The sequence below is a fragment of the Aquarana catesbeiana genome, linkage group LG12, assembly GCF_042186555.1.
Source record: "Aquarana catesbeiana isolate 2022-GZ linkage group LG12, ASM4218655v1, whole genome shotgun sequence".
NCBI lineage: Eukaryota > Metazoa > Chordata > Amphibia > Anura > Ranidae > Aquarana > Aquarana catesbeiana.
The window spans coordinates 48,671,374-48,959,731 of record NC_133335.1 but is presented as its reverse complement, the minus strand read 5'-3'; the positions used below and the strand labels follow the sequence as shown (position 1 = coordinate 48,959,731).

The 288,358-nt window shown below is 43.9% G+C and overlaps 1 protein-coding gene across 1 annotated transcript; it reads left to right on the top strand.

The window, feature by feature from the left end:
- The first annotated feature begins 59,289 nt into the window (after window positions 1–59,289).
- On the top strand, window positions 59,290–206,936 carry C1QL1 (complement C1q like 1). The gene is made up of 2 exons (XM_073607723.1): window positions 59,290–60,582; window positions 201,730–206,936. The coding sequence occupies exons 1-2, from the start codon at window positions 59,974–59,976 to the stop codon at window positions 201,907–201,909; spliced, it is 789 nt and encodes a 262-aa protein (XP_073463824.1). The 5' UTR covers window positions 59,290–59,973; the 3' UTR covers window positions 201,910–206,936.
- The last annotated feature ends 81,422 nt before the right edge of the window (window positions 206,937–288,358 follow it).

Genomic DNA, 288,358 nt, shown 5'->3' with positions numbered 1-288,358 from the left:
GAATAACCCTCCTTTTTTTTTTTTCTTGCTGTCACCAACAAAAAGCCATGGGGCATCCCAACTTTTACAATTGTCACTGGAATAGGAGGTGACGAGTACTCTTCCAATGGGGAAATCTATTCTGCTGACAACTGTCTAAAGCTGGTCATAAACTTGTAGAATTTAATTTGAAAGTTTTACATTTTTTGGAACATTCGTTCAACTTTCTAATCCTTAATAGGGTCAAATTGATCGTCATTTTTGACTGCAGTGATATGAAAATTCAAAGGACCATAATGGAAGTGTTTTCTCAAATTTCTAACAGTGAATGTACACTATATTACCAAAATTGGGACGCCTTTCTTTACACCCACATAAACTTTAATGGCGTCCCAGTCTTAGTCCGTAGGGTTCAATATTGAGTTGGCTCACCCTTTGCAGCTATAACAGCTTCAACTCTTCTGGGAAGACTGTCCACAAGGTTTAGGAGTGTGTCTATGGCAGGGGTCTCAAACTGGCGGCCCCCCATCTGTTGCAAAACTACAAGTCCCATCATGCCTCTGCCTGTGGGAGTCATGCTTGTAACTGTCAGCCTTGCAAGGCCTCATGGGACTTGTAGTTTTAAAACAGCTGGAGGGCCGCCTGTTTGAGACCCCTGGTCTATGGGAATGTTTGACCATTCTCTCAGAAGCACATTTGTGAGGTCAGGCACTGATGTGGATTAGAGTCTCCGCTCTAATTCATCCCAAAGGTGTTCTTTTGGGTTGAGGTCAGGACTCTGTGCAGGCCAGTCAAGATCCTCCACCCTAAACTTGCCCATCGATGTCTTTATGGACCTTGCTTTGCGCACTGGTGCGCAGTCATGTTGGAACAGGAAGGGGCCATCCCCAAACTGTTCCCACAAAGTTAGGAGCATGAAATTGTCCAAAATGTCTTAGTATGCTGACACCTTAAGAGTTCCCTTCTCTGAAACTAAGGGGCCAAGCCCAACCCCTGAAAAACAACCCCACACCATAATCCCCCCTCCACCAAATGATTGGGACCAGTGCACAAAACAAGGGCCTTAAAGACATGGATGAGCGTGTTTGGGGTGGAGGAACTTGACTGGCCTGCACAGAGTCCTGAACTGCTAGAACACTTTTGAGAGGAATTAGAGTGTAGACTGCGAGCCAGGCCTTCTCGTCCCACATCAATGCCTGACCTCACAAATGCGCTTCTGGAAGAATGGTCACACATTCCCATAGACACACTCCTAAACCTTGTGGACAGCCTTCCCAGAAGAGTTGAAGCTGTTATAGCTGCAAAGGGTGGGCCAACTCAATATTGAACCCTACGGACTAAGTCTGGGATGCCATTAAAGTTCATTTGCGTGTAAAGGCAGGTGTCTCAATACTTTTGGTAGTATAGTGTAGTTTTTATTCAGGAAATTCCAGTAATTACAAAATCAAATGCTAAAAACTAATTCAATTTTGAAGTACTTGTAAATGACATTCGTACAGTTTCTGGTGGCATTATGAATGTACTGAGAAGATGTTTGTAAGAAAATCTACCAGTGAACATCCAACTTAAAGTGGTTCTAAAGCCTAAGGGTTCTTTCACTGATCCGCCCCGTGAACACCCGCTTGCTCAGCGGGGATCGCTCCGCCGATCCCCGCTGAGCAGGAAAATGTCAGGAGTGTGCAGCGACGGACCTGTCAGAGCGCCGCTCTCCCCTATGGGGGATCGGGTGATGACGGACCATAGTGTCCGTCGTCACCCGATCTGATCCGAAAATGGATGGAAAAGTAGGGTTTTCCTCCGTTACACTTTTCGGATCGGAGCGGGTCGGATGTCAGCGGACACGTCACCGCTGACATCCGACGCTCCATAGGGATACATGTATGTCCGTTTTTCATCCGAAAATGGAAGGATGAAAAACGGACATACGGATCCCCCGTATGAAAGAGCCCTTAAGGTTTTTCACCTTAATGCATTCTATGCATTAAGGTGAAAAACCTTTTGTGCTGCAGCAGCCCCCCAGACCCCCCCCCCCCCCACTTTTTTTTGCCTAAACCTGATTTGATCCACTGATGTGCATGAGCACCTCTGTCTCTCTCCTCATTGGACAGATTGATAGTAGCGGGGGGCCATTGGCACCTGTTGCTACTGTCAATCAAATCCTCTGACACGGGAGCAGGGGGCAGGGCCGAGTCCCGCTGTCTGTGTGAAAGGACGCAGCAGCAGGGATCGGGAGCGAGCACACATGGGTGCTCCCATGGAAAGCAGCTTTCTGTGGGGGCATCCGATGAAGAGGAGGGGCCTGGAGCACTGTCAGGGACCCCAGAAGAAGAGAATCAGGGCTGCTCTGTGCAAGTTCTATGTTTGTTAACCACTTCAATACAGGGCACTTATACACCTTCCTGCCCAGACTATTTTCAGCTTTCAGCGCTGTCGCAGTTTGAATGACAATTGCGCGGTCATCCAACACTGTACCCAAAATAAATTTTTATCATTTTGTTCCCACAAATAGAGCTTTCTTTTGGTGGTATTTGATCACCTCTGTGGTTTTTATTCTTTGCTAAACAAATAAAAAAAGACGGAAAATTAAATAAATAAAAGTTTTGCTTTTGTTTCTGTTATAAAATTTTGTAAATAAGTACGTTTTCTCTTTCACTGATGGGCACTGATAAGGCGGCAACGATGAGATGGCATCAATGAGCGGGCACTGACGATGGGCACTGATGGGTGGCACTGATATGCAACACTGATGGCCATTGATATACGGCACTGATGGGCACTCATGGGAGGCACTGGTGGGCACTGATGGGCACTGATAGGTGACACTGATGGGCACTGAAAGGCTACAAAGATGGGTTCTTATGGGTGGCACTGATGGGCACTGACAGGCGGCACTGACAGGCACTGATAAGGCAGCACCGATGAGGTGGCACCAATGAGCGGGCACTGATATGTGGCACTGATGGGCACTGGTAGGCGGCACTGATGGGTGGCACTGATATGCAGCACTGATGGACAGTGATAGGCGGCACTGATGGGCACTCATGGGTGGCACTGGTGGGCACTGATGGGCACTGAAAGGCTGCAAAGATGGGTTCTTATGGGTGGCACTGATAGGTGGCACTACTGGGCACTAATGGGCACTGATAGGCGCCACTGCTGGGCACTGATAGGCGGCACTGCTGGGCACTGATACTTGGCACTGATACGTGGCACTAACATGAGGCACTGATAGGCATCCCTGGTGGCACTGGCAGTGGTAGGCATTGTGAGTGGGCACTGATTGGCAGCTGCCTGGGCATTCATTGGCAGCTGCCTGGGCATAGATTAGTAAATCCCCTGCGGGTCTAGGGGGGCATACCTGGTGGTCCAGTGTGGATGGCCATCTTGGTGGTCCTGGGCGGCATGATGGTGGTTCTGGGCGGGATCCGAGGGGGGCTGTGCTGATAAACAATCAGCACAGACCCCCCCCTGTCAGGAGAGCAGCTGATCGGCTCTCCTCTACTCGCCTCTGTCAGATGTAAGTGAGGAAAAGCCGATCACCTGCTCTTCCTATTTACACCATGATCAGCCGTGATTGGACACAGCTGATCACGTGGTAAAGGGTCTCCGTCAAAGACTCTTTACCTAGATCGGTGTTGCGGGGTGTCAGACTGACACCCCGCAACAACGATCGCCACGATGCGTGCCCCCAGGGGTGCGCAGCGGCTTAATATCCTGAGGACGTCATATGACGCCCAGTCAGGATATTGAAACCACTTTGCCGCCGTCATTCTGCTATATGGCGGGTGGCAAGTGGTTAAATTAATGCAAAAAAAAAAAAGCTTTAGAATCACTTTAAGAGCGGACTTATGACAGATTTCCTCTCATTCCTTGTTGTGTCCCTGGGACAGAACATATGCCAGTCACTGCACACCTGCACAACACTTTGCATAACAGAGTCAAGTCAGTGTCGGGACAAGGTCATCTAGAGCCCAGGGTGAACATGCCAAACTGCCCCCCCCCCAAAAGATGTATGAGCATTATGTGTCAAAAACCTCCCCCATAAAAACACTGAGCACTAATCTACAATCTTACCCCCCTAAGCATAAATTTCCACTCCTCACATTACAAACCCAGCCCCTTGCTGAAATCCCCCCTCTCAGCACAAATCTTTGCCCCCCCATCCCCCAAATCCCCCCCCCCAAAAGAAAATCACTCTCCCTCTACTCCTAAAATTTCCCCTCCTAGTACACATCTTCTTCACCAAGTTCAAATCTCCCCTCTCAGCACACAATTCCTCCCAAATCCCACCCCCTAGTATGAATCTTCCACCCACCTCCCAACACAAATCCCCCTAAATCCCCCCCCCCCTAAATTTCCCCAACTAGAACAATACTTTTCCCTGCTGCCCCCAAAATACCCCCTTCGAACACAAATCCCCCCCCAATCTCCTTTTGGCACCCCCCACCTCATGATACCACAGTCCCCAGGGCAGCCACCCCTCCTGCCTGTCCCAGCCATGAGTCAAGTAACAAATTCCTATGCCTAAAGTACAACTGAAGGCAATGGTTTTTTTTAGCTTTGGATAGAGGAAGGATTAGAATGTCTGTCAGGTTTTTTTCCTGAAATCATAGAAATACAGAAAGGAGACCAGATTAGACCAAACTTGGATGAAAGAGTCCAAGATAAATTTAATTGTCAAAAAAAAAGTCATATAAAAAACAGCCAACGCGTTTTAGGGGCAACACCGCTCCCCCTTCATCGGGGCTGAACACAGGATAAAACTTGGATGGACTCAGAGGAAACCATGACTTCACAGATCTATATTAAAACCAGTATTGAACTCCCGCCATGCAGTATTTTACCTTTCCATAAACAATTTTTATTCGCTTACAATGTGCATTGGGACTTCAACTTCTTCAGATAGATTCAGCTCCTCCCTCCTTACAGGTCATATCCCTCTCCTCTTCTGGGAGTGTCCAATTACTCTTTATGCTGGCCCAGCTCCCCCACCTCTTACATTACCTTCCTACATAACTTTTTATGTAGCTGCAAGGGGAGTTGCAAAGGGGAATACTACAGGGTGCGCTTTGAGTGGTAGCTCTTGAGTGTTGTCATGGGCAGTGAGAGTCAGGTGGGGCTGCTAACATCACTTCCAAGATGGCAACATCCAAAATTGATTTTACTTGTTAATGCAGGTGGCTTTTAAAGTAAAATAACATGCATTAACCACTTCAATACTGGGCATTTTCACTCCCTTCCTGCCCAGACCAATTTTCAGCTTTCAGCACTGAATGACAATTGCACGGTCATGCAACACTGTACCCATATGACATTTTCATAATTTTTTCCCCACAAATAGAGCTTTCTTTTGGTGGTATTTAATCACCCCTGCGGTCTTTATTTTTTGCGCTATAAACAAAAAAGAGTGTCAATTTTGAAAAAAAACATAATATTTTTTACTTTTTGCTATAATAAATATCCCAATTTAAAAAAGACAAAAAACACATTTCTTCCTCAGTTTAGGCCGATATGTATTCTTCTACATATTTTTGGTAAAAAAAAATCACAATAAGCGTATATTGATTATACAGTGATCAGTGCTATAAAAAATGCACTGATTACTGTATAAATGTCACTGGCAGGGAAGGGGTTAACACTAGGGGGCGATCAAGGGGTTAAATGTGTTACCTATAGAGAGATTCTAACTGAGGGGGGAGGGGACTGACTGGGGGAGGTGACTGATTTCCCCTTTTAGAAGGGGGGAGGGGCTGGGTGAGGGGCGGCGCTCAGAGCTGGAGAGAGGAAGAGAGAGGGGGAAGTGACATCAATTGTAGAGTGAAGGAGGAAGCGATTCCCACCCACCCGCCCTGAGTTGGTTATAAAAGGGGGTAAAGGACAGGTCAGGTTGACCAGCAGTGTTGGGTCGCTGGAGAAGGAGAAGATAGAGGTTACTTGTATGGAATATGTTGTACCCATCCATGGGATGGGGGTTGTTTTTATGGTACCCATCCATGGGGATGGGGTTGTTTTATGGTACCCATCCATGAAAGGATGGGGGTTGTTTCTGGTACCCATCCATGGGATGGGGGTTGTTTTGGTACCCATCCATGGGATGGGGGTTGTTTTGGTACCCATCCATGAAAGGATGTGAGTTGTTTCTGGTACCCATCCATGAAAGGATGGGGGTTGTTCTGGTACCCATCTATGGGATGGGGGTTGTTTTGGTACCCATCCATGAAAGGATGGGAGTTGTTTCTGGTACCCATCCATGAAAGGATGGGGGGTTGTTTCTGGTACCCATCCATGGGATGGGGGTTGGTTATGGTACTTTCCGGTTACGAGGGGTTAACCGGGAAGGGTTAAAAGGGGTAGGTCACTGCAAAGGTTGAGTACCGTCTCCGAGTCAGGGGTTTCCGACTGGAGGCCTAAAGTTTAAAAGAAGTTGTTCGCAGTGACCAATCTATTTGTTTCCCTTTATGACACTAAAAGTATATATATATTAAAGTTGAATGGTTATTTATGAAGATGTTATTTAATTAATGTTATAATTCATTAATAAAAAGGCAGTCAAGGCCATTTACTCCAATACCTGGTCAAGTCATTTGTGAAGGGTTTGAGGGGGAGAAGTTTGGTGATAAAAGGTGTATCAGGAGACTGGGATTAAGTCCTACATATGTCATGATCAAAATGGGGTTCAGAAGGAAACTGACACATTTCAATTAGTGTGTCGCCCTTTTTGCACGACAGATGCAAAATAATATAATCAGACAGAAAGTAAAAAAAAAAGATACAATAAAATAAAAAGGAAAAACTATAATAAGAAATCTAATGGTACAAGTACTGGTATAGGTTCCTTTTAATGTTTCAAGACATCTGGGTACCAAAATGGTATTTGATTTTGGTGGCATTACTGTGTTTAAACTTGAAGCATGGAAGAACTCAAATAACACCATAGTATTAAGATCGCTTTAGTAAGGCATTTATAACAAGATGCTCATATGAGCCAAATGAAAAATAAAATTAAACAAGTGAAAAATAAAATCAAAATATAACAAAAACAAATACATCTAAGGAAGTATAGATGATCTGTTGAAAGGACAGAAAAATGGCTCATCAATGTCCAACTTCAGACATTTTTTGGGTTTCTGCAAGAAAGGCTCATTCAACATGTTATCTAGTGACCTTCCACGTGGCTTCTGTCTGTGGGGCCGCGGACTCACCAGCACCCCAAGGATGCCGCTGCACCACGATCTCGCCGCCACTGAACCCGCTGACATGACAACAAGGGGCAGCTGTTTTGGGCCACACAATAATTTGACTGGGCTTGAGGCAGCACACTCAGGTCGGCGCACCCCTGAATTTTGCGCCTGGGCCGTAGCCCCGGCTGCCCCCCGCCTACATTACACAACTGTCTAGTGTTAGCACTGTAGTTAGAGGCGGGTTTCGGCAATCTCTGCTCATTTTGTTATAGCCTATTTTCTTTTAGTCCTTTACAATAGGGGACTTAGTGGGGTCACGCACAGCCTTCAGTCCCCACACACTTGAACCCCTTAGCAGATATTGAAACCCATCACTCTGACAACTTTCAGATCTCAGGGATCTTGATTAATATTACATCAGAGTTTACAGCCTTCTCATGTATGTTGTCCATGGCATGTGGGCTGAACTGTGAACACAAGTGCAGAGATCTTGATTGCAGACCATACCAAAGATAAAAGAAGATTATATACAGTGGGGACGGAAAGTATTCAGACCCCCTTAAATTTTTCACTCTGTTATATTGCAGCCATTTGCTAAAATCATGTAAGTTCATTTTTTTCCTCATTAATGTTTCCTCATTAATGTACACACAGCACCCCATATTGACAAAAAAACACAGAATTGTTCAAATTTTTGCAGATTTATTAAAAAAGAAAAACTGAAATATCACATGGTCCTAAGTATTCAGACCCTTTGCTGTGACACTCATATATTTAACTCAGGTGCTGTCCATTTCTTCTGATCATCCTTGAGATGGTTCTACACCTTCATTTGAGTCCAGCTGTGTTTGATTATACTGACTGGACTTGATTAGGAAAGCCACACACCTGTCTATATACTGTAAGACCTTACAGCTCACAGTGCATGTCAGAGCAAATGAGAATCATGAGGTCAAAGGTACTGCCTGAAGAGCTCAGAGACAGAATTGTGGCAAGGCACAGATCTGGCCAAGGTTACAAAAAAAATTCTGCTGCACTTAAGGTTCCTAAGAGCACAGTGGCCTCCATAATCCTTAAATGGAAGACATTTGGGACGAACAGAACCCTTCCTAGAGCTGGCCGTCCGGCCAAACTGAGCTATCGGGGGAGAAGAGCCTCTTGGTGAGAGAGGTAAAGAAGAACCCAAAGATCACTGTGGCTGAGCTCCAGAGATGCAGTCGGGAGATGGGAGAGAGTTGTAGAAAGTCAACCATCACTGCAGCCCTCCACCAGTCGGGGCTTTATGGCAGAGTGGCCCGACGGAAGCCTCTCCTCAGTGCAAGACACATGAAAGCCCGCATGGAGTTTGCTAAAAAAAAACACCTGAAGGACTCCAAGATGGTGAGAAATAAGATTCTCTGGTCTGATGAGACCAAGATAGAACTTTTTGGCCTTAATTCTAAGCGGTATGTGTGGAGAAAACCAGGCACTGCTCATCACCTGTCCAATACAGTCTCAACAGTGAAGCATGGTGGTGGCAGCATCATGCTGTGGGGGTGTTTTTCAGCTGCAGGGACAGGACGACTGGTTGCAATCGAGGGAAAGTTGAATGCGGCCAAGTACAGGGTAATCCTGGACGAAACCCTTCTCAAGAGTGCTCAGGACCTCAGACTGGGCCGAAGGTTTAACTTCCAACAAGACAATGACCCTAAGCACGCAGATAAAATAAGGTATAAGGGGGGAGGTGCTGTGCTAACCAGAAGAAAGCTGTAAATCTCTGTCTGTGGTCAATTATTTTACAGCTTTCTTCTGGTTAGCGCAGCACCTCCCCCCTTATACCTCAGTTTGATTTTGGGCTTATGTCTGACCCTTGCTTCGGTGCATGCAGCTGTCCAGTCGCATACGTGCGTTTTTACTATTTTTCTGAGTTCTTGTTTTCTTTTCTTTTTCCAATTGGGTAGCGCAGGAATATTCTTATTACATTTCACACAGATAAAATAACTAAGGAGTGGCTTCACAACAACTCAGTGACTGTTCTTGAATGGCTCAGCCAGAGCCCTGACTTAAACCCAATTGAGCATCTCTGGAGAGACCTAAAAATGGTTGTCCACCAACGTTTACCATCCAACCTGACAGAACTGGAGAGGATCTGCAAGGAGGAATGGCAGAGGATCCCCAAATCCAGGTGTGAAAAACTTGTTGCATCTTTCCCAAAATGACTCATGGCTGTATTAGATCAAAAGGGGCTTCTACTAAATACTGAGCAAAGGGTCTGAATACTTAGGACCATGTGATATTTCAGTTTTTCTATTTTAATAAATCTGCAAAAATGTCAACAATTCTGTGTTTTTCTGTAAATATGGGGTGTTGTGTGTACATTAATGGGGAAATAAATGAACTTAAATGATTTTAGAAAATGGCTGCAATATAACAAAGAGTGAAAAATTTAAGGGGGTCTGAATACTTTCTGTCCTCACTGTATGGCATGATCTGGCCATATCTGCCCAACACTGACAGATCAACGCTGGCATGATTTAACCTTTAATGTGACAACTTCATAACCTGAAACAATTGTAGCAATTTTCATGCTTAATGAACTCCTACTGTGTTGTCTGTTTCATTGGAGCTGTAGCTTTAATCAACACCTTATTGTATTAATAAAGCAATGCTGTGGCCTTTTCAATGTAAATATCACATGTCTCTGCTGCTATTAAATTAGGAGGGGGTGGGGTAAGGAGATTCATCACCTGGGAGAAGTTTTTTTGTGTGTACCTTCAGAAAGGGCAGGTTGTCCTCCAGGTCCACAGAGGCTCAGGTGAAATTTTATTCTGGTCGTGTCACAGCGTCACTTCAAACAGATGTGCCAGCAGCGCGGACCACGGAATACAAATCTACAGAATCTTCAGGAGTGACTGTGATCAGCAAATTTGGTAGCTGGAGATGTCAGCATCCAACACATAAAGTGTAACTTTAGTTTTGTCAAGAAAATCTTTAAAGTGTATGTCCTACTCTACTAAAATGTATACTCTACTATACTAAAGTTTATGTCCTACTCTACTAAAGTGTACACATTATTACCAAAGGTGTTGGGACTCCTGCCTTTACACGCAATGCACTTTAAGGCTCGATTCACACCTATGCATGTTGCTTTTGAGCGTTTTTGGAGGTTTTTTTTTCATGCTTGCCACGTTTTTGAGCAGCGTTTTTGCCGCGATTTTGCCGCGATTTGCGTTTTGCGTTTTTTTTTTTTACAGTTTTTTTTACAGTCTTAAAAAAAATAAATAATAAAAAAAAAAAACGGCAAAAACGCATCAAAAACGCACCAAAAACGCATCAAAAACGCTGCAAAAACGGTGCACTTGCGTTTTTGATGCTTGTCCATTGAATTCTATTACATGCAAAACGCTGCATTTTGCATGAAAAAAAGTCCCTGACCCTTTCCAAAAATGCAGAGAAACAAAAAGGCATTGATGTGAACATGTTCCATAGGAACCCATGTTAAAAAATTCCCGTGCATTTCTGCAAAATGCAAAATGCATCAAAAAACGCGCTAGTGTGAATGGAGCCTAAAGGCATCCCAGTATTCTAGGGTTCAGTGTTGAGTTGGCCCACCCTTTGCAGCTATAACAGCTTCAACTCTTCTGGGAAGGCTGTCCACAAGGTTTAGGAGTGTGTCTATAGGAATGTTTGACCATTCTTCCAAAAGCTCATTTGTGAGGTCAGGCACGGATGTGGATGAGAAGCCCTGGCTTGCAGTCTCCGCTCTAATTCATCACAAATGGTGTTCTATCAGGTTGAGGGCAGTCAAGTTCCTCCACCCCAAACTCGCTCATCCATGTCTTTATGGACCTTGCTTTGTGCACTGGTGTGCAGTCATGTTGGAACAGGAAGGGGCCGTCCCCAAACTGTTCCCACAAAGTTGGAAGCATGAAATTGTCCAAAATGTCCTGGTATGCTGATGCCTTATGAGTTCCCTTCACTGGAATTAAGGGGCCAAGCCCAAGCCCTGAAAAACAACCCCACACCATAATCCCCCTCCACCAAATGATTTAGACCAGTGCACAAAGCAAGGTCCATACAGACATGGATGAGTGAGTTTGGGGTGGAGGAACTTGACTGGCCAGCACACTGACTTCAACCCAATAGAACACCTTTGGGATGAATTAGAGCAGAGACTACAACCCAAGCCTTAACGTCCACATCAGTGCCTGATCTCACAAATGTGCTTCTGGAAGAATGGTCAAACAATTCAATAGACACACTCCTAAACCTTGTGGACAGCCTACCCAGAAGAGTTGAAGCTGTTATAGCTGCAAAGGGTGGGCCAACTCAATATTGAACCCTACAGACGAAGGCTGGGATGCCAGTTAAGTTCATGTGCGTGTAAAGGTAGGCGTCCCAATACTTTTGGTAATATAGTGTATGTCCTACTTTGGTAACGTGTATGTCCTACACTGCGAAAGTGTATCTCCTGCTCTATTGAAGTGTATGCCCAGCCAAAAGTTATTTTATTAGGTAGAGTATGGGACACCTAGAACTCTTGCCAGATTTGTATTTCTAGACCTGAGATTGAAGCACACCATGAGTTTAAAGTCCAGTTACAAATCTATTCCAAAGTAAAATTAGGATCATATCGAAAAGCCACAGGTAAGTTGTATTGTATCTGTTACACTCCTTACAGGCTCGCCCACAGTTAATGTAGGGTGCTCTAGTGAATTGGTGGAAGGCACCACCATACAATCATAGGAAAAAAGGATCTTCACCTGCACAACTTGGTATAGTGATAACATTTTTCACATAGAGCAGGGGTTCCCATAGTTTATAAACAAATGGCCAGTTCACTATCCTTCAGACCTCGAGGGGACCGATGTAAGTAGACTATGCCTGGCATCAATAAAAGTAAAAAATGCCCCATCATTGGTATAACTGGGAGGAATAGTGCCCCATTATTGGTGTCAGTGGGAGGAATAGTGTCCCATTATTTGTGTCAGTGGGAGGAATAATGTCCCATTATTTGTGTCATTGGGAGGAATAGTGTCCCATTGTTTGTCTCAGTGGGAGGAATAGTGTCCCATTGTTTGTCTCAGTGGGAGGAATAGTGTCCCATTGTTTGTCTCAGTGGGAGGAATAGTGTCCCATTGTTTGTCTCAGTGGGAGGAATAGTGTCCCATTATTTGTGTCAGTGGGAGGAATAGTGTCCCATTGTTTGTCTCAGTGGGAGGAATAGTGTCCCATTGTTCGCGACAGTGGGAGAAATAGTGTCCCATTGTTCATGTCAGTGGGAGGAATAGTGTCCCATTGTTCGTGTCAGTGGGAGGAATAGTGCCTCATCATTTGTGTCAGTGGGAGGAATAGTGCCCCATTGTTGATGTCAGTGGGAAGAACAGTGGCGGTGCATCCTGGCACCGCTCTATGACCATAGATAGATTCATGCATAGCATGAATCTATCTATGGTCGCCGCTAACACCCCCTTTTCAGGAGTCTGGCCCCTTTTCGGGTGCCGGGCACCTGAATTACAGCGGCGGGGGTGTTTTTTGGAAGCACCTGATTAGAGCCATAGGCTCTAATAGGCGCCCAAAAAGGTGAACAGCAGGTGCAATGCTGTGCGTTTGCCGTTCACTCAGCTGTGTGTTAGCAAAGCGAAGGAATTTGCTTTGCTAACACTGAAACGCCTCTCAGCCAAACAGGTGCTCAGGTCTGTCACCTGTCACCTGATTAGCTGAAACGTCAGGCGCTGTGATTGGACGCCTGATAGAGAGGACGGAAGAAGACATTGAGGAGCGTGCAGGACACCGCCGCTGACCCGCTGTGAGAAAGGTAAGTGCCAGGCGATGCACACTGGCAGCATTTGATGGGGCACAGTAGCGGCAATTGATGGGCACACTGGCAGCAATTGATGGGCACACTGGCAGCAATTGATGGGTACAGTAGCTGCGTTTCATGGCACAGTGGCTGTGCTTGATGGGCACAGTGGCAGCATTTGATGGGCACAGTAGCTGCGTTTGATATCACAGTGCTGCATTTGATGGCACAGTGGCAGCATTTGATGGGCACAGTAGCTGCATTTGATGGCACAGTGGCTGCAATTGATGTTTTTTTTTTAGTTTGTTTGCACCCCCCCAAAAATTTTGAGCACCAGCCGCCAATGGGGAAGAATGGTGCCCCATTGTTGGTATCAGGTGCAGGAATTATGCACCACTGTTGGAGGAATAGTGCCCTGTGTCAGTGGGAGAAATAGAACCCCAAGGGCCGGATAAAGGTAAGCAAAGGGCTGTATCTGCCCTCTGGGCCACAGACTGGAGACCACTGACATGGAAGGAAGAGGCACCACAAGCTGACGTTTTGGGTCCTCACAAGAACAATTTTTCAAGGCAAATGGAAAAGGGAAGAACAATAGATTGAAAAAGGGGGGAACCTACAATCACAAGGGTATCTACCAAGTACCCCATGTCACTTACCCACTCACAACAATCAAGTGGGGCTCTATGGTGAGAAAACTGCCAAAAGGACCATACCACTGAGTCACTGAGGTATAGTGACCAATTTAACTGAAAAGAGGAACAGCATACATGAAAGCGGCAGCCGGTCCATAAGGGGCGTAGGGGCGCCGCCCCCCTAATTTCCATACAGGGCACCGGACTCATAGGTTTCTATGAGCTTTTTTTTTTTTTTGGAAGCACATGATTAGAGCCCGAGACTCTAACTGGCTTCAAAAAGGTTGGGCTCGGGGCGAAGTGAACCCACGCACTTCTGACATTAGCGAATCAATATTCGCTTGTGTCTTCCGGCTTCTACTCCCTACCAATCAGCACAGGAGGCAGACCTTAAGACCGGATTAGCCGAGATGAGAAGCCGGGAAAGCCATGACTGTGGATGGGATGAGTGCGGACCTGGTGGGGGGGGGTTTGTTTGCTGCCCCCCCCCCAAAAAAAATTGAGCACCAGCCACCACTGTAGCTGAAGTGCAAATTTATCCATGAGATTGGGCAACTGATTGATTTATTTTGCTCCGATTGATTTGTTTTACTTGAGGAAAAAAGGATAAAACTTTTAATTTAATTTTCCTTAAAAAAAAAAAAAGCTGAAAAGCTGTTATGCCATCTCTGGCCCAGGCACAGTGCCAAGCAGTAAGGAAATAACACGGAGCAGTGAAGTAAGTAGGTTGACGAGAGCACTTGCAAATGTGTCTTCCTGTTCTGTTTTCCGTGGTATGTCTGTTAATTTTTCCATCGTTTTCCCGTATACATCCTATTCAAGCCATTTGCAATGCAGAAAAGAGGAGGTCACGCTGCATATTCTTTGCATATATGGGCCAAGGTATGTACTTACCCAAATAGCTGTGGGTTCTGGAAATCAGGTGACATGTAAGTGGCAGCAGTGTGAGAGTTAGGGCAGGCTTTTACCCACAATACTGTGCCAGGATTTCGATCGGTATGCAGACTGTGATTAGCCATGGAACTTTAAAGGTCACAGGTCATAGCACCAAACAGCAAATTGTTGGAGAAAATCAATCTGGGATCTGAAAGCAGTTTAAAAAAGTAACAAGTTTTATTTTGATTAGCAAACCAAAATGACAAGCATGTGCAACAGAAAGTGTGCGTAACAAAGTGCCTGTCTATCAATGAGGATATGCAAGCTTTATATTCTTCTCACAGGAAAAGAGGAAAAAAGTAACTACTACTAGCATTTAAAGCGGAGTTCCACACAAAAATGGAACTTCCGCTTTTCGGAACCCTCCCCCCCTCCGGTGTCACATTTGGCACCTTTCAGGGGGGAGGGGGGTGCAGATACCTGTCTAAGACAGGTATTTGCACCCACATCCGGCATAGACCCCCATGGGAATCTATGCCTCTTCCCGTCCCGACCGCGCTGTCTGCTGGGAACACACAGCTCCCAGGAGAGAGCGGGGGCCACTAGGGACATGCAGCGCGACTCGCGCATGCGCAGTAGGGAACCGGGAAGTGAAGCCGCAACGCTTCACTTCCTGATTCCCTCACCTAGGATGGCGGCGGCAGCTGCCGAGAACCGAGCGGGTTCTCGGCGTCCCCTGCCGACATCGCTGGACCCTGGGACAGGTGAGTGGGCATGTATTAAAAGTCAGCAGCTGCAGTATTTGTAGCTGCTGGCTTTTAATATTTTTTTTTTTTGGCGGTGTGGGTGAACCCCCGCTTTAACGTGATGCTAAAATATGAAAAACAGCGGTGCCCAAGGGACTTTGAGAGACACATGAGGATAAATTTAAAAAAATCTAATTTTATTCAGAAAACATATCTTAAGTTTAAACAAGTATGAAAGACCTCTATTGTTAGGTACCTGGTAGTGGAGCCTGACTTGTAGGAGAAGACCTCTCATACAACGCTGGTTCAGGAGCCACTGGATTGGGGACAGTGGTCTCGTGAGCACAGTGTGGTAGGAGTGCTTGGTGAGGTAGAAGTATCTGGTGCTGGAGCAGAGTAGAGATCCCTCCAGGGATGGCTGGACTGCAGGTAAGGTGGTCAGCGGAGAGCAGCAGGCTGCAGCATTGGAGATGCAGATGCAGGGATCACTGGAGCTGGAGCTGAAGGTGCAGCAGCACATGAAGTAAACGGCAGGCACAAACAGGGTCAGACAGTCCGGGTCAGCAGGCAAGCAAAGCAGGTGATAACGGCAGGCAAAGGCAGAGTCAGTAGGCAGGCAGAGGTCGGCAATGGTATTGGCAGAGACAACAGCAGGGTCAGGCAAGCCGGGTAGGATTGGAGAGAGCGGGATGGTCAGACAAGCCCGGTCAGTATGGTAGACAGATCAATCAGGTGCAGGGTAACAAGTTCACAGAAGCTGAAGACGAAACAGGAGGACTTTTATGCGTTCATTGGTTCCAAACAACGTTAACGCGCACGCACCCGTCGCGCACCCGCGCATGCCCGAGGGATGCGCTGACGCACAGCAATAGCTGGAGATTGCTGCATCGTCTGAACAGTGGCACGCCGGCGCATGCGTGCATGCAAATGTCCCGGTCTGGTGCTGACAGATCCCTGACATCTATCTAGTTTTTTTTGTTTTCTTTTTAAATCATTTATTTATACAAGTAGAAAAAAATTCCATAAAGACTTCAAAACTCTAACATGTAAATATTAAAACATTGTATATTGAGAGAAAGATAAAGTGATACTTTAATCCAACGCGTTTCAATGGGTAATGGCTATTAAAATCTTCATCAGGGATATTGTATCACTGTTTTTCAATACATAAATGGTCAAATAGCAGATGCATTCCCCATGGTATCAGCAAACAAGATCCAAAAAAACACATATTGTACCCCCTTTTTCTACAGGAAGGCCGGATATACTTAATCCAAAAAACATTTTTTGGCACTTAAAAGCATATAATCCAGGTGTCTGCAAGTGGGGTCAAATTCAGGTTCACTAATACTGAAGGGTCTTAAAAAGGAGCACTCTGGTAATCATTTGGCTCCTTCAGCTATATAGCTGAGGAGAAGAATGGCCTTTTTTTATTGCCTTAAAAATCCCACAGTAGAGGTCTTTCATACTTGTTTAAGTTTAAAAGGGATGATGACAATTACATGCCCAATTACATGAGTCGTTTTGATTTCCCTAACATATCTTAAGTTTTTCTCATATTAAAAATACAAAAGATTTCACCAATAATACACGATTACATTATTTACAGCATGATCAATAGTCCATGGATATGGAATACTTATACATGGTATCTGGATTTTTCGTCGCGTTTCACGAGACAATGCTTGCTTCCTCAGGAAAATTTAGATACTCATATCTGAAAACAGAGACCAGGTCATTGGAAAGGCAACAAAAACAAAAAAGAAAAACCCACCACACCTTATTTCAGGGGAAAATTGCACATCGGCATATTCTTACATATTATATTGGATATTTGGGATTATCCCATACCCCAATGGAGATCTCATCAGACAATTGTGAACGTCACCCCTACACAACAGGGAGGGGGAAACAAAGAGAACCAAAATGCTGATTAGTCACCACCGTCTTGTCTTGTTGTGAGAGGGGGGGGGGAGATTGTTTCATGCTAATTTCTAGACCCCGAGTAGCCCTGGTCCCTAGTGACATCTGGGAACTTCCTGAAATTGCCCGAAACAACTTTTTACCCCCCTTCTCACAACTCCTGGTCAAGGCGGTGGTGACCAATCGGTATTTTGGTTCTCTTTGTTTCCCCCCTCCCTGTTGAGTAGGGGTGACGTTCACAATTGTCTGATGAGATCTCCATTGGGTATGGGATAATCCCAAATATCCAATATAATATGTAAGAATATACCGATGTGCAATTTTCCCCTGAAATAAGGTGTGGTGGGTTTTTCTTTTTTGTTTTTGTTGCCTTTCCAATGACCTGGTCTCTGTTTTCAGATATGAGTATCTAAATTTTCCTGAGGAAGCAAGCATTGTCTCGTGAAACGCGACGAAAAATCCAGATACCATGTGCAATTTTTCCCTGAAATAAGGTGTGGTGGGTGTTTTTTTTTTTTTATTTTCTTCCTTTCTAACAATCTGGTCTCTGTCTTCAGATCAAAGTATCAAAATTTTCCTGAAGAAGCGAGCGTTGTCTTGCAAAACGTGTTGAAAAATCCAGATACCATTTATAAGTATTCCATATCCATGGATGATTGATCATGCTGTATATCATGTAATCGTGTATTATTGGGGAAAGGTTTTGTATTTTTAATATGAAAAAAACTTTTTAAGCTATGTTTTTTGAATAAAATTTGACTTTGTATTTATCCTCATATGTCTCGCAAAGTCCCTTGCATATCGCTGTTTTTTTATATTGTAATATTTGCAGAGGCTGATATACATCATGTCCACATACATTAGCCATTATATGTAAAGTGATGCTAAACCCTTTTTTTTTAAACTTTGGAAAAGGAGGTGCACGCACATTTATTATGTGTAGATCTCTTCTTCTAAAATGTCCCTTTCCTCCTGTCCCCTGGGATCCAAAGGCCTCCCTATTTGCAGGTATCTCCTTAGCTAGCTGTGTGCTTATGCCGCATACACACGACCGGACTTTCCGGCAGAAAAGGTCCAACGGAATCATTCCGTCGTACATTCCGATCGTGTGTGGGCTTCATCTGACTTTTTCTTTCTAAAATTCTGACGGACCTCAGAAATAGAACATGTTTCAAATCTTTCTGACGGTCTCAATTCCTATCGGGAAAACCATTAGTCTGTATGCTAGTCCGACGGACCAAAAACGACGCAAGGGCAGCTATTGGCTACTGGCTATTGAACTTCCTTTTTCAAGTCCCGTCGTACCTCATCGCGTTCTAAACTATCGGACTTTGGTGTGATCATGTGTAGGCAAGTCCGTTTCAGCGGAACTCTGTCGGAAAGACCGCCAGAGTCTACTCTGATGGAAAGTTCGGTCGTGTGTACACGGCATAAGTGTCAGAAACCATGAAATCAGACCGAGACAGAAGTACAGTTAAATCGCACTTGTTTAATAATAATAAAAGTAAATAGAACAAACGTAGTCAAAACATAGCCAGAGTTCAGGTACCAGAACGGATAGTCAGACAAGCCAAACATCAGGGAGCTGGAGATGAGCATAGAAAAACAGCAAGCCAGATCTGGAGCCAGAACTTCTGGCTGACATCCCTTTCTGGCCTAGAAGGGATGTCAGCCAAGCAAGTCTTTTAACAGGCATGCAGGACAGCGTCTCTGTGATGTTGACTAAGGCGAAGGCAGAGATCCTCTGGGCTGGACGGCTTAAGTAGGCAGGACTGACGAGCAGGATATCATCAACAGGTGAGTCACTGTGGAAAGATAGGAGCTGGCAATTAGCCGACAACTGAGCGGCCAGCTCAGAAAAGGAAGGGCTGAGCCCAGCCCTGACACTAAGGACATACAGTACCAGCGCATGCGCGGTACCTTACTCAAGTTTTGCGTTCCTGCAATTTGATGGCAGCAGGAGACTAAGTTCGGGGAGTGTCGTAGAATGATCTTGCACCCTTGGTGGTGACAAGAACATCAGGTGTTTGGGGACATGGGGGTATTAACCGGTTCAATACAGGGCATTTTCACCCCCTTCCTTCCCAGACCAATTTTTAGTTTTCAGCGCTGTCGCACTTTAAACGACAATTGCGCGGTCATGCGACGTTGTATTCAAACAAAATTGACGTCCTTTTTTCCCCACAAATAGAGCTTTCTTTTGGTGGTATTTGATCACCTCTGCGGTTTTTATTTTTTGCGCTATAAACAAAAGAAGAGTGACAATTTTGAAAAAAACACAATATTTTTTACTTTTTGCTATAATAAATATCCCAATTTTTAAAAAAAAAAAAAACTATTTTTTTTCCTCAGTTTTGGCCGATACGTATTCTTCTACATATTTTTGGTAAAAAAAAATCGCAATAAGCGCATATTGATTGGTTTGCGCAAAAGTTATATCGTCTACAAAATACGGGATAGATTTATGGCATTTTTAAAAAAAAATTATTTATTTATTTTTTTACTAGTAATAGCGGCGATCACGATTTTTTTTCGTGACTGCGACATTATGGCGGACACATCGGACACTTTTGACACATTTTTGGGACCATTCACATTTATACAGCGATCAATGCTATAAAATTGCATTGATTACTGTATAAATGTGACAGGCAGGGAAGGGGTTAACCACTAGGGGGAGATGAGGGGTTAAATGTTTCCTAGGGGAGTGATTATAACTGTAGGGGGAGGGGACGTACAAGGGGAGGAGACCGATCAGTGTTCCTCCGTTCTGGGAACACAGATCGGTCTCCTCTCCTCTGATAGGACGTGGATCTGTGTGTTTACAGATCTGCGGTCTGGCCTGGTTTAACGGGCAATCGCGGGTGCCCGGCGGCCATCGTGGCCGCCGGGCACGCGCACCGGGTCCCGAGCAACGCGGCGGGCTCGCGCGCGCGCCCCCTAGACGGCCGGGAAGCCCAGGCCGTCACATGACGTCCACCCAGGATGGGAGATTCCATCTGTGGACGTCATTTGACTATGGCCGGGTAGTGAAGGGGTACTGGGACTTTTTTTACCCTAATGCTGTAACTACATTAAGCTAAAATAAAGTGTAGCCTTTAGTACTCCTTTAAGCTTCAATGACAACATTTTTCCTGATATACATATCCTTTACAAGAACATTATCTACCAGTTTCCTTCCCCACATTTAAAAATATACATCTGCTTTTCAGCAAAATAAGCATTGTCGGCAAAAGCAAAAAAAGGTCACATTTATGATAGAAATAATCAATATTACAATAACTATAAAATAAACATTCGTTTGAGTTTACGGAACAATATAAATGTAGACACATAATCAAAGAGGCCAGAAGGTTTCTAACATATAACTGTGCATGAGTAATAAAATAAACAAAGCCTTAAATTGATAATAAACCCAAAAATGTAATATATTGCAGCTTACCAATCCTAAAATGTGCTGGCTGCATTAGTTTTCTTTATTTAACCGTTTGCCGACTGTATACTGCATATAAAACGGCGGCAAGGCGGCTCTCATGGGCAGGATCACGTACCTGTATGTGATCTTGCACTTCCGCGTCTGGGGCGCGCATGTGCGCCGCCCGCGACCCGCTCCTGCTGTGATTGGATACAGCAGGAACCAGTCAGAGGGTCCAGCGGACACGATGTCCTCCGGGACCCACCGATCGTTCGAGACACAGGCAGAACAGCTGTCTGCCTATGTAAACAAAGCAGATCGCCGTTCTGTAAGAAGGGAAGGTTGTGATCCTGGGTTTCTGCTAAGCAGGAACACGGATCTCTGCCTTCCAGTAGTACAAGCACCCCCACACAGCTAGAGAGCACTTACTAGGCACACATTTAACCCTTTGATCACCCCTGATGTTAACCCCTTCTCTGCCAGTGTCATTAGTACAGTGACAGTGCATATTTTAAGCACTGATCACTGTATTAGTGTCACTGGTCCCCAAAAAGTGTCACTTAGTGTATGATTTGTCCATCACAATGTCGCAGTCCCGCTATAAGTCGCTGATTGCTGTCATTACTAGTTAAAAAAGAAAAGTTCCATGAATCTATCCCATGGTTTTTAGATGCGCAAGCCAATCAATAAAAGCCTATTGGGATCTTTTTTGATGAAATTGATGAAGAAATTAGATTTTTTCCATTATTTTTATTGTTTTATAGCAGAAAGTAAGAAATATTTTTTTTTTCTCAAAATTGTTGCTCTTTTTTTGCTTATAGCGCAAAAAATAAAAACCACAGAGGTGATCAAATGCCACCAAAATAAAGCTTTATTTGTAGGGGAAAAAAAGGACATTTTATTTGAGTACAGTGTCGCACGACCGCACAGTTGTCAGGTAAATTAACGCAGAGCTGTATCGCAAAAAATGGCCTGGTCATGAAGGGGGGTAAATCTTCCGGAGCTGAAGTGGTTTAGGCTTTTCCCCTCTGTTTTCATCTGGTTATCTGCTCAGTAACACTGTATTAGGGTGCCCCCACTCTGGATGAAGGAACACAGGGGGCACCTTTGGACAGCATTGTCAGTCTGGGGGAAGGAGAATGTTAGCACACATTTTTTTTCCTTTTGGGACAAAGGTTCTACATAACTAAATAAATAAATAAAAAGCTAAGCATTGTAAGCACCCCTTTCAGTGGTAAATGATTTGTCTCAGTCCTCTAACTCTAACATTTCCAGGAGAGCATGTTCTTTTGAAAAACAACAGCCCAGATAGCAAGAATAACTTCCTACAAATTGGTGGCAGTGTTGAATTGTAGGTCTGTTAACTTGCTGCACATTTTCACTGGCAAGTTGTACATTTGCACTTGAAGCACAAGTTCTAGTTGACACGTTTCCAATTTTTTGAAAATGTGCGTGGCAAGTCTCTAGCAAGACCAAAGTTGCAGTGGTGAGACTACAGCAAGAGCTCTGCAAGTCTACAGCATGGAAATTCAGCCACAGTGACCCCTGTGGTGGGATGACTATTGCACAACATAAATGAACCAGAACTTGCAGCAGACTTGCAGAACGTTTGGAAAGAATTTTGATCTGGAGTCATGCAATGCAGACTTGCTGCAATTGTGCAACAAACTTGTGAAGCCTGGCAAGTCTAGCAATAGCTTAGCAAGTCATTTTGAATTCAGACAAATCAGTAAGCTGCAATACAATAAATATTTGCTTCTGGGTTTATTACCGCTTTAAAGCGGTAGTAAACCGCAGAAAAATAAAAAGCTTCTCCCTGCAAATGGAAGTCATAATGTGCTAGCATGCGTCGCAAACTGAGAAGACTTACCCGAAAACGAAGCCCTCCAGTGGCACACTGTTACCGCTGACAAGGCTTCCATCTTCACCCAGTCTTCCTACCGGGTTCGCGGCAACCGCCCTTTGATTGGTCTAGCAGCGATGATGTCACACCCGTGCACACGGCTGCAGCAGAGCTCTATGGATGGCACGCCATCCATTGAAAGCGCAGTGTGCAAGGCCGGTGAAATCACCGGTGCTGCTAAAGTAAAAATCTCCTCAACGGTACACATTTAGGAGGTATTTACTGTACCTACAGGTAACCCTGGTGCTGTTGCTTCACCAACCTCTTTTTTCTCCTCCTTTATCATTGCCCTGTCAACTCATCAGTACAGCACTATTGGCACCTGTGTCATGGCTCTTCTCCTAACCTGGCATCATTACATTTTCCTGTCTGACTACAACCCTGGTTTCATCAATTTCCCTCTCCTCTTCTGTAACTGCACCACTGGCCTGTTAAAGTGATTGTAAAGTCTCACTTATTTTTCTATAAAAATAACAAACATGTCATACTTACCTGCTCTGTGTAGTTGCTTTTGCACAGAGCAGCCCAGATCCTCCTCTTCTTGGGCCCCACTTCGGCTCTCCTGGAACCTCCCTCCCGTCGAGTGCCCCCACAGCAGGCAGCTTACTATGGGGGCACCCGAGCCGAGCTGCAGCTCCGTGTGTCCATTTGGGCATAAAGTGGCGGTTTGGCACGCCCCCTCTCTCTCCTGATTGGCTAACTGACTTTGACAGCAGTAGGAGCCAATGGCGCTGCTGCTATGTCTCAGCCAATCAGGATGGAGAATCCTGGACGGCTGACGCACTTGTGGACATTGCTGGATAGAGATAGGGCTCAGGTAAGTATTAGGGGGGTGCTGGGGCGGCTGTTGCACACAGAATATTTTTTATCTTAATGCATAGAATGCATTAAGATAAAAAAACCCCTCTGCCTTTACAACCACTTTAAGTCATCTGTAAACTACTGGGAAAAAGTTGTCATGTGAAAGAAGGAAACACTGACCCTTGGTGACAGGTCTCATTGTCATCAAATGATAGTGCAACCATACTCCTACTACTTGGGGGCTTCAGACTCATTATAAGGTCATTTTTACCTGTGTCCCATTGAGGCCATTTTTTTTTACTTCCTGCCCTGGAGATGCAACAGGTAATCTCTCCAAAGCTAACAAAATTACTAGAGAGTTGTCACAAGCACAGGTGAAGGATTTTTAGCACCCAACTGCCCATATCAGGGGGAAACAGTTAATGCACTATGTGCTCTGTGGGACCCCATTCTGTTACTGGGAGTGTGGTAACAGAGGTACACTGACTAATGGAGTGGGCAGAGGCTAACCCTGTCTCTCCAAATACAACACATACATCAGTATAAGTGTGTAGGACATGGGATGAAGCAGCTTAAATGGGAACTCCGTACTTTGGATACTGCACATATGTTGCTCATCTCTGAGTTGGGAGGCCACCTTAATATTTGACTCTTACATGACCGCGGCTCCCTCCTGGTCCTTGGCATTGGTGAGCATGCCTTTGGGCGAAGTGTTACCCCATGTGCAAGGGATAGTGACCCCATTCAATGCCTGGCATAGCCCAAAGAACCTACCCGGGGGTCATGTGACCCTTGCTTGGCACTGAACAAGGAGGGAAAACATGGAGGATGTGATGACCACCCTGTCACCCACCTACCCACACCCTTGCTCTGGTGACAACTCAAAAAGCAGCGAATCCCTCCAACAGCAACACAGGCAACAATAAAAACAACACTAAGATTTTAACCCTTTCCAACTCTTGCCAAAAGTAAAAAAAAAAATGTTTGCCTTCACGTACACTTTCATTTTATATAGCTCTGGTCTTCTTTCCACATAAGCATTGTATCCTTTTCAGTGCTCAGAGAAGCCGGTTGATTACAGAACTCAGCAAATCACTGGATCAATGGTTCCTTTATCAGAAGGCTGATTCTGAGGTTTCAGTCAGTCAAAGGGAGCTACAAAGCAGGCAGCATCTGCTGTGCTATTTTTTAGATTACCCATATGCATAGCTCCCAACTGTCCCTGCTTTCGAGGAACTATCCCTGATTTGGAAGAAAGTCCCTCTGTCCCTCCTCATTTGTCCCTCATTTTGGTCTGATCTATATAATCGTAAATAAAATACACTATTTCTCTTTCAAAAAGTGTTTCCCAGCGCTAAACCTTTCACCAGTTTCTAAATTGCTGCATTTCTAAATTTCAAAAGCCAATATAAAGGAATAGTAGTGGTAAAAAAAAAAAAAAAAAAACACTTGTGGGTTTACCTAATATTTTCTTTTTGCATAATTCTCCTTTAAGGGGCGTGGCGTGGGGTGTGTCACATGCCTGCATGCTTTTGCTAATAGGTGTCCCTCATTCTCATCTCAAAAAGTTGAGAGGTATGCATATGTAGTGCACCCCACGTAGGAGCCACAGGTGAACTGGGATCCCCCACCCTGCACAGCCAGGCACAATGAATTTTCACAGTCTTCCAGATTAAGAAAATAGTCCAGCACTTTGTTTTGTATTTTATTAAGGGGGTAAAACTTGGATGGGGGTATTATGGGATGCCCACCTGACTTCAAACAACTTCAGGGACAACTTTTCTATATACAGTCTATATACACTCTTTTGCTTACTCCAGCACTAGCTTGCTTGCAGAACATCAGCTAGTGCACTGTTTTGTTGACCTGACAAAGGCACTGGTCAGATTTAAAAGCAATAGCCCTTTGCAGGCAGGAACCTGAGGCCCCCCTTAAGTGTGTAGCAAAACAAATGTCAGTGTCCAGCTTTACATGCCTTTGGTCCGCCTGACTGCAGCAGCCCCTTTCACTGGCCCTCGAGGTTACTACTCCTCAGTCCTCCTAGACTGCTCACTCATCACCCCACCCAGCTGACTCCTCTGAAAAACCCCTGGACAATGCAGACTCACCTATGTTACCCTCTCCTTGCTCCAATAAGGATTCCTCCATGTGTTGTAGAGGGTCCCTGAAGCACCCAAGCCCAAGGCCTGAGGTCACCCCCCCCCAGACTAGGGGGCACTCTCAAGGGCCACTGACAGCCTCCTCAGCGCTCCTTCTCCATCTTCCAACCAACTTCCAAGCAGCTCCACCTAGACGCCACCCTCTACTTCTGGAAGCTTCTCCAAGGTTCCAGAGAGCAGGGGGAGTTACCAGAGGTGCTGCTTGCTGAGTCATCCAGCCTCCCTGAGTCACTCAGCCCTGACCCAGATTTAACCCAGGCCTAGCTCTTAGCCAGGCCAAATTTTCCTATTCTACAACTACTGTATATACACTAGCACACCCAGCTAGGGGTGCTACACGTAATACTCTGGAAATCAGTTATCACGTGTTTTTTTTTTTGCGAAACAAATATGATAAAAAAAGTAAAGTAAAAGAAAATATATAAAACAACAAATATAAAACCTTTAAAAAACAACTATAATTTTATTATATTATATATTAAATTGGGATTTTCTACATTTACCTTTAGTTCTTAATTATAAAGCAGCAATATGTATCACTGGCTATACTTTACAGGCCAGATTTATGACATATAGTTGTTTTTTGGTGAGTTTGTTTTATTTGTGTGTTCAGGCATTTTCTTAGATCTTTTACTTTTGCTTTTATTGTTTGTTTTATTTGATTATGGCCAGTTATAAAATGACTTCTCTGAGACATCTGGTGTACACTCCGGAGCCTGTGCAGCAATTATTACACAGGCCAAGTTTTTATTTTGCCTCTCCTCTACTTGCTGAGGTCAGGCAGGGCGTTGTGCAGTTGATAATAATGCTCAGGAGATCAGCCGTTGGGAGTCGGCGGTTTACTACAGCATTACGGATTTACTTTCATTGTTGTGCTTGTGTGAACCCCCAGACCCTCCCCATCAGACCAGAGGGCAGCAGACATTATTCTTCCCTGTCCATGGAAGATTCCTCTAACTGAGTTGTGTAGACGTATTCTGTTCTCTCATTCACCAGTCAGGTGTAGCTCAGATCTCAAGGGTAGAAGGGCCACTGGACTAACTGTAGTCCAGCTGAAAATCAGGATATTGTTGTGGCAAAATACAAAATTTAGTAATATGAAAAGTTAGTTTGTAGCACCCTTCTAGCGTAGGATGCTAGGTAAATGTAGTTTTTGGTTACTTCTATAATCAAGGGAGGAGTGATTGTTTGTCTTGATCTGGTCAGGGTTTCACAGACTGGGAGTTTGACTGCTTCCTCCTGCCTCTGGAAGAAGCTTCCAGGGCTTAGGGAGAGAGATGCAAGTAGCCGGCCTGAATATTTGTCATGCTTCAGCCAATCCCTGGTGAGGAGTGTCCAGAAGGGAACTGGAAAGTTGATAAATAGTCTGAAGCACTGGAGAGCAGGGTTCCTTCTCCCAGCAGGGTTCCAGAGCGCGAGGGGCTGCTGTCTGGACTGTGCAGCTGTTCTAGAGGCTTCTGTGGTGTTAAAGGCTGAGGGCCTGGATGGATCTGCTTAGAAGCTGATTGCAGGACCTCACTACAAGTAAAGACCCTAAACTGATCTCTGTGACTGTGCAGTGTGTAGGCAGGTGCTGTCTGCTGTCTCCACTGCAGGTTGCACTCAGTCACAGCAACAATGCAGAGGAAAAGGAAGTCATGAGGAACGTGATTCCTCTATGGGTTTCTGAGTCACTGGGACAGTGATCTGATGCTGGACCCCAGGCATAGTTGCCAACATTGTAAAAAAAAAATGTGGGACACTTTTGTGGCTGTAGGCGGAGCTGTCCAATAATTAGGGGGCGGGGCATTCACCAGCAGGCGTGGCCTAGCAAAAACAGACAAGTGCGGCGCGCGAAGCGCGCCGCGGCGAAAAATGGGCGTGGTTTACGTGAAATTGTGGGCGTGGCTTAAATGGGCGTGGCTCTAGAGGGTGTGGTTAGAGTCTGAAATGAATGAGGGATGGAGAGGGGGAGAGAGGGGGAGAGAGGGGGAGAGAGGCGGAGAGAGAGGGAAATGACGGGACAGCAGCCCCAGATCCTACACAATAAAAATGTGTGTATTCTAGAAAGTTTAACAATCAGCAGATAAAGATACTCCAAACACCTGGTGTTAATGCTTCAATCATCCCGGCACCATGGTTGTTATGGTGTCAGGATGATTGAAGCGCATTATTTCTATTATTACATTGTAATATAAAATGAAATCATTCAACTCACCATAATGCAGAATCAGTGGGATCCCTGAGCGTGTCACCAGCCGTCCGTCCTTGCTTCAGATGTCCGAGCAGAGTCCGTCCTTGCATCAGGTGCCCCCAGCAGAGCCCCCCTCACATCAGAAGTCCCCGGCGGAGCCCCCCTCACATCAGGAGTCCCCGGCGGAGTCCCACTCACATCAGGAGTCCCCGGCGGAGCCCCCCTCACACCAGGAGTCCCCGGCGGAGCCCCCCCTCACATCAGGAGTCCCCGGCGGAGCCCCCCCTCACATCAGGAGTCCCCGGCGGAGCCCCCCCTCACACCAGGAGTCCCCGGCGGAGCCCCCCCTCACACCAGGAGTCCCCGGCGGAGCCCCCCCTCACACCAGGAGTCCCCGGCGGAGCCCCCCCTCACATCAGGAGTCCCCGGCGGAGCCCCCCCTCACATCAGGAGTCCCCGGCGGAGCCCCCCCTCACATCAGGAGTCCCCGGCGGAGCCCCCCCTCACATCAGGAGTCCCCGGCGGAGCCCCCCCTCACATCAGGAGTCCCCGGCGGAGCCCCCCCTCACATCAGGAGTCCCCGGCGGAGCCCCCCCTCACATCAGGAGTCCCCGGCGGAGCCCCCCCTCACATCAGGAGTCCCCGGCGGAGCTCCCCCTCACATCAGGTGTCCCCAGTGCCCCCCCCTCACATCAGGTGTCCCCAGTGCCCCTCCCTCACATCAGGTGTCCCCAGTGCCCCCCCCTCACATCAGGTGTCCCCAGTGCCCCCCCTCACATCAGGTGTCCCCAGTGCCCCTCCCTCACATCAGGTGTCCCCAGTGCCCCCCCCCTCACATCAGGTGTCCCCAGTGCCCCCCCCACTCACATCAGGTGTCCCCAGTGCCCCCCCACATCAGGTGTCCCCCCCTCACATCAGGTGTCGCCAGTGCCCCCCCTACTCACATCAGGTGTCCCCAGTGCCCCCCCTCACATCAAGTGTCCCCCCCTCACATCAGGTGTCCCCTGTGCCCCCCCCCCACTCACATCGTGAGCGCGCTCACCCCCCACCTAGAACCCCCGCCCCTTTCCATATCAGACTGGCAGCGGGGCGGGGGGTAGGCGGGGCGAGGCGGAGCGGGGCGGGCCGAGGCGGGGCGGGCCGAGGCGGGGCGGGCCGAGGCGGAGCGGGCCGAGGCGGAGCGGGGCAGGGGGTGGGCGGCGACGCAGAAGCTTCGTCTAGCCCCCCCCCAGTCATCTTCCTGAACTTCAACAAAATGGCGGCCGGCGGAGACAATGTCTCCGCCGGCCGCCGACCTCTAGCGGCGGCGGCGGCGGCGGTTTCAAAAACCGGAACCGAATTTTTCGGGACATTTCCCGGGACGCCACAAATCCGGGAATGAAGTCCAAGTCCCGGGAATGTCCCGGGAAATTCGGGACAGTTGGCAGCTATGCCCCAGGTGACTCTGGCAAGCATCTTAGTTGTGGCAGAGTGTATTTAAGACTCTGGCTGCTGGGATTGGCGCTTATTCTTGCGAGTGAACAAGTTAGGTACATATCCCTCATCTGTCAGGGAAAGTGTCTATTCCTGTTCATGGACCTACCGGCGATCTCACAGGAGGGTGAGCATAAAGACTAGTGCTGGATTTTTTTTTTGCAGAAGAGGGAGTGGGAGTTTTGAGGAATGGGTAAAGTGGTGAAGAGTATTGCTTGCGGAGGGAATTTTGCACTCTTCTTACCCCTACACTGTGACATACTGTCAGGGCTGGGCTCAGCCCTTCCTTCTCAAAGCTGGCCACTCAGCTGTCGGCTAATTGCCAGCTCCTATCTCTCCACAGTGACTCACCTGTTGATGATATCCTGCTCGTCAGTCCTGCCTCCTTAAGCCGTCCAGTCCAGATGGGGAAGGCCCCCTTGGTCACATCTCTAGAGATGCTCTCCTGTGTTCCTGTTAAAGACTTGCTTGGCTGACATTCCTTCTGGCTGCAGATCCTGCTTGCTATTCTACTACGCTCATCTCTGGCTCCCTGGCGTTTTGGCTTGTCTGACTATCCGTTCCGGTTCCTGAACTCTCGCTATGTTTTGACTACATTTACGCTGTTTACCTTTTTTTTATTATTATTAAACAAGTGTGATTTAACTGTAAATCTGTCTCAGTCTGAGTCATGGTTTCTGACAATTACACACCCCTGACTCCAGTACTCTTTTTTTTTGTACTCATGACTCCTAATATGCATTATACACTGCTGTCCCCTGCATTCTGTGCATAAGACTCACAGGCTCCATTCACACCTAGGCATTCCAGATTGCAGGCGGAATCGCCGCAATTCTGCCTATAATTCCTGAATCGCTGCAAACTATTCTGTTTTTCAGTTTATCGGATGAATTGGGGTGCCATTGAAAGTATTGCGAGCGTGTCCCATAATTTGCGGCATACCGGGAATTTTGGGCAGAATCACAGTTATTCCACCCACGATCCAGAACTCCTAGGTGTGGATAGAGCCACAATTTGGCCACACTCATTGTTCACTGTGGAGCATTGAGCTGCATTAACACTCTCCTTGGGGCACCCAAAAGTGTCCCAGGTCGTTTACAATCTTATAGTGTAGTATATGCCCCAAATATCATGGCTTCTAAAAGAAAGATCAACCCAGGAACATCAGCACTTTTTTTAGAGTTCCTAGGCCTTGCAAGAAAAACACTCTGTGTGATATTAAAAAAAAAAAAATAAACCCGCATTTCACACTAGAAGGACTGATATCATACCATATTGGCTACATTAACGGAGATATCTGCTGCCAGCAAGATTTAAGGGAAAAGAACACAGTGATGATAGAGGCTAAGGTGGATAGACAGCATTACCAAAACAATGAAGACATACCAGCATGGCATACAGCTGCTGCTGACTAATCTAGACTTTACAAGGTCATAAAAAGTCAAACCTAACCAAACTACTACACAATAAAAACTTTACAATAACAAAAATGATTATACACTTTCTTATATACATTTATTTCAAAGATATTGATTGAAATATATTTATGGTGTACCATATATATTTGTTTTTATGGTGTTATATGAAAATTATGAAACATATATACATCTTTCTAATTGCAATGTTGAGTTCTAATAGGTTTGCTGAGCTTTTGAGACATACTGTACTGTATGTTTTCTTACAGTTGTATCGCGCTTTACTTGAGGATGTGTTTTTGGTGTTTGATTTTCCAGAAACATCTTCATCTGTACAAACATACCCGTGCATGGGACTCTCTCTCTCCGTGCATCCCTCTTTTCTAAAAATTGTCATAGACACTTCTTCACATGATGTACATATGATCACCTGGCTTTTGGAAGATGATTAATGAAAATTTAGTTGATAATGATTTTTCCTATAAAGTAGACCACAAGATACTGTTTTCACCTTTTTTTTGTGATTTTTTTGTCCCATCTCCTCACCGCTGATCTCCTCCAGGCTCTTTTTCCCATTTGCTGTTCATTTGCACTTATTCCGGCACTGGTTGTACATCATTGATCTGCACTGGCTTCCTAATGGTGACAATCAGCAGCGATCCAAGTGGAAATTTGGCCCCCTCCTCCTTCCCCCACAGCCTTCTGGGACACGTCAAAGGTCCCAGAAAGCTGCAGGACCATTCACAAAGCACAGCATGGCTCAGGCATGAGCAGTGGGAAGCCGGCTGTGAAGGCCCAAGCAGTCACAGAAGGGATGGCAACGAAGGATGACGTCACACCAGTGAGTACACCAATATGGTGTCTATATACAGGAAAACATTAGGGTATGTAATCTAAGTTGACCAAGTAATTAGTGCAATAAATGAATAGGAGTGGTACGGCTCTGGTGCCACAATTATATATGTGTATATATTAACAAAAATATTATATTTTTTATTTTTTATTATTATTTTTATATAGACCCATACATTTGTATTACAAATAATACAAAATATTATTATAAATAATAAGCTAAATATTTCATGGATATAGATGAAAGGTCTATATGTTCAAGCATGATTCCCACGGTCCAATATTGGGCTATATTGGACCACAAAAAATTACCAGACAGTGTTTAGCACACAATGTGCACTAAAATAAAAATAAAAAATAAATAAAAATATATAAAACAACTCTATACTATATATACCTGGAATACTAATACGGGTTAGATATGATTGTACTTAATGTCATTTTTATACAAGTTATGATAATTGTTATACTGTTACAATGTCAACATGCTAACGTAACCATTCTATGTATGCACCAAATATTCAATAAAACCTTGTTTGATTAAAAAAAAAAACAACTCTATACTATGTTGCCACCGATACTTACAATACAGTTCCCGCCACCCCTATGATGCAGTAACCTGAAGTGGAATAAATAAATAAAAAATATGTTTAAAATTATTATTATAGGGCAGATAGGAACAGTTATCAAAAGTAAGTATATATAATATATTATATTAAAAATCTAAAGAATAGTGGCTATTTCAAAACCTTCATTGATACCACTAGGTGAAAGAAGATCAAGATTATATATCCAGAATGTTTCTCTGGCACATAGCTTCTTAAAACGTTCAGCCACCAGGAGGGAGCTGGGTATCTGATCAATGACCCACACTTGTAGGCCATTGGTAGATTTTTGGTGGACCTCAGCAAAATGTCTCGGGACACTATGTGGATCAATCCCTCCATTAACAAGTTTCCTATGCTTGCCAAATTTCTTTCTCAAAGCTCGTAGGGTGCGGCCTACATAAATTAGGCCGCAAGGACAAGTGAGGCCATATATTACGAAATCTGAAGAGCAGTTAAAAAAATCCTTCAACTGGTAGGTTTTACCTTTTGTGCTAGATTTTTTTCCGTGCTGCACAGATGCCAGGGGATGACCAGAATCACTCATTCTAGCACAGGGGTTACCCCTGCCCAAATTTGTGCTCACCAATGCTGGGGACCAGGCGAGGGCCACGGTCATGTAAAAGTCAAACATTAAAGTAGTCCTCCAACTCAGAGATGAGCCATTTGTGTGTAGTGTTGTATGCAGAGTTCTTCCAAAGTTACTGTCTCTTGTCCTACACACAAGTGTATGTGTTGCATTAGGAGGGACATGTAGTGCCTAGGCTCACTCCACCAGTCAGCGTACCTTTGTTACCTCACTCCCAGTAAAAGAATGGGGTCCTGCTGAGCACATGGCATGGGCCTCATACATGTTCCACTTAACTCTTGCCTCTTCGTACCTAGTGATCAGGCCATAGATCTTCATAACGCCAATCCACTCCCAGTGAGCCAACAAATATTGTCTGCTAGGGGGGAACTGTAACCAGGGCTGGTACAAGGGGGAGGGGGAAAGAAGGGATGGATGCCCTGGGTGGAGCAATTTATTGTAGGAAGGGGGGGGCGCAGTGCTGGCAGTGTGCTGCTAAAACTTTTTGGGCATCAAGTGACTGTGACTACCGCCGGCTGCCCCCACAACACTGCAGAGCTGTGCCTGCTTGCAAAGATGTGCCAACCAAGTGCGCTCCTGCACCCAGTACAAGCAAAGGACCCGGTCTTCTCTTCCCTGTCAGGTGGAGCCGCAAAGTAATCTCCACCCAACAGGTGCTTCCGAGTCCAGGCGAGGCGTGATGTCACGGAGAGGCCGGCCGGGAGGCGGGAGGAGAGAGGACCATAGAGAGCTGCCGGGCAGCTCAGTGAGTGCGAGAGGAGGAACCAAACAGGCAGTCAATAAAAAAAGTAAGCAGATGAGCATCTACCAATGAATCGGCTAACTCTGGTGGTGGTGGGGGGGGGAGAGGTGGGATTAATAATTTTCCAATGGTATTTGTAATATGCAGCATGAGAGGGTTCATGTATTGCCACTGGTCACTAATGCATTAGTGACCAGTGTCAGTTAATTAACCCCTTTGTGCTGCATTAGTGGCACCAGTATCAGTGTTTATTAACCCCTTCATGCTGCAGCATAACACTGACACCACTGCCACTATTGCAGCACAAAGGGGGTTAATTAACTGACACTGATCATTAATGCATTAGTGACCAGTGACAATACATGAACCCCCTTGTGCTTCATATTTCAAATACCATTGGTAATTAAACGGTAAGTTCACCTTCACAGAAAGATCTGTAAGGTGAACTTACACCGGACGCCCTCCTCACCCCCCCCCAGTCCCGCTGACCTGGAGCGCAGCGATCACCCTCTATGAGACATCGGGTCGCCGCCTCACAGGTCCGGGGCTTAGAAATCCCTGCAGCTTAACCTCCAAAATGTACCTCGTCAGCAGGTGCGTTTAGGAGCATTCTAATTGGTCGGCGTCACAATGGTGGTGCTGACCAATCAGAACCCGCGTAGCCCGTCCTGTCACTGTGGGTGAAGAGGAGAGAATGCTGTGGGGGATTTCCAAGTGTATGTGTTGCATTAGGAGGGACATGAACAGACCGGTACAGACCGGTAGAGCAGGGACCAGTACAGCAGGGACCGGCCGGGGGGGGATAGGCAGGGGGTCCAGTGTAAGTTCACCTTACAGATTTTCTGTAAAGATGAACTTACACTTTAACCATTTGCCAGCCCATATACTGCAACGGGACTGCAGCTACAGTATTGTATTGCAATGTATTGTTTTAAGTGTTTTCTTGTTTTGAAATGACACTGACTCTTTCTTTATACGGGGGGGGGGGGGCACAGTTTGCAATCTTCTCCCTGGGCACCAGATGACCTCATCCCGGCACTGACTGTAACACCGGACCCCCTCACTAGTGAAGGATCTGTCACCTAAATAGGTGCCATGCCAATGACTGGTTGTAGTTCTTCTTGCTGTTAGTGTTGTAGCTTAAACTTTTATTGTTGTGTAGCGCTGGTAGATTTCTAATTTACTGCTGATAGGTAAATCTAGTGGGTTACTTGTTAGGTGAAGTTAGATTTGCCTCTGTACCAACTTGGCTGAGTTGCGTGTAGTTCCACATTGCGCCGGTGGGTGTCGTTGTCACCATGGGCCAGTGTTGGAAAGGCAATGTGTTGAAGCGTATGAGTGCTCCTCTGTCCCGGAGACAACTCAGTGGAGGTGGTCCTCCGAGTTGCATTCTGGGAGAGGGTATTTATGGGAAAGACGCCATGTTTAGGGGTGCGTTTTCAGCCACCTGCTGGCCCTCCTGGCCGACAGGTATGCGTTAGGAGTACCACCTCATGGTCCTCCGACCTGGAGGCCCACATCGCTGCAGTGTGTGGGTGGGCCCAGAAGGATGTCTGGGGCCTACCACAGCGGCAGAGGAATAGTCCTGGGCTGTCTATCCTGTGTGAAGAAGCTGGACAACTGAGGAGATCCCAGGGGAGGATCCGTTATGGAAGGATCATGCACGGTGCTGGTCTGGAGAGGGGCCTGGTGACTCAGTTGGAGGACGTATCCTGAAGTAATCTTACTGCATAGTACTGCCGGGTTGGCTTAAGGGTTCAAGTGCTGTGTCTGATATTCACCGTAAACCATTACATCCTGTGGCAGAGGATCGTACGGGTTTTGCTCCAAACAAGTCTGTGGCAGAGACTTTTGTTCGTGCTACGTACTGGTTGTTAGGCGAGTGAGAGAAACCTATCCAAGATTGAATCCCACAAGGGGAGTATATTCAGTTACAAGCATTCAATTCCTAATGATGTACCAAAGAATACTAAGAAAAGGTATTTGAGCTTCCCTGCAATTTTCCTTCTACCTCTTTCCTGCTACTTCCTTTATTACCTGTTCATTAAAGCATTGGAAAAGATACTCAAGTGTCTGGTGCCTACATTGTCCGGAGGTAAATTCAACGGGACCCTAGACCCGGTGCCGGTGAAATAGAGGTGGCGAAAGGGAAGGTAACAGCCCGTTTTAAACCAGCAGCTCCACCGTGAGTTATTGCTACAGTTATAAAGTGCAAGACCCCTAGTGTGCTGTTGAAGACTCCACGTGCAGCCCTTAACTTCTTCAGGCCAGGCTTTGTGCGGTTAAACAACTTTTACTGAAAGTTCAGCATTGTCAGGGTTGGCTCAGCCCTTCCTTCTCTGAGCTGGCCGCTCAGCTGTCGGCTAATTGCCAGCTCTCATCTCTCTCCACAGTTAACCAGCTGTTGTGGATCTGCTCGTCCTACTTAAAGATCTCCAGCTCACTTCATTCCTGCCTTCACCCTGGTCACATCACAAGAAACCATCTCCTGCATTCCTATTTAAAGACTGGCTTTGCTGACATCCCTTCTGGCTCCTTATCCTTGCTGTTCCTCTACTTGGATCCCTGACTTGTGGCCTGGCTGATTACCCAATCTGGTTACTGAACTCTGGCTTGGCTGATTACCCGATCTAGTTACTGAACTCTGGCTTGGCTGACTACCTGATCCGGTTACTGGACTTTGGCTATGCTTTGACTACGCTCACTCTATTTACCTTTTTATTTTTATTAATAAACAAGTGTGATTTTACTGTACTTCTGTCTCGGTCTGATTCATGGTTTCTGACAATCATAGCATACTTTACATGGCAAAACATTCTTTTCCTAACTAACTTTCGCATCGGCTGTCCCAGCGTACCTGCATAGGCAAAGTTCTTATGGGTAAAGTCCATGACTGGCTCGACTCAACTGGAGAAGTCCACGGCTTGGGTGTATTCTGAGAGGCCTGTGCTCCATAGATAAACTACAAGTCTCAGCAAGTCCTGCAAGGTTCCTGTTCTTTAGTCTGCTACCCCGCATTTTCTTGGGACCCGAACCTTTGCCTTTTATATGTCACAGGACAGTAGGCCGGACCCCAAAAAAGCCTGCGAACTTGAGCATGGAAGGATGTAAAGCAGTATTAACCCTTTCACCCTAACTCGGGCAGCCACACAAGCCTAACTAAATGAACACATTAGGCAACCTGCCTAAAAATTAACAAAATGGAAAGTAAATGAACAGAAGAGAAAACCAAATCATATCAATAATTGCTGTGACCACCCTTTGTTTTCAAAGCAGCATGAATTCTTCTAGGTACACTTGCACACAGTTTTTGAAAGAGCTCAGCAGGTAGGTTGTTCCAAACATCTTGGAGAACTAACCACAGATCTTCTGTGAAGTAGTCTGCCTCAAATAATTCTGTCTTATTATGTAATCCCAAACAGACTGGATGATGTTGAGATCAGGGTTCTGTGGGGGCCAAACCATCACTTCCAGGACTCCTTGTTCCTCTTTACGCTGATACTTCTTAATGACATTGGCTGTATGTTTGGGGTCATTATTTGGGGCCAATCACATGCCTCCCTGGTGGTAAAGCACAATGGATAAGTATCTGCCTGTAGTTCTCAGTATTGAGGACACCATTGATCCTGACCAAATCTCCAACTCCATTTGTAGAAATGTAGCCCCAAATCTACAAGGAACCTCCACCATGCTTTACTGTTGCCTGCGGACACTCATTATTGAACCGCTCTCCAGCTCTTCGGTGAACAAACTGTCTCCTGCTACAGCCAAATATTTCACGTTTTGACTCATCAGTCCAGAGCACCTACTGCCATTTTTCTGCACCCTATTTCCTATGTTTTTGTGCATAGTTGAGTTGCTTAGCCTTTATTCCACGTCACACGTATGGCTTTTTTTTTTGGCTGCAGTTCTTCCATGAAGACCACTTGTGGCCAGACTTCTCCAGACAGTAGATGGGTGTACCTGCGTCCCACTGGTTTCATTGATAAGGTGAACTTATCCTTTAATGACTGTTTTAACCTACATATGAAATTGATGATCATTAGCACCTGCTTGGTATAATTGGTGAATCATACACCCAACGCTAATCCTACAAAATCCTTGACTTTGTGCAAGTGTACAAAGTGTGCAAATGTAAGAATTGATGCTGGTTTGAAAATAAAGGGTAGTCACCCCAAATATTGATTTTATTTAGATTTTTCTTCTGTTCACTCACTTTGCATTTTGTAAATTGTTAAAAATAAATGATTAAAATATATATATATATTGAAAGTATTCTTACTTTACAGCATTTCTTCACATCTGCCTAAAACTTTTGCACAGTACTGTACATACTTACATTGGTCCAAGCTGTAAAAATGCAATAAATTTAACACCTGGAGTTCAGTTCAGCTTTAATGAAAGCTGCAATCAGAATAAAAAAAGATTGAAAATTACTTTTGAAATTACATTAGAATGTAAAAGATTATGTGAGATTTTAGTGAGTGGGTTTGCATATACTTTACCTTCTTGGCCAGGTGATAGTAGCTCTGTTAGTGCACTTGTAGAATAAAAAAAGTTGGATTTGTTATAAAAGAAACTGGACTGGTTAATCTGTTTTTAAATTACATTTTAAATTGCCATCAGATACTTTAAAGGTAGAGTATGGTGCATTTTCGGTGATTATATATTTTAAGTTATTTTCACAGTGTTTATCTTTAAGCCATTTTGTGGTGTTTATGTTTTTTTTATGCCTGTTCTTCTAATTATTATTATTATGATATAAAATGTCAAGAATTATGAATAAGCCACTAGTGGCCAGGTAGATTAGCCACTACAAGGAGTCTGTCTAACTGCTTAACAGCTGTTGAGGTAAGACATCAACCACATAGGGAGTGCATTGTTTTCGATGAGTCAGCATACTCGTAGACGTGTACTGTGAACTCAAGCAGTATAGCACAGCCTTTGTATAGTAATTGAGCAAAGGTAGCTCATTATAAAAACACAAAATGTATATTTAACGAGCATACGTTACACTTTCTCTTTTATTATAAGACTGTTTTTTGCATTCTGTCTATCCTTTGTGTATATGGGGAAGAGTATGGATTTCTTAAAAAGCTTCTTGTGAAAAGTGACTGCTACAATCTTTTTCAGAGGAAGAAGCACAGCAGAGACTCCTATGGTGTAGTAATTTTGGAAAAAAATCAGAAAGTGATCATAGCAGAAATCTTAGACTCAAATTTGGGGGGGGGGGGGGGCAGCCTACATCTACAACCTAAACCTCGCTTGTGAAGAATTGGTCTGTTTCCATACATTCCTTAGTTCCTGGTTGCACTCCAGGCTGTTGTGGAAGACCCAGGGCTTGGTTATTGCTAATAATCTGGTTCTGGTGTGTGCACTTGCATACCCCCTAACTGTTCGAGGACTTGGACCAAATCCCGGTGTCCTGAAGACCCGCTCCATGTTCCAGGGCCAGGTATGGAATGCTTGTTCCAGCAACTAATTCCTGATGATGACCGGTGCAAGTACAGAGGAAAGTCGTCAAAACCTATCCCTACTTCCTGTTTTTGGCCATGTGATGATAAAGTCTTGGATGGACTTCCCCTACTCTGAAGGGCTGCACCGGCCTGAGGTCTGAAGGGGTTTTAAAGGTTGGAAGGGGCTGATCAGAAGGCTGAAAAGTGTTTGAAACTGAGCTGATCTGGGATCTGAAGAAGGGCTGATTGGAGGTCTGAAAGGAAGATTAAAGGGGCTGATCTGAAGTTTGAATTTTAAGGGGGTCTGATATGAGATCTGAATGGCACATGGTATTTTTTCCTACCAACACCAGGCATTTTCCCCCCACTGATCACCAACAGCAGGGCATTTTTTATCTCTCCCACTGACCATCCAGGCCTGGGCAATTTTATCCTCTAAAGATCAGTAATGTAAGGAGCACTGTTACACAATATTAGCTGCTGCAATCTTTTCTGTGCTGTATGCATAGGCGTGCGCAGCCTATTACATTAGGGTGTGCACCGAAAGCTCAAGCACACATACGTGTGTGTGTGTGTGTGTATATATATATATATATATAGTCAAAAGTATTGGGACGCCTGCCTTTACACACACATGACCTTTAATGACATCCCAGTCTTAGTCCGTAGGGTTCAATACTGAGTTAGCCCACCCTTTGCAGCTATAACAGCTTCAACTCTTCTGGGAAGGCCATCCACAAGGTTTAGGAGTGTGTCTATGGGAATGTTTGACCATTCTTCCAGAAGGGCATTTTTTGAGGTCAGGACTCTGTGCAGGCCAGTCAAGTTCCTCTACCCCAAACTCGCTCATCCATGTCTTTATAGACCTTGCTTTGTGCACTGGTCCAATTCATTTGGTGGAGGGGGATTATGGTATAGGGTTGTTATTCAGGGGTTGGGCTTGCCACCTTAGTGCCAGTAAAGGGAGCTCTTCTGTCGTCAGCATACCAAGACATTTTGGACAATTTCATGCTCCCAACTTTGTGAGAACAGTTTGGGGATCTCCCCTTCCTGTTCCAACATGACTGCACACCAGAGCACAAACAAGGTCCATAAAGACATGCATGGACTTAGCAGGGGTGGTGGGAAATTAACTTCAAGTGCAATCATTCACATTATAACCGTAACTAAAACATATACAATTAAGTGTAACACTCTAAAAAATAAAAATTCCAAAGTCCTATAATGGTGTGAACCTCCCAACTAAAAAGTTGTTGCACTTTAAGGTAATTTGTATTGCAATTATCTGTAGAGGGGTTTCCACCATCCCTGCTAAGGCAGCACTGATGGGCACTGATAGGCAGCACTGATGGGCACTAATAGGCTGCACTGATTGGCAGCATTGATGGGCACTAATTGGTAGCAGCACTGATAGGTGGCACTGATGGGCGGCACTGATGGGCGCATATTGTCAGCACTGATTGGCACTGATGGGCACTGATTGGTAGCACTTGTGGGCACTGATAGGCAGCATTGGTTGGCACTGATAGGGTGCACTGACTGGGACTGGTTGTCACCCATAGGCAGCATTGGTTGGCACTGATTTACAACATTGGTTGGCACTGATAGGGTGCACTGACTGGGACTGGTTGTCACTCATAGGCAGTATTGGTCGGCACTAATAGGCAGCATTGGTTGGCACTGATAAGCAGCATTGGTTGGCACTGGTAGGCAGAATTGGTTGGCACTGATAAGCAGCTCTGGCACGGATAGGCAGCACTGGTTGGCACGGATAGGCAGCATTGGTTGGCACTGATAAGCAGCACTGGCACTGATAGGCAGCATTGGTTGGCACTGGCACTGATAAGCAACACTGGCACTAATAGGCAGCATTGGTCGGCACTAATAATCAGCACTGATTTGCACTGATAGGCAGCACTGGTTTGCACTGGTTGGCACTGAAAGGCAGAATTGGTTGGCACTGATAAGCAGCACTGGCATGGATAGGCAGTACTGGTTGGCACTGATTGGCAGTACTGGTTGGCACTGATTGGCAGCATTGGTTGGCACTGATTGGCAGCATTGGTTGGCACTGATAAGCAGCACTGGCACTGATAGGCAGCACTGGTTGGCACTGATAGGCAGCACTGGCACGGATAGAAAGTACTGGTTGGCACTGATTGGCAGCATTGGTTGGCACTGATAGGGTAGAGGGGGAGTTTCACATTCAGGAGATCATGAGAATTGCCAGAGCTGTTCAGTGTATAAAACTGTCAGATGATGATAATGCATTGAGAGATACCAGCTGTTAAAAGTCAGCGGTGATGCTGGTGGTGGGCGGGACTGAACAGTTACCAAACAGCAACCAATAGGATGGGTCTGGGCGGGCCGCTACATTTCTCTGGCTCCACCCTCTCTCTGAAGCAGCCCAATCATTGGCTGGTGTTGGCGCTTGGTCCCGCCCACCCCCGACATCACGGCTGAGTTGTGATGACTTACAACTGAGCCGCGATGTCGGGGGTGGGCGGAACCAAGTGCTATAAACACCAGCCAATGTTTGAGCTGCTTTAGAGAGGGGGCGGGGCCACATAAATGTAGCGGCCCGCCCAGACCCCATCCCATTGGCTTGTGTTTGATGGCCGTTCAGTCCCGCCCACCCCCGACATCACCCTGACATTAAGACAGCTGGTCTCACTTCCTGCATGCAGTGTCATTATCTGACAGTTTCATACACTGAACAGCTCTGGCAATTCTCACGATCTGCTGCCTGTGAAACTGTTTCACAGGCAGCGCGGGCCACACACTCTCTTGGATGCAGCATTTTGGGGCAAATCTCTGGAGACAGCACGGGGTGATTAGGGTGTGCCCAGGCACACCCGGCACACCCCGTGCGCACGCCTATGGCTGTATGTTATGTAGCATTTACCATAGCTCCCAACTGTCCCTGATTTTGAGGGACTGTCCCTGATTTGAAACAAATGCCCTCTGTCCCTGTTTCCTCCTCATTTATCCCTCATTTTGGTCTGATCTATTGAGCTGTATATAAAATGCACTATTTGTCTTTCAAAAACTTTTTCGCAATGCTAATTTCTAGTCCAGGTTCTGAATTGCTGCATTTATGTATTTCAAAAGCCAGTATAAAGAAAAGGTAGCGGTAGAAAAAGCACTTGTGGGTTTAACTAATATGTTTTCTTTAATCCTCCTTGGGGGGGGGGGGCATTGTAGGGGGTGTGCCCTATGTCTACATACTTTTGCTAATAGGTGTTCCTCTTTTCCATCTTAAAAAGTTGGGAGGTATGCATTTACCCTTAAAAAGTTGCTGGAATTTTGGGTCCTCTTCGGGCACTTTCACACTGAGGCGGTGGGGGCGGTAGCTGTAAAGCGCTGCTAGTGGCTGCAATTGATGATTATTTTTTTAACTTTTTTTGCTCCCCCCCAAAAAAATTTGGAGCACCAGCCGCCACTGGTCATGAGTATTTTGTCTGCTGTTTTCCCTGCTCCATGGTTGACGTAGGTCTCCCCGATCTTCCCCTGGCCAGCACGGGTCAACTCTAATTGATGTCTCAGACGACCCCAGTTCCCTACCCTTGTTCTCTCTCCTTCACTTTATATTTACCTTTCTCCCTTGTCTTGCTTTCTGCTCTCTTTCTTTTGATGGGTTCTTCAGCCCTCTTTAGCTGTCTATTAGTGTCCAGGACTACCTATTAAGGGATTGTTGACATACATGTCCTGGCTACTTTGGCAAATATGTGATTTCCCCCAAAATTCACATGTTTTGTTTAGGTTGGATGTGCCTGTTGGAGATGGAGGCCCTCCCTCCTTTGTCTATGCTGTGTATGTACATTTATGTTCTCTAAGTCGCCAGTCTTAGCCCCTGCATGGGTGGACTAGGTGTGTTTGTTTTACTGCATGCTTTTTTATATACCTGTAATAAAAACGATTGAACAAGAAAATATTAAAAATAGGAGCTCTTTTGGATACTGCTGGGTGACCTCCTTGGGCCCCTCCACACTCTGTTGATTCTGTTTTAATTCCCATTTATGCTGGGTAAATCAAATATATACCTGGGGGAGTGAGTAATGGCCTCAATTTTACCAAATCAACATTTGGGGACTTTTCTTGAATTGCCTGTCTTTAGGATCTTATCTCTAGAGCTTTGCTTTGCTAAAGTGAGACCAGCACAAAGTGGATTCTGCTGTGCCTGCTATGGGTTGATGCACTTAAAGCCCAAATCCAGCCAAATCTTTTCTTTTACAGTTTGTACAGAGGAGGGAATGGCAACTGCACTTCCACTGCATACATGAATAAAGGAAGTCACAGGGAATTAAGATAAGAAGAGTGGGGAGAAGTTAGAACATCAGTCAGGTTTTTTATTTATTTAATTATTATTATTATTGCTTTCTATGGCTTCTTTTACTGTGGCATCTACACCATCTCTTTCCTCATCTTGGTGTCACCAGAATAGGAAGTGAGCGTAAGCCTCCTCAGAGAAAACACAGACATTAATTAATACCATAAGTTGTGACTCCTACCCACTCTTTTGAAAATAGCTTTAGCTGGAATTGGTCTTTAAGAATTAGCACTTAAAGTGTAACTCCACTTTTGTTGAGAAAAAAACACTCCCCTCTGGGTGATCTATGTACATTGCCTATTTTAACAAACTTTTTGTTTTTCTGAAAAAAATCACTGTTTGTTTCTCTTTGCCCATGTGCAGTGAGTGAGTGAGTCTAATGGGAGTGGTTTCATAATTACCATTCAGCTGCTGCACCTGCAGGGCTCTAATGAGGAAAATTGCAGGGTCTGCATCCCTTTACGCTTAATTTCCCTTTGGGAGTATCTCACTAAAAATTGCATTTTTGTTGCAGGGGATGCCAACAATCTGACTTGTATCTTAGTGCAGACTTCTGGGAAAATCAGTGAACCAATCACACAACAGGAAATTATGTTTCGGTTGGGGGTCCTGTATACCATCTGTGTACAGAAAACCTCCAGGTTGCCATATTACATTGCATTTTACAGAAAATTACAGTAAAAAACGTTAGGTGTTATACTGCGCTAGGGAATCCACAAACACAATAGACAAAACATAGAATAGAATATAAAATAAAATATTGTGAATGGGCAAATGAATGCCTTAGGCCCCTTTCACACTGGGGCGGTTTGCAGGCGGTATTGCGCTAAAAATACCGCCTGCAAACCGCCCCTAAACAGCCTCCGCTGTTTGTTCAGTGTGAAAGCCTGAGGGCTTTCACACTGAAGCGGTGCGCTGGCAGGACGGTAAAAAAAGTCCTGCCAACCGCTTCTTTGGAGCGGTGAAGGAGCGGTGTATTCACCGCTCCTAAACCGCTCCTACCCATTGAAATCAATGGGACAGCGCGGCTATACCGCGGCTATAGCCGCGCTGTACAAGCGGATTTAACCCTTTTTCGGCCGCCAGCGGGGGTTAAAACCGCACCGATAGCGGCCGAATACAGCCGCAAAAACGATGGTAAAAGGTCCTTTTTACCGCCGACGCCCCCACCGCCCCAGTGTGAAAGGGGCCTTAGTGTTCCAAAAGAGAAAATTACTGTTTTTTGAGCACAAGTCACTTGAATGGACTGATTGTCATTGAATTAGTGGTTGAAGCATTTTATTATTTGGTTTGGTTTTGCTTTTGGGTTGATACTGGGGTGAAACACGGAGAAGCACATTTAATTATTTATATATATATATATATATATATATATATATATATATATATATATATATATATATATATATATATATATATATTATATATATATATATATATATATATATTTATATATATGTGTATATATGTATATATGTATGTATATATATATATATATATATATATATATATATATATATATATATATATGTGTATATATATATATATATATATATATATATATATATATATATATATATATATATATATATATATTCCATTTTAATTTTATTTTTATCTCTATATTTTCATTTATGCCTTTATATTTTTATTTATTTTTCTGTATTTGCTTTTTTGCTTCTGGTTTTTGATACAGAGGGTCAATCACATTGATCACTTTATACACATAGGGAACAGAGAACCTCTACTCTCTATAATTTTAGTTCACTGTACAGAATAGGTTTGGTTTACACACCCCAGAGGGTGTAACACACTAGATGGTGGTTTTACACCAAGGGTGAGACACGGTGGTCAGCCACACCTATCTGAAGTTCAGCACTTATTATTTCTACATACTCTGCAATTAATAGGCAGAGGGTGTGACATTTTTTATTTTGAGCAGGACAGATTTTGGTCTTCACACCCCAGGGGGTGTAACACAACAGTGGTATATTGCACTAGGGGATGTAGCACAAAAGTGGTGTATTGTACCAGAGGCTGTAATACGGCAGTTCGTCATATTTGTTTAAAGTCTTGCACCTATATAAATAGGCTATTATCATTCAACTCCCACCTTTATTGAGGTATATCACCAGGTCTTAATCCTCAACACTTTCATGTATATTTTATTTTCAGTTAGACCATAGGAGAAATAGCGCCACGCCTACATTTTTTCAACATACAGAAAATTACAGATCTGGAGATTGAAAAGGAAAGGTCATTTTTAATAACATAATAATTAATGACATAAACATTAATAATATAATACTTACAATATGACTTGTATCGCAATTGTATATACTATATTAATATTATTTTTATTTTTTTTATTTGCTGTTTTTTTCCCATGAATGTGAAGATACCCTTTAAAGCTGAACTCCAGGAAGATATATAAGGCACAAATCAGGCAGCCGTGTACTTAATATGTAATTGAATTTTTTCCCACCCAGCCCTGGGATCTTTTTAACAGGGTTTGTATGCACGGGGGAAAGGGGAAAATATCAGCTGATCACATGACCGCTGGTCGGCACAAAGGTCACATGATCAGGAGTTGGTCCAGCTTGCTCTTGACCAATAGTATGGACTTTGACAGCTAAGTCTCTGTGATATGAGCGTGCAATGAGCACACTTCCAGCACAAACAGCTCTGTCATGCATGGATTCATATGTGCGATGTGTGAGCGTTAAAGCCCTCTCTCTTTGCCGCCGCACATGTAAGTTACATGGGCGGCAAGAAGTTAATTACAAACAGTGTAAGAACCTGTATTTGACCTAATATCAGCCTCTTGATGTCACAGCACAGCAGGCCTGAAGTGTGAGAGGAAGAAGCAGCACCAGGAGCCAATCAGTTCATGTGCTGACAAAAGGCATGCTGATGGGAGGAGAAACCAGAGTTATATAGAGATGAGCTCATCACTGTGCTGCTTCTCCTTTCACTATCCAGTCACAAGCTGGGGCTAGTCTAGGGTGACCTAGGCTCAGAATAAGTAGATGGAATGATGCTGGCCAGCAAACTGAAGACATCTAGTGGCAGAAAAAAGTACTGCAGGAACGCTCTGGATTAAGGGTGAATATTGCAGCAAAAGTCGGTTTTGTTATTTTAGCATTTAAAGGGTTTTTATTTTTCTCTTGTTATTTATGACTGAATTTCTGCTTCAAGGATATTGAATTTTTGTTGAAAAGGTCCACCCATGCAAAGGTTTCATACACGCTACTTTTTCCTTAAACATAATAAATCAAATGACAAATAATGAAATCATAGCCTTACCTGGACTCATATGTTTCATAACTACAGACCTGACTGTTGCTGTAGTTTACAGCTGCCATGACCAGACCTCACCCTCGGTAATGTTCTAAGATAAAAGATGCCGGTCTTCATTGTGACAGGCTCAGCCTGATGGGCACCTTTTTAAATAACCTCTTATATAGACAGTAGACTGCAGGCATTGCTACGCCTTTATATGACACTACACAATGGATTTCAGTTTTCTAATGTTTTATAAACTGTGAAATAGAAAAACAGAACAGGGTGTTGCTTTGAAGAAAATCATAGTTTACAAGGTCACATCACAAGCTATTATTGTAACATTTACCTGAAAAGTAATCTTTGTATGTGACTTCAACATTTGTACTTACCTGCTGTTCCAAATTTTGATTATTCATTTTAAAATCAGAAGTTTTGTTCCCCCATCTATTGTTCATTTGCACAGTATATGCGGGTTGAATTGAATTAATTAAAGTGTTTGTTCAAGAATGCCAGAAGTCTGCCAAGCAAAATAGGTGAGTTGGAAGCTCTGGTGCACGAGGAGAACTATGATCTAATTGGTATTGCTGAACCTTGGCTTCATTCTTCTCATGACTGGGCTATTATTATTCCTGGCTATGCTCTCTTTCGGAAAGACAGGGTAAAACGGAGGGGTGGTAGTGTCTGTCTCTATGTGAAAAGTGATTTCAAAGCGAGTGTGAAAGAGGACCTAGTTGATGGACAGTGTGATGAGTCTGAAGCATTATGGGTGGAACTATACATGGCTGTGCATACTTGTCAGAGAACTCACACAGCAAGCACCCACCTCCGTGCAGCAGCTGCCAATCCTCGTTCTGCTAATGCTAATGTGCATGCACGGAACCATAGCCAGAGACAAATGAGATCCAGGGTGGGCATGCACAATGGCACCTCAATGCGAACGCGCACACGCGCTAACGCGCGCCCGCGAGTGCCAAAGCGCTAATGTGCTAACGCGCATGCGTCAATGTGCCAAGGTGCTAATGTGCTAAAGCGCATGTGCCAAAGTGCTAAGGGGCTAATGCGCATGTGCGTACGCACGTACGCTGGCGCGAATCTTGGCACACAGCACCCTATATAAACAGAGAGTCTGCCTAGCATCAGTGCTGGATTGTCTTCAGCTTGTTCCTGTGTTCCTGTCGTGACTCTACCTGAATGACCTAGTTCCTGAAAACCTATCTTCTGACCGTTCTCTTGGATCTCCCCTGCCTGCTGAACCTGCCTCTACCTGCAATACTGACCTTGGCTTGAACTTATGATTACTTACGGCTCTGCCTCCTGATTCAGTACCCTGCTGCCCGTCTGTTGCCAACCCCTGCCTGTTCCTGACTACGGTTTTGTCTTCTGACTTGGTACCCCGCTGCCAGCCTGTTGCCGACTCCTGCCTGTTCCTGATTCTGCAGTTGATCCTGATCTGGCTCCCGCTGAAAAAGTTTGGTGATCAGTTTCCACATCTCCTCAGCAGAGGTTCCTATATCTCCAAGTTCCAGCCTCCTGCCTGCATTCCCCTGCACCCTTTCATTGCCCTCGCACTCCCTGTACCCACCACCAGGGGTGCTTGGACCGGAACCGTGCAAGAGGCCACCCTCATCATTTCGGTCTCCGCTGTAAGGTACGTGACAGTACAATCCAGCCACATGGAGCCCGAAAGGGGGGCCTCACCCATGGAAGCACTGTGCCAACAGATCGCAGCCCTTACCCAGGAAGTCCAGGGCCTACAAGATGGCTATCGTCAACTCGAACAAAGAGTAGAGTCGCTATCTCCAGGCACCTCAGCACATCTGACAACCACGGCACCTCCACCCTCTGCTCCTGCAACATCAGCATCGGTCTCCACAGTAGTGGTGCCACCTCCAGAACCTAGGGTCCCTACTCCTGAGAGATTTCGTGCCTTCAAGAATGCATGCCAGTTATACTTCCTGCTACAACCACGCACCTTCTCTTTGGAAAGCACTAAAGTGGGGTTCATTGTCTCACTACTCCAGGGTGAACCCCAAACATGGGCTCACCGCTTGATGGAACAAGCCAGCCCTCTTTTGAATTCCATGGACTCTTTCCTGGATGAAATGGCTAAGCAGTATGATGACCCCCAGCGAAGCCAGCCTTCACGCCCTCCAGCAGGGGCGCAGGCTGGTAGAGGACTATGTAACTGACTTTAAGCGGTGGAGTTCTGATACACAATGGAATGATGCCGCTCTCCGCTACCAGTTCCGTCTAGGACTCTCTGAAGCACTTAAGGATGAGCTGGCTCGGGTTGGGGTCCCCAGTGCTTTGGAAGATTTGATCCAATTATCCATCCAGATCGATCGTCGCTTAAGGGAACGAAGATCTGAGAGGACCAGCCAATTTCGTCCCACGTGGATGCTGCCCAAAGTACCTAGCAGTCCATCTGTTCCTGCTTTCTCACTACCTACCGCCACTACTGAAGCCCCAGAGCCAATGCAGATAGGCCTGCTTCGCTCACCGCTGTCACCAGAGGAGAAGCAGCGTCGTCGTCAGAATAACCTCTGTCTGTATTGTGGGGGAGCTGGCCACTATGCAAGCAGGTGCCCCAACAAGAACCGTAAGTGTGACTCCCCTCCTTACGATTCTTGTGTATTGACTTTGACCAGATCTGCTCACATTGTTGTTCCTGTCTCACTACAGCTTCCAGAAGGGGCACTCCGGGTCCAGGCTATAATTGACTCAGGCGCCTGCAGCTGCTTCATCGACCATGCCTTCGTCCAGCAGCACAACATTCCTCTGCAACCCAAACAAAAGCGACTCTCCATACAGCTAGCTGATGGGTCAGGCATCAAATCAGGACCTATTACCCATGAAACTCAACCTTTGTCCGCGGACATTTTGCCAGATCACCAAGAACAGTTATGCCTTGATGTCATCTCCTCTCCATTATTCCCGATCATTCTGGGAATGCCCTGGCTGCAAGCCCATAACCCCCAAACAGTGGCGTAGCGTAGGTTGTCAGCACCCGGGGCAAGGCAAGTAATTTGCGCCCCCCCAACCTGCGGACTTTTAGCTATCCCTGAGTCCCTTCAAATACAATAGTACTGACCTACCTGATTCCTATACTGACCACTACACTACATTGTCCACTACACTGACCACTATATTACACTGACCACTATACTGACCACAATACTATACTGACCACTACACTGACCACCATACTACACTACACTACACTGTCCACTATACTACACTACACTTGACCACCATACTACACTGTCCACTATACTGACCACCATACTACACTGACCACTATACTACACTGTCCACTATACTACATTATACTGACCATCATACTACACTGTCCACCATACTACACTGACCACCATACTACATTACACTGTCCACTATACTACACTACACTTGACCACCATACTACACTGTCCACTATACTACACTATACTGACCACCATACTACACTGTCCACTATACTGACCACCATACTACACTGTCCACTATACTGACCACCATACTACACTGTCCACCATACTACACTATACTGACCACTATACTACACTGTCCACCATACTACACTGACCACTACACTACACTGACCACCACACTACACTATACTGTCCACCATACTACACTGTCCACCATACTACACTGTCCACTACACTGACCACTACACTACACTGTCCACTATACTACACTGTCCACCATACTACACTACACTGACCACTATACTACACTGACCACCATACTATACTGTCCACTACACTAACCACTACACTGTCCACTATACTACACTATACTGACCACCATACTACACTGACCACTACACTAACCACTACACTACACTGACCACCATACTACACTGTCCACTACACTGTCCACCATACTACACTGTCCACCATACTACACTACACTACACTGACCACCATACTACACTGTCCACTATACTACACTGACCACTATACTACACTGACCACTATACTACACTGACCACCATACTACACTGACCACCATACTACACTGTCCACTACACTAACCACTACACTGTCCACTATACTACACTATACTGACCACCATACTACACTGACCACTACACTAACCACTACACTACACTGACCACCATACTACACTGTCCACTACACTGTCCACCATACTACACTGTCCACCATACTACACTGTCCACTATACTACACTGACCACTATACTACACTGACCACTATACTACACTGACCACCATACTACACTGTCCACTATACTACACTGTCCACTACACTAACCACTACACTGTCCACTATACTAACCACTATACTACACTGACCACCATACTACACTGTCCACTATACTACACTGACCACCATACTACACTGACCACCATACTACACTGACCACCATACTACACTGACCACCATACTACACTGACCACTACACTACACTATACTGACCACCATACTACACTGTCCACTACACTACACTGTCCACTACACTACACTGACCTCCATACTAAACTACACTATACTGACCACTATGCTAACCACTATACTATACTACACTAACCACTATACTCAGGCCCAGATTAAGAGCATCATGGGCCTGGTGCTAAGGATGTTGGTGGGCCTTTTTATGAAAATAAATAAAATGAAAACGCAAACATTTTTTTGTGAAATTTAAATTAAAGAGAGAGAGGGGGGAGAGAGAGAGAGGGGGGAGAGAGAGAGAGGGGGGAGAGAGAGAGAGAGAGAGAGAGAGAGAGAGAGAGAGAGAGAGAGAGAGAGAGAGAGAGAGAGAGAAAAAGGGGAATAGAGAGAGGGTGAAAGAGAGAGAGGGTGGTAGGGGGTGAAGGGGGTGAGAGAGAGAACAGGGTGAAAGAGAGGGGATGAGAGAGAGAGGGGGGTGGGAGTGAGTGGGTGAGTCTGTGGGGGGCACAGCATAGTACATTACACAGGAGGGGGGGTTATAGCACAGTACATCACATGGTTGGCACAACACATTACATGGTGGATACATGGATACAGCACATTTAATGGCGGGCACAGCACATTACATGGTGGGTACAGCGCATTACATGGTGGGCACTGCATGGCACAGCACATGACGTGGTGGGCACAGCGCATTACATGGTGGGCACTGAATGGCACATAACATTACATGGTGGGCACAACACATTACATGGTGGGCACTGCATGGCATAGCACGTTTCATGGTGGGAAATGCAACTGCACATTACATGTTAGGAACTGCACATGACATGGTGGGCACTGCAAGGCACATCATGACATAGTGGGCACTGCACATCACATGAAGGGCAATGCAATGCACAGCACATGACATTGTTCAGCACAGCGCATTACATGGTGGGCACTGCAACGTACAGCAAATGACATACTGGACACAGCACATTACATGGGGGGCACTGCAAGGCACATGACATGGTGGGCACAGCACATTACATAGTGGGCACAGCACATTACATAGTGGGCACAGCACATTACATAGGGGCACTGCAATGCACATGACAGGACATGGTGGGCACAGCACATTACATGGGGGGCACTGCAAGGCACATGACATGGTGGGCACAGCACATTACATAGTGGGCACAGCACATTACATAGTGGGCACAGCACATTACATAGGGGCACTGCAATGCACATGACAGGACATGGTGGGCACAGCACATTACATGGGGGGCACTGCAATGCACATGACATGGTGGGCACAGCACATTACATAGGGACACTGCAATGCACATGACAGGACATGGTGGGCACAGCACATTACATGGGGGCACTGCAATGCACATGACATGGTGGGCACAGCACATTACATGGGGGGCACTGCAAGGCACATGACATGACATGGTGGGCACAGCACATTACATGGGGGCACTGCAAGGCACATGACATGGTGGGCACAGCACATTACATGGGGGGCACTGCAATGCACATGACAGGACATGGTGGGCACAGAACATTACATGGGGGACACTGCAAGACACATGACATGGTGGGCACTGGGCACAAGAGAGCACATTACATGGGGGAAGCAGCAGTCTGTCCCCTAGCACAATAATTACACAACATCCCCCTAACAAATGTACTGACCTTATCATAACAGCATGGGAGATGTCCTTCCTCCCGGGCTCCTGCTGGATAGGACATCAGCGCCCCTCCCCCGGACACCTCCATACTATACTACACTACATTGTCCTGCCTACAGTCTCTCTCTCTCGCCCCCCTCCCTCCCCCTCCCAGTAACATGACTCTCACACACTTACCTTCTTATCCTGGCTGCATCGATCCGGATAAGGAGGAGAACACAGCGGTGGCTCACTTTCTTCTCTCCCCTGCGCTCTGCTTGCTGCCATGTTCAGTATCCAGCGCCCTGTGATTGGGTGTATGGGGGTCATGTGCGGAGGCGGGGCGCCTCACATGACCCCCATACACCCAATCACAGGGCGCCGGACACTTAACATGGCGGCCGGAGCCCGGGGACACAAAATTAGAAATTAGGAGGAGGCAGCCAGTGACACACACTGGCGCCCCCCTAAATATCGCGCCCGGGGCCACGGCACCCCCTGCACCCCCCACGCTACGCCACTGCCCCCAAATTAATTGGGTTACCGGCCAGGTGATTTTCCAGTCCTCCTACTGCCTCCAGAACTGTCTCAAGTCCTCCCACCATGTAGTTCCAGTCATGCTTGAAATCCGTATCTGAAACCCGGAAACTCGTCCCATCTGTATACCATGACTTCCTGGACGTGTTCGACAAACAGAAGGCAGATACCCTTCCCCCTCACCGGGTTTATGATTGCCCAATTGAACTGTTGCCTGGGGCAGAAATCCCTTTTGGAAGGATCTTCCCTCTTTCAGAGCCTGAGCTCCTGGTCCTTAAAGAATACATCAACGAGAATCTTAGGAAAGGGTTCATCCGACACTCCTCTTCTCCAGCTGGCGCAGGAATATTTTTTGTCGAGAAAAAAGATCATTCCCTTCGCCCATGCGTAGACTACAGGGAATTGAATAGAATAACAGTCAAAAATCGCTATCCTCTTCCTCTGATCCACGGCCCGAGTTCTCCTCCTCCTGCCCGCGGCCCGCCCGAGTGACTGTCTGAGGGACCAGAGTGGACCTCACCACAGCCCAGCCCCAGAGAGGGGAATAAGGTGAGGATTGGATGGAATAGTAGTAAACAGTAATGAAGGAGAAGGTGGTTGACACAAGTGGGGCAGGGGGACAGTAATGAAGGAGAAGGTGAGTGACACAAGTAGGGGACAGTAATGAAGGAGAAGGTGACACAAGTGGGGGACAGTAATGAAGAAGAAGGTGACACAAGTGGGGGACAGTAATGAAGGAGAAGGTGACACAAGTGGGAGACAGTAATGAAGGAGAAGGTGACACAAGTGGGAGACAGTAATGAAGGAGAAAGTGACCCAAGCGGGGGACAGTAATGAAGAAGAAGAAGGTGACACAAGTGGGGGGCAGTAATGAAGGAGAAGGTGACACAAGTGGGAGACAGTAATGAAGGAGAAGGTGACCCAAGCGGGGGACAGTAATGAAGAAGAAGAAGGTGACACAAGTGGGGGGCAGTAATGAAGAAGAAGGTGTCACAAGCGGGGGACAGTAATAAAGAAGAAGGTGACACAAGCTGGGGACAGTAATGAAGAAGAAGAAGGTAACACAAGTGGGGGACAGTAATGAAGAAGAAGGTGACACAAGTGGAGGACAGGATAAAAAGGTCACTGTTTTAAAGAAGGTTAGGACTATATGAGACGTTAAATACAGTTCTGTAAGCAACACCTTATTTTCTGGCAGTGCCCCTCCCGAGACTAGACTCTGCACCCACCCCTGATTCAAAATATACTCTCTCCCTCTTGCTCCCCTGGTCAGTGTGTTATATTTTGTTTTCATTTTCTACATATCATGCTGGGTCCTCTTTGATTTCCTCCTGGAGGAGGACAGTCCTGGTTGCTGCAGACGCCATAATGCAATGACATGAGCACACTAGGAGCTGCTGGTAAATTTGGTACTATTTCCCTCTTTAGAGCACAAAGAATTTTCTTCATCCTTCCACTGTTTCAAAAAAGAGTCTAGTGGGTCTTTTTAGGGTTTTTGTTGAAACATGAACTTGGATAGGGATAGGAAGCATGGGATACCCCAGTGAACTACAACTGAAACAACATGAAGAGTGAAGACTCCTCAACTTTTGGCTGTACTTTACACACAGTCAGCTGCACTTCTGGAGGCAAAGTCAACATCTCAAACTCTTTGCGTTCTTCAAACCATTGCAGTGTGGCAGGGTGCATTGTCCCGCTGAAAGAGACTACTGGAGTCAGGGAATACTATTTCTATGAAGGAGTGTACTTGGTCAGCAACAATGTTTAGGTAGGTGGTACGTGTCAAGTAACATCCACATGAATGGCAGGGCCCAAAGTTTCCTAGCAGAACATTGTCCATGCATCACATTGCCTCTGCTGGCTTGCCTGCTTCCCATACTGCATCCTAGAGTCATCTGGTACCCAGGCAAGTGACACACCTGGCCATCCACATGATGTAAAAGAAGATGTACAGTGGGGACGGAAAGTATTCAGACCCCCTTACATTTTTCACTCTTTATTATAGTGCAGCCATTTGCTAAAATCATTTAAGTTCATTTTTTTCCTCATTAATGTACACACAGCACCCCATATTGACAGAAAAACACAGAATTGTTGAAATTTTTGCAGATTTATTAAAAAAGAAAAACTGAAATATCACATGGTCCTAAGTATTCAGACCCTTTGCTGTGACACTCATATATTTAACTCAGGTGCTGTCCATTTCTTCTGATCATCCTTGAGATGGTTCTACACCTTCATTTGAGTCCAGCTGTGTTTGATTATACTGATTGGACTTGATTAGGAAAGCCACACACCTGTCTATATAAGACCTTACAGCTCACAGTGCATGTCAGAGCAAATGAGAATCATGAGGTCAAAGGAACTGCCTGAAGAGCTCAGAGACAGAATTGTGGCAAGGCACAGATCTGGCCAAGGTTACAAAAAAATTTCTGCTGCACTTAAGGTTCCTAAGAGCACAGTGGCCTCCATAATCCTTTAATGGAAGACGTTTGGGATGACCAGAACCCTTCCTAGAGCTGGCCGTCCGGCCAAACTGAGCTATCAGGGGAGAAGAGCCTTGGTGAGAGAGGTAAAGATGAACCCAAAGATCTCTGTGGCTGAGCTCCAGAGATGCAGTCGGGAGATGGGAGAAAGTTGTAGAAATTCAACCATCACTGCAGCCCTCCACCAGTCGGGGCTTTATGGCAGAGTGGCCCGACGGAAGCCTCTCCTCAGTGCAAGACACATGAAAGCCTGCATGGAGTTTGCTAAAAAACACCCGAAGGACTCCAAGATGGTGAGAAATAAGGTTCTTTGGTCTGATGAGACCAAGATAGAACTTTTTGGCCTTAATTCTAAGCAGTATGTGTGGAGAAAACCAGGCACTGCTCATCACCTGTCCAATACAATCCCAACAGTGAAGCATGGTGGTGGCAGCATCATGCTGTGGGGGTGTTTTTCAGCTGCAGGGACAGGATGACTGGTTGCAATTGAGAGAAAGATGAATGCAGCCAAGTACAGGGATATCCTGGATGAAAACCTTCTCCAGAGTGCTCAGGACTTCAGACTGGGCCAAAGGTTTACCTTCCAAAAAGACAATGACCCTAACCCCACAGCTAAAATAACGAAGGAGTGGCTTCACAACAACTCTGTGACTGTTCTTGAATGGCCCAGCCAGAGCCCTGACTTAAACCCAATTGAGCATCTCTGGAGAGACCTAAAAATGGCCGTCCACCAACGTTTACCATCCAACCTGACAGAACTGGAGATGATCTGCAAGGAGGAATGGCAGAGGATCCCCAAATCCAGGTGTGAAAAACTTGTTGCATCTTTCCCAAAAAGACTCATGGCTGTATTAGATCAAAAGGGGCTTCTACTAAATACTGAGCAAAGGGTCTGAATACTTAGGACCATGTGATATTTCAGTTTTTCTTTTTTAATAAATCTGCAAAAATGTCCACAATTCTGTGATTTCTGTCAATATGGGGTGCTGTGTGTACATTAATGAGGAAAAAAATGAACTTAAATGATTTTAGCAAATGGCTGCAATATAACAAAGAGTGAAAAATTTAAGGGGGTCTGAATACTTTCCGTCCCCAATGTAATTCATCAGACCAGGCTACTTTCTTCCATTGCTCTGTGATCCAGTTCTTATGCTCATGTCCCCTTTGTAGGCTGTGGACATGGGTCAGCATGGGCATCCTGACTGGTCTGCAGCTATGCAGCCCCATACACAACAAATTGTGATGAACATTTTTTCTACTTTCAACACATCAACTTCAGGGAAAACATGTTTACTTGTTGCCTAATATATCCCACTCACTTTCAGATGCCATTGTAAGAAGATAACCAATAGCATTCACTTACCCTGTCAGTGGTCATAAAGTAATAGTAAACCAGTGATTATATATGAATATACAGTATATATAGTGTATATATGTGTTTGTAAATATATACACTCACCGGCCACTTTATTAGGTACACCTTGCTAGTACCAGGTTGGACCCCCTTTTGCCTTCAGAACTGCCTTAATTCTTTGTGGCATAGATTCAACAAGTGTTGGAAACATTCCTCAGAGATTTTGGTCCATGTTGATATGATAGTATCACGCAGTGGTTGCAGATTTGTCGGCTGCACATCTATGATGTGAATCTCCCGTTCAACACATCCCAAAGGTGCTCTATTGGATTGAGATCTGGTGACTGTGGAGGCCATTGGAGTTCAGGGACCTCATTGTCATGTTCAAGAAACCAGTGGTGAGATGATTTGATCTTTGTGACATGGTGCATTATCCTGCTGGAGCCATCAGAAGATGTGTACACTGTAGTCATAAAGGGATGGACATGGTCAGCAACAATACTCAGGTAGACCGTGGTGTTTAAGGCTCGGTTCACATATAAACCGGCCACAGATCACGCAGGAACGCTGTGCGTCCCCGTTCTCTGTTTCAGGGACGAATCGGATTCGGCCCTGAAATGGAGCCAAAGACGCACAGTGTTTCTGTGCAGTGCATTCCACAGCTGCCCCTAGAGATATGTGAACCGGCTTCATAGAGAGCCAGTCACATTCTCCTGATATGCAAATTGGATGTGGAGAATCCCGCATCCAATTCGCATTGGTGTGAACCCAGCCTAAATGATGCTCAACTGGTACCAAGGGGCCCAAAGTGTGCCAAGAAAATATCCCCCAAACCATTACACCACCACCTGCCTGGACTGTTGATACAAGGCAGGATGGATCCAGGCCTTCATGTTGTTTATGCCAAATTCTGACCCTACCATCTGAATGCAGCTGAAATCGAGATTCATCAGACCAGGCAATGTTTTTCCAATCTTCTATTGTCCAATTTTGGTGAGCCTGTGTGAATTGTAGTCTCAGTTTCCTGTTCTTAGCTGACAGGAGTGGCCCCCAGTATGGTCTTCTGCTGCTGTAGCCCATTTGCTTCAAGGTGCGATGTATTGCGTATGCATTCAGAGATGGTATTCTGCATACCTTGGTTGTAACGAGTGCTTATTTGAGTTACTGTTGCCTTTCTATTATCTCAAACCTGTCTGCCCATCCTCCTCTGACCTCTGACCTTGACAAGGCATTTTCTTCCACACAACTGCCGCTCACTGGATATTTTCTCTTTTTCGGACCATTCTCTGTAAACCCGAGAGGTGGTTGTGCATGAAAATCCCAGTAGATCAGCAGTTTTTGAAATACTCAGACCAGCCCGTCTAGCACCAACAACCATGCCACATTCAAAGTCACTTAAATCCCCTTTCTTCCCCATTCTGTTGCTCAGTTTTCCAGCAAGTCGTCTTCACCGTGTCTAGATGCCTAAATGCATTGAGTTGCTGCCATGTGATTGGCTGATTAGAAATTTGCCTTTTTTTTTCACCTGCTAGCCCTGCAATCTTTGGGAAGAAGGAGCAGGTCTAGCATCCTAATGGATTAAAGCAAACACGTATTATATTTCAGCTTACCAATTCTCAGATGTGATGTCTGCATTCTTTTTTAGGCTTTCTTTCTTCTAATTTCATGTGGGGAGACAGCCTGCGCGTCTGTTGTTTCTTCAAAAGCACAAGCTCTCTAGCAGAATGTATCAGTTTACATAGATGAGACAAACCACTTAACACTGGTAGGGGTGAATAAAATGATCAGATTTTATTTTTGTTCATGCAAAACCTTTATCTATCCTGAAAAAAACACAACTGTTTGCTGTAACTGATTACAAAGTGGGTGCTGGATTTGACTTTAAATCTGCAAATACATTTAACTATCCTCCCCCCAGACTGTCAATGCTGTGCCTCCTGTGCTCAGGTGTGTTGATGGTCAGATCACCAGGTGAAAACAGAGGCAAAAAGAGCCAAAGAAAAGAAAACTGATGCAACCACCACATCTAATGATTGGTAAGCTGCACTATAATGATATATTCAATTACTTTTACCAGCTGTATGTAAAATTCATTTTTAATCACCATAACTGAATTTAGTTATGTTATTTATATCTGTCAGGCATGCAGCTTTAACAATTGTCTGTAGACGTCTGGCATATTGTAATTGTACATATATAGAAAAATAACGATATATAAAAAAAATGCATTTGTTTTGTAATTTTTATTCTGTCTGTTCTATAGTCCTTTTTATAAATCTGCTATAAAACTAAGGTTATCTTACTTATACTTATACCCCAAATCCCAATTTGGATTGGATATTTGAAGTGAACAAAAGAGACTTCTTTTGAAAATATGGTCTAAGTATGTACCTGTTAGTAAGTCCACCTGAATTGTTTTTCCAGAAAAAGATGCATACTGTTATTTAACCTGTAGGGGGCGCTGCTCTGTCTCATATATATATATATATATATATATATATATATATATATATATAAAAGACTCCTATTGCACACAGTGTTCTCTCGCAAGTTACATTCCCCGCTGCCTTTTACTGCTTTGCCTCAGCAGCTTTCCCCTGTCTCGTAATCTCCTTCTATCTGGCTTTCTCTTCTGTCCCTCTTCGTCACTGCTGCCTCTTCTCTGTCTATTCTCTCTACTTTAATCCTTTCATTTTTAAGTATTCACATTCACCTGCTCCCCTCCCCTCTTCTCTGCATCCTACCCACCTTCTTATCTCTCTTCTACAATTCCCTTTTTATTCTTAATCTTTGCTTTCTTCACTGTTCTGTAATATATCATCCATTCACTTTTTTTTGGTGTTACAGTTTTCTCCTGTCATTTTCCTTCTCATTTCTTTCTGAAATCTATTTTTACTCTTTTATTTTCCTGAAGTTCTGACAAGTTCTCGCCTTTCTTAATATTCAACCTTTTGTGCTTTATATTTATTTAACCTTCTTCTGTTTTTTTAGTTTTATTACCTGATCCTGTTTTTTTTTTTTTCACTACAACGCTGCATTGTGTGTCTCCTCAAAGACCACATATCCTGTTCTCCGGAGGGGCCACCTGCCTCCCCTCCACAAACTCCGGCACCATAGCTCCCCCCAGCCGTGGGTCCCCCCGTCCCTTGGCCCCATTTGGCCTTGGGAGGAAGACCTTGGTGGCAGTGGCAATTGGAGTAGTAATGGTGCTAATTTTGGTAATCCTCATTCCCGTGTTGGTCAACTCTGTGGGCTCCGATGGCCACTATGAGATGTTGGGCACTTGCCGGATGGTGTGTGACCCCTACCTTAGCAAAGCTGGGACAACAACCACAAGTACCAGTATTCGAGCCGGAACTGGAGCTGAACCTTTAAGCGACAGAGGACAACCAGCCCCATCAACTTTAGTTCAAGGTCCTCAAGGAAAAGCTGGACGTCCGGGAAAGCCAGGACCTCCTGGAGAGCCTGGGCTACCTGGCCCACCAGGTCCTGTAGGTCCACCAGGAGAACGGGGAGAACCAGGCAAACCTGGACCACCAGGACTGCCAGGAGGTGGAGTGACTGGTGCCATCAGTACGGCTACATATACTACAGTTCCACGTGTGGCCTTCTATGCTGGCTTGAAGAACCCCCATGAGGGCTATGAGATCCTCAAATTTGACGATGTGGTCACCAACCTTGGGAACAATTATGATGCTGCAAGTGGACGGTTCAGCTGTACAGTACCAGGCACCTACTTCTTCACCTACCATGTCCTGATGAGAGGTGGAGACGGCACCAGCATGTGGGCAGACCTTTGCAAAAACGGACAGGTGAGCATGCCAGTATTGGCACTTTTCAGTTTTAATGGTGGTAGGTCTGAATTGTATTAAGATTACTTGGGTAGAGCATTAAATACTGAACAACAAAACCATGTTAACAAACTTGCTTGCTAATTTCTTATACCAAGGCTAGCCAACTTTTGACCCTCCAGCTGCTAGGAACTACAATTTCAAGCACACTATTCTGATAATTATGCATTGCATTGGGTTTTTTTATATGCACTGGCATCTATGCACATTGATGGAAGCAAAGCTGCCTTACCTGAGCAGAAAACATAAACATGTAAATAATTCAAAAATTCAAAATGTAAAATTTAGTATGTGTCTTTTGTGCTGGCGCTGTAAGCTCACATAAATGTGAGTAAAAGTGTCACCTTCTTTTTTAATTAACAATGAATTGTATTAATTTATATACATTGATAATGCAAAAACGCAAAATAAGTAGAGATAGATAGATCTAATCTTTAAAAACAATAGCTTGTAACATAACAATTAATCCCCCCCCCTCCCCACCCCCGGGACACGTTGATGCTTAACTATTGTATCTACGTTCATATTACACTAAATTGTCTCATCAGACTACAATGCAATACATAGCCCATAATAATAAAATAAAATAATATATAAAATATTATAAAATATTATAATAGCCAATTAATGAAGCATAAATACGGTAATAAGTTAAATGCTTATTTTAATTGGTGTTATTCAATAAATATTATACCAAAAAGTCAAAAAAGCAATACTAGGCATTAAGCAATGTAAAAAAAAAAAAAAAAAGAAGCATTCATTTGCCGGGGGCAAGTATCAGCATCAAAAATTTCCAGGGACAGTCCTTCAAATCGTAGTCCCTACAAGTCAGAGACAGCTGGCAACTTTACAATTAGAAATTTGGCATTTCTCTTTCACTTGCAATACTGCTAAAAATGATTTAACTGTTGAAACAACATTAGTCTACGTGATTGAAATGTAGCTTAATTAATTGGTGTTTAGAATAAAAAAAGACTGATTGAAAGCTAAAGTGGCAGCAGAACACAAAATAGAGGGGGGGGGGTTGGAGAGGAGGGAAAGTGCTTATATTGTTTTTTTTTTTTTTTTTTTTTCTTTTTCTTTCGGAATTAGCATTGATCCTAGAACTGAACTTGTGTACAATCCCTTCTGGAGCGATGCCCTGATTGGCACTATCAGAATTAATTACCATGAAAGAGCCAGGCAGCCTGGAGGGAGAATGAGTAATGAAGATGAACTAAGGGGGCTTTGAACTTATACAGGGCAGTTGCATTGCAACCGTCACAATGCATTAAAGGGTCTTGTGTCCCAATAGTACATTATGTGCTGTGGTGCCTGTTAGCCTGTTAGTGCCACCTTAGCATTGAATCATGCAGATCTTTGAGGCACGCGAACCGTGGTCACAATGGGTGTCTTATTAAATTAAGCGCCCAAGGGACAGTGGTTTTCTCTACTCCAGCGTTTACGTTTTAAATCACCCAGAGATAAAAGTGAGATAGCTTCAGTGGAGCAGAGAAAATGAGTTTACCCACAGGAAAAGAAAAACTAGCAGCCTGGAGCAAGGTAGACAGTTAGCACATGGTAGGAAAGAGAGTTTGCCTAGAGACAGGGGAAGACGACCTGAGAAAGCAGAAAGAGCCAGCCAAGAATGCGGGAAAACCAGTGTGTATTATATGAAAGATATCAAGGTTTGAATAATGGATATGGGTAAGGCTAAGGTAGGCAAAACAATTAAATTTGAACAGAAAACATTAAAAAAAAAAGGAAACGAAAGAAAGGAAAAACGGATGTACTAAAAGTCAAACCTCAAATTTTAGGTTTTTTTAAACTTTTGAAGTAATCCCCTTCTTTGATCATCCCAAAGTCAAGAAATTGACATATCTTGGTTCGCTTAGTCCAAGAGACAAAATAATTCTATTTGTCTTTCAAGAAATTGGAAGGAAGTAAGACAAGTCAGAGAGACAACTATGCCTAGTAGCCCAGCACTGCTTAGGCAAAGAGCCAGGACTGAAACATAAGACTTACAACAGTAGATGAAGTAGTCTTCTTCGGAGATAAAGTGCCTACCTGGTGAACAAGTATTGGATGAGAAGCAGACCATAAGGGGTGAGGGAGAGACCAAAAAGGCACATGTAGAATGATAGAATAGGCTGGAGGGGGGAGGCAATAAAGTGTCCAAGACAAATGTTGATGGGAGTCCAGAGGCAAAATAAGTAGAAAACATACCTTGTTGGGTGAGAAAATGTGACAGCACAAGTCAGGACTTTCCATTACTGGAAGTTTGGGCTTATTGCTTATTGACTATAATACATTTATACAATTGTTAAAAGAAAGGGAAAGAATTAGAACATCTCTCAAGTTTTAATTGCTGTCTGGGTAGCTTGATTCCCCTATTCTATTTGTCCTGATGACTATAGTCACTGAGACAGAAAGTGATAGGAATTCCAAGTTTTTACCAGAACAGGAAGTGAGAGAGAAGGAGGAGATCTTCTAACGGGGACACTGGTTCTGGAAACGCCCTTCAGTTAGCAGTGATTTCCTCTTGCTTCCGGGTTGCATCTTTGGGATAGGAAGTGAAGGAAGTTACCCCAATGAGGCACACACAGCAAACAATAAACAGAGAGGGTTTATTAAACTCTGCATACTTCAATCAAAGCTAAAAAAAGAAAAAAAATCACAATATCTATTCTTTATTTACCCAAACAGTTTTCTTAGTTTTGGATGGAGTGAAGAAGGATTGGAGCTTCTGTCAAGTCTTGCTGTTGTTGGAGAGATTCCTTCACTTCCTGTCTGGTAAAAAGATTGCCCCAGGACAGAAAAGTGAGGGGAAATCACTAATAACAGCACTCACTTCCTGTCTAGTAAACCCTTGCCCCAGAACAGAAAGTAAGTAAGTCTCATAGAGATTTAAAGAGGAGCTAGGGGCTGCTTTAGAGAAAATTAAAAGTCCACAGCTTCAAATACTGTAGTTGCTGACTATTAATATTTGGACACTTAGCTGTTCAGAAATCCAGCTGTGTCCTCACCCGAGTAGATTTTTCAGTCGGCTATCAGGTGCTGCCACCACCATCTCCACTAAGGGAGACCGGCAGTGTAGCCTTGCGGCTTCACAGCCGGTTCCCAACTGTGAATGCGCAATGCGCGCTGCGGTCTGTGAATGGGCCGGCTGCGGGAGGAGGGGCAAACTTCCGGCTAAGTTTGCCGCGGCAAACTCAGCTGGAAGTGGGAGCGGGTTATTGTCAAAACCAGATACCCCCCCCCCCCAAAAGGTGCCAAATGTGGCAGCAGATTGGGGGAGGAGGCAGACAAGTGGAGCTTTCCCTTTTGGGTGGAGCTACGCTTTAAATAGCAGTAAAACCTGGTTCAGACCACCTTATTCAAAATGTTTTGGGTATGGACACACTTTAAGTTTTATTGGCTGTTGTGGTTTAACATGCAAAATTCATATTCCAAATTTTTTATTAATGAAGGTGAAGACACTGTGATAACACCCAAAATGCGAGTATAATAGAGGCAAATATCCTTGATTAGGACAGTATAATAAAGTCTGCAGTAAAAACCAATAGTATAACCAATAGTGCAATAGTAGTGAACAGGGCAGCACTTGTAGGGCATCCTGAGCAAGATAATGTAACAAAGATAAATGTTCAGAGCACAACATAAAGAAATGGTCCAGAGAAAGATGATCAGATGTGCCTAAAACAAGATTCTGTAATATAGTCCAGAGTAGTTCACAGCAGTGTGGTCAATAGGACATACTGTGGGCCAGTGTAGGTTTTGGAGACAGCACAGATAAACTTTCCAGAGTTAAAAAAAGCAGATATAGCCCAGAGTAGGGCAGTGTAATATAATAAAGAGTGGGGCAGTCCATAATAGGGTGGTCTGAGATTGGCCACAGAAGTATAATATGTGATAGTCCAGCAAGACAGTGGTGGAGAGTCAGTTGTAGATAGATAAGATAAAGTCAAGACTGGGTTGGTGAAATATATCATGGGCTAAGACAGTGTGACATAGTCTAGAAAGGGACAAGAGAAAATCTTATAAAACATTACTGTACTTTGGGACAAGAAATGTCAGTTCTGTGTAGGACAGGGGAAGCTGCAGGTAAGTATGAAGCAATAAGACCTCTGTTTGGTCCTGTGAGACAGGAGTAGTAGGAAGCAAGAAGACCTTTGTGTGGTTGTATGGGACAAGAGTGGTACGAAACAAGGAGACCTCTGTGTGCGACAGCAGTAGTATGATGCAAGGAGACCTCTGTGTAGGACAGGAGTAGTATGAAGCAAGGAGACCTCTGTGTGGGACAGGAGTAGTATGAAGCAAGGAGACCTCTGTGTGGGACAGGAGTAGTATGAAGCAAGGAGACCTCTGTGTGGGACAGGAGTAGTATGCAGCTAGAGACCTATGTGTGGGACAGGAGTAGTATGAAGCAAGGAGACCTCTGTGTTGGACAGGAGTAGTTGGCAGCAAGGAGACCTCTGTGTGGTACAGAAGAAGTATGAAGCAAGGAGACCTCTGTGTAGGACAGGAGGAGTATGAGGCAAGGAGATCTCTGTGTAGGGCATGAGTAGTATGAGGAAAGGAGACCTTTGTGTGGCACAGGAGTAGTATGAAGCAAGGAGACCTCTGTGTGGCACAGGGGTATTATGAAGTAAGGAGACCTCTGTGTGGGACAGGAGTAGTATGAATCAAGGAGACTTCTGTGTGGGACAGGAGTAGTATGAAGCAAGGAGACCTCTGTGTGGGACAGGAGTAGTATGAATGAAGGAGATTTCTGTGTGGGACAGGAGTACTATGAAGCAAGGAGACCTCTGTGTGGGACAGGAGTAGTATGAAGTAAGGAGACATCTGTGTGGGACAAGAGTAGTATGAAGTATGAAGACCTTTATGTGGTCCTGTGTATTACAAGGGTATTATGAAGCAAGAAATTCTCTGTGTGGGATAGGAGTAGATCATTGAAAAAAAAACATTAGAAATAAGATTTCACGCCCAGGTCAAATAGGACAAATAAGTCCAGAAGGCTTTAATTGGCTAGTTTAAATTCAGCCACCCCAGGGGAACTGAAGCTTGGCCAACCCAAAGGTCCGGAGCTTCTGCTGGACCTTCAGCAACATTAGAAACTACTATCCCAGGCAAACAACATCCAGAGGCAGAGAGAACCACAAGGGAAGAGGTCAAATTCAAACAAGAACTAACAAATTACCATGGCTGGTAGTTCTTTTGTAGAGAAAAGTACTTTATGAATGTATAAACCCCCGTGAATGGTATCAATTCCCCGTCCACATCTCTCATCTGTCTGACTGCCAGGCAAATGTATTGCTTTTACACTCACAATACACTGCGGTCTTCTCAGAAATGAAGCAGTAGTGACAAGCACATTGAGTAAAACAGCGCTGATTGTGTAATATGGGAAATCTATAAAAATCATGCAGTTGCAATGCGTAACATAATACAACAATGAAAGAGCAATATAAAATGTAATAGACCATACCTAAAGCTATTTAGCACAAAACATGCTCCGCTTTATAAATTATTTTTTCCCTATCTTTTGGGGCTAAAGCAAAAAAAAAGTGTCTCCTTGTGAAAATTACATTTATAGATACTGAGAATAGATACATAGATAGATAGATAACATAATAAAAATAAAGTTAGACATCTAATTTAAATGTGTAATCTTATAAAGCTCTGTGCATTTTTTTGTTTCAAATAACATTTATTTGCTTAAAAAATTACCAATGTTCAAATTATTGGTCTACAATTACCTTTTGTGGCCAATGTCCTAAAGCTGGGCACACTTTCAATCGCATTGTACAATCTATTAATATAAAATAATCTATATATGTCTAAGTTAAGACACAGATGGACAGAAATGTGCTGGATCACATAATAGCCCAATATTCATTAAAAGTGAACAGGGATATATAAAACAGTGATGTAGTGGATAGACTGAAAACTATTTAAATAGAGCTAAACATGTTGCATAGGCATCTTCACACCATACAATCTCCCCTTTTAGCCAATCATTCTTAAATTTAGATTTTTGTAAAATTCCACCCTACTTTAAATTGTACCATAACATTGTAACATAAGAGGCCATATTAATGCATTTTTTTAAAGAATCAACCTTTTTTTTTAAATAATAGGATTTTAAAAAGATAGGCTATGGTAGCAAATTACATTTTCATCTTTAAAGTGTTGGTTTGCTAAAACGATTGTACATATTTAGCTATATCTAGTGATATGTGATACTATTATTTAGTAGCATACATCAGCCATTCACAACCAGGGTTCTATGGAATCTTAGGGTTCCTCCAGAGGTTGCTTGAGCTTCAGCTGATTGACCTCCTATTTGATGGTGTCTGCTTAGCATGGTTCCAGGATTAGCAGATCCAGCAGTACAATACCATTGATCTTTTAAGTTGTCTGTAGGGGTGGCATCCAATATTACTATAAGTGGGGGCATTTTATCCCCTGACCCCCGATACATTATTAGAAGGGGTTCCCTGAGACGTGAAGATTTTTTCAAGGGTTCCTATGGGGTAAAAAGTAAAAAATAAAATGACTGCAAAATTTAATACAATTTAATACAGCTGTGTCTTTCTTAAAAAGCACTGAATGTGCACTATATTGTCAAAAGTATTGGGACACCTGCCTTTACACGCACATGAACTTTAATAGCATCCCAGTCTTAGTCCGTAGGGTTCAATATTGAGTTGGCAAACCCTGAAGCTATAACAGCTCCAACTCTTCTGGGAAGGCTGTCCACAAGGCTTAGGAGTATGTCTATGGGAATGTTTGACCATTCTTTATTTGTGAGGTCAGGCACTGATGTTGAACGAGAAATCCTGGCTCACAGTCTCCGCTCGAATTCATCCCAAAGGTGTTCTATCGGGTTGAGGTCAGGACTCTGTGCAGGCTATTCAAGTTCCTCTACCCAAACTTGCTCATCCATGTCTTATAGCTGTTATAGCTCAAAGGGTGGGCCAAATCAATATTGAACCCTACGGACTAAGACTGGGATGTCATTAAAGTTCATGTCCTTAAAGCGGAGTTCCACCCAAAAATGGAACTTCCGCTTATCTGGTTCCTCCCCCACCTCCGGTGTCACATTTGGCACCTTTCAGGGTGGAGGGGGGAGCAGATACCTGTCTAATACAGGTATTTTCTCCCACTTCCAGCGAAAGATCACCACAGTATTCACGTCGATCTACGTCATGTCCGGCCCCTCCTCCACCCCCCCCCCCCCCCCGCTGTCTTCTGGGAGACACACAGATTCCAGAAGACAGCAGGGACCAGTCAGAACGCATAGCGCGACTTGCGCATGAGCAGTAGGGAACCAAGCTGTGAAGTCGCAGGGCTTCCCTTCCTTAATCCCTTACTGAAGATGCCGGCGCCTCCACCCGGGAGCCAAGGAATGGGTCGGCTTCGGGTGAGGACATTGCGGGTGACCTGGACAGGTAAGTGTCCTTATTTTAAAAGTCAGCAGCTGCAGTATTTTTTTTTTTTTTTAAGCGGAACTCCGCTTTAATCTGTCTTGACATTGGCCCCTGCCATCTCCTGCACTGTAGCTCTCAGACAGGAAGCATGCTGACAGGAGGAGGGAGAATAGTACTGCTGATCCTTTCTTGTGCAATCAGAAGGCTGAAGATGGGACATGACACTACTTTATTCCTTGACTCTTACAGACATATGTGATTCCTGAAAAGTGGCTGGACAGAATTATAAATCTTTGTGTAAAGAAAATAATATATATAATCAACTTTAGGTTTAGCTGTTTGCCTAGAGTTTTGGTTTTATTAATAGTAGTTAAACAGAAGAGCTATTAGTGTGATTGTGGTCACTAAACAGTGAGTATTAATGAATTCATGTTCAAAAAGTAATATGTCTTGCCCCATATATATATATATACAGTGCTGACAGAGCTAGGAGAATTCTATTGAGTGACAGATGTGCTGTTCAATTGTAAGTGAAATCATTGTAATTGAATAGGACAAGGAATGAATTGCTCGCTCTGTACCCCAGCGCTAACCGACTTCAACCTCCTGCCTAGCATCTAACCGGCGCTGGTGATACCCTCCGTTTTCCAGGCTTCCTGCTAATAACTCTTTAATTTATCCCGCTTGCTCCCTTGAGAAATACTTCCAATCCCATAAATGGTATTGTCAACAATCCAATAAGGAAAGAAAGCAGGCAAGAAGGCCAGGAACTAATGAAAAGCCAGAGAGTCAATGCAATCTCCGCACAGGGTTCATATTCACTCCGCCAAACAGAGGAACACCTAAAAAAAATATTGAGTGTCTCCCTCACTTTAGTCAACCATATCGTTGGCGGCTCAGATGCCGACCATAAGACTCTAGCCTTGTAAGTCATTATAGAAGGATGCAGAATGTAATCCACTGAAAATATCAAAAACCGAAATTTTATCAAATAAAAAAAAAAACATAAAATGTAAATTTATTTATATTTCATACTTTTTTATTATATATATATATATATATACTGTATAAATGTATATATTATTTATATACAGTAATACATCTACATCATTTTTTTTATTTATCCTGATTGGGTGGGTTTTTAAGTTAGTCTCATAGTTGATAAAGGTGTTAGGTGCTGGCTTAGTATATCTGTTGTTCTTCTGTAGCAAAGAATATAAAGTGTTAAGGAAAATACATTCAAGCACTGTATATCTAAAGCCAAAACTGTATTTCTTTAACAACTTCAAAACTGGGCACTTTTACCCCCTTCCTGCCCAGGCTAAGTTTCAGCTTTCAGCGCTGTCGCACCTTCAATGACATTTGCACGTTCATACAACACTGTACCCAAATTACATTTTTATTATTTTTTTTAGACAGATATAGCTTTCTTTTGGTGGTATTTAATCACTGCTTGTTTTTTTTTATTGTTTGCTAAAAAAAAAAAAAAAAAAAAAAAAAAAAAAAAGACCGAAAATTTAGAAAAAAAACTAAATGTTTTTCTTCCTTTGTTAGGAAATTTTGTAAATAAGTAATTTTTCTCCTTCACTGATGTGCGCTGATGAGGCTGCACTGATGGGCACTGATAGGCTGCATTGATGGGCACGGATGAGGAGGCACTAATATGCAGCACTGTTGAGCACTGATAGGTGGCACTGATAGACACTGATGGGTGGCACTGATGGGCGGTACTTATGGGCACTGATGGGTGGCACTGAAAGGCAGCACAGACTGGTATCACTGATGAGCACTGATTGGCATCACTGATGAGGACTGACTGGCATCACTGCTGAGCACTGTTGGGGCTGCACTGATAATCAGGGCACTGACTATCTGTACAGGTCTCCCCTGTGAGAAAATGCCGCTGATCGGCTCTCCTCTCATGCTGTCAATGTGAGGTGACAGAACACATTGACAGCACATTGAAAGTTTTTGATAGGATAAGGAATTGAGATCCCAGTGGTTTCCTTTTCTTTCATTTTTTTTTAGGTTTGTTTGCTTTTTTTTTTTAACCATTCAAGAGATTTCCTATCACTTTTTGTCCTGTAGATGCAACAGGAATGAAGAAGTCTCTCCAAAGTTAACTAAATCCCCCCTTAAGTCCCCCATCAAAACAGTGTGCATGCGTTAAGCTGTGCAGTGATCACAAGATTTCTGCAATGTGCTGTACAATGCTTTGCCAGTGCTTGCTTTTTTCTTTTTAACGTTATTAAATTTGACAGCGAATAGTACTCTATGCATTACAGTGTGTTGTAATGTGCTGCACATACAGTAACACAGTTAGTCGGCACACATGAATTCAGCACATTGATGTGGACTGAAGGTCCTACAGGAGATACGTATGGCAGACTGCCCTGTCTATGTGTTGAGATTGCGTTTGGCAATACGGTGGGCAATGTTTGAACAAGCCCTAATACAGTTGTCACTGGAACCAGCATTATTGTTGGAAGATTTCCAGTCTATTTCTGTTCTGATGACAAACTTTTTTGGTACTCCTTTTCTGTACATTTTGGTACAGTGCTTTGGAAAAGTATTCATACCCCTAGAAATTTTCCACATTTTGTCATGTTACAATCAAAAACGTAAATGTATTTTGTTTGGATTTTATGTGATAGACCAACACAAAGTGGCACATAATTGTAAAGTGGAAATAAAATGGTAAAGGGTTTTCAAATTTTTTTTTACAAATAAATATCTGAAAAGTGTGGCGTGAATTCGTATTGAGCCCCCCTGAGTCCATAGTTTGTAGAACCACCTTTCGCTGCAATTACAGCTGAAATTCTTTTTGGGGATGTCTCTACCAGCTTTGCACATCTAGGGAGTGACATTTTTGCCCATTCTTCTTTGCAAAATAGCTCAAGCTCTTCTAAGATTGCCCTATATATTTGGCTCCATTCATCTTCCCATCAACTCTGACCAGCTTCCCTGTCACTCCTGAAGAAAAACATCCCCACAACATGATGCTGTCACCACCATGTTTCACGATGGGGATGGTGTGTTCAGGGTGATGTGCAGTGTTAGTTTTCTACCACACATAGAGTTTTGCTTTTAGGACAAAAAGTTCAATTTTGGTCTCATCTGACCAGAGCACCTTCTTCCACATGTTTGCTGTGTCCCCCACATGGCTTCTCGCAAACTGCAAACAGGACTTCTTATGGCTTTCTTTCAACAATGGCTTTCTTCTTGCCACTCTTCCATAAAGCCCAGATTTGTGGAGTGCACCACTAATAGATGTCCTGTGGACAGATTCTCCCAACTGAGCTGTGGATCTCTGCTCCTCCAGAGTTGCCATGGGCCTCTTGGCTGCTTCTCTGATTAATGCTCTCCTTGCCCAGCCTGTCAGTTTAGGTGGACGGGCATGTCTTTGTAGGTTTGCAGTTGTGCCATACTCTTTCCATTTTCGGATGATGGATTAAACAGAGCTCCGTAAGATGTTCAAAGCTTGGGATATTTTTTTATAACCTAACCCTTCTTTAAACTTCTCCACAACTTTATCCCTGACCTGTCTGGTGTGTTCCTTGGCCTTCACTATGCTGTTCACTAAGTTCTTTAACAAACCTCTGAAGGCTTCACAGAACAGCTGTATTTATACTGAGATTAAATTACATACATTTGGACTATTTACTAATTAGGTGACTTCTGAAGGCAATTGGTTCCACTAGATTTTAGTTAGGGGTATCAGAATAAAGGGGGTTGAATACAAATGCATGATAAATGATATTTATTTGTAAAGATGTTGAAAACCATTTATCATTTTCCTTCCACTTCATAATTATGTGCCACTTTGTGTTGGTCTATCACATAAAATCCCAACAAAATACATTTACGTTTTTGGTTGTAACATTACAAAATGTGGGAAATTTCAAAGGGTATGAATACTTTTTAAGGGAATGTACATGTATGGTTGGCTCTGTACTAGTGCAAATGCACACCTACACAATCCATTTTAATTAATAATGCGCTTTTGAAAGAATGGTCCAACATTCCCATAGACACACTCATAAACCTTGTGGACAGCCTTCCCAAAAGAGTTGAAGCTGTTATAGCTGCAAAGGGTGGGCCAACTCAACATTGAACCCTACAGACTAATGCCCCGTACACACGGTCGGATTTTCCGATGGAAAATGTGTGATAGGACCTTGTTGTCGGAAATTCTGACCATGTGTAGGCTTCATCACACATTTTCCATCGGATTTTCCGACACACAAAGTTTGAGAGCAGGATATAAAATCCGTTGTCGGAAATTCCGATCGTGTGTACACAAATCCGACGGACAAAGTGCATCGCATGCTGAGAATAAATAAAGAGATGAAAGCTATTGGCCACTGCCCTGTTTATAGTCCCGACGTACGTGTTTTACGTCACTGCGTTTAGAACGATCGGATTTTCAAACAACTTTGTGTGACCGTGTGTATGCAAGACAAGTTTGAGCCCACATCCATCGGAAAAAAGATTTCGTTGTCGGAATGTCCGAACAAAGTCCGACCGTGTGTACGAGGCATTAGACATTAAATTTCATGTGCATGTAAAGGCAGGCGTCCCAATACTTTTGGTAATATACTGTAGCTTGCCTCTGCAATAAAAAGCCTGCGTGTTCGCAATTTTCTTGCTAACCTGAGGCCTCATACACTTGGAGCTTACGTAAAAAAATGCAGGCACATAGGCATTCAGCATTTTTTTTATGCCTGTAAAAGCACCCCTATGTTAGCCTATGTGGCCAGGCATACATTAGCATTTACAGGCATATTGAAAAGGAGCATCTTCAGGCAGTAGAAAAAAAAAAAAACACACCAAAGGATTATTCTGAGAGGAGCTATTGAGCAGAAAAGACACATCTGAATGTGCATAAACGCACACATATGCACATAATTGTGTTCCAATGACCAGAATAAATTAACATTCTAGCCAGTAGAATGCATTTTTGCTCATACGCCATATCTGCATAAACACTCGTAAATGCACGCATAAATGCTCATAAACATGCATACTTATTGTAACATTAAAGACATTTTTTTCTTTCTGTCAGCAAAAATTTTCATAAGCATGTATGCATGAGGCCTTAATTCCATTTTAAGGCGTGCCCATGTTTTCGACTAGGCCATTAAAAAATATTTAAGCAAGCCACACCCACTTCACTAAGCTCCACATAGATTTTTTGGAGGCTTGACATCAGAACTATCCTACTTAGAAGGAGACAATTTATTGGCGCAATGGTCATTTTTTGCTATTTTGGAATCACTTCCAACTTTATGACAAGCGTTAAAAGATTTCCTTTGTAATTATTCAGGATAAAAAAGAAAAATCTTTTTATTCTTTTCATTTTAATTTTCATGGATAAGTTCAGCTAAGACCATGGTGATTAATATGGATAAGCAGATAAGATGAAAGAGAAATGCATTAAATGTACATTCTTTGCTTGGTTCCCAGTAAAAGTCTGTGAACTGCTATTGACGCAAGTGAGGGAGCTATTTTATAGCTGACCCAATGAACGTAGGAAATGGAAATACATCCAGTTCCATGTTGACACAAGTTTGAAAGGCCTGCTTCCAATGAGGTCAGGGCTGGAAACCACATTTCTATTGACCACAGGGCTCTTTTCAGTTTCAAGTGATTGGTGTTCTAAACTTGTGATTCGGAAACACTGTATCTACAGAGACACAATCATTGAAAGGGGAACTCCTTCCCCCAGGACATGGTCGTGTAGGCTTCCATGGTTTATAGGTTGGGTTGGTTCTTCTGGTTTCCCCGAAAGACACAGCGCGAACCGTAGCTCCCTGATTATCCAGGTGGAGCCTGCAGGTTAGTGATCCTTCACCCACTTTTATCTTTTCCTAAGATACAGAGCTGACACCAGACAAACCACCTCTTGCTGCAGAGACAGAGCCAACTTCAACTTTTGTTACTCCTTATCAGTGTTGAGCACCTTTCTCACTTCATTTTCCCAGTCCAAAAGCAAAAGAATGTTCAGTCGGGTTTAGTTAGAAATTAAAACCAGAAGAAGGATAAACTTAAAAGTCTTTCCAGTAATAATCAGAAACCTTTTCCAACACAGTGGTACAACAAGGTCCATCTAATAGGACACATTTTTTTTCTTTTAAGGGTACTTCTAGTGCTCAGTTTCCAAAAGTGTATAAACATGTAGCCTAAACCTGTCCTCCTATAGCAGTTACCCAAATTGTCTCTACTTCTAAGAACATCTATACCAACAGATTAAATCCTAATCGGGTTCCTCACATGACTTTCCTTAGTCCAATTTTCTGCCTATTAACAGGGATCCAACCTCTGCTAGCTACACCATAAACACTCCCCTCTGCTTATTGCCACCTACCCATCTAGTTATATCCTATTATAAGGGACCTAGAATGCCAATCCTGTTAATCTGCAACCAAAAGGGAGAAAACACACCTAAAAGGGCCCTACAATTTCCTATTCTAAGGGGCCTAGAATGCCAAGTCTGTTAATCGGCAAACCAAAAGGAAGAAAATGCACCTAAAAGAGCCCTATAATTTCCTATTTAGTTAATAGGCTGAATGTAAACTAGCAATTATGTGAATGGTTTGCAGGGAGCTAAAAACCTGACTCCACCTGAAAAAAATACTGTGGTTCTACGTAGTTGATGGCAGCTCAAATCACATGCTGGCTTCTTATACCTATTGGGGACTCTAATACAAAATATCATTACCTGAAATTTGCTCTAATTTCCAAGTCTTACTATTACAAATCCAAAATCCTTACTTATGCATTCTCCATCATGTACACTAAAAAATTGATGAGTCCAGGTGCAAGAGGAAGCAAGGGAGAAATATCCTTTTACACAGGGAAAGAGACACAAACGACTAAAGGGAAATTGTGCTCTTATGCCGCGTACACATGACCAGACTTTCCGGCAGAAAAGGTCCGACGGAACAAATCCGTCGGACATTCCGATCGTGTGTGGGCTTCATCGGACCTTTTCTGTCGAAAAATCTGACGGACCTTAGAAATAGAACATGTTTCAAATCTTTCCGACGGACTCGACTCCTATTGAAAAAAACGTTCGACTGTATGCTAGTCCAACGGACCGAAAACGACGCAAGGGCAGCTATTGGCTACTGGCTATTGAACATCCTTTTCTAGTCCGGCCATACGTCATCACGTTCAAAATGATCGGACTTTGGTGGGATCATGTGTAGGCAAGTCCGTTTCCTCTGAACTTTGTTGGAACTCTGTCAAAAAGTCCTTCAGAGTTCAGTCCAACGAGAAATCCACTTGTGTGTACGCGGCATTAGAGATACAAAAACGGAGTGATTAAGCGGACCGGTACCCTCAAAAACTAAGCTGGTAGGATGTGAGGGGAAATCTCCCCAAACCATTATAAAATGTTTTGGCTGGAGTTTGTACTTTGATCTTTGGGATAAGCAAATATTGTCTAACTAAAAGAGTCATAGGTATTTTCAGTTTAATCTTGGTGTGTATTTCCTGCAGATCTGTGCAGTAAACCAGTGTGAAACATTTCCTCTGTGTCGGAGCTTCCTGTAATAAAGACCAGTCACTGTTGCTCTCACTTTTTGTGCAGGGTGACTGGTCTTGTCTCCGCCTTTTCCTGTCATTTTCTACAGGCAACCTGTAGTGGGTGGAGCCTGCTGGGTCCTTCCCACAGCTCTGCTCTCTGCACAGGCTATGTACAGCACAGTGAAGAGGTGCCCACTAATTTTACGTGGTACCTGGCTTTGTAAAGGCATTTGGAGAACACAGAGTGGATTTATATCCCCTTTGGTTATTGAGAATTTTGAATTAAAATGTTTGTGTTGGAGTTCAGCTTTAAAGAGGAGCAGGCATAGGGCAAAGGGATAGTTCTCATAATTGTCTGTGGTCTCCCTGCAGCTGATCTTTCCCCACCCCTGCAGTGGCGTCACTAGGGTTGGTGTCACCTCGGCTCTGAGGACTCTGTGAGGCAGCCAGAGGAAGTACTGCAGTGCATATACAACAGGCACGTGCAGCACCGTGCAACACATACACAAAAAAAATTGTCGGGCAGGTGCTGAATAATCACAATGCAATTCCTATGCGGTCTACAGGCAGCTTACTGTATGCAGATTCTCAGCTCCAGTGAAGGCTCACTTTATGAACTCCAGATGTTGCTCTCCACTCAACCTGCCCTGTCACACTGTTGCTGGGAAAAAGTGAATTAAGAGGGCCCGGGCCTGTTGGAAGCCCCGAGCTGCATCCCATGACACAAAGCATCATGGGTATTGTAGTCCATACCTCGCCACAGCACCCTGTCCTGTTTGCAGGAAAAGGCTACAACTCCCGGTAGGCCCGGGCCCTCTGAGTTTACTTTTCCCCAGTGACACAGTGTGACAAGGAATAATGTTACAGGAGCACCTGAAGCAGGGCAGGGTCGCAGTTGCGACCCCTGTGACTCCTATAGCTACACCAGTGGGTGTCACTCTGGTGCAGTCTGCAATCCCAAAGCGATGCCACTGCACTCCTGACTTACTGTGCATGGCTCTGCGCTGTGTCCCCATATAGGGACGGCCATCTTAATAGAGGCAGGGCTTTGCTACCTCATGTCAGAGCCTCCAGCAAGGAGAACAGTGAGCAGCACAGTGGTGGCATTACCAAATCTCACTCCAAACTCTTGAGACTGGAAGTCAGAGGCAGACCAGCCTTTTTCAACTGGGTGCCTTGAGGCTTCCTCAGGGGTGCCTTGGCAAAATGCCTAAAAATTTATAAAAAATTGTATGCAAACCAGTAGGTGGATCAAGCCTGCCCTTTATTTACACAAAGCCATGGGTTTTTATCATGCACTATTACGACTAGACACTGGCATCCTAACAACCAATGACTTCATCAGCTGATAAGGATGATGTCTGTTGCTTCCACAGCATCCTTGTTCGACCCTCCTCGGCCCCTCTCCCTCAGCACTGGGGTCACATTAGCTGACTGATGGAGAGAAATTGAGGGAGAAGACAAACATTGGAATACTAGTCAGTACCAGTGTTTAAAAGTGTATTTGCTTTGGAAGAATAAATCATCTCTAATGTTGGGTGTCTCACTTGTGGATGTTTCTGCATTATGTAAAATAATTAGAATTGTTTTTTACTGTTTAGAATGGGGTGCCTTGAGACTGTCCATAATTTTAAAGGTTGCGTTGAGATTGTCTATAATTTGAAAGGGTGTCTTGACTGAAAAAAGGTTGTGAAACGCTGCCTGAGATCTCACACTGCATATATACTGTAGACACAGAAGTGCCTAGGCACAATCACATACCAGGAAGTGCACTACTATTTTTCAGGGGTAAATTCAGACAAAAGGATATTTTTCAGGGTACTGCTTAGGCATAATTAGCCTTTCTAGATGTATCCTCCAACATGTCAAATCTTTACTTTTTTGAGTTCAGGTCCATTTTCAATATGTGAAGTGCCAATAGAATGTTATGGCTATGTTAGCCCACATGTGCCTCCTTCAGGTACCTTTGGCCATTTTCAGGAACAACACAGAAGCTCTGAAGACTGGAGTATGGTAGGGCTGAGGGAAAAGGGCACAGTAGGGGCACAATCCTCTCCTGTCTGGTTTTGCCTGGCCTGGCTAACACATTTTATTTTCCTTTGGCATATTTGTTCTTACAATAAGCCATTTTAAAATAAAATGAAGCATGATTAGACCTTAATGGCTACAACCACAGAATAATATAAAATGACACAAACATCCTTTAACCCAGTAACCACAATGTTAACACTTATTATACTTCACGTAGACTGTGATGGAAAAGTATGACCTCTGCTATGGCTGATTACCACATTTACAAATTGCTAATAAATGGCTCCAATTTTGTAACAATGAATGGCGCAATTTCAATCTCTGACAGAACGTACTCTTATCAGATCTCTGGTCTGTGTCCCGCACGGTTCCTCAGACGACTAGGCCTTGTGGCACCGACATTTAATTAATCAACCCGATTTCTGTCAAAAGGCAATGATCCAGTCATTTTATTAAAAAATATTATTATACAGAATGGGATTTGGGCTGGAAATGCCATATTGAATGGGCATTGGGCGTGAATACGAGCAGAGGATCAGCATTATTCAAGAGTCTTCTTGAAGACAAAGCTTCATTTTCCGTTCCATTTCCATTATACAATATTTCATGAAGCATAACCTGGACAAGAAAGCCTATTATTATTGTTATAGGACACTAAGGCTTATTTTGGTCTAATCCATATAACATGTTGATTTTATATATATTTTTGTGTGCTGCACTCAGTACAATCATTATTTAATTCAGTTCATAGACACTTTCTGAAAGGGAATGTTTTGTCTTTACAGCATGAAGATAGGTAGAGATAGGCATTAGATACGAATGGTCATTAATTAGAACTTGTAGACAGTCAAGTGAATTTTTAGGTTTAAATGTAAAATATAATAATAATAATAATAATGTTTGATTAAAATAATCTTAAAACGCCAAGCAGTTTCTTTTAAGGATGTCCCAGGCGTGAAATTAACCACTTTTACCCCCTTCATGACCAGGGCATGTTTTTCTATTCAGCGCTGTGCTACTTTAGTTGACAATTGTGCGGTCATGCACACTATACGCAAATGACAATTATATCATATTTTTGCACATAAATAGAGCTTTCTTTTGGTGGCATTTGATCACCACGGGGTTTTTTTATTTTTCATTAAATACCGTAAACAACAAAAAGCTAGAGAATTTGAAAAAAAAGAGAAAAAAAAATTGAATTTCTTCATAAATTTAGGCTGAAGTATACTCTGCTACATTTCTTTGGTGTAATAAAAAAAACAATCAGTGTACAGTATATTAATTGGTTTGTGTGAAAGTTATTGATGGTATATATACTGGAATTCACGCAGCTATAGATGCTATACTGGTATTGGCATTGATCAGCAACTTATAGTGGAACTGTAATAGTGTGGAGGTCAATCTGGCCCTAACAGACACTAGCTGGGAGGGATACTAACTAACTGGCTAACTAAAACTGATGTCGCTAGTGACACTAATACAGTGATCAGATATAATACTGTACACTGTACTAATGACACTGGCTGGGAAGGAGTTAACATCAAGAGGCAATTAAGGGGTTGACTGTGTGCCTAATAAGCATAAAGCGGAGTTCCACACAAAAGTGGAACCTCAGCTTATCTGCTACCCCCCCCCCCCCAATCCGGTGCCACACAATCCACACTTGTCCACAGCTGTGAACCACTCCACACTCCCTCACAGACAAGTGCTGGCTCCTTCCTGTTCCTGCAGGCAGGCTAACCCTTTTGGGTCACTGTAATCAGGGTTGGAGGCTCTATACCACCCAAAGTCTCTCCGAGCTTCAGTACTGTAAATCAGTCCTCTCCTCTCCAACCATACTTTCCCAGAACCCTTCACTCTGCATGGGTGAGAACCCCTGAGTACTAAAAATGTGTTCACATCTCCCCACTTAAAGGGACCACAACTCAAATAATGGGGAAATATACCTCCCATCCAAGACCCATCCCTGGCGTCCTGTACAATAGACAGATATGTGGCTCTGTCCATTGTCCTGATTCTGGTGCACATACACTATATTATTAAAACTATTGGGATGCGTGACTTTACAGTACACGCACATGGATGAGCGAGTTTGGGGTGGAGGAACTTGACCGGCCTGCACAGAGTCCTGACCTCAACCCTATAGAACACCCTTGGGATAAATTAGAGCCAGGAATGCGAGCCAGGTCTCCTTGTCCAACATCAGTGCCTGACCTCACTAATGCGCTTCTGGAAGAATGGTCAAACATTCCCATAGACACACTCCTAAACCTTGTGGACAGCCTTCCCAGAAGAGTTGAAGCTGTTATTGCTGGAAAGGGTGGGCCAACTCAATATGGAACCCTACGGACTAAGACTGGAATGCCATTAAAATTCATGTGCGTGTAAGAGCAGGTGTCCCAATACTTTTGGTAATATAGTGTATATAAGCACAGTGGAGGATGATTTGGTACATGTTCAGTAAGCCCGCGTTCACAGCCCCTCGGTGCTATTTTTCATCCACTGTACACTGTTAAAAATAGCAAAACAAGAGGAATCCTATCTTTTCTATGGTACTTTATCATATCTATGCAATTTTCCCAAGTGCATTTTTGAAAATGCTGCATGTCCTTTTTTGGTGCAACTTGGTGCAATTTTTTCTCTCATAGACTTTAATGGAGTCGTATCAAAAACGGACACACTTTAGATGCATTTTTGACACTTTTTTTTTGCTATAACAACTGGATTGCTCCCCTAGACAAAGAGGAGGTATTGCTCAACAACTAGATTACTCCCTTAGGCTGCATTCACACCTGAGTGTATAGTCTCTGAGCGTTTTTCTCGTGTTTTTGCGTGTTTTTTTGGTGTGTTTTTATGCGGGATTTGCACATTTTTATACAGGTTTTTTGAGCTTTGATGTTTTTTATTAGCCAATACAGAAAACTATTCTGTTGTTGATAGGTTTTTCAGCTTTGTTAGCTTTTCCATCAGCTTTTATTTTTATTATTTTTTTGTTAGGGTAAGGGGTTAGAGTTAAGGTTAGGTTAGGGTTAGGATTATTGATTTTTTTTTCTTTTTTTTAGGGTTAGGATGTTAATACTACTACTGTGAATAATAATAATAATAATAATAATAATAATAATAATAATAATAATAATAATATTAATAATAGGTGAATAAATAAATGATAAATAAATACAATAAATGAATACTATAAAATTATAAATAAATTGCAGTGCTAAATAACAATATCAAAAGAAAATCAGGACTCATAAAGTGTTATACTTGTGTGTGTCCATGAAGTGAGAATAAAGTGATCTCTCTCCTTCAGTGTGACAAACACCCAGTGCGACTTCCACCAATGCCAATGTCAGGCGCACTGGGTGTTTGTCACACTGAAGGAGAGAGATCACTTGAAATACATCACCTGATATTTCTTCATGAGAGTGTATTTGAACTTTTTCTTCCGTTGATTATTTGAATATATTCACAATTCATGGACACACAAGTTCTGAGTTATTTTGATATTGTTATTTCCTGGTGCCTCCATGGCAGCATACCAGTGGTTGGTTGCTCCGCCCCCGACCAACCCACAGGACCACTTTAACTCTATAAAGAGTTGCTCCCCCCTGCGGGTATTCTTTTCTCTGTCCTCATTCCTGCAGGATCAAGATCAGCCCTACCTCACCACTTTATGGTGTGACCATTGGAGGTTCATGCTCTCCTGCAGTATGGAGTCCCATTGCTTGGGCTGCTAAAGATAAGTATGGGAGCCGGTTTTCTGTGGATCTTTTTTGGGCTGTTTTTAAGGGTTAACAGGAGCCTGTCACACTCCTCTATTTTCCCCTTGTTGGCATATCTCATGTGTATATATATTTAATCATAATGCTGTTTGTCTACCTGTATGTTTAAACAGCTTCCCTCCATGTGTGTTTCTTCTCCTCCTTCTCTAGGAGTGTGTGGCACTTCGCACGCACCGTTCGGCTCTGCTTTACCCAGAGGTGGAGTCACCATGTGACGTCACGGACGGCGCGGCGCATTGGAGAGCTTTTGGTTAATTTGGAGGCTAGCTATCAAGGATAAGACATCTCTCAAGTAGGGATGATCCAAACACCCCCCTGTTCGATTCGCACCAGAACATGCACACAGGAAAGTTTGTTCGAACACGCGAACACCGTTAAAGTCTATGGGACACGAACATGAATAATCAAAAGTGCTAATTTTAAAGGCTTATATGCAAGTTATTGTCATAAAAAGTGTTTGGGGACCTGGGTCCTGCCCCAGGGGACATGGATCAATGCAAAAAAAGTTTTAAAAACGGCCGTTTTTTCAGAAGCAGTGATTTTAATAATGCTTAAAGTCAAACAATAAAAGTGTAATATCCCTTTAAATTTCGTAGCTGGGGGGTGTCTATAGTATGCTTGTAAAGGGGCACATGTTTCCCATGTTTAGAACAGTCTGACAGCAAAAAGACATTTCAAAGGAAAAAAGTCATTTAAAACTACTCGCGGCTATTGCATTGCCGGTCCGACAATACACATAACAGTTCATTGATAAAAACGGCATGGGAATTCCCTACAGGGGAACCCCAAACCAAAATTTAAAAAAAAAATGACGTGGGGGTCCCCCTAAATTCCATACCAGACCCTTCAGGTCTGGTATGGATTTTAAGGGGAACCCCGCGCCAAAATTAAAAAAAAAAAACGGCGTGGGGTCCCCCCAAAAATCCATACCAGACCCTTATCCGAGCACGCAACCTGGCAGGCCACAGGAAAAGAGGGGGGGACGAGAGAGCGCCCCCCCTCCTGAACCGTACCAGGCCACATGCCCTCAACATTGGGAGGGTGCTTTGGGGTAGCCCCCCAAAACACCTTGTCCCCATGTTGATGAGGACAAGGGCCTCATCCCCACAACCCTGGCCGGTGGTTGTGGGGGTCTGGGGGGGGCTTATAGGAATCTGGAAGCCCCCTTTAACAAGGGGACCCCCAGATCCCGGCCCCCCCGTGTGAAATGGTAAGGGGTTACTTGTACCCCTACCATTTCACTAAAAAACTGTCAAAAATGTTAAAAATGACAAGCGACAGTTTTTGACAATCCCTTTATTTAAATGCTTCTTCTTTCTTCTTTCTTCTATCTTCCTTCATCTTCTTCTTCTGGTTCTTCTAGCTCTTCTGGTTCTTCCTCCGGTGTTCTCGTCCAGCATCTCCTCCGCGGGGTCTTCTTTATTCTTCTCCTCGGGCCACTCCACACCCATGGCATCGGGGGAGTTTCCCACTCTTCTCTTCATCTTCTTCATCTTCTTCTCTTCTTCTCTTCTTCATCTTCTTCTCCGGGCTGCTCCGTATCCATGCTGGCATGGGGGGAGGCTTCCGCTGTGTGACGCGTCTCCTCTTCTGACGGTTCTTAAATAACGGGGGGCGGGGCCACCCAGTGACCCCGCCCCCTCTGACGCACGGTGACTTGACGGGACTTCCCTGTGACGTCACGGGGAATGCCACAGGGAAGTCCCGTCATGTCCCGTGCGTCAGAGGGGGCGGGGTCACCGGGTGGCCTCGCCCCCCATTATTTAAGAACCGTCAGAAGAGGAGACGCTTCACACAGCGGGAGCCTCCCTCCATGCCAGCATGGATGCAGAGCGGCCCGGAGAAGAAGATGAAGAAGAGAAGTAGAGAAGAAGAGAAGAAGATGAAGAGAAGAGCGGGAGCCTCCCCCCATGCTATGGGTGCGGAGCGGCCCGAGGAGAAGAAGATAGAAGACGCCGCGGAGGAGATGCTGGATGAGAACACCGGAGGAAGAACCAGAAGAGCCAGAAGAACCAGAAGAAGATGAAGGAAGATAGAAGAGAGAAGAAAGAAGAAGCATTTAAATAAAGGAATTGTCAAAAACTGTCTCTTGTCATTTTTAACATTTTTGACAGTTTTTTAGTGAAATGGTAGGGGTACAAGTACCCCCTTACCATTTCACACGGGGGGGGCGGGATCTGGGGGTCCCCTTGTTAAAGGGGGCTTCCAGATTCCGATAAGCCCCCCGCCCGCAGACCCCCACAACCACCGGCCAGGGTTGTGGGGATGAGGCTCTTGTCCTCATCAACATGGGGACAAGGTGTTTTGTGGGGCTACCCCAAAGCACCCTCCCAATGTTGAGGGCATGTGGCCTGGTACGGTTCAGGAGGGGGGGCGCTCTCTTGTCCCCCCTCTTTTCCTGCGGCCTGCCAGGTTGCGTGCTCGGATAAGGGTCTGGTATGGATTTTTGGGGGGACCCCACGCCGTTTTTTTTTTAAATTTTGGCGCGGGGTTCCCCTTAAAATCCATAGGTCTGGTATGGAATTTAGGGGGACCCCCACGTCATTTTTTTTTTAAATTTTGATTCGGGGTTCCCCTGTGGGGAATTCCCATGCCGTTTTTATCAATGAACTTCTATGTGTATTGTCGGACCGGCAATGCAATAGCCGCGAGTAGTTTTAAATGACTTTTTTCCTTGGAAATGTCATTTTGCTGTCAGACTGTTCTAAACATGGGAAACATGCGCACCTTTACAGGCATACTATAGACACCCCCACAGCTGCGAAATTTAAAGGGTTATTACACTTTTATTGTTTGACTTTAAGCATTATTAAAATCACTGCTCCTGAAAAAACGGCCGTTTTTAAAACTTTTTTTTGCATTGATCCATGTCCCCTGGGGCAGGACCCAGGTCCCCAAACACTTTTTATGACAATAACTTGCATATAAGCCTTTAAAATTAGCACTTTTGTTTTCTCCCATAGACTTTTAAAGGGTGTTCCCGCGGCATCCAAATTTGCCGCGAACACCCCAAATCGTTCGCTGTTCGGCGAACTTGCGAACAGCCGATGTTCGAGTCGAACATGAGTTCGACTCGAACTCGAAGCTCATCCCTACTCTCAAGGTGTCTTCTCTATCTTTCTTCATTATACCCATTATGGAGCCTAGCCAAGGTACTGGGGGGGGGGGGGGGGCTTATTGCATATATATGGATGGTGTGCATTGTATGTATATATGTGTATATATGCATATGTATGTGTATATATATGTACATATATATATATGTATGTTTATATGTGTATTAAAAAAAAAAAGATCCCATTGTTTTCTCTTTTATCAAATTTATAGGTCCTGTTTTTTTCCCCAGCTGCCCCTAGTAGTCTAATGCCACATCAAAAAGATCCTCAACATACCACTAGGTAAGGGCTGCAACAGTCAGGTAAGTTTTTAAGAAAAAAAAAAAAAGCACTCCGGGCAAATTGAAACATCCTTTTTTGTTTCTATTTTTCACTATAGCCCGCATCACGAATCTTCCCACAGGTCATCCCACAGAAATTCTCCAGATAGGAGATCAAGGGGTCATAGAAGCTGGGGTCATTCTCATTCTTCTTCGGCTTATGCTTCCCGCAGTGATCAGAGGTCACCCTGGCATACCTCAAATAAGCATGAATCCCAACACAGACCTGTGTATCCAGGGAAAAAAAGCATGTTGGTTATGTGGGAAACAAGCCCTACCTGAGAAATTAGTATGCACGCAATCCAATGGGAGGAGGATCCAGATCCTCCATCTAAAACAAAGAGATATTTCCCACACTTAAAGAAGAAACTATCAGCCTTCCCCTTGATAGAAGAAATCAAGGAGGTAGTGACAGATGAATGGCAGAAAGTGGACAAAAGACCCATTGCTTATAATCGTTTTCTAAAATTATATCCACTGGCAGAAGCAGATGCACAACTTTTTGATACTGTACCGACTGTAGACACCTCAATTATGAGGTTAGCCAGAAATACGACACTACCATTAGAAGTCTCCTTTAAGGATGTCCTTGACCGAAAGATTGATTCAGATCTAAAAAATCTTGTCAGGCAGCTGGAGGGACATGTAAACCAGCGGTAGCTCTGACCTCGGTCTCGAGGGCTACCAGGGTATGGTCGGACAACATTGAAACAGCCCTCAGACAGGGGGTGGGCTCAGAGGAAATCATTAAGGCGCTGAATGAATTAAAATTGGCCTCAGATTTCATGGCAGAGGCAGTCATTGATGTCTTAAAATGTTCCTCCAGAGCCATGCTGTACTCCATCATGGCCAGAAGAGCGTTATGGCTAAAGCCATGGTCGGCCGATCCAACATCAAAGCAATCCTAGCGTTGTATCCCATATAATGGGAAAGCTCTGTTCGGTGAGAAAATGGATGTGCATTGCATAGTAGCCCATTATGTGTCACTTACCTGACACAGGAGCCTGCAATGTCCCCGATTTCCTCACTGGCAGCGAGTGTCCATTCTTCACCCCCACCACTGCCAGCATCGTTTGGGGAAATAGTAAATATCTCCTAAACCGTGTAGGTTTAGGAGATATTTCAAGCACCTACAGGTAAGCCTTAATCTAGGCTTACCTGTAGGTGAAAGTGGTCTGTAAGGGTTTACTACCACTTTAAGGTCCAGGTCTCAGCCCTTTCAGCTTTAACAGATACACGGTGGGTACTAAATCCTCTTGTAGAACGCTTTTTGAAGGCAGTCCTAAGATTGCGACCTCCCAGGAAAACGTTATACCTCAAATGGGACTTAACTACGGTACTTAATGTCCTATCAAGGCCTCCTTTTGCTCCCACAGAAGAATGCACCTTGGAAGATATTTCCTTGAAGGCAGTCTTCCTGATCGCCATCACTTCGGGTCGCAGAGTGTTGGAGATCCAAGCACTAGGATCACAGGAACCCTACATCACATTTTTCCCAGACAGGGTGGTTTTGCAGCCTATTCATCAATTCATTCCTAAAGTACCTTCAGTTTACCATCTCAACCAGGAGTGGGTTCTTCCAGCATTCGGGGAGGACCCAGCCTCCTCAAGGCTGCACGAGTTGGATATAGCCAGTTCCCTGAGGCACTATTTAAATTTGACACAACAGTCCCGCAAAGTTAAACTTTTTTATCATCCCAAAGGGCACCAAAAAGGGAATGGCAGCATCCAAGACGACCTTGAGGAGTTGGATCATGAGGTTACTCCAAGGAGCATATCGAGCTATTGGTCTTCCAGTTTCAGATGCTGTCAATGCGCACTCAACGCGTGGAATAGCCTCCTCCTGGGCAGCCTTGGAGCGGGTCTCCCCTGAGACAATTTGCCGAGCGGCCAGTTGGTCGTCCTTCAACACTTTCATGTCTCACTATAGTGTAGACCCAGCGATTTTTACTTCCCGAGAGTTTGGGGAAAGGACCTTGCAGTTTTCTGTACTGTAGTTTTCATTAAATTTCTTATTGCAGTACCCTCCCTGTAAGCAAGTTATTTACCATTGGTATGCTGCCATGGAGGCACCAGGAAAACAGAAAATTGAATACTTACCTTTCCGTAATTTTAACTTTCCTGGTGCCTACCCATGGCAGCATACACCCTCCCTTCAATGTTCTGAGGTCTAGTTACAAGAATAACAGCAGGGGGAGCAACTCTTTTTTATAGAGTTAAAGTGGTCCTGTGGGTTGGTCGGGGGCGGAGCAACCAACCATTGGTATGCTGCCATGGGTAGGCACCAGGAAAGGAAAATTACGGAAAGGTAAGTATTCAATTTTCTGTTTTAGAGCTGCAATTATTCTTTCTCACTGTTTACACAAGTGTTTGTATATCTGCACTTATTGCTAGCAGCTATATATGCCATTAAACGCTGGCATTAATTTTTCTATGTTGCAATAATAAATATATACCGTATTTATCGGCGTATAACACGCACCGGCGTATAACACGCACCCCAATTTAGGAGGGAATTTTAAGGAAAAAAAACTTTTAGGAGGGAAGTTGAAGGGAAAAAAACTTACATTTAAATGCCCTTCATTGCAGCCTTGTCAGTGCAGCCTTGTCAGTGCAGCCTTGTCAGTGCAGCCTTCCCCAGTGCAGCCTTGTCAGTGCAGCCTTGTCAGTGCAGCCTTCCCCAGTGCAGCCTTGTCAGTGCAGCCTTGTCAGTGCAGCCTTCCCCAGTGCAGCCATGTCAGTGCAGCCTTGTCAGTGCAGCCTTTCCCAGTGCAGCCTTGTCAGTGCAGCCTTTCCCAGTGCAGCCTTGTCAGTGCAGCCTTGTCAGTGCAGCCTTCCCCAGTGCAGCCTTGTCAGTGCAGCCTTCCCCAGTGCAGCCTTCCCCAGTGCAGCCTTGTCAGTGCAGCCTTCCCCAGTGCAGCCTTGTCAGTGCAACCTTCCCCAGTGCAGCCTTGCCCCAGTGCAGCCTGGGATCCCCTGTCCCTGCTTCCAGGGCTTCAAAATCGCGGTCCGCGATTTGAAAATGGCGCCGCCGGCGCCGAAGTACACAGAGCCGGTCCTCGGCTCTTTCCGGCGGCTCTCGTTCACTTTCGGCTCCACTCGTAGTCCCGAGCGGAGCTATCCGAGTAGGTTCGGATAGCTCCGCTCGGGACTACGAGTGGAGCCGAAAGTAAACGGTCCGCGATTTTGAAAATGTGACAGCTCGGGATCGGCGGGGATCGGCGTATAACACGCACCTGCGACTTTCCCCTGATTTTAAGGGGAAAAAAGTGCGTGTTATACGCCGATAAATACGGTAATTAACCCCTAACCTTAACCCCTAACCCTTAAAAAAAAAATTAATAATAATAACATTAATAATAATAATAATAATAATATTAATAAATAACTAAACACCCTAACCTAACACAAAGTAAACAAATTAATAATAATAATAATAATAATAATAATAATAATATTTACTAAAAATATTTTTTTTGTTCGAGTTTGGGTGTTTATTATTATTATTAATAATAATAATAATAATGATAATTTTACCTTAACCGCGTTTTCCCGTTAAATGCTTTATAAGTTGTCACTTTTTTTAGCTTTAGTCAAACTAATTGTCTTATGCCTTACTGTTTTTACTATTGAAAGTGAATAAAAATTGTCAGTTTTCAAATAATAATAATAATGATAATAATTGATTTTATATATTTTTTTTTAAGGTTAGGGGTTATTTATTATTCATTTATTTATTATTACAGATTATTAATTTATTTATGATGATTTTTAGCTATTTGTGTATTTATTTTACATTATTTAAAATTTATTTACTCATATATTATTACTATTTTTTTAACATTCTTTCATTTGAACAGGAAATTGCAAACGCGCACAAAAACCACGCAAATAGCAAATTAAAACGCACCAAAAACATGCAAATCTGCCCAAATTCAGCTACAATAAAAGCTCCAGAACTTTTTTGAGCTTCAGGCATTTGCCACCAGGTGACTTGGAGTGGAGATGTGAACTATCTCCATAGAGAATAATTGTTTTTTTCTCCTCCAGCGTTTTGGAGCTTTGAGTTTCAAGCTACGAAACGCTGAGGTATAAATGGGGTCTTAGAAAAGCAGGATATTGCTTGTCATTGGCCAAAACAAAAACACCTGAAACATAAAAACACATCAAAAACACATCACAAATGGACAAAAAAGTATAAAAAATTAAGATGGACAAGTGTGAATGTACATTGCCTTGAAAAAGTATTCATACCCCTTCAGACCAACACAAAGTGGCACATAATTGTGAAGTGGAAGGAAAATAATAAATGTTTTTCAATTGTTTTTACAAATAAATGTGTGAAAAGTGTGGCGTGCATTTGTTTTCAGCCCCCCGGAGTCAATACTTTGTAGAACCTCCTTTCGCTGCAATTACAGCTGCAAGTCTTTTGGGGGATGTCTCTACCAGCTTTGCACATCGAGAGAGTGACATTTTTGCCCATTCTTCTTTGCAAAATAGCTCAAGCTCTGTCATATTGGATGGAGAGCGTCTGTGAACAGCAATTTTCAAGTCTTGCCACAGATTCTCAATTGGATTTAGGTCTGGACTTTGACTGGGCCGTTCTAACACATTAAAATGCTTTGATCTAAACCATTCCATTGTAGCTCTGACTGTATGTTTAGGGTTGTCCTGCTGGAAGGTGAACCTCCGCCCCAGCCTCAAGTCTTTTGCAGACTCTAACAGGTTTTCTTCTAAGATTGCCCTGTATTTGGCTCCATCCATCTTCCCATCAACTCTGACCAGCTTCCCTGTCCCTGCTGAAAAAAATCATCCCCACAACATGGTGCTGCCACCGCCATGTTTCACAGTGGGGATGGTGTGTTCAGGGTGATGTGCAGTGTTAGTTTTCTGCTACACATAGCGTTTTGCTTTAAAGCCTAAAAGTTCCATTTTGGTCTCATCTGACCAGAGCACCTTCCTCCACATGTTTGCTGTGTCCCCCACATGGCTTCTCGCAAACTGAAAACGGGACTTCTTATGGCTTTTTTTCAACAAAGGCTTTCTTCTTGCCACTCTTCCATAAAGGCCAGATTTGTGAAGTGCACGACTAATAGTTGTCCTGTGGACAGATTCCTCCACCTGAGCTGTGGATCTCTGCAGCTCCCCCAGAGTTACCCTGGGCCCCATTTTCAGATGATGGATTGAACAGTGCTACGTGAGATGTTCAAAGCTTGGGATATTTTTTTATAAAAAAATAACCTAACCCTGGTTTAAACTTCCTCACAACTTTATCCCTGACCTGTCTGGTGTGTTCCTTGGCCTTCATGATGCTGTTGGTTCATTAAGGTTCTCTAACAAACCTCTGAGGGCTTCACAGAACATCTGTATTTATGTTGAGATTAAATTACATATAGGTGGACTCTATTTACTAATTCGGTGACTTCTGAAGGCTATTAGTTTCACTAGATTTTAGTTAGGGGTATCAGAGTAAAGGGGGCTGAATACAAATACACGTCACAGTTTTCACATATTTATTTGTAAAAAAAAATTGAAAACCATTTATAATTTTCCTTCCACTTCACAATTATGTGCCACTTTGTGTTGGTCTATCATATAAAATCCCAATAAAATACATTTACGATTTTGGTTGTAACATGACAAAATGTGGAAAATTTCAAGGGATATGAATACTTTTTCGAGGCACTGTATTTTTTTTAAGCCTCCAATACAGCCCTGAAGCTGCCAATACACTTCTAGCCCTGGCAGTTTATGGCAGGACATGCTGGCACATGTGGTTCCTGCTCTGCTGTCTAGCTGCAGGCCGCTCCTGCCTGTTGTGAATACCATTAGAATAATGTTTCCCTGTTCCCCAGCTGCAGTTGTTGTCTGTAGTTTTTCTCCCTCATCCTCTTGTCACTTTTCTCCGTGCTGCAAAGCAGAAGCTACCTGCGTAATCACTAATTAGGTGCTAGTGTTGTGTGTAGCTCAGACAGCCTGGGGCAAGGTGCTTTAGTAAATAGAGCAATAGATATTAGCAGGGAAGACCTGAGTCTCTTTATCTCTCAGCAGTGGAATTATAGGTCTATGCCTGAATCGAACACCTGTTATGCAAGCTGAGCAGCCATGTTTAGGCGTAGGACCGGTTCACATCTGTGCAGTGCGTTTTAGGTGTGTTGCGATTTTAGTGAGTTTTACATGCATTTAATGTGCATTACTATTGAACTGTAAAATGCATTTTTTGAAAGCGCATCAAAGATGCAGTAAGCAGGGCTTTTTTTTTTTTCAAAACGCACATAAAACGCTAGGGTCTGAACGGGGCCTAAAAGAGGATTCCTTCACTTCCCTGCCATGGGATGGACAACCACACGTCCACTTTGCATTGGATACCCTGGCCCATGTATAAAGACAGCAAAATAATTGCTACACTATATTGTCAAAAGTATTGGGATGCCTGCCTTTACACGCATATTAAAGAAGTAGTAAACCCTGGTGGGTTTTACTTCCTCTTTATTTCCCTGCAAAGGTAAGGCATAATGGGCTACTATGCATCGCATAGTAGCCCATTATGTGTCACTTACCTGAAACCGAGGCCTGTGATGTCACCGCTGTCCCCACTAGCAGTGAGCGTCCATCTTCTCCCCTCTTCCTTCCGGGGCCGCAAACTCTGGGTCACGTTACATCACTCCCACTCATGCGCATGGGAGCCGCCAGTCACGGCATGACCCCTATTAGAAACGGCACGATCTGCCCTTTCTAAACTGTGCATGTGCTATAGACATCGGCGCACAGCTTTTTTGTAAATATCTCCTAAACCGTGGAGGTTTAGGAGATATTTCCAGCACCTACAGGTAAGCCTTAATATAGGCTTACCTGTAGGTAAAAGTGGTTGTAGAGGGTGTACAACCACTTTAACTTTAATGGCATTCCAGTCTTAGCCAGTAGGGTTCAATATTGAGTTGGCCCACCCTTTGCAGCTATAACAGCTTCAACTCTTCTGGGAAGGCTGTCCACAAGGTTTAGGAGTGTGTCTATGGGAATGTTTGACCATTCTTCCAGAAGAACATTTGTGAGGTCAGGCACTGATGTTGGATGGGAAGGCCTGACTCGCAGTCTCTGCTCTAATTCATCCCAAAGGAAGAATGGGCAAAAATTTCACTCTCTAGATGTGCAAAGCTGGTAGAGACATCCCCAAAAAGACTTGCAGCTGTAAGTGCAGTGAAATGTGGTTCTACAAAGTATTGACTCGGGGGGGGGGGGGGGGGGGGGCGGCATACAAATTTTGAAAACCATTTATCATTTTCCTTCCACTTCACAATTATGTGCCACTTTGTGTTGGTCTATCACATAAAAGTGAAGTGAATCGTGGTGCGGCAGCAATAATTCACACAGGTGCAATGGAAAAGTTTTATTGAAGAAATACAGCAAAAGATCACAACAACATACAATGGAAAAGGTCGACCCCTATATAGCTACAGGGATCAAATAGTGGCTACTTGAAGCAACAATAAGTCAACACCAGGATATGTATATATATAAAAACAATTATATTTATTAATTTAAAACTGCTTCAACATGCATCAAATGCATCCATATGCAGGGCTTGTAGCTCATGCACAAGATGTGCATCACCAGGTGCAGCGATAGAACACTGTCCTGGTGGGCACTGTGGTCAGTGAATAATCATCAAACAAAAGGAAAAACCACATAAACCAGAACACATAACAAGACAACAAACAAGTGACACATATATGACACAACCACAACACAGACAGTCCGGACACCGGCTTGATGCCTTTCACAGTGAGGCTGGATAACAATACTCCGGTGTTACTACCATGAATACCCCAATTGGGTAGAAGACATGGGGATACACACCGTGTGTTGTATCAGACTAGGGTATTTCCAGTGTCACTGTGAAGACTCCCCCAGGAAAACCTAATGGCTATTGATGATACTGGTGAACGGGGGCTAATTGAGCATGTGTTGCTGGGTAAGGGGTACTGACGCCCAAGTGTGACTGGAATCAATGGACTGTACCCTGTCACGGATTCCAGAGGCTCTCCCCAAAGGCCCTCACAAGATATAGCGTGCAACAGCTGATAGCTGTAGTTGCCTCTTAGTTCACCAGCTGATTAATTCAAGCACACAAGGCAGTCCAATCTCCCCGCTGGAACATCAATCAGTCCATTATTTGATCATACAATGATGTAAACATGTGTCACTGGGCATGATGTGCCCTTAGTGCTGGTATGGGCTGATGCTGCACCCGCAGGTACAGTTGGACAAGTGTCTATAAGCAAAAGTAACAAGTGGAGACTGAGGGGGGTTAAATGGAAGCAGGATCTACATTACCACCCAATCGGTCAGCATGCGCGGATCACTTTGTTGATGTCTTGATCCCCTTCACCACACTTTGGAGTTATCCTTGATGCTTGTGTATGGTGGTGCTGTCTTTGCTTATAGCTGTACGTTCGTTGGAGGCGCGGGGTTGGTGGAATTAATCCGCCGTGGCTCCAATATGACAGTGAAGCAAAGGGACCGGTAAGGGTGCTCGTCCACTCTGTTTCCCCGGCGCTCGTCTCCTGCTCCATAACGGTAACCAATGGGGGAGTAGTAGGCGTGTCGTCCGGCCGGCGTCACGTGACCGCTGTGACGTCAATGCGTTTCGCTTGACCAATCAGCGTAGCTTCGTCTGGACTAGGCGTGGTTAGGAGCTGTTATCCTTTTAAAGGTATCCTCATTGTTATAGCTCCGCCCATAGTTGTCATCAACTTTATGAGTCCGGGCAGTGCCTCCGCCTCCTGATTGAGATGATTCACCTGCATATACAGAGCGTACGAATAGGAACCCTTCACCCACCATCTATTCTATTCATGCCTTTTTAAGGGAGTATTGTTCACAGAGTTCAAAGTCCTTCATTTCATTCTTTGACAGAGCCTGTTCATAGTTGGTATAGGCTAATGATGGTTACAATCAACAACTATTACTATTACATTATTCTATTTAGTACCGTTTGTGCTCATTAATTTGCAGATAAGCACATCGGACTATTTCTGGAGGTATTTCAAATTATATCCATTGTTTTGTTTAAAGGGACACTCTCAGAGGACCACAAAGAAGACAGGACTTACATAGAGGATATCGACAGCACCATAACAAAAGACATGTAAAGATGCAAAAATGCAAAGAAGCAAAAATGCAAAAGTGCAACACAGGCATAGACACACAATATTATTCCAGTCTAAACCATATAAATTGAATCATATAGGTCAAACTGCAATCATCAACCTGTAGTCATTATGGATCATATAGTGAGATTGGCAAATTGGTCATTTGGGCCTATCCTACAGGCATAGGCGGCCAGCGTACTGGTTGTGGTATATGCTTATTAAAGAGGAAAAGAGCTTCTGGGCTGTAATGAAAAATATATATAGTATAATTAATGAGTTCCAGATAATAAGATATAAATCAGGAACTATAAATTAACATATATCCGGTAACAGTACATCCCCAGCCCATTTTGTTGGAAGTTATTGCATGCTGAATAAGTCACTCACCACCTTGGGGCCTATGGCTCTAAATTAACTTTTGAAATATGTATATTAGTCCGTAGATGAAGTGTATTGCTCACCCTCTCTCCACCTACCCCACTCACAAAGGGGCTGCCATAACCTCCATGTTACCATGTTGCTAGGGTTCCAGGAAGGCCTGTAAATTTAATTCAGTGTTGAGTCCCCGTGGAGCAAGGGGCCCCAACTGATAAATCCACCTCTTCTCCTTCTGTAGGAGGATACGATTAAAGTCCCCCCTCCTCGGGGACAGTTTGAGTGCATATATACCCTTTACTTTTAGGCCATCTGGCTTGCCTTCATGATATAAAGCAAAGTGTTTTGCAATTGGTTTTTCTCTGGTTTTGGTAGGGTCCCTTTCTTTTTCACCTTTGATCTCTCGTAGATGCTCACCTATCCGAGTCCTAATGGACTAAAGATTGAGTTTAAGATCACAACAAACCCGGTGGGACAGTTACCCGGCCGGGCACACTCACTGTTCCAGTAGCATAAAGAAGTAGGTACCAGCCAAACTGACAACGTCTGTTGTAGGGTTTCCAACTGTCAGTAAATTTAGAAACAGTTTGTAAAATCCATAATATTTGCATGTGTCCGTGAATGTTCGTAATATATGGTTTTTTAAACACTATTCATACATTTGCTGACAGCTGGCAACCCTGGTCTGTTGAGAGGGGACAGAATGTGGCCTGGCTGTCTCTTGCCCAATCAGGAAGGTATCCAGAGAGATGCAACCCTGCGCTTTCACTCCTCGTCAGGAACCTTTCCCTATCTCTAGTTCCTCACAGACGGGATACCTTTCCCTACTGTACCCACTCGCAGGAAGCGCGACAAACCCAGGGGCCAGGGTCTTAAATAGGCTCTGCCACACCTAAGATGTCTGCCAGAGTCACATGGATGGCCAGCATCCAATTGGATCATTGCCCCAGTGACTCAGGAATCCATAGAGGAACCCTGTTCCCCATGACTTCTTCTCCCTCTGCATTGCCGCTGCGGTTGAGCGCCACCTGCAGTGAAGACAGCAAGCCTAATGGGGCGTACACACGGTCGGACTTTTCGTCTACAAAAGTCCGACAGCCTGTCCGACAGACTTCCGGCGGACTTTCGGCGGACTTGCAGCAGACTTTCTAAGGAACGGACTTGCCTACACACGACCACACAAAAGTCCGACTGATTCGTACGTGATGACGTGAAATTGCTCTAAATACACTAAAATAAAAAAAAAATAGCACAACTGCTAGATTACAAAAAAAATATATATTTTAACATATTCTCCTTAAGCAGCTCAATAGGAGAATCTGAGAGTTACCACTTTGGCTAAATTGCACAGATGCCAAAATTCATTTTTCAAGGTAAAGAAAAAAAAAAACAAAGGAAAAAACAATATATTGAACAAAGCTTCCTTTCAAGATTTCTTTCTGGAATACTAATACACTTGGTCTGGGGTTGTGTAGAGGGTGAAACATTTGCCTTTATGAATCACCTTTCTACAGTATGTACAAATTGTATTGGCCTATTTTCATCTTAGCTGGAGTATGGTGAAAATGAGTTGAGAAATTGCTCAGAGATGGTAATAACTGAAACCGCGAAATATTTCTCATGAAACAAAGTGTCTAAACATAAATATACATTTATATATAGGTCCTGTTTTGTTAAAGTAACACTTAATTTGTTTTTAAAAAAAAAATTCTCAGTCCTCCAATTCTCTTCCAAATCCCCAAACTATTTATTTTTTTTTTTGCTGCTGCAACCTGACTTGCTGTTAGAGGGTGGCTACGTTCATTCTCCATGATGACACTGTATGTAGGAACGTAGCCACTCTCTTTTGCTCATGTTGCCATTTAGTAGACGCGTGATGGTGCCATAATGGCACCCCCGTGCAACCCCAAAAGCTGGCATTTTTGCATGCATCAAACCTCATGGTGCCTCAGCAGGTGCATTTTTGTAAAAGAGTCAGGAATAGGGATGAGCTGAACATCCCCCGGTTCGTTTCGCGGAAGAACATGCAAACAGACCAAAAATTAATGCGAGTACGCAAAACCCGTTAAAGCCTATGGGACTCGAATGTGAAAAATCAAAAGTGCCAATTTTAAAGGCTAACATGCAATTTATTATCATAAAAAGTGTTTGGGGACCCGGGTCCTGCCCCAGGGGACATGAATCAATGCAAAGAAAGTTTTAAAAATTGACTTTTTTTGGGAGCAGTGATTTTAATACTGCTTAAAGTGAAACAATAAAAGTGAAATATCCCTTTAAACATCGTGCCTGGCGGGGTGTCTATAGTATGCCTGTAAATTGGCGCATTTTTCCCGTGTTTAGAACAGTCCCTTCACAAAATGACATTTCTAAATGAATAAAAGTCATTTAAAACTGCTTGCAGCTTTAATGTAATGTTGCCCCCTCCCCCAGCCCAACACCAGGCCCTATGGGTCTGGTATGGATATTAAGGTGAACCCCGCACCCAAATTAAAAAAAAAAAGGTGTGGGGCCCCCAGGCTCTATATACTCTGAACAGAAGCAGTATACAGGCAATCCCTGGGTTACAAACAAGATAGGGACTGTAGGTTTGTTCTTAAGTTGAATCTGTTTGTAATTTGGAACAGGTACATTTTGTAAGTGTAGCTCCAGGCAAAAAATCTTTTTTTAAGCTTTTTGGATAACATAGGGAAGGCTTATCATCACCCCTGTAACATTTGTTTTGCTGTCTGTGCTCCTGTTCAGAAGATTTCACCTCACTTTCTGTCCCAATGACAATTGGATTTAGAAAATTTGCGGTTATTAGGCAAACAAGGATTGGTGATAAAGCGTAAGTGGGGAGACACCTTTTTCCCATATTAACTCTTACAGGAGAGAATTTCCCTTCCTAGGGGTAGATTTCCTCTCACTTCCTGTTGTCTCCCTCCGTTTGTAAGTAGGAGTTGTTTGTAAGTCGAATGTTTGAAAATAGGGGACTGCCTGTATATACTATACGGCCTGCCCTATACACTCTGTGGAAAATTAGGCCTTAGGTGTTGGTGGTACCAGAACACTGTGAGCCCTCACAGTTACTCTTGGTGGGCGCTGGAACGGGCCCTGCTGTGAAATATTATATCAAGAATTGTAATTACATGCCCCTGTTAAACAGGGGCAGAAAAATTGGGCCTTAAGCGGTGGTGGTGGTGGCACAACACTATAAAGCCTCACAGATACTTTTGTTGAGCGCAGAAACAGGCCCTGCTGTGAAATATTAGACCAAAAATCGTAATTTTGTGCCCCTGTTAAACAGGGGCAGAAAAATTGGGTCTTAGGTGGTGGTGGCTCAACACTGTAAAGCCTCACGGATACTTTTGTTGAGCGCATGAACAGGCCCCGCTGTGAAATATTAGATCAAAAAGTGTAATTACACGCCCCTATTAAACAGGGGCAGAAAAATTGGGCCTTAGGCAGTGGTGGTGGTGCCACAACACTGTAACCCCTCATAGATACTCTTGTTGAGCGCAGGAACGAGCCCTGCTGTTAAATATTTGATCAAAAACTGTAATTACATGCCCCTGTTAAACAGGGGCAGAAAAATTGGGCCTTAGGCAGTGGTGGTGGTGCCACAACACTGCAACCCCTCACAGATACTCTTGTTGAGCGCAGGAATAAGCCCTACTGTTAAATATTTGATCAAAAATTGTAATTACGTGCCCCTTTTAAACAGGGGCAGAAAAATTGGGCCTTAGGTAGTGGTGGTGGTGCCCTGAACCGAAAATATTCTTAGAAGCTATCATCATGAAAATTGAGGAGGAATAGGATAGTCACTCAGCATAATAGGATAGTCACTCAGCATATGCAGTCTTTAGGGATCCCACATCCATAGAAAATCAATTGGTTACATCAGCATCAGGTGCTTGGTAGCTGGTGATCCAAGACTGATTCATTTTTATGAATGTGAGCCAATCAACAGAGTCTGTGGACAGGCGCACTCTGTGATCAGTTACAAAGCCTCCAACAGCACTGAATGTGCGTTCAGAAAGAACGCTGGATGCAGGACAGGCCAGTGGCTCAATTGCATATTGAGCAAGCTCTGGCCAGTGGTCTATCCTTAAGGCCCAGTAACCCAGTGAATGTTCTGGTGGAAAGGTCTCCAAGTCTCTATCTTGCCCCTAGATATTCCTGCATCATGAAATTTAGACGCTGGCAATGGTTGCTGGAACCAATCAGACCTGGGCGCTGAGGACTGAAGAATTGTCTGAAGGTATCGGTCAGCCGGCCACCTTCTCCACCGCTCTTTCTGTGACTGAACAAAGCCTCAGCAACACGTTGTCCAGCACCAGGAAATTGTAACCTCCTAGGCTCTGGAAACGCATTGCACAAACCTTTCTGCAAGGCCTCCCGAAGATGTTTCATCCTCTGCTCCCTCTGTGAAGGCTGGATAAGTTCTGCAACCTTACCCTTGTAACGTGGATCAAGAAGGGTTGCCAGCCGGTAATGATCCATTTCCTTGATACCACGAATCCTAGGGTCCTTTCGCAGGCTTTGCAGGATCAGGGAGGCCATGCAGCATAGGTTTGCAGAGGCATTCGATCCTGAGTACTCTGGGTCACTAAGGATTACGTGATACTCAACCACCTCCGCCCAGCCACGTACAACTCCATGGGTTTCTGGGGACTGAAAACGATCCTTTGAAGACTGCTGCTGATGCTGAGTGTTATCCTCCACCTCCATGCTGACACAATCCTCCTCCTCCTCTTTTTCTTCCTGTGTGATCGGCGGGCCTGCAGGAATACTAGTATCTGGATAAAGGGGGCCTTGAAAGGTAAGGAAGTCCTCCTCTTCCTCCCGCTGTTCTGCCTCAAGTGCCCTGTCCATTATTCCATGATGCGTGTGCTCCAACAGGAAGACAAGGGGGACAGTATCACTGATGCATGCACTGTCACTGATCACCATGCTCGTGGCCTCCTCAAATGGTGACAGGGCAGTGCATGCATCCTTGATCAGTAGCCACTGGCGTGGCAAAAAAAAGCCAAGCTCCCCTGACCCTGTCCTGGTGCCATACTCACACAGGTACTCACTGCTGGGCCTCTGCTGCATGTGCAGCCACTGCAGCATTGCCAATGTTCCACCTGGTGGGCATGTCACAGATGAGGCGGTTCTTGGGCAGGTTGCATTCTCTTTGAATGTCAGCCAGCCGAGCACTGGTATTATATGACCGACAGAAATGACCACAGACTTTCCTGGCATGCCTCAGGAGATCCTGTAAGCCCGTACCTGCTCAAGAATCGCTGCACTATCAAATTCAGGACGTGAGCCAAACAGGGAACATGGGTCAACTGTCCTTGTCAGAGGACAGAGAGGAGATTGGTGCCATTGCTGCATACAACCATTCCTGGCTGAAGCTGGCGTGGCGTCAACCACCTCTGAGCCTGCCCCTGGAGAGCTGACAGAATCTCTGCCCCAGTGTGGCTCCTGTCCCCTAAGCAGACCAACTCAAGCACCGCATGGCATCTTTTTGCCTGAGTGCTTGCGTAGCCCCTTGAACGCCTACGGAGCACCGCTGGTTCAGAGGAGAAATCTGCAGAGGAAGAGGCCATAGAGGAAGAAGAAGAGGAGGGGGTGGAGGAGAGAACTAAGGCAGAATCACCACTAGCATTTTGGAGGCGTGGTGGCGGAACAAGCTCCAACAATACTGAACCTTGTCCTGCATCCTTCCCAGCTGGCAGCAGAGTTACCCAGTACACCGTGAAAGAAAGGTAACGTCCCTGTCCATGCCTGCTGGACCATGAGTCAGCAGTAATATGTACCTTACTGCTGACCGCCCTGTCCAACGAGGCCAAGACATTGCCTTCCACATGCTGGTAGAGAGCCAGAATGGCCTTCCATGAAAAGAAATGGCATTTGGGAACTACCACTGAGGTACCGCACATTCCAAGCTAGCATTCAAACGCTGAGCTTGTGGATGGCTGGAACGAATTTCTTTCTCACGGTTTAGTAACTGGGGTAGGGAAATTTGCCTGCTAAAATCAGATGGAGGTGTACTGATAGCAGATTGGCTGCAAGTACTTGGGACACCTATTGCTATACCTTCATTCCTCTCAGTGCAGGTTTCTAAGAGGACTGGAGGTATAGTAGGGTTGGAGAACCCAGTTGATGAGGAGCAAGGAGAGGTCTGCCTTGTTCTTTGATGTGGGTCTTTTAAGTGCTGTTGCCAACGGACTGCATGGGAGGTCGTCATATGTCTGGTCAAGCATGTTGTGCCCAAGCGGCTGCTGTTTTGGCCACGCTTGATACGCTTCAGACATATGTTGCAAACAGCACTGTTGCGATCTGCTGCACACGTGTCAAAAAAGGCCCACACCAAAGGACTTTTCAAAATATGTGGGGAGTCAGCAGCGCCCTGCACCTGCTTAGCTCTGCGGTGTGATTCAGTAGGGTGGCTGCCCTTAAGCTGCCCCCTGGAGGGCATCCTACCTCGTTGGAGATGTGCCTAATCCTCCTCTTTTCTATCAGGCACCCAAGTTGAGTCAGTGACCTCATCATCCCCTCCCTCCTCGTCACTGGAGCAAACTTGACAGTATGCTGCAGCTGGGGGAACATGGCTGCCAGTTTCTTGACCATCTTGGGCGCCCCCCCTCTCTCTAGGCTGGCCAAAACAGCAGCCGCTTGGGCACAACATGCTTGACCAGACATACTTAACCTGGGTACCATCATCGGAGCCTTCAAATCGCTGCGCATCCTCCTGCAGCATGTACCCGATACTGTGGTTGAATAGTTCGGGGGACTCCTCCGTGCATGATGGTGGGGCTAGGGAAGCAGTGACTGTTGACATGAAGCCGATGGAATAGGCTGCTTTGGCAGCTGCATTGGCAGGCAAACTACTCTGAGCCTGGGTGACAGAGATTGAGGAGGATGAGGACTGCTTTGTTATCCATTCCACCAGCTCTTTTGCATGTTGTGGCTCAATAACACGACCAGCTGCAGAAAAAAAATGACAATCGTGCCCCACGGCCATGTGCTGAGGATGCACCGTGTCCACGACCAGCACTGTCGGCTGTAGACACAGAGCCTGCTTGCCCTCTTTTAGTGGCCTGTGAGCGTCTGCCTCTCCTTGGTGGCCTTCTGGCCATGCTGGAAATTTTGTTTAGCAAAAAAACACTACACTGTATTGTGTACTGTGTACACCACCAGGAAAGTAGTAGCAACTGCACTAGGGGTGCACGGTACTGTGTACACCAACAGAAGTGTAATAAAAACTATGGGTGCACTGTATGTATTGTGTACTGTGTACACCACCAGAAAAGTACTAGCACTAGCAACTGCACTACGGGTGCACGGTACTGTGTACACCAACAGAAGTGTAATAACAACAATTAGTGCACTGTATGTATTGTGTACACCACCAGGAAAGTAGTAGCAACTGCACTAGGGGTGCACGGTACTGTGTACACCAACAGAAGTTCAATAACAACTATGGGTGCACTGTATGTATTGTGTACACCACCAGGAAAGTAGTAGCAACTGCACTAGGGGTGAACGGTACTGTGTACACCAACAGAAGTATAATAACAACTATGGGTACACTGTATGTATTGTGTACACCTCCAGGAAAGTAGTAGCAACTGCATTAGGGGTGCACGGTACTGTGTACACCAACAGAAGTTTAATAACAACTATGGGTGCACTGTATGTATTGTGTACACCACCAGGAAAGTAGTAGAAACTGCACTAGGGGTGCACGGTACTGTGTACACCAACAGAAGTGTAATAACAACTATGGGTGTACTGTATTGACCACCAGAAAAGTATGAGCAACTGCACTATGGGTGCACAGAAATGTATACTGTGTACACTGCCTGAAGTATATTAGAAACAGTACACCAGGAACGTCCTGCAGTCAGATATAGCTAAACTGGCTGCCAGAAGTATATTAGAAACAGTACACAAGGAAAGGCCTGCAGTGAGATATAGCTAAACTGTGTGCAGTGGTGATATATATATATATATATATATATATATATATATATATATATATATATACAATGGGGACGGAAAGTATTCAGACCCCCTTAAATTTTTCACTCTTTGTTATATTGCAGCCATTTGCTAAAATCATTTAAGTTCATTTTTTTCCTCATTAATGTACACGCAGTACACTATATTGACAGAAAAACACAGAATTGTTGACATTTTTGCAGATTTATTAAAAAAGAAAAACTGAAATATCACATGGTCCTAAGTATTCAGACCCTTTGCTCTGTATTTAGTAGAAGCACCTTTTTGATCTAATACAGCCACGAGTCTTTTTGGGAAAGATGCAACAAGTTTTTCACACCTGGATTTGGGGATCCTCTGCCATTCCTCCTTGCAGATCCTCTCCAGTTCGGTCAGGTTGGATGGTAAACGTTGGTGGACAGCCATTTTTAGGTCTCTCCAGAGATGCTCCATTGGGTTTAAGTCAGGGCTCTGGTTGGGCCATTCAAGAACAGTCATGGAGTTGTTGTGAAGCCTCTCCTTCGTTATTTTGGCTGTTTGCTTAGGGTCATTGTCTTGTTGGAAGGTAAACCTTTGGCCCAGTCTGAGGTCCTGAGCACTTTGGAGAAGGTTTTCGTCCAGGATATCCCTGTACTTGGCCACATTCATCTTTCCCTCGATTGCAACCAATCGTCCTGTCCCTGCAGCTGAAAAACACCCCCACAGCATGATGATTCCACCACCATGCTTCACTGTTGGGACTGTATTGGACAGGTGATGAGCAGTGCCTGGTTTTCTCCACACATACCACTTAGAATTAAGGCCAAAAAGTTCTATCTTGGTCTCATCGGACCAGAGAATCTTATTTCTCACCATCTTGGAGTCCTTCAGGTGTTTTTTTAGCAAACTCCATGCGGGCTTTCATGTGTCTTGCACTGAGGAGAGGCTTCTGTCGGGCCACTCTGCCATAAAGCCCTGACTGGTGGAGGGCTGAAGTGATGGTTGACTTTCTACAGCTTTCTCCCATCTCCCGACTGCATCTCTGGAGCTCAGCCACAGTGATCTTTGGGTTCTTCTTTACCTCTCACCAAGGCTCTTCTCCCCTGATAGCTCAGTTTGGCCGGACGGTCAACTCTAGGAAAGGTTCTGGTCATCCCAAACGTCTTCCATTTAAGGATTATGGAGGTCACTGTGCTCTTAGGAACCTTAAGTGCAGCAGAAATTTTTTTGTAACCTTGGCCAGATCTGTGCCTTGCCACAATTCTGTCTCTGAGCTCTTCAGGCAGTTCCTTTGACCTCATGATTCTCATTTGCTCTGACATGCACTGTGAGCTGTAAGGTCTTATATAGACAGGTGTGTGGCTTTCCTAATCAAGTCCAATCAGTATAATCAAACACAGCTGGACTAAAATGAATGTGTAGAACCATCTCAAGGATGATCAGAAGAAATGGACAGCACCTGAGTTAAATATATGAGTGTCACAGCAAAGGGTCTGAATACTTAGGACCATGTGATATTTCAGTTTTTCTTTTTTAAGAAATCTGCAAAAATGTCAACAATTCAGTGTTTTTCTGTCAATATGGGGTGCTTTGTGTACATTAATGAGGAAAAAAAATGAACTTAAATGGTTTTAGCAAATGGCTGCAATGTGAAAAATGTAAGGGGGTCTGAATACTTTCCGTCCCCACTGTATATATATATATATATATATATATATATATATATATATATATATATATATATATATATATGTAGCACTAACTCAAGGTGGAGCTGCTGGTTTAAGCGGGTCTGTTACCTTCACTTTGCTTCCCTCTGTTTCACCAGCACCGGGTCTAGGGGTTCCGTTGAGCTTGCTGCTGGACGACACACGCACCAACACTGGAGTACATTTTCAATGCTTTATTAAACAGTCAAACTTTAGGAAGTAGCAGGAAAGAGGTGGAAAAGGAAACTTTCAGGAGAAACTCAAATATCTTCTTCTAATATCTTAGCAACAAATGTCCCGGTAGATTTCAGATAGTTGCATGAAATGCGCTCCCCTTGTGGGACACACTCTTTGCTCGTCTGGATAGGCCTCTCTCACCGGTCTAGCAGCCAGTACGCAGCACGAATCTAAAGTCTCTGCCAAAGATGTACTTGGGGGGGTAAATCTGCACGATCCTCTGCCACAGGATGTATCAGATCTTCTGCTGTGAACAGTCAGTCACAGTGCCCGAACCTTTAAGCCGAACCGGCGACACTATGCTGTATAATTACTTCTTGTGGATACGTCCTGCAACCGAGTCACCAGGCCCCTCTATAGACCAGAACGCTGCGTGATCTCTCCAAGACGGGTCCTCCCCTGGGATCTCCTCGGCTGTCCAGCTTCGTCACATAGGACCGACAGGTCAGGACCATTACTCGGCCGCGGTGGTAGGCTCCAGACAAGCCTCTGGACCCACCCCTGCGCCGCAGCATCGTGGGCCTCCCGATCGGAGGACCACGATGTAGCTCCTTAACGCATACCTGTTGGCCAGGAGGGCCAGCAGGTGGCTGTAAAACGACCCTAAAACATGGCGTCTGTCCCATAAATATTCCCTTCCCAGAATGCAACTCAGAGGACCACCGCCACCGAACTTGTCTCCGAGACAGAGAAGCATCTATACACTTCGACACGTTGCCTTTCCAACACTGACTAGTGGTAACAGCGACACCCATCGGTCAGCACGGAAGCACACACAACGTCAGCCAAGCTGGAACAGAGGCGAACTTTTAACCTTCCTAACACCCAATTTACTAAATTTACCTAATCTGCGGTAGATTGTAAATCTACCAGCGCTACATATTAAATACACTGCAGCTAACTGAATCACCTGCCTGCCTGAAGTATATTAGAAACAGTACACCAGGAACGGACTGCAGTCAGATCTAGCTAAACTGGATACAGTGGATATATATATATATATATATATATATATATATATATATATATATATATATATATGTATGTGTGTATATATATATATATATATATATATATATATATATACACGAGACTCTTTGGCCAATTATGGCTCTCATAGCTGAGGGTGCTGTGATTGGCCAAAGCTTGCAGGTCATGGTGCATGCTTTGGCCAATCATCATACAGCAATGCACTGCGCTTCCGCAGTGCATTATGGGCCATTACGCGCCGCTCGAATTTGGTGCGAACGGCCCATAATGTTCGGTTTTCGACGAACGGGCGAACAGCCAATGTTCGAGTCGAACTCATGTTCAACCCGAACAGAAAGCTCATCCCCAGTCAGGAACATCTTTTCCATGTTTCATGCATTTAGGGTAGGGCAGACCATTGAAATGAATAGGCTGCCCTACACACGACACGTGGTAACATGTGAAAAGCATGCAGAAACATGGCCTTCTTGGTCGCACCTGTAGGTGTGAACTAAGCTTTTACCTTTTGTTTGATAAAACACTGGGTATCAAAAACAATTGTTATTTTTTTAATTTTTTTTAAAATATTTATTGGGTTTTGTACATTACAATGGTATAGAACTCATTAGTTCTGATGCATGTATAATCAAATAAACAATTGAAGTTTAATCAGCAGGGAAAGGGGGTCGTGGGGGAGGTATGGGGAAAGGGGAGGATGACAGGGAAATCATATTTACCTGTACAACAATAATACAACAAAGTATTTCAGAACAAAACAACATCTTAAACATTAGTACCTTCAGGGGTGGAAGCAACGTTTGATGTATTTAACTAGTGATCTCAGAGACTGGCCTAGCTACAACAATAATAGTGGATGAGGCTACTTGTTTTGGATAGGAAAGAGTCACGATCGCCAAAGAGCTTCATGAAGTCATGGTTGTTCTAGGGTGGTAGAAAAGCAGAGGGGTCAGACAAGTTGGACAGTTTGACATTTTCTAGGGAATTGGTAAGATCTCGTTTAAGATACCAGTCCGTAAAGCGAAATGGTTGCATAAGTTCCTGTAGGTCCTTTTGGGTGAATGTGATCTCCATGTATTTACACCATCTCGCGAAAAAGCATGAAGTAGAGCGAAAGTTCAGTGTGATGGTGTCCGGCCTCTCCAGGTAGAAGAGCGATAATATAGCTTTTTTCACTGCCGGTAAATTGGGTGGTGTTGATTTAATCCAATGAGACATAATAGTCCTGCGGGCAGCTAGGAGACATATATGAGTTAATTGTGAAATGTTGAGTGGTCCCACTGCTGATGATGTGGATGAGGGTGGTTCATATCCAAACAGGCACAGTAGATGATTTTTTGGTATCCAAGTTTAATTGATTTTAGAGATGAAGGCCAGCACAGAGTCCCAGTAAGTATTGACAGTTGGGCATTCCCAGAAACGGTGAAGCAATGTGGGGTGTGGTAATGAGCACCAGGGGCATTGCGCTTGAGTTGGGTCTGTCTTGTTGATGTGGAATGGGTAGTATGCCCTGTGTATGATCTTAAATTGCGTTTCACGCCGAGTTTCTGAGACAGTCATTTTGTGGACATGTCTGTATCCCTCGACGATTTTTTTCTGATAGTTTGTTGTCATCAAACATGTTAGACCATTTTTGGAATGGCTTGAGGTGATATTTTTCTGATTGGTGCGCAATGAGGTGAGAGTACAGGCTGGAGATGGAGTAGTCATCTCTCTGGAGTACAATGTCAATAAAGGACTTTTGAAGGGGATCAGTCTGAGGTGCACAACAAGACTGTAGATAGTTGGTTAATTGATGGTAGAAGAAGATATGTGATGATGGCAAGGAAAATTCCCTTGATAGGGTTTGGAAGGATTTGAACTCGTTAGGTTTGCCAAGGTACATGGAGGTTATTTTAATAAGGCCCTTAGTACGCCATTGAGCAAAGGCTTTATGTAGAGTGGGCAGGAGAAACATAAAGTTGCCTTGGATTGGCAAATGGCATGAAATACTTGATGGTAGCCCCAGTAGTCTCCGCACCTCTCTCCAGGCAATCATCGTATCTTTGATGAGTACACTTGATTTAAGGTGAAGAGGAAGAGGGTTAAGATTCAAGTGGAGGATGGCAGAAAGGGCGTGCACCTTGTCCTTATCCAGCAGGACCTTTATTGAATTTTAACAAACACCTGGGTGATTCATCTTGTTGTTTTCACATGGACTTACACATATATTCTCTTCACTGTTGCACATGCAGATTGCACTTTTGATGGTTTATTCATTTGTCATTTATAATTTTATATGTACTGGTGATTCATTATAATTCATATGCTTTACACACCTTATTTGATATTCACTTTAAAAGGGGACTGATTGTCACTTGTACGGACACCAGTTTCCTCATTAGCTCAATTCCATTTTTTCTAAGTCGATTTCATTGTGTTTGTGTTACATACAGGAATCCGCAGCTTTTTTAATCCTTTTATTGTTTGCACATTTCACTTATGCGCAGTTATAAATCCCCCTTTTTTCTGACCACTCCAGTCTTATGGCCTATGGCTGGTGAACCATATACAGTACCAAACAACAGTTTGCGAAGACGAGTTAGATCGTCTGCAGACAGATGCATCTCTTGGAGCAATGCCACATCTGTCTGGAGACGCTTCAAATGTGTAAGTATTGACATGCACTTACTTGGAGAACGAAGCCTTTTAATGTTCCATGACACAATCTTGAGGTGATTCCCATTGGTTAAAGAGGTAATGGTAATGGTATTGGGGAGGGATGGTCAGGGGAGTAGGGATAAGGGGGGGACCGGTCAGAGATGGGTGGAGGGATAGGTTCTGGAGAGCAAGTGCTCAGCTCAAGGGTCACCTCAAGGAGGGAGCAAGGGAGTTGGCTAGTAGCAGGAACCTTAAAGGTAACCACAGGTGTGGATAGTAATTTATTCTAGTGGTAAGAGAAACATCTAGCTAACAACCATATATAAGTAGCGCAGTGGGTTAGCCCATAGAATGCAACAAAGAGTTCTAACAAAAACAGAAAAGGGGGGAGAAGAGAAGGGAGTACTACCCATCTCCAATGTAGATTCAATGATAGAGAGTCTCCGAAGTCTTTCAGCGATTTCCGGATCGATCCACCTGGTAAAGAGTAAATTGACTGCATTTGTATGGAGGCTTGGTTGGGCTGCGTTGTTGTTTAGGTGGCGCAGAGGGAGAAGTAGACAATGACATGTCAAATTCGACTTTCTGAGTACTGACCAATGCAATGGACATGTTCAATAGTGCAGGGCATGCGGAACCCCAGTTGTTCGGGGATAAATTTAGTGCAGATATTTGTGAGCTGGGTATTGGAAACAGATTCTGGCAGCCCAATTATGCGTAAATTGTTCCTTCTTGAGCGATTTTCCAAATCGTCAAGCTTGTCCCATATGTCCCTGTTTGCAACAGTAATGAGTACTAGCACAGCAGAGTTGGCAGTGGATTCATCTTCCAGTGATGACTTCCACGTGCGAGAGACTCTGAGCCTGTGCCTGTACTTCTATATGAAGCTGCTCCAGCCCCCTGTGCACTGCAGCATCCACTGTAGCAGTCAGAGTGGGAAACAGCAAGGTAACTACTGCTTGTGCTATGCCTGCAGGAGAGGCGGGATCTGTGGCTGTTGCTCCTGATACTGTGGGAGACTGTAGTGTCTTGAACACGGAGTGGCCGCCATTTTGGCTTCGGCTGCGGCCGTGTCTCCCACGGGGGGGTATCGTGGAGGGCACCGCTCGAGCGTGCGATCGTTCCACAAAGCGATCCAAGTGATCCCACAAGGTAGCGGGGATGAAGGGGGGTCTCCCAGAGGCACTAGCAGATTTGTACAGCAGGTTTTGTGAGGAGTGTGGCGGGAGCTGTGTATATCTACCTCTTCCTCATGTGGCGCCGAAACCGGAAGCACAATTGTTATTTTTAATAAAATTGATTATAACTTAATCCATTGTTACAGCTCAGCATTGCTAATCCCCTCTGCATGCACTCCAGCGTTAACTACATGGCATTTCTCAGAGCAGGACCAGCGTCAGCTTCTCATTTACATTGATACCCAACAAAATACAATGAACTGGCCATATTTCAGTTTAAATTTCAGTTTTAAATTTTTCTTGTTCAATCTTTGTATGTAGCACTAACTCACGGTGGAGCTGCTGGTTTAAGCGGGTCTGTTACCTTCACTCTGCTTCCCTCTGTTTCACCGGCACCGGGTCTAGGGGTTCCGTTGAGTTTACTCCTGGACAACACATGCACCAACACTGGAGTACGTTTTCAATGCTTTATTAAACAAATGACTTAGGAAGTAGCAGGAAAGAGGTAGAAAGGAAACTTGCAGAAGAAACTCAAATATTCTCTGGTAGGGTTCTCTTGATAAAATGTCCTGGTAGAATTCAAATACTATTTGAAATGCGCTCCCCTCATGGGACACACTCCTTGCTCGTCTGGATAGGCCTCTCTCACCGGTCTAGCAGCCAGCACGCAGCACGAATCAAAGTCTCTGCCACAGACTTGTTTGGGAACAAAAATCCGTACGATTCTCTGCCACAGGATGCATAGATTTTTCTATAGTGAAAGTCAGTCACAGTGCTTGAACCTTTAAGCCGAGCCGGCAACACTATGCTGTATAGTTACTTTTGGATACGTCCTCCAACCGAGTCAGCAGGCCCCTCTATAGACCAGCACGCCGCGTGATCTCTCCAAGACGGGTCCTCTCCTGGGATCTCCTCGGCTGTCCAGCTTTGTCACACAGGACCGACAGCTCAGGACCATTCCTCAGCCACGGTGGTAGGCTCCAGACAAGCCTCTGGACCCACCCCTGCGCCGCTGTATCGTGGGCCTTCCGAACGGAGAACCACGAGGTAGCTCCTTAACGCATACCTGTTGGCCAGGAGAGCCAGCAGGTGGCTGTAAAAAGAACCCCAAAATATGACGTCTGTCCCATAAATACCCTCGCCCAGAATGCAACTCGGAGGACTACCTCCACCAAGTGTGCCTCCGGGACAGAGGAGCATCCATTCGCTTCAACACGTTGCCTTTCCAACCCTGACCAGTGGCAACAGTGACACCCACCGGTCAGCACGGAAACACACACAACATCAGCCAAGTTGGAACAGAGGCAAACTCTAACCTTCCTAGCGCACAATTTACTAAGTTTACCTAACATGCGGTAGATTGCAAATCTACCAGCGCTACATGTACATAGCACCATTGCTTTAAGGTTTAAAATAAAGGTGGGACTTGCACCCACTCACGGCACGATAAACACAGCAGTATGTTACTCAATGAACTAGCATACAAACACACAGAATAATAGGTAAAAATTTACGAGATCAAGTAACCGGAGCACTAAGCCCCGTAGAGTGTGATTAACCAATGCACAAAATATGCAAAAAAGCAATATCAACTGGTCAATCTACAGTCGTGGCCAAAAGTTTTGAGAATGACACAAATATTCATTTTCAGAAAGTCTGCTGCTTCAGTGTTTTTAGAACTTTTTGTCATATGTTACTATGATATACTGAAGTATTATTACAAGCATTTAATAAGTGTCAAAGGCTTTTATTGACAATTACATTAAGTTTATGCAAAGAGTAAATATTTGCAGTGTTAACCCTTCTTTTTCAAGACCTCTGCAATTCTCCTTGGCATGCTGTCAATCAACTTCTGGGCCACATCCTGACTTATGGCAGCCCATTCTTGCATAATCAACGCTTGGACTTTGTCAGAATTTGTGGGGGTTTTTTTGTTCACCTGCCTCTTGAGGATTGACCACAAGTTCTCAATGAGATTAAGGTCAGGGGAGTTTCCTGGCCATGGGCCCAAAATTTTGAAGTTTTGTTCCCCGAGCAACTTAGTTATCACTTTTGCCTTATGGCAAGGTGCTCCATGATGCTGGAAAGGGCATTGTCCGTCACCAAGGAACTGTTCTGGGATGGTTGGGAGAAGTTGCTCTTGGAGGATGTTTTTGTACCATTGTTTATTCATGGCTGTGTTTTTAGACAAAATTGTGAGTGAGCCCACTACTGTACCTTGATGAGAAGCAACCCCGCACATGAATGGCCTCAGGATGTTTTACTGTCGGCATGACACAGGAGTGATGGTAGCGCTCACCTTTTCCTCTCCAGACAAGGGTTTTTTTCCGGATTCCTCAAACAATAGAAAAGGGGATTCATCAGAGAAAATGACTTTACCCCAGTCCTCAGTAGTCCAAACCCTGTACCTTTTGCAGAATATCGGTCTGTCCCTGATGTTTTTCCTGGAGAGAAGTGGCTTTTTTGCTGCCCTTCTTGACACCAGGCCATCCTCTGAAAGTCTTCTCCTCACTGTGCGTGCAGATGTATATATGACTACATAAAGCCAGGGTTCATAAAGTTTTAATTGTATATGTAATATATATTTATTTATTTTTACAATATATATATATATATATATATATATATATATATATATATATATATATATATATATATATATAAGTTCAGGTTAATATTCAAATTCTATTTAATGTACAATTGCGCTTGGCAGCATCTGCCGACTGAATTATTCAACCCAAGAAAGTATGAATGTGCAATTAGCAGCCACATTTACCAGAGAATGACTTACTAATCCTCGAGACGGGGTGTCAATATTTATTCCCTGCAGGAGATGTGATGATATTTACACAGGATATGCACCTATACCCTTTAATTAGGCCCTTGTAAGGCTATTACTACAATAGGATGTCATTAAGTTAACACGGCTGTACTATGGGTAGGTTACCCATGACATATCCTGGACTTCAGGTACAGAACATTGCATATTGACTGGGAACCAAAGAGCATGTTGGCTTATATTCATGTGATGTGAACAGTGATACACACTTCTTACTAGCTGTTCAATACAACAAACGAAAGAATTCAGAGGATAGATGAAAAGCACTACACCCCCCTCTCTCCCTGCCTGCTGCAGAGCCGCACACACACACACACACTGCTAAAGTCTGTGCCCCCAACTCCCCCCTTACCAGTGACAGTTCCTAAGTCCCGGCGCATCCTCCTCATCTCTGGTTGTTGCGTTGTCGGCACTGCAGGGCGGAAGCTGGGAGGTGGGGCACTCGGAGGTGGAGCAGGGAGGAAAAAGCTACCTCCTCCTCCTCTGCCTGGGACGGTCCTGGCAAATACTTTTCTCGGACAAAGGGCAGTGGTGGACTGGAAGCCCCGCGGTAGCAGTGGGCAGGTCTTGTTTAAAAACAGTGGAGTTAATCCAGCCCCGATGCTACCTCTATAGTTGTGACTATAGCATCCCTGACAGCAGGCGGCGGAGTGATATGCAGCTGTCAGGGATGCAGTAGCCAGAACTATAGAAGTAGCATCGGAAAATGCGGCCTGCTCACTCCGCGTTCAGTGTCTGCACTCACAGCCAAATAAAAAACAGTCCCAGAATGTGCCAGAATGGAGATCCTGCCATCAAAAAAGCCCTGGGATGTGCTAGGGCATTAGGGTGTGCCCAGGCACACCCGGCAAAACCTGTGCGCATGCCTATGGTCCTGGCACTTGCTGGACCTTCTTGGGCGCCCTGAAGCCTGTGGAAGTGTTTTTTATCGGAATAAGTTCATTTTCATGGCAAAGAGTGATTTTGCAATTAATTACAACTCATCTGATCACTCTTCATAACATCCTGGAGTATATGCAAATTGCCTTCATAAAAACTGAGGCAGCAGACTTGAAAACTTGAATGTGAAAACGAATATTTGTGTCACTCAAAACCTATGGCCATGGCTGTAGGCATATCTATCGTGGTGCAGAGTTTACATTTCAATTGTAGTGCAAAACTTCCTCAAAGCAGGAGGAAAAAAAAAGGGGGGGAAAAAGAACAGATGAGAAAAGAAGGAAAGAGGGGGGCAGGGAAGGAAAAGGGAAGAGAGAAAGAAGTGATAGAGGGAGGTCATCTGGCTCCGAGAGGGCAAAGCTACGATCGCTACATCAAAGATAAGATAAGATTTCAGGGCTCAAGTAGAGATAAGTCAAAGCCAGGTGGTAAAAAATTACCCCCCCAAGGCTGCCAATCCTTAAGGTGTTTGGGAACTGTATCTGTCGGGGTGGCCTCAATCTTACTATAAACTATGGATCATAGCCTGCATAACTCTGTTTTCGGTGGTGTTTGATCATTACTGGGTTTTTTTTCATCGTTTTGCGATAAAAAAGAAAGAAGACTGAAAATTTTTGAAAAAATAAACAAGATTTTTTACTTTTTGCTACAAAACATATCCAATAAAACCCAAAACCTAGGAGCAGGCAGTGACGTACGGGTATTGCCTGTGCGGGCCGCCTGTCCACAATACATTGTGGGCGGCGGTACACAAGTGCTTAATGACATTGTTGCACGTCTTGCCAATTTGCAGTGCATTTTTGTGCAGGTCGGGAAAGTGCGCATTTCTTGTGTACAGCCAACACACACAAGTGTAAATATAGCCTTACAGAGTTAATTACTTGCTGGTCAGTCACAGTAGATTAAATGTGACCGAGCGCCAGCTGCAGGCTCAGCAACGTAAATATGCATGCGTGTGCCCCCTGCTGACCCGTGCTGTGGTTTGGGCACAGTGTGATTTTGCCACAAATACACATGGCTCTGTACACAGAGCAGTGATCTGGTTGTAAAGCAAGGAGAAAAAACAGCTTTAGCTCTTAGTAAAATCAGCACATATTACAGACATTACACATTGTTAGGCACACAGTTAATCCCCTGATTACCCCTAGATATTAACTCCTTTCCAGCCAGTGTCATTAGTACAGTGACAGTGTACAGTATTATCACTGATAGCTGAATAATGTCATCATTGATGTCAGTGTTAGTTTACCTCCCAGCGAGGATCTGTTAGCGCCAGATTGTCAGCCACGTTATCACAGTCCCGCTATAAATCACTGATCATCTCCATTATCAGTATAGCGTCAGGGCTGCGTAAATTTCAGTATATATCCCATAGTTTCACGTTTCACGCAAACCAACTAATATACACTTATTGGGATTGTCACGGAACGTCCCACACTCCGCTTGAGTGCTTCCGTCAGTATACCACTTCCTTGTAGTCTGGATACAGATATCAGATATTCCAACCGCACTCAAGCATAAAACAAGGCGAGACTTGCTTAGATGCTAACATGGACTGTTTTATTTAGAATCAAAATTACAAGACTTTATATGCCGTTGGAACCTCCTCTAACAATACAGCTGTAACCTAATTAACATGAGCTAATTATCTAATCCTTTATACAGCCTATACAGCCTAGGTGACTGAGACATGACCTTTTGCCCAGACTTGTGGTCACCGAGCTTCACACAGTAACAGATTTCATTAACACAAACAACAATGGGTGAAAAGACTCTAATGCCGCGTACACACGGTCGGACTTTTCGTCTACAAAAGTCCGACGGACGCCGACGGACTAAAGCTGGCTGACAATCCGATCGTGTGTGGGCTTCCCCGGACTTTCAGCAGACTTTTCCAGCCGCAAATCTGATGGACTTTAGATTTGAAACATGCTTCAAATCTTTACGTCGTAACTACACCGGACCCAGAAATCCGCTCGTCTGTATGCTAGTCCGACGGACAAAAACCCACTCTAGGGCAGCTATTGGCTATCAACTTCCTTATTTTAGTCCGGTGTACGTCATTACGTACGAATCTGACTTTTGTGTGATCGTCTGACTTTTGTGTGATCATATGTAGGCAAGCCGTTCATTAGAAAGTCTGCCGTAAGTCCGCCAAAAGTCCGTCAAAAGTCTGTCGGACGGGCTGTCGGACTTTTGTAGCCGAAAAGTCCGACCGTGTGTACGTGGCATTAGAGCCACCCTAGACTTATTTACAATAAACACATTATAGCAGACAACAGACAGGTAGCTGGAATTGATGACATTAGCATTTAACAGTAGGAGTCCCAATGGTATGAATCAGTCACCATTCTAATATGGCATATAAAGGGTTCCCAGAGTCTGTGTGTTTTGGGGGGACATAGAGCTGAATCCAAAGTAACACCAACCCCAGGGTCCCCAGGCATACAGCTCACAGAGAGCACCATTCCCCCAAATGCCAGGGCCCATAATCGGTGGGCAAGAGGCTTGCGTTCAGTCCCCTCCAATAGCCTCTGTCCCAGGTGAGTCTGTCACAGGGATTTTTTTAAATCAAAGACATGTAGCAGAATACATTTTGGCCTAAATTTATGAAAAATTCGATTTTTTTTTTATTGGATATGTTTTATAACAGAAAGTAGAAAATATTTTTTTTCCAAAATCTTTGTTTTTTTTCTTTTATACAATAACAAATAAAAAAACCCAGTGGTGATCAAATAACCCAAAAGAAAGCTCTATTTGTGTGAAAAAATTATATAAATTTCATTTGTGTACAGTGTTGCATGACCGCGCAATTCCCAGTTAAAGTAGTGCAATGCTGAATAGCAAAATGCCCTGGTCATGAAGTGGGTAAAACCTTCCGGAGGGCAAGTGGTTAAAGCAGATCTCCTTTTTTAATTAAAAAAAATTATATAAACATACTGTCCCTGCTCTCTGCAATACCCACCTTGTCTCCAGCACTGTCCCCTGAGGAGTTCCTATGACAGCCAGCACCATTCAACTGACACCCTGTGAGCCCAGACTGTCATTGACACACCCCCCGAGGGGTCACCATGTTAGGCTGGACTTACAGTAAAATACTGCAGAGAGTATGTCATCAGCACCAATCTCTACAGTACTGACGATCGCCCCGTGCCATCCCAGTGAAAAAAAGACACAAGGACATCATGTGACCGGCCAGAAGACCCCAGGAAAAAAGGTAATATGAAGGAAATTTTTTCAAAAAGCTGCGTGAGGGTGGTGCAGTAAGGTGAAAAGGACAGGGTGGGGACTTTTTGGAGATCTCCTTTAGGAATACAGTGCCTTGCAAAAGTATTCACCCCCCTTGGCATTTTTCGTGTTTTGTTGCCTCACAACCTGGAATTAACATGGATTGTTTGAGGATTTGCATGATTTAATTTACAGAACATGCCCACAACTTTGAAGATGTTTTTTTTTTTAATTTATAGTGAAGCATACAACAAATAGGACAAAATAACAGAAAAGGTCAATGTGCATAACTATTCACTCCCCTAAAGTCAATACTTTGTAGAGCCACCTTTTGTGGCTATCACAGCTCCAAGTCGCTTTGGATACGTGTCTATGAGCTTACCTCATCTTACCACTGGGATTTTTGCCATTCCTACTTGCAAAATTGCTCCAGCTCCTCCAACAGCAATCTTTAAGTTTGACCACAGATTTTCTATTGGATTGAGGTCTGGGCTTTGACTAGGCCATTCCAACACATTTACATGTTTCCCCTTAAACCACTCAAGTGTTGCTTTAGCGGTGTGTTTGGGGCATTGTCCTGCTGCAAGGTGAACCTCAGTCCTAGCCTTAAATCACACACAGAGTGCAGGTTTTGCTCAAGAATATCCCTGTATTTAGCACCATCCATCTTTCCCTCAACTCTGACCAGTTTCCCAGTCCCAACTGCTGAAAACATCCCCACAGCATGGTGCTGCCACCACCATGTTTCACTGTGGGGATGGTGTTCTTTTGGGTAATGTGATGTGTTGGGTTTGTGCCAGACATAGCGTTTTCTTTGATGGCCAAAAAGTTCAATTTTAGTCACATTAGACCAGAGCACCTTCCTCCATACATTTTAGGAGTCTCCCACATGCCTTTTCGCAAACTCAAAACGTGCCATTTTGTTTTTAGCTGAAAGTAATGGCTTTCTTCTGGCCATTCTGCCTAAAACTCTATGGAGCATACGACTTATTGTTGTCCTATGTACAGATACGCCAGTCTCTGCTGTTGAACTCCTCCTCCAGGGTTTCCTTAGGTCTCTGTGCGGCCTCTCTGAATAATGCCCTCCTTGCCCGGTCCGTGGGTTTTGTGCGGCCGTCTCTTGGCAGGTTTGCTATTTTGCCACGTTCTTTCCATTTGGTTATGATAGATTTAATGGTGCTCCTAGGGATCGTCAAAGATTTGGATATTTTTTATAACCCAACCCTGACTTATACTTCTCAACAACATTGTCCCTTACTTGTTTGGAAAGTTCTTTGGTCTTCATGGCAGTGTTTGGTTAGTGGTGCCTCTTGCTTAGGTGTTGCAGCCTCTGGGGCCTTTCAAAAAGGTGTGTATATGTAATGACAGATCATGTGACACTTAGATTGCACACAGGTGGACATCATTTCACTAATTATGTGACTTCTGAAGGTAATTGATTGCACCAGAGCTTTTTGTGGGCTTCATAACAAAGGGGGTGAATACATGCGCACATAGTTAAAATAGTTTTATGTATATATTTTTCTAATTTTACTTCACCAACTTAGACTATTGTGTTCTGATCCATCACATATAATTCATATTGAAAAAACATTGAACTAAAGGCTGTGATGTAACAAAATAGGTAAAAAACCAAAGGGGTGAACTTTTGCAAGGCACTGTAAGTGCACCAATCAGGCCATAGGGGAATTGGCAAACTAACTGCTACATTGCATCTATGGATAAATGCAGCCAGTGTGCCTATTCTTCCAAGCAAGCAAAAAATGTAACATTACAGAGTAATGTATTAAAGAGCTATTTTATTCCGAAAAAATTGTAAAGCCAAAATTCTGCAATGATCAACAAACTGTTTATGTCAGAATCTGCTAATTCAGCAGTTTGAAGGAAAGCCAACATTTAAACACACAGGCAGAATTTGATGTTCCAAACTTTGACAATGGTCTGAAAATGTAATATTCTACTGATCGGAGATCTTAAAGGGGACCGCAGCACGCTTGGTTGGAACGTCATTAAATCTATTGGGATGGTAATGGTGGAGATTGATCAGAGATACCTGAAGCCTTTTTTTTAAGACTTGGATAGCATAGGGAAGAGTTCAAGTCTTTCTTATATTCATCAGGCCACCTTTTTCCATTGCTCCGTGGTCCAGTTCTGATGCTCGCGTGCCCATTGTAGGCACTTTTAGCATATGCAACCTGACCAGAGCCCCATACACAACAAACGTTAATGCACTGTGTGTTCTGACACCTTTCTATCGGAACCAGTATTAGCTTTTGACTGTAATGTATTGTCGTATCCCGGCAATATAGATGAAAAATCAATGAAAAAAACAGCGTGGGCCCCCCCCAGTCCATACCATGCCCTTCGGGTCTGGTATGGATTGTAAGGGGAACTTCATGCCAAAATGAAAAAAAATTGACATGGGGTCCCCCCCAAAATCCATACCAGACCCTTATCTGAGCATGCAGCCTGGAGGTCAGGCTAGGGGGGGGTACGAGCGAGTGCCCCCCTCTCCTGAACCATACCAGGCCACTTGCCCTCAACATGGCGAGGGGGCTTTTTGGTGCCAAGAGCCTCTTCCCGACAACCCTGTCGGTTGTCGGGAGGTGGTTGTTGGGGTCTGCGAGGGGAGACTTATCGGAATCTGGAAGCCCCCTTTGACAAGGGGGACCCCAGTTTCCACCCCCCCCCCTATGTGAATGCGTATCGGGTACAATGTCAACAAAAAAAGTGTCAAAAAGTAAAAACCACAAGAGACAGTTTTTGACAATTCCTTTATTAAAAGGTCCCGCGATGTACATCCATCAATCATGCCGCCCGACAGACCCAAAGAATAGAAAAACTGAAAAAATCTCCGCCTCCATGGGAGGCATCCCGGCAACTGCTGTCTTTTCGCTTTGACAGCTCTAATATAGACAAGGGCAGGCAGGGCCACCCATTGGCGTAACCGGGGTCACTCGGTTACATCACCGGGTGGCCCCGCCCTTGCCTATATAACAGCTGTCAAAGCCAAGAGACAACAGTTGCCGGGAGGCCTCCCATGGATGCGGAGCTTTTTTATTATTTTCCATTTTTCGGGTCCGCCGGGCGGCGTGATTGAAGATGGATGTACATCGCGGGACACTTTTTTTTTCTTTTTTTTTTTAATAAAGGAATTGTCAAAGACTGTCTTTGACACTTTTTCTGGTTAATGGGTAGGGGTACAATGTACCCAATTCACATGGGGGGGTGGGATCTGGGGGCCCCCTTGTTAAAGTGGGGTTCCAGATTCCAATAAGCCCCCCTGCCTGCAGACCCCGACAACCACTGGCCAGGTGGCACCCCAAAGCACCCTCTTCATGTTGAGGGCAAGCGGCCTGGTATGGTTCAGGAGGGGGGAAGCTGCACGCTTGTCTCCTCCCTTTCCTGGCCTGCCAGGCTTCATGCTCGGATAAGGGTCTGGTATGGATTTTGGGGGGGACCCCATGCTCCTTTTTTTCCTAATTCTGTTATAGGGTTCCCCTTAACCACTTCAATACACTGTATTATATACTCTGCAATGCACTATATACTCTGCACGGTATTATATATACTACACTGACTGCACTATATATTCTCCACTGTATTATATATACTACAATGACTGCACTATATACTGTGCAATGTATTATATACAGTATACTATACTGATGGCACTATATACTCTGCACTGTATTATATACACTACACTGACTGCACTATATACTCTGAACTGTATTATATATACTACACTGACTGCACTATATACTCTGAACTGTATTATATATACTACACGGACTGTACTATATACTCTGCACTGTATTATATATACTACACGGACTGCGCTATATACTCTGAACTGAATTTTATATACTACACTGACTGCACTATATACTCTGAACTGTATTATATATACTACACTTACTGCACTATACACTAACTACCTGCCTAGTCTCTATTCATTCACTATATACGTAGGCAGCAGCCTTATATAGTGTGGGGCGTGGAATTAGCATCCTGCCTTTGGCCAATCATGGCTCTCACAACACATCGCGCAGGTTAGGTGCATGCTTTGGCCAATCAGCAGCCATCAATGCACTGTGATCTTGCAGTGCATTATGGGGTGCTCTGTGGCTGACGAACTTGCCACGAGTGCCCCATATGTTCGTTTGTTCTCTGAACAGCTGATGTTTGAGTCGAACTTAAGTTTGACTCGAACATCGAGCCCATCCCTACTCTGAACCAATCGTCTAGCCTATACAATTTCACCCTTATCAAAGTTATTTAAATCTTTACACTTGTACATTTTTTCTGCTTTTAACACATCAACTTCAGTGACAACATGTTCACTCGCTGCCCAATATATCCCACCCACTTTCAGATGCCATTGTAATGAGATGAGAGTCAATGTTATTCACTTTATCTGTCAGTGGTCAAAATGTTATACCTGATTGGTGTATATTTCAGCTTATGATATTATTGGTTTCCATCTGGTAGTTGCAACACCACCCACTTACTGCTTGCCATCTCCATGGATGTGTGTGATGAGAATAATATACATTACCATTCAAGTGAATGGCATACCTCCCAACTTTTTGAGATGGGAACCAGGGACACCTATTAGTAGGGCTTTTTTTCAGCTGGAACTTGGTGGAACTAATGCCGCGTACACACGGTCGGACTTTTCACCTACAAAAGTCCGACGGACGCCGCCGGACCAAATCCGGCGGACAATCCGACCGTGTGTGGTCTCCATCGGTTTTCCGACGGACCGTTTCGGCCGGAAATCCGACGTACTTTAGATTTGAAACTTGCTTCAAATCTTTACGTCGTAACTCCGCCGGACTCAGTTCCTGACGGAAAGCCCGTTCGTCTGTATGCTGGTCCGATGGACCAGATACGATGGAGGAGCAGGGTACTGCATCTCGCGCTTGCTGCAATAGGAAAAACAAATTTTCCTATTGCAGCGAGCGCGGGGGGCATCCGAAGCCCTTAAGTCTGGTATGGAACTTTAAGGGGAACCCCTACGCCGAAAAACCGGCGTGGGGGTCCCCCAAAATCCATACCAGACCCCGATCCGAGCACGCAGCCCAGCCGGTCAGGAAAGGGGGTGGGGACGAGCGAGCGCCCCCCCCCTCCTGAACCCTACCAGGCCGCATGCCTTCAACATGGGGGGTGCTTTGGGGGAGTGGGCGCCCTGCGGTTATTGACACTTTTTCCCTAGGTGAATGGGTAGGGGTACCATGTACCCCATACTCATTCACATAGGGTGGGGGGCCGGGATCTGGGGGCCCTCTTATTATAGGGGGCTCCCGGATTCCGATAAGCCCCCCGCCCGCAGACCCCGACAACCAACGGCCAGGGTTGTCGGGAAGAGGCCCTTGTCCTCATCAACATGGGGACAAGGTGCTTTGTGGTGGGGGGGCACCGCAGGGCACCCCCTCCCCCAAAGCACCCCCCATGTTGAGGGCATGCGGCCTGGTACGGTTCAGGAGGGGGGGCGCTCGCTCGTCCCTACCCCCTTTCCTGACCGGCTGGGCTGCGTGCTCGGATCGGGGTCTGGTATGGATTTTGGGGGGACCCCCACGCTGGTTTTTCGGCGTAGGGGGTCCCCTTAAAGTTCCATACAAGACCTAAGGGCTTTGGATGCCCCCCGCGCTCGCTGCAATAGGAAAATTTGTTTCTCCTATTGCAGCGAGCGCGAGATGCAGTACCCTGCTCCTCCGTTGTATCTGGTCCATCAGTTTTTCGGCGTAGGGGGTTCCCCTTAAAGTTCCATACCAGACATAAGGACCTGGGATGCCTGCGACGGGGCTCGCAAGGTTTCAATCTCGCCGATAAAAGCGGCGAGATTGACTTCCTTTTCTAGTCCCGTCGTACCCGAGTCACGTTCAAAATGAACGGACTTGTCCGTGTGTGGGAAAGTCCGTTCATTCTGAAAGTCCGGCGGAAGTCCGTCGGGAAGACCAGATTCCAGAAAGTCCGGTCGTGTGTAGGCAAGTCTGGCCGTTCAGAAAGTCCGGCGGTAGTCTGCCGGAAGTCTGGCGGCAAGTACGTCGGACTTAGCTTTCCAGAAAGTCCGACCGTGTGTACGCGGCATAAGTTGCACCACCTTTGGCTCAGGCCCCTTGCTTCCTGCTCACCACTATCACTTGTAAACACCGAGGTCTGGCTTCCTGTGTTTTCCAAGTACAGTATGGGGACAAGGGAGATGCAGGTGCCCGGGGTACAGTGTGGATGCTGACCTGTCAAATCGATCACAAACCTGTCAAATCAATTACAGGCAGGTTTCCCCCCCAGCAAGTTTCCTTAAGTCCAGCTTCCTCCAGTCCCTCAGCCACAACACCTGCTGTGGCCTAGCAGCAGAAACATCTCTGTAAAACATACAGGGGGGAAGCCCAGGGGGGGGAAAGAGTCTGATCAGATCCCAAACATTTATCTTCTCCCCAGCCACACCTTTTGGGTCAGCCTCCTAGGGATTAGCTAGGGTCAGATGTCTATTCATAACCCAGTTACTGATGCCCCTAACATTCTTCCAGCAGCAGACCAGAAGCAAGCAGCCCCCAGAGTTATATACTAAATTTAGCCAGCTTAGGGCAGGGGCCCTACATTTACTATATGACAAGGTACTGGTGCCAGTGCATGATCATTATTGCTCCTGTTAATTCTAAAATATGGCTATGCAAGCCTAAAGTGGCTGTATTGGGCAGCACAGTGGAATATAGGTTATCGCTTTTGCCTTGCAGCACTGGGGTCTACAGTTGAATACCAGTTAGGACACTACCTGCATGAAGTTTTTTACATGTTCTCTCTGTGCTTCTGTGGGTTTCCTCAGGTTTTCTTCAACACTCACTATACATGCTGGTAGGTAAATGGCTCCTTTCTAAATTGGCCCTGGTTTGTGTATGTATGCATATGTTATAAGGACCTTAGATTGTAAATTCTTTGCGGGCAGGGTATACATTGGGCATTGCATTTGGCTACACTTGTCAGTTTTGTCAGATATAGTCTTGCTGAGATACTTTTCACTACTTTCAGTCAAAACAGAAAGTATACATGTACACAACGGGACCACCGCTCCCAGGGTATGATGATTGCAGGGACAAGGAGCCACTCCAGCTTGATGCATCTTAAATTTCATCAATAGAGTTTCCAAGGGCTCATTAAGACGGGTGATCTGGGGCAGATAAACTGCTGCGTTCAGAGGCGGTTAAACGCAGCAGTACTCTGTGCTATGGGTGCATATAAACTGCCTGATTATCTGTGTGTTACTGTGTGCAGTAACACAGTTGATGGACACAAATTGTCTGTATCTAGATCCGGTCAGAAATCCCTAATTGCATATAACTGCTAGGATGTGAGTGGCAGCTGTGCCTGCCATTGATTTGTGCAGGTGGCTGTTCACACGCACACCATGTGCAGAGGGATGTTACCGAATCGGCAAGAGTTAGAGTCTTTGTCGGTGGTCTTCTATGACTGCCCATGTGAATGCAGGCTATGAGATATAAGAAGAGATAGAAAAGTTTGTCAGATAGACACAAAATAAGACCACCACTCCAAGTCCCAAGCATATTCATCTGGTCCCCCTTCACACTGGTTAATTGCTTTATGAGCTTATCCCGCTCAGCACATATAGTAAGAACGAAGGACAAAGCTGTATTTCCATAAAGTCTCACCCCGCTATAAGCCAAGACCACTGACGCATTTCACCTTGACTGATCTTATTGGACTACGAATAAGCCCAATCTGGGACTATATCAGGATCCAACTGCTTTGATTAAACTTCACGGTGAGACTTTATGGAAGTGCAGGTTTGTCCTTCTTAATCTGTCAGGTAGTTTACCTCTCCAGGAAACCACCAATAACCGAATTATCTCCTTTGAGTGGACTAACCCTTTTTAAATGGCAATCTACAGATAACCTATTACAAATATCACTCACTATTTTCGATGTGCAAAGTACTATAGATCCATTATGGCCATCCTTTCCTGCCATACTGTATCAGCATAGGGATAGTGATATACGTGAGGTGTAGTACGACACTTTGTCCATGTCTGCGTGTCACCGTAAGCCTTTGGTACTGAAAGTTCGGGTCATAAGACGTGACACATTCATACACGCAGGCCACTACTTAGGCACAATTATAATAAAGATTGACGTTTTCAATCCCGCAGTCCCTTGAGGGGTGATGTTCCTTTCCATCACACGTACATAAACCTACAAGCCATCAGATGGAAATGTCACGCAGCAGTGATAGGTACAAGGAGAAGGCTCAGATTAAGGTTTGCAGCTGGACTCTCAGTCCCCAAAACTGGCCACAAAAATTACAGTTTTTTTTAGACGACGCGATGGCGGTTTTCGAAATAAGACCAGAATCATGTTTTCACTATCTCCTTTCAGAAGTTTATTTAGTATTTTGTTTACGTATTAGAGCATGTGTGCACACTGACATCTCAACATGACTGCCAAACAGCTAGCATTTTCAGGAGAGGTCAGTAATTTGACTATAATGGATTGTCATTGTGACAGACCCAACCAGTACAGGGGCTTTTGGAGGGGACTGCAGGGTGGCCTCTTGCCTACTGACTATGGGCCCTTGCTTTTAAGGGAGCACTATTCTTTGGGAGGTGTGTATCTGAGGGACCCTTGGAGTGGTCTTGCTTCATATTTGGGTCCATGTCTCCCTGAAACACAGAGATTTGGGTCCTTTGTGCCCAAACCAGCAATGACTGCTTTAGAGTGTGAGACTCAGAGCAGATGTTAATATGATCAACTCAAACCAGCCCGATACTGGGGTCTCTTGCTATAGTCTGTTTATAAGGTGTTATGTGTTAATTCTTAAGTATGTCTCTCCCATCTCGCCTCCTAGGTGTGCATTCCCATTGTTAGTTGAGTCACCTATTATTTCTGTTTGCCTGATCATTTCTTGGAGATGGGATTAATATTGTGACCACTTTACCTTATTATCAAACCATTGTGGAATGTTTATGCTTATGATAATGTGTAATGTGCTTTGTATCCAGGGTTGTGGGCTTGGTGCCGAATGGTCTAATTGGGCACTGAATCAGCTAGGTGGCTGGTTGTTTAACAAGCTTAATGTTTATGTTAATGTTGGCTGTTCCTTAGCTATGGTACTTATATTCCTGTTTACAGTTTGCATTGTCACGCTAATATCCCCAAGACGGGAATATCCTCATGGAGGGTATAAAGTATTTGTCTGAGTTTTAATTAAGTGAGTTCCAGTTTGCATCCAAGCTAGTGTCGTCTAGTCTTGGATGCTCAGCTATAATATTTGGTTCCTGGTTCCAGACTGGAGGAAGCTTGATGGAGGCACCCAAGTTAGGTGCTGGATGGTTCCCTTATAGTCATCAAAGATGAGCAGAGAAATTTCAGCTAAATTGATCTCAACGCAAAACCACCCATTTGGCTGAAGCAGAAGCTCTGAACGTCATTCAATGAGCAGCTTAGGTAACATTTGCTTGAAAAAAAGCTCTACTATTTTCCTCATTTTATTTAGAGCAGGGGTCTGCAAACTGCTGGCTATGGGTCAAATGCAGCCCATTGCAAGATTTTATTCAGCCCTCTAAAGCTAGCCATAGATGGATCGAAATGCTGAACTGGCCGATTTTTGGATCTATGGATCGGTTGGTTGTACTGAAGTCACTCTATCGATTGACTTCAGTACAACAAGCCTGTCGGGTTTTTTGGTATGATCACTGCTACTGTCTATAGCTGCCAGAAGTGATCATTGTATTCTGATGGTGGGGAAACCTCCTGCTGTTAGAATACAATAGAGCAGTGGGAAAATCATGGACTATTCAGATGAGGGAGTCAAGCGATTTTCAAGAAAATTGCATAATGTATGGCCAGCCTAAGAGGGGTCTCTGTTGCGGACCCAGATGTAAGGAGGGACTGTGATGGGGACCCAGATGTAAGAAGGGACTCTGATGGGGACTCTGATGTAAGGGGAAACTGTAATGGAAGGGGACTCTGATGTAAGGGTTCTCTGATCAGGACTGTGGTTTTATGGGCGGATGCTAATGGAGTCCTTTATTTGAAAGTATCCTTGCTTTGTTTGTTGTGAAGTTTTTTGTTGTTGTTCTAATTCATATGCTGATTACAAATTTACCTGATGTATTAACTTAAATTTGATTTGTTCATTTATAAAACTGTTTTTTTTTTTGTTGGCCTGTGAATATTTGTAAAATATACAATATGGCCTTTGAACTGAAAGCTTGGAGACCCTTAATAAGGGAGGGTCTTTTTTTTGTTTTTGAGGGGTGGTGTGTATTTATAATAGTTTTGTTTATTTAATTAAATGTTTAATGTATTTGAATTGTGTATTTCATTATTATTAGTGTACTGTTACTGTAATTTTTAATTCACTTTTTAACTTCACTTTTTTAAATTTATTTATTACAGGAATTTATATAGTGCTGACAATTTATGCAGCATTTTTCAATATTGTACATTTACATTGATCTCTGCCCTGAAGAAGCTTACAATCTAAGGTCCCTATCTCACATGCATATACTGTATATATATCTATATATATATATATATATATATATATATATATATATATATATATATAGCTATATATATCTAGATATAGATATATATAGCTATATATATCTATATAGATCTATATCTATAGATCTATATAGATATATATATCTTATATAGATATATATATATTGTACACGTTCTAGGGCCAACTTAGACAGATTTATAGATATATAGATATATATACTGTACACGTTCTAGGGCCAACTTAGACAGATTTCTGTTTAATTAGTTTAAGTAGGCAACATTTATGGCACAGGTACAGGATACTTGAAGAGGGCTCGTATAAACTTGGAAAACATTTATAACTTTTAAAATCCACTAAAAAACATTTTAAGTGAATTCCAATACATTTTATCAAATTGGAAAAATTTTACCAAAATTTCTCAATTCTCCTTGAAATTTTGGTAAAAGGAAAACTCAAAATTTTTCCCATCCCTAATTGTAATGTTACAGCACATAAAAGACTACATTTGATTGTTTTAATGAAGACATTTTCCAACTCATCCCATTTTTTCCTTGAAACAATCTTATCTGATTACATTGAAGATGTAACAATACATACTATGATTAGCATGAGATATAAAGGGATTGTAATGTACGTGGTCGAGTTGCGTGGGGTGATGTAGCTGTAAGGGAGCGAGTGGTTCTTTGCGTCCGTTGCTTCCTCTCTGCTTCACAGTCGGCTGTCTCCTTCTATAATTCTGCTTATCTCATCTCTTTCCCTCTGTCAGTTGCTATCTTTCCGCGTTTCGCTCTCTCTCCGTTTCTCTTTCTCTATCTGTCCGTTTCCGTCTGCCTGCTCACATCTGTCACTTTCCCCATCTCCCCGCAGCCTCTTCAGTCGCTCCCGCACTCCCACACTCTGCCTTCCCAGCCTTCCTTTCTCTTCAATCTCTCCATCCAATGTGCCGTCTTCATCTTTTCTGCTTCTTTCCTTTGTTTGTCATTTGCTCTCCATATTTAAACCATATTTAATAAGACAGGAATGATGGGTAACCCATAGCAACCCTTTTCCGCCTTTCATCAGTTTACAGCAGTCGGAACAATGAAGACTTTTTGCTGATGGGAACTGATAGGAATTATAATTGGTTTCTGCATTTAGAATATTGGTGTTTATATATGTAATGGTGAAACATTACATTGCCTTTGCCTGTTAGCTGTAAGCAAACAGCTAAATACACAACTGAAATACATATATGTCAATGGAGTTGTAATTCTGCCATACAGCATAGCTAGGTTGGTGGCCTCCACTTGCAGCAGCCCAGCTTGGATAAGAACACACCCCCAGACTACTGATTGGACAGTGAAGGGACAGCAGAATACTAATGGGATAATCTCTCTGCTCACTCTGCTTTACCCTCCTGATTCTCTCCCAGTAGTTTGTCTCCATCTCTCAGACTTAGTTTGCTGTACAAGTGGAACTTTAGCCAGAGAATTAAAGTGGTGTTCCGACCGAAATTATACTTTTTAAATAAAAATACCCCTATAATACACAAGCTTAATGTATTCTAGTAAAGTTAGTCTGTAAACTAAGGTCTGTTTTGTTCGTTTCTAGCAGTAGTTTGTTATTTTATAAACTTACACCAGGCCGTGGCCATCTTAAGTGTGGGCATCTGAAGCCAGACTGTATTTCTTCCTGGATCTCATCCTTGAAGATCTCGCACATGCTCAGTGCAGCACAAGCAGTGTAATAGGTTTCAGGTCAGGTTTCCATAGCAACGGCAGTGTCAGAGGAAGTTGCCGCCCCTTCCCAGAAGGCATTGCAAACAGGAAATGATGCGATGGGCCACGGCCAGGGAGGAGGAAGTGAAAAATGAATACAGCAGATATACAGTAGGTGCTGAGAATTTTTTTTTTTTAAATATCCAATTCGTTTACAGTGCACAGTTAAGTGAGGGATGCTGAAGAGTTGTAAAAGTGGGTGGAACTCCACTTTAAGTCCTGCTAAATCACTGTAGGCTGGCACCTTTTGCACGTATAGCTATATAAAACCTTACAAATAAGTGTTTATACTGTTTAAAAAACATTAATGCAATTGGGGTTATTTACGAAAGGCAAATCCACTTTGCACTACAAGTGCAAACTACAAGTGCAAAGTGCACTTGAAATTGCATTGAAAGTGCAGTCGCTGTAAATCTGCGGGGTAGATCTGAAATGAGGGGAAGCTCTGCTGATTTTATTATCCCATCATGTGCAAGCTAAAATGCTGTTTTTCATTTTCCTTGCATGTCCCCCTCAGATCTACAGCAACTGCACTTCCAAGTGCACTTTCAGTGCAATTTCAAGTGCACTTTGCACTTGTAGTTTGCACTTGTAGTGCAAAGTGGATTTACATTTAGTAAACAACCCCCAATGTCTCACCCTGTTCTGCACATGCTCAGTTGCTCTCCAAATTTGGGATTGTGCTGAAAATCAAAGCCACTGAAGGCCAGTCTGCTGATAGCCTAAATATATAATGTTGCTCAAAGGCTCTTGGGCTTCAGCAAAATGGCAGCCTCCTGCAAGAAATAATGGGAGCAATGGAGGCAATTTACAGCACACACTCATTTTGGTAGCATAATTATTAATGTAGAATACCGTAGCTGCTGAATTCCCAACTCCCGCCCACCATATTCTCAATTGACGGGCGGGCAGCAGCTCTCTTGTTCTGGGACAACATCATATGACGTCATCCCACTCTCGCCGAGCTTGTGTGGCGATCGGTGGTGCGCTCTTTCTCTAGATAAAGAGCCGATGACGAGGCTCTTTACCCATGTGATCAGCTGTGTCCAATCACAGCTGATCACATGTAACCAAGGAAATATGATCAGCGTGTGAGGAGAGGAGAGCCGATCAGCAGCATTTCCTAACAAGGGAGATCTGCACAGATAATCAGGGCAGTGACTCTCAGTGCCCTGATTATCAGTGCAGCCCCAGCAGTGCCCAGCAGGGATGTCAGCAGTGTTAATTTTAGTCTTAGGACAAAAATGGCATTTTAGTTTTAGTCCCATTTTAGTCTTCTGCAATTGTTTTAGTTTTAGTCGTATTTAGTCGAATAAATCTCCAGTACGTTTTAGTCGACTAAAATCTCCAGTACATTTCAGTAATTGCAATTTAGTTGTAGTCATAGTCTTTTGACTAAAATGGCATTTTAGTTTTAGTCTTATTTTAGTCTTTTGACTAAAATGGCTTTTAGTTTTAGTTGTATTTTAGTCATCTCAATTGTTTTAGTTTTAGTTGTATTTTAGTTGACTAAAATAGTATTCATTTAGTAGACTAAAATGTTTAAGTCATTTTTAGTCGACTAAAATGTTTTAGTCGACTAAATTAACACTGGATGCCAGTCAGTGCTGCCTTTCAGTGCCACCCATCAGTGCTGCCCATCAGTGCCTCCTATCTGTGCCCATCAGTGCCGCCTACCAGTGCTGCATATCAGTGCCGCTTATCAGTGCCTTTCAGTGCCGTGTCATCAGTGCCCATCAATGCTGCAATATTAGTGCCTCCTCATCAGTGCCATCTCATCAGTGCCCTTCAGTGCAGCCTCATTAGCGCATATCAGTGAAGGAGAAAAATTCTTTATTTACAAAATGTTATAACAGAAACTAAGGAAAACTTTTTTTTTTTTTAATTTCGGTCTTTTTTAGTTTTTTAGCAAAAAATAAAAAACCCAGTGGTGACTAAATACCACCAAAAGAAAGTTCCATCTGTCTCAAAAAAAATTGTTTGGGTACAGTGTTGCATGAGCGCACAATTGTCATTCAAAGTTGGACAGCGCTGAAAGCTGAAAATTGGCCTGGGCAGGAAGTGGGTGAACACTCCCAGCAGGCAATTGGTTAATATACAAACACTTAGCAGCTCAGGGATCCAGCTGCTGTTAGAAATCAAGGGGCCCCGAACAGCCTACCTGACAGGCCCCCCGTGAAAATATTAAATTATATTTTTTCTACAATTCCACGGCTGTGATGGTATGCTTCGCAGCCATGGCAGGAATTACACCCTCATCAGTCAAGAACCATTTAGGTGAATAGCACTGCTCTGCGAGCGCCCTGCAACCATGTGCAAAGTGGAGTTAAAGCAGGCGGTGAGGAGGCAAGATAACCTCCTCACCGCCTGTCAAATGCACTCTGAAAAGCAATCAAAATGATGACTGATTCAGAGAACAAAACACATTTGAACAAGTCCTTCATTTTCTTCAAATTATTCTTTAGAATTTTACATTTTTTGGTGAAATATCAGGCGTCTAAACATACCCCTGATGTCTCAAATTTGAGATTAAGAATGAGATTGTGGACATTAATTAATCAGTCCCTTTCTTTTCAGCCTCAGCTGCACAGATGAATGAATAGGACGGCTTCCTGTTCATTCACAAACGGAAGCATAGTAAACACAGTTTTGCTTTGTTTCAATGATGAATGAGCACAGGAGCGATCAGTACAGATCACTGTGTTCATTCAGGAAAGGAAGGGGATGTTAAATGACATAATATTTCATTTGGCAATATTGTTTTGAAAATGATTTTATATTCTTTGCAAAAAAAGACATAAACACACTGGAAAATTTATTTTTCTATTTTTTTTCCAGTGTTAGTTTAAAAAAGGCAATTTTATTGTAAGTAATTAAAAAAAAAAACATTTTTTTCCTACAATTTGTCCCTTTTAAAATGACACTAATAAAAGGTTTTGTTTTTTTCATTCTACACACTGAAAAAATTATAAACAAAACAAATCAAAATGAAAAAAATGTAAATGAAAATTGTTGGAATGAAAAAAAAAAAAAGAAAAATATTAGCTAAGGGGAGAAGGGGTGAAAGGAGTTAATTAAGACTAATTAGCGTTAACTAAGGGTTAATTAGGAATACATTTTTTTGAAATTGCATTTATTTTTTAATTCTAAAGTTTCTTTAACTGATGGCATATGCAGATTAAAGGTCACACCTCCGATCTACATATGATTGAAATAGTGTAACAATAATGTGTTATTCAATGACACTTGCTCGCTATCTGCAAATGTCATTTTACACAAAAGTGGCTGCATTTGACAGCTGCTCCTGTTATCTAATAGATAGCAATTCATGACTGTAATTAAAAGTAATAGTGATGGGGGAGAGGTGGCAAGGGGAGAGGAGATGAATTTAGGCGATATGTCCTAAAATAAGCACTTTCATATTTAACTGGTGCTATGTTAATGGGAACACGTAACAAATATAAAGTAGGCGTTATCCCTATTTAGTTACAATAGTGGAAATACACTTTAAGGCTTGGTTCACATCTGTGAGTGTCATTCGCAGAAACAAACTGCTCTTTAGCAGTTTAGCAGTGAGAGTGCCATTATTTCTAAAAAGGGATTAAAATTCTTAATAGCTCCCCCATGCATTGGCAAATGCGTGTGTCTTCGCGTGTGCAAAACGCATAGTGTCGCAAACTATCTGTACGTTCAATAGGCCCAACTCACTAAGGTTACACATAAGGATAAGGATCCATATTTAAAAAAAAAAATGACAGTTACTAATAAACAGATAGCGTAATGAGATTTGAAAATTACTGTCACTTAGGCTGTCACTGGCTGAAAATAAAAATCCCTAAACTTGTGTTGAAGCTTTGTGAGTAAAGCCTAACGTGTCCAGAAGCATTTGTCAAATGATTTTGCTACCACTATGCCACTATGTGGTTGCAATACTCGCTCCCTTTCTGACACTGCCACTCTACTCCATACTTGCAATAATTCATTTTTGCCACAAGATGTCCTCAGTTTTCTTGGTTGAATGACACCCAGTGAGTGTAGGATGTCATCACGTCAGTTCACCTCTTAGCATCTTTGAGGAACTAAGAAGGGGTCAACAACCTTTTTTCCACTTAAGGGCTGGTTTCATTGTATGTGGATGCATGGAGGGCCGCATTCACCTGCTAATAAATTAAGATAATAATCTGGACCCCTTTACATTACACCAGAGCTGGGACAAGGTCATCCAGAACCCAGGGCAAAGATGCAAAACTGCGCCCCCCTTCCCTTAGGGTAAAGGTCAGGGCGCCCCCATCCCTGCAATAAACCATTGCACCCAGGGCAGCACCCCTTCTGCCCACCCCTTGTCCTGGCCCTGCATTACACAGCCCACGCACCTCTGGACCCCTTTACAGTACACAGCCCATGCACCTCTGGACCCCTTTACAGTACACAGCCCCGCACCTCTGGACCTCCTTAACAGTACACAGCCCCGCACCTCTGGACCCCTTTACATTACACAGCCCCCGCACCTCTGGACCCCTTTACATTACACAGCCCCCACACCTCTGAACCCCTTTACAGTACACAGCTCCGCACCTCTAGACCCCTTAACAGTACACAACCCATGAACCTCTGGACCCCTTTACAGTACACAGCCCTGCACCTCTGGACCCCTTTACAGTACACAGCCCCTGCACCTCTGGACCCCTTTACAGTACACAGCCCCACACCTCTGGTCCCCTTTACATTACACAGCCCCCGTACTTCTGGACCCCTTTACAATACACAGCCCCCTCTGTAACATCACACACCCCCCCTGCATGTCACACAGTCCCCTCTGCTTTACTAAAGTCACGAAAATTCTCATATGACAGAATAAAAATTGGGAGTGATGTCATGTGTTGTAATGCATTTGTATTGCATTTTTGAATGGAAGCTATACTGATTAAACGAAAATCATACGATCTGGTATCGTACGAAAAATATTTTCGTGCATGTCCAATCAAATAATATCTGATGAACTGTCCTGATCGGCTCTCGAAAGCTCTGTACTAATGATCCGATTATTGTAGATCGATTAGAAAGCGGTATTTTTTGTACGATTTTCTGATCATGTGTACCGGACTTTAGAGGCGTCGGGTGCGGCCCAGGGGCCATAGGTTACTGACCCCTGAACTAAGAGGAAGGACATTCTGCATGTCACATGAGCAGCCTGTGGACTTTGGAAAAAGGTAAGTATAAAAAAATATATAAAATACTAATGGTGGGGGTCTCTAGGAGGGGAGCCTCTTTAATGGGGCAGAGGGGTCATTGTTGATTCTTGTGGGGGTTTTTTTTATGCTAGATCTGCTTAAAAACTGTATCTCCCTAATGTTCATTATAGAGACTTATTTATTAAAAACAGCTTACAAAAAGAAACACTATACTTTGATATTTAAACGACTTTAATTTGTAAAAAAAATTATTCAAATCACAAATGTTCATTATAGAGATTTATTTTAAAAAATGGCTTACGGCTTACAAAAATAACGATTTCAATACTTTAATTTGAAACATGAAATAAAATACATTCAAATAATAAAATAATAAATAATAAAATGTATAAAAAAATGAATGGAAATAATAAAATTAATAATAATGCAAGTCAATAAGTTTACGTTCCTAAAGTGTCAGTTGCAGAAAGCACATTTTGATTGGTTGTTTTGGGTTATTGCACATCATTGCTCTGGTATTGTGTTACACAATCTACCTAATTATTGTCATCATTCTTCTTTTGAACCTGTGAATGAACAGATGTTGCTATCAGCCAGTACTGTGGTTATTAATAGTCAGGTGCTCAACTATATGTGTGTGTATATATATATATATATATATATATATATATATATATATATATATGGGTGCCGCAGCCAAATCACTGACAAAGCTCTGTGCAATCCTACTGCAGAGATCTGGGTCATTGTAACACACTACGATTCTGTAGAATACTAATTACCTTCACCGCAATTGACGACTGAAGTCTGAAATACACATACATTCAGTTTATGTCATGTGAATTGCCAAGTGGGAGCCCTGACATGCTCACTACCGCTCACTCATTCTAGTACGTTCGGCTCTCTGCAAGTGCAAATCTTAAGCTAAAATCTTCACCTGTACATACTGAGGTTCATCCTCTACACCTGCCACCAGGAATGGAGGTGTGCCCAAAAATGAGAAGGAATGAGGTTACGTGTTTCCTATTTTTGTTGTCTGCTTTATTTGTACGTTTAACACATTTTTTATGCGTTTTAGCATGAGGCATGGGATCAACATGGGGACAATGTGCTTTGCTAGAGGGGTCCCCCCTGGCAAGGAACCCCCCCCCCAACATGTTGAGAGTATGTGGCCTGGTATGGTTCAGGAATATGGGGGGGCGCACGCTAGCCCCCTTTAATTCACAAGCCAGGCTGCATGCTTGGATTAAGCATTTTGTATAGATTTTTAGTGGGGACCCCATGCATTTTATTTATTTTTTTTGTGTGAAGTCCCCCTTAAAATCTGTATCAGACCCCAAGGGTCTGGTATGGATTTCCTGGGACAGCTCATGTTTTTTTTTTTTTTAATGTGTGGGGTACCATCTGTACCAAATTCCAAGGGTTTGGTATGGATTTCACGAGAAACCTCATGTATTTTTTTTATTGTGTGGAATACCATCTTTAAATTCATACCAATGGTATTCGCCATTGGGAAGCTGATCTAGACATCCAGTTTACACCACGACAAGTTGAAAAAAACTCACAAATCTTCCATAGCGAACCAATATCAGGAAGTCGGGTATAAAATTCTATCCTGATGGTACAGAGTACCTTATGTACTCCACAAGATGGATGGTGCTATCCCTGACACGACATGTGTTGGCGGTGCAATGCAGAGGTTGGCACGATATTCCAAATTTTTTGGCTTTGAGACCTTTTTGGGAAGAGGTGATGACCACCATAAAAAAAATGTGACCTTTGTCAATTTGAATGGAAATCTGGCCACATGTCTACTCCACTTGACAGAAAGACCCCTTCGGAAGTATAAAAAAAACTCTTACTATGCAATTACTCAATGCAGCGAGGGTCTGTGTCCCTGCATTGTGGAGACAGCCCTGACCACCAACCAGAGTCCTGTGGTACTCTAAAATCAATGATATCCACCGTATGGAGGAACTGAAAGATACACTCCAGAATGCTGAAGAACAATTCAGAGACAAGTGGAGGCCCTGGAGATACCTCACATGTACAGAAGCGTATTTGCAGGATATTACCTGTTCTGAGTCCTCACTGAGCTAAACCAGGCAGAAGCCCAGATTCTCATGTTGGGTCTTCTGTTTACCTTTTTGGAGAGTGCCCCATTTGCTTTTCTTCCCCCCCTTCTTTCTTTATCACTTGGCTTACTCTTGCTACCTAGCTTTTGTAGCTGTAAATATGAAAATTGGTAGACTTCTCGGAAGTTACGCGTTACATGATAATACCTGGCGATAAATGAATGAGGCATAAGTGTTAGATATGCCAGCATACCTGTTTTCTTATATTTCTGTATGTACTCAGTTTCATCAGCTATAATGTCACTGACTGATTTTTGGTGAGATTACTTTTGGGCCGTAAGGCACCGTGGTTTCACTGATTTAGATCCTGTAGTATATGCTATGCTGTATACAAGTAGTCAGCAAACGTATTCATTGGTCTTGTGTGTTCCTTGTCTTTGGTATATATCGACTATGTGTTGTCTTATTGTATCCTTTATAAGTTTGGTAAATATGTTGAGACGACTTGATGTGTATCTGAGAAGCTTTGCCATAATAAAAGCATTTAAAAAAAAAAGAGTCTGGTTTAAAAAAGGGGGGGAACCACATGCCGTTTTTTTTTTTTTCACTAAATTATCTCCACCCCGTTTTCATGTTTCTGCCTCTTTTCCATAGTTTATAGATTTTGGCCTCAAATAAAAATTTTAATTTCCAGGGAGAGGAAGAGGGCAGTCTACCTTTGAGCAAACTTCACACTTCACACTTTCTAAAAAAAACTATGGTGCGAATGCCTCAGCATTCGCACACACAGAGATTGTAAGTAATCCTGTTATTGCAGGGGTGTCCAAACTTTTTTCAAAGAGGGCCAGATTTGATGAAGTGAATATGCGTGAAGGTCGACCATTTTGCCTGACATTCTTTGAACCATTAATATTAAAAGCAAATTAACTATTTTATGTAAAATTTATTGCAAACGGCATACTTTTCATTTCGACACATAGATGACAAATCTAAACAGGTGTTAAATCATTCTGCCTTTCATATCTGAAGGCCAGATGAAAAAAAAATTCAGGAAGCTGAAATATATGTCAGGGACATTGTAAAGTACATTACATATTATTGGTGATAAAGGTTGTCTGTCAACTTTTAGGTTCACAAAATATGAACAGGAACATAACACCAAGTATTCCTATTGTGCCCAAATATATTTATAACTGATTTAGACCAATTGACATTAACTGAGATTTTACAATGTATTCATTTCAATTGAAAAAAACTTGCCTGCACACTGCTGTTTGTGGTGAAGAGTCTAAAGCCTCATACACACGATCGGATTGTTGGCCAAAAAAAACCTGGACTTTTGTCCGAAGGGCGTTGGCCCAAACTTGTCTTGCATACAAACGGCAAGGAATTTCCGGCCAACAAATACGAACATGGTGACGTACTACGTTGTTTTTCAGCTCTTTAGCGCCACCCTTTGGTCTCCTTCTGCTAATTTAGTGTTAGTAGAAGTTTGGTGAGTGTTGATTCATGCTTTTCATTTCACACTTTTCATTTCGTGCTTTTCAGTTCGTTTCTGAACGGCTGTTCGTCAACCAGCCATGTTGCGGAATCGGAGGAGATAACGCGTTATTTATTATTGGCCTTGGAGTTATGACATTATTTTTTTGGTTGAATAATGATTTGTTTTGGTATATTTTCTATATTTTTGTATGCATAGAATGCACTTTTTGGTTAAGTTCTATTGGCAGATAGCATGTCTAATTTTATTTGTTTTCTTTTTTTAATGCACAATAAAAAAATTGTGTAGAATAATACTTTACAATGTAAAATTGACAAGGGTCACCAACATAGTTGTATCTTTGATCTTAAAAACTACGGGATAATGGTGTTGTGGTAACTTGCCCAAAAAAAAAAAAAAAAAAAAAGCATAATACTATTATTCTTGATATCACTAGAAAACAAAAAGCCTTTGAAAATTTGTTTGCAATAATTCCATCAGCATCACCATCAAAGCAGCTTCATTATTATCCCATTAAAGAAGAAGAGAATTGTGTGCTGCATTTCAAGATTTCATAATTTGCCACGTCATGAATGTTAATCCTCCATTACAAACGCTAGTTTACAAGACCGACCGCTTCTGGCTCATCCTTGCTTCCGAGCATGCGTGTTTGTACTTTGGACTTTTGTCTGACGGACTTGTGTACACACGCTCGGAAAATCCGATAACACACATTTGTCTGCGGAAAATTTTAAAACCTGAGATCCAACATTTGTCCACGGAAAATCCGACAATAGTCCGATGGAGTGTGCAAACGGTGGGATTTTCCGCAAACAGCCTGTCATCACACATTCCCCGTCAGAAAATCTGATCGAGGCTTAAGGATGAGCTTGGGCGTGTTATTTGGATATATATATCTTTTGTGGCCCCAACGAATCCCCGCACGCCGCTCAGGACTAAGGATGAGCTCGGGCGTGTTCACAACTCCACGTGCCCGAGCCCGTCGGGAAGCTGACAGCGCGCAGCGCCAATCACAGGCACTGAGACATTTCCCGATCTCTGCAGCTGCGGACTGGGAAATGTCTCAGTGCCTGTGCTTAGCGCTGCGCGCTGTCAGCTTCCCAACGAGCTCGGGCACGTGGAGTTGTGAACACGCCCGAGCTCATCCTTAGTCCTGAGTGGCGCTAAGGGGATTCATTGGGGACCACAAAAGACATATATATATTTATATTACCAGTGGGGCCGTATTAAAACGGAACATGGGCCGCAATTGGCCCGCGGGCTGGACTTTGGACATGCCTGCGTTATTGCGTCTAATATGTTTATTTCCTATGATCGTCAGCTACATCTCTTGCATGGCAAACGGGGGGGATCTCACTGCTGATCCCCGCTGAGCATGGCGGATGACACAGCCCGCTGTTCTCTATGGGCGGTCAGATGGAAATGGACCGCCCGTCTGTTTCCATCCAACTGTCATCCGATCCACCGGCCAGATGGGGAACGTATCCCCATCTAGTCTGTTTTTAGCAAACCGGATTGGATTGGATGCCAGCAGGGGTGAGCGGTTGTTCCATAGAAAGTTATAGATGGTCCGATCGGGTCCACCTGAAAAACAGACAGGCGGACCCGATCGGTCTGCTGGTGTAAAAGGGGCCTTAGTTAAATCAGAACTAAATCCTTCTACATACCTCTCAACTTTTAAGATGGCAGTGAGGGACACCTATCAGCAAAAGTATGCAGGCATAGGACACGCCCTTTGCCACGCCCCCTTAAAGGAGAATTGTACAAAAGAACAAGATTGGTTAGACCCACAAGTGCTTTTTTACCACTACTATTCCTTTATATTGGCTTTTGGAATTTACAAATGCAGCAATTTAGGAATCAGATGAAAGGTTTAGCGCTGGAAAACACTTTTTGATAGATAAAAAGTGCATTTTTTATACATCTATATAGGTCCCACCAAATTGAGGGACAAATGAGGAGGAAAGAGGGACAGAGGGACATTGCTCCAAATCAGGGACAGTCCCTTGAAATCAGGGACAGTTGGGTGCTATGTTTCTATCTTGTTTAGCCCAGGAAGCTGCCATCTTAGCCCCTGTTTGATCTTCAACTGATATGATGCTGCACATGTGATCAGTTATGACACCAGCCATTGGATGGTTTGACAGGTTGGTTGAGAGCAAAAGCAAATGTGACAGTTAGCATTCCCGGCATTCCACTTTAAGGTATGTATTGAGCAACTGACAGAAGAACTGCATTTAATCTGGCCACCTGATGCAATATAACTCTGCAAAATAAGCTTGCCGGTGCTTTGGGAATGTATAGGAATCTATAAAGGAAAATAGGGTTAAACATTTTTTTTTTCCTTTAAATTGCATTGGTCAAGAAAAGTGTTGCGCATAAGGAGCCCGGCAGCTTCTGTATGAGAAAAAAATATTATCATTTTTAGTTTACTGTATGCAACGCCAGCGTTTTGGAAAATTAGGAGGCAAAAAAAGGATGGCCTGCAGGAGCTTGTGTCTGTTTGATAAAGACATAGAACCCCTCTTGTGTTAGGGAGAAGTGACAGCCGGAGCAGATACATGCTGATCTCTGCTGAAATCCAGGAGGAGAATTGTGCCTTGTTCTAGCGAGGTGAAGGAGGAATCTGAAGACAGAGAGACAGAGAACAGCAACAGACCTTCACATAATAGTTACTTTTATCTCTTTATTTATAACAGATTTTGGGGATATCTATATGGTAGAATCTCAAATAAAGGTAGGGTCATGTGATACCATGGGACGGCTCACCCTGGCCAGCAATTATTCCGAAATCAGAGACAGTCAACTGTATTCAAGCTCAAAAGAGATACCTCATTTAAAGATATGGATTTAATTTAATATATTATTTTAATAAATTTATATAATATATTAATATAATACATGAATAATCAGCTATAATATATAAGATGTAATAATAATAATAGCAAACAAAAATAAAATAAATATATATATATATATATATATATATATATATATATATATATATATATATATATATATACACATACACTATATTACCAAAAGTATTGGGACTCCTGCCTTTACACGTACATGAACTTTAATGGCATACCAGTCTTATGCCGCGTACACACGATCGGACATTCCGACAACAAAATCCATGGATTTATTTCCGACAGATGTTGGCTCAAACTTGTCTTGCATACACACGGTTGCACAAATGTTGTCGGAAATTCCAAACGTCAAGAACGCGGTGACGTACAACACGTACGACGAGCCGAGAAAAATGAAGTTCAATAGCCAGTGCGGCTCTTCTGCTTGATCCCAAGCATGCGTGGGGAATTTTGTGCTTCGGAATTGTGTACACACGATCGGAATTTACGACAATGGATTTTGTTGTCGGAAAATTTGAGAACCAGCTCACAAATTTTTGTTGTCGGAAATTCTGACAACAGATGTCCGATGGAGCCTACACACGGTCGGAATTTCCGACAACAAGCTCACACCGAACATTTGTTGTCGGAAATTCCGACCGCGTGTACGCGGCATTAGTCCGTAGGGTTCAATATTGAGTTGGCCCGCCCTTTGCAGTTATAACAGCTTTAACTCCTCTGGGAAGGTCCTCTTCCACAAGGTTTAGGAGTGTGTCTATGGGAATGTTTGACCGTTCTTCCAGAAGCGCATTTCTGAGGTCAGGCACTAATGTTGGATGAGAAGGCCTGGCTCGCAGTCTCCGCTCTAATTCATCCCAGTGGTGTTCTAACGGGTTGAGGTCAGGACTCTGTGCAGGCCAGTCAAGCTCTGCCACCCCAAACTCGCTCATCCATGTCTTTATGGACATTGCTTTGTGCACTGGTGTGCAGTCATGTTGGAACAGGAAGGGGCCATCCCTAAACTGTTCCCACAAAGTTGGGGGCATGAAATTGTCCAAAATGTCTTGGTATGCTGACGCCTTAAGTACGAGCTGGAAGCGGTCGGTCTTGTAAACTAGCATTCGTAATGCAGAATTAACATTCATGACGTGGCAAATTATGAAATCCCGAAATGCAGTGCACAATTCTCTTCTTCTTTAATGGGATAATAATGAAGCTACTTTGCTGGTGATACTGATGGAGTTATTGCAAACAAATTTTCAAAGGCTTTTTTTTTCTAGTGATATCAAGAATAATATTATGCTTGGATTTTTTTTTTGTTTTTTTTGGAAAAGTTACCACAACATCATTATCCCGTAGTTTTTAAGATCAAAGATACAACTATGTTGGTGTCCCTTGTCAATTTTACATTGTATTTTTTTAAATGTAACTGCCTACTCCCAACTGTCATTTGAAGTAAAACACATAGCCAAGTATTATTCTACACAATTTTTTTATTGTGCATTAAAAAAAGAAAACAAATTAAATTAGATATGCTATCTGCCAATAGAACTTAACCAAAAAGTATGCATTCAAAAATATAGAAAATATAACCAATCAAATCATTATTATTCAACCAAAAAATCCAATAAAAGCCCCATGCATGTGTCCTGCTTCTTAATATGGGGAGTCAACAATGCCAAGAGTTGGTGAAAGCAGGGGTCCGTCATCCGGAGATAATTCCAAAAATCATCCGGGTTATTCTCCTAGAGCTCCCGTAGCAAATAAAGCAACCAATTTTTGGTCCAAGAACTCTTCCTCCTGTTCTTGGACTGGACTTGGGTCAAAGCAATAACTCCGAGGCCTATAATAAATAACACGTTATCTCCTCCGATTAATAATAATACTCCATTTTATGTTTAAAAAACACCTGCGCTTTGTATAGGGCAAAGAGACAGGTTCTCTTTAAAGCCCCCTCCCAAACAGCACATACCTTTCATTCACTCTTCTGCCACTCTGTTCAGCCACCAGGAGCAAGAAAAATACCGGGCACTTACAATAAGATGACTCACATCCCTTTATGCCATATGCTATATACTTGTTATCATGAAAATGACAACCAGAATCCAGGGGTGTGACCTCCTGCCCCGGAGACACAACAGGAAGTAATAAAAAATCTCTCCTAAGTAAGGGGATAACCCCCCTTAGATCAGCATTTCTAAATTCTTTTTCAGTCGCACCACCCTTTAAAAGTATGCAAAATCCTGAGGCACCCCAGTCTAAAATGTAAAAAAAAATAATTTTACTTATCATTGGGAAGCCTGAGTCTGGGTCGACTCAACCACCCTGATTAAGTGAACTTCACATCAAAAGCACCCATTCACATCAGAGGTAACCCCATCACGTCAGGGCCCACTTCATGTCAGAGGTCAACTTATCACGTCATAGGTCGTCTCATCATGTCAGAGGTTCCCATCATATCCCCCCTATATATCAAAGACCCCCTTATATCTCCTCTCTATATATTAGAGTCCCCCTGTATGGCAGGGCTCACCCCATCACATCAGATTTCCCCCACCACTAAGTCTTCTCATCACATTACAGTCCCCCCCCCATTACAGAGAATCCCCAAATCACAGAGCCCTCCATCACACAGTTTCCCCATCACAAGGACCCTTTTCACACAGTCGCCTCTTCACATCAAAAGTCCTACCTTTTGGCTCCTGCAGTGCGGTAGAAGCAAGTGGAGCAAGTCTGGAGGATCCAGTTTCCATCCTCTCCTGAATGCTGGGGGCTGCCCTACATGCCACCTACCCTAAATTAGTGTCATGATCTGCCATGGTGCAAACAGGCTGGTCCCCCACACCATAGCAATGAATGACGCCATGGAACGTCTCAGGTTGTTATGGTGCTGCTGGCCAGGCTGCCTGAACAATGACAACTTATAATGCTTGCAGCACTCCGGAGAAACCCAAATAGCACCAGGCCTTTTTTTTTTAAGCGGGAACGCGGGGGAACGCAGTTCCGGCACCTTCAGCACTGAATGTATGTAATAGCATGGGGTGTGGGGTGTGCTCGAGGGTCTATTGATGTTGGCAGCTGGGGGATCTATTGTCACTGGTGGGGATCTGATTTTGTGTGAGGGTCTATTGTTGCTGATGGGGAATATATTGTTGCTGGGGGTCTTATATTGCTGGAAGGGATCTACTGTTGAGGGAGAGGTCTATTTTTACTGGCTGCTGGAGGATCTATTGATGCTGGCTGCTGGAAGATCTGTTGTTGCTGCTGGGGGGTATAATGTTGCTTGGGTGGATATTTTGTTACTGGGTGTGATATTTTGTTGTGGGTGGTTCACTGTTGCTGCAGGGAATCTATTGTTGTTGGGGTGGAGTCCATTGTTGCTGGGGGAGTCTATTGTTGTGTGGGGATCTATTGCTGGGATTCGATTGTTGCTGACTGCAGGGGATCTATTTTACTGCTTTTCTTTTTATCATTAACATGTTCCATATAAATGATTTAGCACCACAAAATGATACTTGGTTCTGTATTCTCTAAAAGGGGCAGTACTGGTAGGTGGGTAGGGGGTGGAATAAAGGGACGGTGGGTAGGGGCAAGGGGTGACTCAGACGGGGGGAGTTCCTGCACCTCTTCCCCCGAGAAAAAAAAGCCCTGAATAGCACCCCCGTTGAGAAACACTCTCCTATACACACGGTCGGATTTTCCGACGGGAAATGTTGAATGTGAGCTTGTTGTTGGAAAGTCCGACCGTGTGTATGCTCCATTGAACATTTGCCGTCGGACTTTCCACCAACAAATGTTTGCTAGCAGGTTCTCAATTTTTTCGCCAACAAAACTTTGTTGTCGGAAAGTCCGATCGTGTATACACGAGTCTGTGCACAAAAATGTATGCATGCTCGGAATCAAGCAGAAGGAGCCGCACTGGCTATTGAACTTCCTTTTTCTCGGCTCGTCGTACGTCTTGTACATCACTGCATTCCCACGTTCCCACGTTGGCCAACATTTGTGTGACCGTATGTATGCAAGACAACTTTGAGCCAACAACCTTCGAACAAAAATCCACGGTTTTGTTGGCGGAAAGTCCGATCGTGTGTACAGGGCCGTCTTTTCGACTGGGCACGCTGGGCAGTTGCCCAGGTGCCCCACTTGCCTGGGGGCCCCACCTGCCCAGTGACCAGTGGCGTCGAAATCCTGGCTTTGTTCTCCAAATGTTCTATTTCCTGTGTCCCCACGGCCTGCGCTCTAGCCGCCATGTTTAGTTTCCGGGTGCCCCTGTGATTGGGCGAATAGGGTCATGTGCGGCTTTCCTCTTCCACCTACTGCTCGGCGCTGACGTCATTGTCGCGCACCGGACACCTTCGGCTCAGCTCGGCTCCCCTGGTCCTTGGCTCTCAAGAGACATTGCTCCATTTGGTAGACCCCCTCGGACTCCAGCTTGGCATAGGCCGGCCCCACATCCTCCCGCACTGCAGGTACCACCATCTACTAGACACGGCCTCGTCTCTGCCCATAGCCTGCAGCCATCGGGCACTACACTTCCAGACAGGGATTCCATCCTCTCCAGGATGATCGCTGGTGCCCTACCATGATCCACCAGCGAACCTTCTGGCTGTTGATTACCTCTCCATGTCTGTAGGCTTCCAGTTGTCAGTGTATTGTAGTGTGCATTGCAGTGGTCAGTGTAGTGTAGTGTGTTGTAGTGGTCAGTGTAGTGTAGTGTGCGTCAGTGGTCAGTGTAGTGTGTGTATTGCAATGGTCAGTGTATTGTGTGTGTTGTAGTGGTCAGTGTAGTGTGTGTTGTAGTGGTCAGTGTAGTGTGTATTGCAGTGGTCAGTGTAGTGTGTGTTGTAGTGGTCAGTGTAGTGTGTATTGCAGTGGTCAGTGTAATGTGTGTGTTGTAGTGGTCAATGTAGTGTAGTGTGTGTTGTAGTGGTCAGTGTAGTGTAGTGTATATTGCAGTGGTCAGTGTAGTGTGTATTGCAGTGGTCAGTGTAGTGTGTATTTTAGTGGTCAGTGTAATGTGTGTTGTAGGGTTCAGTGTAGTGTGTATTGCAGTGGTCAGTGTATTGTGTGTGTTGTAGTGGTCAGTGTAGTGTGTGTTGTAGTGGTCAGTGTAGTGTGTATTGCAGTGGTCAGTGTAGTGTGTGTTGTAGTGGTCAGTGTAGTGTGTATTGCAGTGGTCAGTGTAGTGTGTGTTGCAGTGGTCAGTGTAGTGTGTATTGCAGTGGTCAGTGTAGTGTAGCGTGTGTTGTAGTGGTCAGTGTAGTGTGTGTTGTAGTGGTCAGTGTAGTGTGTGTTGTAATGGTCAGTGTAGTGTGTAGTGTGTGTGGTCAGTGTAGTGTAGTGGGTATTGTAGTGGACAGTGTAGTGTAATGGTGAATGTAGTGGACAGGTAGGTCAATGTGCTGGTCAGTATAGGAATCAGGTTAGTCAGTGTAGTGAACAGGTAGGTAAGTGTAGTATCAGACTAGAAATCATGTAGGTCAATGTAAGGGTCAGTGTAGTGGTCAGTGTAAGAATCATGTAGGTCAGTGTAAGGGTCAGTCTAGGAATCATGTAGGTCAGTGTAGTGGTCAGTGTAGGAATTATGTAGGTCAGTGTAGTGGTCAGTGTAGGAATTATGTAGGTCAGTGTAAGGGTCAATGTACTGGTCAGAGTAGGAATCGTGTAGGTCAGTGTAAGGGTCAGTGTAGGAATCATGTAGGTCAGTGTAGGAATCATGTAAGTTAGTGTAAGGGTCAGTGTAGTGGACAGTGTAGGAATCATGTAGGTCAGTATAGGAATCAGGTAGGTTAGTGTATTGGCAGGTAGGTCAGTGTAGGAATCAGGTAGGTTAGTGTAGTGGTCAGTGTACTGTAGGAATCAGGCTTGTAAGTACTATTGTGTAAGGGTCAGTGTAGGAATCATGTAGGTCAGTGTAAGGGTCAGTGTAGTGGACAGTGTAGGAATCATGTGTAGGAATCAGAAACAAAGACTTGTCTGATGTATGGACCACTCCGGATGGACTTCTCACAGCATATGGCTGTGGTGGATGGTGCCGGTCTACATTTAAATGTCGATGCTACTGTGATACTGTGAATGTGTAGTAACAACATGTTATTACCTGCCTGCAACTACTGAGCATGCAGCAGATATTGGCACACTACCCCTAGAGCAGACACTCAGCGGGGGGGGCGGGGTTTGCCAGAACAGGAGGATCGGGTCTGCTCTGTGCAAAACCATTGCACAGACCAGGTAAGTATGGCAGGTTTGGTATTTTTAAAAAATAAAGCTTTACAATCACTTAGGCTGAAAGGAGAACTACAATTCCATTTGCTTCCCATATTCTTAATTTACAATAAGATTAGGATGAACTTGGCACTTGCTATGATGCATGCCCACCTTTGCAAGGTTGTCATTGTTTTTTTTGTTTCTTTAATGTTGATTGGCAATAGGGTGCACCTCTCTGTAGTGTGGTACCCTATTTTGTGTTGGCATGGCAACATCCAATCCTCAAGGTGGATCAGCACCAGTTCTGGCCCTCTTCTACAGAAAAAAAAATGTTTGTTTCTGTAATTAAAATGTATCTTGGTGTAGCCCCAGTGTCCTAAACATGGGCTACTATGTCAATTTATTTTTTGGCTAGGCTATAGTTAGCTCAGATTGATTGTATAGTTTTTTAACAGGGTTTCCCCTAAATTTAAGTTGTCTTGTGTTTCTCACTGTCCCCAGTAGATGCCACTGGTATCACTGGTTATAAATATTTGGAACAGGCCGTGTGCGCTCTCTATTTCCCTGGGCTGGGGCCTAGAGAGGTGCTGCTGAATGGAGCTCTGCTGTTATGCCCAATAGCCTGGTTTGGGGTCTAACTTTCACTAAAGTGGTCCTGAAGCTGTTCTGGAGGAAGCTGTGCAAAGGAGGAGACCCAGGGGGGGGGGCTTACCTAGAGAGAGCCAGGAAGAAGGCTGGTCTTTCAGAAGGGCCTGGTAACTCTCATGGAGGATGCACTGAAATTCGGGAATGTGCTTACAGTGTTGCCGGGTTGGTTGGCTTAAACGTTCTGACATTGTAAACTGGACATTGATCTGGAGAGTCTGTAAGTGATCTGCTACGGTATCTGGTACCGCTAACCCTCACCTCCTTAACCTTTCTGCAATAAAACTTTAACCACTTGCCTATCGCGCTATAGCCATAAGATGGCTACAGCGCGGTTGTCCAGTTCTGGGAGGGCATCAATAGACGTCCTTCCAGAACCCTGCCCCATGCGCACCTCCTGTTGTGCGCATCGGTGATGCTCTGTAACTGTTGTGTCTTTCGGACACAGCTAATCACAGATTGGGGTAAAGGTACAATCAAAGTGGCCCTTTACTACGTGATCAGCTGTGTCCAAACACAGATGATCACATGTAAACAGACTTGCCGGTTGTTGTCAGTCCTTTCTATCCACGCTGTGTCTGTGGGAGGAAAAGAGAGACGTTAACCGGCAAGCTTGTCAGCACATTGTTTACACTGATAATAAGGGCACTGATCATCAGTGCCCTACTTATCAGTGCAACCCCATCAGTTCAGCCTATTAGCACCCATTAGTGCTGCTTATCAGTGCCCATCAGTGCCGCCTATCAGTGCTCATCAGTTTCACCTGTCAGTGCCGCCTATCAGGGCCCATCAGTGACGCCTCATCAGCGCACATCAGTGAAGAAGAAAAATTACTTATTCGCAATATTTTATAAAATACATTTTCTTTTTTTTGTTTGTTTGGCATATATAAAAATTCCAGTTGTGAATGAATATCACCAAAAGAAAGCTGTATTTGTGTGAAAAATTGATAAAAATTTAATTTGGGTACAGTATTGCATGACCACATAATTGCCATTTAAAGTGCGACAACATGTGTTAAGTTGGCCTTAAATTGGCCTTTGGAATTAAAGACATCAACGATCCAGAAGCATTCTTGCTTGATACTAGTTTACTTCAGAATTATACATACGGATAACAGATACAGCTGCAGTGTAGCTGGTCCACAGCTCAATGGGGAGTGGCCCTGATACAAATATGTCTTCAGCTTTTATACAGAGATTGCAGAACGTTTGTCTATGTATGGCATGATACCAAAGCACAAGTCATCCTTAACTTATTTCTACATTACATATGGTCATCTTGACCTCTAGATTAACCCCTTCCCGCCGACCGTACGCAGATATGCGTACTTGGCTTTCCGGGGTTATACCGGGATGATGCCCGCAGCTGCAGGCATCATCCCGGTACCGTTGTTTAGAGCGGGCGATCGGCTACCCGAGTATAACAACCGATGCGGCTAAAAGCCGCTCGGCTGTTATACCGGAGGAGCGGGAGGGGACATCCCCCCCCTCCCGCCGCCTCCCGCCGCTCTTACCGGGCCTCCCGTGCGATCGGAAGGCCCGGTATCCAATCGGTTGTCTCCGGTGGCTGTGGGCGGGCTGGAACGAAGCCGTGGGCGGCTTCGTTCAAGCCTTCTCAATGTAAACGCGGAAGCGACGTCATGACGTCACTTCCCGTTTACTCGGCTGCCAATGGCGCCGAATTTAAAAACATATACAGTATTCAGAATCACTGTTTTCGGCGATCTGAATACTTTGAAGTGCAGAGGAGGGATCGGAGGTCTTTTAGACCCCCGATCCCTCCATAAAGAGTACCTGTCACCACCTATTACTGTCACAAGGGATGTTTACATTCCTTGTGACAGCAATAAAAGTAAAAAAAAAAAAAACATTTTTTTTAAAAACACAATTTATAAATCTAAAAATAAATAAAAAAAATAAAAAAAATAAAAAAAAAACTTTAAAGCGCCCCCGTCCCCGCGAGCTCGTGCAGCGAAGAAAACGCATACGGAAGTCGCGCCCGCATATGTAAACGGTGTTCAAATCACACATGTGAGGTATCGCCGCGATCGTCAGAGCGAGAGAAATAATTCTAGCACTAGACCTCCTCTGTAACTCTAACCTGGTAACCGTAAAAAAAATTTAAATCGTTGCCTATGGAAATTCATAGCTACCATAGTTTGTCGCAATTCCACGAGTGCGTGCAATTATAAAGCATGACATGTTTGGTATCTATTTACTCAGCGTAACATCATCTTTCACATTATACAAAAAAATTGGGGTAACTTTACTGTTTGGATTTTTTAAAATTCATGGAAGTGTCCCTTTTCCAAAAATTTGCGTTTAAAACACAGCTGCAAAAATACCGTGTGATATAAAATATTGCAACAATCTTCATTTTATTCTCTAGATTCTCTACTAAAAAAATATATATAATGTTTGGGGGTTCTAAGTAATTTTCTAGCAAAAAATACGGATTTTAACTTGTAAACACCAAATTTCAAAAATAGGCTTAGTCATGAAAGGGATTTATATTGTCATACTTCATCAATCTTATAGTAACATATGAGGGTTCATCCAACCGGCACTTTCTATTATGTTAGCTCTTTCCCAGAAAAGGGCAGCACATTTTATTTCGCAACATTGCCTAATACTGAAGTAGTTAAGAACATATTAAAGGGGGAACTATAGACTCCCAAGAACCTATTCAATTTACAGTTCAATAATAGGGGGAACTCCGGACTCCAGATATTCGATATCTTAACAATCCCTCCTGTAGTTCCAACTCTTCGAATTAGGCTCCCTCTGTGTCTTTCGACCTTCTCTGTGTCTCTAAACTTCCCCTGTGTCTCTAGGCCGTCCTTCAGGTATACGAGGTATACGAGCTACCATCTCATAGGCAGTCATCATGCGTGACCTTGAGGGCTCAGAAGGGCGAGTATTAGTACAAACTTTTGCAATCATTTTCAAACAACATTTGCACAACATTGGTGCACATTTGATTATAAGAATTATAAACACAATAAATCCCACTATATATAATATGTTGTGTAATATGCCAGGAGCCATCCTCCAAGTCCTGAAAACAAGTTGAGGGGATTGAGTCATGAGAGCCAGTTCTCCCAGCTTCCTTCAACCCAAGCAGTTTCAATATGCTCTTTCCTTAAACCTAGTTTTAACTGTTGAAGTTTTTCTATATGGGAAATGATGGCATCCTCAGCCTTTGTATCGTTTCCTATATAATTGCAACATGCTGTTCCCACTATGGCACAAATTCCTCCCTGACTGGCCGTGAGATAGTCCAACACCAATCGGTGCTGGCGTAACTCCTTTTTTACCATCTTTAGTTCAGCAGCAAGAACTACAAAGTTTTTGTCATATAGAGCAGTAATATTATCCATCAGTTCTGCCAAATCGATGATAAAACTGAAGGATTTCTTAATGCAACACCTGTTTACCCATGGAATAGAGAACAGAGGCTTAATTACTCTATTACGTGATGTGACATCACTTCTCTCATCATCATTAGTCTCAGGATTCTCTGGTATGTTAGTGGGTAACTGAACAACCTCCGTCTCATCATCATCTGCCACTTCATCACCCTCACTGGTCTCCTCTATGATGCCAGTGTCGGATTGAGTTGGCAGATCTCTCCTATGCTGGAAGTGTATCTTATGTACCTGTGTTTCCTTAAACTCATTATCATTCATGTACCAAGTAAAGGGTATGACTCTACCAAAGTAACAAACCACCATGGAATTTAATGGAACCCAAGTATAAACCTTTTTACCACAGATGAAATAATACCCTGGTGAAGCAGAACAGGCTTTCTTAAAATTATACCCTTGTAAACACATCAGCAGTTTTAAATTGTTTTGTCTGGAGTGTTGGCGTTGGGTTCAATCCTGTAGTAGCTTGTATCTGTCCGTGCTCCAAGCAGTATCCTTTCCATCAAACCAATACCTTATAGCAGCTTCTTGCATGCAATTAAAGTTACCAATGTTCCTGGTGGTGCTCTGAAAACTCTTTTCCAACATTTCAGGTGAGTATATTTGTGTAACCTAATGCATACTGCAGGTGGCTTCATAGGAACATTCGTATATAACAAAAGAGAAAAGATCTGTCTGTTAGTGAGATACTAACATCACTGGAGTGGGGCGAGAGCCGGAGGCAGATATGCAGATAAGAAGACGCGATTCGGGGTCACTAAGTATGCCATTTCTTCCAACATGGTTGTATCTACTGAGAAGGAACCAGATATCTTACCCTGTTCTTCTTGTTGGATCCATTCATATGTCATAACTGTAATCCATACCACTGTTCCACCACAGAGAATGATGCTCTAGAGGCCTACATCAGGTTTAAGCCCTAGAAGATTCATGTTGCCGTCTTGCTCAGGCACGGGTCAACGGAGGTGACCAGTAAGGTAAAGGAAAGCTGAAAACTGGTCTGGGCAGGAAGGGAGTGAAAGTGCCCAGTATTGAAGTGGTTAAAAAGAGAAAAGTGACTGGCGCCCAATATCCGTTCTCAGTTTACCATTTAGGGCATGAATTCAGCCCTGGGGTAAAATGGTAGACCACCCCTGCTTCTGGAGGTTCTATTCTGCTTTTGGTGCGTCAAAGGGGTGCTACATTGGGAAGCCACATTTTGCCTATAATCCTTAGTAAAAGTTTTAATTTGGTATAAAGTATCATGGGTGACACCATAATAACATTGTGTCACAAGATTTAAAAATATGTGACTGTCATTGAGAAAGTAAAACAAGTCCATAGTTATCGATTAGTTAGTTGGTGAGGAAAACCAGATAACCTTTTTTGATACATTTATCATTTCATAATTATTAGAAACTCATTTATCCTTTCAATGTATAATTTGTCAGTTCCAATGACGTGCAATAAACAGACTTTGATGTGTAAATGTGGTGATTTGCCGTGTATTTTAATTCCTGTGTACGAGAGGTCAACTGAACCTCAAGTGTCCTGGGTCTTCATCTGAGGTGATAGCTAGATGCCTTGCATATGGCAGGCAGAGTATCCACAGGGAACAAGGTGTCAAGCTTCATGAGCACAAATTCTGAACACCCATATGGCAACTTTTAGGCAATTTTAACTATTTTTCAAACAGCTTTCCATCACAAAAATAAATGAATAGGTCCAGGCAGACTATTACCAGAAGTTTTTATTAAAATGGCTAAACAATCAAAAAAATTTGAGGTAGATTGTCATCATCTGCTTGATCATTTTTGCAATCGAAAGGTGATGTTGAAATTGCTGGAAAATTGCCATGTTTGAAGCCAGTAAAATATTTGTTTCCCAGCTTTAAATAAGAGGACCGTTAGTATGCCTCCTTTAAAATGCTACTAAATGAAACACCCATCCACCACCTTGGTAATTCACAGATCTTTGCCTGATAGCCGTCATTGCGAAACTCAGTTCTAACGTAATATACTTTCAAATGTCAACTTTACTTCTGAATTTGGGAACGTTCTCTTGTTTATTGACGCAGACAGAAAATGATAGTAGATTGAGCAGGTCAACCAAGATGAACTGCTTTGTTTGTGAAATTGTTACAAAAGATTTTAAGTCTGGTTATTTGGTTGGACCTGTCAGAGTATGTCAGGACACAAAATTATTTGTAGAGTTGTACAGTAAGGTGGAAGATTCTCAAATGTTCGCTGTCTCTTAGATAGCAAAGCATCTAATGGAAAACCATCTGATTTACTTATACCAACAAATATACAGGTACATCTCAAAGAATTAGAATATCACCAAAGAGTTAATTTATTTTTGTAATTCAATTCAACAAGTGAAACTCATATATTATATAGATTGGTTACACACAGAGTGATATATTTTCTTTTAATTTTGATGATTATGGCTTACAGCTATTAAAAACCCAAATTTCAGTATCTCAGAAAATTAGAATATTGCATAAGACCAATAAAAAAAGGATTTTTAATACAGAAATGTGGGCTTACTGATAAGCATGTCCATGTACAGTATAGTATGCACTCAATACTTGGTTGGGGCTCCTTTTGCATGAATTACTGCATCAATGCAGTGTGGCATGGAGGGAATCAGCCTGCGGCACTGCTGAGTCTTATGGAAGCCCAGATTTCTTTGATAGTGGCTTTCAGCTTGTCTGCATTGTTGGGTCTGGTCAGTCAAGTTCCACCACCCCAAACTCACCAATGTCTTTATGGACCTTGCTTTGTGCACTGGTCCAAATCATTTGGTGGAAGGGGGATTACGGTGTGGGGTTGTTTTTCAGGGGTTGGGCATGGCCTTAGTTCCAGTGATGGGAACTCCTGAAGTTATTGTAAGGTCTTGTTTTTTTTTTTTAATAACAAACATGTTATACTTACCTGCACTGTGCAGTGGATTTGCACAGGGCAGCTAAGATCCTCCTCTCTTCGGTGCTCCTGGCCCCTCCCTCCTGTTGAGTGCCCTCACAGCAAGCAGCTTGGTATGGGGGCACCCGGGCCGAGCTGCAGCTCCATGTGTCCATTAAGACATGGACCTGACATTTGGCCCGCCCCTTCTTTCTCCTGATTGGCTAACTGACTTTGACAGTTGCGGGAGCCAATGGCGCCACTGCTATGTCTCAGCCAATCAGGAGGGAGAGTTCCGGACGGCCGAGGGACTCGTGAACATCGTTGGGCAGAGATGGGGCTCAGGTAAGTATTAGAGGCAGGCTTCTACACACAAAAGGCTTTTTATCTTGATGCATAAAATGCATTAAGAAAAAAAAAAAACGTCTGCCTTTACAACGCCTTTAAGGTGTCAGCATACCAAGACATTTTTGACCATTTCATGTTCCCAACTTTGTGGGAACAGATTGGGGATGTCTCCTTCCTGTTCCAACATGACTGCGCACCAGTGCACAAAGCAAAGTCCATAAAGACATGGATGAGTGAGTTTGGGGGTGGAGGAACTTGACTGTCCTGACATCAACCTGATAGAACACCTTTGGGATAAATTATAGAGGAGACTGCGAGCCAGGCCTTCTCGTCCAACATCAGTGCCTGATCTTACAAATGCGCTTCGGGAAGAATGCTCAAACATTCCCATAGACACACTCCTAAACCTTGTGGACAGCCTTCCCAAAAGAGTTAAAGCTGTTATAGCTGCAAAGCGTGGGCCAACTCAATATTGAACCCTAGGGGCTAAGACAGGGATGCCATTAAAGTTAAGGCAGGTGTCCTAATACCTTTGGTAATATAGTGTATGTCAATACTCTAATCTCAAAGGTAGGCTTATACAATTGAATGGAAGCATATACCAATGTCACCTGCTTTGATATCATAAGACAAACCATATTATGGCTGGTGTCCTGGCTATACGGAAATTGCCCTTTGTTCCAACCAAAGACTCCTTATCATTCTCAATCAAAGCTTTATCTTAACAGGTGTGAGAACAATTAGAACAGTGGTTCTCAACCTTACTAGTGCCGTGACCCCTTGATAAAATTTCCCAAGTTGTGGAGACCCCAACCGTAAAATTATTTTCGTAGCGTGGGTTGTCAGCACCCAAGGCAAGGCAAGTAATTTGCGCCCCTAATCCACGGACATTTAGTGCTCCCTGAGTCCCTTCCACTCATATAGTATTAAAACCTCTTATGGTACATTTTAGGATGTACCCCTCTTTCTCTCTGTTCTCCTTTCTTTCCCTTTTATCTCTCTCTATCCTAATTTCTTGTTTTTTTCCCCCATCCCTCTTTCTAGCCATCTTTCTTGTTCTTTCTTTTATTCTTTCTCTCCCTTTCTCTCCCTGATCTGAGAACTGTAGTGGGGACTTTTAATGACAACTATAATCACAGGTAGTGTTACTCACTGTGTCTCCGACATTGTGGTGTCTCGTAGCAGTGACACCTATACCGAAATCAGGAGATGGGGTCTCCTCCAGACGGCGGGCGGCTGCGGGCGCCAAGGACAGCCCTGCTGGGCAGCCACAAAATAGCTGGGAGAGCGGTGCGGGCTTCAGAAACAGCCAAGGATTTGGTGACCCCTGGCAAATCATCATTTGACCCCCGAGGGGGTCCCGACCCCCAGGTTGAGAACCACTGAATTAGAATAAGGAAAACATTGTAAAGATTCATTTATGTGCATGTGTTTATTTAAAGGTGACAATTAACATAGATAAAAAGCTGCATCCTAGAATAGGTGTAAGAGTATGTACCCCGAACATAAGACCTAGCGTGATTGTCGGTGATGGCTGCAATATAAGCCCTACCCCCCAAATAAGCCCTAGTTAAAGTCCTTTTAGGTCTTATTTTCAGGGTAGGGCTTATTTTCTGGGAAACAGGGTAGGGCTTATTTGGGGGGTAGGGCTTATATTATAGCCATCACTGACAATCACGCTAGGTCTTATTTTCCGGGAAACAGGGTAGAATACAATATACAGAAACTAATAAAAAAGAACACATTTCATTCACACATCAAACCCTACATTTCTAGGAAATTCTAACAAATAACATAGTCACATGCTTTGAAAAAATAAATACAAATGTAGCAAGGTCCTAGGCCTCCTTCGGTCTAATGAGAACCTCCAGGGCCAGAGATAGCTGACATCCTTCTGTATGTAGGGGGTTGTGAGGCATAGTGGGTGCAAAGATGATGAAAGTCATTGTGCGCCAGACACTTCTTGGATGTAAAAGAGGTTTTATTTCTCTTAACAGTCCTTTTTGTATTTTTGGGGGAAAGAGGGTTAGGTCCAGGACAACCTTAGGTAGTTGCAAACTCAATTAGTAGACTCCGAGACTTCAATAGAAGAACAGCCATGCAGGGAAAGGCCTCCAGCAAGAAACCACATCTGCACGTGCAGGAATGCTGTCTCCTATGGCAACGGTCTTTACGGTCTTTCCTAACACAAAGCATAACAGTCCTTTCAGCTTCATTACAACTTCTCCTTGTAGTTCCTCCATACACTGAGCTCCCGGTCTCTCACTAGACCCTCTGATTCACTGCCACTGAATCCCTTGAGCTCCTCCAATCTTCACGGTGGTATCTTCCTCAAGCCTCACCCTGCTTTTCTGCTGGGTTCCTAGCTTGGCACTCTAGATACCTCTCAAGCTTCACCTATGCTGGCCCACTCGGTCCCTAGCTTGACACACAAAGCTGCTCTGCAAGCGTCACCTCCACTGGTTGGGTCCCTGGCTTGATTCCCACTGAAGTTTCAAGATTCTTCACCGTCTTCGGTTGGTTAGAATGTTGCTCCGGTACTTGCTTCAGTTACTCACTGTGGTCCCTGGTAATAAGGCGGATAGTCCCTTACTGCTGACATCTTCCCCTCTACCTCTGACCACGACAGATTCTCCGGCCGGCAGAACCGTCACTTTTGGTTGGACTGCAAGCCGCAATCCCAACCCTGCGCTACTCTCTTGCTTCTGGATAGGCCCTCAGACAGCCTAGCAGCCAGATGTGCCTGGGATAGGCCCCATCCCTGACATAGCAGCCCAGGCAATACAACACACGTCCACCCAGACAGCCTTCCAGGTGGCAGAGAACATAGATCACCTGACTCCACCCAAATATATAGGTTCTCCCAGCAGGCCAAGGGATTTAAGAAAACCTCTGCCCATTGGCTGAGATACCCCACATACCTATAACCTGACCTTGGGTTGCCCTTCTCATAACTAGTACCACCAAGTACCCGGCCACCTAGTGGTAGAAGAGAAAAGTGCAACAAGGCCAAACTTAGGGAGAAATCAATAGATCTCTATCAATCAACCAGGATAACTACTCCTGGCAAGTATTTGTGAGGAGCTCCCTGTCTAAACTACAGGGTGCTACACAAACTTTATTCATGTACGATGCATAAAAAAGCGCTGTCAATTTACGCAGCGCTTTACATTGACATTGTACATTCACATCAGTCCCTACCCTCAAGGAGCTTACACTCTGAGGTCCCTAACTCACATTCATACATACTAGGGAGAATTTAGAAAGGATTCAATTAATGTGGGAGGAAACCGGAGTACCCGGAGGAAACCCACCCACAGGGAGAACATGCAAACTCCAGGCAGGTAGTGTCATGGTTGGGATTCGAACCAGCAACCCTTCTTACTGCTAGGTGAAAGTGCTACCCACTACACCACTGTGCACACTATTAGTCATGCACTTCACAAATATGGCCTTTATGGAAGAGAGGTAAGAAGAAAGCCATTGTAGAAAGAAAGCCATAAGAAGTATCGTTTGCGAGAAGCAATGTGGGGAACACAGCAAACATAAGCAAACAGAAGAAGGTGCTCTGGTCAGGCGAGACCAAAATTTAACTTTTTGTCCTAAAAGCAAAAAGCTATGTGTGGCAGAAAACTAACACTGCACATCACCCTGAACACATCATCCCCACTGTGAAACATGGTGGTGGCAGCATCATGTTGTGGGGATGCTCTTCTTCAGCAGGGATAGGGAAGCTGGTCAGAGTTGATAGGAAGATGGATGGAGCCAAATACAGGGCAATCTTAGAAAAAACCTGTTAGAGTCTGCAAAAGACTTAAGACTGGGGTGAAGGTTCACCTTCCAGCAGGACAACGACCCTAAACATACAGCCAGAGCAGTGGTGTAGCGTGGGGGGTGCAGAGGGTGCCATGGCCTCGGGCGCGACATTTAGGGGGGGCGCCAGTATGTGTCACTACTGGCTGTCTCCTCCTAATTTCACGTTTCTGTGTCCCCCGTGCTCGGGCCGCCATGTTAAGTGTCCGGCGCCCTGTGATTGGGTGTATGGGGGTCATGTGAGGCGTAGGGCTGTCCTGTCTGCGATCGCTCCTGAAGTTTCCACCTCCGCACATGACCCCCATACGCCCAATCACAGTGCGCTGGACACTGAACTTGGCAGCAGCCAGAGCGCGGGAGAGAGAAGCAAAAATGTGAGCCACCGCTGTGTTCTCCTCCTCCTCCGGACCGATGCAGGCCAGGACAAGAAGATGAGTGAGACTACCACGTGAGAGTCTTGTTACTGGCACCAGGGGGGAGAGAGAGAGAGAGAAAGAGAGACTGTAGGCAGGACAGTATAGTGTAGGCTGTGTAGTATAGTGGTCAGTATAGTGTAGTATAGTGTAATATAGTGGTCAGTATATTGTAGTATAGTGTAGTATAGTGGTCAGTATGGTGGTCAGTGTAGTGTAGTGTAGTGGTTAGTGTAGTGTAGTGGACAGTATAGTGGTCAGTATAGTGTAGTGGTCAGTGTAGTGAACAGTATAGTGTGGTGGTCAGTGTAGTGTAGTATAGTGGACAGTGTAGTGTATTGTGGTGGTCAGTGTAGTGGACAGTATAGTGGTCAGTGTAGTGGACAGTATAGTGTAGTGGTTAGTGTAATGGACAGTATAGTGGTCAGTGTAGTGGACAGTATAGAGTAGTGGTCAGTGTAGTGGACAGTATAGTGTAGTGGTCAGTGTAGTGGACAGTATAGTGGTCAGTGTAGTGGTCAGTATAGTGGTTAGTGTAGTGGACAGTATAGTGTAGTGGTCAGTGTAGTGGTCAGTGTAGTGTACAGCACAGTGGACAGCACAGTGGTCAGTGAAGTGGACAGTATAATGTAGTGGACAGTATAGTGTAGTGGACAGTGTAGTGTAGTGGTCAGTGTAGTGGACAGTGTAGTGTAGTGGACAGTGTAGTGTAGTGGACAGTATAGTGTAGTGGACAGTGTAGTGTAGTGGACAGTATAGTGTAGTGGTCAGTGTAGTGGTTAGTGTAGTGGTTAGTGTAGTGGACAGTATAGTGTAGTGGTCAGTGTAGTGGACAGTATAGTGGTCAGTGTAGTGGTCAGTATAGTGTAGTGGACAGTGTAGTGGTCAGTATAGTGGTCAGTATAGTGGTTAGTGTAGTGGACAGTATAGTGTAGTGGTCAGTATAGTGGACAGTATAGTTGTCAGTGTAGTGGACAGTATAGTGTAGTGGTCAGTGTAGTGGACAGTATAGTGTAGTGGACAGTGTAGTGTAGTGGTCAGTGTAGTGGTTAGTGTAGTGGACAGTATAGTGTAGTGGTCAGTGTAGTGGACAGTATAGTGTTCAGTGTAATGGACAGTGTAGTGTAGTGGTCAGTGCAGTGTAGTAGTCAGTGTAGTGGTCAGTGTAGTGGTTAGTGTAGTGGTCAGTGTAGTGGTTAATGTAGTGGACGGTATAGTGTAGTGGTCAGTGTAGTGTAGTAGTCAGTATAGTGGTCAATGTAGTGGTCAGTATAGTGTAGTGGTCAGTGTAGTGGACAGTATAGTGTAGTGGTCAGTGTAGTGGACAGTATAGTGGTCAGTGTAGTGGTCAGTATAGTGTAGTGATTAGTATAGTGGACAGTATAATGGTCAGTGTAGTGGTCAGTATAGTGTAGTGGTCAGTGTAGTGGACAGTGCAGTGTAGTATGGTGGTCAGTATAGTGTAGTGGTCAGTGTAGTATAGTGGTCAGTGTAGTTCTTAGTGTAGTGGACAGTATAGTATAGTGGTCAGTAAAGGAATCAGGTTGCTCAGTGTTAAAATCAAGTAGGTTAGTGTAGTGGTCAGTATAGGAATCAGGTAGGTCAGTACTATTGTATTTGAAGGGACTTGGGGAGTGCTAAACGTCTGCAGGTTAGGGGGCGCAAATGACTTGCCTTGCCCCGGGTGCTGACAACCCACGCTACGCCACTGAGCCAGAGTTACAATGGAATGGTTTAGATCAAGGCATATTCATGTGTTAGAATGGCCCAGTCAAAGTCCAGACCTAAATCCAAATGAGAATCTGTGGCAAGACTTGAAAATTGCTGTTCACAGAAGCTCTGTGTGGAAAGCTGGTAGAGACATCCCCAAAAAGACTTGCAGCTGTAATTGCAGTGAAAGAAGGTTCTACAAAATATTGACTCGGGGGGGCTGAATACAAATGTACACCACACTTTTCACATATTTATTTGTAAACAAATTTGAAAACCATTTATCATTTTCCTTTCACTTCAGAATTATATGCCACTTTGTGTTGGTCTATCACATTATTTTCCAATAAAATACATTTTTGGTTGTAACATGACAAAATGTGGAAAATTTCAAGGGGTATGAATACTTTTTCAAGGCACTGTACATTCCTCATACTGTATCTTACACAAGCTGCTGGTGCATATTGGTGCATGAGATGTGTTTTGGTTAGTGTTATTATTTGTTAGCTTCTGACACCTTGAAAACAATGATCAGCAACATACTTTCTGGAATGCCTTATCAATACCTCCCTATACACCAAACATCAGTAAAAAGAGAACCAGACTAATGCATTTCAGTCTATAAAAAATCCTTAGTCATTTGTGTAGTCTAAAACCACCAGTCTGGTTGTCTTGTTATTGATGTTTCATGGCCGGTGAAGTTTTGATATGGCATTCGCACGGGCGTGTTGCTAATCACCTTGTTCTGGATTTTTTTGTTTAATAATTGAAGACAAGAAGAATGGTACAAGTTACTTTTAAATGCGGACGCAAGTAGGTCTTACAATGATGTAACATCCATAATCCTAGGAGTCACAAATAAGCATGTTAAGGTGCCTAATGTCAGGCCATTTGTTCATTTCCGTTATGATCATACTATGTATAAGTGCCATATCTTGTCATTAACTTTATTATATATTATGAGAAAAGAACAGAGGAAGAGAAAAGTAGGGAGAAAGTAAGAAAAGGGGGAAGAGAATTAGGGAAAATGGGGGTGGGGGTGGGGTGTTCGCCTCGGTCGGATCCCTTACATCAGATAATCAAAGCAGTAGTACATTACGTGGACGCAGCCATAATTTCCACGTAGGCGGAAGTGTTTTTGAAGGAAAACCAACAGGACCATATTTTTTTTAATAGTTCAGCATTATTTCTGAGGGAGTATGTTAAATCCTCCATATAATATATGCAATCTACCTCCACTAGCCATTGACTCAGTGACCTTGTTCTGGATTTACATGAGTAGTAGGGAAGAGTGCTCGCCATTTCACCACTATGAGCCTTCATATCCAGTGGGCTGGGGGGGGGGGGCACCTTATGGCTTGCCACTCTATTATCTCTGAAAATACTTGTCATCTAAAAAAATTGGGGGGGGGGGGGGGATTCAGACATAACGAATGGGCACTTGTTCTGTACAAAAGACCAGCTACATCTAAATGTATTCATTATTTTACATGTAATAAAACTGGAGGAAACCCAGTCACCAAATTCAATTCACTGCAAGGACGATGTTTTAATTAAAGGCTTTTCCCTTCTAATAATGCTGAACAAAATCCAGCAGTCCAGCTCAGTTCTATATAGTTAAAGCTGAACTCTTGCCACAAAAACTTTTAATTCAAATAAATTCCTCAATTACCACAAAGCATATAAATCCACTTTGTGTGCACCAAACACCTTTGCATACCCAGATATTAGATTGTAAAAGTACCAGTGACATCACCCTATGCTGTACATAGCCTAGGCAGAGAGCAGAGCTGTGGGAGGGACCCATAAGGCCCCACCCACTACAGGCCACCTGCAGAAAAATATAGGAGGGGGTTGAGACAAGACCTGTCGCCTTGCACAAGGAGAGAGAGCAGCAGGGACCGGTCTTTATTACAGGAAGGCAAAGCTTCACACTGGATTACTGTACAGATCTAGAAGATATACACAGAGCTCACCAAGATATCAATAGGAATACAGATTGCTTTTGTATTTATCCTGGAATTCAGCTTTAAGTTGTAAGCTGGTGTCAGGGTTTGGACTCAGCCCTCCCTTCTCAGTGCTTAGGTTGCTCAGCTGTCGGTTAATTGCCAGCACCCATCGTTCCACAGTGGTTCACCGGGTGATCATTTCCTGCTCGTCAGCCAGCCCCTTCTGGCTATTTAAACCGCCTGGTTCATTCCTTCGGTGCCTACATTATCTCCATGTAGGAAGCCCCCGATTTGGGTGTGGACCAGCCAGTCCACATTCCCACTCCTTGCTGCAGAAGCTGTCCGCATTATTCCAAGATTACAATCCTCTGCTACTGTTTCTAAATGGCTCTGGTTGACTGTGTCCAGCCACTGGGCCTGATTGTATATTGCTGGGACTTTTTTAACATACTGTTTTCCTCCACCTCATCCTCTGAGTATATTCTTTGCCGCCAGCGCATCATGCTTCACCCTACCCACAACCAGACATCTGGGAAAGTGGCACACAGAGTGATATAGTGGCGGTCCATAGTTAAAAAAAGATGTTTGGAAGAAAAATTAGGAAAAAGACCTTGAAAGTGCAGCTATTAACATGGATTTCTTTTTAAGTGGCCCACATATATTTCCATTTTGGCCAGTGGACTGAATCATCCAATGGCTTCTCTATCTATGGCTCCATTGACCAGATCCCGTTACAGGAGTTCCCAGGCTTATCCTCACCACCATGTAGTCTCACCATTTCCTCTGCTGACTATCATAAACAAAAATGTCATCAGAGAGAAAGACTTTGTCATAATAACTGCACCTAGCTGGGAACCATTGGAGAACCTAAAAATTAAGTCTGGCATTTTTTCAGAAAACTTACAAATGGACCTTTTCTGTGGTTTCACTATTTGCCCAGTGATCTTTTTTAATGGTCCGATCTTTGTAGAAATAGGAAAAACAGACCAAAAAACAGGATGGAGAACAGCGAAAGTTCTAATAAAGACATTTGTAGGAGGAAGATTCACACCATGAAGATCTGAAGCCATCCAAATATTGAAAACACCTCCCAGTAGTTAAGAACAAGTAATTAGCTAATTAAGCCAAAGACAAGCACTGGCTTCCAGCTCTGGGGGCGTGGGATTCAAAACATGCTATCCCTGGAGAAATTCTCTGGTTATATATCTAAAAAAATGCAGGAATGTTTCCAAAGAACAGATGTCTTGGAAGAAACAGGATGGGAGGTTAGCGCATTTATAAAAGAGAGGTGGCGGAGCGTGGGACAGACTGCAAGTGACTGACTTGGATGCCAGTAGAGTGGAGTCACATAATGAAGATGACCTCTCCATAGAGTTTGTTTTTTTCATACCAGCGGACTATGATATGGAATCTGTTTTTTTATAGAGCATCAAAAGATAGATCAGAAGATGTAGGACCATACAATAGAGTTCTATTAAATCACTAGAAGTAGCAGTTGATAGCTAAACAGATGGAGTTAATGGAGTAATCAGTGGAGCAACAAGAGCCTTAGCAGTCCAAGTGTCTGCTATGGGGCCTAAGGGTGGAAGGGGGCTCCATTAGGGGGACTGTTGAGGCAATTTAAACGTAGAAAATATGTTTCCATGTGAAGATAACACATATTCATCACTGTTTCATTAAAGCCGATCTCAGGAAAAAATGTAAAATATCCCTTGCAGTGGGGCTCTTACCTGATCTTCTGCTCTCCTGGCAGATGGGACTCCAACGCTCTAGTGTTGGACTGTCCCTCAGTGTCAACACATCCAATGTAGGTCTATAGACCCTGCTTTGGTCTTGATGAATTTAATATCCTAGACCATTAGAACATAGAGAGAAGAGGCTGCGAGAACTGGACTAGCAATGGGAAAGAGCATAAAATCGGGTAAGTAAATCTTTTTTTGTTCCCCTAGACCAGGGGTCTCCAAACTTTCTAAACAAAAAGCCAGTTTACTGTCCTTCAGTCTTTAGGGGGCCGGACTGTGGTCAGTGGGAGTAGAAACATCCCTGGGGTCAGTGTCTGTAAATTATGTACCATCATTGATTTTAAAGGGAGGAACAGTGCCCCATCATGGGTGTCAGTTGGAGGGATAGTGCCCCATTGATGGTGTCAGTGCAAGGAATAGTGACCCATCATTGGTGTCAGTTGGAGAAACAGTGCTTCATCGATGGTATCAGTGGGAGGAATGGTGTCCCATCATTGGTGTCAGTTGGAGGAATAGTGCACCAACAGCCAGATAAAAGCAAGCAAAGGGCCACAGTTTGGAGACCACTGCCCTAGACCTAAACGAGATATTAAACACACTGTTGTCACTAATCAGATAATCTTAGACAGCACTGAAACTCGTAACTGTCTCCATTGTATAATCATTGTTATATTCTTAAGATCAGAATGAATTTGTTTCATCTGTAATAAAATTCAAATCATTATTCACAGGGAAATTAAACTGATCACTTCTGATTGTACGCTAGGTGAGCTGCGTGCAGATGCAAAATAGTAAGTGCTGATTGTACAGGAGTCAGGACTACCCAGGGACCAGCAAAACAGTAATATGGGGGTCTGTTCATGACAGTCATGCAGAGTGTGGACTGGTTCCGATGTGCTGATATGTTGATGTAAGAAATATTAACCATGGCCCAGCCATCAGAACCAGCTGATCCATGTAACCTGCCTTAGAAAGCAAAGCCTCTTCTCCCAGCAGGTGAGATAACACCTCCAAAGGTGATTGGCCAAAGGGGATAAGTCTGCCCCATGTCATTCCTCTATAAATTAACTAGTCTTAAAAGATGAACATTGTATTCATCTGGGAGATTGTATTCAAATACCTGGCATTTATAGAATTTCAGTGTCCTCTCACCAACAAGATAAAACAGTACTGCCCAAACAGTAAAATCTTTTCATTTTTTTCTGTTTTTCTCTCTTTTAATTCATAACATATAGCCAAATTTCTGTATATCCTTTTTTTGTATTTTTGTACAAGCTAAGAATCGTACTTCTGGAAAGATTTCTGCATTGTATTACAAGTGTCTGTATGTTCGTTTGCAAGTTCACTGTGAATCTGTATGAAATTGCATTGTGTGGCAGCTGATTGCATGTAGATTACAGTCAGTGTGTGTGATGTTGCAGAACGTCCAGATAGAGCTGGCAATCTGCAGGTGGTGGCAGGCTACCTTGATGCAGTAGCACATTATGAAAGACTTACCTTGAAACGAAGCCCTCCAGCAGTGCCCTGTCACCGCTGCAAAGACTTCCATCTTCACCCGGTCTTCCTTCTGGGTTCGGGCGCTCCGGCCTTCTGATTGGCTAAGCCGCGATGAGGTCACTCTGAAAGAGCAGCATACCTGTGTTTTTCCTTCAGAGCGCATGTGCCGGTGATGTCATCGGTTGCTGCTTACTAGAATATCTCCTAAACTGTGCATGTTTAGGGGATATTCCTTTTACCTCTAGGTAAAAAAAAAAAAGAGTTTACTACCACTTTATGTCATGAGTCTGGTGTACGTGTGTTGCAGTGGAAAAAGGGATAATGCAAGGATACTAGCCTGCAGGATAGCTAGAGAGGTCTCAGAAGTGGCTTGGTTGGTCCACGGCCTTTAGAGTACACTGCTGGTTTATCATCCCAAAGTAAGCTTTCTCCTAATCCTTCTCCCACCCATCAAGGTGCTCTTAACAGTTAGGAAGTCCCAGTGGACATGCGTTCTTGACCTCTGGTATTAGCAGTGGGAGAGGAAAGTGTGCGGGCTATTTACAGTTGTTACCTGCACCCAGGATAGGGAATTTGAGGTTCTGGTGATAATTTGCCCGTGTGGTGATTAATTTCTCAGGACGCATAACATAGCAAAACTTTCTGTAGTAATTGGCCTCCATTGTCCCTGTACCCTCAGTACCCCCATCCATGTCAATCCTATATGCCTTGCTGTAAAAATCTCAGAGTGCATCCTAAGCTAAAAACTGACAGTTTCTTGTAGTTTTGTAATAAAACTGTTTAAAGTTTGTATTAGCGTTATAGGATATTTTGTGTGCAGGTGTGCTAACAATTATTTCATAATATAAATTACTGTGATGGTTGTTATTATTACTACTACATCTTATGGTTTTTTTTTCTTTTTTGTTTTTTGTTTTTTTTACTGACTGCTACAGCACCTATTTCAGTACTTGCTCGCTGTACCTGTGGATAGGGTGGGGGGACTTTACACTGAGGCCTAAAGACCCGAGCTGCTTAAAACTGAATTGCAGGTATTGATTATTTTTGCATACTTACATTGGTAAACCCTGGACCAGTTTAGGTATGCAGGTGCCATACCTGGCCAGTCCCCATGGAAGAGTAAATAGCTGGAAAATTCATGTAAAATGTTATTTCCCTGTGTTGATGCCCCTCCATCCTTCCTGACAACTTCTGTCCACAGCAATGGTACCTAGTAATGTACCTCCTAAACTGACAGCTCTCCTGCTATCTGTGTTTGATTTAGATATACTTTATGTTAAGATCAGTCACAGTAAAGAGGTGGCTGGGGGGGGCCATCATAATGTAGCTATGGGGCCCGATGATCTGTAGTTATGCCATTGGTAGTAAGCAGCACAGTAGCATGTAGTGGCGATAAATCTCTCATGATTGCACAGTGCTCCAAACCTACAATGCATTGCTACAAGTTCTGTGTAGCATATTCTATGGGTAACTAATTGTTTAATTTGCTTTGTGATTATTCACTATTCCTCATGATTAATCTCTAGTGAATTCAGTACCAGCAGCCTTCTGAACTTTCTTGTGGGTCCATAATGTGAAAGGCAGCTTGAATGATCAATAAGGGGTCTTGGAGAGGGTGTGCAGGGAAGTGTAGATTTGCCTGTATTTCAACTGAACTGACCAATAGCAAGCCACATGGGACAAGAAGGAGTTAGGCAAATTGCAACTTGAAGTCGGTATTTGAATATTAGAGCCTTGCAAAGTATGTTCTGGCTTCTGGGTGTCCCATTCAACTACTACCCAAGCACAAACACATTCACTGTGTAAAGACAGAGGCTGCAATCTAGGATTATGGTAAGGGCATCACCTGCCTGATAAGTGAGCAATTGTCCAGGTCTATGTGACAGCAGGAGCGGATCCCAGCTCTCAAGTGATCTATATCCAGTATAAATTTCCAGTGGGCCCTTGTACAGCTGCTCAGTCCACACCTCTTTCTCTTTCTGTCTCTGAAATTCAAAAATGCTTTAAATACTTTTGAAACAGCCTTTCTCAACCAGGGTTCCTATAGATATTGCCAGATGTTCCTTGAGCAATTTTCTACTCTCAGATATGTAGTCACTGACACCAATTATTAGCTACCTTATCTGTAAGGGGGGCATTCCTTCAACTGACCGTACTGAACGTAAGAAACATTCTTCCCACTGGCCACCAATTTAAGGGCATTCTTACCACTGGTCCACAATGCAAGGGACATTCTTCTCAATGATCACCATGTAAGAGGCATTCTTCTCACTGGTCACCAATGTAAGGAACATTCTTCCCACTGACCACCAATGTAGGGAGCATTCTTCCCACTGATCATCAATGTAAGGGGCATTCTTCCCACTGACCACCAATGTAATGGATATTCCTCACACTAACAAGCAACGTAAGGGACATTCTTCCCACTGTTCACCAATGTAAGGAGCACTCTTCCCACTGACCATCAATGTAAGGGACATTCTTCCCACTGACCAAAAATGTAAGGGACATTCTTTCCACTGACCACCAATGTAAGGACATTCATCCCACTGACCACCAATGTAAGGTTCATTCTTCCCACTGACCACCAATGTAAGGTTCATTCTTCCCACGGACTACCAATGTAAGGGCATTCTTCCCACTGGCCCGTAATGCAAGGGACATTCTTCTCACTGATCACCAAGTAAGGGGGATATTCTTCCCACTGAACAGCAATGTAAGGACATTCTTCCCACTGGTCAACAATGCAAGGAACATTCTTCTCACTGACCACCAATGTAAGGAACATTCTTCCCACTGAGCACCAATATAAGGAACATTCTTCCCACTGACCACCAATACAGTCAGGTTCATAAATATTGGGACATCGACACAATTCTAATCTTTTTGGCTCTATACACCACCACAATGGATTTGAAATGAAAAATATAAGCTTTAACTGCAGACTTTCAGCTTTAATTTGAGGGTATTTACATCCAAATCAGGTGATCAGTGTAGGAATTATAACAGTTTGTATATGTGCCTCCCATTTTTTAAGGGACCAAAAGTAATGGGACAGATTAACAATCATCCATCAAACTTTCACTTTTTAATACTTGGTTGCAAATCCTTTGCAGTCAATTACAGCCTGAAGTCTGGAACGCATAGACATCACCGAACGCTGGGTTTTATCCCTGGTGATGCTCTGCCAGGCCTCTACTGCAACTGTCTTCAGTTCCTGCTTGTTCTTGGGGCATTTTCCCTTCAGTTTTGTCTTCAGCAAGTGAAATGCATGCTCAATCGGATTCAGGTCAGGTGATTGACTTGGCCATTGCATAACATTCCACTGCTTTCACTTAAAAAACTCTTTGGTTGCTTTCGCAGTATGCTTCGGGTCATTGTCCACCTGTACTGTGAAGCGCCGTCCAATGAGTTCTGAAGCATTTCGCTGAATATGAGCAGATAATATTGCCCGAAACTCTTCAGAATTCATCCTGCTGCTTTTGTCAGCAGTCACATCATCAATAAATACAAGAGAACAGTTCCATTGGCAGCCATACATGCCCACGCCATGACAATACCACCACCATGCTTCACTGATGAGGTGGTATGCTTTGGATCATAAGCAGTTCCTTTCCTTCTCCATACTCTTCTCTTCCCATCACTCTGGTACAAGTTGATCTTGGTCTCATCTGTCCATAGGATGTTGTTCCAGAACTGTGAAGGCTTTTTTAGATGTTGTTTGGCAAACTCTAATCTGGCCTTCCTGTTTTTGAGGCTCACCAATGGTTTACATCTTGTGGTGAACCCTCTGTATTCACTCTGGTGAAGTCTTCACTTGATTGTTGACTTTGACACACATACACCTACCTCCTGGAGAGTGTTCTTGATCTAGCCAACTGTTGTGAAGGGTGTTTTCTTCACCAGGGAAAGAATTCTTTGGTCATCCACCACAGTTGTTTTCCGTGGTCTTCCGGGTCTTTTGTTGTTGCTGAGCTCACTGCATTCTTTCTTTTTAAGGATGTTCCAAACAGTTGATTTGGCCACACCTAATGTTTTTGCTATCTCTCTGATGGGTTTGTTTTGTTTTTTTCAGCCTAATGATGGCTTGCTTCACTGATAGTGACAGCTCTTTGGATCTCATATTGAGAGTTGACAGCAACAGATTCCAAATGCAAATAGCACACTTGAAATGAACTCTGGACCTTTTATCTGCTCCTTGTAAATGGGATAATGAGGGAATAACACACACCTGGCCATGGAACAGCTGAGCAGCCAATTGTCCCATTACTTTTGATCCCTTAAAAAGTTGGAGGCACATATATACAAACTGTTGTAATTCCTACACCGTTAACCTGATTTGGATGTAAATACCCTCAAATTAAAGCTGAAAGTCTGCAGTTAAAGCACATCTTTCATTTAAAATCCATTGTGGTGGTGTATAGAGCCAAAAAGATTAGAATTGTGTCGATGTCCCAATATTTATGGACCTGACTGTATAAGGAGCATTCTTCCTACTGACCACCAATGTAGGGGACATTCTTCCCACTGACACCAATGGGGGAAGCATTCTTCCTACTGACCACCACAATAATGTACTGTGAGCTGTAGATATAGTATTTATTGGCAGGGGTTCCATGAGACCAGAAAGTTATTTTATGTTAAAAAGATTAAGAAAGGCCGGTGTATGTACAGTAAATGTTGTAAATGTTTATTTTTTTAACATCATCAAAATTAATGAAGATTAACAGAATATTCCCGATCCAGAGAAGACTCTTGTTGTAAAGACTTGTGAGTAAGTTCCACCATTCCTACACCTTGCCGCTCCCCCCCCCCTCTTTAGTTTCTATGTATTCTCTCCTTGCAGCTGTTCCTGGGCTCCCCACACCTCTTTCACACCCTCATCCCAGCAGCCACTTTCCTATCCTTTCTCTGTGATTATTCCAGAATTAATTCTACCTTCCAACATGCTGTTTGCCGGTTGACCCCCCACGTGCACGTGATGAAGGGGGGTGGGGGTCCTTGGCTCCATTCTCTATTGCATAAAGTGAATACATCTGCTCCACATAAACAGGCTGGCAGCTGCTGGGACAAATCCACCTCTTCAAATGTCGCTTCTGATTAGCTTGTCTTGGCAAAGCTTCGTCATTCTCTTGTGTGACAGAATATTCCTCCTTGTCTACCGCTCTCCCCCTCCTGCTCTTTCTTCTTTCTCATCCAGAGTTTCAGCCGTCTGATATTCTCTGTCCCCTAAAAAAACACCTTCTCCTCTTTCCAATGCCTTCCCTCGTTCCTCTTAGGTGCCTCCTTCCTTCTCCTATCCCATTTCTGTCTCCGTCTCGGTTCACCTGGAATTTTTAGGGACAAACGATCCTTTTGCATGGGTATCTTTTATTAAAAAAACAACCACAATTGGGCTTATACCAATATTTGAATATTCAGTCTTATCGTATCATAACTGTGCAGACTTACCCTTAAGGTGACTCTGCTCTAGATGAAACAGTAAAGATTTAGTGGAATCTGCTTAGATTTTGCCTTTCCTGGTTCTTCCTCCCACTCATCAATATGCTGATCAACAATTTTTAAAAAAAGCTTTTGTTTTAATTTACATTCCTTATTTTAGACCCAGTAGTATCATCGCCGAGTTTCTGTGCTTCTCTATACAACACAGGCAAATAATGGCTGGTGCGAGGGGTCATAGCTACCTGAAAACATCACACCACCCTGCCTTGGTGCTCCTAGTGCAAGCACTGGGTTGGCTCCTGGGAGGAGTTACGAAATGGCAAAATGCTTTTTATGGGTCCAAAGTCAGTCTGGAAACGCAGGTGTTCCTAAGTAGTCTGAATTTGAGCCTGCATGAATGAAAGAACTGAATTCAAATGAATGAAACAGTCAGAAGATGCTGGACGTCTTGAGTGGGGCTTAGGTGTCCTAGTGGGGGACACTGAGAGCTACACTTGCTAATTGCCTAGGTCAGTGATGGTGAACCTTTTTGAGCCTGAGTGCCCAAACTGCAATGCAAAACTAACTTATTAATTTCAAAGTGCCAACACTGAATTAAACCTGCCAGCAGCTCTGTACAGAAGATCACCTCTCTGAATGAGCCCTAAGTGACCAAAAACGTACAATTCTGCCCCGAAAAAACTTTTTGTGCTTTTTCAAAGGAGTGTGTTACACTCAGAATGCAGGGATCAGGAGTGTGTTGCACTCAGAATGCAGGGTTTAGGAGTGCGTTACGCTCAGAATCCAAGGATCAAGAGGGCGTTATGCTCAGAATGCAGGGATCAGGAGAGCGTTATGCTCAGAATGCAGGGATCAGGAGTTCACTACACTCAAAATGCAGGGATCAGGAGTGCGTTACACTCAGAATGCAGGGATCAGGAGTGCGTTATGCTCAGAATGCAGGGATCAGGAGGGCGTTACGCTCAGAATGCAGGGATCAGGAGGGTGTTATGCTCAGAATGAAGGCATCAGGAGTTCACTACACTCAGAATGCAGGGATCAGGAGTGCGTTACACTAAGAATGCAGGGATCGGAAGTGTGTTACGCTCAGAATGCAGGGATCGGAAGTGTGTTACGCTCAGAATGCAGGGATCAGGAGTGCGTTACACTCAGAATGCAGGGATCAGGAGGGCGTTACACTCAGAATGCAGGGATCAGGAGGGTGTTATGCTCAGAAAGCAGGGATCAGGAGTTCGCTACACTCAGAATGCAGGGATCAGGAGTGCGTTACACTCAGAATGCAGGGATCAGGAGTGTGTTGTGCTCAGAATGCAGGGTTCAGGAGTACGTTGTGCTAAGAATGCAGGGATCAGGAGTTCCCTACACTCAGAATGCAGGGATCAGGAGCAGGGGCGGATCCAGAGTCTAGTCTCGGGAAGGGGCACTGCCAGAAAATATATTTTTTTGGGGTACATCTATCGGGGAAATGGCTGGTGTTGGCACTTCAATCATCACGGCACCATGGTTGTTATGGTGTCAGGATGATTGAAGCGCATTATTACTATTATTACATTGTTATAAAAAATTAAATAGTTTAACTCACCATAATGCAGAATCAGTGGGAGCCCCGAGTGTGTCACTTGCCACGTCACCTGTCACCAGATGAAGATTGTCACTTGCCACGTTGCCTGCCACATGTTGCGGATTGTCTCTTGCCACGTCGCCTGTCACCAGATGAAGATTGTCACTTGCCACCTGCTTGCCCCTAAGTGCAGAGCCCCCCATTAGTATAGAATCCCCCCTGCACATGTCAACCCACATATACATAAATTTTACAGACCTCAGAACAGCACGGACGATACATACAGCCGTGTGTGTCCCTCGGGCTCCTCCTCCTCCTGTGTGGATGTAAACAGAGAGGAGGGGGAGGCGGCTTCAGTCCGCTGCGCTGAGGGACACAACGCAAGACCTGAGGAGCAGATCAGGTCAGCGGGCGGTGTTAGCGGTGCGTGCCGCTACCTATGGGTGTCACCCCTCTGGTCAGGAGTGTGTTACACTCTGCAGAATGCAGGGATCAGGAATGTGTTGTGCTTAGAATGCAGGGATCAGGAGTGTGTTGTGCTCAGAATGCAGGGTTCAGGAGTTCGCTGTACTCAGAATGCAGGGATCAGGAGTGCATTACACTCAGAATGCAGGGTTTTGGGGTGGTGGCCCTGTCCATAGCAGTGTCCTCTGCCCCCCTCACATCACCTCCAACACACACACACATACACACACACACACACACACACACAGTAGTGTCCTCTGCCTCCCCCCCGCCCTTTCCCCTATAGCAGTGACCTCTGGCTTCCCTCCCATAGCAGCGTCCTACCTGTGTGCACAATCCACAGTCCTCCACATGTTCATGCTTCAGTGCCCGAGCCCCTGGTGCCCTCGTTAAATGCAGGGAGAGATTTACACACATCACCCGCCCCATCGCCCGATTGCACTTATGAGAGGAAGGAAGCTGGTTCCTCCGTGCCGCCAATGCCAGTTCAAGACGCTGCTTGGCTGGGGGATTTTTGCCCCCCGTATCCCGCGGCGCTGGCGCCATAAGGCAGCTGCTTAAGCCGCCTTATGGAAGTGCCAGCCCTAGATCCGGCGACTTAGCTTGCGTCCCCACAGAGAGGGCTCTGCGTGCCAGCTGTGGAATGCGTACTATAGATTTGCCATTCCTGGCCTAGGTTCTAGGCAGGCGTTTTTGTGGTCATGACGAATCAGCATTAAGGCACAAATGCAGACTTAGAAGCTAGCCGCAATGAACATAGTTAACCCTCTAGTAACCCATGGCTAACTGGCTGTACTGTTAACACCAAGTACTCTAGACACCAATACAGTTGGAGAACACCAACTCCCAGGTAGGCAGAATTTAGGAACTGGAGCTGCAGAGCCTGTACTGGCATCCACCAACCCAGAAATACCTGTCAACTCCCTCCCAGTGACATGTCCACAGTTACCAATGGATACAGGAAATGAAGCTCACTCTGTAGCTACGTGCTTGCTCTCTCTCACTCAGGGGCCCCCTCTGTACATAACATAACTCTCCCGTGACTGCCAGTCTAGGTCCCTAGGTATGCTGTGCCGCAGGTCCTGTCCCAGTATGTGGGAAATCAGCCTCAAGTGAAGGTGCCAAGCACTTACCCCCTTCTCTACCAGAGTTTACGTCACCTGTCACCCTATGCCAAATAACCCATTCCCTGGTTGGTTGGTTGACTTAAGCAATGACCCATGTATACTTGTATCTAGCAATGGCACTATAGCCTACACTAGACAGCAAACTACATGCTGGACCAAAATGTACGGTACCTCTTCTAACCTACAGTCCCTTTGTTACAAGCCCTGTTCTTTAGATCTGCAATGCAATGCACCACTTCAGACCAGGCATTTAAAAGAACACAGTCTTTACTGAAGATATGCAAACATACAGGAACAATTGTTCTTGTAATTGCTTCACATGCATTCCTGTACAAAGGTTCCCTAGTGCCCATAGGATAATCAAACCTGAATAGCAGCAAGTCCATAGTCCTTTAAAGGCAAGTGTCCATTAAGGCAAATAATCCACAAAGGTAGCAAGTGTCCTTAGAGTCCATGATTGGCAAATGATCCTTAAAGGCAGTAAGTTCATAGCTGGTAACTGAAAGTTCATCAGAGTCCTCAGGTTCCCAGCCCCTCAGGGAACCCCGACTGTCCCCCTCCCCCCAACTGGGGGCACAGTCCAGCAGCAAACCAGCCTACATCTTGGCAGTGTTTCCCAGGCAGAGGTCTCAGGGCATTTCAGTTAGCCTTTAAATGTGGATCTCTAGAAAATTGGTGGGAAAATCTAGACAATCAATTCCTCAGATCCACCACACATCTACTATAATGTACCTGGTAGAGGCCATGTTGACGAGAGGGCTTCCGTTACACTTCTTGTCCTGGGGATGAGAACAGGGCATAACAAGGCACAGAGGGGCATGAGAGCCTGTAGAAGATCCGGGTCAGGAGATCTGGCAAAAACAAAGCTGAAGGCAGGCTGGTAGTTAGCAGATGCAGGATCTCGAATATGTGGTCAGACAAAATGCAGTCTGCAACACTCGGGTGTCAGGAGTGCAGAATCAGGAACCAGGAGCAGAGTCAAAGCCAGAAGGTCAATTTTAAGCGGACAGAGGAGGTACTGGAATAGCAGGCAGAAGGCAAGGTCAGAGTCACAAGCCAGAGTCAGCAACAGGAGTTCAGGAACAAGCGAAGTCAACAAGCCGGGTCTGGATACAGAAATTCACGGGATAAAGTCACAGGCAGAAGGAGTTGACAACCACTCAGCAATAATCCAGAGACCTGTATGGCTGTAAATAGACCGCAGGGCGCCAAAGTCCAGCAAACATGTGCGCAAATGCGCACGCACTTGTGGGTGCGCTAGGTCCTAATTCTATGCACAGGTCTATGGGGCGTTCTGTGTGCATGCGCATTTCTTTGAGCGTGGGCTGGAACATGGGCTTGAGCATGAGTTTGAGCAGGTTTTCCTGACATCTACATTGTAGCAATTTGCACCTGGCTAGCTCATTTAACTTGAAGACATGAGCACAGACAGGAAAAACAGGAACACAGAGAAAAAACACATTAACCCCTTTGTAGGACCTACCTAGATGTCCTCCAGCCAGAAAATGAGACAGTTTTTATCTGACTTGCCACAGCTTCTATAGCACACTGTGAGGCACTCACAGTGTGCAGTGAAATCAGAGTAAGCTATTTCAGTACAGGAGAGAGGGCTGTACAAGACTGAAGGGGAGACTGGATTACAGGGGAAAAAAGTGCTACCTGTAAGGCCTGGTTCACACCTATGCAGTTTGCTTTTGGTTGTTTCTGCAGTGCTTTTTGCTGTGCGTTTTGTGTTTTTGCACACGTGATTTCACTGCAATCTTCATGCGATTTGCATTTTTTTGGGGGGCTAATTTGTTGTTGGGCAGATTAGGAAATGCAAAAAGCGGCAAAAGCACACTACATGTTTTTCTGCAGCTTCTCCATTGATGTCTATTGAACCAACAAAAAAAAGCACAGTTTTGCATTTAAAAAAAGTCCTTGACCCTTTCCACAAACACAGTTGCTGAAAAAAGCACAGATGTGAATGTGTCCCAGAGGAAACCATGTTAAATGAACTGTAGTGCGTTTCTGCAAAAAGCACCAAAAAAATGCATAGGTGTGAAACAAACCTAAAGAAAAGAGATAATACTGACCTGTCCCAATGTCCATGCCACCGGTCTTCATTCTAGGGTCTAGGATAAGAGAAGATTATTCTGGCTGCCCCCCCCCCCCCCCCCCCCTCTGTGATTCCATCTACCTGACCCTAGGAGTGGTCACAGTAGTTAGGGCAGTGGCGCAGACATTGGGACAGGTAGAGTGAATACAAACTTGGAATCTTTTTTTTGGTTGTCTGGCATCATGTCTCACTCTATATTGTCTTCCTAAAGTGGTTGTAAACCGCAATCTTGTACTTGTACCTATAGGTAAGCCTATAATAAGTTTTACTGTCAGGTGCATGTGCAGCATATGATTCTGCAGATGTGCCACAGGTTTCCATGACTAGTGTATTCCAGATGTACCCACCTACTACCTCTTATCGCTATACCATTTTACTCTGACCCCTTTTACTTCTTATCTTAATTAACGAGACCACACCAACTTGCTGGAGTATAAACTGGCCACAACAGCCTTTTTATTAAACAAAATGAATAAATAACTCCAATAACTTAAAGTATAAAAATACCATATAACTTCAGTGCAAACGACATATTATTAACCGCAATCTGTTGGTCAATGGCAGAGCTACCCCCTTTTACCACATATCAAAACAATACACTGCGGGAACCATTTCCAACTTGATAGGCCTCCAGCTGTGCCGCTCGGAGACAACCCCTTGCCCGCAGTGTAAACATACCGGTATTCCCATTTCGGGAATACACCGGAGGGGCCATACTATCGATGACCCCCCACCCCTTTTACCACATTTGTTTACTGCTACCGCCACCGACCAACAGAAACAACACAGCCACAGCCCGAAAGGATGAAACCTTATCCTTAAGGGCCCCTCCACACCCTCAACGCCCTTTGGATTCCATCCTGCAACCCCATGGTCCACAAATCTATCCCCACATCCGTGAGGTGAACACCATCCCTGCGTAAATAAAGGCCAACATTAATCTCCAGCTCTCTATGCCTTATCACCATACCCCCCTGTTGCACCAAAAACCTCCCCACTACCTTGTTAACGCGTATTCGTGCTTTGTTAAGCCGTGCAACAGATCTTGCCATCCGCCAGGTGGTTCGAGCCACCATGTCGGACCATAACAGAAGTGTATTAGGAAAAATCGTGCGGATATATAACAAATCCGACTTAACATCTGCCATTAATGCTCTGACCGTACGTACCCCTAGATCATTTCCTCCTGCGTGAATGACCAACACATCTGGTGGTCTGTCTAACCACGCATAACGTTCTACTTCTGGAACAACTCTACTCCACATCATACCCGGTCTCCCCAGCCACCTGATATAAGCCTCTCTCCTTGATATTCCCAGCTGCCGCCCATCGGGTCTCGCATCACCTCTCCGGGCCCCCCAACACACGTAAGAGTGCCCAAGAATCCAAACAAGGCGTGGAGCACCTCCTTCTGAAATGAAAAGATCACAAACCAAGGCATCGTTATTTATAATGAACTTGACAAGAACCCCCACTTACCCGGACTTTCTCTTTTTATATTATTTTTTTTTTTATTCTACAATCAGCTGAGGTCGTATGTAGGTGCGGAACCTTCTCGATTCCCATCTACCGATCCTCCTCACGGCTGCCTCATCCAACCCACATCTGGCAGCTTCGGTAGCCGCCCCAATGCGGAAGGAGTGTGAAGCGTAAGCCTTCCCATCCAAACCCAACTTCATCAAACATTTTCTAAATACTGCTACAAATTGAAACCTAGATAAATAGGACCCGTCCTCATGACGCAAAAATGGTCCCCCACCCGTCGGCCTCACTCGTGCCAATTCCTCGACCGCCCTTACCGGGCATACCGTGGATCCAGGCAGAGCGAACAACCATACGTCTACCCCCTTCCCCGACTGATCAGTCTTTGACCTCCGCAATCGCAAACACACTTTATCCCTGTGTGACCTAACGTCCTTTGCCAAAATGCCACCCACAGTCCCCCGTGTCGGGCTAACCAATTCCCCAATCCTGAACGCTCCAAAAAACGCTAATGAAAAAGCTGCTGTAAACAGCAAACGTTCATAACTAGAAGAACATATTGACCCTAACTGCCCGCAAATGGACATCAGGTTTGCAAAAGTGACGGGCCTTCTTGTATCTTTTCCTTTTCCCTTTTTTGTACCCCTTGAGGGCTTGCCTAACCCAAAAATCCTTCGTCCAGTCCTCCCTCCTTTGTAACTTGAAAAGAAATGACAAAGCCGCCATCTTCTTTTCAATAGACGAAACCGCAACCCCGTTTTCTATATGTCTGGACGCAAAATACAAGACCAGTAGTCTCACCTCGGACCCATCCTTCTCCACCCCAGCTTCTTGTATTAGATCTGCCCATTCTCTCCATACCTTCACATATGCCATCCAAGTTGAATTACTCACTGATTGCTGGATCCATCCTGCGGCGACTCCAATGCCAGCTCCCAAATCCACTCCGGGCAAGGAATCCCTTCCTTCTCTGCCGCAGGAGCTAGTTCCCTGAACTTGTCCCACTGAAAGCGAGACAGCGAATCAGCCAATGAGTTGTCAATTCCCGGTATGTGTACAGCATATATAAAGATATTCAATTGCAAGCACCGTAATACCAACTGTCGCATCAGCCTAATGACGGGTTGGGAAGACGCTGACATGCGATTGACCACCTCCACAACCCCCATATTATCGCAATTAAGCCTCAACTTTAAATTCTGGCAGGACCGCCCCCATAACTCAATAGCCAGCACCACTGGAAACAGTTCCAACAGTACCAGGTTACGAAGAAGCCCTGCCTTCCCCCATGATTGTGGCCAAGGTTCGGCGCTCCATTGCCCCTGAAAATATGCTCCGTAACCCGTAGAACCCGCCGCATCCGTAACTAGCTCCACGTCAAAGTTACTTACCGGACCTGACATCCACACTGCTCTTCCGTTATACACTGACAGAAATTGATACCATACCTTCAGGTCCTCACGATGCTCCCGAGTCAACCTGATAAAATGTGTAGAGGCTTTAACTCCCGCCGTGGCTGCGGACAGCCTTCTACAAAACACCCTACCCATAGGTATGATCCTACAAGCAAAATTTAGCTTACCTAGCAATGACTGCAGGGTCCGCAATTGCACCTTCCGCATGCCATGCATCTCCCGGATCTCCTTCTGCAAATCCACTAATTTTTCTTGCGGTAACCTGCATTCCATTTGTATCGTGTCGATAACGATACCCAGGAAACTAATCTCAGTTGTCGGGCCTTCTGTTTTCTCAGCTGCCAATGGCACACCGAACCTTTCCGCAATGTGCTGCAACGTGGACAATAAAATCGCACACACACTGGAGGAAGGAGGACCTATACAAAGGAAGTCATCCAAGTAATGGATAACCGAGTCCAGCCCTGACACATCCCTAATCACCCACTCCAAAAAGGAACTAAATGCTTCGAACATGGCGCAAGAAATGGAGCAACCCATGGGCAAACATTTATCGACATAAAACTGTTCTTGCCAATGGCAACCCAGCAGCCTAAAGCTGTCCGGATGCACTGGGAGAAGCCGAAACGCCGCTTCTATGTCGGATTTTGCCATCAGTGCCCCCTTTCCGTACCTCCTAACCCACCGCACCGCTGCATCGAATGAAGTATAGGATACAGCGCAGGCATCAGGGTCAATGAAGTCATTGACCGAGCCCCCTCTTGGAAAGGATAAATGCTGAATTAACCGAAACTTATTAGGTTCTTTTTTGGGGACCACCCCCAGTGGGGACACGACTAAATCCGGTAGTGGCTTCTCCTTGAATGGCCCTACCATGCGGCCTAACGCCACTTCTTTTGCCAATTTTTCGCCCACCACCCCCGAGTGTTGCCATGCTGATTTTAAATTCCTTGCCATGGGGGGAACCGCCTCCAATGTGCATGGTATTTTGAACCCCTCCCTAAAACCTGCAGTGATTAGCGATGCCGCTTCCTTATCCTGATACTTACTTAGGAAAGGCAGCATCCTTTCCACCTTCACCGGCGTCATCCCTCTTGTTAGCAGGCTCCCCGGTACGTTTCCCTTTTTTGAAGCATCTGGCAAATGTGTGGGCTCCCCCGCACCCTGAGCATTCGTGCTTGAATTTGCACGAACCCCCAAACTTACAGTTGCCTTCGTTGTATTGCCAACACACTCCCCATTTTTTACCGGCCGGTAGTCCTGGGGAGTGTGTACCCCCGGCCCCCCCTTGAAAAAACTGAGGCGAGGCCTTGGCCGAGGACATCAGTCTCATCCACAGACTAATGTCCTTATGGTCCCAACGCAGGGCCGGACGAACCGCTCTGCGTTGCCGGAACTGCTCGTCATAGCGCAGCCAAGCCGTTCCCCCATAAACTCTGTGAGCCTCTCCGATAGCATCCATATAACAAAACAACCCTGAACAATGTTCAGGATTCTTTTCGCCAATGACGCTGGCCATGATAGCGAACGCTTGTAACCAGTTAACAAACGTCCTTGGAATCAACCTGTATCTCCTCTTCTCCTCCTCTTCCTTCTTGGAGTCATCGGGCCTAACCCTGTCCAAGTTAAACTTTTCCAACGGCAACAAGGAAAAGATTTCCACATATTCCCCTTTTTGAATTTTTTCCCGCACCTCCTGTTTCAGATGCGCACCCAGCGGGCCCTCAAAACAGACGTATACCTCGCATTTCGCTGCGTCCGCGATCCTGACAATGTCCGTTCTACCCAGAGCCTCCGCTGCCCCTCTTTCCCCCATCCTTTCCTTACTGACCCCCGATTCCAGGGTCTTGTCAGCAGACGCCCCTGAAGTGACTTCTACCTCCCCCCCCGCGGACACACCCCCGCCAGTCCCTTGCGCTCCTTGCGATGCTGAACTCGTGGTCGCCTGAGGAGGTTGTTCCCCAAAGCGCCCCACTAGTGCCCTCAGGCCCTCCAACAGCTCCTGAAGTTGTCCCCCTGACCCCGAACTGGCGGATCCTGGTCCCGCCAATTGGTGGTCCTGGCCCTGTCCCTGCAAATGTGGCGGGTAGGCGGCTACCCCTGCCGTACCCGAGGTAGCCATGGCCCATATACTTTGTAACTCATTGGTGACAGAAAAATTATTACTGGACTTACCGGGCCGACCCGGAGACCTCCCGACAGCCGCTGATCTGGTTTCCACCGCCGTATCTTGTGGGCGTGTCTCCACCTCACCTTCTTCTGACTCCTCATCATCCGACGGGTCCCCTTGAGATGGGCTTGCCGGCGTAGTGAGCCCCCCAGGCGCGTCTCTCCTGGAGGCCGTGTGTCCCCGCTGGGACCCGATCTGTCCGACCTCCGAAGCCCCGCCTCCCGACTGGAGTCCGCGCTGCCCTGGAGTGACTGACACCCGTCCGGCCTGATCAATCTTCTGGCCTTCCCTCTGCAGCTCTCTCCCAACGCCAGGTGACCGATGCCCACCTGCGGTGCCGGTCCGACTTCTAGTTACGGCCCTGGACGCCGCTGCAGCTGTCCTCTCCCTTCTGTCCTCCCCCCTCGGCTCGTGCTGAGCTGCTGGGGGGTTCGCTCGCTCTCGCCTAGGCCCTGTAATTGTGCCACCGGCGCCATGTTGCCTCGTAGCCCCGCCCACCGCGCCGTGGTCCCGGCGTGTGTTCCGCCCGGTCCCAGCAGCGGCCGTCGGGTGACTCCTCTTGGCCGGTGGGGCTGACTGTTCTCCCCTAGGGCTTCGTGCCTGGCGACCCGATCGGCCACCGGGTCCCGGCGAATAACGCGCCGGAGGCCGCGACCTCCGCGCACGCGCAGTCCCCTCACCTGCCTCCGCCGAACCGCCAGCCTCAGTATCGATGATCCCCGCCACCTGGCTATGGAGCCACTCCGGTCCCCTGGACGCCGCTGCCTGCCGCAAACGAGCCAGGATCAGATCAATGTCGGCCATAGCTGTAGAGGAGCAGAGAAAATCTGCCTCCTCGTGTCTTTCCTCGATCCACTGACCCAGAGCAAAACTCCGCCCCTCCTTTTGTATGGCCGCTCCCCTCAAGTTTCCTGCTGCCTCCGCCCCCCACCAAAACACAACCCAGGTTAACCCTGTGTGTCACTAGACACACTGTCATGCCCGGCCCTGAACTATTCTTTTCCTTCTTTGACGTTCCGGGCCTCACTGGACCTGGTGCAGACACCAAAGGTACCAGGACCACAGATGTTGGTGTTGTTTGCACATGTGGGAGAGAAAACAAAAGAGACCAAAGACCTGGCAGGGCCTTTCAGCACATCTGCAAATGCACCAGATGCTCAAAGATGGCGGCTAGGGGAGAAGGGGCAGGGTAACAATTTCAGAAGAGGGAAGTTCCTCTTTAAGAAATTTTGTTTGTAAAACTGTTGCAGAGTTTTTTACCTGGAAATCCTGCCTTTAGCAGGACTTTCTGGTTTAGGGTGACAACACTAAGCCCTTTTCTCACAATTAGCAGCAACCCTGTCAGCCTGCCGTGCACACTTCGTAAGTTGGCCATTACCATCACCTATCAGTGACAATGCATGCTTCCTGCAGACTGGATAGAAGACTAGATGAGAAGCTCAACAGCCAAATTGAGGAACACGCTTGACAGGTTGTAGTAGGCCACACCCACTGCTGCCTGCAGAAAATTACAGGAGGGGGGTGGAGACAAGACCAGTCACCCTGCACAAGACAAAAGAGTGGCAGTGACTGGTCTTTTTTTATGGGAAGACAAGATTCATGTTGGATTACTGCACAGATTTGGAGGAATCACACCAAGCACACCAAAATCTCGGTAAACAATACACATGCCTCTTGAATTTAGACAATATTTGGTTATCTCAGAGTTTATCTTTGCCATCTGCCCCATATCCAGCTTTCTGCAGACCTTTATAATGGCAGTTTTGGAATAGTGCAGCTCGTATGTTTGGAACTGTGTACGTAGGACGTGTGATGTCTACAGAAAGAAACATAAGCAGCTTTGATGGGAAAAAGAAAAACATTGCAGGTGTCTGAAGGCAAGCCGGATTCTGTCATAGACTGTGAATAATCAAATAAGGTGTTATTTACCAAATAGGAGCTGACATGCGTCTCAGTAAAACCAGCATTAAATATATCCCCCGTGCCGTCTAATGTGTGATATAGGCACAAGGTAGTCATTTGATAGCAGTTGATAGCACCTTCTGGTTAAACGTTCTCAGCGAAGGATCTGTAACTACCAGTCAGATTACTTCTCTCCTTTTTTTAGACTGTGTTAGATTTAACTAGAATGCGAGGTGCCGATAGAAGAAGACTTCTGCCTAATGTCATAATGGCATGCTGGAAAGTGAATATCCAACCATCTGCAAATTTAAAGGTGAGCTCCGGGATCCCCATTCTGATGGGCTTCACCGATGTCCTCCTCTCCCCGGGACTTTGGGCTGTGTGTGGTTCCTTGGCGTCATCACATACAATGCAGGGCTATGGAGGAGGCAAGCATGCGACCATGGATGAGACCACCTTACAGAGGCACAAATATATCTGTTGCGTTAATGGCATAATTAATACTTGAATTATAATCACAAGATATTGTGCAAGAAATTGTCATACTCTAGTGAGCAACAACAAAAGATATCAAAACAATAAAGTTCAGTGAAAAACAGTCCACTTTGATTATGTGAACTAAATCCACCACCGTAATTGCTTTCAAAGAAGATCCTCATGCCACCACCGTTAGGGACAGATGTACGCTTACCAGCTAATTTTGACCCTTTATACAAAGAGAGGTCAAAAAACGCTTGTATCCAGAATATCTGGATCATATCGCCACTTATCAGAAACAAACATTTGCCTGTGGGACTTTGAGTGAGGTGTCCATGATGATCACAAGGTCAACAATATGTATAAAGAGATAACAAATGTTATTTGTATAAACATCATCCAATATGAAACATGATTATAAATAACAGTTACATAAGAGCAGCAACATAGTATAAAAGTCCTCTAACCATAGCCATATTGATAAAATATCACAAAGTATTGATAGTACAGATGTACATATTACATCTCTAAGCCGACGCGTTTCGCGAGCTCTACTCGCATCATCAGGGGCTGATGTGTACATCTGGTGTCTGAAAAGGACAAATTGCCACTCATCAACCGTATCTAATTCAATCCAGCCACCAGGCACTTAGGATCCAAGGGAACTCTACTGCAGTTCACACTCATATAGCCACTCCAATTTCCAGTGTAGATCCTCTCAGAGGAAGCAAAACATGCTCCACATAGTGTAAAAACTTTTAAAACCCAACCTTATTAAAAAGTGTTATGCCCCATACATACGATCGGACTTTCCGCCAACAAAACCGTGGCTTTTTGTTCGAAGGTTATTGGCTCAAACTTGTCTTGCATACACATGGTCACACAAATGTTGGCCAACAATTACGAACGTGGGAACACGAGAAAAAAGAAGTTCAATAGCCAGTGCGGCTCCTTCTGCTTGATTTGGAGCATGCGTGAACTTTTGTGCGCGGACTTGGGTACACACGATTAGACTTTCCGACAACAAAGTTTTGTTGGCGGAAAATTTGAGAACCTGCTCTCAAACATTTGTTAGCAGGAAGTCCGACAGGAAATGTTCGATGGAGCATACACACGGTCGGAGTTTCCGACAACAAGCTCACATACAACATTTCCTGTTGGAAAGTCCGACCGTGTGTATGCGGCATTACAATTACATTTAACTGTAGGCAATTGTGCATCGTATAAAAACAGTCCTGCCAGCATACAAAATTAAAGATTGTTCACTTCCCATTACGCGGTGATGTCAGCGTAGGGCTCCGCTCTCTTTTTTTTTTTTCAACTTTTACAACCCAACTTTAATTTAAAAAAAAAAAAAAGTGTTACACTTACATTCAACTGTAGACGATTGCACATTGTATAAAAACAGTCCAACCAGCAAACAAAATAAAAGATCGTTCACTTCCGATTACACAGGACCTTAGGGCTGCATCTGATGTGTTCTGTCATAAAGGGCTTCTTACGGGGCACAGAGCACCACGCTGTATCACTGTTCTTATAATACACCATAATAAACCAAGCTTCGTTTTGAATATACAATGATTTAACCAAACCTTGATTTGAATAGTTTCACAACAACCAGCTTAACAATTTAGGGAACTCAATGCATTCCAAGCCTCAATTTGAATCAGAGCGCACCTGTAAACACCAATAAAAGGCCCACTGGCCGCTATTACTTGTAGCAGAATCTATAACCTTTTCCAGTCTAATGATAACCTATGAGGCCACAGACTGCTGACATCCTTCAATATGTATTAGGTAGTGGGTTGTGAGGCATAGTGGGTGAAAAGGTAGTAAAAGTCATTGGGCGCCAGACACTTCTTGGATGCAAAAGAGGTTTTATTTCTTTTAACAGTCCTTTTATATTTTGCAAGGGAAAGAGGGTTGGGGCCAGGACACCCTTAAGTAGTTGCAATCTCAATAGGCAGACTCCGAGGCTTCAATAAGAGGACAGCCTTATGCCCCGTACACATGATCGGATATTCCAACAACAAAATCCATGGATTTTTTCTGACGGATGTTGGCTCAAACTTGTCTTGCATACACAACAGTTACACAAATCTTGTAGGAAATTCCGAACGTCAAGAACACGGTGACGTACAACACGTACGACGAGCCGTGAAAAATGAAGTTTGATAGCCAGTGCGGCTCTTCTGCTTGATTCCGAGCATGCGTTGAACTTTGTGTGTCTGAATTTGTACACACGCTCGGAATTTACGACAACGGATTGTGTTGTCGGAAAAATTTGAGATCCAGATCTCAAATTTTGTGTGACGGAAATTCCGATGGAAAATGTCCGATGGAGCCTACACACGGTCGAAATTTCTGACAACGAGCTCCCATCGAACATTTTCCGTCAGAAAATCCAAGCGTGTGTATGGGGCATAACAGGGAAAGGCCCCAGCAAGGTGCCACTTCTGCACGTGAAGGTTTGCTGTCCCCTTTGGCTACAGTACTTAATAGTTCCTAATTCAAACGTAACAGTTCTGCCAGCTTTACTACAACTTCTACTTGTAGTTCTTCAGCCCCTTGAGCTCCTGGTCTCTCACGGGACCCACTGATTCACTAACTCTGAATCCCATGAGCTCCTCAAGGCTTTTGCGGTGGTATCTCCCTCAAGCTTCACCCACGCTTCCCTGCTGGGTCCCTAGCTTGGCACTTTGTATACCTTCAAGCTTCACCCCTGCTGCCTTGATCACCGCCTGAAGTTTCCCAATTCTCCACCGTGCCCACTCGTTGAGAATGCTGCTTCGGTACTTGCTTCAGTTACTCACTGTGGTCCCTGGTAAAGGTGGTTGGTCTGTTAGTAGCGACAGCTTCCCTACTACCTCCGAACACGACAGGTTCTCTGGCTGGCAGAACCGTCACTTTTGGTTGGACTGCAAGCTGCAGTCCAAACAGAAGTAAGCTGCCCTCTTACTTCTGGATAGGCTCTCACACAGTCTGGAAGCCAGGATAAGCCCAATCTCCAGCCTAGCAGCCCGGGGCCGACGACACACATCCACCCAGACAGTAGTCTGGGTGACACAGAACATGGATCACCTGACTCCACCCAAATATATAGGCTCTCCCAGCAGGCCAAGGGATTCAAGAATACCTCTGCCCATTGGCTGAGATAACCCATATACCCATAATCTGACCTTGAGTTGTCCTTCTCATATCTAGTACCACCAAGTGCCCGACCACCTAGTGGTAGAAGAGAAAAGTACAACAAGGCCAAACTTAGGGAAAAATCAATGGATCTCTAACAATTTAACTATGGTAGCTACCCCCGACAAGGAATTTGGTGAGGAGCTCCCTGACTAAACCCCTACTCTTACTACGTAACGATGCACCCCATCTAGAGGTTCAAAAGGAGGCTAAACTCCAGAAGTTGTATATGGAGCCAGCCAGAACAGCTGGACCCATGAAAAACATTATATAACACCCCAAGAAAAGTAATCAATTTATTTATAGATTAAAAATTGAAAATGAATTGTAACTATAAATACTAAAAAAACAACAGCTGAAGAGAACATATCTTTCCACTAGATTGACCTGTCAAATGCATTCACATCCCTATCTATGTTTAAGCTGTATGGAGAATAAGACTTCACATTGTATATCCATTTAGTTTCCATTTCCAAAATTTCCCTTTTCATGGCACCCCTCATGATGGATATATTTATTAATACCAAGAAAGGATGCCTGACAGATCCCAATTGTGTACCTTCACATAGTGTCTTGACACTCTCTGACCTTTGTAGCCTCTTTTAATATTGGCCACGTAATCACCCAGGCAAACATTAAATCCCCGTGTGGTCCACCCAATATTTTGGAGGGCACACGGGCATTGTAATAAATAGACCACACCCATCGTGATGTAAATAACAATTTGTTGGAGAAATTCCTTGAAGTTTCAGTAGATATGAAGGAGTCTACCTTTGTTAAGCTGCACTCATTCAAGGTTCATATAGAACATCTACTACACTAATGATACCCCATTAAATACGGTAATAGAAAAAAGTTGGTCTGATAGAAGGATTGTAAATGTTTAGGGCAATTTTACTTCTAGGGGAGGGAGTTCCTTTATACACAATTTGAGGCCTCTGGGGCAATTCAGAACCCCAATTTGTATCACTTTGTAAAGTGTGCCAATGTCTAGATAAAAATGTTTTTATGGAATAAGGTTGAGTGGAAAAAGATACTACAAAGAAAGAAGAAAAATGATCATGTGTGTTCATCAGTTCTTTGGATCTTTCGGTTGGAAGAAGATTCTTATCCATTCCCCAGGGAATCTGCATTGTACCCTTTTTCAACCAACCTTTGTTTTAAAACGTCTGCCTGTTGGGCACAATCATCTTGTTTAGTGTAACTGGGCATAATGCGCATAAATTGACCATGAAGCACTGATTTTAACCAGGACTGATGATAAGAGCTGTCCATGGAGATAAACAAATTACGATTGGTCGGTTAGAAATAAGTGGAAGTGATAAATTGACCCCCTTCTATAGAAATCTTTATACAGTAATACCTCGGATTGCGAGTATTGTGGTTAGCGAGCGTTTCGCAATACAAGCTATTATTTTTAAAAAATCCTGACTCGGTTTGCGAGCGTTCAAGCCTATGCGGTGTGCAGTACCGCATTTCCCCAGAGATGTGGGGGCATCGGTGACACTCGCAGCCACTCGGATGCACTTGGAGCCACTCGGAAATACTTGAAAACATTACGTTCCCAAGTGTTTCCGAACCTCTCCGATTGTTTCTAAATGCATCCGAGCGGCTCCAAGCCGTTTCCGAGTGTCTCCGGCGCCCCCCCTCCTCTGGCCACATGCGGAACTGCATACAATAGAAGTCACTGTGAAACTAATTATCTGAGTTTCCATTGACTTCTATGGGGAAACTCGCTTTGATATACGAGTGCTTTGGATTACAAGCATTCTTCTGCAATGAATTATGCTCATAATCCAAGGTACCACTGTATCCAAAAAATGAATCTCGGATTGACTGGCCTCAAAATGTAATTCTATACCTCTATCATTCTTATTTAAAGCATCCATAAACACCTGAATGGATTCACAACAACCATCCCAAAGGGGTAGGACGTCATCTACCCTATGTACCTGGCCCACAACAACAGTTCAGGCCTACGGTGGGAATAGATGACATCCCCTTCCCATCTGGCCATGAATAAATTAGCCAGGCTTGGGTGTCATAATTAGCCCCCATAGACACACCTATCCATTGAAGGAAAAAATTTCCACCAAACCAAAAATCGTTGTGGGTGGCTGCAAATTTAAGGAGCTTAATAATAAATTCCTGTTGGCATCTGGGTAGAGGAGATCTCCTCGACTCCATAAAAACCCAAGTTTTGGGGTACAATAGTACCTAAGGAGGTAACATCCACCATCACCAACCAACAACCTTCTTTAAAGTCCTGATTTTTTAAAAGATTAATGGTATGTCTGGTATCTTTAAAGTATGACGGAATCGCTTTAACCGGTGGCTGGGCCCCTATGCTGATGACACTGTGTAATTGGAAGTGAACGATCTTTCGTATGCCGGCTGGACTATTTTTATACAATTCGCAACTGCCTACAGTTAAATGTAAGTGTAACACTTTTTTATTAAAGTTGGGGTTCTAAAAGTTTTTACACTATGTGGAGTGTGTTTTGCTTCCTCTGAGAGATTATATACTGGAAATCGGAGTGGCTATACGAGTGTGAACCGGAGTAGCGTTCCCTTGGATCCCAGGTTCCTGGTGGCTGGATCAAATTGGATACAGTTGATGAGTGGCGATATGATCCAGATATTCTGAACGCAAGCTTTTTTACTCCTCTCTTTCTATAGAGGGTCAAAATTAGCTGGTAAGCACACATCTGTCCCTAACGGTGGTGGCACTCACATGGATCTTCTTTGAAAGCAATTACGGTGGTGGATTTAATTCAATTAATCAGAGTGGACTGCTTTTCACTATATGAACTTTATTGTTTTGATATTTTTTGTTGTTGCTCACTAGAGTATGAAAATTTCTTGCACATTGTGTTGTGATTACTGTATAAGTCAACTATTAATTATGCCATTAGCGCAACAGATATATTTGTAATTTTCTATTTACTGTGGTTCTTTATATATATTTTTCGTGCACAAGCGCAGTTATATTTTTCATTTTATTTAGTATTTACCTTACAGAGGCAGCAGGGCCGGACTGGATGGAGGAAGCCAGGAATAAAGTAAGTATTGGTTCTTCTTTCTGTACCCCCTAGAATGAATGAGCCTTATAACTAAATGATAGGGGAGTGAATTAATTAAAAGATTGGTGCCAACATCCCTATTAACTGTAGCTAAACAACCAATATGTAAGTGGGACTTTACCGGCATTCCAAGATCAACGTACAATTAAATATGATCAAAAAATATGACGGATGTATTTTTCACTAGGTCATTATCACATAATGATAAATCTCAATTATCCCACAAACCCCATAGCATAGACAGTATTTGAGTCAATACCCAAAGGTGGGGTGTGGGATAATCCTTCAGGAAAGAGAGATTTGTAAATCAAAAGCAACCTTCTTTCTTGTCAGCCATGTTAAAAACATTTTGCTCCGCAAAATCCCAGTTGAGCTACCTGTAGCGGTCACCCAGGTTGGGTGCGCCACTAAAAGCTGTATTGTGCATAGCTGGCCATATATGTTTATATATATCAACCACAGGGAACCTCATGGCATAATGGTGTCTGAGCTAGCTGTATCACCAAAAGTCCAAACCCCCTCAAGGGTCAAACGTGAAAGGAGCTGTGGGTGGTCCCTCAGTGCCATCACATACAATCCTTCTTGACATACAAGTACTGCAGGACACCTGGTCACTTCTGCATGCTGCTTCTTCCTCTACCAGTCTCAGCTCTGCTGTACAGTGGATAGCTGTAGAGGCTGATAACAAGTCAAATTCAGGTGCTTATACTTGTGGCTGTATAAAATTAAATAATAATGATTTTTAATTGACACATGCCTAATAAATTGTGTTTTATCTACCTCCTGGAGTTTAAAGCAAACCATTGCTTTGTCAATGAAGTGCAAAACAGCAAGGTCCTTTAGCACCCAGTGTAAAATCTAAACACCCCCCTACCTTCATGAAACGTGAAATACTTCAGCAGCATAGGTTGCAGGTCTTGCTCTTTTTGCAACCCCCTTCTGCTGAATTGCCCAAGGCAGACACCCCTTATGCGTATCCCTTGGCCCGGCCCTGCTTTGGGTATGGGAAAAAAGTCCTTTTTGTAAGCTTTTACCAGGGTGACTTGAATCATTGGGGGAAGGAAGGTGAAGATAAGCAGCGGAGGAAGTTAGATAGGCTTGTTGCTATGCCCTGCAAGGGTTCACCTTAATGTTCACCTGTCATGAATGAAATATGGAGTCTGGCAGTTGTATGCTAAAAAAGAAAGTCAAGGAAATATCTTTATCTCTGTTCCAGATTTCAGAAGAAGAAGCCATCAGTAGGGATGAGCTCATTGTGTTTGGATCCTAGTCTGAATCCACCTGATCAATCCCGCCAAGAAGCTGTCACTGTACTGAGCCAAAAAGCATCAAAAGCATTTGAAACATTCCCCACCCCAAAGTTGAATGTATTCACACACTTAGCATTTGTACAGCTGTGAAATAGGGATGCCTCGGTCCCTTATGATTGGACCAGTAAAAATGTTAGCTTCCTGATAGGCTCTCAGGTGGGTTTTGGACTAGAATCCAAATGAGTCTGAGTTTGTCCCTAGTAAGCATTGGCAGTCTCAATATTTGAACAATCACATGAACACCCATCCATAGACATATTCACCTGCTAAGATGCCATTAGTCCAAAGCCCTTTGGCTTTTTTCAGATAGAATTGTTCATCCCCGTAGAGGAATTTTCAATATATTATCCAAATGACATGTATCGCTACCCCCATAGGAGTTGCTGGTAATAGCTGGTTCTTCCCAAATAGTACAGAAGCTGCCCACCAGCACATGCACCGGTCCATGCACACCAGCTCCAGTAACTCAGCCTAGGGGATGTCTTTTTGATATTTATTTCTTGTAGAACTTTACACAGGAGAGCAGTATGGGATACTCCAAAACACCTGCACGGTAATAGGAGGACACTCCTCTCTGGGCTCAGATACATGGATTTCATGGGGGACATAGGGGAATGGCCAATACTCTGAGACCCTTCAAGAGCCACCTCAGTCTATAGCTACTTCTGGCACTTACTTCCTAAAGCACTCAATCACCAGGGATCACAGTTCAGGATAATTACTGTCCCCAGGACAGCTGCACACAATCCATTGAGGGAGACAATACTTCTCCAGACCAGATCCCATAAGGTGAATTCCCACAGCCAGCTCCTCAAAAAGACTGCTTCAAGCTCGCAGCTCTGTCACAGCTGAGACCTCAAAGAACAGCTTGTGGGGAGGTGCAGCATGGTGCAGTGGCAAAAAAACAGAAATATATTGTAATTGAAGCTAAACTCAATATTGTAATTGAATTCGCACATACCACAAGCCCGGCAGGAAGACAACCCGACTGGGAGCACTCGCAGGATGTAACAGCGATGGGTAATAGAACAAGGTCTCAGGTGTGCCAGGAGCATCTGTCTCGAAGGGTGGAATGCGGCCTGGCCAGTCCGTACTCAAGTGGGGAGGCTTCCAGAAGGATGGTGTGAAGTGGCGAGGCTTCCAGAAGAATGGCGTGTCCTTGCACTTTCCCTACTCCTTTGGAACGTCTCCCTGACTGTCCCAAACAGACAGATGATCTGTCCCTACTCTAAATGTGCACCAAGTGGGGGAGCCAAAGTCTTAAATAGTTTCTGGCTGACCCAAGATGGCCACCAGAGTCATGTGGTGCACCAGCATCCATTTGGACAGCTGACTTCTGTGACCCAGGAAACCATAGTAGAACTAAGTTCCTCTTGACTTCCTCTCTCTCTCTCTGCAATGCCGCTGCGGTTGAGCGCCACCTGCAGTGGAGAAAGCAGACTGCTCCTGCATACGAGCTACACAGTCCATGGGCTGCAGGGTGCAGCAGCCCCAGAGGCTCTGGAACCCTCCTTGATAGGGAAAGAACCATGTACTTAGGCCACCCACACATTTTTCACCTCCTCAGCAACCTTCTGGGTACACCTACCCAGGGGCTTACTGGGGCCTGATAAATAGTTAACTAAACATTTGATTCTCCCTCTTTCGCTGTGCCACTTCCTGAGGCAGGGGGAATCAATCAAACTCTCAAATCAGAAAACCCTGATCAGACCAAAACAATTAATCATCACTCTCTTGACTATAAAAGGTGGCAAAAACTAAATTTGCCTAACATCCCACGCTAGGAGGGTACCATGCAAGGATGCAGTTTTTAGCTGATGCCAATAAATCTGGGTGAAAACCTATACAAACATATAGCACATATTAATAGGGATTTCTCCGAATTTTGGGCAGATGGCCATTAATCAAGGTGGAAGTCTGTACAAACATGTTGCAGGTGTAGTCTTTCTATAAAGTAGTAATTAAAACTTCACTTTTAAAATAGATTATTCCCTTTAGCTCCATGAAGTTATATATGACTGATTGTTTTTTTAGCTTAACTTTTTCACACAGACTTAGGCTGCCCATAGGTGGATCCTTTTTTTTCATTTAGCTAATATTTTCCAACAAGTTCCAACAAGTTCCTTTGACAGAAGTCGCTCATTAGATCGTCTTCTGTCAAATGGGAGCAGCAAGCTGTAGTCCCTACTGAACCAGCTGAATGTTGATCCATCTATGGCCAGCTTTACTTTTTCCTGCTGCATGTTTCCCACTTGTGATGCTTACCCAAACTTCCAGTTGAGGAGCACATTATTGGCCCTTTTGGCACAGTGTACAGTGCTAGTTTGGTGGAATCCTAGAACCACTGTCAATCACAGAGCTTGCAGAAGGAGCAGAGGAATTAGTTTGTGCTAAAGGCCTTTGATGATGCCTCAGAGAGCAATAACACATCACATTCAGCTGTAGTCCATGCCGGAGTGGCTCCAGGGAGACCCAGTACAGTAGCGGAGCCATCCTTAAAGGTGGAAATGCATAGCGTGTTATTATAATGAAAGCTCTAGATGGAAAGAAGGCCTTTACAGAAAAAGGAACAGCAGAGATGGATATATCTGAGGTATGCTTCTAAATATGTTGCTTTAACAACACTTTAGGTCTACAGTCCTGCTGTCACATTTACATCAACCATGCTGCAAGAGAAGAGTCTTTTTCATTGTTATTAATGTAATTCAGTTAACAGACAGAACTGAATCAACAAATTGGGTCAAACCCAGTAGCAAACAAACCCAAACAGGCAGACGAGACAAGGTCGTTACACAGACACAAGGTCATGGCGGGCAGCAATTAGTGGAATTCATAATACCCAGCAATACGAGTCAAGTGCTAGCATCTGGGTCAGAAGAACTTCAAACCCATCACAAAGCTTTACTATGATGGCAAGCATAAACTGCCCCTGAGAACAGTGCATAAACAATAATGATGTCACCCTTTGGCCCTTTGTTCACTTTGTAACCTACCCCACAAATGGGGTGGAATTTGGTTCCTTTTGGTATAAAGAATAATATTAAAGTTAAAGTGACACTAAACTCTGGTCTTTTTTTTGCTGCTGCTGATGTGATCCAACTTCCTGTTAGACTGGCTACGTTCGTTCTCCATGGTCCACTGTATGTAGGAACATAGCCAACCTTTCTTTCGCACAATCCCGAGATGGACTATGAGATGTGTAGTGTGCATAGAGCAGATGACAAGCAGTACTCATTCACCTGCTGGTGGCACTGTGGATCTATGGATGGAGAGTTGTAATTCCAATGTACACCAGAGGTTGTCTCTCAGCAGCCAGCAGACGTCAGTAATCCTCCTGATGCTGGCTGTTTGGAGGGCACTTAGATCCTCCCCTACTAAGCGCCTATTGCCCTGGTTTTATTATATCATGAATCAGTAGCATAACAATAATTAGTTGAAGAGCTATTCAATTATATTGGTCCTTTACTGCACAAGTATAGTTGGTGCCAACGGGCCCACACTGCAGTGCAGCACAAAGTACACACCATGGGTTGTAGTGCTCTGCATTAAAAAATGCAGGGCTGTTACTTTTTCATTGGCGTGTGTTGAGTTAAGGCAACCCATTCATTGAGAGTGGACTGCCTACCACTGGCAACTGAATTAAAAATGGAACTACACTTTTTTTTATGTGGCATTAACAGCCACAATGGGACAGCCAAGTGTTAAGGAGGGGGTGTCCTAATGTTTTTTTATGAGTGTATTAATAGATTAAATTATCGGGGGTTTTTTGTTTGTCTTAAGTATGGTGGGGTAAACTCCAGGATGCTCTCTGATTATCCATTACTATGTCCAAGTGTTTGTTTTCTCATGGAAGATCACACCTTACAGAGGGACCTTGATTTGCCACTGTAATGTCCACGTACATTCTTATCCAGCTGTTCTCAACCAGGTTTCCTCCGAAGATTGCTAGGGGTTTCCTGAGCTGTGGATGATTGAGCTTCTATCAGATGGTTCCTGTTTAGTTCCAGCTCCAACACCGCTTGGCAGAGCCAGTGGCATAACATGATCTTTTTTAGCTGTCCCTAAGGCGGGAAATTCTGACTACCCCCGTAATAGGGCCATTCTTCCCCCTGACCACCAATGTAAGGGCATTCTTCCCACTGACCACCAATATAAACAGCATTCTTCTCACTGACCACCAAGATAAGGAGCATTTTCCAACTGACCACCAATGTAAGGACATTCTTCCCATTGACCAGCAATGTAAGGGACATTTGCCCTGTTTCCGCCAATATAAAGAGCATTCTTCTCACTGACCACCAAGATAAGGAGCATTTCCCAACTGACCACCAATGTAAGAACATTCTTCCTATTGACCACCAATGTAAGGGACATTTTTCCCATTGACCACCAAGGTAAGGGACATTCTTCCCACTGACCACCAATGTAATGACCACTGACATAGATTAATATTTATTAATTAAAAAATTAATTAATGTTATCTCAAGTTGCCTGAGGCTTGGAGATTATTTATAGGGTTCCTCTGGGGTAAAAGATTGATAAACGCTGTTCTAATCAAAGCAGCTGAGACCTCTGTTTTCTATGTTAGAAACAGACTGAAGTAACTGACAACAGCAATTCAGACAAACACTGCAGTATGTCTTTTTTTTTAACCCCAAATAAAGTAAATGCACACAAATCAAACCAACCGGTACCTTGGGGTACAGAAAATAATAAATATAATATACTTTATCTATCTTGTGTTTTGACGAAGTGAAAACTGAACTGCATGAAATCTAGTTATTTAGAAAGCTGTCAGCTTGGGTTGAGGACAGATTAGATATTAGTAACTCTATGTGGGCTCCCTAGATGAGGCTACAACCAACCAATATTCAGCACTCTAACGTACTTTAATATCTCTGCATTATTGGGTGTTTATTTCCTAGCCTTTTTGGGTATTGTTTTTCTTCTGCTGTCTCTCAACCCATACATCCTTGTGGCATGATGACCTTTTCAAAGCCAGGGCATAGACTGCCAACCAGTCCGGTTTCGCCTTGCATTTTATCTAACAGTTAATGAAGTCTCATTGGTTGCTGTGAGTAAAAGCTTCAATTTTGTGCTAATATTTTTCAACAATTTTAACGAGCCAAGTCCAATATGTCTTTTGCAAATCTCATGTATATTATTGGATATTTTAGGTATATGTCAACCCAATCATTAAAACCTTTAGTATGTTATTGTAGTTGCAAAAGTGACTTTCAATCATTTTAAATCTGTAGCTTTCATTTAAATACATTAAGGTATTTGTTTAGACCCTTCCTGTCTAGATCAGCAGCACTTAGATGCAACAGGTTAAAACCGAATTAAAAACATGATAATTGTTTCTGAGGGCTTTGTCAAACTAAATGTAATTAATTTAGGGCTTACATCTGCCTTAAAGTAGAACTATAGGCAAACCTTTTTTTTTTTTTTTTTAATTTTGGATAGAGCAAGGGAGGGTTATAACCCCTGTCAGACTTTTTTTGCCATCAGTTTCCTTCACTTCCTGTTCCAAAGCCATACAGGAAGTGAGAGGAAATCCCTGGAAATGAAGGGAATTCCTTGGGGCCCCAGGCCACCAGAATTAGTGTCCCCATTGGAAGATTTCCCCTCTATTACTTTTCTGGGGACAACCCAAAATTTGGGATTTTCTTTTACTTTCACTTTTAATGAAAATGGTAATGGTAACAGGACAAATAGAGAAGGGAAACCTCTTTGACGGGGTCACAGACTGCAATAAAAACCAATAGGTGTTCTAATCCCCCTCTACTCCACCCAAAACAAAAAATAAATAAAAAGGTTTGCCTTTAGTTATACTTTAAAACAGAAGTTTGGGATTAAAAAACAAACATTTATACTTATTAAAAAAGTTTTGCGTTGCCCTGCATGGGCACAGATTTCCTTTAATGTGTAGAAATCAAGATATCTCTTAAGAGTCCTGTAATCAGGTGTCTCTTTTCCATTTATGTTATATATTGTTAATTTTTAAAAAAAGAGTATAAAGTTGGTATAGCTATTGGAACCGCAGTCAGGGATGTAGCCCATTTAGTGCAAAATTGCTTTGCAATACTCAGGTGAGGGGGCAAAGTCTAGACAAATAATGAGCATAGTAAAAGCAAGATGACACAAAAAAACATATGGACAGAAGGTCAACCCACTAGTACAGGGGCAAGGGGGTGTATGACCTACCTTTACAATGAACAATATGGCTTTGGCCTATTGCCTCGTAAACACGATCGGACTTTCCGACAACAAAACCATGGAATTTTGTTTGAAGGGTGTTGGCTCCAACTTGTCTTGCATACGCACGGTCACACAAATGTTGGCCAACAATTACGAACGTAGTGACGTACAAGACGTACGTGATGTCTCCATTACGATTGCTAGTTTTACAAGACCGAGCTCTTCCGGCTCGTCCTTGATTCCGAGCATGCGTGTTTGTACTTTGGACTTTTGCCTGACGGACTTGTGTACACACGATCGGAAAGTCCGACAACAGACATTTGTTGTCAGAAAATTTGAGAACATGCTAGCCAACATTTGTTGGCAGAAAGTCCAACAGCAATTGTCTGATGGAGCATACATACGGTCGGACTTACCACCAACAAGCTCACATCCAACATTTCCCGTCTGAAAATCTGATCGTGTGTACACGGCATAACAATGTGTTCCAACAGATAGATCAGTGAGACATAGCGTACCCCAAGATGCAGTCCATCAAACTTAAAGCATGTGAGGGGTAGGCTAACTCCACTATATGCTGTCATGGCTGGGAATAGGAAACGTTAGAATTCTAATATAGAGTAAAGGATGAAAAATGCAGCAAAGAGCAAGGCAAAGAAAGTAAAGGAAAGACAGAGCGAAAGATCAGTAGAGGAACGAGGGAGAAGCGGGAAAAGAACAGGGAAAGAGGAAGGAAGTGAGGGAGGAGGGTGTCCCATTCTTCAAGAGGGTTCAGACTGTGGGCCACTCTTGGGTAAGTACAATTGTAGGCAAAGGGACATAGGCTAATAGCAAAGATCTTATGTCTATGGTGGGTTAGACCATGTTAGGAGGGGGTTGTAAAACGTAGTTATAGCATCAAGTAAATGCATGAGGCCGAGACTTTGTAACATTTAGGGATAATATTTTTTATATCCACTTTGTGGACAGATTTCACTCTAATAAAGATGGTTTGATGATCTGGTAGGCATGGTTGTTTCCAGTGTAATCAGGTTTCTGTTTCATGCTTTTCTAAATTAGAATGTTTGTGTACATATGAGTGTATGTTGTATATATACAGTATATAGTGATATTGTGGGGGTATCACTCAAGTGTAGTGCTTTCCATCAAGTTTAGACCAGTCAGGAAAGTACATTTTCAGGGCTCCTAGCTCACTTTATTAAAAAAAAAAAAGGTTATATGGAGTATCAGCATCACATATATTCTTTTTTTCCACCCACAACAGCATGTATTATACAGAGAGTAGCACCATAGGCTTAATTGCATTGACAAAATTCACCTTCAAACACAACACCCATTATAATAAATCACATACACCTGTTCACATCCAATGAGCGACTACCGATGATGCTTAAATACGCCCCACACGCATGAGTTCCCTATCCTCATGACTAAGCTCCGGGGGGGGGGGGGAGGCGGAGTGAAATGAAACGCTTTGGGAGTGTGGCTTGGTTGGAGTCCAGCCTGAGGTTGCCACTCTACTCATCACTCTAGGACACCTAGATGTGTGACTTTTAGGGGCCACCTCATTGTTCTTTGCACCCCGTGTGTAGTGCTCCCCTAAACTCTGCACCCTGTGAATCGTGCATTCCTGAGCTCTGCAGTCTATGTGTGGGGCACCCCTTAACTCTGCACTCTGTGCATAGCGCACCCCTGGATTCTGCACACTGTGCGTAGCACACCTCTGCACCCCTGGACTCTGCACCCTGTATGTAGTGCACCCCTGGACTCTGCACCCTGTGCATAGCGCACCCCTCGACTCCCCTGTGCCTAGTGCACTTCTGAACCCTGCACTCCTGGTTTTATTTAGTAAAGCACCTTCAAGACCCTCCCGTTGTTAGTGCAATTTGCCACACCCACCATTTGACACAGCCATATTGCTGCCAAGCGGGTGGGGGGTAAGTTCCTGAACCATATAAAAGCCATATAAAAAAATATATATACATATACACTAGATTACCAAAAGTATTGGGACGCCTGACTTTAAACACAAATGAACTTTAATGGCATCCCAGTCTTATGCCCTGTACACACAATAGGATTTTCCGATGGAAAATGTGTGATAGGACCTTGTTGTCAGAAATTCCGACCGTGTGTAGGCTCCATCACACATTTTCCATAGGAATTTCCGACACACAAAGTTTGAGAGCTTGCTATAAAATTTTCCGACAACAAAATCCGTTGTCGGAAATTCTGATCGTGTGTACACAAATCCGACACACAAAGTGCCACGCATGCTCAGAATAAATTAAGAGACGAAAGCTATTGGCTACTGCCCCGTTTATAGTCTCGACGTACGTGTTTTATGTCACCGCGTTCAGAACGATCAGATTTTCCGAAAACTTTGTGTGACCATGGGTATGCAAGATAAGTTTGAGCCAACATCCGTTGGAAAAAATCCATGGATTTTGTTGTCGGAATGTCCGATCAATGTCCGACCGTGTGTACAGGGCATTAGTCTGTAGGGTTCAATAATGAGTTGGCCCACAATTTGCAGCTATAACAGCTTCAACCCAAACTCGCTCATCCATGTCTTTATGGACCTTGCTTTGTGCACTGGTCCAAATCATTTGGTGGAGGGAGGATTATGGTGTGGGGTGGTTTTTCAGGGGTTGGGCTTCGCCCCTTAGTTCCAATGAAGATAACTCTTAAGGCGTCAGCATTTTAGACAATTTTATGCTCCCAACTTTGTGGCAACAGTTTGGGGATGGAGGAGCACAAAGCAAGGTCCATAAAGACATGGATGAGCGAGTTTTGGGTGGAGGAACTTGCCTGGCCTCTGTGCTCACCTCAACCCAATAGAACACCTTTGTGATGAATTAGAGCGGAGACTGCGAGCCAGGCCTTCTCGTCCAACATTAGTGCCTGACCTCGCCTGACCTCACAAATGCGCTCCTGGAAGTATGGTCATACATTCCCATAGACACACTCCTAAATCCTAAAGCTGTTATAACTGAAAAGGGTGGGCCAACTCAATATTGAACCCTATAGACTAAGACTGGGATGCCATTAAAGTTCATGTGCGTGTAAAGGCAGGCGTCCCAATACTCTTGGTAATATTGTGTGTATTTACTGCATATGTATGTACATATATAATATATATATATATATATATATATATATATATATATATATACATACACACACACATACAGTATATATAGAGATAGATATATGCATATAATACAAACAGCATTCTGCCTTTAAAAAGTGTACATTGCTTAAACAGCTTCAGCAGTTAATCAATTTCCATTGGCCGAAGAACCGTCATGCCCATCTTTACCTATCTTCCCTTCCATTACTGATGTGACAGCTTGATTCACTCTAAAGGCACCATTTTGCTTTAATTTGGCCACCAGGGACCAAAGTCTAAATTACTTCCTTATATATACACCTAAACATTTGCATGTCAACATAAAAGAGGACGTTGCTGCAATTCTTTAAGAAGAGAGTTTACAGTGTTGAATTAATGAATTGGGATAGATGCTGGTGGAACTAAGTATTAGGGAGTAGCTTGCTAGCTTAACCCTATCATCTCAAATGAATTATCTAATTTGTTAGTTGCCTGTTGAAAAAATGTTATCTGTATATTTTTTTTTTCTTGCAGGGAGGACTGGGACTTTTAATGAGTCACATAGTCATCTTCTTCCCCGCTCCATCTCTCTCTCTCTCTCTCTCTCTCTCTCTCTCCCTCTCTCTCTCTCTCTGTGCAATGTCTTCTTAGTTCTTGGCAGCCGAGCTTGTGACTTGAGACATTAATTACTAGCACAGTGTGTTGTTTATCCTCCTTATTAACACACCTGTGCTGTTGGTACTGTGTACGAGTCGTTGTCTCGCTTCACATGTGCTTTTGTCCTGTCAGAATGGTGTCCGCTCCTCCACTGGAAATAGAGGGATTACTGATTAACCCCTTGAGAGCAGCCTGCACCATGCCTGATCATTGATTTCCGATAGGGAACGCGGGGATTCAGAGGCTGGAGAGTCAAGGGTCTGACTGCATTAGAGACAGTGCGCTTTATAATACAGGGGAAAAAAAAAAAGATATAAAAATATATTGGCTTTGTGATGTAGAAAACGGAATCAGATTTCTCCATCGCCGTACAATTTTAGGTCTGCTCTGATGAATCTTGCAAGATTAAAGCACAGTGGTAATTACACCTTGTGATTTTGCCTAATTAGTGCATTATTTTTCTTATTTTGCTTTTCTTAAAATGTCTCGTCCTCTATGACAAATAAACAAGTGAGCCTAATTACTTGTTCTCCCACTACTTTAGGTAGGCCATTGATAATACCACACGCTGCCTGTCTGCATTGCAGGTAGATGCGATGCATGACACAATAGCAGATATTAAATGTGGGTGTGCATTTAAAGGATAATTCTGTTCAAAGACTTTATTTCAATTTTGGATAGGCTCTGGAGGGTTGGTTTGAACCTGTGTTTCTTCCTGTGGCAAGATTTACATATCATAATCATCTCAGCCTTTACTAAGGCTATTAGGAGGCTGCCACATCAGATGGGTTCTTTGTGTCGTTATTCCATATTACCATATATAATGATTTCACCGCTATGTTTAACCTACTGTTGTCCATCTGAAACCTATTTTTCAGGTATAGGTGGCTCGCTCTAAAATTGTGGGTTTCTCAAAAAAAAAAGATTGATCCCCAATTTTCTTAGGACCAGCTCAACCCAGACAAGAGCCTTGTAATAGTATTATATATGTAATGGTGTCACCTGAATTGTGATTTTTTTTTTCCAAATATATTCTAAAGGAATCCCCAGTAAAGACCAAGTGACATGGTTTCTTGTCCTAAAGCAGAGATAGAGATTTCTGCTGTAGTGGGGAGTAGAATCTTTGAGCCTGGGAAGGTCTACATATATGGATCTCCAGGGTTTTTAAGAAGCTGTTGGATTATTTTACAGGACCCTGACCACCTAAAACTGAGCAATATTTTTTTGACAGACTTACTGCTTACAGTTGGGAATTTGGTCGCATGTGCTTTCTACATGCTACTGATGTTGGGCTGCTCCCACTACGACAATATTCCCGCCTAAAAATGGCTCAAGTAAACCTTTCAGAAAGTGTTCCATTTCTCTTTGTTCCACACTCTCCATAAAGTTTGTACCTCTTACTTAGTCTTCCAATATAGGTTAACCCCCTTTGCTTCTTTTTGCAGGTTCGTGCCAGTGCCATTGCCCAGGATGCAGACCAGAATTACGACTATGCCAGTAACAGTGTGATCCTCCACCTGGATGCAGGAGATGAAGTCTACATTAAGCTGGACGGTGGTAAAGCTCATGGGGGCAATAACAACAAGTACAGTACCTTCTCTGGGTTCATCATTTACTCAGACTGAGAAGGCCCCTGTGAGGACAGTGCCCAGGCTCACCTTCACTGCCAGGAAGCAAGGAGCCCACCAGAGAAGCATGGGCTGGCTACCTGGAACACTTATGTCCCCTACACTGCACCTTGTGTGCCTGGGGTTGTGTAGCTGCTTCCCCTTCTCTATGAGTCCTCACCTCTCTTGTGTCCTTGGCTCACTCCTGCACCTTCTCCTATGCTTCACTGTGTCTCTGCTCAAAAAGAACTTGCTACTGCCATCTTGTTTAAACTTCCTTCCCCCATTAGCGCTATTATATCTCATTACTAGAGCTCATGTCACTTTACAGAGTTCAAACCTATACCTTTTCTTTTAATGTTCACAGTGATCTGCTTTCCCATGATATGTCCTTCAGAAGCTTACAGTTGAGACACTTAATTTTCTCTTGCTAATGGAACTAAAGACGTAATTTGAACATGACATCTGTCACCTGACATTGCTAAGAACTGAGTCTCAGCCCATGTAAAAATTGGCCTGGTCCAAGCAACATGAGCTCTTCAACTAGGTGGATCTTCAACATAATGCATGTATCGCTTTGCATTTTCCCTGTTTTTTTGTGTTCTCCTTTCATGAATTATTTTTACTACCTGGCTTCATCCTTGCATACCCAGCAAAGCCTAAGCATCTCTAAACATTTCTTTTTCTAATGATCCTAATCATATACCAAGGCTCATGCACGATTACCTCTGTACAGACTGATGCATGCCTCTACTACACCTCATCTTAATACACCTCCACCAAACCCCTGTATGAATCTCACTGCCAAGCCTGCTTTATGCTTATGCAACATTTCATCCTTCTAAATATCTACCATGACTTATGCATAAACACCTCAGCCAACTGTAATGCCTGTATCCTTTTGCCTCATTTTCATCCTTCCACCCCATGGCATGCATTTGTCTCCTTGTCAAACTTATTGAAACGTATCTGCTCAGCATTAATGCCTGTGTAGTACCTGCTAACATGGTGGCTGCATCATAAAAAAAAAAAATGTCCTTATAAAAACGCTTAGATTTGTAATCATCCACCTGAAAAACTATATCCATGATCAGCTGGTAACCATAATCACTGAATTCCTTCTCCAAATATAAATTTGTGTAGACTTGTAATCCTTGCTGTATTCCTCCAAGTCCAATTGTATGGCTCAGAAAAACAATCTTGCCTCTTGGTTTCCACTACATGTATTCTTGATTGGAAGATACCTAAGCTTATAGTTACAAGCTTCGTTATTCCTAATTAGTCTTATTTCTTTGCTTGTTGACCTTGATGGCAAAATGAATTACCTAAAGTGTACTAGCCTGTTATGACAATTTTTACTTGTAAGAACAGTACAATTTAATTATTATAATAATAATTATGTATAATTATTATTATATATTTAAAATATAATGAATATAATAATTATATTAAATATAATATATATCAATATATAATTTAAAATCAAATTTAATTACTTTGAAATTAAAGTACCTCAGTTACATTATTTCCATTCAAGACAGGATAAATCCATCTTTGTTTCTTCATAGCTTATTTGGTTTCTTATACCTTTCTTGTAATTATTCATTGTACCTAAAATATACCCGCAGTCTCCTACTTGATGTCCCCCTTCTACCTCATTATCTGTATTTCTAGAGTTCCCAAATAAATTGTGTAATTATTATATATATTCTAAGAAAGAGAGTCATAAATAACCCTTCAGACTAAAACATGTACATCATGAATTGGACAATCGTTCCAGCAACTCAAACGCTCTGTTATCAACACACAGTCTATCAAATTATGACTTTTCTATCATTTGATGGCAGAATCAATCAGATTTAGCAGCAGCTTTCTAAAGGCGTTCCTAAAGACTTGTTAATTAAAAAAGTAACACTCTAATGCTAAAATAATATGTTTTTCTGTACTTTTCTATCCACGTCCATCTGTGAAGTTTCACAGCTGTTTATTTTTCTGTACTTAAAGATGCAACCCTGCCGAGCCTTATGATAACCTGGACAAAACTAGAGAACAGTACACACAAGTAATCTTCAAGAAGGCCAGAAACTGTGACCTGTTGTGGATGGCCAATGGTTTTGTTGGGCCTAAATGAGAAGGGCATCAAGGCCTAGGCCTAAATTGGCAGACTTTTAAGGGGTGATTAATAAGGAGGAAGGAAATAAGAGGTGTTGACCTGACTAGCCAGTGTTGTTTTCGAACCTGAACCAAAAAAAATGACAAATTGAATCTTGATCTTGATTTTCTTTCCTTTAGATTTAATTTGTCATTTTTGTTGTCTTATCATATGTCTTAGATATATAAGCATACAAGATAAAACAGTAGCAAGTTAAAGGTCAAACAAACTCAATAGTAATATCTTAGTTTTAAATTGAACCTTATGGGCTGAGCTTGCCCTGGCTTTGGATACTTGAGAAGTGAGATTTGAGATGACTTTTTTCCTGTCTATCCAGGAATTTCGGGTAGCTCCCACCCTCCTTTGGGTGGCCCAACTTTAACTGCTATGGAACGCATATACTGGCCACAGACGTGTAGATCGACAAATTCAAGCATAAGGACCTCACCAATAGTGTCCCCAGGACATATAAGAAATTTTCATCTCTCCAGCATCTGCCAAGAACTAAAATATAATTTTGGTGTGCACTGACCCTTTAACTAGAAAAAGTAAGCGAAATTCAAACACCATCACCACTATGCCTCCCAAACAATGTCAGAATGGCCATCGTACCTAGTAGAGAATACTATAGTAGGCCAATATCTCATGTGGCTTAATAAATCATTTTTGGTGTGAGTCAAATTAAAAAAAAAATACTTGTACTGCATTATAGTATCTTTTCATAGGATATAAATCCATAACTGTAAATTGTACTGCATTTACTGGGGTTAATGTACTAAAATGTAGTGGAGTGATGTTCACTGAAAAACATCCAGTCATGTGCAAAGTGTTTTGTTCAAAATTCCCATATACGAGGTTGAATGTTTGACGTCAATTGTAAAATGTCTGACTACATGATTTTTTTTTAATTGTTTTATTTTTTTAATTCCTGTTATGGACCTCTCCAAATTACTGATGACTGATTCCAGTAATACAAATGACTGATTTCCTTATATATGTATGTCACTGCTCCCAAGTGTCTTATTTTTAAGCATATATTTTTATAATCTCTAAGAAGTGGGGGCTTAATATTGGTATGATTTGGATGGGTGGTATAAACATAGCAACGGTGGGTTAAAAGGTGGACAATTGCTGCCCTTGTTTCGAAAGCCAGGCAAGTGTAGGCAATGCACTACAGCTGCTAAAAGTCAAACTCCAGGAGGTAAAAATGCAATTAAAATACATCTTTGGGAGCTGTTGGACCAGGCAAAAAATGTGTAGTTCTGGTCAGCTTGTAGTAGGGTAGGGGTCATGTAGTGGCAGTCACGTCCTTCATGTTCCCCTCCTCATTGGGCGGCAAGCAAGGGTCACATGAGAGGACTAACCCAGGGTGAGTTCTTCTGGGTTACAATAGGCATTTTGGATAGGGTCACTGCCTTGCACATGGGGTACCTTTACTGGAACAGATGGCTGGTCAATAATAAACTCTCGTGATGTATTCCACACCACCATGGTCTCTGATGCATTTAGAAGGGATATGCAGAGCCCTTGCCCTCTCCACCTATCCAGTGTATCACCACTACCTCACTCCCAGTAATGGTATGGAGCCCTTCCGTGCACCTAACGCTGAATCCATGCATGCACTTCACTTAACTCTTCCTCTTCTATACCTGTGTACAAGCTGGGGACCTCTGTGGTGCTCATCTGCTCCTGTTGCTATGGGAGACAGTCCTGCTCACGGAGGGAGTGCCGACAACAACTCCTCCTGCTAGAAACTATCCTACCTGTCACATATACACACTTACGACAGGCTGCTAGAGAAACCTTCATTACTCTTGGTAACCACTGTATCTTCACAAGGTGTTAACTCTTGTGCCATTATCTCAATACCCCAATTCATTTAGCTAACCCAAGCTGTAGACTATATGTGCCGGTTACTTGCATTACACTCCTTGAGTAACTTCAGACCAGGCAAAGACAAAGTTTCAAAAGCTTTACTGAAATACTGAAGAGTCTATCTTTGTCAAAGTCCATGGTGGCAGTATCCAGGATTGGTATATTCACGACAGACTGCAAGTTCCAGCAGCTCCTTTAGGCAGTAGAAGAATTCTGAGGGCAGATGTGCCTTAATTGTTTTTCGGCACTCAGCATATTCAGCAGGCAAACAGGACGGAGTCTGGCAATGGTAACAGAGCTTCTTGTGTGCATGTGAGTCCCCCAAGCCCCTTGAGTATGGACTACTGTCCCTTTTATACTACATAGAATCAGTGAGTCAGACCCATGAAAGCTCGCCAAGAAAAGAACCAGGAAACACAATTAACACTAACCTTCCCAGCTGGGGCAGTGTTAAACTCTACCTTCCTACAAGCTGGTCCTATGAGCTAGACCAGTGGTTCTCAACCATATTGAGACGAGTGCTTGGAAGATTCCTCCAAAACCTTGCATGTCCCAAAAAAAAAAAGTTTGTACTCATACAATAAAATTATGCAGAAAATGTATAAAACTCTGGAAGACTCTGAATGGGTCTGGGTGTCACGGTGGGTGGAGTGGTGGAGAATTTCTAGACAGGGGTGTGAGATTTGCAGTAGACCTGGTGGTCCTGTCAGGGATGAGGTTTCTGGAGGAGTCTGGGGTCTCTCCAAGAGGCTACAGGCTTTGCAGGGACACTGTGGAAGACTAGATATCACAGAGGGGGCTAATAGGCACTGTGGGACAATGTTGGAGGTTGGGGACCACTTTATTGCAGCAATACAGTTTAAAGAACACCCACCTCAGACAACTGATTGGACAGTGAAGGAGCAGCAGCACACTAATAGGTTCATCCCTCTGCTAGCTCCTCTCTCCTGTTCCTTTATTTGCATATGCAGCAGAACCTGATTGGCTGCTGGTAGTAACCCTCCATCTTTTAATCTACTGTGAAGTTGACTGCAGGAGGCTGACAACTTCATAATAATGCAAGTACTTATACTAGCTGCATTTGAAAAAAACTACAGTTATTTTTTTTTATTAATATCTGTCCAAATTAATTTTTATGTCTGTTTGGAGTTCAGCTGTAGGTGGTTCCTATATCTAATATTGATCAACAGTTTACAAGTCTTATGCCCCGTACACACGGTCAGACTTTGTTCGGACATTCCGACAACAAAATCCTAGGATTTTTTCCGACGGATGTTGGCTCAAACTTGTCTTGCATACACACGGTCACACAAAGTTGTCGGAAAATCCGATCATTCTGAACGCGGTGACGTAAAACACGTACGTCGGGACTATAAACGGGGCAGTAGCCAATAGCTTTCATCTCTTTATTTATTCTGAGCATGCGTGGCACTTTGTGCGTCGGATTTGTGTACACACGATCGGAAATTCCGACAACGGATTTTGTTGTCGGAAAATTTTATAGCCTGCTCTCAAACTTTGTGTGTCGGAAAATCCGATGGAAAATGTGTGATGGAGCCTACACACGGTCGGAATTTCCGACAACGAGGTCCTATCACACATTTTCTGTCGGAAAATCTGACCGTGTGTACGGGGCATTAGAATACAGGTCTTCAGGAGGATTACACAGAACCAAAGGCTCCTGACAGTTTTTTCCATGGTCTTCTCTTATTTTACGCATTCAGCCAGTTCTGTGTAGTCATGTGTCTGTTCTACAGGATGATACAGTAGCTTAACCGACATGTCTGCCAACATTCATTTTATTGATAATAGCTCTGTCTTGTAAAAATGTACTAGTACATCACTGTGAGCCACTTGCTTGCCAGTCTTAGGACTAAAGTAGCCAACTTTCTGCCTTTGTGCATACATCCTATGTTTTTGAGAAATGAAAGAGGAATACCTTAGTGCACAAATTTGTATAGAAAGAGAATATGCCCCTAATATACCCCCATCTAAAGCAAGAGGTAGGAGCTAGACCAGTCATTCTCAACCAGAGTTCCTCTAGATGTTGCAAGGGGTTTCCTAAATTGTGGCTAATTGACCTCCCATTTTGATGGTGCCTGCATAGTTCTGGGGCCTTTGCCACTTGAAAGAGCCAGCTGCATAACACAAATAATCATTCTTATTACTGCCACTGTAAGGGAGACAATCTTTGCACTGATCACCGATGTAAGGGAGACTTTTCCGATTGACCACCACTTTAAGAGTGGAATTCTTCCCACTGACCACCAATGTAAGGGGCATTCTTCCCACTGATCACAAATGTAAGGGACATTCTTTTCACTGACCATCAGTGTAAGGGGCATTCTTCAAACTGACCACCAATATAAGTGTGGCATTCTTCACAACGACCACCAATGTAAGTGTGTAAGACAATTTTCCAATTGACTCTCAATTGTCTTGTTTTAGCAGGGGTTTCCTGAGACCTGAAAATAATTTCAAGGGTAGCTCTGGGGTAAAAAGGTTGAGAAAGACTGAGACAAAAAGTAGTTGATTTACTAAAGATATGTACATATGATCATCCACTGATCCTGTGTGAACAAGCAATTCACACTGCAATGTATATACACCAATCAGCCATAACTTTATGACCCCCCCCCACCTAATATTGAATGGGTCCCCCTTTTGCTACCAAAATAGCCCTTACCCATTGATGCATATACTCCCCTAGACCTCTGAAGGTATGCTGTGGTATCTGGCACCAAGCTGTCAGTAGCAGATTCTTTAAGTCCTTTAGGCTGCCAGGTGGGGCCTCCATGGATTGGACATGTTTTTCCAGCACATCCCACAGGTGCTCAAATGGATTGAGATCCGGAGAATTTAGAGACCAAGTCAACACTTCAAATGCCTTGTTGTGCTCCTCAAGCCATACTTGAACCATTTTGCAGTGTGGCAGAATTCCAGATAGCAACGATAATTTGCCACAAATTTGTGGCAGTGTTGATTTTTAAGTCTTGTTAACTTGCTGCACATTTTAACTGGCAAGTTGTACACTTGCAGAGCACTTGAAGCACAAATTCTAGTTGACACTTTTCCAATTTGTAGCAAATTTGCGTGGCAAGTCTCTCTCAAGAGCAAATGTGCACTGGTGAGACTACAGCTAGAGCCAGGGGCGTTGCTAGGGGGTGGCTTTTGGGGCTATAGCCCCGAATTTGAGGCCAATAGCCCCAAGTCTCTGCAGGGGTCCCCAAGGGGAGGGGAGGCTCTCTGGGGACCCTTACGTAAGTGGGGGGGCTCTCTGGGGACCCTGATGAAAGGGAGAGGCTCTCTGGGGACCCTGATTTTAAGGCCTAGGCTCTCTAGGGACCCAGATTTAAGGGGGAGGCTCTCTGAGGACCCTAATGTAAGGGGGCCTCTCTGGGAACCCTGATGTAAGTGGGGGGGGGCCCTCTGGGTACCCTGATGGAAGGGGGAGGCTCTCTGAGGACTCTGATGTAAGGAGGAGGCTCTCTGGGGACCCTGATGTAAGGTGATGTAAGGGGGGGCTCTCTGGGGACCCTGATGTAAGCGGGGGGCTCTCTTATTACTGTATATACATGTGTATGCCCGCCCAAGTGTATGACTTTCTTTACTACGCTGCTATGGGCTCTAGCCTCAGATCTTTTGTAGACCTAGCAACGCCCCTGGCTAGAGCTCTGCAAGTCTACAGCATGACAGTTCAGCTACAGTGACCCCTGTGGTGGGATGACTATTGTACAACATAACTGAATTAGAACTTGCAGCAGACTTGCAGAATGGTTGCAAAGAAAGCTGATCTGGAGTCATGCAATGCACACTTGCTGCAATTGTACAACAAACTTGTGAAGCCTGGCAGGTCTAGCAATAGCTTAGCAGGTCATTTTCAAACGTGTAGCACAATTGCTTGCTATCTGGGATAACACCCCCCAGAACTCTCGAACATTGCCCCGAACCCCATTGAAGTCTATGGGACCCGAACTTGAAAAAAAAGTCCCCCATTTGACTTGAAAAGTCCCCATTTGAAGGCTTATATGCAAGTTATTGGCCATAAAAAAGGGTATGGGGGCCTGGATACTGCCCTGGGGGACATTTTCAATGCAAAAATTATTTTTAAAAAAGATTGTTTTTACAGGAGCAGTGATTTTAATAATGTTTATAGTGAAACAATAAAAATTAAAAATTCCTTTAAAGATAGTATCTGGGGGGGGGGGGGGCGTCCCCTTAGTCTGCCTGTAAAGTGGCGCATCTGTACCATGTATAGAACCTGCTGCAGCAAAACTGACATTTATAAAGCAAAAATAAATGAAATTTAAATTGCTGGCAAAACAATACCATTGCTGGCAACACAAAAATGTTTAAAAAAACAGCATGGGGGGGGGGGGGTCACCCCAATCCATACCAGGCCCTTCAGGTCTGGTATGGATTTTAAGGGGAACCCCATGCCAAAATTAAAAAAAAAAAACGGTATGGAGCCCCCCAAAATCTATACCAGACACTTATCCTAGCATGCAGCCTGGCAGGTCAGGAAAGGGTGGGCATCACCTGGTGGCACCACCCCATTGTGACGTCACTGACCCAGTATGCACCGGTCTGTGACATCACAAGGTGGCCTCGCCCCTTACCTATTTAAGAACTGCCAGATGACGGATCAGGCATTAAGTGGTTAGCCTTTGTCGTGGGCGGAGTGTTTTTTTTTTTTCAGGTCTGGCGGTGCAGCGGGCATCGTGATTGACAATGGATCTACATTTTTTATTTATTTTTTTAAATAAAGGAATTGTCAAAAACTGCCTCCTGTCTTTATTTATTTTTGACACCTTTTGTGGTGAATGGATAGGGGTATGTACCCCATACTAATTCAGGGAAGGGGCCGGGATCTGGGGGCCAGCTTGTTAAAGGGGGCTTACAGATTTCAATAAGCCCTCTGCCCGCAGACCCCCACAACCACAACCCAGGGTTGCGGGGAAGAGGCCCTTGTCCCCATCAACACGAGGACAAGCACCCCTCATATTGAGGGCATGTGGCCTGTCATGGTTCTGGGAGGGGGCGCTCGCTCGCCCCATGCCATTTTTTTGTTTATTATTTTGCCGTGGGGTTCCCCTTAAAATCCATACCAGACCCGCAAATTCGGGTGTTCATGGAACGGGCGAACGGGCGATGTTCGGGCCGAACTTTTACTCGGCTGAGACTGTTCGCCCAACTGTACTAATAATGCATAGGAGGTATTGTACTGCAGATCTTTGTGTGCATTCACAGAAGCTCAACAACTATTCAGCAAATGAGATGCCATCCAGCAAATCAGTGATGTTGCAACCTGCCATATGAGTATTTCAAGTTTTAATAAAATGATCATCCATAAATTGAGATCAAATTGAGACTGAATTCAGCTGAAATGTTTTCAATCTGACGTATGCATGTTCGATCGCAGTTGTTTCGATTCTATCAGCCATCCATCGAAACAATGGGTGCATTCATTTTTATAGCGGTTTTAATAAATATTACAGCAAAAGTTCAATTGGATTTCCTCCTTGATGGTCAGCATCATCGAAAAAAGGGATATTCTGAAAAATCATTTTATCACTCTGGTAATCGTTAAAATAAACAAAGAATCGCTCAGCCCATGGCAAGCAAAATCCATCATGTTTGTAGAAGTAAATGAAGACAAACATTTGACCGTTTTCAACAAACAACATCCTTATTTAACTTCATACTAGAACGATATATAGACACTATTTGGGCACTGCCGATACACCACAGTTAAGAGCCTTTAACCCTTTGTACTGTATGTTGGCTTGCTTAGCTTTATTGAATTATCCGTGGATGTGCCGCGATACATTTTTCACACATCTAACCCACACGACTTAAAATGAAATGCTGAACACCAGTCAGAGGAAAAATACACAATTGTATCCATCAATACATGTGTATATTAATATATATATAATCCATCATCCACTTAAGGACCGGGCCTATTTTTCAAACTTGTTGTTTACAAGTTAAAATATTTTCTTTTGCTAGAGAAAGACCTAGAACCCCCAAACATTTTATATTTTTTTTCAGACACCCTAGAGAATAAAATGGCGGTTGTTTCAATACTTTATGTCACACCGTATTTGCGCAGCGGGCTTACAAGCGCAATTTTTTGGAGAAAAGTACACTTTTTTAAATTAAAAAATAAGACAACACTACAGTTAGCCCAATTTTTTTCTATATTGTGAAAGATAATATTACGCCGAGTAAATTGATACCAAACATGTCATGCCTAAAAATTGCGTCCGCTCGTGGAATGGCGACAAACTTTGGCACTTAAAAATCTCCATTGGCGACGTTTAAACATTTCTACAGATTACCAATTTAGAGTTAGAGAGGAAGTCTAGGGCTAAAATTATTGCTCTTGCTCTAACGATCGCGACGATACCTCACATGTGTGGTTTGAACACCGTTTTCATATGCGGGCATGACTTACATATGCGTTCACTTCTGCATGTGAGCTCAGCGGGACGGGGCGCTTTAAATTTTATTTTTTATTATTTATTTTACTTTTTATTTTTTTATCCTTTTAACCACTTCAGCTCCTGGAAGATTTGGCTGCTCAATGACCAGAGCACTTTTTACAATTTGGCACTGCGCTGCTTTAACTGGTAATTGCGCAGCCATGCAATGTTGTACCCAAACAAAATTTGCGTTTTTTTCTTTCCCACAAATAGAGCTTTATTTTGATGGTATTTGATTGCCTCTGCAATTTTTATTTTTTGCGATATAAACGGAAAAAGACCGAAAATTTTGAAAAAAAAATGATATTTTCTAATTTTTGTTATTAAAAAATCCGATAAACTCAATTTTAGTCATACATTTAGGCCAAAATGTATTCAGCCACATGTCTTTGGTAAAAAAATGACAAATAGCGTATATTTATTGGTTTGCGCAAAAGTTATAGCAACTACAAACTAGGGTACATTTTCTGGAATTTACGCAGCCTTTAGATTATGACTGCCTATCTCATTTCTTGAGGTGCTAAAATAGCAGGGCAGTACAAAACCCTCCACCCCACAAATGGAAACCCCATTTTGGAAAGTAGACACCCCAAGGAAATTGCTGAGAGGCATGTTGAGCCCATTGAATATTTTATTTTGAAAAATGACAAAAAAAAAAAAAAGAAAAAAAAATTACACAAAGTTGTCACTAAGTGATATATTGCTCACACATGCCATGGTTATATGTGGAATTACACCCCAAAATACATTCTGCTGCTTTTCCTGAGTACGGGGATACCACATGTGTGGGACTTTTTGGGAGCCTAGCCGTGTACAGGACCCTGAGAACCGCCTTCAGGATTTCTAAGGGCGTAAAATGGTGATTTCACTCCTCACTGCCTATCACAGTTTCGAAGGCCATAAAATGCAAAGATAGCACAACCCCCCCCCCCAAATGACCTCATTTTGGAAAGTAGACACCCCAAGCTATTTGCTGAAAGACATGTTGAGTCCATGGAATATTTTATATTTTGCCACAAGTTGCGGAAAAAAAAATTTTCTCCTGAGTACAGGGATACCACATGTGTGGGGCAATCTAACCGCGTACAGGACCCCGAAAACCAATCACCGCCTTCAGCCTTTCTAAGGGCGTAAATTTTTGATTTCACTCTTCACTGCCTATCACAGTTTTGGAGGCCATGAAATGGCCAGGTGGCACAAACCCCCCCAAATGACCCCATTTTGGAAAGTAGACACCCCAGGGCATGTTGAGTATTTTGCAGATCTCTCTCTTTGTCACAAAGTTTTGATAATTGAAAAAAGAAAAAAAAAACATTTTTATTTTCTTTCTTCATTTTCAAAAACAAATGAGAGCTGCAAAACACTCACCATGCCTCTTAGCAAATACCTTGGGGTGTCTACTTTCCAAAATGGGGTCATTTGGGGGGGGGGGTGCTATCTGGACATTTCAGGGCCTCCATAACTGTGATAGGTAGTGAGGAGTAAAATCACAATTTTACTCCTTTAGAAAGCCTGAAGATGGTGATTGGTTTTCGGGGCCCCGTTTGCGGCTAGGCCCCCAAAAAGGCTCACACATGTGGTATCCCTGTACTCAGGAGAGGCTGCAGAATGCATTTTGGGGTGTAATTCCACTTATGCCCATGGCATGTTTGAGCAATATATCATTTAGTGACAACTTTGTGCAAAAAAAAAAAAGTTTGTAATTTTCCTGAAACTTGTGGCAAAATATAAAATATTCCATGGACTCGACATGCCTATCAGCAAATAGCTTGTGGTGTCTGCTTTCCAAAAAGGGGTCATTTGGGGGGGTTTTGAACTGTCCTGGCATTTTATGCACAACATTAGAAGCTTATGTCACACATCATCCACTCTTCTAACCACTTGAAAACAAAGCCCTTTCTGACACTTCTTGTTTACATGAAAAATTTTTTTTTTTTGCTAGAAAATTACGTTGAACCACCAAACTTATATATTTTTTTTAAAGCAAAGACCCTACAGATTAAAATGTTGGGTGTTGCAATTTATTCACACAGTATTTGCGCAGCGATATTTAAAACGCAATTTTAATTGGAAAAAAACACTTTTTTTTAATTTTAATGCATTAAAACACACTATATTGCCAAATGTTTGATGAAATAAAAAAAATTATCTTAGGCCGAGGACATGGATACCAAACACGACATGCTTTAAAATTGCGCACAAACATGCAGCGGCGACAAATTGCATACATTTTTAAAAGCCTTTAAAATCCTTTACAGGTTACCACTTTAGATTTACAGAGGAGGTCTGCTGCTAAAATTACTGCCCTCGATCTGACCTTAGTGGTGATACCTCACATGCATGGTGCAATTGCTGTTTACATATGACACCAGACCGATGCTTGTGTTCGCCTTTGCGTGTGAGCATGGGGGGGGACAGGGGTGCTCTTTTTTTTTTTATTTGCTTTTTTTATTTTATTTTTAAACTGTTCCTTTCATTTATTTATTTTTTTATCATTTTTATTGTTATCTCAGGGAATGTAAATATCCCCTATGATAGAAATAGGTAGTGACAGGTCCTTTTTTTAAAACAAATTGGGGTCTGTTAGACCCTAGATCTTTCCTTTGCCCTCAAAGCATCTGACCACACCAAGATCGGTGTGATAAAATGCTCTCCCAATTTCCCAATGGCGCTGTTTATAGCCAGCAAAAGCCATGAAATGCTCGTAGCTTCCCGTTTCTTAGACCATAGAGATGATTGGAGTCGTTCTGGTCTCCGATCAGCTCTATGGTCAGCTGGCGGAACCACCGGCTGCATTCTCAGGTTCCCTGTTAGGACAGGAGAGCCCGAGAAAACCATGGAAGACGGTGGGGGGGGGGGGTCATTCCCTCCCACTGCTTGTAAAAGCAGTCTAGAGGCTAATTAGCAACTAGGATTGCTTTTACATGAAAGCCGACCGCTTGCTGAAAGAAGATACCAAGATGATACCTAAACCTGCAGGCATCATTCTGGTATAACCACTCAAAGTCCAGAAACATACCAATACAATGCTGGTCCTTGTTGGGCATATATTGTAATGTTTTTTTTTTCATGCAGCCTGTGGGCTGAACGAAAAAAAGAGATTGATCGTTGGGTATGCCCACCATTAGAATACCACCCTTTATCCACCCACTTCTAATGATGGGCATACATGCACCATTTTTTTTAAACTGTGGTGGTGAAATCACCTCCTACAGCGCTGGAGTCGCTGATTTTCGTATCGTGAGAGCAAACGCTGTTGCTGTCAAGATAAATAAATCAGTGCCGCAGCTGAATGGTGTACCTGAAAAGCAAACAATGGTAACGATAAAACATCAACTCAATAAAAAAACTTGATTTTTTAACACAATCTGTGCCTAAAAAATATATGCCGAAGCATGGGGGCAATCCGCCTCTAACGTTAGGAGCAAATCGCTCCTCCACCCCTGCCCCCATGCTTAGGCATATATACCCTTTTTTTAACTGTGGTGGTGAAATCACCTCCTACAGCGCTGGAGTCATGGCTTTACGCATTGTGGGAGCAAATGCTGTTGCTGTCAGAATAAATAAACCAGTGCTGCAGCTAAATGGCGTACCTGCTAAGCAAATGATGGTTAACAATAAAACAAAGTAACATTACAGTATAACAGTAAGACATACCATACCTGCAAAGCAAATACAATAAAACATAGTTAGAATAAAACATTACAGTTCTAAAATACAATAGAAATAACAATAGAGAGAGAACAATAGATATAGAACAATAGAGAGTGAACAATAGAGCGGACAATGTAAGTGTGCCCTAGGACTGTGAAATGCTGTACCCTATGCTAATATTCCACTGTGTGTGGTAACATTCACCAATGCAAAGACCAGCATGGTCAGGCCAGGAGGGACAATAAAAGCGGGTGTCATGCCTATATCCGTGTTTTCTGCAGACACGACATCTTCTTTGAGGATTTCTTTAGGTATGGGTACCAGGGAGGACATATGAAACATGCCTCTCATGCAGCCGGCTCACTGCTTTTGGATTGGCCAATTGGAATAAATATACAGACACTTTTTATACCAGCGTCTGGCCTTACGGGCAATTAGGTACAACGCCAACAACTGGTCGTTGAGGTCCACCCATCCCGTGGTAAAGTTGTATTCGTAGACACAGAGGGGTTTCTCCACAGCACCAGTCAAATGAATTTGAATTTGGACCGTCGTGTCAGCGTGAAGGGAGGACGAAAACATTCAAACAAGTGACTAAAAAGTGGCACACTTGTGTAATAATTGTCCACATACAAGTGGTACCCCTTTCCGAATAAGGGTGTCACCAGGTCACACACAGCGCTCCCTATGTAGTCTGGGTAGTTCTCCGGCTCTACGTAACTATCTCTTCCCTCGTAAACCATAAAACTACATGTATAGCCTATTGCCCAGTCACAGAGCTTATACATCTTGACCCCATATCTGGCACGCTTACTGGGAAGATACTGTTTGAATGACAAGCGGCCAGAAAACGTAATCAGGGACTCATCAACGCAGACAACTTGATCGGGAGTAAACAAGGCTGCAAACTGCTGGTTGAAGTGGTTTACGAAGGGCCAAATTTTGTAGAGCCGATCGTATTCAGGGTCACCCGAGGACGACAGAGTTTACTGTCATTGAAATGCATGAACCGCAAGATCTGCTTGTATCGTGTCCTGGAGGCAGAGAACAAGGGCATATGGTGAATTAGGTCAGTGGACCAATATAACCGCAACTCACTTTTTTTAGTTATGCCCATGAGGAGGGATAGGCCCAGGAAGGTCTTGAATTCAGAGACCATAATAGGTCTCCAATCTCTGGCAAGGGTTAACTGGGGATTAGTGGCGATGAATTGACCAGCATACAAATTGCTTTGGTCCACAATAGATCTATAGAGATCTTCCGTTAAAAACAGCGAATAAAAATCAAGTGACGTAAAATCAACTGTTGAATCAACCTGAATTCCGGGTTGGCCAGTGAATGGGGGAAGTACGGGTGCTGCAGAAGTGGCGGGCTCCCAATTCTGATTGGCAAATGCAGCAGGAAGGGCACTATGGGCTCGACAGACCTGTCTTTGACTTCTTGGTGGCTGCGGGACACTAGCCAGCTTGAACTGCACTTATGGGACTCGCCACATCACCAAGTGTAACTGCAGTGCTGGATGTACGACCAGGATGTACTAGGCCACTGGTGCTTGCCAGTTCACCAGAAGGATGAGCGCCACTAGTACTGGCTCTCTGCTCCATACGAGAGCTCTGCAGTTCTTGCACCTCAACAACAGCAGAAGAACGGGGTCGGGTACGCCTGACCTTGGCAGGGACCACGACTCCGTCATCAGAGCTATCTGTCAGGGTGCCACTGCTGTCTGCAGGTTCGTATTCTGAGCCTGAATCTGATAGATGGGTGAGTTCTTCTTCACTCTCATCCCTCATCTGTCATGCTCAGAAACGTGTAGGCCTCTTCACTAGTGTAGATTGAACACTAATTTGATCGGACAATTTGGCCTATAAATTTACTGGTACAACTAGTGAGACTCACAGGAACAAAAGAGCACCTGACTGTCAGCGACTGCTTCAAACGCTACCAAAAAAACTGTTAGCGTTCGCAGGGATCAGGCCTGACTCTGCAAATACTGCAGTTATGTGTTTAGTAAGTGACAGTGATCGATTGATACTGCACTTGGGTGGGCTGGGCGGAGGGGCTAAACGCACGTGTTAGCAGATATTTGGGCTGATCACGCTAATGCTTCTTTTTGGGAACCCTAAACTATTGGGGACGCTAATATAGTTCTGATCAAGTCAAAGATATTGATCCGTTCAGACACTATACTACTAAGGGAGGTGTATGGTGCGTGCGTGGGTGTTAGCGCTACTGGCACTAATCTGACGCTGCCTGGGGCGACGCACACCCTGACTGACTCTAAAATCTAAGTGATATCACTCGCGATCAGGGGGTAAAACCTTTTATTAGGTAATATACGACGGGTGCCCTTACGCTATAAAAAAAAAAAACTAACTAACCAGCATCACCCGTGACACTAATACGGTGATCACTGGTGACAGGGGGTGATCAAGGGGTTAAACCTTTATTAGAGGGGTTTAGGGGGGGTCCCTAGACCTATCTGGGCCTACTACTAAGTACCCTAACACTGATTAGTGTCACAAATGACACCAGTACAGTGATCAAAGAAAAATATGAACACTGCACTGGGTAAGACAGTGACAGGGAGTGAAGGGGTTAACTGGGGGGGGGGGGCGATCGGGGGGTGAAATGTGTGCCTACGTGTACTGTGTCAGTGTAGTGTTGGTGCAACTCACGTTTGGATGTCCTCTCTCCTCTCTCTGGAACGGAAAAGAATTCCAGAGAGGGAGATGACATCACTTCCCCTGCCTCTGTTTACATTTAGAGCCCTTTCACACCGAGCCGCTCATAGCGTCGGATTAGCGGTGCATTTTGGCCGCTAGCGGGGCGCTTTTACTCCCACTAGCGGCCGAGAAAGGGTTAAAACCGCCTGCAATGCACCGCAATAGCGGCGTTTTGCCGGCAGTATCCCAGCGCTGCCCCATTGATTTCAATGGGGAGCAGCGGTGGAGCAGCGGTAAACACACCGCTCCTTCACCGCTCCAAAGAAGCTGCTGGCAGGACTTTTCCTGACGTCCTGCCAGCGCAGCGCTCTGGTGTGAAAGCCCTCGGGGGGGCGATCGGGGGGTGAAATGTGTGCCTACGTGTACTACACTACTATGTGTGCCTACGTCTACTACACTACACTGACACGGGCTTTCACACTGGAGACAAAGCTGCAGCTGTTTGAGGGCGGATTGCAGCCGCTATTTTTAACGCTATAGCACCTGAAAAACGCCCTCGGTGTGAAAGGGGTCTTACAAGCAGGGGAAGCATTTCATTCCTCAGAACCGATCAGCAGGTCCAAGCCAGAAATCATTGGCCTGGGCCTGGCGACTGATCGGTTCTGAAACTAATCCGATCGCCGCGACCGCATAGGGAGCGTGCTCCCGATGTAAGGTAATGTCGTTTCGCCCACCTTGCCATTCTGCCGCAGTAAAACTGCGGCGGCTGGTTGGGAACCGGTTAAAAAAAAATTGGGGTCACTTTTATTCCTAATACAAGGGATGTAAACATCCCTTGTAATAGAAAAAAAGCATGACATGACCTCTTTATTGTGAGATCTGGGGTCAAAAAAGACCTCAGATCTCATATTTACACTTAAATGCAATAAAAAAATAAAATAAAAATAAAATAAATGTCTTTTAAAAAAAAAAAAACAGATCCTCTTTAAGACCATTGGGCGGAAGTGACGTTTGACGTTGCTTCCGTCATCCAATGTTATGGAGCCAAGTGTGGACCATCTTTCCCTCACTTGGCTCCAGGCCTGTGAGGGGATAGGATCGGATCGCTGCTACCGATGGCTCCGGTAAGTGGTGGAGACAACCAGAGCACGGCAGGAGAGGAGGACACCTCTCCCACCACCAATAAAAGTGATCTTGCGGCGAATCCGCTGCAGAGACCACTTTTATCTAAAAGCGGACCGCCATTTAAGAGGATACCGGGGTTATGGTAGCTATCTGCTATCATAACAACGATATTTCACTTCAAAGCATCGTCGGCGGCTGGTCCGTAAGTGGTTAACCACTTGCCAACCAGCCGCAGCAGTTTTACTGTGGCAGAATAGCACGGCTGGGCGAAACAACGTTATGTAACGTCGCTCAGCCCTGTGACCATGGCGGCACGCACCCGCTGCTCGCCCCCAGAGCCGATGAGAGTGCCCGGCTGCTGACACACAGAGAACAGGGATCTGTGTGTGTAAACACACAGTTTCCGGTTCTCTGAGGGGAGAAGAGACTGATCGTCTGTTCATACAAATTATGAACAGTGGTCTGTCATCTTCCCTAGACAGTCCCCTCCCCCCTTCAGTTAGAACACAGAGAGGGAACACAATTAACCCCTTGATCGCCCCCTAGCGCTTAATCCCTTCACTGCCAGTGCCATTTTTACAGTAATCCGTGCATTTTTATAGCATTGATCGCTGTATAAATGTCAATGCTCCCAAAAATGTGTCAAAAGTGTCCGATGTGTCCGCCATAATGTCGCAGTCCTGATAAAAATCGCAGATCGCAGCCATTACTAGTTAAAAAAAAAAATTATAATAAAAATGCCATAAATCTATCCCCTATTTTGTAGACACTATAACTTTTGCGCAAACCAATCAATAAACACTTATTGCGATTTTTTTTTACCAAAAATATGTAGAAGCATACATATCGGCCTAAACTGAGGAAATTTTTTTTTAAGTAAAAAATAATGCGTTTTTTCAAAACTGTCGCTCTTTTTTTTGTTTATAGCGCAAAAAATACAAACCGCAGAGGTGATCAAATACCACCAAAAGAAAGCTCACGACTGCACACTTGTCAGTTAAAACAACGCAGTGCCGAATCGCAAAAAGTGCTCTGGTCAAGGGGGGGGGGTAAAATCTTCCGGGGCTGAAGTGGTTAAAGTTTGATTGTAAATGCGCAAGGTTTTTTACCTGCATGAAGATAAAAAAAAACCTTCTGTGTACAGCTCCCCCCCACCAATACTTACTTGAGCCCGATCTTCCTCCACCTATGTGCACGAAAGCCTCAGCTCTCCGGGGACTCTCCCTCCTCATTGGCTGAGAGTCATTGTCAATCACAGCCAGTGAGCCAATGAGAGTGAGGGGGTGGAGCTGATCCACGGCTCTGTGTGCGCGGTCATACAACACTGTACCCAAATGAAATTTTTATCATTTTTTCCCCACAAATAGAGCTTTCTTTTGGTGGTATTTGATCACCTCTGCGGTTTTTATTTTTTGTTAAAAAAATGTAAAAAGACCGAATTAAATTTTTTTTTTTTTTTTTAATATTTTGTTCTAAAATTTTAAAACAGGTAATTTTTCTCCTTCATTGATGTACGCTGATGAAGCAGCACTGATGGGCACCGATAGGTGGTAGTGATGGGCACTGATGGGTGGCAGTAATGTGCACTGATCGGTTACACTTATAGGCAGCACTGCTAGGTGGCACTGATTGGCACCACTGGTGGGCATTGATAGGTGGCACCGGTGGGCACTGTGGGCACTGGCAGGTGGCACTGGCAGGGGGTACTGGTGTGCACAGATGAGGCATAATTGCCTCTTCCTCTTCAGGACCAATGTCCCTTGCAGATGAGCCGGTGATCGGCTTTTTTTTCTCCTCCTCGCTGTCAGTGTGAGGAGAAAAAAAAAACAATTACCAAGCTTTTGTTTACATCATGTGATCAGCTGTCATTGGCTGACAGTTGATCACATGGTAAGGGGCCGGGACCAGCCGCTTCCTCGGATCGGTGATCACCCAAGTCTCAGTGACTCGGTGATCACCACGCGCAGGGAGCGTGCACAGGGGAGGCCGTCATATGACGGCCTCCCGGAAATTCAGGTTCTGCGCTGTGGCCGCCATTCGGCTATAGCGCGGACGGCAAGTGGTTAATCAGCACGGTTTTCGTCCGAAAAAAATCATAAAAGCAAGACTACGCATGCTCAGAAATGAAAGAACACATACAAAACTATTCAACACATTACGTCACTTCTGACGATGTTTTCTGTCGTACGAGAATTTTCATATGATGACCTCTTCACTTTCAACATGAGACTAACATGCCACAAAAAACGTACGAACGGTCGTCCGAAAATCTAATCGTGTCTACGAAGCTTTAGGCCCCGTTCACACCTGAGGGTATTGGAATCGCAGCAAAACGAGCAACACGTTTGTGGAGCCATTATTTCTTAATGGCAACCCAAACATGGTGCAACAAAATGCACGAAAATCGCAGGAAAAATGCACAGCGGCAAACACGCCTGGCTCAGTGACAAAATTTGTTACATGGGCTTTTTTTTGGAATGGTGCCACTCCAAAACCGCACCACAAAAACACGACAAGGGGGCGTTGCTAGATTTCACGCAGATGTGAGCGGGTCTTACGTCTGGCTAAATGGAGCCGTGTGTCAGAGCTGTGTAAATCTCAGGACTGGAAGGAAATACAGTGGAACCTCGGATTGCGAGTAACGCAGTTAACGAGCGCTTCGTAATACGAGCACTGTATTTTTAAAAATCGTAACTCGTGCTGTCTCACAAAACGAGCACGATTCAGGCCAAAGCGTGTGCAGTACCGCATTTGGCCTGAGGTGGGGGGGCGCCAGAGCCGAGCGGCGCTGATTGCAGCCAATCGGCACGGTTCGGAAATGCACGGAAAGGCCCGAGGACAGCTCGGTTGACCTCGGCAAACCTTGGGAACAGAGTCTTTCCAAGGTTTGCCAAGGTCAGCCGAGGTGTCCTCGGGCCTTTCCGGCCATTTCCAAAGCTCTCCGGCGCCGCCCACCTCTGGCCGTACGCGGTATTGCATGCCATTTAAGTCAATGCGGAATAAATTATTTTCATTTCCGTTGACTTCAATGGGGAAACTCGCTTTGATATGCGAGTACTTTGAACTACGAGCATTCTCCTGGAACGGATTATGCTCGTAATCCGAGGTTCCACTATATATACAAATCCTTTGACAGGTAAAACAGCTCTATACCTAGATATATAGTATGTATGTACATACATATACAGTATGTATTTTTTCTGTTTGTTTTTCTATTTGCCTGGAGTTCATCTTTATCCTTCATTTCTTATATTTATATTGTTACAGACTGTAAGTAGGAGTAACAGGGAAAATTAAAAACATGCTGTATATGAGAAGAGGAGAATTATTTGAAATGATAGATCAGTAAGTAGTGAGATACCTGTTAGCAAGATCTTGTGAATTTGAGAGATATAAATATTGTCAAAGAGAGTTCAGCTGTCTAGAAGGACAAAGTATATATATGGTGGGTGTATTTATTAAAAAAAATGCTATCCATCCTGTGAAACTGCAAATTGTTTTGTGCAAATTGGGGCAAAATCAAATGTTATTAGGCTATTTTTTTCTCTACAGGTTGAATGTTATTCTTTAACACAGAAAAATACTGCATTATGACCACTAGATGGAGACGTGGCGCCATTAGCTCCATCTAGTGGCCCTCATTCAGTATTTTCCTGTATCACTTTATTCTGTATGAATGAATAACATTCAACCTGGAGAGAAAACAGCCTAATAACATTTGATGTTCCCTCCATTCACACAGAACAAATATACATGCAGTTTTACAGTAAGTAATAGTTTCTGGAGACAATATTTTAGGTAGCAGTGTTGCCAACCTCTCACTGCATTTTTTACTGACAAAACATGGGAAATCTACTGACGGAGCCCTTCTTTTTAACTGACAACAAAAAGATTACAGAACTCCTGCTAAAAACGAAGACAATCGATATTTAACCACTTACCTACTGCCCTCTGAGTTCAGGGAAGCAGCACTGAGAAAGCAGGAGCCAGCAGCATTGAAAGTTGTAAACTGGTATAAGAATTTTAATAAATAGACTATCGGGGAATGCTTATTTTATTGTTCTTGATATGATAAGCTAAAAAAAAAAAAAAAAAAAAAAAAAAACGCTGAGGGTTTAATACTACTTTTAGTCCAGCCTGCATTTTGTATTCCCTCAGCAGTTATATTGATGATGTACAGGAAATAAAAGGCAGTTTGCATGTTTAAGTACAATTTATATCCACAGGTGGTGCCCAGTTATACCTAATCTTACATTAAGATAAGATACATGTGTATACCTCCCAACTTTTTGAGATGAGAATGAGGGACACCTATCAGCAAAAGTATGCAGGCATAGGACACACCCCCTGGCCACACCCCCTTAAAAGAGAATTTTACAAAAAAACAAGATTGGTGTTTTTTTTTACCACTACTATTCCTTTATATTGGCTTTTGGAATTTACAAATGCAGCATTTTAGAAATCAGATGAATGGTTTAGCGCTGGAAAATAGACATGTGCAATTCGTTTCGTTCCGAATTAGTTTTTTCAACAAATTTGTTAATTCGGAAATATCCGAATTAAGGAAAACCCGTTTAACAAATTTTTTTTTTTTCTTAAATTCAAATATGCGAAAATTTGTAAATTCGTACATTCGTATGCTTGTACATTCGTACATTCATAAATTCGTAAATCTGAAATAATAATTAACTAATAATAACTTAACTATTACTAACTATTAAATTATAAGTATTGTAATTTCTTTTCAAATTTGGCTGTTAGTGAACGTAACACGCACAAATTTATCCAAAATTACGAATTATCCGAAATAACGAATGCCGTATCCAAACGAACGTAATGAATTAATAATAATAAATAACAATAATAATAATAATACAAACTTTTTATTATTATTATTTATTATTAATTTGCTCCGTTCCATTTGTTTAGAAGCAGCATTTGTTTATTTCTGAGAATTCGTAACTTTGGATAAATTTGTATTTGTTACGTTCACTAACAGCCAAATTTGAAAGGAAATTACAATACCTATAATTTAATAGTTAGTTACTATTTCAGATTTTCGAATTTTCGGGTTTTTGGATTTTCAAATTTCGAATTTACAAATTTCCGAATTTTCGAATTTACAAATGTACGAATTTACGAATATACAAATTTTCTAATTTACGAATTTACGAATCTGAGAATGAATGAATTTCCGAATGTGCGAATGTACGAATTTACGAATGTACGAATTTACGAATTGCGGTCATAACGAATGACCCGAAAAACGAAAAAAAAAAAAATGAATGAAACGAAAACGAACAAATTTTTTGGCAGTGCACATGTCTACTGGGAAACACTTTTTGATAGATAAAAAGTGCATTTTTTATACATCTATATTGATCAAATCAAAATGAGGGACAAATGAGGAGTAATGAGGGACAGAGGGACATTGCTCCAAATCAGGGACAGTTTCTTCGAAATCAGGGACAGTTGGGAGCTATGCATGTGTCCTGTCTATTGAGATCCCACAGTTTATCCCTGCTCGATATTGATAGGAATCTTCTGTGCAACAAGTAATTCTTATAAATATAAAATCCTAGCAGAATTGTAATTTGTGTGGTTTTTGTATTTCTTTGTCATGCAGCCCTATAAGAAAAACGTCATTCTAAGAACAGTAACTGAAAGCAACCAATCAAATTTCAATTTTCTAAGCCAGATTAATTTATCTGTTCAGCCCCGGAAGGTTTACCCCCTCCCTTCCTGACCAGGCCATTTTTTGTGATACAGCACTGTGTTACTTTAACTGATGATTGCGCGGTCGTGTGACGCTGTAACCAAATAAAATGGTCTTTTTTTCCCACAAATAGAGCTTTCTTTTGGTGGTATTTGATCACCTCTGCGGTTTTTATTTTTTGCGCTATTAACAAAAAAAAGAGAGACAATTTTGAAAAAAAAACAATATTTTTTACTTTATGCTTTAAAATACATCCAATAAAAAATCTAATTTCTTCATCAATTTAGGCCAATATGTATTCTGCTACATATTTTTGGTAAAAAAAAAAATCCCAATAAGCATATATTGATTGGTTTTGCACAAAAGTTATAGCATCTACAAACTATAGGATGTTTTTATGGCATTTTTATTTTTACATTTTTTTTTTTTACTAGTAATGACGGCAATCAGCGATTTTTAACGGTCTGCGACATTGCAGCGGACAAATCAGACACAAAGTGACATTTTTGGGGACCAGTGACATCCAATACATTGATCAGTGCTAAAAAAAATGCACTGTCACTGCACTAATGACTTTGGCAGAGAAGGGGTTAAACACTAGGGAACGATCAAGGGGTTAAGTGTGTCCTAGGGAGTGATTCTAACTGTGGGGGGGATGGGCTACCACTGACATGACAGCAATCACTGCTCCCGATGACAGGGAGCGGTGATCTCTGTCATGTCACAATGCAGAAATGCCTTGTTTGCACTTCCCCGTTCTGCGGCTCTGTGACACGATCGCCGGGGAGACCGGCAGACATCGAGTCCGCCGGTCCCAAGGGCACGGTCACGCCGTACGTGGCGGGCAAGCGTACTAGCCCCACCAATTACAGGGGACGTACAGGTAGGCCCATTTGCCCACCACTGCCATTGTGCTGACGTATATCGGTTTGCGGCAGTCGGCAAGTGGTTAAGATAGTGGAGTGTTTGACAGGTGAGGGTGTCACACATATACGTTTGATAAGTCCAGTTAAAGAGGAGTTCCACCCAGGGGGTCCAGTAAAAAAAAAAAAAAATTAAAAGTCAGCAGCTACAAATAATGCAGCTGCTGACTTTTAATTGGACACTTACCTGTCCCTGGGTCCAGCGATGCGGGGGATCGAAGCCCCGCTCGCCCCCCTCCTCCGCTCGTCTCCCCCTCCATTCAGCGGCGCCGGCATTGCAACTGTGGGCACCGGGCTGTGGCTTCACAGCCTGGCACCCACTGCGCATGCGCGAGCGGCGCCGTGCGCCGTGATTGGCCGCTCAGTCACCTGGGACCTGTAATGGGTCCCAGATGATTGACAGGAGGGAGGGAGCAGAGCGGAGCCCTTTCATTGCCGAGGGGGAAGTGATGTCACCAGCCCAGGCACTGGAAGGGGCAGACTACGAGGGACCCCCTAGCAGCAGGCATTTAGAGGTAAGTTAAAAAAAAAATATCCAGATGTTTTTTTGTTTTGTTTTTTTTAGGATTTTTCATGTATTTTTGTTTTTTTGGGTGGAAACCCACTTTAAGAGCTTTATTTGTCATGATACACAGGAGTGTATTTACCTTGAGGCAAACAAGACATTTGCCTGGGGCGGCATTTTTTAGGGGGAGGCGTCTGTACTGACATGATGTTGCCTATTTATAGTAAAAGTTATGTCGTTTGGCGTTGCGTACAATTTTAAAGCGTCTGGGGTGGGACAAATTTAGATGGAGGGTGCTTATTTTTAGTCTTGCCTGGGGCAGCACAAAACCAAAATACACCACTGATGATACAGAAGAAAAAACTCCAACACTTTTCCGGGGCTCTGCCCTCCTTATTCAGGGCTTCTATGTGGATAGTAGGGTTTAGATTTGTACTGGACAACAGCTGCAGAAGTGGAACAGATAGCACTGCAGATCTGGCGTTAGTATAATTACTGAATTCTGATTGGTTACTGCTGGTGACTGCACTTCGGACCTCTCTTTGCCTTGCTGAAAAAACTGGATAGTGTGTAAAGGACTTCTTCATAGCCAGTAATCATGTTAATGAGAGCGCTTATTTTTAAGGCGTGTTTTTTCATTAATACAGCAAAGCATTCTCTGGAAGAGGCGGAGATCATGACATCACTGCCTCTCCTCTCCACCTCATCCGACCAGAGAACACTTTTATTCATTGAGAAAAGTGCAAGGCCTTCTCTGAATGGAGGCCATGCCAAGCAGGCAATCCCCTGTGGTTACAATGCAGAAGCATAGCTCCCTACTGTCCCGGATTTCGAGGGACTGTCCCTGATTTGGAGCAATGTCCCTCTGTCCCTCTTTCTTCCTCATTTGTCCCTCATTTTGATCTGATCCATATAGTTGTATATAAAATGCACTTTTTATCTTTCAGAAAGTGTTTCCCAGTGCTAAACCTTTCATCCAAATTCTAAATGGCTGCATTTGTAAAATGTAAAAGCCAATATAAAGGAATAGTAGTGTTAAAAAAAAGCCCTTGTGGATTTAACGAATCTTTTTTTTTTATTTCTCCATGAAGGGGGTGTGGCAGGGGGCGTGTCCTTTTCCTACATAATTTTGCTAGTAGGTGTCCCTCATTCCCATCTCAAAATTTTGGGAGGTATGCATATAGTTGTAAATAAAATGCACTTTTTATATCTAAAAAGAGTTTCCCAGAGCTAAACATTGCATCCAATTTCCAAATTACTGCATTTGTAAATTTCAAAAGCCAGTATAAAGGAATAGTAGTGGTAAAAAAAAAGCACTTGTGGCTTTAACTATTCATTTTTTTTGTATACTTCTCCTTGAAGGGGGCGTGGCAGTGGGTGTGTCCTATGCCTACATACTTTTGCTAATAGGTGCCGATGTTCCCATCACAAAAAAGTTGGGAGGTATGCAGAAGGCACAGCGCCCAGATGCCAGCGACCATCACTGTAGTAGCTCAGGCTACTACAGTGATTTACAGCTTCCACAGAGACCAACCAGATATTGTATGTGCATGCTAACATTGTGTCAGGCTGGTCCAATCTAAAGCTGGTTATAAACTAGTAGAATTTCATTTGACTTTTTTTGTTAAAAGAATGTTGTAAGAACATTTATTTTTCTAGTCATTAGTAGGCCAAATCAACGTTCATTTTCAAACGCAGTGATGAGAAAATTCGAAGGAGCAGGAGAGAATTTTTCTAAAATGTATACATTTCTGAAAGTGTATGTGGTTTTCGTTCAGTAAAGTTCATTAACCACTTGCCACCCTTATAACCTACTTATACAGCGGGCGCGGAAAGGTGGCACTGCTGCGCTGGATCACGTAACTAGTATGTGATCTGGCACTGTCGGGTCTGGGGCACGCATGCACGCCGCTGGCGGGCCGCTCCCGCTGTTATTATACACAGTGCAAGCTGATCAGCAAATACAGTGAACTCGACGTCCGCTGGCACCCAATGATCCTCCAGCACAGAGGCAGTATGACGGTCTGCCTATGTAAACAAGGCAGATCGCCGTTCTGTCAGTAGGGAAGGCATGGATCCTGTGTTCCTGCAGAGACATGGATCCATGCCTTCCCCTAGTAAAAGCACCTCCCACAGTGCACTAAAACAGAGGCTAAGCACACCGTTAACCCTTTGATCACCCTAGATGTTTAACCCCTTCCGAGCCAGTGTCATTAGCACAGTGCATATTTTTAGCATTGATCACTGTATTAGTGTCGCTGGTTCCCAAAAAGTGTCAGTTAGGTGTCCGATTTGTCCGCCACAATATCGCAATCCCTCTATAAGTCGCTGATCGCTAATCATTACTAGTAAAAATAAATAAATAAAATAAATAAAAATATCCTATAGTTTGTAGACGATTTAACTTTTGCGCAAACCAATCAATATACGCTTATTGGGATTCTTACCAAAAATATGTAGCAGAATATATATTGGCCTAAATTGATGAAGGAATTAGGTTTTTTACATTTTTTTGATGGCTATGTTTTATAGCAGAAAGGAAAAAAACATTGTTTTTTTGTTTTTTTTTTCAAAATTGTCGGTCTTTTTTTGTTCATAGCACAAAATCTAAAATTCGCAGAGGCGATCAAATACCAAAGGAAAACTCTACTTGTGGGAAAAAAAAGGACATATCGCGCAATTGTCAGTTAGTGCAGTATCGCAAAAAATGGCCTGGTCATGAATGGGGGTAAATCTTCCAGAGGTCAAGTGGTTAATTCCAAAATCGCAGGCAAATTAAATTGTGAGCTACATTTATACGACATTCGAAAGTACTGAGAATTTGCATACAAATTTTTCTAAGAATTTTTGTAAGAATTTTCATTCAAAATCCTACTAGTGTATACCCATATTTAGGCTAAATCTGGTCATATATGGATCAAATTTTTATCAGTGTGCAGTCTGTCTATTTAACAGAAACCGTATGTAGGAAGGACTTTTGTCGACCAGTCCTGCCGGAAAATCAGCAGTCGATCAGCGCATGCAACCAATGGGATGCAGCAATGATTTGTGTATTCTGACATAGGTGGAGTCCCGCTGGTAGAATACAGAGGCACATCAGGGAGGATTTCCCCGTCCACATTGAATGTGTGGATGGGGAAGTCGGCTTAGCTTTTTTAGTTCAGCCAGACGGCATGTATGGCCAAAAGACGAAACAAAAAATACTCTTGCGCACTGGTGTGTTGGCTAAAAGGTCCCAAGAGTTCAAGAAGGACTATGGATTTCGGCTTTGCTGCTCTCAAAGGATTGGATTGTCCTAGTGTTAAAAGAAAAAAAGAAAAAAGAGAGCGCACCAGCCTAGTGCATTATCCTTGACAGATTTATTTAATTAAAAACAAAATAAAAACTACTCACAAAAGTCGAAGAAAAAATCGCATAGTAATCGCACAGAGGCGATTATTCCAGTGGTAGCAGTTTTCCAGGTCCCAGGAAGGAGGCATACGGACTACTGCTGGCTAACGCGTTTCGAAGGTTACCCTTCTTCATCAGAGCCTTAGTAGTGTTGATCTCATGCTGGCTTTTTATACACATGTCAAACTAAAACAGACTGATCAGGTTGGTTCTAGGGCTCCTCCCTTAATTGATGGGCGGTCCTCTAGGGAGGGTGAATCTTGGCTCGGTTATCATTATTAAAGGGCCATTACATATTGATTTATTAATTTATTTAATTAGTTGGTTCGCTTCCATTTCCATTATTATTGTTATTGCTAATGAGATTTATCCAACCCATAGCAAGTAAGCTGAGGGTCATGCCAATAGTTATCTATAGACAGGCCAAAGGCAACCCAGAGAATCTGCTCATCTTCCCTCACATCCATAAATCACACAGATGATAGAGAGCAATGTACAGTGTTCAGGGGTTTAAAAGTTTGAAAATAGGGGTGTACCTTATTGTATGTGGATCCGATTGCATCTCTTCTGCTTGAGTGCGTTGTCTCTATAGGGGCTGTGTCTGTGTGGGCTACCATTGCTGACAAGTCCTGACTATTAGCACATTCCTATGCCCTGTGGGACCGGGTGGAACGCACGCCGCTAATTCACTTCCGGGTTGCGGTCCACAGGGCGGAAGTGCGGTCGTGATGTCACATCCCGTGCGCCCTTCGGCGCCTGGGATATGACTCAATATGGTAAACAGTGGCCTCCATTTTGCCGTAGGCGCAGATAGAGGCCAAAGTCAGACAGATAACGTCTGACTTCAGGCTAGAAGGAGAGGGGCTGATTAAAATGAGTCCATATATACAATAAATGAAAATAATATGTAATAGTATGTAATAATGATAGGGGAATTTGAAGGGGACCAGGGGAGGGGAGTTGTTAGAAAATCTGGTCTGGAACAATAGCTAGAGGTGGCAATGCTCAGAACATGTGTATTTGGAAGCCAGCAGGAGACACACTAAAATTTATATTAAAAAGTAGTCAAATACATACAATATACATTCTATACAAATATATATATACATATATAGAAAGTAAAAACCTTATACACATCCATCGCATATACATATATGTGCATACAGTAATTATTTAAAAAACAATATTGTTAAAATTAAATCCGTATACAAGTACAAAGATCTGTGTACTTTGCCAGTATGATATAAAAAGAGAGGGGGGAGAGGGTTTTTTTGTTGTTGTAACCTCATATATACATTCATATAGTGGTTTTGTACATTATTGCAGATAGCCCAGAGGTTATTTAGTAGACATCGGCGAACGAGATATTACAAGAATTATATATATATATATATGAAAATAAAAATAAAAATAAAAATAAAGCATATGTTATTATATAGAAGCAAGAGTAAAAACAAAAACAAAAATACAAAAATTATTATTATAAAAAGTAAAAAATGAATAATTACAAAAAATGAATGACAGTACTAATGAAGATTGTATTTGAGATGTATTAAATATATTAAATATAATATTAAATATTTAGTGAGAAATGGAGATAACCCACACTTAGAAGGATAAAGGGTCGGTCGATAAGAATGAATATTAATATAGTATATATTATATTATATTAGATTAAATAGAGTCACTGCCTATAGACCACATACACATACAGCCCATAAATATACGCGTATGTACACAGGTGTACACATGTATAACACTCCATGGAGGACCTATATATGCTGTGATCTAGTCATAGGTTACATCTTGGACAATGAAAGTGTAGTAGTGGTACCTTAAAATCTCATTTTAAGGTACCACTACTACACTTTCATTGTCCAAGATATTCTTTTAGATCTTATTTTAAATACAAGTGACAATGGAGATGGCAATGAAAATGGAAATATAAATGGGAATAAGAATGAAAATAAAAATATGCATGTAACCTATGACTAGATCACAGCATATATAGGTCCTCCATGGAGTGTTATACATGTGTACACCTGTGTACATACGCGTATATTTATGGGCTGTATGTGTATGTGGTCTATAGGCAGTGACTCTATTTAATCTAATATAATATAATATATACTATATTAATATTCATTCTTATCGACCGACCCTTTATCCTTCTAAGTGTGGGTTATCTCCATTTCTCACTAAATATTTAATATTATATTTAATATATTTAATACATCTCAAATACAATCTTCATTAGTACTGTCATTCATTTTTTGTAATTATTCATTTTTTACTTTTTATAATAATAATTTTTGTATTTTTGTTTTTGTTTTTACTCTTGCTTCTATATAATAACATATGCTTTATTTTTATTTTTATTTTTATTTTTATTTTTATTTTTATTTTCATATATATATATATAATTCTTGTAATATCTCGTTCGCCGATGTCTACTAAATAACCTCTGGGCTATCTGCAATAATGTACAAAACCACTATATGAATGTATATATGAGGTTACAACAACAAACCCCCCCCCCTCTCTTTTTATATCATACTGGCAAAGTACACAGATCTTTGTACTTGTATACGGATTTAATTTTAACAATATTGTTTTTTAAATAATTACTGTATGCACATATATGTACTGTATATGCGATGGATGTGTATAAGGTTTTTACTTTCTATATATGTATATATATATTTGTATAGAATGTATATTGTATGTATTTGATTACTTTTTAATATAAATTTTAGTGTGTCTCCTGCTGGCTTCCAAATACACATGTTCTGAGCATTGCCACCTCTAGCTACTGTTCCAGACCAAATTTTCTAACAACTCCCCTCCCCTGGTCCCCTTCAAATTCCCCTATCATTATTACATACTATTACATATTATTTTCATTTATTGTATATATGGACTCATTTTAATCAGCCCCTCTCCTTCTAGCCTGAAGTCAGACGTTATCTGTCTGACTTTGGCCTCTATCTGCGCCTACGGCAAAATGGAGGCCACTGTTTACCATATTGAGTCATATCCCAGGCGCCGAAGGGCGCACGGGATGTGACATCACGACCGCACTTCCGCCCTGTGGACCGCAACCCGGAAGTGAATTAGCGGCGTGCGTTCCACCCGGTCCCACAGGGCATAGGAATGTGCTAATAGTCAGGACTTGTCAGCAATGGTAGCCCACACAGACACAGCCCCTATAGAGACAACGCACTCAAGCAGAAGAGATGCCATCGGATCCACATACAATAAGGTACACCCCTATTTTCAAACTTTTAAACCCCTGAACACTGTACATTGCTCTCTATCATCTGTGTGATTTATGGATGTGAGGGAAGATGAGCAGATTCTCTGGGATGCCTTTGGCCTGTCTATAGATAACTATTGGCATGACCCTTTCAGCTTACTTGCTATGGGTTGGATAAATCTCATTAGCAATAACAATAATAATGGAAATGGAAGCGAACCAACTAATTAAATAAATTAATAAATCAATATGTAATGGCCCTTTAATAATGATAACCGAGCCAAGATTCACCCTCCCTAGAGGACCGCCCATCAATTAAGGGAGGAGCCCTAGAACCAACCTGATCAGTCTGTTTTAGTTTGACATGTGTATAAAAAGCCAGCATGAGATCAACACTACTAAGGCACTGATGAAGAAGGGTAACCTTCGAAACGCGTTAGCCAGCAGTAGTCCGTATGCCTCCTTCCTGGGACCTGGAAAACTGCTACCACTGGAATAATCGCCTCTGTGCGATTACTATGCGATTTTTTCTTCGACTTTTGTGAGTAGTTTTTATTTTGTTTTTAATTAAATAAATCTGTCAAGGATAATGCACTAGGCTGGTGCGCTCTCTTTTTTCTTTTTTTCTTTTAACACTAGGGCATGTATGGCCAGCTTGAGTTTAGATAGTAAACCGCATCCAAAAAAAATAAATCGGGCCCTGGGCAGTTTAACCACTTAAGAAGATTTACCCCCAAACATTATATATACAGTATCTCACAAAAGTGAGTACACCCCTCACATTTTTGTAAATATTTTATTCTATCTTTTCATGTGACAACACTGAAGAAATTACACTTTGCTACAACGTAAAGTAGTGAGTGTACAGCTTGTATAACAGTGTAAATTTGCTGTCCTCTCAAAATAATTCAACACACAGCCATAAATGTCTAAACCGCTGGCAACAAAAGTGAGTACACACCTAAGTAAAAATCTCCAAATTGGGCCCAAAGTGTTAATATTTTGTGTGGCCACCATTATTTTCCAGCACTGCCTTAACCCTCTTGGGCATGGAGTTCACCAGAGCTTCACAGGTTACCACTGGAGTCTTCTTCTACTCCTCCATGATGACATCACAGAGCTCAGGAGCTGGTGGATGTTAGAGACCTTGTGCTCCTCCGCCTTCCGTTTGAGCATGCTGCACAGATGCTCAATAGGGTTTAGGTCTGGAAATTTGAAAGGAAATTCCAATACCTACAATATCTAACAAAAGTAAATATTTTATTATATCTTTTCATATGGCAACACTGAAGAAATGACACTTTGCTACAATGTAAAGTATTGAGTGTACAGCTTGTATAACAGTTTAAATTTGCTGTCCCCTCAAAATAACTCAACACACAGCCATTAATGTCTAAACCGCTGGCAACAAAAGTGAGTACACCCCTAAGTGAAAATCTCCAAATTTGGCCCAATTAGCCATTTTCCCTCCCCGGTGTCATGTGACTCGTTAGTGTTACAAGGTCTCAGGTGTGAATGGGGAGCAGGTGTGTTAAATTTGGTGTTATCGCTCTCACTCTCTCATACTGGTCACTGGAAGTTCAACATGGCACCTCATGGCAAAGAACTCTCTGAGGATCTGAAAAAAAGAATTGTTGCTCTACATAAAGATGGCCTAGGCTATAAAAAGATTGCCAGGACCCTGAAACTGAGCTGCACGTTGGCCAAGACCATACAGCGGTTTAACAGGACAGGTTCTACTCAGAACAGGCCTTCTCATGGTCAACCAAAGAAGTTGAGTGCACGTGCTCAGCATCATATCCAGAGGTTGTCTTTGGGAAATAGACATATGAGTGCTGCCAGCATTGCTGCAGAGACTGAAGGGGTGGGGGGTCAGCCTGTCAGTGCTTAGACCATACACCGCATCAAATTGGTCTGCGTGGCTGTTGTCCCAGAAGGAAGCCTCTTCTAAAGATGATGCACAAGAAAGCCTGCAAACAGTTTGCTAAAGACAAGCAGACTAAGGACATGGATTACTGGAACCATGTCTTGTGGTCTGATGAGACCAAGATAAAATTCTTTGGTTCAGATGGTGTCAAGCATGTGTGACGGCAACCAGGTGAGGAGTACAAAGACAAGTGTGTCTTGCCTACAGTCAAGCATGGTGGTGGGAGTGTCATGGTCTGGGGTTACATGAGTGCTGCTGGCACTGGGGAGCTACAGTTCATTGAGGGAACCATGAATTCCAACATGTACTGTGACATACTGAAGCAGAGCATGATTCCCTCCCTGCGGAGACTGGGCTGCAGGGCAGTATTCCAACATGATAACGACTCCAAACACACCTCCGAGATGACCACTGCCTTGCTAAAGAAGCTGAGAGTAAAGGTGATGGACTGGCCAAGCATGTCTCCAGACCTAAACCCTATTGAGCATCTGTGGAGCATCCTCAAACGGAAGATGGAGGAGCGCAAGGTCTCTAACATCCACCAGCTCCGTGATATCGTCGTGGAGGAAGGGTAGAGGACTCCAGTGGCAACCTGTGAAGCTCTGGTGAACTCCGTGCCCAAGAGGGTTAAGGCAGTGCTGGAAAATAATGGTGGCCACACAAAATATTGACACTTTGGGCCCAATTTGGAGATTTTTACTTAGGGGTGTACTCACTTTTGTTGCCAGCGGTTTAGACATTAATGGTTGTGTTGAGTTATTTTGAGGGGACAGCAAATTTACACTGTTATACAAGCTGTACACTCACTACTTTACATTGTAGCAAAGTGTCATTTCTTCAGTGTTGTCACATGAAAAGATAGAAGAAAATAATTACAAATATGTGAGGGGTGTACTCACTTTTGTGAGATACTGTATATATATAATATAGCAAAGAGAGAATACAAGCAGCAGTCTTTCGAACGCAATTTTTTTTGAAAAAATACACTTCACTGAATAAAAAAAAACCTAAACAGTAAAGTTAGCCCAATTTTTTTGTATATTATGAAAAATGATGTTACGCCGAGTAAATGGATACCTAACATGTTACGTTTTAAAATTGCGCACACTCATGGAATGGCGACAAACTACGGTATTTAAAAATATCCATAGGTTTTAACGGTTACCTGTTTAGTTACAGAGGAGGTCTTTTACTAGAATTATTGCTCTCACTCACAATCATGGAGATACCTCACATGTTTGATTTGAACACTAATTACATTTGCGGGCGCGACTTATGTATGCGTTTTCTGTGGTTCGCAAGCACTCGGGGAGGGGGGGGGGGGGCGCTTTACTTTTTTTTTGTCTTATTTATTCATTTATTTATTTATTTTACACTGTCCCTTCAAAAAAAAAATCTGACCACTTTTATTGCTGTCACAAGGAATGAAAACATCCCTTGTGACAGTAACAGGCAGTGACAGGTACTCTTTATGGAGGGATCGGGGGTCTAAAAAATCCCTCCTTTGCACTTAAAAGTATTCAAAATGCCAAAATCGGCATTTTGGAATAATTATATATTTTTTTAATCAGCGCCATTGGCAGCCGAGTAAACTGGAATTGGTTTCTACATTGCTCGGGTCTCTCGTGGGACAGGAGACCCGGGCGGAGCGGCGGAAGGCAGCAACAGGGGGCGGGTGCCCCCCTCCCGCTCCTGGGGATAACCGCAAAGCGGCTGCTGAGCCGCAACGGTTGTTATCACTAGAAAGCCGACCGCCAGCTCTAAAAAATGGTACCGGGGTGAAACCTGCAGCTTCACTCATAGCGATGTACAGGTACGCCGTTTCTCATGAAGTAGTTAAGTCATAATGTGCTAGTATGCATCGCATACTAGCACATTAAGACAGACTTACCTGAAAACAAAGCCCTCCAGCGGCGCATGGTCACCACTGAAGGTGCTTCCATCTTCATCCGGTCTTCTTTCTGGGTTTGAGGGCTATGGCTATCTGATTGGCCAAGCTGACGATGACGTCACTCCTGCGCGTGGAAGTCACTGTTTACAGCGCGGCTCTGAAGGAAGGGTGCAAGTATGCCGTTCCTTCAGAACACAAGCGCCTGTGGCATCACCAGCTGCATCTAAAGTAAATATTTCCTAAACGGTGCATGTTTAGTTGATATTTACAGTAACTATAGGTAAGCCTTATTATAGGCTTACCTATAGGTAAAAATCATAGATGGGAGTTTAAGCCCACTTTAACCCTAAAATTAGCACCACCACCATTGCATTGCACACATTCGCAGGGTGTTCACGGCACTTCCCATTTCACTTGAATGGGTAGTACTGTTTGCTGCTTTTACACCTTAGGGGGGGGCTAAATACATGGCTCAACCGAGTATTTTTTACACCCCCTATCGCAAGTCTAAATGAGCCGTTAGTATGCACAATGTATCATTGCTGGAGTTCACCTTTAACCACTTGCCGCCCGCCATATAGCAATATGACGTCAGCAAAGTGGTTTCAATATCCTGACCGGCGTCATATGATGTCCAGCAGGATATAAAACCCGGGGTGTGCATCGTGGCGATCGTTGTTGCGGTGTGTCAATCTGACACACCGCAACACCGATCTAGGTAAAGAGTCTCTGACAGAGACTCTTTACCACGCGATCATTTTCCCTTCCCTATTGTGCTTTTTTTTTCCAGCCCTTCTAGATCGGACCCTCAGATTCCGGTCCAGAATGTTAAAGACCTTGCCAGGCCACAACGCCAGTCTCCTTCAAGATCCAGACGAGACTCTGCTTCTGGAGACCACCACCAGAGGAGACGATCTCATTCCTCCTCCAGACACCGCTCCCACCGCCATGACAGCCGCTCTGATCGTAGAGCCTGCTGGGGATGTGGAACAAGAGTTCCGGAGGGCAAATCACTATGTGACCGGTGCTATGCCCGGGCGGTCAGGGAAAAGGAAACAGAGACCCAGCATTTGGAATCTCTAGTTAAACGTGTGGTACAGCAATCCCTGAAAGAGTTGGATTCACCCCACACGCTGAGCCAGTCTACGGTACTGTCTGGCCCCCCGGCTGATGAGGCCCGTGAAGACCCGGGCACGTCCCAGCCTTATGCGGCCTCTCTTGATTCCTCAGATGATGATCTTCGGGAGGAAGAGGAAATCGGAGGCTTTGACTTCAACATGGTGTCACCTTTAATTAAAGCAATCAAAGAGGCCCTTAAATGGGAGGATCCCGCTACTCCCCCGGCCAAGCAGAAGAAATTCTTCAAACACCTCGGAAAAGAACGTTCAAACTTTCCGCTCCTTTCAGAGCTGAAAGATATTATAGATGAGGAATGGAGCAAAATGGATAGGAAATCCTCTATGGTTAACAAAACCTCCAGATTGTACCCCTTCAAGTCAGAAGAGGTGAAATACCTAGAGAATGCTCCCCTTGTAGACGCTGCCCTGATGCGGCTGGCTAAACATGTCACTCTTCCCCTGGAGGATACGGTATCCTTCAAGGATGGTCTCGAGAGAAGGATTGACCAGGATCTGAAGAGAATCTATGGGTTGGCAGGCACGGCCTGTAAACCAGCGTTTGCTCTGGCAGCCATGTCAAAAGCCATGGAGGCTTGGGCGGAAAATGTGGATTCCTTCCTTAAGGGAATTTCGGAAGAACTGGCGGGAAGTTCAGCGGCCGCAGAATTAAAGCTAGCGGCAGTCTTCTTGGGGGAGGCATCCATTGATTTGATACGCCTGTTGGCGCGAGTTATGCTATCGTCAGTCACGGCCAAACGGGCATTATGGTTACGTCCTTGGCTTGCTGACCCTGTTTCCAAACAGGCCTGGTGTAAAATTCCCTTCGAGGGATCCTCACTGTTTGGCAATAAACTCGATGATGCCATGTCACGTGCTACGGGTGGCAAGTCGGGCTTCCTTCCCCAGGATAGACGCCTTCTTGGGCGGAAGAAACCTCAGTTTAGAAGACGTTCCCCAGAGCGCTCCAGGGAAGCTCGCTCTTACAAGCCCGGCAGGGACTTCAGGAAGAACTGGAGCAGAGGTCAAGCTTCCTTTCGCAAGTCCGCTAAAGGCCAGACATCCAGTGGTCGTGAGCAGGCAAAGTCCTTTTGAGATTACGCCCGCCCAGGCGGGTCGGGTAGGGGCACGGCTAAGCCTCTTCCGGCACGTCTGGGTGGCCTCGATCTCGGACTTTTGGGTGATAAGAACAGTTTCAACAGGTCACAGATGGACCTTTTCCAATATTCCTCCCCCCAGATTTGTCTCCACTCTTCTTCCCCGGTCGGAAGATCAAAGGAAAGCTCTTCTGTCCTATGTGGACCTTCTGAAGTCTCAAGGAGCAGTTGTACATGTCCCCAGGGACGAATGGTTTCAGGGGGTATATTCTCCCCTTTTCTTAGTTCAAAAAAAGAGTGGCTCTTGGCGCCCGGTCATAGACCTGACCTACCTGAACGAGTTTATAGAGCAAGGAAAGTTCAAGATGGAATCTCTGTCGACCATTCAGCAAGCCATTCAGCCAAACGATTGGATGATTTCCATCGATTTGAAGGACGCTTACTTCCACGTCCCAGTAGAGGAGCGGCTTCACAAGTACCTACGTTTCCAAGTAGGGCAGGAGCATCTGCAGTTTATTTGCCTCCCCTTCGGGTTGACAACCTCCCCCCGGGTCTTCTCAAAGATCCTCTTAGCCACGGTGGCCCTCATAAGGTTAAAGGGGGTGCGGCTCTACCACTACCTCGACGACCTCCTGGTTCTATCTCAAAGCAGGGATCGGCTGCTGGCCCACCGGGAGCAGGTGATCTCCGCTCTATCCAGCTTCGGGTGGCTTCTGAATCTTGCAAAGAGCCACCTAATTCCGACTCAACGCCTAATACATCTGGGAGCACAGTTCGACACTGTAGGAAGCACTATTTCTCTTCCACTACAGAAAGTTCCGGTGGTCCGGGACAGAATTGCTCGGGCTCTACATGCCTCACACCTGAAGGCCTCTCAGTGTCTAATAATCATCGGCACGATGGTCTCCACGACTCCCATGGTCAAATGGGCCTTGTGGAGATTACGTCCCTTCCAGTCAGGGTTCCTGCAGCAATGGGAAACAGGGGACAAGAATCAGGTCATCCGGGTGACATCATCAATGAGAAACAGCCTCTTCTGGTGGCTCCAACGCAAGAACTTACTGACATGTCATTCCATTGCTCCCATCGCCTGGATCACGGTTACGACCGATGCCAGCGGGACGGGGAGCCCTCTGCGGTTCGAACCTTGCACAGGGCAAATGGGATCCATGCCTGCCAGTCCCGGGTTCGAACGTCCTAGAGCTCAGAGCGGCCTGGTGTGCACTGCAGTCCTTCTCTCACCTACTGAAAGGGAACTCAGTATTGCTAAGAATGGACAACACAACGGCAGTCGCCTATGTGAAGAGGCAGGGGGGTACCCGGAGCCTCAATCTCCTTCGGGAAGTCGAGCCCATCCTTTCCTGGGCACAGAAGAACCTATGCAATATCTCGGCAGTGTTTGTCCCAGGGGTCCAAAATACCCAAGCAGACTTCCTTTCTCGCACCAAGCTGGACAACAACGAGTGGTCCCTGAATATGGAGACATTCAGATGGGTCTCATCACTGGGGATCGAACCCGAGGTGGATCTATTCGCCTCACGCCACAACTGCAAGTTGAAGAAATATTATGCCAGAGGTCATTGCAGCCAGGCTCTCGGGTCGGACGCACTGACGGATCTCTGGAGATTCAACAAGGCCTATGCCTTTCCACCGCTTCCAGTCATCCTGAGGTTCCTGCAGAGGCTCAGTTCGGAAACAGCCGAAGTGTTGATGATAGCTCCATACTGGCCGAACAGGCCATGGTTCCCTCTCCTTGTCCAGCTCAGCTTCAGGGACCCGGTGCCTCTCCCTCTCAGGCCGGACCTTCTTTCTCAGGGGTCAGTTCTGCACCCATGTCCGGCAGTACTGAGACTGATGGTCTGGTTCTTGAGAGGGAGAGGCTAATCTCGCTTGGTTACGCTCCCTCAGTGATCTCAACTCTTATGAGCTCAAGAAGATCTAGCACGAATAAAGTCTACAGTAGGATCTGGTCCAAGTTTGTGGATTTCTGCTCTTCTAACGGCAGGTCTTGTAGACACCCGGAGGTGCAAGACGTCCTCAGCTTCCTTCAAACAGGTTTAGACCTACCATTATCCATCAGCTCGCTTAGAGTCCAGGTATCTGCACTGTCTGCCTTCTCAGGGTCCTCTTGGGCAAATAATCCGTTAATCCGGCAATTCTTTCGTGGCGCTTCAAGGCTTAAGCCCCAAAGAAAATCCAGGTTCCCCAAATGGGATCTGCCACTAGTTCTGGATTCAATCTCGGGACTCAGTACTAGCGGGCCTTCCCCGCTCTCTATTAAGGACTTCTCGGCAAAGGTGGTCTTTTTAGTAGCCGTCACATCAGCAAAAAGGGTCTCTGAGATTGGCTCTCTGGGTTGTGAAGAACCCTTCCTGACGTTCTTCCCAGACCGGGTAGTACTCGTCCCTATGCTGGGTTTAAATCCAAAAGTGTCCTCAGTGTTCCATGATAATCAAGAAATAGTCCTTCCCACGTTTAAGTCTCCAGGATCTTCCGAAATTCATCCTCTGGATGTAGGGGAAGCAATTAAAGAATACCTGAGAATAACTTCTCCCTTCAGACGTTCTGACCATTTATTTATTTTACACTCAGGAAGCAATAAAGGGAAAAAAGCTTTGATTAGGACACTCGCTACTTGGATTGTTCAGACTATTCAACAAGCATACAGGGCGAAGGGCTTGGCTCCTCCACAGGCGGTGACAGCTCACTCCACCAGGGGAATGGCGGCTTCATGGGCGGCAGCTCGACACGTGGCCCCGGACACCATATGCAAGGCGGCCTCGTGGGCCTCTATCAATGCTTTCATGTCTCACTATTGTATTGAGCCTGCTTCATTGTCCTCTGTAAACTTTGCTTTGAGAATCCTATCGGTTGATAGGGCAAATTAAAATTTTTGGTTTGACTCAACATACCCACCCGTGTGGTCGGCTAGTTATTTCCCACACGTAGGCTGCCATGGAGTCTGTCAGGAAAAAGGAAAATTTATTATCAAATACTTACCGTAATTTTCCTTTCCTGATGGACTCCATGGCAGACGGAGTTCCCACCCATTGGTCATAGAGTAGGCTAGTTACGGAACGCAGTAGCTAGTGGTGAGTACTCTTTTATGGGAATGGGAACGCAGTAGCTAGTGGTGAGTACTCTTTTATGGGAATGGGGTCCTATAGCATTGGAGAAGAGGCGGGGTTAACCCACACGTAGGCTGCCATGGAGTCCATCAGGAAAGGAAAATTACGGTAAGTATTTGATAATAAATTTTCCTTTTTTTTTTCAAAATTTTCGTTCATTTTTTATTTGTTTATTTATTAGAAAAAAATAAAAACCCCAGTGGTGATCAAATTCCACCAAAAGAAAGCTCTATTTGTGGGAACAAAATGATAAAAATTTAGTTTGGGTACAGTGTAGCATGACCGCGCAATTGTCACTCAAAGTGCGACAGCGCTGAAAGCTGAAAATTGGTCTGGGCAGGAAGATGTATAAGTGCCCGGTATTGAAGTGGTTAAAAACAAATTGGTAAGCTGCAATATTGAAAACTCTTGTTTTTGTGTTTAGTATTACGTAAGGTTAAATGGCGTTGGATGCTTCAAGGAAGCGAAGATCCAAGCCAAGGGTGGTGAGACAGGTATGCATTACTAAACATCCTTTTCTTGCTTTCCTTTACAAAGTAAGATTTTCGATGGACCCCCATTCAGTTCACTTGACTAGAAAAAAATGCGGGCCTAAGCACCGAAAAAGCAGCCAGCAGAGCCTTTTCTTACAGCACAAAGGGCTCCGCTGAAAACAATGGACAACACAACAGAATGCAGCACGAGGCATCCATAGGAACAAGCCCTCACTGTGCCTTTAATGTATACGAATTGCACAAACTCTTTTAAGTTTTTATTTTACTGGCCTTTCACGCTGTTTAAAGACGGCATCGGGAGCTTCGGAAAGCGGCAGCCTTCAGAAACTGTAGTGGAAGGCAGTAAAAAGGAGAACGTCAAGGAGCTTGTAAACAAATAGAGATCAATAAAAATACAAGACCGCGTTTGCATCGGCGAACTCTGACCAGACCAGCGTGATCCGTATCAGCACTTTTCAGCCTGTATATGGCACGGTTCCCGTTTCGGATCCCCCGGCGCCCCTGGCGTTATTCTTAATTTATTTAAAACTGGGCTAACGGTTCATGAAATGACTTCTCAACTCTTACAGAGTAACATTGCAGCTGGATAATGGGGCAATTGAAGCAAAGTAACTTAAAAAATGTAAGTAACATTGGCAACATCTAAGCATTCCTTTATAGGGTATGTGTAATGTATGGTATATACAATGCCTTGAAAAAGTATTTACACCCCTTGAACTTTTCCACATTTTGTCGTTACAATCAAAAACGGAAATGTATTTTATTGGAATTTTATGTGATAGACCAACATAAAGTGACACATAATTGTGAAGTGGAAGGAAAATGATAAATGATTTTCCATGATTTTCCATGATTTTTCCATGATTTTCAGATAAATATCTGAAAAGTGTGGCGTGCATTTGTATTCAGCCTATGCAAAAGAAAAAACTGCGCTAGTAAACAACAAAATGTGAAAAGCTGCAACTCGAAGTGAAATACACACTAATGCCCCGTACACACGGTCGGATTTTCCGACGGAAAATGTGTGATAGGACCTTGTTGTCGGAAATTCCGACCGTGTGTAGGCTCCATCACACATTTTCCATCGGATTTTCCGACACACAAAGTTTGAGAGCAGGCTATAAAATTTTCCGACAACAAAATCCATTGTCGGAATTTACGATCATGTGTACACAAATCCGACGCACAAAGTGCCACGCATGCTCAGAATAAATAAAGAGATGAAAGCTATTGGCCACTGCCCTGTTTATAGTCCCGACGTACATGTTTTACATCACCGCGTTCAGAATGATCGGATTTTCCGACAACTTTGTGTGACCGTGTGTATGCAAGACAAGTTTGAGCCAAAAATCCTAGGATTTTGTTGTCGGAATATCCGATCAATGTCCAACCGTGTGTACAGGGCATAAGCCAAAGATAAAGAAAAAAAGGACTGCGCTACTGAAAAAAAGTATACACAGTAAAATGTGCAAACATGTGCCAATCAAATAGACACCTATAATATGATTAAACTTAACCTGCAAAGAAAAACTATACAGATGGATATGGTCCAGTGAAAAGAAACATAAAGAAAATTATTGAGTGAACAAAATAGTCCAATACAGCAAGTGACTGAATAATAAACAGATATTCAGTAAAGATAAACCTGTGGAAAAAATGTTATAAAAATCCTTGCAAAAAAACATTAAGTAGATAGTCTTTTCATAGGAAGTGGACATTCCCCCAAACGGAAAGAAGAAAGATACCTGATTTCCAAAGCAACTGCTTAAGAAGCCTGAGTCCTAATTGTCAATGGAGATCATGAACATACAGTAACCAGAGTTAAGTAACTTTTAATCGCATTTCTACAGACTGTAGTTTCTGCTTATTTGCTAGGCATCTTGCTTGATATACAGTGGGGACAGAAAGTATTCAGACCCCCTTAAATTTTTCACTCTTTGTTATATTGCAGCCATTTGCTAAAATCATTTAAGTTCATTTTTTCCCTCATTAATGTACACACAGCACCCCATATTGACAGAAAAACACAGAATTGTTGACATTTTTGCAGATTTATTAAAAAAGAAAAACTGAAATATCACATGGTCTCAAGTATTCAGACCCTTTGCTCAGTATTTAGTAGAAGCACCCTTTTGATCTAATACAGCCATGAGTCTTTTTGGGAAAGATGCAACAAGTTTTTCACACCCGGATTTGGGGATCCTCTGCCATTTCTTCTTGCAGATCCTCTCCAGTTCTGTCAGGTTGGATGGTAAACGTGGTAAACGTTGGTGGATAGCCATTTTTAGGTCTCCCCAGAGATGCTCAATTGAGTTTAAGTCAGGGCTCTGGCTGGGCCATTTAAGAACAGTCACGGAGTTGTTGTGAAGCCACTCCTTTGTTATTTTAGCTGTGTGATTGGGGTCATTGTCTTGTTGGAAGGTAAACCTTTGGCCCAGTCTGAGGTCCTGAGCACTTGTCTTGAGAAGGTTTTCGTCCAGGATATCCCTGTACTTGGCCGCATTCATCTTTCCCTCGATTGCAACCGATTGCAAGTATGCTTCTCCCTTGAATATGACTTGGGGTGATAAAATCTCTATAATTTTGTAGCTTTTACCCTTAAGGGGTCAGATTTAAGTAAAAAAGAGAAGAGGACAGTGTCCACAGTGGGTTGGTACTTCCTTCATGCTCTCTACACGGAATCACAAAGGAGGGAGAGGGTAGGGACAGAAGTTAAGGTATTAAAAGACCAGATAGCAGTTTCTTCAGAGTGTGATTGTTCAATTGCTAGTCGAGCTGATGATTTGTAAGAGTGGTGTGCAGTCCTCATGACCAAATCAATTAATGCCTAAGAGCCCTTTCACACTGGGGCGGGGGGGCGGCGTCGGCGGTAAAACGCCGCTATTATTAGAAGGGGTTAAGAAAGGGAGTTAGAAAGGGTTAAATACCACCGCAAAGCGCTTCTGCAGAGGCGCTTTGCCGGCGGTATAGCCGCGCCGTCCCATTGATTTCAATTGGCAGGAGCGGTAAAGGAGCGGTATACACACCGCTCCTTCACCGCTCCGAAGATGCTGCTGGCAGGACTTTTTTTACCGTCCTGCCAGCGCATCGCTCCAGTGTGAAAGCCCTCGGGGCTTTCACACTGGAATGCAAGCAGCAGCACTTTCGGGTCGGTTTGCAGGCGCTATTATTAGCGCAATAGCGCCTGCAAACCGCCCCAGTGTGAAAGGGCTCTTAAGGAAAAGGAAGGGCCTTAAACCTGTTAGTAAAGCCAGGCTATGTGCCATTGTCACATACCAAAACTGGGATTGTGAGGATGTGCTCTCCTCAAATGATAGTGAGGATAAGGAGATAGAGTTTGATGTTTCTGATGATGATTATTCAATGGGAAAGAAAAAGTGTGCCAGACCTCTAAGCATAGGAAAAGGCAACATGATAGAGAGGATATGGCAGATGGGGAGGTGCATTATCGCAGCCCCAGAGATGTGTAATTTGAAGAAGTATGGGAGTTTACACAAACTGAACTCCACGAGCTGGCAAAACAATACAAAGGTCCAGGGAGCCCTTATTAAGGTTGGCTCCTATGCTTGAGGGTCGAAGGGGTGGCCTGTGTTGTTTTGTCAGGTAAGGAAGAAGTGGCTATGGGAGTGTAAACCCATGATCCACAATTGCGTTAGGCAATGCGAAAAGCCGGAGAGTTTAGTGTGAATTTTTCACTGTTATGCCCTGTACACACAATCGGACATTGATCAGACATTCCGACAACAAAATCCATTGATTTTTTCCAACGGATGTTGGCTCAAACTTGTCTTGTATACACACGGTCACACAAAGTTGTCGGAAAATCCGATCGTTCTAAACGCGATGGCGTAAAACACGTACATCAGGACTATAAACGAGGCAGTGGCCAAAAGCTTTTGTCTCTTAATTTATTCTGAGCACACGTGGCACTTTGTGCGTCGGATTTGTGTATACACGATCGGAATTTCCGACAATGGATTTTGTTGTCGGAAAATTTTATAGCAAGCTCTCAAACTATGTGTGTCGGAAATTCCGATGGAAAATGTGTGATGGAGCCCACACATGGTCGGAAACAACAAGGTCCTATCACACATTTTCCATCTGAAAATCCGACCGTGTGTACAGGGCATTAGACCTCACGAGAGATGGAATAGTCTGAGTATACGCTAGTCCTGAGGACCTGGAAAATACTTACTCCTGGAGAACAATAGGAGAGGGTATTTCCAGGTTACATGAGATGGGTTGTATAACTGGGTTAAATACATTTCCAGAATAGATGGGTCCAGATAACCCTTTACGTCTGCTCTGCGCTCTAAACTGATGAAAACTGCGCCATTTAATCTCAGGGCTCCTTTATTGTCCTTGCTGGGAGACCTGGGATTAAACAAAAAGATTAATGAAGCCACTACCCTCTTAAGCCAGTTGGGAGAGCTAGAGGAGACTTAAACAAAACCTGTCAGGGAAGGAGATAAAGTCAAGGCCAGACAGGAAGAGTACAAGCAGAAGAGGACAGAGAAGAAAGGGAATGGGGTAGATAAGACAGGAGATGAAGAGAAAACCAGGCTAGTTATTTCTAGGAAAGAAATGTGGGTGGACCTATTAAAGGCAGGAGTACCTAAAGAGGAGATAGATGGGATTTCTACTGCAGAATTACTGAAGAGGTGGAAACATTTAGTAGGGAAAACAGTCAGGTTTAAAAACAATACTCCTAGTGAAGATAATAGCAGCCTAGATTTGGAGAAAACAGACCAGACCCCTCCTGTTAGCCCCAAACCAATTCCCCAAACTACACATGAACCCAAACCCAAACCCCTTTATCCTGGAGAGGAGTTAGAGAAATTCAGAAAAGGGGATTGGGAGGTTCCTTAGCCTTTATGAAGGGAAGGTGGGTCTCCTGTAATAGCAGTGAGGACAATGACAGCAGGAGACCAAGGCCCATATGCACCTGTCACTGTATGCTGGGGGAAGTCATCTTCTACTACACATGTAATGGCTTTAGTTGATACTGGAGCTGAAGTTACACTTTTGCAAGGAAATGCTTCTACATGAACAACCAATGTAAGTTTTTTATTTTTTAATTTTTACTGATTACCAATATAAAGAGGAGTTTCTACACTGGCCACCAATGTATTTGGGATTTACACTGACCACCAATGTAATAGGAGCATTTACACTGACCACCAATGTAAGGAGGTATTTACACTGACCACCAATGTAAGGGGGACCTTCCCACTGGCCATTAGTGTGAATGTGTCAGGAAAGGGTCCATCCGCTGGTAAGATATATCATTTGGCATGCAGTACTGGGGTCCACCAGCAGGTGTCTCCTGGCAGTGTTGAACTGTCAGGAGAATATTTCCCTGCTGGTGTCATTTCATCTTTTGGCCGCAGTACTGATGTCCACCAGCGGATGGATCCTGGCAGTATGGAGCAGACAACACTCCCTGCGCTCAGGTGTGACTTGAAGCCAATTAGAGTCAGCCCTATAAATACCCGGCAAGCCCTCACATGCTCGCCTTGGTATCTTTCTCCCTGTGCCTTGACCTTGCTGCCTGTATCCTGATTGTGAACCTGTTCTGCCCCGCTCTGCTCTGATTCGATCCGATCCCTATCCCAGGCCCATCCTGTTCTTGTCCCTCCTGATTCCCTTGGATCCCTACCCTGCAGCTTTACCATCCATCTTCTCCCCTTCCTGCTGGTTTCCCGTCCTTACCCATCTGCTGACTTCCCTGTGTATGACCTTGGCCTGGCTTTGTTTACGATTACGGTATCTCCATTTACTTGTATATATTGTTGTTTGTAGTGGGTTTGTTGTATTGGTTTTGCACTGTTTATATTCCTTTTATTTATCACTTGTTTAATAAACACCATTATTTCACTTACATGTGTTTCTGGTCTCCTCTGTGCAGTCCACACAGTCTGGTCAATTAGATTCCCTGACAGAATGAAAGGATTGTACACTAAGCCTCAATGTAATTTGAAGATTTACACTGACCACCAATGTAAGGAGGGATTTACACTGACCACCAATGTAAGGGGGACCTTCACACTGGCCATTAGTGTGAATGAAAGGATTGTATACCAAGCCTCAATGTAATGAGAAGATTTACACTGACCACCAATGTAACTGAGACATTTAGCCTGCTTTCACATTTGTTTGTGTCGGGAACGCATGCAAAATCGCTTTCCTGACACCACAGAAATGTGCTGTTCATTAGTAGATACACAGCAGTGCTATTAATTGTTAATTACACCCTAATGCATCAGATGAGATGTGCGTATTCACGTTGTAGGCAGGACTTTCAAGCTTGCCCCTTTACCTCCCCAGTGGGCAGCATTCAGCAGAAATAATGGTGGATATGACCTCAGGGGGGCATAATATACATATGAATGCCGCCTCTATTTAGATATCAATGTCACCGGTCCACAGCTATTTACATATTAATGCTGCTGCAATTTACATATCAATGCCAGTTATTTACATATAAACACAGGGTCTGCAGGTGAGTTATCTGTACATGGCAATAGGCAGAGCTGGGCAGAATTAGTAACAGAACTTCACACTGAGATATCGGGACACAGCATGGGACTAAAACTTCAAGGAACAAAGGGAATTTAAACAGGGATATTTGGCAAGTATAAGGCAGCTGCTTTGGGCCCCACAACAATGATGGGACCCAGGGCAGCTGCCCCTTTTGACCTGCATTAAAGACGGCCCTTGGTATCCTGATAAAGCGTATCTGGTTAGGGTGGTGAAGGTTGTGGTTAGAGGTAATGCGAAATGAACCCCTGTCTACATTCCTCCACAGAGAGAAGCCAGTCTGTCTCAAGCAGTACAGACTTTCTGGAGGCCACAAAGAAATTGGGGAGATATTCAATAACTGTTGAGAGTAGGGATCCTTAGACTTGCTGTAAGTCCTTTCTCATCTCTGGTGTTCCCAGTAAAGAAACCTGATGGTACATATAGAATGACTGTGAATTACAGAGGTCTAAACAAAGTGGCACCTCAGTTGAAGTCAGCTGTACCTGATATGATCTCAATCATTGAGAAAACTGCTAAAGATGCAGGAGAATATTATGCTGTGATAGACATTAATAGTTTTTTTTTATTTTATAGACCCAGGGTGTCAGAACCAGTTTGCCTTGTGTGGGATGGCCACCAGTACACTTTCACCGTGCTTCCTGAAGACTATGTTCATTCTCCAATGATTTGTCATGGACTGATTGGCCGAGATTTAAGTACCCTGAATTTGAAAGTCACTGTGTTCATTACATTGATGACATCATGATCTCTGGGATGAAAGAAGATGTAACTGAAGCACTGCACCTGCTGATATTGCACATGGAGAACAGAGGATGGGCTATCAACAGAGACAAAGTCCAAGGACCTGCCACAGAGGTGAAATTCCTGGGAATGATGTGGACTGGGAGGCAGAGGAAAATTCCTGAGATAGTTGTGCAAACTATCCAGGCGCTGTCGCCCCTACTATCAAAATTGAGGCACAGAAGTTCATTGGAATTGTGGGATTCTGGAGATCATTCATCCCACATCTTGGACTGATTCTGAGGCCTATATACAATGTCACCAGGAAAAAGAGTTCTCATGGGGTTCAGAGCAGTAATCTGCATTCTTTGCTGCTAAAGAAGCCATTTTGCAGCATCAGAGATTAGGACCCCTGAGACAAGGAGTACCATTTCAGTTGGACTTAGTGGAGCAGAATGGTACCATATCTTAGAGTCTGTGGCAGCCAAATGAAAAGAAAGGACTGAGAGCAATACCAATTGGATTTTGGTCCAAACAACTGAAAGGGGAACAGAAGAGATACACGCCCCTAGAGAAGTACCTGTTTGGGGCCTACACAGCACTTCAACATGTAGAGACTATTACAGGAAAGGACACAGTCACCATCCATACTGCATTGCCAATAGCAGGATGTGTGTGAGAGATAATGGACTGACCACTAGGGCAGCTGTAGCCCAGAAACAGACACTGATGAAATGGAAGTGGTACCTTTAAGAAAGAGGGGGTATTGCAGCTGGGGATGTCAGAGACATTTCAAAACAGTTGGCAGGGCTTGTTACTTAATTCATTACCCAGATCAGCTGGGAATGAAGATGGTCAAAAAGTTAGAGGGGTTTTTAAACTAGGTGATGTGGGGGAGGGTCCAGAGGTAGAGATAGTCAGCGCGGAACATATTCCAGAGGGTAGTATTGGGGGCATTAGTGGTAGGTTGACCAAAGCACATAAAGCCAAGGTAAATATAGTAGCAAGTCCTAGTTGCAATCTCGGAACACCCAATAAGAGGATAATATGCGATCGGTCTAAACTACGTGGCATGTTCACCAATGCCAGGAGCCTGGCCCTGGCGGACAAGATGGGTGAACTAGAGATACTGTTCTACGAGGAGGATTTGGATTTTGTGGGAATTTCAGAGACCTGGTTCAACAGCTCTTATGATTGGCTGGCAAACATTCAAGGGTATACCCTTTATCACAAGGATAGAGAGGATAAAAAAGGGGGAGGGGTATGCCTATATATCAAGAATAATGTACAAGTGAATGTGAGAGATGACATCACTAAGGGAGCTAGGGAGGAGGTGGAATCCTTATGGGTGGAGCTCCAAAAGGATGAAGCTAAGGGGAAAATAATACTGGGCGTATGCTAAAGGGCCCCCTAACCTGAGGGAGGAAGGGGAGACAGATCTCCTATCACAATTTGGAGTATCAGCAAGGATGGGAAGTGTTATCATAATGGGGGATTTTAACTATCCAGACATAGACTGGGCAGAGGCAACTGCGCAGTCATCTAAGGCTCGCCAGTTTCTAAATGTCTTGCAGGACAACTTTATGGGTCGGATGGTAGACGCACCAACTAGAAATCGTTACCGGATATACTGATTACCAACAATACAGACCTGATCACACATGTGGAAATACGGGGCAATTAGGTAACAGCGATCACAGGTCAATTGGCTTCAGTATAAATCACACAAATAGGAAACATAAGGGAAATACAAAGACACTGAATTTCAAAAGAGGCAACTTCCCTAAACTATGAGCCTTGCTAGAAGGCATAAACTGGGATAAAATCTTAGGAACAAAGAACACAGGAGAAGAGATGGGTTTGCTTTAAGAGCGTATTAAATAAGGGCATTAGCCAATGCATTCCATTGGGTAATAAATTTAAAAGAGCGATCAAAAGTCCTGGGTGGCTTAACTTCAATGTAAAAATGCATATAAAAGCAAAGGAGAAGGCCTTCAAAAAATACAAGGTTGAGGGATCGTCATCAGCATTCAGACTTTATAAAGAATGCAACAAGAAATGTAAGGGTGCAATAAGGAGGGCTAAGATAGAATATGAAAGATACATAGCGGAGGAGAGCAAAAAAAATCCCAAGAAATTCTTTAAGTATGTAAACAGTAAAAAAGGAGGACAGACCATATTGGCCCCATAAAGAATGAGGAAGGACATCTGGTTACAAAGGATGGGGAGATGGCAAAGGTATTGAATTTATTCTTCTCCTCAGTCTTCACGAGGGAATCAGGGGGCTCCAGTAACCAAAACTGCAGTGTTTATCCTCATGACACATCACAGGAAGCACCTCCATGGTTAACAGAGGACATAATTAAAATTAGACTTGAGAAACTCAACATTAATAAATCGCTGGGACTAGATGGCTTGCACCCGAGACCATTGTTCCTAATTTTTACTGACAGTCTACTGACTGGAATGGTACCAGCTGATTGGAGAAAAGCCAATGTAGCACCAATGTTTAAAAAGGGCCCAAAATACATCCCTGGGAATTACAGACCAGTTAGCCTAACATCAATAGTATGTAAACTCTTGGAGGTGATGATAAGGGACTATATACAAGATTTTAGTAAGGAGAACGGTATCATTAGCAGTAATCAGCATGGATTTAAGAAGAATCATTTTTGCCAAACCAATCTATTAACCTTCTATGAGGAGGTGAGTTGCCATCTAGATAAAGGAAGGCCCGTAGACGTGGTGTATCTGGATTTTGTAAAAGCATTTGACACAGTTCCCCATAAACGTTTCCTGTACAAAATAAGGTCCGTTGGCATGGACCATTGGGTGAGTACATGGATTGAAAACTGGCTACAAGGGCGAATTCAGAGGGTGGTGATAAATGGGGAGTACTCGGAATGGTCAGGGGTGGGTAGTGGGGTCCCCCAGGGTTCTGTGCTGGGACCAATCCTATTTAATTTGTTCATAAATGACCTGGAGGATGGGGTAAACAGATCAACCTCTGTATTTGCGGACGATACTAAGCTAAGCAGGGCAATAACTTCTCCGCAGGACGTGGAAACCTTGCAAAAAGATCTGAACAAATTAATGGGGTGGTCAACTACATGGCAAATGAGATTCAATGTAGAAAAATGTAAAATAATGCATTTGGGTGGCAAAAATATGAATGCAATCTATACACTGGGGGGAGAACCTCTGGGGCAATCTAGGTTGGAAAAGGACCTGGTGGTCCTAGTAGATGATAGGCTCAGTAATGGCATGCAATGCCAAGCTGCTGCTAACAAAGCAAACAGAATATTGGCATGCATTAAAAAGGGATCAACTCCAGAGATAAAACAATAATTCTCCCGCTCTACAAGACTCTGGTCCGGCCGCGCCTAGAGTATGCTGTCCAGTTATGGGCACTAGTCCTCAGGAAGGATGTACTGGAAATGGAGCAAGTACAAAGAAGGGCAACAAAGCTAATAAAGGGTCTGGAGGATATTAGTTATGAGGAAAGGTTGCGAGCACTGAACTTATTCTCTCTGGAGAAGAGACGCTTGAGAGGGGATATGATTTCAATATACAAATACCATACTGGTGACCCCACAATAGGGATAAAACTTTTTCGCAGAAGGGAGTTTAACAAGACTCGTGACCACTCATTAACATTAGAAGAAAAGAGGTTTAACCTTAAACAATGTAGAGGGTTCTTTACTGTGAGAGCGGCAAGGATGTGGAATTCCCTTCCACAGGTGGTGGTCTCAGCAGGGAGCATCGATAGTTTCAAGAAACTATTAGATAAGCACCTGAACCACCGCAGCATACAGGGATATACAATGTAATACTGACATATAATCACACACATGGGTTGGACTTGATGGACATGTGTCTTTTTTCAACCTCACCTACTATGTAACTTTGTAACTATGTAACTTTTACCAGCACCCAGCCTGAATAAGTTCCTGTGCTGCAGTCATCCCCTATTCAAGAGGCTGCACCCTTTGAGTTTTTGTCAGAAAACATGAAGGAGTCAGCATGGTTCACTGATGGTTCAGCCATAGTTACCTCATCTGGGCGCCAATGGACAGCAGCATCCTACAACCCAACTACAGACACAGTCCTGCAGGAGACCGGATTTGGAGAGTCCAGTCGGTATGCAGAGTTAAAAGCTGTAGTGATGACTCTTCAGGAGATTCCTTTTTCCCATGTCACTATCTACACTGACAGCTGGGCGGTCTTTAAAGGTCTGACAACTTGGATGCCCACGTGGAAGTCCAATTAATGGATTATTCATGGAAAGGTGGTGTGGGGAGGCAAGGAAGTCTGGGACTACATCTGGAAGGAAGCTCACTCCAGCACCATAAAAGTGGGGTATGTTGATGCACATGTGCCCTGGTCTCAGACTTTGAGAATTATAACTGAGTGGCAGATGAAATTGCCAAAGTGAAAGCAGTTGTGCCGATTCATCCTGTCTTGATGAACTTGGCCAACTGGTCCCACAAGCAATCTGGACATTTGGGGCAGAAAACAAAATTAGAATGGGCACAGCAGAGAGGATTGGCTATAACCATGGACATGATCCCACTAGGAAACTGTACAGTGTGTGGAGAAGTGCGACAATGGCCACAGCAAAAGTACTCCACTAGGTCGATTAAGAAGGGCGAGAGGCCTGCAGAGATCTAACAGATTGGCTTCATCGGTCCCCTGCCCTGGAGAAACAATGGACTGAGATATTGTTGTACGGCAGTGGACACCTATTCAGGACCTTTGCTTGTTCATCCTTGCAAACCTGCAGATCAAACCGCAACTCTTCAACTGCTCCAGAAACTTGTTGTTGCTTATGGTTGTCCCAAACAAGTGCAAAGTGATAACGGCTCACACTTCACTGGATCAACAGTACAGCAGTGGGCCAAAGATTCTGGATTGTACTGGTTGTGCCACATCTTATACCACCCACAGGCAGCTGGTTTGATTAAAAGATACAGGCTATTGAAGGACCAGATACGCAAGTTTACGCCCACACATACACTAATGGGGTGGGATTGGGTCCTCACACAGGTAGTTATGTTGTTAAATTCTAGGCCAATAGCCAAAAGCACACCATATGAGATGGTAGGGGCTGGGGCACAGATTCCACAGCTGGAGTGCAGAGTTTAGTATTTACATAAGGTTCCTGAAAGAACAGGGCTTAACAGGTACCATGTTACTGCTTCCCATGACATAGAAACCAAGAGTGATGTATCTGAAGCCAAAGCCTATCTAGGAATGAGAGGGAATCTAGCAGGAAGGTTTCAAGTTATATTTGCATTAGCAGATGAGCTTCAGGATAGTGGCTGGGACTCTGATTGGTTAGTGGATACTTCTCAGTAAGAGTGGAAAGTGAGGCTGTATAACATCAAACCTTCCAAAATAAACAACAGTGATCTTCTAGGAAATATCAGTATATTTCCTCTACTCCCTATAGATGTTCTTTGGGAGGGTCAGAAGTGGCTACAGGCAGGTGGCAAAGTGTTAGTCAGAGATCCAGGCAAGAAGCTAGTTAGAGGACAGATTGTAGCTGAAGGGCCAGGATCTACTGTCTATGTATTATTAGAGGGAAGAAAAAATCCGCTTTGTTTTCCACTTCACAGGCTGTCTCCGATTTGACCCATAGGAAGACCAGAGAAAAGTGGTTACATGATGGACAGAATGATGGAAGACCGCAAGAGCTGTGGAGAGCAAGGCTTTTGATGTATTACAAGCCTGGACTTGTTTCTAAAGAACTTTAGAATGAATTTTCTAATGAACTTTTAGCCAAAGACTGAAACACCTTCTCAGTGACAGAAATATGGGAGGGATTGCAATCAAGGACAATGAATGCTTAGTGTGAGTTTTCTTAGTAATGAAGTGATTTTCTGTGTGGAGCCTGACAGAAAAAAAATCAAGGGCGGAATGTGTTGCGTTTGATATAAAATATGATTTTTTTATTTAGCATTCTGGTTTCACAGACACAGAACTTCTCAAACAAATGCTGTTGGCTGTTGGATACAATGGGAATGTAGATACCATTGTTGTATTCAGTTGACAGCTTTAACAGTCTATTGTCTCTATACCTACATTAAACAGGTAATAGCGTGCCTCTCAAACTAAAAGCTAGAGAGATGTCTGTTAGTCAGTTGTTATGGTAAATAACCTGACATAAAAAGGGACTTATCATGCCGTAAACACGAGGGACTTCATCATGCATTAGAACCAAGGACAGTCTGTAAGACCAGAAGCCTCTCATCATGCTTTAAGACTAGAAGAGGAAGAATCTGTACTAGCCAAGAAGAAAGATACCTGATTTCCAAAGCAACTGCTTAAGAAGCCTGAGTCCTAATTGTCAATGGAGATCATATAGTAACCAGAGTTAAGTAGCTTTTAAGCATATTTCTACTGTTACAGACCATAGTGTCTGCTTATTTGCTAGGCATCTTGCTTGATATATCTGTCAGTCTTGATTTGTATTCGTAGTATTGTAATAGTTTTGATTGTACACCATTTTTGTTCAGTAAAAGCACATTTACACACTGCAGAGTTCTCAGCTTCCTTGCTTATACTGCAAAGTAATCGTGCTAGATAGACACAAGCAAAACAGGTGGTGGCAGCATCATGTTGTGGGGATACTTTTCTTCAGCAGGGACAAGGAAGCTGGTCAGAATTGATGGAAAGATGGATGGAGCCAAATACAGGGCAATCTTAGAAGAAAACCTGTTAGAGTCTGCAAAAGACTGGGGTGGAGGTTCATCTTCCAGCAGGACGACGACCCTAAGCACACAGCTAGAGCTACAATGGAATCATTTAGATCAAAGCATATTCATGTGTTAGAATGGCCCAGTCAAAGTCCAGACCTAAATCCAATTGAGAATTTGAGGCAAGATTTAAATATTGCTGTTTCGCAGACGCTCTCTATCAAATCTGACAGAGCTTGAACTATTTTGCAAAGAAGAATGGGCAAAAAATGTCACTCTCTAGATGTGCAAAGCTGGTAGAGACATACCCAAAAAGACTCGCAGCTGTAATTGCAGCGAAAGGAGGCTCACAAAGTATTGACTCAGTGGGGCTGAACACAAATGCACGCCACACTTTTTTACATATTTATTTGTAAAATAAATTGAAAACCATTTATCATTGTCCTTCCACTTCACAACTATGTGCCACTTTGTGTTGGTCTATCACATAAAATCCCAATAAAATACCTTTACGTTTTTGGTTGTAACATGACAACACGTGGAACATTTCAAGGGGTATGAATACATTTTCAAGGCACTGTAGTTAGTTTCCTTATTTATTATGGACTAAAATGTACAGTTTAAAACAATATTTTTTTCTTTCGTTTATTTTTTTAGACAAGGCTTATAAAAGACAAGCTCACTTTTGCATAATACCCCCATCAACCTTGCCCATCCACAAAACCAACCTTTCCTAACATTGTGAAACATTGTGAAACCTTTGAAAAAACTTTTTAATCTCAAGGAACCCCTGCTAATAATTACTATAATACTTGATCTTAAGTTCAAAGTACATTAGCATGAACAGTAAGCTGACATATGAGAATTATTAAAAGAATACGGAATGTGGCGAATTTGACAACTGACAAATAGACAATCTTTATGACAAAACTCATTTTAGTAGCAACAATGAAATTTGGCCAGAAAAGAAAAACAGAAATTTGTATTGTTTGGCTGGTGATCAGTGGAAAGGTTCCCTTTTACATTAATGACCATTAAAGAAGTGCTTATTATATTGGGGCCAGTGCAGTGTCCCTTTACATTTGTAGTCAGTGGAAAAATCCCCCTTACATTGGTGGTCAGTATGAAGAATGCTCCTTACTTTGGTGGTCAATGGGGGAATGCCCCTTACATTGGTGGTCAGTGGAAAAAATGCTCCTTATATTGCTGGACGTTATGAAGACTGCTCATTATATTAGTTGTCAGTGGGAAGAATACCCCTTACGATGGTCATCAATAGAAAAATGCTCCTTGCATTGATTGTCAGTGGGAAGAATGTCCCTTACATTGGTGGTCAGGGGGAAGAATGCCCCCCTTACATTAGTGAAAAATGTTCCTTATATTAGTAGTCAGCGGGGAGAATGCTCCATACATTGGTGACCAGTGAGAAGAATGTTCCCTACCTGGGTACTCAACGGAAAGAGTGTTGCTTACATTGCTGGTCAGTAGGAAGAATGGTCCATTACACTGGTGATCAGTAGAGGAATGGCCCTTACATTGGTGGTCAATGAAAGAATGCTCCGTATATTAGTGGTCAATGGAAAGAAAGTCAACCTTACATTCGTGGACATTTGGAAGTATGCTTCATGCATTGGATGTCAGTGGGCAGAATGCTCCTTATATTAGTAGTAAATTGGAAGAAAGCTTCCCACTTTGGTGGTCAATGCCCTCATTACACTGGTGATCAGTGAGAAGAATATTCCTTACCTTGGTAGTCAATGGGAAGAGCGTTCCATACATTGATGGTCAGTGGGAAGAATGTTTCTTACAATAGTCCTCAGTGAGAGGAATTTTCCCACAGATGAACAGATCACCAATGAACTGAATTGGAATGGAATGAATGTCACTTTTGTGACACCTGTGTCTGTTCAGGTTTTTCCTCCAACCTGAAATCAAAGCTTATAAGCCCATGTTAGGTCTATGGGCAGGTAAATGGACATGCATCCATTTACATACTTTTACCTCCGATCTTATTCAGGTAAAAAAGTTGGAAATTGATGCAACACTTTTCCATTTTTTTTCTGACCTAGATGGACTCAGACAAAATCAGATGTAAATGGAGGCATGTCTGTTTAAATCCACCTGCCCTCGGACCAACATTGAGCTTCAATTCATGTCCGCCTGAAAAACTGACAGGTGAATCAGATAGGAATGGCTGTGTTAAAGGCGCCTAAAATTGAAAAATTTTGAAAACAACTTTTGAGTTTACATTAACGTAGTAAACCTTATATGGGATTTTGGTGACTGCTTTTTGTTCAATTTTATTATCAGAAAATGTTATTTCAGAAGGTAGGTCCTTTCACATAACATACAACGTCTTGTCTATGATTGGCAAAAGCCCTGCTGTCCTCTTATCAAGTTTGAGCAGTATTTTCTATATGAAGGTAAGATCATGACCTCAAACTAGAAGGAAGCTTATAAACAACCTTAGAAAGTATTTTTAGCGGGTAGTTGATGCTTGGAATAGACTTCCAGCAGAGAAAGAGAGAGTTAAATGTATGTGAATTTAAACATGATTTTGACAAACATAGATCGAACAATTAAAAACACAAAAACAGCAAAAAAAATTAAAGGTTTCAGGCTCAATGACCCTTTAGTCTTTTTCTGGCGCCAGTCCTCTTTTATCAAGTTCTGTCTGTCAGACACTGTGTGGATGCTGGTTGATCACAGGCGGCCCCTGTGTCTGCCTGGGGCAGGGAGGTGAAGTGGATGTCTCATGGAAACATAAGGGTTGTTGGTCTCAGAACTGAAGGCGGAGGTCTGGGGCTCAGCTGTTTCCTCGATGAGGGAGGACACTCCAAGGCTCTGAAGAAAGGATAGGACATGGGTGATGTAGCCATATTCAATCAGCTAACTTAACTCCTAAATGGCTCCTGTGCTTCAAGGAGACACTCTGGAGATAAAACTATGGCTATGTCGGCCTTTGTTTACGTAACACAGTTTATCATTCTTGGTTCTTTTTTTTTTTTTTATGCTATAAGTTGCTTAAAAGTGATGTAACCCCAATCACTAAAATCCTAATATTTTTACATTTGCAGCCTAAATTTTGAGGAATACCCAGTAGCCTGGCAGTAGCAGGTTAAGTTTAATGCTACCCCAGCCGGGAGGGTTAGAGTTAATATTATTCCCGGGTCTTTCTTGGCAGAGTTTCTTGGGTCTGACCCCTTTATCCTGTGCTGTAAAAAAAAGGGGCAGATCCAGTGGGGTGTGCAAAATCTAAGACATGATGCTGTTGCTGGACTCTGTCCATTCAGCCTACTGCTGAGTCCGGAGCACCTGAGGATAAAGAGACTTCTAAAGTGTACAGGTATTCTGGGGCAGCTACAAAGCCTGTGTTAGGGGGTAGTTTAGGGAAACACTTTTACCTGTGTTTGTTTGCCATCCCGAGTCATCTAAGTAAAACTCTTGAAACCTTGTCTATGCCTGGTCTGAATTTACTAAAGAGGTGTTATGCAAGTAACCGGCACATATAATCTACAGCTTAGGTCAGTTAAGCACATTGGGGTATGAAGACAGCTTCGTAGTAAGAAATACAGTGAGAAGACACAAGTGGTTACCAGGGGAAATTAAGGTTTCTCTAGAAGCCTGTCGTAAGTGTGTACATGTGACAAGTGGGATACCCTCCTGCAGGGGGAGTTGTTGTCAGCACTCTCTCCATGAGTGGTCCATCTCCCATGGCAACAGGAGCAGATCAGCACCACAGAGGTCCTCAGCCTGTGTACGGGTACAGAAGAGCAAGAGTTAAGTGAGTGCATGTATGGAGTCCACGCTAGGTGCACAGCAGGACCCCATTCCATTACTGGGAGTGAGGTAGCAGTGACGCTGGACTGATGGAGAGGACATCAGCTCTCTGTGCCCCTCCTCAATGCAACACTGACCATGGTGGTGATTATTAACATCAAGAGAGTTAACTAGAGTTCAGTCATCTGTTAGGTACCCCATGTGTAAGGCAGTGACCTTGTTCAAGGTGTCCAGCGTAGCCCAGAAGAACCCACCCTGGGGTAGGCCTCCTATGTGACCCACACTTGGCACTCAACAAGGAGGGGAACATGAAGGGAGTGTCACCCACCTATTTCATACACACAATTGTCCTTTAAAGCTGAATTCCAGGTATGAATATTTGTATATAGTTTCTATTGGGTCAGCTTGGATCAATGTAACTATATACTGTATATACCATACCTGTGGGATTCCTCTAGAAACTGGAAACCACTCAAGTAAACATTACTACTCCAATGATCTCACCTTGCTTCCAGGTTCCATGCTGAGCGGCTGCCCTGTGGGCTACTGAGAACAGAAGGTTGCCCATTTGGTAGGGGCACCATCCAGAGAATTATTTGCATCTTCTCAATGAATACAAAGCGTTCTCTAATTGGACATGGTGGAGATCATGACATCACCGTCTCACCTCTCTAGCTCATCCAATCAGAAAACTCTTTGCATGCATTGAAAAAAATGCAAAGCGTTTTCTGAATGGCGCAGAGTTGAGTGAGTGATCTACTGTGTTCACAACGCAGCAGGGCAGCCATTCAATGGACCTGGAAGGTAGTGGAGATCAATGGAGTAGTTTTGCCAACCATAGTGAAATCCAGCTTTCAGATGCATCTGCCAGGCATAGTATATACATAGTTGCATTGGTCCAAGTATCCATACTTGAAATTTATCTTTAAAATTAAACTCCAGGCTTACCTTCAGTCCTGTACAATTGTACATGAAGGCAGGGGTTAACATATTCTCCTTAGTTTGGGCCCCTCCATACAGGAATGCCCCTGACAGATCCCCTTATATGGGGCAAATGGAGTCTAATATAGAGTGACAACCAGGAATACCCCCACCTAGGAGGGATTTCCTCTTACTTCCTTTATGGCCATGGGACAGGAAGTGAAGGGAAATCTCCCCATTGGCAAAAACCTGATAGGGGTTATAACTAGGGTTGCCACCTCATCCCTTTAAACCCAAACACATATGAATTACACAGGTTCTGATGCTAGTTTAATGCAGATAAGGTACCAAGTGAGTTTAATTACCACCTTAATCAGCCACAGAACCTATGTAATTAATATGTGTTCAGATTTAAAGGGATGAGGTGGCAACTCTAGTTATATCCCTCCCTTACTCTATCCAAAATGAAAAAAGGCTTTAGCTCTTTAAGATGAGTCTTACACCCATTTCTGCAACCTAACCCTCTCCTGAACTTTGTCTGAACTCCTGTTCCACTCAAAGCCACATACGTAATATGTATCTTTCATTATATAAATCCAGGAAAGAACACTTTTTTAAGGGTGTACAGTCTAATCTGCATGTATGCAAATGAGGCCAAGTTTTCGCTGTACTGCCAGTCATCTCATTTTGCAAAGACGTTACAGCCCCGGTCCCTGGCAGAAAGAAGTATGAAGGTGACTCAGGTTTTGCCAGAGTACACAGCAGTACTGAGAACTTGGCCAATTCTCTGTAATGCAAACAGCGGTAACTTTTAGCAACCAAACAAATTCACTTACCTATAGCAACCGGATTTTGATTAATTCTGAGTTTAATTAGACCATTGGAAATTATTTTTGATTGGTTGCTGTGGGTTGCAGCCCTCTGCACATATTCTTTGGCTTACTATAAATATCTGCCTATTGCTTCCTTCAACTTACTCTCCAGATTTTGATATATGTATTTAGATCAGCTTTCCAGACATGCTCTGCCATCTCTGCTTCTGCCTGCCAAGCTGCCAAGGTGTAGCGAGCAGGTCCGAAAAAACAGATGTTTCCCCCTCCCATTTCTCTATTAACAGAATATTCTCACACCTTGGCACAGCTTGTGAAATACAGACGTGCCCCCCCCCTTCCCCAATATCTCTCCCTCCCTAATGTACTCAACACTATACACCTTGACATGTCTTCACTGCACCGGACAGGTGATGGATCAGCTGCGGCGGAACTACAAGTCCCAGCATCCCAGTCAGTCTGGCCAGATACACTTCTTAAAAGTGTATATGAAACAATGAATTGCTCTTATTTAATGCCTTTTGGTCTGCAAAATATATTATTAACCACTTGCTTACTGGGCACTTAAACCCCCCTCCTATCCAGACCAATTTTCAGCTTTCAGCGCTGACGCACTTTGAATGTCAATTGCGCGGTCATACAACACTGTACCCAAATGAAATTTTTATCATTTTTTCACCACAAATAGAGCTTTCTTTTGGTGGTATATGATCACCTCTGCAGTTTTTACTTTTTGTTAAAAAAATGTAAAACCTGAATTTTTTTGAAAAAATTTGTTTTATTTTTTAATATTTTGTTATAAAAAATTTAAAACGGGTAATTTTTCTCCTTCATTGATGTACGCTGATGAGGCGGCAGTGATGGGCACTGATAGGTGGCAGTGATGGGCACTGATGGGTGGCAGAGATGGGCACTGATGGGTGGCAGTGATGGGCAGCACTGCCAGGTGGCACTGATTGGCACTACAGGTGGGCATTGATAGGTGGCACTTGTGGGCATTGATAGGTGGCACTTGTGGGCATTGATAGGTTGCACTTGTTGGCATTGATAGGCGGCACTGTGGGCACTGTTTGGTGGCACTGTGGGCACTGCTAGGAGGCACTGTGGGCTCTTTTAAATTGGCACTAGTAATCGGCACTGATGAGGCAGATGTGCCTCTTCCATCCCAGCCGGTGATCGTCTTTTTTTTCTACTCACGCTGTCAGCGTGAGTAAAAAAAAAAAACGATTACCGATCTTTTTGTTTACATCATGTGGTCAGCTGTCATTGGCTGACAGCTGATCACATGGTAAGGGGCCGGGACCGGCCCCTTACTCGGATCGGTGATCAGCCGAGTCTCAGTGACTCGGTGATCACATCGCGCCCGGCCTCCCGGGAATGCAGGTTCCGCGCTGTGGCCGTCATTCGGCTATAGCGCGGACGTCAGGAGGTTAAAGTGGTTCTAAAGGTTCAAGTTTTTGCATGAAGGTAAAAAACCTTTTGTATGCAGTAGCCCCCTCAGCCCCCCTAATACTTACCTGAGCCCCATGTCAATCCAGCGATGTCCACGAGAGCCTTGCTGCTCCGGGGACTCGCACTCCTGATTGGCTTTTGACAGCCATTGCTGTCAATCACAGCCAGTGAGCCAATCAGGAGACGGAAGGGGCAGGGCCAAGCCGTGGCTCCGTATGTGAATGGACACACAGAGCCACGGGTCGAGAGTGTGCCTGCTTGGGTGACACCACAGCAAGCTGCGCGCTGTGGGGGCACCCAGGGGGAGGGATAGAGTTACCACCTCATCCCTTTAAACCCGAACACATATGAATTACACAGGTTCTGTGGCTAATTTAATGCAGATAAGGCACCAAGTGAGTTTAATTACCACCTTAATCAGCCACAGAACCTGTGTAATTGATATGCGTTCGGGTTTAAAGGGATGAGGTGGCAACCCTAGGGAGGGAGGAGTCAGGAGCACCAGCGTAGGACCCAAGAAGAGGAGGATCAGGGCTGCTCTGTGCAAGACCACTTTAATATCGCTTTAAGATAAACATATATCAAGGGCGCTCAGAATGTCAGAACCAGGCAAATAGTGTCTTTATTGGGCTAATGATCTTCAAACACTTAGGCCCCTTTCACACTGGGGCGGTTTGCAGGCGCTATTGCGCTAAAAATAGCGCCTGCAAACCGACCTAAATCTGCCGCTACTGTTTCTCCAGTGTGAAAGCCCTCGGGCTGTGCGCTGGCAGGAGAGAAAAAAAAGTCCTGCAAACAGCATCTTTGGAGCGGTGAAGGAGCGGTGTATTCACCGCTCCTAAACTGCTCCTGCCCATTGAAATCAATGGGGCAGCCCGGCTATACCGCGGCTATACCGCCGCTGCAGCTGTGCTATGCGAGCGGTTTTAACCCTTTTTCAGCCGCCAGCGGGGGTTAAAACCGCACCGCTAGCGGCCGAATACCGCCGCTAAAACGATGGTAAATCGGCGCTAAAAATAGCGCCATTTTACCACCGACGCCCCCACCACCCCAGTGTGAAAGGGGCCTTAAACCCCTTTCACACTGGGGCATTTTTCAGGCGCTTTAGCGTTAAAAAAAAAGCGCCTGTAAAGCGCCTGAAAGAAGCCTCATCTGCAATCCCAATGTGAAAGTCTAAATGCTTTCACACTGAGACCCCTTTCACACTGGGGCATCTTTCAGGCGCTTTAGCGTTAAAAAAAGCGCCTGTAAAGTGCTTGAAAGAAGCCTCATCTGCAATCCCAATGTGAAAGCCTGAGTGCTTTCACACTGGGGCGCTGCACTGGCAGGGCATCAAAAAAGTCCTGCAAGCAGCTTCTGACCCTTTTCACACCGAGGCGTTTTTCAGGCGGTTTTCAGGTGCTTTAGTGTTAAAAAAAGCGCCTGTAAAGCGCCTGAAAGAAGCCTCATCTGCAATCCAAATGTGAAAGCCCGAGCCCTTTCACACTGCCAGCGCCCGAAAAACGCTGGCAAAGCGCCGCTTGAGACCCTTTTCACACTGGGGCGTTTTTCAGGCGCTGGCAGTGTGAAAGGGCTCAGGCCATCGGCGCACCCAGCCCGGTGGCAAAAACACGAAAACTCTGCAAAAAAGCTGCTTGCAGGACTTTTTTGGACGCCTTGCCAGCGCAGCACTCCAGTGTGAAAGCACTCGGGCTTTCACATTGGGATTGCAGATGAGGCTTCTTTCAGGTGCTTTACAGGTGCTTTTTTTAACGCTAAAGTGCCTGAAAAATGCCCCAGTGTGAAAGGGGTCTCAGTGTGAAAGCACTCGGGCTTTCACATTGGGATTGTAGGTGAGGCTTCTTTCAGGCGCTTTACAGGCGCTTTTTTAATGCTAAAGCACCTGAAAAACGCCTGGAAAACGCCCCAGTGTGAAAGGGGGCTTAGGGCAGCACTCGAGGAGAGGAGCAATCTCTAATAGAAAAACAGATAAAAGAAAAAAAGGTGCCTCTAAGTGCAGAAATAAAAACTTTTAATAAGTTGTTTTTTTGTGTAGCTGTGCCTATGGATTACACCACTTCCTGGGTTACTGCAGCATTGTGTTTCTTCCCTTACCACTGCCCTTTGCCCCACCCATAGCTTCACCCATAGACCATAAGAAGCTCAGCTTCTACTTACCTGTTGTCATTGGCTTGAAGAAGTAACCAATCAGTAGTTCCGAAACGTGTCTCATTTTGATGACACACTTCCTGTTTGCAGTCCACGCTGGTTGTCGTCCCCTCCCACTGACGTCATTTCCGGGAACTGTACTCTACGCTGATTCAGATGGCGCGATTGCCTCACCAGTGTTCCCAGAGTCTGGGGTGTCCACCTGCTGGTTATCCTGGGACCTTCTGCTCCTGAATATCATTATCCCTGGAAATTTGTGATACACTGGGACTTCCTGATGCCGGATCACCTACTTCATATTGTCATGATATGCTTTTTCCCATCCTTGATCCTGTAAATGTTTTTAATCCTTTTTGGAGATATTAAAAGTTTTTATTTCTGCACTTAGAAGCGCTTTTTTTCTTTTATCAATATCGCTTTAAGGCCTCTTCCACACTGATGCCTAAAAAGGCAATGTTTTAGGCATACAGACATAAATGCAGCCCATTGTTTTAATGTGCCTGTACACACAGGTGTGTAAACATGCGCTGCGTATAGATCAGTAAAAAAATAAATAAAATACAAATATCTGCATTGCTGGACAGTATTTTATGCACACACGCAAATACGTGTTTACAACACATCCCAACAAAAGCTAGAAGAATTTTTATGCATGTGTGTGCATATCGCGCACATATGTACATTCACTATACTGCTCATCCTCGTGTTTTTATGCAGGAATTTTCTGCCAAGAATCTGATGTTCATACATTGGCATAGTTCCCTACTGTCCCTGATTTTGAGGGACTGTCCCTGATTTGGAGCAATGTCCCTCTGTCCCTCATTCCTCCTCAATTCTCAATTGTCCCTCATTTTGATCTGATCTATAAAGTTGGATATAAAATGCACTTTTTATCTATTAAAGCGGAGTTCCACACAAAAATGGAACTTCCGCTTTTCGGAACCCTCCCCCCCTCCGGTGTCACATTTGGCACCTTTCAGGGGGGAGGGGGGTGCAGATACCTGTCTAAGACAGGTATTTGCACCCACTTCCGGCATAGACTCCCATGGGAGTCTATGCCTCTTCCTGTCCCTCCGCGCTGTCTCCTGGGAAACACACAGCTCCCAGGAGAGAGCGGGGACCACTTGGGATGCGCAGCGCGACTCGCGCATGCGCAGTAGGGAACCGGGAAGTGAAGCCGCAACGCTTCACTTCCTGATTCCCTAACCTAGGATGGCGGCGGCAGCTGCCGAGAACCGAGCGGGTTCTCGGCGTCGCCTGCCGACATCGCTGGACCCTGGGACAGGTAAGTGGCCATGTATTAAAAGTCAGCAGCTGCAGTATTTGTAGCTGCTGGCTTTTAATATTTTTTTTTTTTAGCTGATGTAGGTGGACCCCCGCTTTAAAAAGTGTTTTCCAGCGCTAAACGTTTCATATGATTTCTAAATTGCTACATTTGTAAATTCTAAAAGCCAATATAAAGGAATAGTAGTGGTAAAAAAAAGCACTTGCCAATCTTGTTTTTTTGTACAATTCTCCTTTAAGGGGGCGTGGCAAGGGGTGTGTCCTATGCCTGCATACTTTTGCTGATAGGTGTCCCTCATTCCCATCTCAAAAAGTTGGGAGGTATACATTGGTACTATGTGCAGTGGTAAAATGTTTTGTTGTACATGTTCTATAAATGTAAAATATATATATATCTGTTTATAATGCCATAAGTCCAGTAAGCTCCTAACTTCTTGCAGTAAATGGACAATGTTGCACTGAAATCACAAACTAGGCTACCAGCAATGCCCAGTTCTCTCTGTACAGGACATCTCCTATGTTATGGAGATTAGTAAATGGGGAGGTGTTCTGTAGTCCAAAAACACTTCCTGTCCTGGGGTGCTGCTCCTCCACTAATACAGGAGAGTGAGTGAGCATTGTTACCCTAGGACAGGAAATATATCATTAGTAGCAGGATCACCAGGAAAGAAAATCCTGAAAAAAGGACTGATAAACTGCAATATATAACTCTTTTCTCCTCCCATGAACTTCCTATTTATGTACTGTCCTTGCACTTATGGTTAGGGTTGCCACCTGTACGGTTTTCTCCCGGACAGCCCAGGTTTTGAATGATGTGTTCGGGTTTCCATCTTGTTCAGACCCGGACACATCATTTACACCGGACTGCACCGGGAGTGACGAGTCTCAGTAGATCAAAGCTTCCCTCTCCACCTTCTCCACTCTGTATAAACACACACAAGAGGAGGAGGGGGGAGCAGGGACACGGTGCTGATCGAGGTCTGCACAAAGTTTTCTATGCTCTGTAGATGGACAGGGAGGAGGGGGAGAGAGTGCCTGGGAAAGAGAACCATGTAAAAAATGTGTAAGATGATTACACATAAGATGATATATGCTGGGGGGGGGGGGGGGGGCGTTTTGGCAGAGAAAGGGACTTATGCTAGAAGTGTGGGTTGGATTTGAAATCCGACAACCCCTTCTCTAGCACTATCCCTCTCAAAGCCCCCCCAGCACATATCTACCCCCCCTGCACTAGCCCTCTCCCTTGACAAAGCACCCCCAGCACATATCAGACCCCCAAATGCCCTCCCCCACATATCCAACCCTCGCTTGCACTAGCCCTCTCCCCTCTTAAAGCACCCTCCCAGCACATATCTTATCCCCACTCCCTTCTTGCACTAGCCCTCTCCCCACTTAAAGCGTCCCCCTAGCACATATCTGCCCCCCCCCCGCTAGCACAAGTCCTCTCCCCTCCAAAAGCACCCCCCAGCACATATCCAAGCCCCCCTTGCTAGCTCCAGCCCTCTCCCCTCCCAAAGCACCACCAAGCACATATCTGACTCCCCCCCAACACTAGCCCTCTCCCCTCCCATAGTCTCCCTCAGCACATATCTAACTCCCCACCCCCACCCCCCTGCTAGCACTAGCCCTCTCCCCAGCACATATCTGACCCCTGCATTTTGTGCATTATTTCTGACCCCCACATTCCGTGCAGAACACTCACAATTCGGCCACATGCACTGTTCACCACGCCACATTACTGCTCACTTTCGGGCCACCAAAAGTGCCCCAGGTCTTTTACAATCTTATAGCTAATACTCCAAAAAAAAAAAAAAGTTGCCACTAAAGTGTTCGGGTTTGGCTTGAAGAAAAGGTGGCAACCCTACTTATGGTTTGCCAGATTATTCTGTTCTCTCCAGCTAATATCGTACTCATTGCGTACCTGCTGCTGTCCTTATCTTTGTTACCACTCATTACCAACCCTTGGCTTGTTTATTAACTACACTTCCGTCTGATCCCAACTAGCTACTACTTGTTACTAACCTTTTGACTACGCTTCTGCTTGTTCCATATCTGCTACATCCGATACCAGACCCCCCCCCTCCTTGTTCTCTTTCTGTTGGGCTATCCTGAGGGCAGTAACCTAGTATTAGCACGTAGCAAAACTCATCTCCACCATTAGAAGCTCTGGTGAAGAATGGCTAGGGCTTAGACCCCGTGCCTTGGGTGAGCCCGCATCATCCGCTAGGGCAGTGATGGCGAACCTTGGCACCCCAAATGTTTTGGAACTACATTTCCCATGATGCTCATGCCCTCTGCACTGTAGTTGAGAATCATGGGAAATGTAGTTCCAAAACATCTGGGGTACCAAGGTTCGCCATCACTGAGCTAGGGGGACCTGCTTTCATATTTTTCCAGCTCAATACTACATGAACCTCTCTACTGCTATAGCCACTGGCCTCCAGGCCTGATCCCAGATCATGACATGTTGCTGTATTTACAAGTCATTGGAGGTGTTTTTTGCAGACTAGCTGCCCATTCGGGCAGATAGGGAGCAAGTCACTGATCTCAAAAGAGTACCCCCTTTAGATAAACTTTATATACAGATGTGGTCAAATTGTATACTCTTTATCTTCCTGTTGTCATATTGTTATCAGCAATAAATGATTATTGATTCCTAAGACGACTGCTCTTTTCGTTGATTTCATTTGAATTTCTCAATTTGTAAGGCCATCATCTTTTGGGGGCCCCTACTTTGTGGTAGAGCTGCTGAGGTTGAGTCATTGAGCCCAACCAAAACATTCAGATTGATAGATAGGAGATCCAACTCCTCACATCTAATTTTTCTGGGACTTCCCCACTCTATGTGAAGGAACTGTGTGCCTAAGCAGTCAATAATCAAACCCCTGTTACTGTTATGTGGGATACTGACCATACCTGGACGTTTGGGTATTTCTGTTTGTTACCGGCACTGAACAGAGCAGCAGGGGTGCAAAGGGAAGACCATAAACTCTGCTGCAGGGTCGGCATTAAAGTAAACCCGTTGTCTTGCCTGCTTGGGCAGATATATCTAGGCAGATATCTAAATAAAGTCACCTGCCTGTCATGTAGTCTATGTGTTCTTAGATTAAAAATGTCCCATATATTTGGGCACCTTAATATTACAAATGAGCCACAATATATTTGTGGACACGATAGCTAGCATAGATGATAGCACTGATTAGACTGAAGAGCAGGAATCCTGACAGCGAGATTGCGTTGTGTAAGGAAATTTTGTGCTGTGCTAGCTGGCGGGGTTGGAATTTTTGGGAAGAACATTCTGCAGGGATTCCCTGAAGGAGTTAATGCTAAACAACTCAATTATAGACGGTTTTAATGCGGCAAAAGTAGCTCCCCTCCCCCTGGCTTGGGTCAGTTCCTCAGATAAAATCACTGAATCTACAGATCTGGAGTCCCAATTAGGAGGATAGGTAGAAATCAGATGGGGAGTAGAGGGTTGAGGGGGGAGACATGAGCACCAGTGAGATGAGATGTCAGCTGGAAAATCCGATGGGAAGACAGCAATTACTGACTCAAATCAAGCGTCCTCTATACACCCTGAACCTGCCTCATGTGCCGACTCAGAATGTGTGTTCTGCAATGCAGGAGGGGGTGCCAGGCAGGGGCTGGGTGGGCAACATTAGTGTGTTTATATATGTGTGCACAGACTCGCCTGTACCTGTCATAATCAGTAAAGCCTAACTCTGGGCTAATTTTTTTTTAAATGTCCCCTGGCCCCCTAAAAAAAAAAAAACAGCTCTATCAGTAATAATCATCTTTGTCAATCAAGCTGCCCCTGCAGTACCTCTTCTACTCCACTAGATGTCCTAAGTCTTCCTGATTGAATAACGCCCAGCGTCACTCAACCCTGTTATGCCGCGCACACACGACCGGACTTTCCGTCAGAATAAACTCTGACAGGCTTTCCAACGGAGTTCCACTGAAACGGACATGCCTACACACGATCACACCAAAGTCTGTTCGTTTAGAACGCGATGACGTACGACAGGACTAGAAAAGGAAGTTCAATAGCCAATAGCTGCCCTTGCGTCGTTTTTGATCCGTCGGAATAGCATACAGACGAACGGTTTTCCTGATAGGAACTGATTCTGTCGGAAAGATTTAAAACATGTTCTATTTCTAGGTCCGTCAGAATTTCTGAAAAAAAAAGTCAGCTGAAGCCCACACACGATTGGAATACCCGATGAAATGATTCCGTTGGACCTTGTCTGCCGGAAAGTTCGGTCGTGTGTATGCGGCATTAGACTTAGGAAAGACTGCAAGTCCAAGGCAACATAGTCTTGCCCCTGAGCATGGCACTCTACAAGCAGAGGGCATGTGATGACATCAGTGCCACTCTCAACATCATCATCGAATGCGGGCTGAGCCAGAAAAGTCTATACATGTATGGCTAGGATTAATCTCCCCAATGGTATACCTCTCACCTTTCTGAGATGGAAAAGATGGACACCCTTTAACAGAAAGTACTTAGGCAAGTACTCACCCCCTGCTATGCCACCCGTCATGTGGCCCCTTGAAAATTTATAAGCAACAAAATGATTGGCTAAACCTACAAGTGTTTTCTTTTTCATCACTATGTTTCCTTTATCCTGGATTTTTAAAACAATATTGTGATACTAAATAGGTTTTGGTTTGTGTAAAAGATGTAATGTAACACTTTGTCAGGCCTGGATTTGAACCCTGGAATGCTGGGCAGTTCCCTGGCCAATTCCTTGAATGATCCTGTCTTGAACCTTGTTTGTCCTGGACCCTCAACTCTTTGCTCCTCCATGAACTTCCTGATTGAAGCCATGTCTCTGCACTTCCTGTTTGCCAGATTTTTGTGCTCTTTCCATCAAGTATCTTGCTTCTGTCTTCTCTACAGCCGTTTATATTTTGCTACCACTCGTTATCGACCATTGGCTTGTTCCTCGACTATGCTTCTGCCTGATCCCAACCTGCAACTACCCATTGCTGACCCTTTGGCTTGTTTACTGACTACACTTCCCAGACATCCCAACCTGCAAAAACTCATTTCAGGGAGGTGGCAAACTCATTTCAGGGAGGTGAGGGTGGCCTAAACCATGCTACATATTGAGCGTGGCTTAAATGGTGTGTGGTTTTATAGAGTCTGAGATGACTTATATGTGCAAAATGTAATAACGTTAAATAGGGAATGTACAGTGCAGTGTATGGCGCAGGGGCGGATCCAGGGGGGGGGGGCAATGGGACAATTGCCCCCTCCGAGAATGTGGGTCAGTAAATGTGCTGGCACTGGCAGGCGTCTCTGTGGGTAAGAGAGCCGGCGGGCGGCTCCGCGGCTGAAAGACAGCGGTGGGGTCAGGGAGAGACAGCGGGTCTCGGGCAGCTCCGTGGGGACTGGGGAGAGACAGCTGTGCGGCTCGGTGACAGGCAGCGTGAGCGGCTGCTGGCCAATCAGGGAGCCGGCGGGCGGAAGAGCAGAGAGATAACATCATCTCTCACCGCCCAGCGCCCGCCCTGCATCCCTGCAGTTCCGCCCTCACTGTGTGTGCAGTGTGCAGGCAGCCGCGGCAGCAGAGAGATTACATCATCTCTCTGCTGCTTGACTGGGACACAGCAAGAGATGATTATAGCAGGCAAGTAACAATCCGCAACGTGTGGCATGGGACGTGGCAAGTGACAATCTGCAACATGTGGCATGGGACGTGGCAAGTAACAATCCGCAACGTGTGGCATGGGACGTGGCAAGTGACAATCTGCAACGTGTGGCATGGGACGTGGCAAGTAACAATCCGCAACGTGTGGCATGGGACGTGGCAAGTAACAATCCGCAACGTGTGGCATGGGACGTGGCAAGTAACAATCCGCAATGTGTGGCATGGGACGTGGCAAGTGACAATCTGCTACGTGTGGCATGGGACGTGGCAAGTGACAATCTGCAACGTGTGGCATGGGACGTGGCAAGTAACAATCCGCAACACGTGGCATGGGACGTGGCAAGTGACAATCCGCAATGTGTGACAAGTAACAATCCGCAACGTGTGGCATGGGACGTGGCCAGTAACAATCCGCAACGTGTGGCATGGGACGTGGCAAGTGACAATCTGCAACGTGTGGCATGGGATGTGGCAAGTAACAATCCGCAACATGTGGCATGGGACGTGGCAAGTGACAATCCGCAACGTGTGGCATGGGACGTGGCAAGTAACAATCCGCAACGTGTGGCATGGGACGTGGCAAGTGACAATCTGCAACGTGTGGCATGGGCCGTGGCAAGTGACAATCTGCAACGTGTGGCATGGGACGTGGCAAGTAACAATCTGCAACATGTGGCATGGGACGTGGCAAGTGACAATCCGCAACGTGTGGCATGGGACGTGGCAAATAACAATCCGCAACGTGTGGCATGGGACGTGGCAAGTGAAAATCTGCAACGTGTGGCATGGGACGTGGCAAGTAACAATCCAAAACATGTGGCATGGGACGTGGCAAGTGACAATCCGCAACGTGTGGCAAGTAACAATCCGCATTGTGTGGCATGGGACGTGGCAAGTAACAGTCCGCAACCTGTGGCATGGGACGTGGCAAGTGACAATCTGCAACGTGTGGCAGGTGACAGTGGCAAGTGACACGCTCGGGGCTCCCACTGATTCTGCATTATGGTGAGTTGAACTATTTCTTTTTTTATAACAATGTAATAATAGTAATAATGCGCTTCAATCATCCTGACACCATAACAACCATGGTGCCGTGATGATTGAAGCGCTAACACCAATCATTTCCACATTAAATTTACCCCCAAAAAAGTATTTTCTGGCAGTGCCCCTCCCGAGACTAGGCTCTGGATCCGCCCCTGGTATGGCGGTGGGTAGTATGTGCAGGAGAGGAGTGCGGAGTGTATGTAGGTGGGTATAATGTTGATAAGTGCAGTTTTCAACTTAACTGCTTCTAGTTTATATTGCTTTGCCAAATTTAGCTCTATTAAAGAAGTAAGACACAGAATCAGAAAGTTTCTGTATATCAGCTCCGAGCCTTAAAGGTCCGTACTATCAACTGAACCTGTCGGCTCTTTATTGGGGCTTTTTATAGACTGGTTACAGGATCGCATATTTCAGCAAATTTCCATATAAGGTAACAAGCAGTATAATTTCAACATACATGACGCTGGACACATCTGGAAAGACTTAAGCTACATCTTACAACTGACACGCACACATTATACAGAAAATGAAAAACAACTTAAGTAGAACTCCAACCTATTATTTCCAACCTTATCAATTTCCCCCTTTGACATCATCCCCTCCCCGATTCTGGGTCCTTGCAAACAAGTGAACAGCCGATACTTCAAAGAGTGCTATCCCTGACCGCGGGTTGTCAGAGGAGGATAAGTCTTCTTTATTTACCCTCATCCCTCAAATCCATACCAGCATCTTATAAGCAAAGAGAATAGAAAAGGGGTGATGTCAAGTTACCCTTTTTGTCATTAGAGTTCCTAATACCGTTCTCTTTCCATTCTGTCTGTTCGTGCCTTAATCTTCCTATATAAGCAACAGTTTATCACGGTAAGCAGTACAAAAACTAAAATTAGAATAAGTATCGGATTGAGCATCCAATTAAAAATTGCCGTAGCAGTGGGTGACCATCCAGCAAATACATCATACCAATGATGTGTTGTTTCATCTCTTATTTGTGAGGATAAATGTATTAATTTCCCTTTATCTATAACCGCAGATATTAGATTATTTTGAAGAGTATGTTCTTGTGTCTCTATGTGTTTTCTAAGTATTTCGGACTCATTTAAGATTTGCTGTAAGGGCTCTAATGATATTATAAAAGGAGTAGTATCAGTAAGATTATCTACCGTCCATTCTAGATTAAATATTCTATGTGCATCTGGTTCAAAAAGGAAAGTGTCATTTTGCCATTTAAGCATTTTAACATTCTTTACGCATCCTGAAAAAGGGGCCGTTTTATTTAAACTTTCCATAGTTTCCTGATCATTTGTGACTAAACAAATATGTTGTGGTCCTATCTCCATAAATCTGTTTCCTACACCTGCTGGTAATCTCTGAAACTTACATATGTTAGATTGGTGTTTCAATAAGCAAGGTTCATAGACTGGAGAACTTCTTCCACAGACTATTCCCTTATTAGTTTTAGCACATAGACTTAGATCATGAGTCATGTTTTGTGTATCTACATAGTGTCCATAAATCTCAGGATACCAAAATTCAGGTAGATCCTTTCCTATCAGGAGTGGCATCACTATTAACTTACACATTACCTGGACCTCCTCCACTTTGTATACATCAAACCTTCCAGCACACCATCTTTCCTCACATTCAACTTCTTTTCCTGGTACTTCAAACCATGTACTTTCTAAATTTAAACCCTTGAAATAGTTCATCCAAGTGCGATAATTCCCTAATTGTAGCTCATCTCGAGCTCTATTAATTTGAATGTGATAAGATAGTGTAGAAAAAGCACATTGAGTAATGTTTATAAACTCCTGATTTTCTTTCCACAACTCCAGACTGGCTAGTGCTGTGTGATTAACCATAATATTGAGATATTTAGTTAATTGTACCTGGCTAATTTGTGTTTCGAATGTTGTAGGTAACCATTTGCTTGTAATTATTAAACTATCAGCTATGTGACTTCCTGCACGGTTCCACTTATTTTGTATCATTTCCATCTGTATCCCATTCATTATTCCCATTCCAGTTCCTGCAGCTCCCTGAACTGTATCATACCATTCTCGGCGATACCTACATTCTGGTAGCTGGGGAAAAGTTACATTAAATTTGATTTTTGTTTTCTGTTGTGATACCGAAACATTTATGCAAGATCTAGGAATAGGAGTTAATACAGAGGATTCGAAGATGGTGGGTAGAGCGTCTTCTATTTTTATATTGAAACCATAATGTTGCCATTGTATATATCCTCCTGTTGTGTTTTCCCATTTCCTTACTGGTACAAAATACCATGCTGTACAAATATAAGTTGCAGATTGATTGGTACTAAGAGGACCTATTAGATTGAATTGCCCACTTCCCCTTGCTGGTCTAGGACCTTTTCCCTTCTGTGCTATCTCGTATTCTTTTGAATTCGGAGTTCTAAGTAACTGAGTAATTTGTCTTTTACTTCTCTCCATGTTTCAGATGGACCTAACTTATGACATTTATGTGGTGTGTTATTAAAGGGCCATGTTAAATTGTCCCTCCAATGGAAAGTTATGTTTACTTGTGCTTGTGATTTAGCTTTTATCCACACTACTGGTGATTCCATATTCTGCATCATATAAAAAGGACCCTCCTGTCCTGACACCGTGAAATTTCCTACCGTATACCATTCGTAGTAAGGATATTGTGTTATACTCTTATCCTGATTTACCCATCTAAGATCAGTACTATTTTCATGAACTGTTACATTGATACCCGGAGTCCATGTATAAACAAACATTTGAAAACATTCAAGCATTATTATCATAGTTAGAAGGATCTTCATTCTGTTTCTCTCAGTTCAAGACTCTTTTTGCAGTGTGATGCGTGGATCCAGGCTGCTTTTCCTTCCAATTTCACTGAAGTGGCTGTGGTCAAAAGCACTTGATAAGGACCTTCAAATCTAGGTTCCAATGTCTTTCTTGTGTGTTTCTTAACATATACATAATCCCCTGGTAGCAGTGTATGTGTACCTGTTATTGAGTTAGGGTCTGGAAGAGAAGAATACACACTTTTGTGGATCTTAGTTAGACGTTGTTGTAATTGTATCACATATGCAGTCAAACTATCACATTGCAATTGCATACTCTGTGGAAAGTATAGACCTAATCTAGGTGCATTCCCAAAAAGTATTTCATATGGGGATAATCCTGTTTTCCCTGTTGGAGTGTATCTTATAGAGAACAAAGCCAAAGGCAGGCATTCTGGCCATGGCTTGTTTAACTCTTGCATGGCTTTTTGTATTTTCAACTTTATTGTCCCATTTACTCTTTCCACTGATCCTGAACTCTGTGGATGATAAGGGGTGTGGAAACTTTGTTGAACCCCTAACATGGTCATCACATTCTGCATGATTTCTCCTGTAAAGTGTGTCCCCCTATCTGATTCTATAGTTTCAGGAAGACCAAACCTAGGTATTAACTCAGTGATCAGTTTCTTGGCTGTGGCTTTTGCTGTGGCTGATTTTACTGGATAGCTTTCGGGCCAACCCGAGAATAAATCGATACACACGAGGACAAATTCAAAAGGGCCGCTCTTAGGAATTTGTATGTAGTCAATTTGCAGTCTCTGGAAGGGGTATTGGGCCCGAACCTGGTGTTTCCGTGGAGTTTTTACTCTCTGTCCTGGGTTATTCAGGAGACAGATTTGGCAGGCTGCACAGTAGTTTCTTGCAGTACTACTGAATCCAGGGGCGAGCCATCCTTGGTTCACAATCCTATACATGGAATTGGAACTGACGTGTGTGGGTAGGTGAACTGCCGCTGCCATTGCTGGGTACAGAGAGGCAGGCAGGCATACTTTGCCTCCTTCCCTCCATACATTGTCAAGGTCTGGTGCTGCTCCCATTCTGACCCACTTATCTTTCTCGCTCTCCCCTGCTTGCTCCTGTAATTTACTCAGCTGCTGCCATGTTGGTTCTGGGATACTCACCTCTACTGCTGCTAAGGTCTCAGGGCTTCCTTCCCCTAGAGCTGCCTGTTTTGCAGTCAAATCTGCAAATGCATTTCCTTTTGCCTCAATTGTTTTTGCGCTCGTGTGTGCCGCTATCTTCATAATGGCCACTCGTTTAACCTTTTGAAGATTGTTCAGGACTCTCTTAATCCCTTCTCCATGTTTTACAGGTGTACCTGCTGCTGTCAGATAACCTCTAGCCTTCCATATATGGCCATAATCGTGTGCTACGCCATAAACGTAGGCAGAGTCAGTGTAAATATTCCCTTCTCGTCCTTTTAAGTATTCTAGGGCTTGTTCTAAAGCTTTTAATTCTGCTTCTTGTGCTGACATGTGGGCTGGTAAGGGCTGTGCGTCAATCACCTGTGTATCAGTCACTACGGCATACCCTGTGTGATATTTACCCTTGTCATCAGCAAACCTGCTGCCATCTATGTACAAAGTGTGCTCAGCGTTTAAAATCGGTGTATCTGTAACATGTGGGAATCCCATTGTCTCCTGTTCCATGAGCTGAAAACAATCGTGCTCATCTATCTCTTTAAACAGAAGGGTGTCAGTTTCCTCATCTCCTTCCTTATTAGCACTATTATTCCCCCTTGCCAAATCTGGTGACTGAAGAGGCAAAAAGGTGGCCAAATTTAAGTTTGTACAGCGCTGAAAAGTGACATTTGGAGGTAAGAGTAAAGTACACTGTAACCTTAATTGCCTAGCCATGGAAATGTGTTTGGGCTGTACTTGAGACAAGATTGCATGTATGTCATGTGTGGTATGCACTACAACCGGATTGTCTAGAACAATCTCTGATGACTTATCTAGGATTATCGACACCGCTGCTACCGCCCGTACACAGGACGGTGAACCTCTGGACACTGGATCTAATGCTGCTGAAAAGTAAGCAACGGGTCTTTGTTTTACATGTGCCTGTGTCAAAACACCTGTGGCGTGTCCAGTGATTTCAGCAATGTACAAATGAAATGTCTTGGTGTAATCTGGAATACCAATAGCCGGGGCAGAAATCAATAACCTTTTCAAAGTGACAAACGACTCATAAGCTACTTCTGTAAGCATATACGGTACAATTTTCAAACAATCGTATAATGGCTGCACAATACCTAAAAACATACGCAATTGTTTGAAATTCCGTGGGGGTAACATTCCCTTTATCACTTGAACCCTCTCCTCAGTGAGATGTCTTGTACCCTGTGATATACAATGTCCCAAAAAGATAACTTTTTTCTGACACACTTGCAACTTTTTCTTATTAACCTTGCAACCTTTTTCTGCCAAAAATCGCAACAAATTAAGGGTGGTAGCCAAACAAGTTTCCTTGTCCGGGCAGCATAACAATAAATCATCCACATATTGTAACAACACACAGGAATCTGGTGGTACCCATTCTCCCAACACCGTTTGCAATGCTTGCGAATACAAGGTAGGTGAATGCGCCATACCCTGAGGTAGGCGTGTCCAGGTTAGTTGTCGATTTTTGAGGGAAAATGCAAACCACGGTTGGCATTCTTCCGCAAGCGGGACGGAAAAGAAAGCGTTGGCCAAATCTATAACCGTAAAGTACATACTGGTTGATGGTATTTGTGACAGTAACGTATGTGGATTGGGTACTAAAGGTGTCATCGGGGCTAGTATTTTGTTGACTGCTCTGAGGTCTTGGACCATTCTGTACTTATCCGGACTACCGGCTACTGTTTTCTTTTTAACCGGATACAAAGGAGTATTCGCCGGTGATTTTACCTCTTTTAGAGCTCCACTTTTTAACAAGGATTGGACCTGCATTTCTATGGCCGCCTCTTGGGGTGCACTGAGTAATACTGTTTTTGTTGGGGAAGCACTGCTCCTGGAATCAGCTGTAGGGTAACCGGAGGTATGGGCAAAAGTCCAACATCAGCTGGATGTTTCTCCCATAGTTCTTCCGGAAGGGATGACAAGATCTGATCCAAATCTGGAGGAGATGGACCGGACAGTTCCGATTCCTCCTCCAGGTATTGTATCAGGCTACACATCTCCATGTGTTCTTGATTATCCCCTATAGCTAAGGTGACAGTACCATCTGGGTGATAGGTAATGTTAGCTCCTATTTTCTGCAAAATGTCAGCTCCTAGCAAATTAGTGGGGGCTCCTCTAGATACCAGAAAACGTGAAAGGAACATGTGGTTCCCTATTTTAACTTTTAGAGGTTTTGTCAGCGGGGCGTCGGCTAAAATGCCATCATATCCAGTTATCAATATAGTGTCAGGTGATTCTTGCTCAGGGAGTAGTTCAGAATCAGAAAGTAACGAGCGTGAAGCTCCTGTGTCAACTAAACAAGAAATTTTCTTATTACCAACCGTTATAGTGGTCTTAAGCATCTTTGTTTTGGATCTTTCTAAAACCGGGGCGAGTCATGCCCGTGGATCATCTCCCTGTCGCCTTATGTCACCATTATTGTTGTTGCCCCTGGGCTGGTTTCTTCTCTGATTAACTGGAGAATCAACACCTTCATCTCCTTCATCCCTTATTCTTTTCCTGCAGTGGCGTCTGATGTGACCAATCTTGTTACAGTAGTAACAGGTAAGGGGTTTGCGAGAGGAACCTCTACCTTGCTCTTGGGGACCCACAATCGCATTGATTGCATGATGTTTCCTCCCTTTGGTTTCTGCTAAGTCCGCCTCTATGCCTTGTGCCTTCTGTAACAACGACCCTCTATCTCTAATTGCCCTCCACTCTGGTGTGCAGGCTTTCAGTCTTTCACTTATCTGTGGATTTAATCCTTCCATAAACTGTCTATTGAAGGCTCGGATCGTGACTGGCAGAGCCAAATCCAATCCCTCATCTGCCATCATACTTTCCATAGATAAGTAAAATTCTGATACAGTCTGTCCTGGCATTTGTTTCATGGGTGATATTGACCCCCTCTCCTGTTGTTTTGCCTGACAGAAAGCTTCTAATCTAACAATAAAAGGGGCCCTTGAGTCTATGTGTCTGACATGTCCTGCCTCTAGATTGCCATCCCCGTCAGCTCGGTCTGCAGGTCGGTGCGGACCTATTTCAGTCATAAACTGGTTAAACAGGGTCAGAGTCATTTTATGTCTGCATAAATCCTCCCCATCCTGCCAGGTTGCTTCATGTGTATTCATTAACTGTGTCACAAATCTACAGAAAGCAGCTGGCTTTGCTACCGGGTCTGGGGCGCTCTGTATTAATGCCATAAGAGTGTCTGCTGACCAAGGCTTCCAAGTCCTTATTTGCATCCTACGAGTAATAGTAGGTGGGGCGTCTGGATGGGCTGCTTGTCCAAATTCTGGATTATTTACCTGTACAATGCGTGTATCAGTGCGTACGGGGGCTACAGTTTCTGAATGAGGTTTTTGTGCCCCACAATGCACACATTCTATTGCCCATTCTGGATTCTGTGTTCCACAAACCTGACAAACCCATCCTCTCCCCTCAAGTACAGGATATAACCCTGGCTTATGCGAATTTTGCTCTATGTCAGTATATGGGGGTGGGATGGTTGAACTAAGATTATTTAAAATTTCAACATTTTTTGTTCTTCTATCTTTCATATCCCAACCATCACAATCTGGATTATATTTCCACCCCTCTTCTTTCGCTCTATTTGAGACCTTAATTAAGCATTGAACCTGACGCATCCATTGCTTCTCTAACACCTCTCCTTGTCTGTCCCTTTTTATTTCACTCCATACATCCGGGTCTAAGCCCGCTGCTCCTTTCACCTTAAATTTACGAAGGACATCCTTTAAGTCCCGCGCTTCATCTTTCCCATAGATGTTTTTAATTATCTGTGGCACCGTATAATGCGCCACAATTCCCTGACGGGGTTTCGTGTTCTGCTGGCCCATTCTGACAGTCCGTGCCTAGGTAGCCTGTGGGACACTTAGTGTACAATACAAAATACTAAAAAAGCTACACTAGTTCCTCGTTGCCTTTTCCTCCTAGGGTGCCAGAATACTAAAAACCTCTCCAGGATGAGATTTCTGAAATCGAATTACTTTATATGCTAGCCAACTGACAAATATTATGACCAGACTGACAGCTACAACATATACAAGCATTCCTTTAAGTGACCAGGTAACCGACTAGATCTCCGGGCTTTATGGAGACCTCATTCCCCCTGTATCTGGGATCCCTCTCATACACTCTTATCCCTGCTTTATGGAGCAGACAGGGCTTATACTTTCAACCCGTCTATGGTTTATGAATTAAATTGAATATCAAACTTAAGCGGCAGACCCCCAAAGTCCTCTTGCGAGGTTAAGGACGCATTCCACTGCTCATTGGGATGATATTCTTTCAATTCATACCAACCTAGGCAAGGCTCATTCACTTTCTCAACAAGACAGACAGAAAACAAACAACAATTAATTCCAGCAATATAAACCACAATATGCAGTAATTCTAGACTCACCACTACAGAGGCTGGTGTTTTAAAACCAGGAGAACCATAACTGACAGAACGGATAGGCACAAATCAGGGGAGCACAGAATATAAGAAAAATAAAGCTTTTTCTTACCTGGCCAGGTTTTCAATCTGTGGTTCCCAGAATGCCTGTCCTTTTGTTCCGTCAGTCCAATTCATCCACCTCTTGAAGTTTCATCGGTGTGTCCCTGTTCGGGCGCCAGAATTGATAAGTGCAGTTTTCAACTTAACTGCTTCTAGTTTATATTGCTTTGCCAAATTTAGCTCTATTAAAGAAGTAAGACACAGAATCAGAAAGTTTCTGTATATCAGCTCCGAGCCTTAAAGGTCCCGTACTATCAACTGAACCTGTCGGCTCTTTATTGGGGCTTTTTATAGACTGGTTACAGGATCGCATATTTCAGCAAATTTCCATATAAGGTAACAAGCAGTATAATTTCAACATACATGACGCTGGACACATCTGGAAAGACTTAAGCTACATCTTACAACTGACACGCACACATTATACAGAAAATGAAAAACAACTTAAGTAGAACTCCAACCTATTATTTCCAACCTTATCAATGTGCATGTGAGGAGCACGGAGTGTACAGCGGTGAGTAGTATGTGCAGGATGGTGTCAGTAGGGCAGTGGACGGTGTCAGTAGTTCTTTATTTTTTTTATTATTTTTTTAAATTATTTTTTACAGTTTATTTTTTTATTTTTTGTTTTTCACAATGATTGGGGGTGGGGGTAGTGGGCAGTGTCAGTAGAGCAGTGTGTCAGTAGTTTTTTGTTGTTATTATTTTATCTATTATTTTTTACAATTATGTTGTTTATTATTTTCTTTAAATCATTTTTTTAAATATTTTTTTTCATAGTGCTTCTGGGGAAGGGGTGGGGAGTATGTGGCGGTGATGGTGTCAATAGGGCAGTGGATGGTGTCAGTAGTTTTTATTTTTACATATTGTTTTTTTACAATTAAATTTTTTTTAAATGCTTTTGGGGGGAGGGGGTTGGGGTAGTGGACAGTGTTGGTAAGGCAGGGGGGTGGTGTCAGTAGTTTTTTACTTTATATTTTTTTTTATACAGCGGCGCCTGTCCATTCATAAACTGAGCAGAGTAAAGGGAGGGAAGCCGTAGAAGAGCGGGGAAGAAGGACACGGAGGGGGGCTGGAGAAGGAGGATACAGGGAACAGTCGGGGATGATCGTGCAGCAAGAGGGACAGCGGATGTCAGCTATACAGGGAGATCGTGTTCACAGCTGCCCCCCCCGCTGCACCGATCACCCCCGACTGTGAACCAGGGGACAATCAAGGATCAGCCCCGCAGCCGGGATATCGGGCAGCACCTGCGGGTGTCCGGGAGCCGCTCCCAAAATGCGGGAGGCTCCCCCACCTTGCGGGAGACTTGAGATGTCTGGCTTCTGTCTGATCCCTAGGAGAGCCGATCAGCGGCATTTCCTCACAGGGGACAGTGAGAGATGTAATGAGGGCACTGATGATCAGTGCCCTCATTACATTAGAACGCCACCAGTGCCAGCAACCCATGCTAACTAGTGCCAGCAATCAGTGACAACCAGTGCCAGAAACCAATGCCAACCAGTGCCAGCAATCAATGCCCACTAGTGCCAACAATCAGTGCCCACCACAGCCAGAAATCAGTTCCCATTAGTGATGCCAGTCAGTGCTGGCTTTCAGTGCTGCCTATCAGTGATGCCCATCAGTGCCACCTATTAATGCCCATCAGTGCCCATCAGTGCCGCTTATCCATGCTGCCTATCAGTGCCCATCAGTGCCGGCTATCAGGGCCCGTCAGTGCCGGCTATCAGTGCCCACAAGTGCCACCTTTCAATGCCCACCAGTGCCACTCATCAGTGCCGCCTATCAGTATTCATCAGTGCCTATAAGTGCAGAATATTCGTGCTGCCTCATCAGTGCCCATAAGTACCACCTCATCAGTGCCCATCAGTGCAGCCTATTAGTGCCCATCAGTGTTGCCTCATCAGCGCACATCAGTGAAGGAGAAAAATGACTTATTTACAAAATTTACTGACAGAAACTAAGAAAAATTTTTTTTTTTTTTTTTTTTTACATTTTCTGTCTTTTTTTTTTTTTTTTTTTTAGGAAAAAAATATAAATCCCAGCAGCGATTAAATACCACCAAAAGAAATCTCTATTTGTGCGAAGAAAATGGTAAAAATTTCACATGGTTAGTGTAGCATGACAATGCAATTGTCATTCAAAGTGTGACAGCGCTGAAAGCTGAAAAATGGCCTGGGCAGGAAGGGGGTGAAAGTGCCTGGTAGATAAGTGGTTAATGTAGAAAACAATACTGCTCCCAGTCAGCCCTCTTCATGCCCTGCCAGCCCTCCTGGCTACCGCTGCCCGACTCCACTGCCCATGACATTGCAATCCTCCCCACTGGCTCCACACCCAGCTCTGACTATTTCCTCTCAGTCCTCTCTGGCATGTCTCTCCAGTCCTCCTGACAGCACATGTCACTCACCAGCCCTCCTGGGCTGACTCCAGGTATTTCAAGGAGGCCTGCCCCCTGACAATCCTAATTGGGGATTGGTCAGGGCTTCCTGAAACACCCCAGACAGCTCCACCTCTTTTCCCCTACTCTTCTTCTAGGTAACAGTGGAGTTCGGGTTTGGAATCATGTGTCCGGGTTTCAGACTGCCTGAAACCTGGACACATTATTTAGACTGGACTATGACTTCCCAGCAGGGTTGCTGGCTGCAGTTGTCTAAGCTTTCACACTGCCCAAAGCCAACAATCCCCCCCCCAACACACAGATGGGAGAGAGGGCTCGATCTGCACCTCTTCCCACCACTCCCACCCCTCTATGTCTGCCCACACTCCAATCCCCAGTGCTGTACCTCAGAAAAGGAAAGTTGGGGCTGAAAATTGGAAGTCCAGCAGCCTCAGATACATCTGGATGAGAGGTGGTGAGTGAGCTCACCATCCATCCCTGTCTGTGACTGAAATCTCCCCCTTCTTTCTCCTGCCTCCGAGTAAGTACACTAAGGCAAATCAGGGTTCTCAGAGCAGCCCTTACATCAGAGTTCTCCTTTACACCAGAGGCCACAGTGTTCCCCTTACATCAGAGTCCTCTCTGTACATCAGAATTTTCAGTGTCCCCCCTTAAATCAGGGTCCCCAGAGCATCCCTTATGTCAGAGTCCCCAGAGTTCTCCCTTATATCAGAGTTTGCAGAGTCCCCCACTTACAGTGAAAGGGAACTCTGCGAATTCAGATGTAAAAGGGGAACTCTGTGGATTCTGACGTAAAGGGGAATTCTGTGGACTCTGATGTAGACGGGGACTTTTGTTATTAACTTCATATGATTAGAAATGTTATTTAATAGAAAAATATATGTATAGTTTATACTATAAAAAAAATTGCTGTGTGCCTCTAAAGTGTTCGGGTTTGACCTGAAGAAAAGGTGGCAACCCTACAGCTAGGCCTGCCTAAATTTACCTGTACTCACCAAAATTCTTACCTCCAGCACCTACCTAAGTGGAGGGTGCTACACCTGTGTTATTAAAAAAAAATCCAACACATTTCAAAGGGTCACCCTTCATCAGGGCTTAGTATTGCTAAATGACGCTTGTACTGGATTGCTACAATTAGAGGGATCCTGGACGGTAATTAGTATAACTGGCATTTAGAGTGCTTTTTGCGCTTTTCTCTCAGCAAAACTAGTCTTAATTCAAGTTACCATCACTCCTGGGAGAGCTGCCTAATGCAGATCATTCCCACTACACTACTGACTGAAAATACCCCCTGCTATAGGGCCCCACACCTTGCTTCTACTTCCTGCAACAACAACAACAACAAAACATGGCCAAGGTTCTTACCCTTTTCTCTTTGTACAAAATGTAAAAATGTTATCTGGAGTTAGGCTTTAAAATATGGAAACTTTCACTGGTGACTTAACCTACAAGTGTTAGTTGCCTAGCTGACATGCTCACCCTCCGGCTTTGATCTGAACAAGTGTGTACAGTGCCTTGAAAAAGTATTCATACCCCTTGAAATTTTCTACATTTTGTCATGTTACAACCAAAAATGTAAATGTATTTTATTGGGATTTTATGTGATAAACCAACACAAAGTGGCACATAATTATGAAGTGGAAAGAAAATGATTAATAGTTTTTAAAAATGTTTTACAAATAAATATGTGAAAAGTGCGGCATGCATTTGTATTCAGCCCCCCTTAGTCAATATTTTGTAGAATCACCTTTCGCTGCAATTGCAGCTGCAAGTCTTTTTGGGGATGTCTCTACCAGCTTTGCATATGTACAGTGTGAAATTTTTGCTCATTCTTTGTTGCAAAATAGCTCAAGCTCTGTCAGATTAGAGAGCGTCTGTAAACAGCAATTTTGAAGTCTTGCCACAGATTCTCAATTGGATTTAGTCTGGACTTTGACTGGGCCATTCTAACACATGAATATGCTTTGATCTAAACCATTCCATTGTAATTCTGGCTGTATGTTTAGGGTCGTTGTCCTGCTGGAAGGGGAACCTCCGCCCCAGTCTCAAGTCTTTTGCAGGCTCTAAGATCTAAGTTTTCTTCTAAGATCGCCCTGTATTTAGCTCCATCCATCTTCCCATCAACTCTGACCAGCTTCCCTGTCCCAGCTGAAGAAAAGCATCCCCACAACATAATGCTACCACCACCATGGTTCACGGTGGGGTTGGTGTGTTTAGAGTGATGTGCGGTGTTCGTTTTTTGTCACACATAGCATTTTGCTTTGAGGCCAAAAAGTTCAATTTTGGTCTCATCTGACCAGAGCACCTTCTTCCACGTGTTCCAGTGCTAATTTTAAAGGCTGGTATTGTCATAAAAAGTGTTTGGGGACCCAGGTCCTGCCCCAGGGGACATGTATTAATGCAAAAAAAGTTTTAAAAGTTTTAAAAACTGCAGTTTTTTCGGGATCAGTGATTTTAATAATGCTTAAAGTGAAAAAAGAAAAGTGAAATATTCCTTTAAATTTTGTACCTGGGGGGTGTCTATAGTATGCCTGTAAAGTGGTGCATGTTTTCCGTGTTTACAACAGTCCCTGCACAAAATTACATTTCTAAAGGAAAAAAAGTCATTTAAATGTACTCGCGGCTATAATGAATTGTCGGTCCCGGCAATACACATAAAAGCCATTGAAAAAAACTGCATGGGATTCCCCCACAGTCCATTAAGCCATGCCATTAAGCCATGTCATGTCATTTATACCATTTTCACACTTTTTTTGTGAAATGGTAGGGGTACATTTCTACCCCGTTACCATTTCACACAGGGGGGGAGGCTGGGATCTGGGGGTCCCCTTGTTAAAGGGGGCTTCCATATTCCGTTAAGTCCCCCGCCTGCAGACCCCCACAACCACCAGGCAAGGGTTGTGGGGATGAGGCCCTTGTCCCGATCAACATGGAGACACGGTGCTTTGGGGGGCTACCCCAAAGCACCCTCCCCATGTTGAGGGCATGTGGCCTGGTACGGTTCAGGAGGGGGGTGCTCTCTTGTCCCCCCTCTTTTCCTGCGGCCTGCCAGGTTGCGTGCTCGGATAAGGGTCTGGTATGGATTTTTAGGGGGACCCCCAC

What these genes read in the sequence shown, in the direction of transcription:
- C1QL1 (XM_073607723.1), top strand. Translation starts at nt 59,974, where the DNA reads ATGGTGCTAATTTTGGTAATCCTCATTCCCGTGTTGGTCAACTCTGTG. An exon ending in ACCTTTGCAAAAACGGACAG is followed by an intron (nt 60,583 to 201,729) that starts GTGAGCATGCCA and finishes TTCTTTTTGCAG; the next exon opens with GTTCGTGCCAGTGCCATTGC.